Source organism: Dermochelys coriacea, chromosome 5 (genome assembly GCF_009764565.3).
Source record: "Dermochelys coriacea isolate rDerCor1 chromosome 5, rDerCor1.pri.v4, whole genome shotgun sequence".
NCBI classification, from domain to species: Eukaryota; Metazoa; Chordata; order Testudines; family Dermochelyidae; genus Dermochelys; species Dermochelys coriacea.
In genome coordinates this window covers 51,072,138-51,360,495 of record NC_050072.1, presented here as the reverse complement: position 1 = coordinate 51,360,495, position 288,358 = coordinate 51,072,138, and the positions used below count along the sequence as shown (strand labels likewise).

Below are 288,358 nucleotides of genomic sequence, written 5' to 3'. Positions count from 1 at the left end.
CTGCAGTACTTCATGAGCTGCAACTCTGATGCTGTGGTGTCTCCCCTGCTCTGTGCCGTGGACAGAAACAATTCAAGATTGCTGTTGGGATTCACGGAGCAGCTGCACACAGTGGACGGTCAGCTCTGGGCTTGAGAAACAAGCACTGAGTGGTGAGATTGCATCATTATGCAGGTTTGGGATGACGAGCAGTGGCTACAGAACTTCCAGATGCAGAAAGCCACCTTCCTGGTACTATGTGCAGAGCTCACCCCAGTCCTTCAGCACAGGGACACCAAAATGAGAGCTGCTGTAATGGTGGAGAAGCAAGTGGCCATCGCTGTGTGGAAGCTGGCAATGCCAGATTTCCACCAGTCAGTCGTGAGTCAGTTTGGAGTGGGGGAAATCCACCAGGGGAGTTGCAGTGATGCAGGTGTGCAAGACCATTCATCACCTCCTGTTATGAAGGACTGTGACTCTGAGGTTAACCAAGACTGCAAGGGTCCAGCTCCTGCATGCATGTGGCTGCAAGCTGCTATGATACCTGCTGAAGTAATTGCGTGGTATCGCAAAGTTTCTATCGGGGATGGAGGGGGAGAAACAAAGCAGCTTTCCTAAGAAACCTTTGGCAGAGGATTGCAGATTATCTCCCAGAAAGTTTCCTTGAGATCTCTATGGAGGATTCACAAGACAGCCTGGTATGCATAAACAAACTGTTCTGCAAGTCCCCCTCTCTCTAGCCATACAGAAGAATAAGAATCAGATAGAAACTTCTCCTGTGTTGGTTATTTCACTACCCCTTTATAGTGCAATTAAAAAAGCAGTACATGACCAGATATGTCCCTGCAGTATTGAAGCAGAATGAGCACTTATGTGAGGTTCCCTCTCCTGCACCAGGCTTGCCAGAGCTGGACTGCTAGAACTGGTTAGACTGCTCAGAAATCAAAACGAGTTCCTGGCTTGCTATGCCACCAGATCTCCCTGTCACCTGTTCCTCATCCTGTTGGTTCACCTGAGTGACCAATGATTCCAGCCCCCCAAAGTGTCCATGAGGCTCTTAGTGGTGGAGGTAGGGTCATTGGTGCCAAGGATGGCATGCAACTCCTTGTAGAAATGGCATGTGTGAAGCTCTGCACCAGAGCAACTACTTGTCTCCCAGGCCTTCTGGTATGTCTGTCTCAACTCCTTGGTTTTTTTATACGGCGCTGCTGTTTGTCCCTGTTTATAGCCCTTCTTCACCATCCCCAGAGCAATCTGGCCATAGATAACAAAGTTCCTGCAGCTGGATCAGAGCTGTGCCTGCACAGCCTCCTCTTCCCCACAGACCCAGGAGATCTACCACCTCCCATGTACTCCAGGCAGGAGCCCATTTTCTGCATGGAGCCAGCATGTTCATCTGGGCAGTTATGTTAGCTCTCCACCCTAAACAAACAGGAAGAGCAATTTCAGAAATCCCCAGGGCTTTAAAGGGGAGGGGTATTTACCTGTGTACCCAGCTGCAGGACAGCAGAGGTCAAAATGGTGACCAGAGCAGTCACGGTGGGCATTTTGGGACACCTCCTGGAGGCCATTTAAGATGTCATAAGCAACATAGTGTCTACCCTGACAATAGTGTCACAGAAAGCTCTGTGCCTCTTGTCTGGGTCCTTCTATTAGGTTCGTGTAGCAGGCAAGTTAATGTGATGGGAGGAGCATTTCACTGTGTACATCTTCATAGTTAAGTTCGTGTAAGGCAGTTTACACTGACCTAACTTTGTAGTGTAGATATCATAGTCTCAGTTTTAGGTTCTATTGCAACCCTCACTCAGCTGCTGCTATTCCTGGAGGTGTTTACTCTCTCTCCACACCTAAATGTTCATTGTCCAAGTTCCCTAGATGCCCAAGATTCTGCCTCTGGGCAACTGCACTGCTGCCTCTCTAGGCATCCAGGAAGCCATCTCTTGCCTAACCCCCAGTGTGACTGTGATGCCCCCTCCTCCCTCCCCAAGACGCAGCCTGGACTGTGGAGCTGCTATGCCCCCTAATACTCTCTGGATCAGGGTACCTCTGTTACTGCTCTGCTGGTGACAAACAGCACCTTCAGGCTTTGTTCTCACAACCATTAGCATGTGAAGTCACACCCAAAATTACATACAGGCACTCCACCTCTTATAAACTATACACATGGAGACTCCAGCAAATCCCCGCAGCCTTCCACCCCAGAAATGTACCGTCTTACACTGCTCAAGTCCTCCTTGACTAGTGCAAGCTCATTAATTAGTTTGACACTTCATCTAAAGATAGTGGACATGCACTAGCTTTTGTAATCTGAGCAGATTCCACAGGCACCTTAGACAAACTCACTAGTAAAGATAAAACATTTAAAATAAGTTTAACTACAGAAAAAAAATTTTTTTAAGTGATTATAAATGTTAGGCCTCAAGGTCAGAGTTGATTACATAAGAAATAAAAGGTAAAATCACACTCTAATTCCTAAACTTGATCAGAGTAAGCAAGATTTGAATCAAGCAGTTTTTCTCACTTCACTAGGCCCTGTAAGCAGTTTGGTTCTTAATACCCAGGCTCCATTCCCTGCTCAGCCTGGGACCAATCTCCCCAGTTCAAAGTCTCTTCTTCCAAACATTTTTGTTGCTGTCAGGGGGGAGGGGCTGAAGAGACCAAGTGATGATGTCATTGCCCCACATTTTATACACACTCCCAGGTGCTGGAGAGATCCTTGTAGTGTCATGGGGGTTAGACAGTCCCCATTGTGTACATGCTCTCTCAGGAGCCTTAGGGAAGGGCCCACTGGGAGAGTAGCTTCTCCTTAATGGGTCATCAACACATGGCTGGTTAGTCCTGTCTTGGGGGTGTTAGTTTCTCCTCTGTTGCCACTGAAAGGCTAGCTGTGGGCAACTCCCAAATTCACAACGTATTGCAGTAACAGATAGCCTAACTTCACATATAATAGCAATACATATAATTCAACAGGATTGCAATGTTCAATAGATCATTATTTTTCAACATATACCTCACAAGGCATACTTGGTACCAAATATATCATAATCATATATCAGTGGTGAATTTGGGGGTTACAAGGTGTTATAATGAGGTATAGTATGTCACAGCCACCCATGAACCAGGGGATGATAGGCAGGGGAATGTCCCTCTCGTGGGCAGGGCCTTATCTGGTAGACATGCTCTGAGCATGCCTGTTAACTGGGCCCTATTCAAAATCTGCCTGGAGGTGGTACCTTCCTTATAATAATCCATTGGTTAGGGATGTGGGAGAGCTGGGTTCTGTTCCCCCTGCTTGGCTGCAAGGATTTGAACAAGGGTCTCCTACCTCTCTGGAAATGTTCTAATCTCAAAGTTAAGGGAGAGTCTGATGTGGGGCTCCCTCAATCGCTGCTGTTGAAGCTGATCCATTTTGGACAAATACTTGAATAGACACTGGAGCTGGGGACTGGACCCTGGGTCTTCCACCTCCCAGGTGGGTGCGCTAGCCATCAGGCTATCCAGTCAGCCTCACTATTTCTCTCTGCCCTGATGACCGTCAGAATAGCCCATAGCTCAGGGGCTAGGGAGGTGGGCAACCTCTGTCAAATCCTTTTGCCACATCAGTAAGAGAAAGGGGAATTGAACCTAGGTCTCCCACATCCCAGGTAAGTGTGCTAACCACTGGGCTAAGAGTTATGAGGGAGGAGGTAGCACTATTACCTCTGGGCATGTCTTGCAAGAAGAGACTAAGTGCCTGACTCTAGGAGAGGGGTTTCCAGCTGGCTTTTGTGAAATACATTGTTGAGCACCTGTCTCTCCCCATTCAGTATATAGGGAGCCTTGGTGCCTTACTCAAGCTCTGTGGATCCCATTCTTGTTCCAGTGATTTCCTACGTGCCTAAAAGTTAGGAGTTCTGATGCTCAACATCGTCCCTTTGTGGATCCAGGTCAAAGAGCACTCTGGAAAGGGGGTGGCAGTATGTCACTTGTCAAGGTAACTGCCTTTATATGTTTAGAAGACAGCAATTAAATGCACTGGCAAAGTTGGACTCTAATGTTAGATTAATCGGCCTTAAACTACCCAATAGCTATGGGCACAAAGGTTGCCAGGTGTGGGGAAACATGTTCTAATCCTTAACTCATTGCACTAGCATGGGCCTCCATAATTTGATGTCATGTCTACATCAAGCGGTATATACAAAAATTGTAATTAGCTTCTGGGCAGTTGCCTTGAGTGACTTTAAAGTCACAAGCACCTGTGGAATGCAGGCAAGTCAAATGAGGACTGAGGAGGGGCCTAAACCTGGGCTGGGATTTTGTTTCCTAAAAACCCAACCCAGGTGAATTTCAGTTTGATTTGTTACAAACATTTAACATGGCTGTAATGCAGAGCACTGGAAATAGAACCATTCCTTATATACACAGCAATAGTATAACACCAAAGATCCCACAGAACAGTCACCCAAGCCTGGCTATTAGGTAGGAATCAAATAAAACTATTCACTTCCAGTCCCAGTACCCAATGGCAGAGCTTGTGTGGTACTGTGACAGCAGCAGGGATGAGGCGGAAGTAACAGCTTCTCCATAGGCAGTAGAAGTGAAATCTGTAGGGGAAGCATCAGACACAGTTGTACGATTTTAGCTAAATTTATCCTGGTTACTATGTGCTAACAGGTTATTTCACACTGACACTTTATAATTGAAGCATTATGTTGTTATAACCTAAAGAAGGACTTTCTCTTCACCAATATTTTAAAAACTTACCCTATCTGTTCAGCAAAATCTGGGACTGAAAGAGTTTCAGAAATTTTAGAAACATGCACTGACTTCCTTAGAGCTGTGCTTACGGAATTATCTGGGGCTATTGCCTGATATTGCTGCATTCTATTGTGTTGCAGAGACTTTTAAAAAGAAATTGTTTAGGCATTGAGCCAAGTCCCGTCCAAACATTGGTAAATGTCTTTGTATTTGACATTATGATGTTGGATACCATGCAGACACAACAGACATCCTGGCACACTGAGGGGTCATGGAAATAAGAGGGATGGCATGATTTTGTGAGCAGAATGTCAGGCAATGTCTGTTTCCAAGGGGAGAACAAACGAAGAGAGGCTTGAAAAGTAATGTCAGAATTCTTTCTGACATCACCAAGAGAATGTGATGACCCTCCCGGGAAACTAGTTGTTATGAGGGTTGGAGGAGAACCACAAGTCTCAACTTCTTTACAGGTTTGGACTAGAGAGGGGCATAAGGTGCAAAATTGGGATTGGATCCAAAATTTCCCAAAGGTGGTGAGTTTTCAGATACAGGGTTTTAGTTTGGTCCTATTTGTTGTTTAGATTTGCCACCAGATCAATACATTTCTTTTGAAGAAGGGAAATACCAGCCCTTTATTGACTCAGTGCATATGTTTGAATGACTGGTTTTTGACTGGATATTCGCAATCCAAATTCATAGTGGATAGCCAACTGCAATTAACGATATAGCTCTTTAAATTCTGCCTACCACAACATCTGTGCCACATTGCTTTCTGCTGGGTACGTTTCAGGCTTTTGCTGAGCCTGAGGCACGTTGTAGAGAAGGAGATGGAAAATGGCATGGGGAAAAATGTTCTTGTGATGGTCTCAATACTTAATCTTGTGACACCTACCATAGATTCCAAGGTGATAGTCATCTTGGATATACATAAATGATAGATTGCCCAAGTGGTGTTGACAGGAGGAAACATGTATTTTCAAGAAATAATAATTCGTCAAAGTAGAATGAGTGAGGGTACCCCATGTTACATCTGTAAAGCCAGTGTAGCCAATGCTTTCTCCAATAATCCCATCCTAGAGTGCAGGGAGGATAGAACTATGGCTGCACCCTCCCCATTCCCAGAAACACCTGCTCTATCTACTGCTAACATTGCCAGCAGTGCTAGCTGCCTTTGCTGAACTTCCACATCAGAAGCCAAGTTGTCTGGCTCCTGAGCAAGTGCATAAGGTAAGGGGGAGAAGGGATACGCTTCTTGTGCCCATCCACCATCAGGTACACCTGCATTACGGGAGACATAATCTAGCATATTATTTGTAACCTGCAAAGTGACATTTCTAAATATAATCTTTTCTCATCACAATCTACATGCTGCCTATCTATGACTTACAAATGGAAGTCTGTGTTGGTCCCATGCTGCAGCATTTAATGACCAGTAATCATTTACCCACAGCTTGACAGCCATGTTATTACAAATCACCATCTTGGACACAGTTTTGTGAATCTTCAGTCTTTTATTGCATTCCACCACATAGCAAAAGCTTCAGAACAATGACACTGAGCCTTGTTATTTCTAAGTGAAGGAACATACTTGACCCTCGGTGTGGTCAGTAAGGAATACATACAAAGTAATTTAAAAAGGCACTGCTAGGTCAAGTTTGTCCCAGAAGTTGTTTGGGAAAAATGAACTAAAGCAATCAGAAATGTTTCCATGGATCTACTCCAAAGCAAAACCCACAAAGGGAACATTTTGAAAAGCCCAAACAAGCTGGCCTTTGTAGCATCTCCAAACCAAACACTACAGCACAAGGTCAAGTCAGGATCACACATGTTTCTCTGCACAGAAATAAAAGTGGAAGTGACTAGTCTGGTTCTCTTAACCCAAACTGAGAAGAATGCAGAAGGCAAACAACCCATGTAATAGTGGAATGGAAATTAAATTTTCATTTTTTTCAGTTAATATCCCAATCCTGTTGCCACTGAAGTTAATGGCAGTTTTGCTATTGATTTCAACTGGTATCAGGGTTGGGCTGCTAAAGACACTATTTGCAAAATAATGCATTTTTAAAGTCTGTGTGTGTGTGTATGTGTATATATATATATAGAAAGAGAGAGAGAGAGAGAAATACAGCATTTAATCTGATTGTGTCTCTTTTTATTAATCTTATTCTAGAGCTGACCGTTGGCTCATTGCTATATAGGACATACATGAAAGACAGTCCCTGTCCTGGAAATCTTGTAAGTTAAGTGTCTGATCCTGCAATGTGTTCCTTCATTGAACTGCACAGCATATTGTAGGACTGGGGTTTAAAACAGAGATGCAGAGAAGACAAGCTGTGCTGAAAAATCCCAGAGCTTGGAGTAATTCTTTTTTAAAACACCACATCTTTTTGGTCTGGCAATCTCACAAAATGGGCCCTTTTCAGAAGGCTTCCAGTATTTCCTGGGTTTGGCCAGGTTGAAAGTAGCATTAAGAACAGTTTTTATTTTTATTTTTTAAACACAGTGGTTTGGTGCTTCTAGTTTTGGCCAAAATTAGGAAGTGCAACTATCATGAAAATAATCAAAATTAAAAACCAAGCCTTCTAAAAAAATTCAGGGTCATGTTAACTTTTGGAAAAGTGCTGGTCAGTTTGAATTTGAATTTAAATAACATTCACTTCTCCCTAATCCCACACACAAGATGTAATTCTGCACTTAAATTACACCTGTGCAACCCCATTAAAGTTAGTGGGGCTATACAGCTGTAACAAAGTGCAGAATCAGAGCCTTTTTGTGGGTGATTAGGGAGGAATGAATGTATTTGAATTTGAACCTCTAAAGATGCTCTAAATATTGCTCTTAGTTGCCTCTGTACAGTCCTGTGGGCCTGCAGAGGTGTAACTAAGCACAACATTTGGCCCATCTTAGTAACTGGGGAAGTGCAAGAGGTCTGGACTTTGTCTGCATAAGTACCCCAAGGTTTGGATACTTAGTGATATTTTTCTGAGCCTCTTGAGTTAGCCACGTTGGAGTGGAAATCTTACCAGGATAGCCTTCCAATGTTGTTCATTAAAACACCAAGGCGGGGCAGATTTGGGGTCCCTGGAAAAATCTTGCCATTGTGGCAGCCCTGGGACTGGAGGAGCTCTTGCTCCCTATTGCCGCTCCAGGATGCCGCAAGGGGAAGGAGTGGAGTGGGGCTGGCTGTGGATGGAATGGGGCAGGGCTGCAAGTGGAACAGAGCAGGGCCAAAGAGGGAAGGAGTGGAGTGGGACCACGGCTCCGGCACTGGGCTCCCCGACTTGCTCTGGCCCAGGGCCCCAAGAGACCTTAATGCGCCTCTGCACCAAGGGCCTGATTCTTCCTGCATTTACACAGGTGCATCTCCCTTTGAAATCACCCTTTCTTATGTTGTTTCTGGACCTTTACTTCCAATGCTGGCACAGGCACACAAGGATGAAAAACAAAAGTCAGCCAAGCATTGTTGAACATCATCATAACCTTTTAAAATTGTCTAGGGTTCTGCGTGAGTTATGGATGAAGGTTTAAAGGAAGTCCCTTATTTTATCTGTAGTATTAACTCATTCCATGTGTTCATGAAAACTAGGGTATGCCTACACTACGAGCTAGAGGTTTGTAGTGTAGGTGTAGCCTAAGTGGGTAGCTGAAGTACAGTGGTCATCATTAAAATACTTACCAACAATAGCACCTCACAATAACTGAGATTATTTCCTGTTCTAAATACAAGGAAATACTGTATTACCTTAGGTGGCAAATACTGACTTTCTGGGGTGTCCATTTTTATTAAAAGAGAAAGTTCTTTGAGCAAGGAGTGAGAAGCAAGGGACTGCTCATGAGTTCTAACTTGGCTCTCACATGGGCTTGCTATGTCTGGGGCTAATCTGATACTTAACCCCTTAGGGATGGTCTCCCTTCTATAAATGGGGGTAATAAATGGTGCTCTCATGTGGATGAATGAGCTAATGGTTGTATAGGACTTGGAAAATATAAACAAAGCTGTCCAATATTTATGCATTATTAGGACGGAGATCAGAAAGAAACACTAGTGTTTGGAAAAATATAAATGTGCTCCTATTTTGATTTTTTTGCTCTCACATGTATATATTCAGTCAAGAAGTGTTAAATGAAAAGAGTTTGTCAGAGTCTTCCTGTGCTGTGCTTGACAGGAGCCAGTGAAACCTGGTGAAGTTAGTTACAAGGGAGAGATAATGTCTTTTCTGATCTTTTCACAATAAGGATATCAATGCCACTTCAGCATGTTACTGCAACTGTGAGCTATTACAATAGTTCTTCAGATTTTATTAGACATGTCAAATCAAGCTATCACCAGTGTGTACCTGCTTTTCAGCTTAAGTTATTGATTTATCATAAATATAGCTGTGTATATGTAGAGTTTTTTTGAAGGGGTCAGAATCCGTATTAATTGTTCCTCTGGACTATAGATAAATCTACAAATATATAATCCACCTGGGGCCAAATACTCCTTTAGCTTTCATCATGCATGGTACTTGTACAAGTAAGATGAGCAAGATCTGGTCCTTGGCCAATAATCCACAGCTTCTGTGTACAGCTGGCTGTATTTCAAGGAATCCCTGTTGAGGTTACAGGGACAAACCATCCCGATGAGTCGAAAGAATAGTAAATATGGCAGGCGACCAGCTTGGCTTAATGGTGAAATCCTAGCGGATCTTAAACATAAAAAAGAAGCTTACAAGAAGTGGAAGGTTGGACATATGACCAGGGAAGAGTATAAAAATATTGCTCGGGCATGTAGGAAAGATATCAGGAGGGCCAAATCGCACCTGGAGCTGCAGCTAGCAAGAGATGTCAAGAGTAACAAGAAGGGTTTCTTCAGGTATGTTGGCAACAAGAAGAAAGCCAAGGAAAGTGTGGGCCCCTTACTGAATGAGGGAGGCAAGCTAGTGACAGAGGATGTGGAAAAAGCTAATGTACTCAATGCTTTTTTTGCCTCTGTTTTCACTAACAAGGTCAGCTCCCAGACTGCTGTGCTGGGCATCACAAAATGGGGAAGAGATGGCCAGCCCTCTGTAGAGATAGAGGTGGTTAGGGACTATGTAGAAAAGCTGGACGTGCACAAGTCCATGGGGCCGGACGAATTGCATCCGAGAGTGCTGAAGGAATTGGCGGCTGTGATTGCAGAGCCCTTGGCCATTATCTTTGAAAACTCGTGGCGAACGGGGGAAGTCCCGGATGACTGGAAAAAGGCTAATGTAGTGCCCATCTTTAAAAAAGGGAAGAAGGAGGATCCTGGGAACTACAGGCCGGTCAGCCTCACCTCAGTCCCTGGAAAAATCATGGAGCAGGTCCTCAAAGAATCAATCCTGAAGCACTTAGAGGAGAGGAAAGTGATCAGGAACAGTCAGCATGGATTCACCAAGGGAAGGTCATGCCTGACTAATCTAATCGCCTTTTATGATGAGATTACTGGTTCTGTGGATGAAGGGAAAGCAGTGGATGTATTGTTTCTTGACTTTAGCAAAGCTTTTGACACGGTCTCCCACAGCATTCTTGTCAGCAAGTTAAGGAAGTATGGGCTGGATGAATGCACTATAAGGTGGGTAGAAAGCTGGCTAGATTGTCGGGCTCAACGGGTAGTGATCAATGGCTCCATGTCTAGTTGGCAGCCGGTGTCAAGTGGAGTGCCCCAGGGGTCGGTCCTGGGGCCCGTTTTGTTCAATATCTTCATAAATGATCTGGAGGATGGTGTGGATTGCACTCTCAGCAAATTTGCGGATGATACTAAACTGGGAGGAGTGGTAGATACGCTGGAGGGGAGGGATAGGATACAGAAGGACCTAGACAAATTGGAGGATTGGGCCAAAAGAAATCTAATGAGGTTCAATAAGGATAAGTGCAGGGTCCTGCACTTAGGATGGAAGAATCCAATGCACCGCTACAGACTAGGGACCGAATGGCTCGGCAGCAGTTCTGCGGAAAAGGACCTAGGGGTGACAGTGGACGAGAAGCTGGATATGAGTCAGCAGTGTGCCCTTGTTGCCAAGAAGGCCAATGGCATTTTGGGATGTATAAGTAGGGGCATAGCGAGCAGATCGAGGGACGTGATCGTTCCCCTCTATTCGACACTGGTGAGGCCTCATCTGGAGTACTGTGTCCAGTTTGGGCCCCACACTACAGGAAGGATGTGGATAAATTGGAAAGAGTACAACGAAGGGCAACGAAAATGATTAGGGGTCTAGAGCACATGACTTATGAGGAGAGGCTGAGGGAGCTGGGATTGTTTAGTCTGCAGAAGAGAAGCATGAGGGGGGATTTGATAGCTGCTTTCAACTACCTGAAAGGGGGTTTCAAAGAGGATGGCTCTAGACTGTTCTCAATGGTAGCAGATGACAGAACGAGGAGTAATGGTCTCAAGTTGCAATGGGGGAGGTTTAGATTGGATATTAGGAAAAACTTTTTCACTAAGAGGGTGGTGAAACACTGGAATGCGTTACCTAGGGAGGTGGTAGAATCTCCTTCCTTAGAGGTTTTTAAGGTCAGGCTTGACAAAGCCCTGGCTGGGATGATTTAACTGGGACTTGGTCCTGCTTTGAGCAGGGGGTTGGACTAGATGACCTTCTGGGGTCCCTTCCAACCCTGATATTCTATGATTCTATGATTCTGTTGGTTCACAAAGGGGTGGAATGGAAGGTGGTTTAAAGCGGAAATGAAGCTGTCATTCTTGTGAAGCTTGGACACTTGAACAGCTTCATCCACCACCCTAGAGTTAAAGTATTTTGCTGCAGGACTAAACAATGGTTCTTGCTGCATAAAATCTGCAGATCATGTCCAGAACTCTCACTATGCTCTGGCATAGACTGGAATTGCTATTCAAACACATAACCTGAGACCAAATGTTCTAAAATGATATATTTCTTCTGGACAAAACATTGTCAGGAAGCCAGGAAATGAAAATTCCTTTTCGTGCCATGTGCCAGTACTACCTTTTTAACAGTAGTTAGTATTAGGTAATGTATGTTATCATTGCATGGAAAAATGGTGAGGCTTGGAAAGGATGAGGGATGGGAAAACTTTATCATGAGAGGATAATAGATAATAGTGCAAACAAAGGGTCACACTCAGTGGGTCAAATTAAAACCCAGCTTCAGCATTTCATTAACTTCCTAAGTGTGCCAGCTCCCTACAGGACCTTTCTTCTCTCCAGTGAACATGAACCAGACTTGATGTTCCCTTCTGTTATTGGGCAGATACAAGTGTGGTTTTTTTGTTTGTTTTTTAATCTAAAGGCCCCAGTTCTTCAAGGGATTTATGTATCTCACTGCCATTGAAATCAAAGGCACTCAAGCAGCTAAATCTCAGATTTAGACACTAATGTGATTCACAAAACTCCTGCTTGCTTGCTGCCTAACCCTGTAGATACCTAAATGCAACCAGCACCTAATTTTTTGCTATAAAATTTCCCTAGGTGCCTGTATTCCTCTCTTGGAGCATGAGCACGGCTGCCTTCCTCTAGGCGTCCAGATGCCTAAACCGCAGTGTGATCCATGAATTAGGGGAAGCTAGACAGAAGAGCTCCTATCTTTCCTTTGGAACCTGAGCAAGTAGATGTGCTCAGAGCATGCCTATCAGATCAGCTCTCATTAAAAATCTGGCTGGAGGAGGTTTGAGAGATTCCTACCTTATCACCTTGAGCCCAGTGGTTAGTGTGCTCATCTGGGATATAGAAGACAGGCATTCAATTTCCCCTTGTGCCTGAGGTGGGAGAGAGGATTGAACAGGGATTGATTACCTCTCAGTGTGCTCTGAGCTATAGGATACTCAGTTATGGGGCTTCCTCAATCTCTTCTGTTGAATCCATTCTGCTTTGGGTAGATAATTAGAGTCACTGGGCCAGAGAAAGCTTGTGTGAGAATGAGGCTATAGCCTAGTTGTTAGGACACCTACCTGGGAGGTGGGAGAGACCCAGGCTCCAGTCCCCCAGCTCCTCCTCTGTATGGAGTGAGGCAGGTAGCTCATTCTCACAAGAAATGGTTTAGGTGCCTAAACCATCTGACTCCAGGAGAGGGATTCCCAGATAGGTACCTCCCTGCAGTTTGGCATCTTCCAGTGGCTAGCTTTGGCAGCTTGCCACCTGGTGAGCTGGCTTCTGTGGATCCCATTCTTAGGTGCCGGTCTCTCCCCATGCTTTGTATAGGGAGGGGGCCTAGGTAACTAACTCAGGCTTTGTGGTCTGATTGTTGTTCCAGTGATTTGCTAGGTGCCTAAAGTTAGTCCTTGTAATGCTCCGCATTACAACATCGAAGTCCCTCTGTGGCTCCAGGCCAAACTTCCTAAGTTTGAACCTTATTCAATCATCTTGAAGTTGTACTGGTATGTATATAGGCATCTATTATTATAAAGGGGCCATTAGTTTATCAGGTGAAGATAATACATTTTTTACAGAGCTTCTCAGATGCAAATTCTCATTCAAGATATGTGTACTCATCACAGTCTGCTTTCAGTCAAGCCTCTCAAAGAAAAATCAAATCCAAGCAAGAGACCAAGATTTCAAATCACTGCCTGCAATTGAAATCAGGAGCCGATAATGAGTTGCTAAACAGAGTACCTGTAAGTTAATGAGCAAGAGGGGCTGGTAACTACAGTAGGGTATTTCTACACTTGGAGAGTTACAGCGCTAGCAGTTACAGCACTGCTCAGAAAGCACTCTAGGGAAAACGCTGTTGTGTGTTCATACTGTCAGCTGCCTGCACAACAGCATGTTCACACTTATGGCACTTGCAGTGGTATTCAGAGCGGTGTACTCTGGGCAGCTATCCCACAGAGCATCTCTTAGTGGCAGAAGAGGAAGAGTTGTGGAAAGGCTGAGGGGGTCACGGGGCATCCTCGGTCCTATCCCAATGCCCTGTGTTGCATTGCTTCGCATCCCAGCAATCTCGGTCCGCATTCGGTGCCATCTTTCAATGGTTTGTGGACTGTGCACTCTGCCTCTTCGGTCTGCAGGAATGGATCCCACACTGTTGACCAATATGCTGCTCGCTCTGACTAACACGTCATGAGTGGCAGTGGAGTTATTCCTTCAACTACAAAGGCAAGAGGAGTTTGACATTGATCTTGCCATATGTGGTAGCTATAACACACGATTACTTGTGGCATTCACAGAGGTACTGACCACAGTGGAACGCAGCTTTTGGGCTCAGGAAACAAGCACAAAGTGGTGGGATCACATCATCATGTATATCTGGGATGACGAGCAGTGGCTGCAAATCTTTTGGATGAGAAAAGCCACATTCATGGGATTGTGTGATGAGTTTGCCCCAGCCCTGCGGCACAAGGACACAAGAATGAGCTGCCCTGTCATTGGAGAAGCGCATGGCGATTGCACTGTGGAAGCTGGCTACTCCAGAGTGCTACCGATCAGTCGCTAATCAGTTCAGAGTGGAAAAGTCGAACACTGGACTTGTGTTGGAAATGAAAATGCCCATTGTGATCCTGGGAGACCCTGCCTATCCCCTAATGCCATGGCTAATGAAGCCATATACCGGGCACCTTGACAGCAGCAAGGAGCGGTTCAACAACAGGCTGAGCAAGTGCAGAATCACTGTTGAGTATGCTTTTGGCTGTTAATAGGCCTGCTGGCACTGCCTATATGGGAGGCTGGACCTGGCTGATGACAATATTCCTATGCTTATAGCCGTGTGCTGTACGCTTCCTAATATTTGTGAAGGGAAGGATGAAAGCTTCACTCAGGGCTGGACCGCTGAGGCTCAACACCTGGAGGCTGAATTTGAACAGCCAGAGACCAGGGTTATGAGAGGGGTGCGGCATGGGGCCATAAGGATCAGGGATGCCTTGAGGCAGCAATTTGAACCTGAAAGCCACTAGTATTTGTTGCTATGCTCAGGAGTGCAGTGCTTGGAATGCTAGGAGGTGATTGTGATTGGTGCAGACGATGCACTATGCAGGTTTAAGAAAGTTGATTGTTGATTTGCAGGGCTCTGTTTTCTTTCAATTAATGGAATAAAGATTGCTTTCAGACCAAAACAATTTATTTTATTAAAAAAACAACTGGAGGAGAGACAAACAAAAAACCACAACAGCACTGAGGGGAATGTGGGAAGGGAGGGTCCCAGGACGGTTAAAGATTTGTGTATATCCAGGTATCATATGTAACCTTGTCCTTTGGAGGACAGTGCAACGGGTACTGTACTTCAGCAGGGCTAAACTGCAGAGGGACGGGTGTTGAGTGCAATTGGTACTGGGAGTCCATAGGGCTGGACTGTGATGGGGGAGGAGTAGAATACAGTGGATACAGACTGGAGCCAGGAGGTTGATAAGAGTGTGTTGGCGGTGTCTGGGGGGCACATGGGAAAGAGTTTTGTGACAGTGGCCACAGGGCTGCTCGGTTTGTAGTAGCGCTTGGAGTGTGTCCATTTGGCACGCCATAACTTTTAAGAGCTGTTCCGTGGCTTCCTTCTGGTGCGGCGCGTTCTCCTTTCGGTCCCTCTTCTCACAGTCCTCCCAATCCTTCAATTCTTATTTTTTGGTGGCGGAGTGCATCATGACATCGCACAGAAAGTCCTTATTCATTCTTCATGACCACTTTCTAATTCTGTGCAGCCGTTCAGCTGGTGAGAACAAAGAGGGAGGCTGGGCTCCCAAGGTCATATCTCTGAAGCCAAAATGCAACATTTTACAGAAGCAGTATTGTTTGCAACACACAGAGCACTCATTCAGTGATTTTAAACCACAGCCACTATTCACATACCTTTCACTAACTGGCTGACCTCAGGCAAGCGCACATGAGCCACAGGACCCCAAAATGGTGAGTAACCAAAGGGGAAGGGGAAATCAGTGTTCCAGGACTGTACTGTACAATGGGCATGTGGCTCTTGGGGAGAGCCAGCACTATGAGGGCAGGAGGGCTTATGACCACTGCACATGTCACCGAGCAAACAGGAAGGGGACTTTCAAAATTCCCAAGGAATTTAAGGGGTGGGACTGACAGTTGGTCATCTGAGGTCAGGGCAGTAGAGTTCAAACCGATGACCGGAGGGGTGAGAACAGGCATTGTGGGACACCTCCTGGAGGCCAATTGCAGCATTGTAATCAACCATGGGGTCTCCACTGGCACAGCAGTGCTGTAGCCCCGGTGCAGGAAGCTCTACACCCCTCGGGGTGGTGTTTTTACAGTGCTGCAACTGCACAGTTTCTGCGCACTAAGTGGCTTGGCAGCGTGTGCCCCTCGGGAGTCACAGCGCAGAAAGCTGCTTCACGGCGCAGAAACTTGCCAGTGTAGACAAGGCCTCACAGAGAGAGTATGATAGAACTTGGAAGCAGAGACAAATAGATTGAAGGGATCTGAGATATTTAGAAAGAAAGATCAGGCCCTGAAAGCAGTGATAAGCACTTCAGGGGAGGGGAGAGGATGCACTGAAATACCTCTTTTATAGGCAAGGTATAAGAACCTGAAGAGAGTAGACTAGATGGAAGAGATCTAAGGCCAAAGCATGTTTCTGACCAGCTAGCCTAATGATACTTCTCTGACATATGGAAAATCAGTGTCTTACCTCTTGGGTTGGGAGAGCTCTAGAAATACTGGGGAGGTAATGTGCTCCCTTTGAGAGCCTTGCATGAAACACACTATGTAAGTGAAAAGTAACAAGTATTTTCATTTTTTGTCACTCTATAGAAATTCTCATTTAGTAAGAAAAATATGGTTTAATTATTTTCTGAGTAACTTCTTTGAGGGAAAATAGGATTTGGAAATATCTGAGGGTGAAAATTAAGATAACTTGTGAAGTTTTAATATACACAGTTTTTGGTGCCTTGAGGCCCTGGCACACATTTTCTTAGGGTTTCTGCACAATAGTCACTACTGCACTTGTCGTCTAGTGTTAAAAATACTTGTGGTGGAACAGATTAACCCCTTCTTGACTGGTGTGGGTGGGTAGTAAACAACTTCTGTGTGGCTTATCAGGCCTGGCTATGAACCATTAAAAGGGAGTATTTCACCTCAGTTGAGGAGGTACTCTGAAACAAGCAGATCAATATAGTGGCTTCTTGCTGAGGAACGGCTTAAGAGTATTGCCAGCCCCAGTCCTCTGAGAAAAGAAGATGGGCTGGTTTGTTTGTGATCCCTAGGGTTAGCTCTTAGTTTTTAGCCACAGAGGGGAGTGGGAGCCAAGAATTTCTGCAGAACCTTAAAGACTGCTGCTTCTACTTTGTGTGAGGGAGGGATCCTAGCCCCTTGGAACTATTTTACTTTTGGTTTGGACTGTTTTATTACATCTTATACCCCCTCCTGCCTTGAAGAGGGGAGACTTGTTAAGAGGTACAGCTGGATACACCATACCCCAAGACTGCCTTGCTTAGGAAATGATGTACAAGGTAAGTGAGGTGTCTACCTTTGACCCAAGGAGGTGACCTTGAGATATGGCCTCTGACAATGTTGTATTGAATATCTCATTCCTGTTTCCTTAGACTTTTATCCTTTCTACTGTTGAACAGCTAACTTAGAGCAGGAAATGAGGTGGAGACAATTAAATAATGCTGAAATGCATAGCGCATCAGTTCTCATCCTGTGGGTGGGGACCCCAAAGCGGGTTGTGATGCTGTTTTTAATGGGGTCACCAGGGCTGGTATTAGACTTGCTGGGGCTCAAGGGCTGAAGCCCTGAGCCCTACTGCCCAAGGGCTGCAGCTGTGAGCTGCAGGGCTCACGTTTCAGCTTTGGCCCTGCGTAGCAGGGCTCAGGTTAAAGGCCCCCTTCCCAGGGCTGAAGCTCTTGGACTTTGCCCCTCTCTCCTCCTCCTTCCCCCTGTGGCAGTGGGGCTCAGGGTTCAGTCCATCCTCCTGGGGTCATGTAGTCACTTTGTTGTCAGAAGGGGATCACGGTGCAATGAAGTTTGAGAAGCGTTGCTTAGAATAACGAACACACACTTTCTGAGCAGAATAGTATCCCAGAATTCCATTGATCACTTCCTAGTTGGTCTTATTTGGAGGAGGGTTTCCCAGCAGCCATGTAGGAAGATTCCCTAGTTTTGTCAAATCACTTGACTAACCATCACACTTTTATCTCTAATGTTGGATGGTAAAGCTAATCTGTATTAAATATGTAGATGTATTAGAAGATCCATTATCAAAAGCAGAACAATAAATTCATAATATCACACTGTATATATTCATTATCAGTTTCCTTTGTCAGATTTAAGTGGCTCTATTATGACTTAGTTCTGGGATTATGTGTGGCTTTTGTGCCAGCAATTTATTTGCTTCATCACCTTATTCAGTGAGCTGTGCCTGCATGCAGGAAATACCCATTTACATGTCAACATAAGCATGATACTTTTGGCATGGCTCCTTTCTGAATGTCAGGATTGTTTCATTTGGGTTATTAGTATTTCAAAGTCAAATGGAATTCACACCTGGTTCCTGGTGCTTATGGGCATAGACTGTCAATAGCCAGTGGTTAGTGCATACTCTAACTTTTGTCCACAAAGTTCATATTTGTAGTCTGGCCTTATCCAGGCAAATCAGTTTAAGTGTAGACATAGCCTGGGCCTGAAGACTAGGAGGGTGATTTATCAACACTGGCAGAGAAAGCTGTGGGAGGAGGGGTTTTGATGGAAAGCTGTTGAGTTCTGCCTTGATTGTGTCAAGATGCTGCCAGTGCGATATCAGAGACAAATGATCCTTGATGGAAGGAGAGGGACCACAGTAGATGTGAATTTGACTTGTCAGGCTACAAATAACTGAACCCTTGGAGTTTGAGTGAGATCATCCATGGAAAGAGTGCATTAGGAAACAGGTTATGGATGTGAATAAACATGAGTAAACCACCTACCCTCTTTGTAAGGGTGACCTAATTAAATTGAATCTAGCTCTTTAGATACCCTTGATCAGGGGGCCTTAGTGATAGGGCACTTAATGTTTTGATAATTTAAATGTACAAATAAAGTTCTTAATAATTTAATTATTTTAACAGATAAATGTTGCGCTGTCTTAGCTGAGCTATCCACCAAGTCATAGTGTTTGTGACCTTCAATGTTCTTCTAAATGTAGTACATTCAATGTATTTGTTTCCTCACCGCCTTTCATGATTGCTTTTGGATATCGGTTCTATGCTGCTTCCATATGTGAAATTCATGGAGCAGCTAAAGGGTCCAGATATTGGGAGCATCATAGAAACTATTCCAGATCTCATTTGTTTCAAACAAATATTTCCCAGTAGGATTTTTTATGGTAGCCTTGACAGAATTTTATTACTAAGACATCCTTTTAAAATGAGAACTTGTGGATGAAAAGATGCCTTGACTAGAGCTCCCTGAATCTTTGTTTATACAGACAGGCCATTTCTCAAAAGGCCAGATCGTCAGCCAGTGTAAATTGACATAATTATTGATTTAAATGGAGCTATGATGACTTATGCATGGAAAGGCTCTGACTCTTCAAGTTTTTAAATAAAAAGGCAACTGCTGTTTTTCCCCTCTGTGTTTCCAGACACTTTGGGGGTTTATATTCCCATCCCTGTGCTGGGCATTTATGCATGTATTAGCATTAATGGGGTTATATGTGCTAATCTCCTACATACTGGTGGGACAATAGGCCTTGGTTTTTAAACTGGTGGCTGCAATCTGACACCAAAAATCCTTTTAAACAACCTATCTAAAATGCCTGGTGCTCTTTTCTTTCATTAAGATTGCCTTGTCTCCATGCCTGATAAAATTGTTGACAAAACATTTTTTCTAAACTCTAGCTTCAGCCACTGTGACTTTGGTTTTAGACTGATCCTTCTGCTCCAGTAGATATTTGATACTATCCGGGTGCATTGCCTGCTATTCTAATCCTTGTTGTTATCATTCCCTAGATCTTGCCATCTGTTTCAGTTCTGTGGCCTAGGGCACTGGAGTTCTCAAGTCCTTTTATTGTGCCTTTTCATTCCTGTCTCTAATCAAGAAGGCTGCCAGCCAGATCTGTGTCTGAAACTAAGGCACTGAATGTAGCCGTATGGAGTAGAAATCTATCAACTTCATGAATAATTTGTTAGTCTCTAAGGTGCCACAAGTACTCCTTTTCTTTTAGCTAATTTTGCAAGGTGCTGCTTGATTGTCTCTTGTAGAACTAATTTTCTGTAGATCACAAAGCTGGACTGGCTAAAGTAGTGTCGCTTAGAACTGAAAACTCCAGATCAAAACCTTCCTAAGCATTTGGGAAGTTCTAATCCTAATTCAGACTCTGATTTGGGCCCATCTGCAGTCACAAGGAGAGCCAGAGAGAAACACCTCCTTACGTGGGGGAACAGAGGGAGCATGCAAAGGCATGTAACAGTTGCAGTCCTGGAGGCTGGGGGAGGGGAGGGGGAGAGAGAACTCCTTTGGAGTAAACCAAGGGGTATGGAGAAGGTGAGGGGGATGGTCCAAGGACACTGCAACCTCTGCTGTCCCCAGGGACTGTTTATTTAGCAGAACAGGGCCTCAGTCCTTCTGGGGATTCTTAGATACTACTGTAATGCAAATGATGATGATTTAGCTGTCTTAATGTCTAAGACCTTGTATTGGAAGACACTGAGGCTCTTCTGTTGAGTCATCCTAGAGTTGGGTGCTGGAACCAGGCATTGGGCTTCAGCGTGATTACTACTGAATTGCTTGCCTATCTTTATACAGCTGTAATTCAAAATGGGATGGGAATAGAAGTTGTGTACATGTAGGAGGGGAAGAATACCAAAGATGAGCACTTCTGGGTGGATCTGAAGAGACTTCTTATCTAGAGATATAAAAGCAAAACTTATTTTTCTTGTGCTTCTGCTTTGGTTTACTGCCTGAAAACATGCTCTCTTCCTCCTGACATCGTGGTGGCTCTTGTTATGAGTGTAGATCTTTTTAGTCTGTTCATTATGCAAAGTTGTAAATAATGAGTTAACACTTTTGAATTCATGAGGGTTAAGGAGCTCTCGGCACAACAAGCCAATCAGAAACTGGGTTGGGGGAGAACCCACCTATTTATTGCAACTTTAAGGTAAGTTCTTCGGTGCAGGGATTTTTTGTTTGTACAGTGCATAGCACAATGGGATCCTGGTCCATGACTGAGGTCCCCAGGTACTAATGCAATTGAAATAAATAATATTTCAGTGCCAAAAAAGAAAGTTAGGAGTTTCAAGATTTGAGGCTCTTGTGGTAATATGAATTCATCCGCATGTTGCATATGCTGTACACTCTCTAGAGTAACTGGTAGGGAGTGAGAATCTTGTGCAATCTGAATAAGTTATTGATCCTATGAGGACCTTGAAGGGTTAGATCCTTAACTGGTGCAAATAAGTATAGTTCGCTTGGCCTGATATTTTCATATTTACTCAGCATTGACATGAATAAAATTCTAGGTAGTGGTGGGTTTCCATCTTTCCCACTTTGGATGGGTATGTACCCCTTCTAGAGCTATGGAAAGAGTTCACTTTCAAGGATATCACTCTGCTTTGGACCAGCATGCTCATGGCAGGTGTAGAGAGCATTTAGTCATCTTGAGTCCTTGAAAATGAACCTCCTGGAGTAATGTAGGCAGAAGCTCTCTTCTCCTTTTGTTTCCTTCTCTGCAGGTTGGCTAGGGCTGGCAAAAGAAGGGGCATACTACTATGGGGGAGAAGGGTCGTTAACTATCTCGTAACAGGAATGCTAAAATACTACTCATACAATGTAAGTGTCTGTCTTTCTCCGCTGGGAGGCCATTTTTTCCTGCTTCTGTCTTTCCTTTTTGTAAAGTGGCTGGTTGGGGGGAAAACTTAATGGGATATTTCATTCAGATATAAAGCCTGCTAGCAAAGAGCGGATTCAGTGGGTGAGGCAGACTAAATGAGAGTGGGATCTTGGACTGGAACTTTGGAAGTGATAATATGTTTTAAAAATGAATAGCTACTATAGGTAATAACGTGTGTGTGTGTGTGTGTGTGTGTGTGTGTGTGTGTGTGTGTGTGTGTGTGAGGTATCAGAGCTTCAGGGTGTTGTAATTGTTTTTGTTACAATAGCACCTAGTTGTAAATAATTACCTTAATGGCAATTACTGTGTCATAGGAAATTGGTGGCTTTTTGTTAGGTATTGTCTGAGGCTTTGTGTATTTGAGGCTTGTCTTTTGTTTCCAGGATTAAAACTTTTGCCTTTTGGTAAGCAGACTGCTGAGTCAGTCTTTCCCCTTCTCCTCCCCTCTCCACCCCCTTTCTCCCAGCAACTTGACTGCCTTTCGCAAATGTCATAAATATAAAGAGAAGGGTAAACACCTTTAAAATCCCTCCTGGCCAGAGGAAAAACCCTTTCACCTACAAAGGGTTAAGAAGCTAGGATAACCTGACTGGCACTTGACCAAAAGGACCAATGAGGAGACAAGATACTTTCTAAGCTGGAGTGGGGAGAAACAAAGGCTCTGTCTGTGTGATGCTTTTTTGGGAACAGAAAAGGAATGGAGTCTTAGAACTTAGTAAGTAATCTAGCTAGATATGCGTTAGATTCTGTTTTGTTTAAATAGATGAGAAAATAAGTTGTGCTGAAAGGAATGTATATTCCAGGTTTTGTCTTTTTATATCTTAAGGTTTTGCCTAGAGGGATTTTCTATGTTTTGAATCTGATTACCCTGTAAGGTATTTACCATCCTGATTTTACAGAGGTGATTCTTTTTACTTCAATTAAAATTCGTCTTTTAAGAACCTGATTGCTCTTTCATTGTTCTTAAGATCCAAGGGTTTGGGTCTGGGTTCACCTATGCAAATTGGTGAGGATTTTTATCAAGCCTTCCCCAGGAAAGGGGGTGTAGGGTTTGGGGAGGATTTTTGGGGGAAAAATGTTTCCAAGCGGGCTCTTTCCCTGTTATATATTTGTTAGATGCTTGGTGGTGGCAGCAATAAAGTCCAAGGGCAAAAGGTAAAATAGTTGTACCTTGGGGAAGTTTTAACCTAAGCCGGTAAAAATAAGCTTAGGGGGTTTTCATGCAGGTCCCCACATCTGTACCCTAGAGTTCAGAATGAGGAAGGAACCTTGACGGCATATCTGCTTCTGTTTTGATTGGAGATACTTTACTGCAGTGCTGGGCTAACAGGGTAATAACACATCTGAAAAAGCAACACAGGAGGGCAGTAGCAATAGAAAATTTTTAACCTTAATTGTTAATGCCTATTGTATTATGTTTCAATTTCCATCCTGCAAACTGTCCCAGGAGGAACCCTAGGTCTAAGGGTGTTTGCATTTTAAATCCTGAAACCAGTATAGCAGATGGAAACGGCAACCAAAAAGGTAGAACCTTAGTTGAGCAAGGATCGCAAAACCCTTGCTGTTTTCTATTCCAGGATCTGTGCTGGCAGGATGGAGGATGCAGGATTGGGGCCTAAGTATTGACTAGGGTTGGCTGGAAAACTAACTACATTCTCTGAAATTTTTTCAGAATGTTTGTCCTGCATCACAACCAAACTGAGACATCTCAAATATTTTCATGGGCAGGAGGAGGCAGTGGGAGGAAGAGATACCAACTAATACCCCCACTCCAGAATAGCCTAAGGTTGGCGACTTTCTTCCTGGTTTTGAACAGAAGAATCTGAGAAATGTTTCCTCGCTTTTTGGAGAAACCTGTATGTTTCCGTGAAACGCTTTGGTTTTGACAAATTGGCATTGGCTGAGAGAACATTTTGTCAAAAAATTCCCATCAGCTCTAGTAATGACATAGGCCTAGGGGTTACAGGCATATTGTCCATGGCAATACAGTGGTAGAGAGAATCATTTTCTTTAGTATTTATGACCCTTTACATAGTTCTTCTGCAAGATACATATTAATATCACTATTCTATAGAGGAGAAGAATACAGAGTTTACAAAGAATCATAGTACTGGAAGGTTTCAGAGTAGCAGCCGTGTTAGTCTGTATTCGCAAAAAGAAAAGGAGTACTTGTGGCACCTTAGAGACTAACAAATTTATTAGAGCATAAGCTTTCGTGAGCTACAGCTCACTTCATCGAAATGCATCCGATGAAGTGAGCTGTAGCTCACGAAAGCTTATGCTCTAATAAATTTGTTAGTCTCTAAGGTGCCACAAGTACTCCTTTTCTTTTTGATAGTACTGGAAGGGACCTTGAGAGGTCATATAGTCCAGTCCCTTGCACTCATGGTCTAGATAATACTTAATCCTGCCATCCCTGACAAGTGTTTGTCTAACATGCTCTTAAAAATATCCAATGATGGAGATTCCATAACCTCCCTGGGCAATTTATTCCAGTACTTAACTACCCAGATAGGAAGTTTTTCCTAATGTCCAACCTAAGCTTCCCTTGCTGCAATTTAACCCCATTGCTTCTTGTCCTATCCTCAGATGTTAAGGCAGGGGTCGGCAACCTTTCAAAGAAGAGCCTTTTTTTGTTTTTGTCTTTGACCAAAATATTTCAAGAGATGCATCACATTCTAAGCTACTTTAGAGTCAGAATTTATCAACTAATAATAATTGAACATATTAAAGTTATTACTACTCAGCAATACGTTTAATACGACTTCTGCCATTTGAATATAAACAGGAGAGGGCTCTGGGCTGGGGATTGGAGTGCAGGATGGGGTGTGGTGTCTGGGAGGGGGTTTGTATGCAGGAGGGGGTTCTGACCTGGTGCAGGGGGTTGGGGTGCTGGTGAGGGTGTGAGGTTTAGGCTCTTGCCTGGAGGTGCTTACCACAGGCAGCTTCCGGCCAGCGGGGCAGCAGGGCTCAGACAGGCTGCCTGCCTGCCTTGGCCCCACACCGCTCCTGGGAGCGGCTGGTTGCTGGCATGTCTCTGTATGCCCCTGGCAGGATGGGGGAGGAGGCTCTGTGCACTGCCCCTGCTCCCACACCGTCCTCACAGATCCCATTGGCGGGAACTGCTGTTCCCCTCCTGACAAGGGACATGCAGAGATATGCCAGTGACCAGCCACTTCCGGGAGTGGCATATGGCCAGAGCCCTGCTGCACTGCTGGCTGGGAGCTGCCTGTGGTAAATGCCTCCAGGCCAGAGCCTGCACCTCACACTCCCTCAAAAAAATGGCTGCCCACAAAAGGGCAGCCAAAGAGCCGCAATTGGCTCTGGAGCTGCAAGTTGCTGACCTCTGGGTTAAGGAGAACAATTTTTCTCCCTCCTCCTTGTAACAACCTTTTATGTATTTGAAAACTGTTATGCCCCCACCCCCGGCTAGTCTTTTCTTCTTCAGACAAAACAAACCCACTTTTTTCAATCTTCCCTCATCATAGGTCATGTTCTCTAGACCTTTAATCACTTTTGGTTTTCTCTGGACTTTCATAGCTTGCCCATGAACACAGAGGTGTCTTACGTGAGAGCTTGATTTAGAAGTAGGAGTTCTTGGCTCCCAATTCTTGGCTTCTGAGCACAGAACTTGCCTCCCAGTACTAGGCATCTGCTGTACAGAGTGATTAAATTGGTGAAAAGTTCTTAATTGCAAATAAACACAAATCACTTAATCATAAAAATATAACATTATATTTGATTTCATGATGGCTGCTAATTATCCATAGGAAAAATATCCTTTTGACATGCCACTAAATCTACCAGAAGTACAAAAGGAAGATCTAAAATTTCAGTTAAACTTCAAGGAATCAGGTAAAGATAGTCATTTGTGGTCTCTAGACGTTTGTTGCTGAGCTATATTGATAAATTAAGAGAGATGCCCAATGTCATGGATAGAACTGGATCAGACATCAGATTGCCAATTAATTTTGATTTAGGGAAGAATTACTAGGAGAGATGTGTAAGTACATGGACATTTGTGGATTTGCTGACTCTAGTCTTCACTCTTTCAGGGTCAAAAAGTGAGCTTCTACATTTGAGTCTGGCTAAGCTATCTGAAGATAGCCTGATAGCTTAAACCTTGAATGGATGAGAGACTGGCTCAGATTGCTACAGCAGTGAGCATCCTTGCAGGCCCCCCAGAAGCAGTCTTGCATGAAAAGTTTTTGTTCATCTTAGTAAGTTTTTGATAGAAAAATGCTGTGAGTCTATAAAATTTCCAAATGAATGGACTATCTACTAGCAACAAGTAACATATTATTGAAAAAGGAATAAAAGTTGTGCAGCACTTTCCTGTTACAAGCTTCCAACTTTTCAGGTCCATGAAGTCACTAAAGTTTATCAGGTGTGGAATTGTAGGGGTTAAAACGAGGTTCAGACTGAATCTGAAACTAGCAAACATCCAATGAGGGCCATCTTCAGGGCTAAGATTCTAATGATACCTTTTATATAATTCCCAACTCAGAGTAATAGTTGACTGGTCTAGATTCTGTAATCCAGGTCAGCAATTTAGTACAGTAATTGGGAACTTGATCCGACCCTTACTGAATTCAAATGAGAGATTAGTATTCTAGTTCCAATAGCTCTCAGGACCAGATTAGGGCATAGGCATTATAACCCTGTGCCTACAGTCCCCTCTCCTGGAGTCATCTCTTAAAGGAAAATGTTTTTGAACAAAAACTTGAAAATATTACTGCATCAGCTACGCTTAGGTTCTGCTAGCCTTGATCTGTAGATAGAACTATTGTTTCAAGCTGAGATATGAACTTCCCCAGTCATCTTAATGGGGTGTTAACTAGGTCATGTCTACACTAGTGAGATTACAGTGCCAGAGCTATACCGATGATTCTGTGCTGCCATTAGGTAGCTCATGTAGGTGCTCCATGCTGACGACATAATTAAACCACTGTCAATAAGCAGCGGTAACTATGTCAATGGGAGACATAGCACTATTTACACAGGTGCTTCTGTCTGCTTGACTCAGGAGGGTGTCTTCCCCCCAAGCGACATAAGTTATACCGACAAAAGTGCTGGTTTAGATATAGCCCTACACACAGAAGAAGCGGAAGACTCTGTAGAACAAAAAGCTCTGTCCACTTATCCAACTGATACTCTGTGACTGCTAAAGGAAGGGCTGGAGCTTCCTCTTGCTGACTCTTTTCATTCTGAAGGGGTGAAGAGAACTGTTTCTGCTTTTGATGGTGTGGGGTGTGGGCCCTGATGTTTTGGGATTGGAGGAGAAAAAGGAGACCTGCTTCCCCTGCCAATCTGGGAGGAGAGGGTCTTCCATCTTGCTGTCATTCCAAATTGGGGATAGACCACAGCACAGGGGGCCCATATGGTAGTGTGCTTTAGGCTCCAGTTTGCCTTAATTTAACCCCAAGTTCAACTGGAGACATATTAAATGCCTCTCTGCATAAGGCAGGGCTTTGGAGCGGAGCTGCTCCGGAGCAGTGGAGCTGCAGGTTTTTGCCTAGAGCTGGAGCGGAGCCGGAGTACAGCTCCAAAGCCCTGGTATAAGGAACAACAGTAGGGAAGTGGAGAACTATCAGGGAGATGGATTTAGCTATAGTCAGCCCTAGGGTGAGTTACTCGCTACCCCTTGTTATTGTTCTAAGGCATGATGATAATAACTCATCCCACCATACTTAACATAGAAGCTGGAGATGAACGAGACTTGATAGATTGGATTCTCTACCTTGTCACACTTAAAAAGAAATGTAACATTTTTATTCCAAATCCATGTCCTAGTATGATCATTGCTGGCCCTTAATAATTAACATCCTCCCTTTGTCCTCTTTTGAGACTCTCTCATTGTATTTGTTTGAAGTGTAGGATGAGGCTTCTTACTTTTTATGTATTGTTTTTTATGGTGTTGAATAATATCCAGAGGGTGGTTGTATGGTGTGGGCTCTAAACACAATTTTTAGTTCATTTTATTTATTAGTTAGTCTTGTTTCATGACAGCTAAGGAACCCAGGGTCCTACCTGGCTCCAGTGGCGCAAGTAGGGCAGTCCAGCATGGCATACCAGTAAGCTATTTATAGCCAGTACGCCATACCAGAAAAAGACAGGAGGAGCAGAACGTGGGGCTACTGGGCAGCCCCAGGCTGGCAGCTCCTTCAGCACAGCTGTACTGCCCCCAGCCCTTCCACGCAGCTGCATGCCTGCATCTCCTCGGTGGGGTCTCTACAGCAGCCCCACCAGAGGACAGGGCTGGGGAAGGGGCTGCTGGCATGGGGCTGCCCAGCAGTCCCACGTTCTGCTCCTTTTGCCATTGCAGTTCCTAGGAGAGCCCTGTGGGCTCTCCGGGGAACCACAGTATGAAAGGAGCAGAACCCCACACTGGCAGCTCCTCCAGCGCGGCTGTACCGCCCCCAACCTCACCCCCTCTCCCCAGCCCTGTCCTCTGGTTGGGCAGCTGTACAGACCTGGTCAGTACACGGGAGATGCAGCTGTGTTGAAGTGCTAGGGATGGCACAGCCATGCCAGAGTAGCTGCTGGCGTGGGGCTTGGTTGCCAGCATGTCTTGGGGGGGAGGGGGAATTATTCTCTGTCAGAGGGAGCTGGTTTGAAACTCTTCTGCTGGCAATTCCTAAAACAGGTGTGACTGAGAGCCAGCTGTTCCAGAGAGCAAGCCCTCCTCTTCTCTTAGCAGCCCACACAGCAGCTGTGCCCACCCACTGGGAGCACTCCCCGCAAGTAATGTGGGATGGATCATGGGAAAGGGAGTGGGAGAGTGTAGGGCTCCAGGCTGGGGGTGGCTTGGGGTCATGGGGTGGGTCGGAATGGGGTGGTCACATGCGCAACCCTCCCCCCCCTTTAGCTGGTGCACCATACTGGTAAGAAATGAATTCTGCTTGCACCACTGCCTTGCTCCTACTGAAGTCAATAGCAAGTCTTTGGTCCTGCTCCCACCTCATGTCAATCCCCCAGTCAGAGCCCAAGTTGTGGCTGTTGGAGCAAGATATGCCCTGTTTTCCAACTGAGAGAAGTTCTTTTCACCTTCTGGGCCATTTCATTATGGAAAAAATGACGGCTAGTGAGGGTTACCCTTCAGGCATAATGGAGCTATGTAAGGCCAATTTGGAACATGTGCCAAAAGCATCAAATCTGTTTTTCAATTTCTGCTCTTGAACTGTAGAAATTGGGGTGTTTGTGGGGGTTTTTTTCTGCCCAACTGTAAATACTTCAAGCCAAAAACACTCTGAACTGAGAGATTTTTAGAACATGGGACTTGTGTCTTAAAAAATGGATTTGAAATGTTTTACCTTGGCTGCTTTAAAACTAGCTCTACTGAACACAGTAAAATCAGTGCATAATTTTTTCAGCTATCCTTTTGAAGATAACTCTTTTCTAGCATTCTCCAAGGGTAAAAATGTCTTAATACCTGCCTTTTGGAAAACATTACCTAATACATGCATTATACTGTAGCAGCATTAATGAGCATTGTTTAATATAGGCATTGTATACTACTAAAAGCACTATATTGTTAGTAAAAAGGGGTAAAATTTCATGGGTACAGTGTTAAATTCTCCAGTGTCACCACAAGTAGGATTTCTGTTGCATATTTTTCAAATTTCTATGGAACTGGACATTGTAGTACTAAGAGCACTTTCTAATATTTCCCTTCATTACTTCAGTAAAAGCAAACATTATTATGCTATTCCAGTATTAGTATAACTAAATTGACACTACAACTAGTTATCCTATATGGCTACCTTATGAAGCAAGAGGAACTGCTCCAATTCAAGTTGACATGTTTATCAGTATTGACTGATTACTCAATTAAATACTGTAAGCAATGTTACTGTATTATCTCAGGATATAGTGACCAAGCAGAACTGGATTAATACGTTAAATATTCCATTAACATTTGCTTAAATTAAAAAAAAAATCCAAGTTGTTATCTTGGTGTGAATAGAAACATGAGAATTGCCATACTGGACTAGATGGACTGATCTAGTATTTCATCTCAGATAGTGGTCACTCAACTGCATGAGAGGAAGATACACGAAACCCTGCAACCAGCCTGTAGGGGAAGTGTCTTCCTAACACTTGTTTGTTATGGCATGACGGTTTATATCCCTTCCAAAATTCATGGCTTTTAATTAAAGTTCTTACTATTATAACACTACTTTTTTTTTCTTTACCCTGAGCGATGTAGTTAAGCCAGCTTCATTTTCTAGTATAGACCAGGTCTAAATGTGTCTCTGTTCTTGTGCTAGCTCTTCAGGGAGGTGTTGGCTATTGAAATAAATTTCCCTTGTCCTATCCTTGACATCTGTAGGCAGTTACAATTACAACCTCAAAATGTAGGTCACCTTCAAAATAGTGGTTACCATGTCAATTGAAGGTCACAGTTTGATACATGTATTCTTGCCAGTCTGTCTCAATACTTCGAATTTGCATATGAGTGTTCAACCAGAAACCAGATTTTAAGAGTTACATTGTCAGTGAACTGAAACAACAATTTGTGAGGGGTTGTTCAATCCTAACTAACCAATGGCAATTTTGAATATCAAATATTTGCAATAAACTGCTTGTGAAAGCAGACTAAGAATTATTTGGTGAAGATAAATTAGAATAAGTCCTAAACTGCTCAAGGGTAATTCAAAAAAAATAGAAGCTGAATTTGTCAACCCATTAGCGCTATTCTTTTGCAGCAGGCAAATGTTCCACTGGGAAACCTTCTGACCAGCTCTAATTTTAACCACCCCTACATAGCTTAAATGCAGCTCTCCTGTCACTTGTTGCAGCCTCATAGGCAGGCCACAGGCAATTTAAAAGAGCCCAGGGGCCCCTGCCCCAAGCGCTGACTCCACAGTTCCCATTAGCTGAGAACTGCGGCCAATGGGAGCTGCGGGGGGCGGTGCCTGCGGGCAGCAGTGCGTGGAGACCCCTGACCCTCCCCCTTCCCCCATTGCCCCTGCCTATGAGCCGCTGCCAGAGGGATGGGCTGGTTGCTTTCAGGAGCCTCCCAAGGTAAACGCTGACATCCTGACTCCAACCCCCTGCCCGAGCCTGCAGCCCCTCCCGCACCCCAATCCCCTGTCCCAGCCTGGTGAAAGTGAATGAGGGTGGGGGAGAGCAAGCAACGGGGGGGGGGGAGGATGGAGTGAGCAGGAAGTGGGGCCTCAGAGTAGGGGTGGGACAGGGGTGTGGTTTCAGGGAGGGCGTGGGGCAGGGAAAAGGTTTTTAGGTATGCACGATTAGACAGTTGGCAACCCTACCAGGCATGCATGTTCAAGGCCTTGCTGTGCTGGAAAAGTACAGCTGGCAGCTTGCTGGGCACCACTCAAAGTCAGGCAGACCACATCCATGCAGCTTGTGTGTGCATGGGGGCCCATTGACTGTTGTGTCCAAGCCCAGAATCGCTATCAGCGGACCTGCTCATAGGGGATGATTACTTAAGATCTCCACATCAAATGCTCATCACGAATGCCATGCTTCTTTCAACTGCAGACTGGAGTAAGATTACGTGTGTGTGTTCAATCCTCCATCCTTTCTCAGTAGCTTCATATACTCAGTGCTGAAAGAATCACTCCTAGTTGCTCTTCAGCATTGCACAGGAGACTGATAATATCTCTGTTCAAGATATACCAAACACATCCATTGAATCTGTTGTGGAAAATAATTATCCAGTGCTAACTGAGAGAGTCCATCAGTGTTTGAGTGCTTTGCTCTGCTTCTATGTTTAATTTCATATTGGTACTTGCTAAGGCACACATGCTAGCCTTGTAAATACGCACAGTAGGGGCTGAATATAGATGTCAAAGGCTGATAGTCTGTTATTAAGGTAAAAGATTGTCTATACAAAGAGCAATTAAATATATTTAACTTCTCATACCAAATCAAGGGCATCTTTCTCTATTTGTACATAGTTCCTTTGGCTGGTGTTAACAAATGAGATGCAAATACAACTTTCACAGCTCTTCACTGAACATGAGACATGCTGCTCCTTTGCTATGGGGTGAGACTTCACAACCCAATGTATTAGGAAGTGCTGAATCATAATGCATGAGAAATGCTGAATCATCTGAAATTGTAAGCACCTTGGCTTCCTTGTTAATTTCAGGCTTTTGTCCATGTCTCAGAAGCAGCTGACGTAGGACAGTAGCAAGGTCTAGAAAAAATTATTGTAACAGTTTAAAAATTAGTCTGTAGGATGAAATCCTATAAAGAATGTATCCAAATTTGCAGTGCTGGCTTAACCTATGTATAGCCCCAGAAAGATTTTAAGATTGGGTTTTCTTTGGGTGTGTGTGGGTGTTTTGATTTAAAAAAACCCCAAAAAACAACCTAACCAAAATTGCTGCTAACTCCTATTGTCTTCACTGATTGGGGAATTGTTAACATGCATTACTTATCCAGCAATCCTTGTCTATGTACTGAAGCTTCATGTAGAGAAGCTACAGTATGAGACACACACCAAGAACCAGTCTTAAGCTAACTTGATTAACAACATAAAGGAAGAGCAGTACACTAGAATTTACTGTAACTTTCTATTTCAAGAGAAGTTTTTCAGTACATACAGTTAATTTTATATATTATTAAATGAGCAGCATAAACATTTCTGAAGGAATATAGGCCCAAGGCACACAACATTGGTTCTGTACGTTTCTCTCTCTTTCCTCCCTCCCGCCCCCCGGCCCCATGTGATGTATTGGTGGAATAGAATATTTTTACGAATGCAGATGGAAAGAGTGAGCTGTTTGTATGGTGATTTAGAATTATGTAGGTATACAATCACTACAAAAGTGAAAGTACAAATTTACAAGCTCTATGTAAATTGTAATATATGTTAGTGCCAAAGTATGTTGGAAATGGATCTCTTGAATAGAATGTTTTTATAATGTCCTTGTAATTTAATTTGTTAAACTTCGGAATATAGATTCACAAACTAAAGGGGATATTAAGGTTGGGTGGGCTACTAGTGAGTGATGAGGAATTACATGGCTCTGGGGAATTGGATGATGACAGGTTTCAGAGTAGCAGCCGTGTTAGTCTGTATTTGCAAAAAGAAAAGGAGCACTTGTGGCACCTTATGCATCTGATGAAGTGAGCTGTAGCTCACGAAAGCTTATGCTCAAATAAATTTGTTAGTCTCTAAGGTGCCACAAGTACTCCTTTTCTTTTTGGGAATTGGATGGATTCCTTAATTGTTCATTTCCAGTCTTTTATATATTTGGCTTTTTTGACGTATTGTCTTGGGGGTGTTAGCTGGATCTGTTTAAAACATACTTTCAGTCTTAGCTCATCTTAATGAAGCTCTTATCTGAATTTCCCTCCTTTTTTGTTTTAAATGATCATCACAAGATTGAAATACGTTAGCATATAAAGTCTGCAGGATGGAAGCCCTGTGCTGACAGATTTTGAGGCCCTATCAAACTAGGACTTACCTCCTGCAGGCATTTTAAGTACTTAGCTCCCAGTTTAGCAAAAAGAAAAGGAGTAGTACTTGTCGCACCTTAGAGACTAATGAATTTTAGTTTAGCAAAGTGACTCATTCAAGCTATCACAAGAAGCTTGTTGCTGAGGTGAGAATTGAATCCAGATCACCTGAGTGCTAATTCCATGCCTTAACCATAAGATCATCCTTCCTTATTTGAAGCTCAGTAACTTTAAAAAAAAAAAAAGCTACTCTTTTGACAAAGCCTTCACTGAGATGTGGAATGTCAGGGGGAACCTGTTTTTAGGGGAAGGTGTCATCGTGATTTGACAATTAAGCTTATAGTGGAAAGCTAGCTTCAATACTAATGAGTAGCTACCCCTGCTCCATTATTCCTCTGTACTTTTTTCCATCTAGTTCTCATTGTTTCAAGCATGGGATCCTGATTTCTGCTTTCCTGAAGCTCATTATATGGATACTATATGCACATGCAGTCTGTCCCTTGCAACAAAAAATGTGGTGAAACTAATTTTATCTGCACTTGTAAAAATCCCAAGATCATTGGAGCTTCTATAAGAAGCTGCTGGAGGTGTGTATACACAGTACATCTGATTGTTTCTGATAGTCATCCCTCCTATAGCAAAGTTTTCTTCACTTCTTTTTAGAAAAGGAACTGTAACTTTACAGTTACTTTCTGCAAAAAGAACAGGAGGACTTGTGGCACCTTAGAGACTGACAAATTTATCTGAGCATAAGCTTTCTTGGGCTACAGTTCACTTCATCAGATGCATAGAATGGAACATATAGTAAGAAGATATACTTCTCTGCCCACGAAAGCTTATGCTCTAATAAATTTGTTAGTCTCTAAGGTGCCACAAGTCCTCCTTTTCTTTTTGCAGATTGACTACTAGGGCTGCTACTCTGAAACCAGTTACCTTCTGATAAGTCCCTACACTGCCATGTTTGATTAAACATTGACTAAACCTTGTGTGTGTGTGCTACCAGGCTGTACTTTCAAATAACTAATTTATCAATCTGCAAGTTTTTTATTTTAAGAGATCTGTTTTTTCTTCACAATGAAGATTTACTTTTTTAAAGTAACCTGGTTGTCTTATAGTTGACAAGAAAAAAAATCATTGCATTGGGTCAAATTCATTTCTGGAGTAACTATTGAATCAAATGAGTTTACATTAGGAATGAATTTGGCACACTTATCTTCAAACACTTGTATTAAATATTAATGTCCTTAGCCTATTGATTTTTTAAGGAGCACTGCAGCAGTTAAGTGCTTATATGCAAAACTAAAATACAACATTAATAAACTGTCCACAAAGGGTGGCATTGCAGAGCCCTTGCTGCTGTCTGCAGAATTGTTGGCAATCAAATTGTCATTTGTCAGACTCTCTGGAATGAAATAAACTTCATAAAATCAAAACAAAATACAATGTAACTTGCCTCATTCTGTGAAGCTTGCTGTGTATATGTGGACAAAGTTTGGGAAGGGGGAAGGGACTCAGTAGCAGCAGCTACCATAGTATATTTTTTTAAAAAGCATCCCTTTCCCTTATTTCATATCTTTCCCCCACCCATTCTTCTTGACTGTAACATATAAAAGGAAAAGTGATGTCTGTTCTTGCTCACAATATTTCAAGAAGCTCTACGCACACAATTTGTAAATAGATAATAAAATCTTTGGGTCTGAGCCTTGTCTGAGCATATGTTTGTACTGTGCCTGGCATAATGGGATTCTAATCCCTTTTTGGTGGGTGGGTCAGGGTGTGTGTGTGGGGTTTGGTTTGGTTTTGTTTGACACACTGCTGGGGAAACCCAGAGCTGTGAGCCATTCTTACATCTCTGCCTTGGCACAAATGAGTTGGCTGGTGATTAGACTGTCAGCTCCGTGTCACACCAGTCTGTGTTTGCGAGCAAACTTTTCAAGGCTCTCTCAGTCCAAACCTTGCTTGGCAGGTAACAATCTAACTCCGGCCCTGAAGCGCCTCAGATGTTTCTCTGCAATGCACAGGCCCACCACTGTGAAGTCACGCAAGATATTGACAGGTTTCAGAGTAGCAGCCTTTCGGTTTCAGAGTAGCAGCCGTGTTAGTCTGTATTCGCAAAAAAGAAAAGGAGTACTTGTGGTACCTTAGAGACTAACAAATTTATTTGAGCATAAGCTGTCGTGGGCTACAGCTCACTTCGTTGGATACAGCCGTGTTAGTCTGTATTCGCAAAAAGAAAAGGAGTACTTGTTAGTCTCCAAGGTGCCACAAATTTATTTGAGCATAAGCTTTCGTGAGCTACAGCTCACGAAATTAATTTTATTTATTAATTTATTTTATTCATTTTAACTGGGATACCCTTTACTTCAAACACTGCACTGAATTGGTTAATAGTGAAAATAAAACAAGTTTACTAACGCAGAGCATGGGTTAAGTCAGTGGTTCTCCAACATTGGGTTGAGACTCTAAAGTGAGTTACCATCCTGTTTTAATGGGGTTACCAGGGCTGGTTTAGACTTGCTGAGTCTGGGGCTGAAGCCCGAGCCCGACCATGCAAAGCAGAAGCCGAAGCCTGAGGGCTTCAGTCCTGGGCAGCGGGACTCGGGTTACAGGCCCCCTGCTTGGGGTTTGAAGCTCTTGGGCTTTGACACCCTCCTCTCCCCACCCCTCCCCCGCCCGCGGTGGTGGGGATCAGGATTTGGCTTTGGGCCCCTCCAGAGCGATGGAGCTTGGGCAGGCTCAGGCTTCGGTCCCCCGTCCTGGGGTTGTGTAGTAATTTTTTGTTGTCAGAAGGGGGCTGTGGTGCAATGAAGTTTGAGAACTGCTGGATTGTGATGCAAGTAAAAAAGAGAAAGGTAGAGATGTTTACAAGAAAATAGATTAAGCTTTAGACTTTTAGATGTTTTCACTTAATACGATAGTCTCTGTTCAGGATGGCTTCTTTTACCCACAGTCTCCTTTCCAGCTTTTCACTGGCCGGCCTGGCCAGGACCCTTTACAGAGATCAAATCACTTGGTTTCTCTGTCTCCTAAGGTGAAGGATTAAAATGGAGTGTCTCAGTTCCTTGAATCCCAAAGGGGTCTTTGTCTTACCAGTCAGGAAGGACTCCTGGGGATTCAGGGGTGTAAGAACCATGTTAATTCTCTCTCTTTCTTTCCCACCCACCCCCAGCAGTCAGAGACAGGATAACTCCTGCTGGTTTAGCTAAATAGCTTTGTTTACTGTTGATAAGTACATTTGCAGTAAACCCTCATTCCTTTTTCTAGGAGAGACTTGTTTATCCCTTTTACCTAGGCTAGATTACCTTGTTTTAAACATGTTCTAGTAACAACATATGGAGGGAATTCACAACCTAATACATGAAGTTATGAACACATGCATTTTACATGCTATTAATAACCACCATGATGTTGGGGTATCCTATGAAAGCTAAGGCATATTTTGAACACTTATTACAGTAGGGTGTGAATACAGGGTGCCTTGGGTCACAGGGTGCAACTTCAAAATCATCACTGAGACATCTCTACGTTGAAGTGTAACTACGCATTTTATCCACATTTTTCTAGAAAAGGGAAATTTAAAAAGCATAAAGTAGCCCGAAGGGCAAAAGTGTGGTAATTCTTGTAGTAAGACTTTGCAATACTTCTGCCTAGTTCTAGTAAAGATTCTCTCCAAATCTCCCTGTGAACCCTCACACCGCCAGCAGGAGTAGTTAGATCTGTACCTCTGATACTTCACACAGCCTTTCAGAACAACACTGTCATATCTCCATCATAATGTGCCAGCTCTGGGCAGGCCTCAGGCTGCTTTATTGCTCTTTTAAATGCTGAAGTCTCTCTTCCCTTGACAGGGCTCCAGCTTTGCCTGCTGAGGATGGTGGTGTTTGAACTCTTGTCCCTCACCCATGGATCTGGCACTGGAATAAGAGTGTTACCTGGGTCTCCCCTCATCCTCCCACTGCTAGAGAGAGAATGGAGATTATGAAGCTTCCCCCTATGCTTGCTGTTTAAACTAAAAATGCTGACACCAATTTAACCTTTTTAAATATAGATAATAGTCTTGGGGCTGAGTGTTCTCTCCATGACTTTTTATATATTTAGTGTTTCATCTGGACTTGGCTTTTGCCTTCTTTATATTTCCAGAGATTACAGACGCACTATCCAGCAGGTAACCTGTGTATATATTTATAAACGTTTCTTTAGTGCTCATCAGTAAAGCCTCCGAGTGCACCACAAACATTGAGATAGAGCCTGATCCAGTGCCCACCAAAGTCCAAGGGAAGACTTCAGTGGCATCCTTGGATGTTGGATTGAGCTCATAATCCTCGTGCCGAGAGCAGGCCATGGGTATTTGCTTTGCAAGCCATGCAAAACTGTGAGCTACACAGTCACAGTAATTTATTTTCAAAAGTAAGAGCCAAACCATAAAGTAAGAGAGAAACAACACTTCAATAACTACACACAGCGACAGTGTAAACTTTCTAATTCACTCAGTATTTATTTTCTTCAAAGAATTTAGTTACCACATGAGTTAACCTATCCCAGCCAAGACATGGCCTAGGTCTCTTAATTCCATGATTTAGGACCCCCAGGCCCGGTTCTTTCATCTATAGACCCCCTATTCATCCTTCAAACTGTGAGGTTTGGGGAATCTCTCTCAGCCTAAAATGGATTCTAGCCCTGTCAAGGTTCCTTCCTCACTCTGAACTCTAGGGCACAGATGTGGGGACCTGCATGAAAACCCCCTGAGCTTATTTTTACCAGCTTAGGTTAAAACTTCCCCAAGGTACAAACTATTTTACCTTTTGCCCTTGGACTTTATTGCTGCCACCACCAAGTGTCTAACAGATATATATAACAGGGAAAAAGCCCACTTGGAAACGTCTTTTCCCCCCAAAATCCTCCCCAACCCTACACCCCCTTTCCTGGGGAAGGCTTGATAAAAATCCTCACCAATTTGCATAGGTGAACACAGACCCAAAGCCTTGGATCTTAAGAACAATGAAAAAGCAATCAGGTTCTTAAAAGAAGAATTTTAATTGAAGAAAAAGAATCACCTCTGTTAAATCAGGATGGTAAATACTTTACAGGGTAATGAGATTCAAAACATAGAGAATCCCTCTAGGCAAAACCTTAAGTTACAAAAAGACACAAAAACAGGAATATACATTCCATTCAGCACAGCTTATTTTCTCAGCCATTTAAACAAAACAGAATCTAATGCATATCTAGCTAGATTACTTACTAAGTTCTAAGACTCCATTCCTTTTTGTTCCCGGCAAAAACAGCCAGAGAGAACCTTTGTTTCTCCCCCCGCCTCCCTCCAGCTTTGAAAGTATCTTGTCTCCTCATTGGTCATTTTGGTCAGGTGCCAGTGAGGTTATCCTAGCTTCTTGACCCTTTACAGGTGAAAGGGTTTTTCCTCTGGCCAGGAGGGATTTTAAAGGTGTTTACCCTTCTCTTTATAGTTATGACAAGCCCCTTACTGGCTTTGTTAGATGAGAATCTCAGTCAAAAGAGGCTTTCTACACTTCTATGCTTGGCTGCCATGATTCCATTCAGCCAATACTACATCCACAATGCCTGACGGAGCTTATCTTGCATCACTAATGAAATGTTTCATGAGACTGAATGGCATGAGATTTCACCTGTAAAAAGGCCTGGTCCCATGTGCAAAGATTCTTAATGGGCTAGGATAAACTCTGTTCATCTTGCAGTGCACCTAGGCAGCTGCATACATGGTCGCACCAGCTCCGGCAGCCAGCCCTATCCCCTGGCCGGCCTCCCCGCAGGCTGTGCCCACTGCAAGGGGCAGGACCATCCCTAGGGGGAGTGTGGGGCCCCAGACAACTCGCTCCACCCCCAGCCCACCTCATTCCACTTCTTCCCCCAGTGACTCCCCACTCATCGGCAGCAGTGGGAAGCAGAGCAACCTGGCCCCAGCCCATTCCATAGCTTCCAGCTGTGTCACTTGGCTTCCCGCTGCCAGTGAGCGTGGAGAGGTTGGGGAAAGGACACCCCCCTTACCAGCAGCGGGAAGCAGAGCTCGGGCTGGGGAAAGGATCTCCCCCCACTCTCACCAGCGGCGGGAAGTGGAGCACCCCAGCTGGGAGCTGCAGAGTAGAGCAGGCTGGGGCTGGGATGCTCCGCTTCTTGTCACTGACAGTGAGTGCTTGGGGATCCAAGCCCTCTCCCCCGAGCGACACAGCTGGGCCCGGGGCAAGGGAAGCAGAGCGGGCTGCTCCCAGCCCCCCACTAATCCTCTGGGACTGTGGGGCCCACAAAAGTGGTCCCCCACAGCTCCTGCCTCCCAGACTTGGGGAGGGGGGGGAGGAGGTCTGGGACCCCCCCATCCCCCTGCAGGGGGCTGAATAGGGCACCCAAATGGCTAGGGACAGCACTGGCAGTGGCCAACACAGACTGCAGTTTTCCCCTGGAGTAAGGGACTGGACTGGTGACTCCAGCAGGCCACCAAGGTGAATGGTGGACTATTGACTGCTGGTTCCTCCAAAAGGTGGGGAGACAGCAGAGTGGGGCACAGCCAGAGGTCTGTGCCCAGAAGAGGATGCTTCGATGCTGTGCCCAGAAGAATGATGTGGGTCACAGAGTGGTGGAGACAGAAAGCGGGAGTAACCGTGAGCAAGACATCAATGGAGGAGGGCACCATGTGGCAGGACTTGAGCTAATTCTGGAATGGCCAGCAGGAGGCACCACTGTGATGAGTACACCCTTTCACATTCTTGATTGCAATCTTTCTTTCTGCATTGCCATATTCTGCCTCTGTCCAGTTTCCTAGCAGAAATAGTGCATTCATATGTATAGTGAATCAAAAGCCAAAGCCTAAAGTTCCCTTCACAGAGAATCTTATCCGATGGATACATCTACAGACAGAAGATTTACTCTGCATAAATTATGGGACTGTCACAACGTGTGTTCCAGCAGAATAGAACTTTTTCCACAGATGACACTGTAGAAACCGTAGTTAACAGAACTTAGAAACATTTTCTATGGCTGGCTGGCCAGCCAAGTTAGTTCTGCACTGTGCTGGAGGCTGTTAGTCCATTGATTCTTCACTGACTTCTTTGATTCTTCACTGGTTTTTTGGTTAGGGTCTATTTGATCTCTGCATTTGTGTAACTCAAGCACTGTGGCTGTAAATACTGTGGGATACTAAGTAGGGGATAAAATTGTTATGCATATTTTTCAAATGGGGTACCACAAGTCAATTTTTTATTATTTTTTTTAAATGCAGGAGTTTGCTTTTTTAGTTTTTTGTCTTGGTTTAAATTGTTTGTAGAATGGTAATGTTGCTTTGCTCTCATAAATCAGACGTAAAGAATTATAACATTCAAAAACCAGTTGGAGAACACTTCAATCTCTCTGGTCACTCGATCACAGATCTTAGAGTGGCTATACTTCAACAAAAAAGCTTCAAAAACAGACTCCAACGAGAGACTGCTGAATTGGAATTAATTTGCAAACTGGATACAATTAACTTAGGCTTGAATAGAGACTGGGAATGGATGAGTCATTACACAAAGTAAAACTATTTCCCCATGGTATTTCTCCCTCCCACCCCACCCCCCACTGTTCCTCTGATATTCTTGTTAACTGCTGGAATTAGCCTACCTTGCTTGTCACCATGAAAGGTTTTCCTCCTTTCCACCCCCTGCTGCTGGTGATGGCTTATCTTAAGTGATCACTCTCCTTACAGTGTGTATGATAAACCCATTGTTTCATGTTCTCTGTGTGTGTATATAAATCTCTCCTCTGTTTTTTCCACCAAATGCATCCGATGAAGTGAGCTGTAGCTCACGAAAGCTTATGCTCTAATAAATTTGTTAGTCTCTAAGGTGTCACCGGTACTCCTTTTCTTTTTGGCTTTCAACTGAGTCCCAAGTCACTTTACAATCAATTGCATCTCACAGCACCCCTATTGTACCACTGGGCATATAGAGTCAGTTTTGTGACACCCAAAATCACGCATCAGTTTAGTGGCCAGACTATGAATAGAGCCTCAGATTCCTGACTCCTAGATAACTACTAGACTAATGTATATTGTATCTAGTTACTTCTATTTAAAAGATTTTGAAAAGGAAGGATGGTCCAATGGATAGGATGCCAACCTGGGATTTGAGAGTCCCAGGTACAAGTTCTTAATTCACCACAGACTTCCTGTGTCACCTTGGAGAAGTCACTTGGGGTAAACTTTTCAAAAGTATCAAAAGCCTTTCAAAATTGATTTTAAATGCCTAAGTCAGTGAGGTGTTGCAGTGCTGTGTGGAGCACTGCTTAAATAAGCTGGGCTTCAGGAGCTTCAGAAAAATTTGCCTGTAATCTCCCTGTGCCCCCATTGTAAAATGGGGATAATATGACTTCCTTACCTCATGCATGTTAGGATAAATACATGAACAAATTATGAGGTGCTTGGATACGATGATCAGGATGTGATAGAATGCACCCCTGTATTGATACCTTATACACTATAGTAATCATAGAAGTGTATTAGAAAATAGAATATGCTCGAATTGTTTAGTCAAACAACTGATTCTGTTCTTTGTTTTATATTCACTGGCTCTATACTTAGGGGAAACTTCCATCACAGTGACTCATTTACTGATGAGTAGCATGATTTATTCAGGGTTCACGGGTAATAGTTTGTACATATACTGGCACCATCATCTCAAAAATGAGCATTCTTAACAGTACTAACAAGTCAAAACACCACCAGTCAGTGTCCTAGAGGAAAATGTCTGGTATATCATTTGTTTTGGAGTAGCAGCCGTGTTAGTCTGTATCTGCAAAAAGAACAGGAGTACTTGTGGCACCTTGGAGACTAACAAATTTATTTGAGCATAAGCTTTCGTGAGCTACAGCTCACTTCATCGGATGCATTGAGCTGTAGCTCACGAAAGCTTATGCTCAAATAAATTTGTTAGTCTCTAAGGGGCCACAAGTACTCCTGTTCTGTTCTTTTTGTGAATACAGACTAACATGGCTGCTACTCTGAAACCTCTCATGCTCTCCGACTCAATTACTGCTCTACCCCATCTGTTACAGTGGCACAGCAGGACCGTAGAGTGCAAATTATTAATTTCCATGTTGTGTCATTTCATACTCAGAGCCACTATCAGCATAAACCTATTCTAATTCCTTGTTCTGCAACAGAAAAGCTTCAAAAACAGACTCCAACGAGAAACTGCTGAGCTTGAATTAATATGCAAACTAGATACCATTAACTTGGGTTTGAATAGAGACTGGGAGTGGCTGGGTCATTACACATATTGAATCTATTCCTCATGTTAAGTATCCTCGCACCTTCTTGTCAACTGTCTAAATGGGCCATCTTGATTATCACTAAAAGGTTGTTGTTTTTTTTTCCCTTTTGCTGATAATAGCTTATCTTAATTAATTAGTCGCTTACAGTTTGTATGGCAACTTCCACCGCACGTGTGTGTGTGTGTGTGTGTGTGTGTGTGTGTTCTCTCCATTCTATGCATCCGATGAAGTGGACTGTAGCCCATGAAAGCTTATGCTCAAATAAATTTGTTAGTCTCTAAGATGCCACAAGTATTCCTGTTCTGTTCTTTTTGCGGATACAGATTAACACGGCTGCTACTCTGACACTTGTAATGTAAAGGTATTTATTTTAAAGTGCTTGAGTCTTTGCTGGATTTGCCAGAGTGCTCTGATTCATTAGCCCAATCATTTAGGATTTGGCAGATAGCTATGAGATCATTCTTCCTTAAATAAGGCATTTCAATAAGAGTCAGTAGACCTCTGTTCCATTCCCAGCTTTCCCCCCAGATTTGTGTGTGTGTGATCTCAAGCAAGTCACTTATTCAACAAAGTAAATGAGACTACTCAAGTGCTTAGATACCCAGGGACCTTAATCTCACATCTTTCCTTAACAGCTAACTGCTGTCCACATGCATGTGAAGAGCACTCAATCCAAGAAGGCTTCCTCCATTTTTCTTTGTGGCATTTAAATGAATATAAAGAAGCAAATGTCAGCTGAATCAGACTCATGGGGTGAGTGTTGCAAAGTGCAGCACTTCTGCATTTTCACAGCCAAAGGACTAATAACAAGACGTTCACAGCAGATCCTATAGCTGTTTGATTTCTGAGTGTCCCACTGCACATTTGGCAGCTTTCCCATATGACAGCGAATATAAAATTTACATTTTCGGGAGGTCAACCTTTCTTAAAAGCATAATGTTCCTTATTAGCAGTGGGCCTATATAGACTGTCTAGGTTCTAGCATACCAAGGAAATGTCAGTGATTAGCTGTTGTGGCAGCAAGCAGCAATTGGGCTCTTGATCATGTTTTTACATCAGTTTTTCTAATATTATTCAAACCCAATTTTCAGATTTGACAATCTCCTTGAAGAACTAAGCTTTTAGCAAGGAACTAGTGAGTTCTGCATTGTCTCACTGTAAATAATTCACAATGTCACGGTTGTGTCAGGGAATGAAAACCTTTTGAACACAGCTGGGATCATCAGTCATATATTTGCTGGCAGGGTAGGAATTAATATGGGAACAACCTGAGATATATTAAATATACAGACTTTATAAACTCTTCAGTCTCAGGGATGAAATTTAGAAGCCTCATTTTTATTTTTTCCCCTCCTTCTGCCTACAAGCAAATACTCTAGAAGAAACTCCTGCTCTTGTATCACACATTAGTTACAAGACAGTAGGGCTATAAAAATCTGACAGTACAGAAAAACATCAAAGGCAGTGAGCGCACACAAAGAGGCTGTTCAAACCTTTCACCAACTCTTTAGAATCATGCCCTTCAAATTAATTTCTCAATCACATCAAATTGCAGTTGGAAAAATTCTGTTGCACTCCCAGGTCACTGCTCTCTTGGATGTTCTATAGCTGGAGTTCAAACTGACCAAGCAAAACAAATCTAAAGCACCAAGAGGGAGAAGAGCTAACATGTATTACGATTCTCTGTGGGGCTCAGCTACTGAGAAACATGGATAGATTTCATCTCCAGTATGGTCAGAATAAATACAAAAAGAAAAGGAGTACTTGTGGCGCCTTAGAGACTAACAAATTTATTTGAGCATAAGCTTTCGTGAGCTACAGCTCACTTCATCGAATGCATTCAGTGGATAATCTCCCCACTGTATTTTCCACTGAATGTATTCGATGAAGTGAGCTGTAGCTCACGAAAGCTTATGCTCAAATAAATTTGTTAGTTTCTAAGGTGCCACAAGTACTCCTTTTCTTTTTGCGAATACAGACTAACACGGCTGCTACTCTGAAACCTGTCAGAATAAATACAGCGTCACTCAGGTTCACAGTACAATCTCTTCTCGTTTCCCCCCCCCCCCATATCTATTTCTAAACTCCTAAAACCACTGCGTACATTTCCTAAGCACTTCTTGCTCCCCATATATTGCTGAGAGCTATCAGATCTAAAAATGGCTGATGTTGTTGTCCTAGGAACTTGACAGGCTTTGCAGTAGGTCCAATGCTGGTATGTATCCAAGGGAAGCAGTGGGGGCAAAAGACATATCTGGCTTCAAGAATAAGCTTGATAAGTTTATGGAAGGGATGATATGATGGGATAGCCTAATTTTGGCAATTAATTGATCTTTGACTATTAGCGGTAAATATGCCCAATGGCCTGTGATGAGATGTTAGATGGAGTGGGATCTGAGTTACTACAGAGAATTCTTTCTTGGGTGTCTGGCTGGTGAATCTTACACACATGCTCAGGTTCTAGCTGATGGCACATATTTGGGGTCGGGAAGGAATTTTCCTCCAAGGCAGATTGGCAGAGGCCCTGGGGGTTTTTTGCCTTCCTGTGCAGCGTGGGGCACGGGTCACTTGCTGGAGGATTCTCTGCACCGTGAAGTCTCTAAACCACGATTTGAGGACTTCAGTAGCTCAGACTTGGGTTAGGGGTTTGTTACAGGAGTGGGTGGGTGAGATTCTGTGGCCTGCATTGTGCACATCAGACTAGATCAATAAAGTCCTTAAAATATGTGAGTTAACTGTTTTGATGACATTCTGCTATATATTATTTATGCAAAATTCTGGGAATTTTTAAAAGGTTTTTGTTCCTATTCAAGAAAGTGCTCACATAGGCCAAAAATACAGCACAGTCCTCTACTTTCCTGAACTGTGTGCCTCAGAGGTGAAGGAATTGATGACTCAAAATATAGTGGCTTAGGGTTCAAAAATTCTCAATTTTTCACCATTATTAGGCACATAGTTTGGAAGAAGACAAGGTAAAAGCACTTTCATTTTTTGAAGACAAGTACTTTTTATAAAGGCACTACTCTGTCTGTATAGAAGAACACAGAACAGGGCAGTGGAAAGTGAATGATTTGTATACTTGCAGTTCTAAAGAGCAAAGAACTGTAGCTTGTACTAGCTGTAAGCATCCAGTTTGTATTAAATATAACAATTAGCATAATGGTTAATTGGAATTAACACATTTGTTGACCAAATAGCACAATGCACTGTGTTAACCTGCTTACATGCAGTGTTTATTAGTAGAGTCACCTTCAAAGTTCATGTTTCAATTCCTTCCCCCTTCAAAATACATATCTGCCTTATACCTACGTCGCTTATTAGCAAATATACAGGGCCAGAGTCTGTCCTTCAGAGATCTGCTCAGCACAGAACAGATGGGGGTGGACCACCTGGGACCAAACCCAGGTCAGAACTGGTGGAGTGCAACTGTGCGCTGCCCCTGACTTTACCCTAATAAAGTGTGATAGTATAGACTTGGTTAGTAGACCTGGATCCTTTCTCTCCATCCACCAATAGGAGAAACTGAGCTCGCCAGTTACCATCAGATTCTAGCTGCATTGGGTCAAATGAGTAGCACAAGTAAGCCAGCATGGAGTGGGACAGAGAATACTGGCCCATTAACTTTTGCGTGACTGACCTGGCCATGTAGATGTCCATGTGGTCACTGCCATAATGACACTACATAGTGCCTCGTATTGAGAAAAAGGTCCCGTTCCATTTGTCTAAATGAGAGACTATAAAGTGTTTCTAAAAACAGGACTCTTATCTAGGTTCTTATATTAGTGCTCTCATACTCATTATTATTTATTTATTATTATTTTTTGAGTAGATTGGAGAGGCACAATTGCCCTTTAATTTACAATCAGGCTGGATTTGGCACAGAGTGCCCTAAGTCCCCAGAGACCCTCCTTCCCAATGAAGAAAAGGAGTACTTGTGGCACCTTAGAGACTAACAAATTTATTTGAGCATAAGCGCTTATGCTCAAATAAATTTGTTAGTCTCTAAGGTGCCACAAGTATCCTTTTTCTTTTTTTGCGAATACAGACTAACACGACTGCTACTCTGAAACCTCTCCTTCCCAATGGTCCATGTACAGATCTCTGTGAAGGAGAAAATCTGGCCCTGTATACTTGCCAATGAGCTATGTAGTAATAAGGCAGTTGTATATTTCAAGGTAGGAGAATTCTAGGTAAGGGGGAAAGGAACTGAAACAGGAACTTTGCAGTGTTTGTCCCTATTATACTCTTAACAAAAAATCCACCACATGCTAGTCTTTTATCTAATCTGAACTGGACTTTATTGCTGGGGAAATGTTGTTTGCTGTTGCTCTTCAAAGAAATACATCTATGAGGGTGAGAGAGGCAATGAAAGGTGAAATAAGAATCCTGAGTAGAGGTCGAGAGGACAAAGTAGCTGTCTTCCTCAAGAACAGTACCACAGAAGGACCAAAGGGATGGAAGGTGTAGGTAGGAGCCAAACTATCAAGGGTAGTTTAAGTGTTCTACAAAAAATGTAATATTTATACTGTTTACTGTATTTTTCACTCCATGCATCTGATGAAGTGGGTTTTAGCCCACGAAAGCTTATGCCCAAATAAATTTGTTAGTTCTTGTGGCATCTTAGAGACTACACCTTGTTTTTGCTGATACAGACAGATATGGCTAACCCTCGGAAACCTGTATATATGTAGATGATGGTGATATACCAGCAGATGGCACTCAAGATTCTGCAGCATTATTTATAGGTTTTCGTAGGGCCAATAAAAATTGTTGCTGTGCACTGCAAATGGCTTCCTGAGTGCAGCTCTGTGCATGGAACTCTTAACAAAGGACACCAACCAAAATCATGTCTCTCTTCAATAGAGAGTTTTCATTTTCCTGAAGTATTACACACATGCCAGAAATTGGTGGTAATTTAGGTAGAATTTTTGGAGGACTAAATTTATCCCATTTAGAAAAGACTGATTATAGATAAATGTTATCTGATAGGAACTGGAGGCTCAGATTGTCTTTCTTTTAGATGAAGGCTTTAGTAGTAAAGCTATACATTCGGAAGGAATAAAGAGATGGATTCTTAGTTGCTGATTAAGGTTTTTTTTCTTAGGACTTCAATTTTATGTTGAAAAATTATATTTTTTTGTTTGCAGTGATCAGAACAGTGCCAGGAACTCAGGGCAGTGCACGTGTGTATGCAACTTTGGGCACAATTACAAGTCTCACTTTAGAGTGACATCTAATTAGCTATTTGCATGTACAACCATAGTAAATGTGAACAAATGCATGCAATTGTATGTACACTTTTTTGCAAACCACTCTGGACTCTTTGAAAACAGTGTATTATGTTGAAAGTAAAAACAATGGTGCTATATATTTTTTTTGGATGATTTGGTTTAATAGAACAAAACACACAGTCAGTACTTTATACAGAAACACATAAGGAGACATTTCTTTGCTGCTATGAAAGCACATCTAATGAATTTGCTCAAAGCATTGAGTTTGACATGTTGCTATTTTCTTTTTCCAGTGAAAGCAGAATTGTCTTCCATTTATAGAGCTGTGGGATAGCTGATCAGAATTTATATTGTATGCTAGTTTTTTATCATCTGAGAGGCCAAAATCTTGATTTGTCAGTTATTACTTAAAATATTTTGAGTTGGGCCATAGATGCCATTTTAGCAACCAGGAGATGAGGGTCTGCATTTACTGGGACTCCTGCACCTCTGTAGACCGGGTATGACCTAACTATACTATTGTTCTGGATCAATGTATGGTCCAGCTCCTTCCTTGTCTGGCCATCATTGGATATCCAGGATATCTATCAGGAAACCTAGTGCCTGAACTGACCGTCAGTGATGGTAATGTTGAGAAGTGCAAAAGGAGAATAATTTAGTTGTCATTTATTGTTCCGAAACAAAATGGTCCAAGGATAGTTTCAAAGCCATTTCTGGGACAACTTAGTGTGGTGTTCAGATCTCTGAACAGAAGTTTGTTGTGTGGCAGAACAGATTGTGTTGCTGCTAGCTGCTGATATAATCCATCATTGTTAATACGGGTAGCTTCCTTGGTGGGAGCATAAGCTACAATGATGCACTGCTGTCCATTGCTATACGCCAGGCTGAGGCATCACTATCGGATATAGAGTGCCACATTGTGAGTGAGTGATCTATTAAATGGTGGTCAGATGACAAGTGCCATCCAGTTACGTGCATCTTCCACAAACTCTTGCATTATTCACAAATCTCGTCTCATCTCGTCTTTGTTCCAGTAACTGCAACATTCTAACTAGTGAAATCTGGTACCCGACCTTGTTTAAGGTTAGTACATTTCAGGGGACAAATGTGATTTTTCTCATGTCAATCATGGATGTCATGGGCATTATGTAGTTTGGCCTAAAATGTGGGTTATGTTTCATGGCATAAGAACATTCCTGTTATGATACATAAGGTACAATGCATCTGTGAAAATTCAGCACTTGCTAAAAAATTCTGTCACAGTAGAAAAACAAATTTGACACACTTGGTTCTCTCCTGAATAACTTAGAATTAGCCTGGAGAGCCTAAAGGGCAGTCTTCTGAGAAGCTGTAGATGCCATCCCAGAATAAAAATGCTATAAGTGATGCCTCTGGCTATCTGATGAGACGATTTCAAATTTTGCAAAAGAAATCCGAGGCCAGACAGCACCACTAAGACATTGAATAGAAGTGTTTACAAGGTGTATTTTTAAGCAAAAGTGGATCATGAAGCTTGTTTTGAGAACTTGGTGAAGAGGGAATGAGATGTAGTAATTTTATGACCTGCATTCAAAGCTATTCAATGCCTTTAATCCAGAACTGGGCTCCGTACAGGATCTATGTCAGTAAACATGGTGAATGGTATAACATGCTTAACCCAATAAATCCTGCAAAGATGGAAAGAATATTGAGTCTGGACTTAACCATCCTAAAGCAAATCCATGTCCCAACCTGAATGCTTTAGAAGTAAATGGAATCCCTGATCCTGAAACTTTTGTGTAGATGCATGTATGTTGGAAAAGGTTTGCCTTGCCATAAAGAAATGCAATGCAGGCATGCTGCCAGATCCAACAGCGTAACTCCTGAACATCCAGGTGCATCTTACAGCCCAAAAGTGCGACTTTTTGTCCAGGCTTGGGAAGGTACCAGTGGAGTGAAAGGAAGGGATCATCATCCCACTTTATCAGGGGTCCACACACTGAGTGTGGCAGCTATAGGCCAGTAACTCTGCTTCATGTGTCCTACTTGCCCAGCTCCAGCCTCCGTGTGAAATGTTATTGCTTAGAGCAGTCTGGTTTCACTGCTGGGTGATCTACAATGGATTCTGTACTTGCTGTCTGTTTTTATCTGAGATCCATTGTGAATTTAATGGGCCTTTGACAGCAACATATGTAGACCTAAAGGCAGTCTTAAAGGATGTAGTCCTCTTTGGTCAGGACGCAAACCATCTCAAAGATGCAGTAGGGAGCTTCCAGCATGAGGCAGCTGCCCTTGGGCTAAGGTTTTCTTGGGCAAAACCAAAAAATCCAGATTGTTAGTGATTCAAGAAATCTGTGCTTCCAGACAAACTGTGGAACTAGTGAATGATTTAATCTATTTGGGTGGCCTATTGCTAGCAAATAGGCACAGCCAGCCAGACATCCTAAGGAGAACTGGTTTAGCAGTCCCAGTCCTGAGGGACCTGCATAGGATCTGGAGCCAAAAGAAGGTGGAAACTGTATATACAAAAGTACGGGTGCATCAAACCTGCATACTTCTAATCATCTTATATGGATCTGAAACATGGATGAGTCAGCAGGAGGCTGGAGGCATTTCACATGCATTGCCAGCACTGTATCCAATTTGCAAATTAATTTCAATTCAACAGTCTCTTGTTGGAGTCTGTTTTTGAAGTGTTTTTTTGTTGAAGAATAGCCATTCTCAGGTCTGTAATCAAGTGACCAGAGAGATTGAAGTGTTCTCCAACTGATTTTTGAATGTTATAATTCTTGACATCTGATTTGTGTCCATTTATTCTTTTAGTGGTTCTATTGTGTGGTGTGTGGTTGCTGGTGAGTATTTGCTTAGTTGGGGGGCTGTCTGTAAGCAAGGACTGGCCTGTCTCCCCAGATCTGTGAGAGTGATGGGTCGTCCTTCAGGATAGGTTGTAGACCTTTGATGATGTGTTGGAGAGGTTTTAGTTGGGGGCTGAAGGTGATGGCTAGTGGCATTCTGTTATTTTCTTTGTTGGGCCTGTCCTGTAGTAGATGACTTCTGGGTACTCTTCTGGCTCTCTCAATCTGTTTCTTCACTTCAGCAGGTGGGTATTGTAGTTGTAAGAATGCTTGATAGAGATCGTGTAGGTGTTTGTCTCTGTCCGAGGGGTTGGAGCAAATGCGGTTGTATCGTAGAGCTTGGCTGTAGACAATGGATCGTGTGGTGTGTTCTGGGTGAAAGCTGGAGGCATGCAGGGTAGGAATAGCGGTCAGTAGGTTTCCGGTATAGGGTGGTGTTTGTGACCATCACTTATTAGCACCGTAGTGTCCAGGAAGTGGATCTCTTGTGTGGACTGGTCCAAGCTGAGGTTGATGGTGGGATGGAAATTGTTGAAATCATGGTGGAATTCCTCAAGGGCTTTTCCATGGGTCCAGATGATGAAGATGTCATCAATGTAGCGCAACAAAAAAGCTTCAAAAACAGACTCCAACGAGAGACTGCTGAATTGGAATTAATTTGCAAACTGGATACAATTAACTTAGGCTTGAATAGAAACTGGGAGTGGATGGGTCATTACACAAAGTAAAACTATTTCCCTATGTTATTTCCCCCCCCCCCCCCGGCCCCACTGTTCCTCAGACATTCTTGTCAACTGCTGGAAATGACCCAGCTTGATTATCACCACAAAAGGTTTTCTTCCTCCCTTCCCCCCCCCTTCCTCCTGCTGGTAATAGCTCATCTTAAGTGATCACTCTCCATACAGTGTGTATGATAAATCCCATTGTTTCATGTTCTCTGTGTGTGTATATAAATCTCCCCACTGTATTTTTCACTGAATGCATCCGAATAAGTGAGCTGTAGCTCATGAAAGCTTATGATCAAATAAATTTATTAGTCTCTAAGGTGCCACAAGTACTCCTTTTTCTTTTAGCGGATACAGACTAACACGGCTGCTACTCTGAAACCTGAAATAAAGCTGTCCAGTGTGATTATGGACACTCACCATATGGACCTCCACTGTCTAAGCATGGTGGTGGTAAGAGACACTACTAGATCGTGTACCTCTGCACAGGGGTGAATGGCTGCACAAGATGCAAGGCAGTGGAGGAGAAGGCTGAATACTACTCTATAAAAATTTTGCACTTCTTCAAAACACCCAAATGTTACGAAATCTAGAAATGTACAGTTAAGAGTTCCAGCCTGTTCCCTACAATCATATAATCTTTCCTCACCCCACTTGCACCCAAACTTAACTTTTGTTTTGTATGGAAATATGCTTTTTCTCTTTATTTATTAAAAGCCTAGTAAAGGCTTTAAAAGGAGCGTTGTCTTAAGGTGCATTAAATGTCAGAGTGCTATGTGGTTTCCCCCCCCCCCCCGTGTAGTCATGTTAGTGGAGTAGAAGAACATTTTTCATGAATAAATTAGAATGATTAATCAGTTTGGTGTTCTGAGATGTGTGGGTTTTTATAGCACAGATTTTAGAATAGTATGTTTAACTACACTATTCCTAGGTTTTTGACTTTATTGGCAACTTGGTTGGTTGTTTAAACAAACTTAATCTACACTTTTCTTCCTTAATTTAACTGTTTGGAGTCTTTTGCATGACCTCTCCTGTTTCTTTCCTTGTTATCTCTGATCAGGTCTTGCCCAACTTTATTATAGTTATTATAAATACTAATAAGCGGTATTTATTACTCATTTCTTTCTATGCATGATTCTAAACTACCACTACGAAGGTGGGTTAACAGCAGAGCTCTGTATCCCTATCCTGGGTCAGAGATCCTAACATCCTGATTCAGTCAGAATGAATGTTTTGGAAGAGGGGGATAAATGGACAGAACACAAAGGGCTGTGGGGCTTCTTGGGGGCTGGTCTATACAGCAAGTTACTGCTTGGCAAGCCAGGGGTGTGACTCTACAGTGCATTAGCTTGCCACAGATAACGTCCTGCCTGGACATTGCTACAGCGTACAATGTCCTGGAGTGCAGCTGTGTTGGAGCAATGTCCACATAGTCTGTTACTGAACAGCAAGCTGGTGACCTGTAAATTCACACCCTCTCTTGCTGCACAGTAACTCAACATGCATATAAACCTTTAGAGAGACATAGGTAAGTTAAGCACCCAAACTTGTGGATGTCCTTCCACAAAAAACTTCAAGCTTTTTGAGGTTTCCCCATCACTAGTTTTATATGTAGTTTAGTGATGGTGAGACTGGCTTTCTGCATGCTGAATAAGGATGAATGAGTTCTTGGGGTTTTTTTTCCCTTCAATATTGTGGCTAAGCACAGCAAGGAGAGCCAAGATTTGGACGCACAAGCATTCAACTACAAGACTTTCTTATAGGAGATTCCTTTTAGGAATCTCACCATAATGTAAGCTCTTGGGGGGTGGGGGTTGTGGGGGGGGAGACAGGGACAGTCTATATATTTCTGCTGTGCCTTGCTCAGGGCCCAGTTGTGTGCTAGCCTCTAGCTGCTACCACTATCTAAATATTAAACAGTATAAGGACCAAAGTACTAGTCTGCACTTAGCCACTTGCACCATTTCCTTGCAATATCAGCACCCAATAAATTATACCAGTCTATCAACTTCAGTAACACCCTAATACTTCAACACCTGGAATACCAACACTCTGCTGAAATTTATTCATCACAATGGGACAGTGCTCCATAAAGTAGATGTGTGGCTGGCTGATGTTTTAGTACCTATTCTTTCAATCAAATGCAGTATATTGAGGTCTCATCTTGGACACTAATGCATAGACTTGCATGACACAGTACAAGACATCACATAAGACAAATATAAAATTTCCTGTTCTTTTCAAAACTCAGAGTAAATTCTATTGACATTTAGAGCTAGTCAGATTTATATTGATACTATAAAATTAGGATGAAATACCCCGGGTGCTTTTAATGAAAACTTTGTAGTGAAACTGGAATCTATCTTGATGATCAGAATATGAAAACTGTACATAAAATAGATTAGGGATCACACCAACTGGTGCAGAGAGATGGTAGGGGACCTTAACATTCTTAAGCTTTGGGTACACTCACTACTTTTGCTGTTGCACTGGTGTAAAATTGTTCCATTTTAGGTTTCAATTTTGAAAAAAAATGTTAGTCATGCAATTCTACATAGGTAACTGAAAGGAAAGAAAATTGAACTACATAGCACTTGACTACCTCTGTCCATTAACCGCTATTGACTCTAGTTCATTTCGTTAATAGCACACAACCTAGGTCCAGGATTTTAGAATTGCATATGTGCAAATGTGCATGCACAAATACACACTTATGGCTTGGCTACACAAGGGCAATGCATGCTCCAGGGTGTGATGGATAGATATATTTTTTCCTTCTTAAAGCTCATGAAAGTTTTGTGTACTAACTGTATAGTTTTCTAGTTTGCTTTAACGTAGTACTGTTTGAAACTTACAGTTCATGCCGGCAGGGTCTATATGGACCACTTAGTGCACAACATGTCAGTGCACTGTAGAAATCACACTCCCATATTGTGCATTGCTGCTCTGTGTAGGTATGCCCTTATGTGCCTAATTTATATGGAAATTGCATGGACAAATGACCAGTTAGAAATTCTGAAAATCTGGGTTAGGTTTTCTAATAGTGATCTAGGCCCCAATTTAGTAAGGTACTGAAACACATACATAACTCCTAAGCACCTGAGTAATCCAATTGCCATAAATAGGACTACTCACATACTTGAAATTAGACCTGTGCTTAAATACCTTACTGAATTAGGATTCTAATTCTGAAAATCTGTGCCTTAGCATTTTTTCATAAATAGTACGTTTTTAGTGATGGACAAACTGTTTCATACAAAATAAGAGCTAACAAGAACCCTATATACATTTTCTAAACTGAATTTATAGCTAGAGGCTCAAAGTATGGTAGTATGACTGATTTTCCCCAAAAGTCTGCATTGCCTACATTAGGGAGCAGAGCTGCTCAAATGCATTGAGGAATAAGTATATTTCCAGGATCTTCAAAAACAGAACATCCTGGAAGTTTTCTGAGAGCAAATGCTTTAACTAAATCTCTTTTGTCTGAAAATCTTAAGAGGAAAAGCATCTAGCTGGTCTTCCAGAGTTCTTGAGATTTGCAATCACTTGAACATCTTTAAATCACACATTTATATGAAGGCGGCAAAGAGTTCTGTGGCACCTTTATAGACTAACAGACATATTGGAGCATAAGCTTTCATGGGTGAATACACACTTCGTTGGATGCAACATGCATTTATATGAAGTATCACATTTGAACATTTTTTCATTTCTTCACATAGATATTAAAGATTCTAAAGAGACTTTAATTTATTAACACAGATCTTTATCTGAAGCACACTGTTCTCTATTCCTTCACTGCAGTACGTTTTATAATATGTAAAATCAAATATCAGTTTTTTGTTAATTTTCTAAAATTCTATTAGTATATCGCAAAAGAAATAGCATTTCATGTCTAATAGGTCCTCTTTTTCTGCAGGATTGCCTCTGTAAAATTTGTTTTTTAGTGCATCCATATATTCCCGCAGTTACCTGTTTTGTGTGGATAAATGCATCATTTGCACATGCAAAATAGCTATGCTATCAAATTCTGTAGGCACAGGGAAGTAGTAGCCTCTTGAAAATGTGACCCGAAAGTCCTATGTTTTATGAAATAAGTTAAGCTTAATGACCACATGATTAAGATCTCCCAGTGATATTTAAGCGTTCTAATGACCATCTCAGGTTTTTATGCTTCGGTATACATACCTTTCAGTTATCCAGGAGTTTTCATCGTGATTCACCAGTGAATGCTTTGTCTCACTTTCAGACATCCAGAATGTATACACACTTAGATTTAAATGGATAGATATAAGATTGGAAATTTCAAGATGACTGAGAAACATTCCCTTTTTTTGACCATAAAAGGGATTTGTAGTAGTACAAATACAGAAAAGCAACTGTATTGGTTTTTATTGTAACATCCATCCTCTTCACTAACCACTTGCTCTTCTTCAAATCTATCCCCCATAACTAATTTCTTTTGGTTGCTTTCCTTCACTAGACTCTACCACAATTCATGTTCTCTATCACCCAGCATTAGCTTTGGGATCAGTGTCCCATTGAGTGTACACAATGTAATGAGAGATCCTGTCCCCCCAGAGCTTATGGTAAAGAGTTAATTTTGGCCCTTGATTGAAATCAAATGCTTTAAGATTTGCACCACTGTTAGAGACTCTCACCCATCAGTTTTAATATTGTTTTAAAAATAAAGCTAATGAAGAAATCCCCTGTATGTTTTCTTACACAGTCAGTTTTCCTTTGTCTGTTTCCTCAAAGTCAAACAGTTGTTTTTTTTGTTTTTTTTTTGCCTTATTCCTTTCAGCTCCTGTTTGCAGACAATTATATGGTTCATTGATTTATCTCACTGCCTCACTAACATCAACCAATAAACGGTCAAATCCGGGTTCTTTGTGTTTCTGGGATATAACTTTAATAACCTTAATTATAATAAGACATGGAAATCTTAGTACAGTTCTGCTTCAGTCGTTTCCTGCAATGTATCATCACAATGCACTCTTGTCTATACAATTTTTTTTTTAAATGATAGAAGCATGAATCACTATGATTTCATGACGTTATACGTGATTTCTGATGGTAGGCTCAGACTCAGGTTTTCATGGCCCTAGATCTTTTGGGTCTCTTGTACACATTTTATTATCTTGAATTTGATTTGCCTTAACTCACCCATACTAGCACATTTTGGGGCATAAGAGGATTTAACAGCTGCTCTCAGGTCAAGCCAGGCCAAAAACTCTTGTTTGAGGAATGGGGTGGGGAGCTATCTCCTATGTATTGACACAAAGTGCCATTCTTTCTCTTCTGCTTGCTCAATATGTATGAGGCTGCTATTGGGGATCATACTTGAATAGGGTTGCAGTGTTAAGGTATGCAACTCTAAGCTTTCTTTTTGAGCAGCACTATAGGGAAAGTCTGCCACCTATTTATATTGCTGGCATTTTTATTTGAATGAGAAATGGCAAAAGGCCCCTTTTTTATAGTGGGCTGCACTTTGGCCCAGATCAACTCTTTCCCACAAAGCTTTGGATTGTCTGAGATACGGATGTGAATTCTCTAGGTGGAGCGCCTTTCTGCTTTTAATTAATATAATTTCAAAAGGGTTTATTGATAGAAAGTGTCAATATTTATGCCTATTGAAAATTAGTAATGTACTTCTTTTTCGTTTAGTGGGGTATAGGTACGTAATTCTTTGAATTCTGCATGTGTGTGTTTTTTTGTTTTTTGTTTTGTTTTGTTTTTTGGACTGCTGTGCCATTTCTTGAACTGCTTGACCTTGTGTAGTCTGCATATGGTCAGTGAGCATGCATAAGAAAAAAAGTAAAGGTGTGGTGAATAGCAAATAAAGATTTTCATTAGGCACTGCAAAAAACTGCATTACATGCTTCCCCCTGTCAATAAGATAATCACATGGAAATTGATTCTTATTACAGAGATCACATATTGTTCTTGGGCATCTTGATTACAGTAACTTCAAGTTAGTATCAGCAGCTTCATGCATCCTTTGTCTTCATCACCACCAGCCCTCTGTTTCAAAGCATATGAAGTTCTGCTGGTCCCTGATGAAATGCTGTGCCTGACATTCCAGCTGAGTAACTGACAGTGCCTACCTACACAGACACACTAACAAACCGTGCCAAAGATCAGGTGCTAGGAGGATGCGGCAGAGGCAAATTTACAGACTTTCAAAAAGCAGTCAAGGAATGACAGTTACTGATTCCTTGATCACCAGGTTCAGGTTGTGACATGTACATGAAACCAAGAATGTGGTGACACTCACTCTGCACCTAGGGCCTTTCCCCATCATGTCACTTCCACTGTATGATCAACTTGGTAGGAGGAGTAAATCTAAGTCTAGTTTCTTCAGTGTCAGAGGAAGCATGTTTCAGTGCCAGTTCTCTTCTCATGCACAGGAGTTGTCTGAACCAAAGAACCTTGAGTTTCCTCACAGATTCAGTATCTGAGCCAACTACCAGTCCTATTTTCATCTTCTTGATATAAACTTAGATCTTTCAAAATGCCACCAAAAATGTCTCGATATACCACCTCACTTTCATTTACCCATTAGGTGGTGGTTCCACACTTACTGATACTTTTTTCAATTTTATCGAGCTCCATTGCTTTTTGTAAAAAGAAAAAGAGTACTTGTGGCACCTTAGAGACTAACAAAGTACTCCTTTTCTTTTTGCAAATACAGACTAACACGGCTGCTACTCTGAAACCATTGATTTTTGTATCATTCTAATGATACAATATCAATATACGACATCACTGTAATGTTTTATCCTTGAGTTACTGGTATGTATTTAACCTTAACTCCAAGCTGATGTAGGTTATATTTGTATCCTCAGATAAGTGAGGGAAGAGAGAGAAAAAGGATACAGTGCTTCCTTCTTGTTACTCTGAAGTAAGTCTGCCTCAGGATGGTAAAATGGTTTCCTGAGCTCACTGGGCATACAGAGGCTCACATCCATGACTGTACCCCTTTGTGGAGGCCATCTGTGGTAATAGTATTAATGGAACCCTTATCATTTAATCTTCACTGTTTGTTGTATAAATTAGTTTTAGTTTTTTATCACATTTTATCCATTTAAATGACAACCGTATATTTGTCTCCTTTTACAGCACCAAATTGAAGCACTTACTGTAAATGGCAATTTGATGCCTTTTGTGTGCTAGGTTTTCTTGCTGTACAATTTCAAGTAACGCACTGGAAGCCTCTTCTTTTATTTTTATTTCTTTGGGAGTCGTGCCAGTTTTTAGCATGAAAGAAATCGAAGTAGGATGAACTAATACTACCTTCTGGGTAGACTTGGTAATGTGATAGCTACACCTATTTAGTACCTGAACAATAAACTAGCAAATACCAAGCAACAGCTTTAGGATGTAAAGGCATAAAGATAATTGTACATGCAAAATAACTTTAAGAGCTTCTGAAAACTTGATGCTGCATGGGCAATTTTGGAAAACCTTCTATTTAGAAATGATTCATCTTATGCCATGCACCCATCTACCTAAATACATTGACATAGACAATATATGGCCATCTGCGTAAGAAGCAATGGCCAAAACTTTCAAAAGTGACTACGTTTGGGCGCTTCAGGTTTTTGGTGGCCCACCTTGACACTTTAATGTAGAATGGTAGGTTTTTTTTTGTTTTGTTTTTTAAAGAAGATAGGCACTCAGCAGTTGTAAAAATGAAGTGACTTAAGTTGTCTCCAGTTGGACACCCAAAATTGCTAGTTACCATAGAAATCTTAGGCCAATCGGACGAAGTGAGCTGTAGCTCACGAAAGCGTATGCTCAAATAAATGTTAGTCTCTAAGGTGCCACAAGTACTCCTTTTCTTTTTGTGAATACAGACTAACACGGCTGCTACTCTGAAACCTAACAACAGTGGTGCAGATATCCAGGAGAATGTATTACCTAGCAGTGTGGTGGTAACATTTACGTTATGCAGCAAAGGTACTACTGTGTATAGTAAGTAAGAAACCAGTTGTCAGTAGATCACAAATGTTATCATGGCCCATAGAAAAATACAGCCATCTTCTTGTTTGAACAGTGTGGTATGCATCCACATTCTTGTCTCTTGGACCTTTTTGTATTCTTGTGTGACTGCTAGTGGGGAGTTAGATCTGTCATATGGCAGGATCCCATATAGTCTTTGTTTTCTGTTGCTGGAGAGAGGGCTATGTGTGATGTGCAGACACGTTTGGCATATAACACGATGACACGTCCACAGTAGATGTTCTACACTCCTGAACCATGCGTCTGGTTGTACTGGCCCATTGATAATGTGGAGTATATAGCACTGCTGCTTTTTGAGAGGCCAGTGTTTGTGTGTGTTCTTGCATCGTTACTGGGTTGTAATCAGATCAAACATACATGTCTAAGAATGTTCTGGCAATGCCAGTTCAATGATTATCACCCATAGCATCTATATGCTACTTCTGATATGGCATTGAGACTGATAGTCTTAGCCCATGTCTAGTGTGACCTATCTCTAACATGGTGAGGTAGATGCTGATTTGCTACTGCACAGGTCACATACAGGACATCACTGACTAGCCTGTATGTTATAGCATTTGTATGGCTTTCATTACATGTGATACAGTAGTGTGATACTACTAACACTGATACTTGTTGTTAGGTACTATACATTTCAGATCTTACACCTGGTCCTGTGAGCATTACTATATCTGCTGCCTTTTCAACCCAGTCACAAAATGGCCTGAATCCTCTGATTTGCTAGAACACAGGCAGTGGACTAAGACTTTAGAGAGCTGGGTTCAATACTTAGCTCAGCTGCAAAGTTATGGCGTGAGCTTGGGCAGGTGATGTAATCTCCAGTATCTCAATTCCCCAACCGTAAAATACTTTTGTATCTCATCAGGTGTTGTGAGGATAAATAGCATTCCTGATTGTGAGGCTTTAGATATTATTTTGATGAGGGCCATAAGTACCTAGATATAGGGCCGGATTAACCTTTTTGTGGGCCCAGCGCCAAACATATTTGTGGGCCCTTTTGGGGGCAATAGAGCATGGTGCGGGGTGGTCAGTCCCCAGAGCGAGGGGCCAACCAGGGGCAATGGGGCAGGGCATGGCATGGCGCAGTGCCAGGGTACTATTTACAAACCAGCTGTTGCCAGACGCACAGTGGCCTGCCTCAGGGGCAGGCTCATGCCGCGCTACACAGCCCCCCACCACTCAACACTCCCCTGGCTCCTTATGGCCAGAGCCCCCCCCCGACCTACTATGCCCAGCACCCCCCCAATCCCCTCCACAAATGCACAGCGCACTGAACAACACCACCCGTCCAACACCCCCTGCCCACAGCCTCACCACAACTGTCCTCCAGCACCCCACACACAACCCCTACTCCCTATTGCCCCAACACACACATCTTCCCTGCCCCCTCACAGCCTAGTGCCCCAGGCCTCCCAGAGACCCACCCCCTGCCTCCCGGCTGCACTCACAGGCCCTGCTGGGAGGTGACTGTCTGCCGGGCTGAACCAGCAGTGCAGCCAGGGCTGGTCCCAGGGTCGAGAATTGCTCTAGCCCCTCAGGAGTGGCACAATTGGCCAGACCAGGGTCTGCTCCAGCCAGGCTCCCTCAGGACCCACTTGCTTGGAGGGGCCCAGCCAAGCCCCCCACATGCCTCCCCACCCCCAACTGGCTGAGACTGGCCAGGCTTCTGCACCAGTCCCAGGCAGCTTGGCTCCAGGGAGACAGGTGGGGCCCCACAGGTGGTAGGAAGCAGAGACTGCCCAGAGCCAGAGGTACATGGAGGTCCGGCCAGGGAGCAGACAGGAGCCGTGGGCTGGCTGGTGGGCAGGTCAAGAAGAACCAGTGGTGGTGGGGGGAGCCAGCAGGATCTTGGGGTGCAGTGCAAGCAGAGTGGGCTGGGGCTCCTTCTGAGCATGGGCCTGGCTCCATGGAGCCACTGGCACCATTGTAAACCCAGCACTGCCTAGATAAATAAACCCTCTGCTGACATGCCTGTGGCCCAAGTTTGGTAAATCTTGTCCTATAGACAATTGGCTAATACAATAAATCTCCATTTGACTCAGCAGCTGTTCATGAGCCTGGTTTCACTGCATGGCGTGGATAGGCTATTTTGAGCTGTAGTCCGAACACATGTCCTAAGTTAAGATTGGTCTAATCAGTACTCTGATCAGAGACTTTCACAGACAACCTAGTAAGTAGTGATGGATTCAGTAGGTGATAGGAATGAATAACCCACACCTATAGTGGTGCTCTGTTTTGTGGTAGGCACCATCATTTAGGTGAAAAATAAATGAAATGCTGACTTAGTGGATCACTAAAAAAGTTTCTCACTATCTTTCACAGCAATAGTGGCACTAACTTTGGTATGCTAGCCAGATTTCATTTTGGGTCATTGAGCTACAGGAAAATTTACAATGAAATTTAATATTATTCTTTACTGCCATCTTAACGTGTAACATTAGTAGAAGAATTGGTAGGTAAGATTCCCAGGAAACACATCTAACGAGAGCGAGTTCAGGAGACTTGGCAGTTTTTAAGAGCTTGCTCTTGTGCCCTTAATAATGTCTGTCTGAATGTGTAGGCAGAGGTGGCTATACATGTTTTCTCTGCTCCCCCCCTCCCCATCGACTGTACTGCCTTTGCAGGGCTTGCTCTGCTTGGCCTTCCGGTGGGGGGGCCCGGCGTTCTCCCTCCCAACACGTTTCCAGCTCACTCAGTTCCTTTCCCTGGCAGCTGGGTCCTGGGCAGGGAATGGAGGGGGCAGAACAGAGCCACTTCTGACACCAGCTGAGGGTGGCCACTCTGGGTCCCTGCCTCTGTGCAGCACAGCATCTGCCTGAGAGAGCACCCAGCTCGGGAGCACAGGTGCAGGAACTGGAGGTGCTGCCACACCCCAAGGCTTAAGTGGTTTCCATTATATACAGGGTTTACAGTTTGATTCAAGGGCACTCAGCATCCTCACCAGGAGCGGCTCTACCAATTTTGCCGCCTGGAGCTGCCGCCAAATTGCCGCTGTGGGACATGGACTGCCGCCCCATTCTCACTGCCACCCCAAGCACCTGCTTGGAAAGCTGGTGCCCGGAGCCGGCCCTGATCCTCACTATACAAATTGCTCCAGTACCCCTGTTGGGGATGCGGCGGCAGCCCGTACCCTCTGCTCCGTACTGGGGCCCAGCTGCTGGGGAGTGGGGCCAAGAAACTTAGATGACTATCGAGGTCCTTTCCAGGCCCGCATTTCTGATTCTTTGATTGCCATGTACTGTTACATAAAAATAGAGTGTGGTATGTGAGTGGTGGAGGAGGTCTAGGGTGACCATACATTCCATTATGGCCATGACAGTCCCTTTTTTAAGCCCTATCCCAGCCAGCCAGACTTTTTTGCAAAAGTGCGGTGCAGATAAATGTGTGTGGTGGGGTTTACAATGCCAGCCCCATGCGGGGGTTGGGCAGGGTGAGTAGCGATGCCAGTCCCACGCTGGGGAGCGGCGCTGGAGGCAGGGCTCAGGCAAGAGGCTTGGGCCAGCTGGGGAATGGAGGGGCTCGGTGAGCAGCTCAGGCTGAGGTGGGGCAGCCCTTGAGCTAACTCCACATGATGTCCCGTTTTCCCTTTGGGAAATATGGGGGATAGATTCCTGTAAAGCTATTGGGAAGCTTTTGGGATGAAAGGAACTAAATGTAAGCTTTTAAGAGGCATAGTAGTATCTCCTCTCCCTACCCCACCACAAACTGGAATTCCACTGAGCCCAGTGCATGGTGATAATTAATGGCGTGGCAGATTTGAAATTTGGAACAGAAACAATTATTCTCCTCACACTCAACTAGGAGTTTGGCCTCACCATTACTGCCAAGAATCACTACCTAATTTTTCATTTTTTTTTTTAATGTGAGGAGGGAAAGGAAACATGGGGAAACTTACCAAGCAGCCTTGTTTGGCAATTCTACAGGCTTCATAGATCCTTGTGAGAGAAGGATGAGTACTGTATTTTAGCTGAGCAAGAACTAGTAATGCAAAAGTGAATCCCCCCCCCGCATGTGGTGGCATATTACAATAAAATAATATGGAGCATAATAACAAAAGAGCAAAACCCATGCAAGGGATCTCGCTGACTTCATAAATCCTTACAGCAGAGCTTGAGGTTTTCACCACAATCCAAGATGGATTTCCCTATGTTACACTGATTTACGTTTAAAAGTGGCAAACCTAAGGTTAGCATGTTCCTATTGGAAACGTGTGTATTCTGTATTTCAAAAAAGCTATAGAAGTACCAATGGCTTTCTGATCTAGCTGTGCTGTTCTGTTTTTTTACCTGCAGTAACATCAACAAATATTTTCATAATGTTCTTAAAGCATAACCTGTAATTGAATGGTTGTTTTCGTACAGCTCATAGTAACAGTACCACCTTTGCCGCGTTTATTGTTGTTATTATTGTAACTGAGAATCTAATCTTCCAGATGTAAGCTGTGAGGCACTCGTTCTCAGAACATCAAGCCTGTTAATTTTCTATTTTCAGAACTCTATACCCTCACTTGAAAACCAATTACATTCTACTGAAGACATGTTACTTTTTGCTATGGCAGGACTCTGAAGTATGGCAAGTACTGAAATATTCTTTACTGATTCATCATATCTCTGAAGTGGATACTCCCTGCATGTAGATAGACTTGCTGGATCAATGGTTCTACATTTCTTGGAGGTTTGGGCTTTTAAATATGACCTTTGAGGAGTCAGAGTGCCACTGCCATGTGAACCACTAGCTGGATAAAACATTTTTCTGTGTATGGAAAATATAGGTTTGCTCCTGAAAGTTATTCTTATGCTCAAAGGTAGGTCATGTGAAGTGCATGTGATTATAATAAGATTGTTGGAATGCCCTCCAGTAGCCATTGGCCTAGCTACAGTTGGGATACAGCTAGCCTGATTGGAATAAAGCCTCTTTCCGCTGCTTATATTTTATTAATTGTAAGGGAATGGAGATCATATGGGAATAATATGAGTCTTGCTGTCACAGAACAGTGGTCTCTAAAAGAGACAACGCAATGAAATACTGAGAGCTGCTCAAATTTGTTGTGCATAATATTCACTATGATTTAACACTTTTTTTTCTATTCAAAAATCACTTTTGAATCTATCCTGATTTCTGCAAACATATGAGTTATTGATAAGTATTTGCTGAGTAGCTTGTTAATCAAATTTAGCCTGTGGGTTGGTCACAGGTCTGGATCAGCTAATGCTGCCAAACCAACAGCTGCAGTGGCCCCTCATCAATGCCAGAATAATGTTTGCAACTTTATGCTCCAGTTCCATGTGGTGTGCAGCACAAACTGCTTCATACTAGCTGGGAGATCTACGGGGAATGTAGCTTGAGCCTTTGGAGACACAGGATGTCTCACCCTTCATTTTCGTTTTTGGCTAGGGTACATTGCAGGTCCTTCTTGTATAACAGGAATTCTCCATCTCTCCACAAATACAGGTCATTTCAGTTCTGGAAGTGTTGTTCTCTTGCTCCTGCAGCATTGACCCCCCTGTGGTTTGCATTGTAGAAGTATGTGGGACAAGTGGAAGGCCACACGCTGAACCTTGGGCTTTTCAGATGTGGACTCCAATCAAATGCCTTTGCAGGGGGCCCAGATTTGTTAAATCCCATGAATTGTTTAATTCAACCATTCGCTCTTTATGGAGTGTGATTGATCACCTCAGTCACATGGTATTGTTTCTGCTCCCTGCCTTAATGACAACCTTTTGAAACAGGAGATGAACAAATAATGACTATGCAGTCATGAATACGGTGCCTTCTGGTTTGAATCTTCAGATGAATAATCATTTGTGCTTAAACAATGAAACATCTAGGATTCATAAACCCTCTCATGAATCCCCAGCATCCCTCACAAACCATGAGCATAGTTATGTTAGAACATAACAAATAACAGTGAACCCAGTCTGCCACTCTGTTTACTGTGAATCACTTTTTTTCCTTTTTTTGACCAGTTCTAGTTACAGCCCTGCACTAACACGGTTAAGCTAATGAAATACATTAAATAAAGTTTTCCCTTTTTGCAACTAACTTGTGTTTAACTCAAGCCCTGAACTATTCTTAACAGTCTGAACTCCTGAAGGGGAAACAATTGGCAACTGGCAGCTCTTAAAAATAAGGAATCTTTGTCCATAGACCACGTACAGTGTCCATAGTCTCTCGTGAAAGTATAAATGCTACAGAAGTGAGTAATTCATTCCCACATCAACTCAGATGGAAACTTTCTGGACTGTGATATGTTAAAATAGATATGGGGCTATATCCTCAGCTGCCACAGAGCAGAGCTCATGAAATCTGAGTGGTGAGAGTTCAAAGCTACCTTTGCATCCAACTTTGTGTGCCCTAGTTCTGGGCTCAGCTGTGTGTTGGGATAGTTCCCTAGTGTAATTTAGAGCCAAATGACTGCTGTAATCTGTGCTGGCTGCCAGCAGCCCCAACAAGCTGCATCAACTTTTAAGGACAGCAAAGGAACTCTGGCCTGGCCCCCACTAGCTTTTGGCTATTCGCCCTACACTGTTGAGGGAGGGTGATGTGTAGATACCACTATGAAATATTTCGTAATGTCACTGTAAATGCTGAGCATTGCAGTGTTGCTTTTTTAAGCCCTGGGGATTCTGATGCCAGAAACAATTGACTTAATAATAACCAGGCATCTGCTTTGAGCTAAAACCACAATACATAATCACAGATTCTGCCTGGCCCTTATACAGATGCACAGTATGGGGAGGACAGAGAGAATCTAGTCTCTGCACTCAAGAATGGATCAGTCCTGCATTCCCCCATATCCTGTGTGTGTATGATGCTATGAAGATGACAGGGTGGAGGTAGTCATGGTTCCACTCCTCGTTGCTTTAGTCTGAGGAGCTAACTTCAGGCAAAATGCACCTTAAATTACTTTTACTTCCTTTTCACTCAGTGTGGCCTGAAGGAATGGCTATCTGACTATAGATCCCACTTGCTGAGAAAAGAGGAGCAGTAGATCTGAGAGTAGATATCTCTTCACATTAGTGGCAGTTTGCTGCTTTTGTGGACATACTGTACAGGAGTTCCTCACACAGGTAGTTTTTGTTTTGGGACAGTCCCCATTAGCCTTAGGATATGTCTGGTGGCCCTCCTTCAGTTGCTGGTATTCCCCCACCGTTCTCTGCATCAGCCTCCAGAGGTCTCATCTGTCATGGATAATATCCTTTTTTTACACACTTCCCTTATTGTGGCTAAGAGACTAGGTAGATCTAGTTACATGTGTGGCGTTTTTGCAGGGGGCTCACTCTAGTACTCCCATCCTGTAAAAGAGGCATCAGAAATTAATGACTTTTTCATCAGCAATTCTGTTTCTTGTGTCATAAAATTAGGTTGTCTCCTCTGAACTTCAATAAAAGCCTCTGTGTGGCTGTAGGTTCATCCTATACTTTGCTGGTAGATTGTGATGTGGAGCAAAGCATGACCACCATCCAAGAGTATAAAAGAAAATAGTAACTGTAATCTGTATTCATAATGACAGGTTTCAGAGTAGCAGCCATGTTAGTCTGTATTCGCAAAAAGAAAAGGAGTACTTGTGGCACCTTAGAGACTAACCGGTTTATTTGAGCATAAGTTTTCATGAGCTACAGCTCACTACAGAAGTGAGCTGTAGCTCACAAAAGCTTATGCTCAAATAAATTGGCTAGTCTCTAAGGTGCCACAAGTACTCCTTTTCTTTTTGTATTCATAATGGAAACAAACTCTATCAGAGACCTGGGGTGAAATCCTGGCTCCAATGAAGTCAATGGCAAACGCCTCGCTACTGACTTCATTGGGGCCAGGGTTTCGCTTCTTGTCTCTCGGGATAGCATCTTGACACTGTCCTAGATTCAGATTTAGCTTCTGGTTGTATTTGCAGGAAGCAGGGAAGTGGCTCTTATATTTTGTGAACCTGGATTTGATTTGTCTAACTGGGGGGAAAGGTATGCCTACATGACTGTCACAGGTACTGAGTGTTTGTTAACAGAATTTGAACAAACGTCAGAGACAAAACACTAAAAGACTCCCTCAGGCTGCTCTTTCCTTTGAAATAATTCTTTCACCTGTAACACTTGCAAGATCAATCCCTAGATGGAGTTTCCTGACTGTTTCCAGTTACACATCGTTGGCAACAGACCCATCACTGAACAGAGACTGTCACTTGGGTCAAACTGTCTGGTATTTTGGGGGTGTTCTTTGTAGTCTGGTGTGTGATCACAGTACTTCAGACTACCGTGAGACCACATAACTTATTTCATTGGTGACCTACTCAGTGTTTGAAGCAAGTCTCCACAAGGGAAAATATAGTGCACTTTCCATGTCTGTTTAGAATGTAAGCTCTTCAGGGCAGAAGGGCATGGCTTCTGCGTTTGTACAATGCCTACTAAACATTGGGTGCAAGTGGAAATGAGGATTAATAATTCCTTTCAAAGTTTGAGCTATATTAAAAAGACAAAAAGGGGGAAAAGGAAAACCGCTCCCCCACCCTATATTTTGGGTCTGTGCTCTCAAATTTTTTGCTTCAATATCTTTAAAAAAAATTTCCCCTGAATCTGGGTTTTATACAATGTTTGTTAAAACACAATGATAGAAGCTGGCTTTCTCTTTTGACTTTGTTTCCTGTTACTAAGCAGTAACTCAGCCAGAGGCTAGGAATCTATTACAGGAGTGGGCGGGTGAGATTCTGTAGCCTGAACTGTACAGGTCAGACTAGATGATCACAGTGGTTCCTTCTGACCTTAAATTCCGTGAGTCAGAGTTACACACCTATAGTTAAGGCTCCGATTCTGTCACGGAGGTCGTGTAAGTCATGGATTCCATGACTTCCTGCAACTTCTGCAGAGGCTGGTACAGCTGACTCAAGGGCCACCTGAGCAGCTGGCCCTGGGACCAGCATAGGGTAGGCCAGGTATCTGATTTTTCAACTGGAACACCCAGTCGAAAAGGGACCCTCTCCAGCCCGGTGCAAATGAGGGAGGGACAGAGGGAAGTGGGATGGAGTGAGTGGGGTGTGTCCTCAGAGAAGGGGCAGGGCATGGGTGTTCAGTTTTGTGCAATTACAAAGTTGGCAACCCTACGCTCAGGCAGTCTTTGGGCCCAGAGCCAGCTACACCAGCTATGGCTTAGGTGGTCCTGGGGACGGCCAACTCTGGGGAGCATCCAAGCAGTAGTTCTGGGGGCAGTTGGCTCCAGGGAGCATCTGAGCAGCGGTCCTGGGGGCGGCCAGCTCAAGGCCAGCCGTACTGGCTGCTGTTGGAGTGGCCCTGGGCAGCTGACTCTGGGGAGCACCCAAGCATCAGTCCCGGGGGTGCAGTAGTCCCTAGGCAACCAGAGCAGCGGCCCCAGAAGCCATCTTGAGAGCAGCAGTTGATAAGGACAGTAAACCCGCACTGCTGGAGTAAGGGCCCCTGGAGCAGAGGCCCGCCAGAAGCAGAGTTTTAGTCCATGGGTATGTATAGTAAAAGTCATGCACAGGTCATGGGCCGTGAATTTTTATTTATTGCCCGTGAATTGTCTATGACTTTTATCAGAAATACCTGTGACTAAATCTTAGCCCTACCTACAGTATTGCCAATCTGCCACTTTTCCCCAAGGCTGCTCACTGTGTTTTGTCTCATTTTGCCATTAGTAACTACAGTGCTTCCTTAATTTCATCTAGGTTTTAAGAAAAGCGTTCTTGAAGAACACTGCCCTGATGTGTACTGTAATGGAATTATTATGGCTTTCACATTTTGCAGTGATTTAATATATCGGTACTGTAGTGTATGTACAGGCTCTACTTCTATTTTAATTAAGCAACTGCAGTAGATTGACCTGCAGGAGACAGTGAAGCAGGGAACAGGACAGCACAGGACAACTGCCAAGTAAACAAGGGAACTGAGGCTGTTTGCAGCAGAATCCTATTTAATAATGCACTTACATGGCTTATTAATATTTAGCTTGGATTTTTGTACATATTTTGTTTTTGTTTGACTTTACCTTCTCTGGCAGAAGGTAGTTTCAGTGCTTCCTTTTATGGGAAAGACAAAGATGATGCTTCTACTAGAAGGCTAGTATAATAGTCTGTAAGACAGTATCACTCCTCTGGATGGATGTAGAGGCATGTTACTGTAGGGATGTGTTCATTTTAGGAACGTCTTCCAATTTCTCTGTTTCCTTTTGTAATCTACAGGTGTTACCTGAATTTCAGTGTAGTCAAGCAGTTCAAGTGCACAGGGGTGGCAAGTTTTATATTGGCCCATGGTGTCTGTGCTGCAGCAATTTTCAGGGCCCGGGGGTCCAGCTCCACCACTGTTCAGGGCCAGGTCTCTCCCCGGCCCTGCCTACTGGCTCCACCTACTGCCCCCATGTGCCTCAAGCGGGTAGCTGCCCCCTGCAGGTCCACGCTCTGCTCTGCCAGCTCATGGCATCAACTGCTGCCGCAGGGTCCTAGCTCCCCCCAACCACTAGTGCCAGGGCAGGCTGACCCTGCTCTTCCACCTCGGACGGATGGACCCTTCCCTTTTCCAACGGGACTCTCCGCTATCACAGGGGGCCCCCCTGCCCATAGCCACTGCTCCTGTCCCACGCTGAGCAAGGGGCAGCCCCATCCCCCACTCCCCAGTGAAGCTACAGTGAGGGGAAGCAGCAGGAAAGGAGGCGCACACATGATGGCAGCCCTCCCCACCACTTTCCCCCCCCCCGCATCCACCACAGGGGAGGCAAGGGGGCTCCCTGGACCTGAGCGGGGCCCTAGATGGTGCGAGGTGAGTGCTGTGGGGAGGGAGGGGAAGAGGGCTGGGGGGAATTCTCCTCTCTGGCCCCAGCCAGGGGCAGCCTGCCTGCACCTGAAACTCCTCATCCCCAGCACTGAACCCCCTCCTGCACTGTGAACCCCTCATCTCCAGCCCCACCCCACAGCCCTCATCCCCACACCTCAACCCTCTTCCTGAGCCCCTCCCATACCTCTAGCCCCACCCCAGAGCCCTCACATTTTTACATTATTTTAAAAAATATATATCCACTTACAATGCAGGTCTGCGGGGTAGGGCAGGACATGGACAAACCTGCCATCCCATTATACAAACCTGCCATCCCTGCAAGTACATGAAGGAAACTAGCAGTTACACAAACCTTTCCCTGACTTTTTCTGTTAAACCAGCCTCTAGTTCATATCAGTCCGTGTCTGTTCTGGGAACTACAGTGGCATAGCTATGGCACCTAGCTATGCTGGCATAACCCTATAGTATAGACAGCCTACAGCAACAGAATGACTTTTTTTCCATTGGTGTAGAAACACCACATGCCTGAGTGACAGTACGTAGGTTGATGGAAGCGTTCTTCCATTGACCTAGTTGTGTCTACACTGGGGCTGAGGTCACTGTAACGATGTCATTCAGGGGTGTGGATTTTTCACACCCTAGAGTGCTGTAGCTATGTTGACTTAACTTTTAAGCATAGACCAGGCCCCCAATGTGGTGTTGCATAGCTAACTGAATAATACATGTGGAGACTAAGGTTGTCAAGCAATTTAAAAAAATTAATCATGATTAATCACACTGTTAAACAATAGAATACCATTTATTTACATATTTTTGGATGTTTTCTACATTTTCAGACATTGATTTCAATTACAATACAGAATACGAAGTACAGTGCTCAGTTTATTTTTATTTTTGATTACAAGTATTTGCAATGTAAAAAACAAAAGAAATAGTATTTTTCAATTCCATTGGACTACAGTACTTGCAATCTCTTTATCATGAAAATTTTTGAATTTATAAATCTAGAATTATGTAAAAAAAAGTATTGAAAAACAAAACAGTGTAAAATTTTAGAGCCTACAAGTCCACTCAGTCGTCCTCCTTGTTCAGCCAATCACTCAGACAAAAAAGCTTGTTTACATTGGCAGGAGATAATGCAGTCCGCTCCTTATTTACAATGTCACCTGAAAGTGAGAAAAGGCGTTCTCATGGCACTGTTGTAGCCAGTGTCACAAGATATTTACGTGCCAAATGTGCTAAAGATTCATATGTCCCTTCATGCTTCAGCCAACATTCCAGAATATGTGTGTCCATGCTGATGATGGGTTCTGCTCAATAATGATCCAAAGCAGAGCAGACCAACGCATGTTCATTTTCATCATCTGAGTCAGATGCCATCAGCAGAAGGCTAGTTTTCTTTTTTGGTGGTTTGGGTTCTGTAGTTTCTGCATCAGAGTGTTGCTCTTTTAAGACTTCTGAAAGCATGCTCCACACCTCGTCCCTCTCAGATTTTGGAAGGCACTTAAGATTTTTAAACCTTGAGTCGTGTGCTGTAACTATCTTTAGAAATCTCATATTGGTACCATCTTGCATTTTGTCAAATCTGCAGTGAAAGTGTTCTTAAAACAGACAACGTGCTGGGTCATCAACCAAGACTTCTATAACATGAAATATATGACCGAATGCAGGTAAAACAGAGCGGGAGACCTTCAATTCTCCCCCAAGGAGTTCAGTCACAAATTTAATTAATGTATTATTTTTTTAATGAGTCATCAGCACGGAAGCATGTCCTCTGGAATGGTAGCCGAAGCATGAAGGGGCATACGATTGTTTAGCATATCTGGCATGTAAATGCTTTGCAATGCCAGCTACAAAAGTGCCATGTGACTGCCTGTTCTCACTTTCAGGTGACATTGTAAATAAGAAGCAGGTAGCATTATGTCCCGTAAATGAGAACAGATTTGTTTGTCTTCATGATTGGCTAAACAAGTAGGATTGAGTGGACTTGTAGGCGATGAAGTTTTACGCTATTTTGTTTTTGAATGCAGTTATGTAACAAAAAATCTACATTTGTAAGTTGCACTTTCACTATAAAGAGATTACACTACAGTACTTGTATGAGGTGAATTGAAAAAAAATACTATTTATCATTTTTACAGTGCAAATATTTGTAATAAAAATATAAAGTGAGTGCTGTACATTTTGTATTGTGTTGTAATTGAAATCCATATATTTGAAAATGTACAAAACATTCAAAATTATTTAATAAATTTTACTTGGTATTTTATTGCTTAACAGCTCAAATTAAAACTGTGATTAATCACGATTAATTTTTTTAATCACATGAATTAACTGCGATTAATTGACAGCCGTAGTGAAGACATAAGATTGTTCCAGATGACATTCCTTTGTACCTACCATTTAGAAAAACTACATGCCTGAAGGACAGATAGTAAATGATTTTTTTTGCCTTGTCTTGCTCTCTGTTTCCCTTGAGGCTGAATCTCATAAAATATGTTCAAAATGCCATTTCTATCAATCAGAAAACTCATTTTATTGCTCATTTGTTCATTACCAATTAACTCATTAGTGGTTCATAGAAACAGTGAAATTACTCATCATTGTGTTTCTTCTTTCCTTCTGGTTTACCAAAGGCACTAAGTTGTATAATAATACTTAGCCTGACCACAGATGGGCCCATCTCTGAACTCCCCCCAAACTTTGTGGGTCCTGGTGGAATGAATCCTGGATTCCAGTCACATCTAGTTTGGCAAAAGTCAAGCAAAATCTGACTTTAGAAAAAAATAAAAATAAAACCACCTCTGGTTTTGCCAATCCCTAAAATAACTTTCTTATAGCCTATCCTGTGGACTGAAGCCAGCCCCAGTTTTATTGAGGACTTGACTGTACCTAGCCACTGTGTGGGACTGCAAGGAGGAGAGGAGGGAATTCAAAGGGCCTCTCCTTGCTCCCCTGTGCAGGGAGCTAGGTGAATATATGCTTAGGAGCTTAAGTCTAATGCCAAATGGTAGTGCTAGACTCCCCATTGCCCAACAGCAAGGGGAAAGTGCATTCTACATCCTCTCCAAGGATGGCATAATTGCTATGCTTTCTTAGGGCTACACAGTGCCCTAGAAGGGGTGGCTGAGCCTTTGCACTGTCACTACTGCTTAAAGCACAAGAGATCCCTAGAGCCCTATTTCATCTCAGGTCTCACTTTCATTGACTTCAATGGAAATTATACCAAGGAGGCATCTAGTGCTTTTTAAAAGAGTTTTCTAGTGTTGTATGAGTTTTCTAAGCATAGTCAAACTGAGTCATAAGTAATATTGAGCCATAATAAATGAACAATTTTAACTGATTTTCAAACTGTTTCATATTTGATGATGATTTTAAAGTTTTTGTAAGTGGAAAATTAAACTTTGTTACACAATATAGAGAATTAAACAGTAACTTATGGTCTAATGAATCTTTGTTTCAATATAGTACTTTTACATTATGTAAACAAAGTAGACTAAGTGCCAATCCACTATGAATTCCAAAGATCAAATATTGTTTATAGAAATCGGTTCATAATGTTCAGATCCTTCAAATAACCGAACATGACTACAACTAATGTAACTAATCCAATAATAGTGGAGATATTCTTATTCATATTTTATTTTATTTTATTTCCATTGTAACTATAGTTAATGTTGACAATTTTGTACCTGGAGAAAAGAAACTCAATTAAACATATTTAGTTATATTTATAGTGCAGTATAGTTAATCTCACTGCATGAACCTTACAAACTTGAACTAGTTTTGCAAACCTTTTTCAAAGCTGAAAGTCTTTAAAAACAAAGTTCCACTGTATTTGCCCATTTCTACTTGTTATCTGTCTCAATGCCATTCTAATGCATTTGCTATGGCACAGAGATATTAGCTGCCAGAGAGACTGTCGGATATGTTTTTGATTGTATGTGTGTTTTGTCCTGGGTTCTAAAGAAAAGCATCCTTTAAAGGCAGTTTAAATGCCCAGTAGTAGAATACGTAACCCCTATCTTGGTGTCTGGTGTGAGGGATCATGATTCCTATGTGCAAGAATGACCCTTTTGGGACCATAGGTAGTTAGATGTAAAGTACGACACAGTGAGGCTCCTTTACACCAGGGACTGGACAGCTGAGTGGCTGGCCCCAGGATCAGGGCTGTCCAAATATACGTAAGTCATCTTTGTCCACTCTCTTGTGCTCAGCTGAATGAAGCTTGACCAGACCAGAGCATCTGACCTATAGCCATAGATAAGCTTTGTTTATTGTAGAAGCATGATGGGTTAGATTCCCAGCAGGTGTAAATCAGCATAGCTCCATTGACTTCAACAGAGGGATGCTGAATTACACCAGCTGAGGGGATGGCCCTTAGTATCTATACTTACAGACTTCCAGTATGTTTGGTTTGAATCTTTTTGAAATCCAACTCAAATGATTTTACTTTGTGTCCATTTCATGAGACAATGATGTATTATACTACATGTAGAGCTTGAAATCAAAGGGAACACAAAATATTCTAATAGTGTAATTGTTAACCTTGTATTCCCTAGTGCAGCATGTTCATACAATATGTTTGTCCAACTATATTAGCCAATCCTGGCTAACTCCTGAGATAGTTGCTCAGTTTTTATATAATGCTTTCTCAGGGAAACTCCTGAATTTACATGGGTAAGGACTGACTTGAAAACTGAGCAGAGGCCTCAGGATTTGATCCCTTGTATCTGGCATATCAGAAATGATTTGTGGGAATATTTTTAAATCACCAAAGGGATTATTTCAAATTCTTAATTGACATTCACAGTCTGTTTAGGAGAGATGAGTATACATCTTTGGCTGTCCAAAGAACACATTTCCTTGTTTCCATTGTAAATTTCCCCAAGAAACATTTTATAGGAAAGTGATCTTAATTATACTGATCTTAACAATGATATCAGAATGAGAGAATGCTGAGGGCATGAGTGGGAAGAAGTGTGTATAACTCAGATGATGACCAGGAGTTTCAATTTGTACATCAATGTTTTTCAACTCTTAATGTTAAGACAGTGGAATATATTCCTTTCAGCTAGGTATTCCTATTTCTGCAGGTTTTCTGCTTCCATTTCAACATTTAAAAAGCAATGAACAGGCAAGTCTGAAGGTCACATGGAGTAGACTAAGTGGTGAATAATTAGAATAGGGCTTGAACCAGAACACTACATGAGTCAGTCTCATATATACTAAGTCCCCTTTCACCCATAAAGGGAGTGTAAAGTGTTGCAAATGGGAATCTGGACCATGGTATTCTACTTCAGGCCCTCTTCTAATTTGTTCTCTATGCATAGAGAAATTTAGATCTAGACTCAAACTTAACAGCTTGATCCAAAACTGAAACACTTGTTCCAAACCACCCTTGAACTTTGGGGAAGTTGGGATCTGACTCTGAACTTTGTGGTTGAAATCCTTTTTTCCATAGAGTTGTGTAGAGCAGTATTTCCCAACCTTTTTGATACCAGGGATCGGCTTGCTGCCTTTCTAAGCTGTCAAGGAGATCTCAGGGACTGGTGCTGGTCCACGCACAAGTTGTTGAGAAACACTAGTGTAGATCACATGGAAAGTTTGTTGTTTTTTTTAGGCACCACCACTGAACAAGTCTTTCATGAGACTTTGTCTGAGATATCTTTTAACTGACTTCAGTAGGAGTTGGGTCAGTTCTATTTAAATATTAGCAGTTAGAGGACTTCACTATTTGTCATGTCACACCATGTTTCAATAATTGTAGTAATCAAGTTAACACTATGAGGGAAAAGAGTAAACTCTTGTTTCTCTACTTCCATATGGTTTAATTCCTGCTCAGAATTATTTTTGATTTACATACGTCCATCCAGTAGATGATAAATGTTGTGAACAGAAGTACTGTTCTTGTGCAAATGCCATGCATAAATATTACTCTGCTGAAACTCTGGATGAGAACCCATACATCTAAAGCTGTAATGTATGTTGCCTCTCAGTGTTACAGAATGAGGCTGGGTCTTGCATCCTCACTTTTGCAGCAGAAGTCCCCAGTAGAATCAGTGAATTCTGTTTTAATCATTGATGCCACTATATACCCTAATAACTACTTGTTGATCCATCTGCTTTGAGAAATTCTGGTGAATTTCTACTTCCTCTTGGAGAGGTTAGTGTTTTAACATTAAACTGTTTTGGACGAAAACTCTTGGATTTTTTGTTTAGCTCTTCCATCACCACAGCAATCTGTAAAATCTTGAATCACCTGTGAACATGTGATGAAAATGGCTGCTCTTTTTGAAGGAGGAATCTGTACCACCCTTGATAAATATATTTGTTTTTTCCTATGCTGGGTGAGTAAGCATTGCTAATGGTTCACAGATTTCAAAAGATTTTTACTTATTGCTATTGCCTGGCTCTAGATGAAAGCCCAAATAAAGAGTATGGTGGTGGTATTGGAGATTTGATGGAGTTATCAGTTTGGGGGAGAGAGACAGTGGGACACTTCTCTCACTTCACAAGAAACCACATATTGCTTTATCACCAAACATAACATATTTCTACTCATGTGATTGTAATATGACAGGCTCATCAAGGCTGGCTACAGGTCCAGTATTACCCTGTTCTCAGTGTTGGCCAAGAATGAGTGGATTTTTCAAAGCTGTTGTCATCAGGACTGATGGAAATTGTAGGCCTCTCAGCAAGGAATGCTGGAAAATGTGGCTGTATGTATACAGCTCTGCTCCCTTCCCTCAGGGGATGGGAGACTTGAGGGAACAAGATGTGCAGTGTCTGTCTGTGCTGGGCTTGTTTTTTTTTAACTTTCAATATCCCAGAAGGGGAAGAGCTTTCCAGTACAGCAGGAGAGCTAACCAACCAGTGATGAAAATTAAGGATATGTCTACACTTCAAATGAGGGCAGTAATTCCCAGATCCAGGAGATATCCCTGCCCTAGCTCTGATCAAGCTAGTGTGCTAAGAATAGTGTAGTCACCTTGGCATGAATGCTGGGAGGTTAGCCGGCCCAAGAATTTACCTAGCATATTGGGGGATGTACTGATTGGACATCTAGTCCCTCCTGCTGCTTGCACTGCTGTGGCTACACTTTATTTTTTTAGCAAACTCGCTCCCTCAGAGCTAGTGGAGGGATGTCTCCTAGGGAATCACAGCCCCCAGCTGCCTTTGCACAACAAAAGGCAAGAACATTAATAGTAGTCATTAACTTCAATAGAAACTCCCTGGCCTCAGCACTTCTGAAAATCTGGCTTTGTGTGTTGGACTGAATGTCCTAAAATAGAGGCACACAAAATCAGTGGACATTTCTGAATATCTGGCTGTATGGATTCCCAATGCTTATCCAAAAATAACCAGAATTTCTGAAACTAGAGATCTTGTCCACCTTCTATGCCTGTCTGCTTTCTACCCCCACCATCACAACTTCTTCCATCCCTCTTCCCCTACATGTTCTAACAAACACATTATCTGTACTTCCATGTGACCTTGTAGGGCCCATTTAATCTCTCTAAATTCTTATACCTTTTCCCCTAGGATAGCCTGGGCCTAATCCTTGGGGTTACTGAGCTCTCTTGACTCTGCTAGTCTTCAGTAGGAATCCTCAGCAATTGGCCCAAACACTCTGTTTCAGTGTTGGGATTAAAAATATCCCCAATCCTTTGACTTGTTTCTCATATAATGATTTTTCCACAATGATAAGTTAGTTTTAGAGGAAAGTGCTGCTCAAAAACAATAAAAAGAGCAAGTGAACACTAGTAAGGTTCTAGCTAATTTCCTGAGACTGTAGCATTGCCCCAAGACCAGTATTCATCATCCCATTATGTCTCCAGTATACCAGACCCACTAACTGTGATTAATGAGAGTTAGACTAATAAAGGCATAGTGTAGGTAACATTTTGTTTTACATAGAGCTCTTGTGCTGTCTTTGTCAAGACAATGTGGCACTATGGCACTGCATATCCACTCTACGTTTAGTACAAGCATCTGAATGAGTGCATTAACTGCTCTTTGAATTTAGGCACATCAGGTACTACAGGATTCTTGCCAGTCTGCTGCTGAAACAGACAGACCTAATGTATATAAACTATTCTTGGGCATTGGAAAATCACTGTCTTCCTTCCTCATGTTTAAGAAATAACCTGCTTCCCCCCGACCAAGGTGTTTTTGCATTTATCTGTTCAAATACAATTAAGTGAAATAGGATTTTATGTGTATCAGAGATAGTGAAAACAGATCATCATGTCAAATATGTAGCATGCCTCAATGTGATATAAATAAAATTTTATTCTGTACATAATGCACATACTACTACTTGTTTTGTTTTTATTACAGTAGTACCTAGAGGTCCAACAAAGATCAGCTCCCTATTGTGCTCTAGGCACTGATACGTAGTAAGAGATAGTCTGTGCCCTGAAGAGGTCACAGGCTAAATAAAGAAGATAGTTAAAGGATCTAGAATTAATCCTAATTTTAGAGATGGGGGACAGAGGCACAGAGATTGTGACTTGCCCAAGGTCACACCAGACATCTGTGTTAGAGTGGCTTTGTTAAGAATTACAAATGGTATGAAATAACTAATTTGGGTCCAAGTTGGAGCAGTCTTCCTGGTTAATTGTTAATGTTAGTAATTAATGTTCTTCATGCTGATCTACTTATAATTACTGGTTTCAGAGTAGCAGCTGTTAGTCTGTATCCGCAAAAAGAAGAGGAGGACTTGTGGCACCTTAGAGACTAAAAAATTTATTTGAGCATAAGCTTTCGTGAGCTACAGCACATTTCATCGGATGCATTCAGTGGAAAATACAGTGGGCAGATTTATATACACAGAGAGTATGAAACAATGGGTGTTACCATACACACTGTAAGGAGAGTGATCAGGTAAGGTGAGCTATTACCAGCAGGAGAGCGGGTGTGTGGGAGAAAACTTTTGTAGCGATAATCAAGGTGGGCCATTTCCAGCAGTTGACAAGAACATGTGAGGAACAGCGGGGGAGGGGAAATAAACATGGGGAAATAGTTTTACTTTGTGTAATGACCCATCCACTCCCAGTCTTTATTCAAGCCTAAGTTAATTGTATCCAGTTTGCAAATCAATTCCAATTCAGCAGTCTCTCGTTGGAGTTTGTTTCTGAAGTTTTTTTGTTGAAGAATTGCCACTTTTAGGTCTGTAATCAAGTGACCAAAGAGATTGAAGTGTTCTCCAACTGGGTTTTGAATGTTATAATTCTTGATGTCTGATTTGTGTCCATTTATTCTTTTACGTAGAGACTGTCCAGTTTGGCCAATGTACATGGCAGAGGGGCATTGCTGGCACATGATGGCATATATCACATTGGTAGATGTGCAGGTGAAGGAGCCTCTGATAGTGTGGCTGATGTGATTAGGCCCTATGATGGTGTCCCCTGAATAGACATGTGGACACAGTTGGCAACAGGCTTTGTTGCAAGGATAGGTTCCTGGGTTAGTGGTTCTGTTGTGTGGTGTGTGGTTGCTGGTGAGTATTTGTTTCAGGTTGGGGGGCTGTCTGTAAGCAAGGACTGGTCTGTGTCCCAAGTTCTGTGAGAGTGATGGGTTGTCCTTCAGGATAGGTTGTAGATCCTTGATAATGCGTTGGAAAGGTTTTAGTTGGGGACTGAAGGTGTGGCTAGTGGCATTCTGTTGTTTTCTTTGGTGGGCCTGTCCTGTAGTAGGTAACTTCTGGCTCTGTCAATCTGTTTCTTCGCTTCAGCAGGTGGGTATTGTAGTTGTGAGAACACTTGAGAGAGATCTTGTAGGTGTTTGTCTCTGTCTGAGGGGTTGGAGCAAATGCGGATGTATCGTAGAGCTTGGCTGTAGACAATTAATCATATGGTGTGGTCTGGATGAAAGCTGGAGGCATGTAGGTAGGCATAGCGGTCAGTAGGTTTCCGGTATAGGGTGGTGTTTGTGACCATCGCTTATTAGCACCGTAGTGTCCAGGAAGTGGATCTCTTGTGTGGACTGGTCCAGGCTGAGGTTGATGGTAGGATGGAAATTGTTGAAATCATGGTGGAATTTCTCAAGAGCTTCCTTTCCCTGGGTCCAGATGATGAAGATGTCATCAATGTAGCACAAGTAGAGTAGGGGCATTAGGGGATTACTGTTTACTGTATTTCTGGTTTTCTGCTTTCATTTAAGCCAGAGATCTTTTTTTAACTAGGGATGTAGTAGTAGTACTCAGAAGGTGCTAGGCACTTTCCAGATATCCAAGAAGGGATGGTCCCTGCCCAGAGAAGCTCACACTCCTGAGGACAGACAGACAGGTAAACAGAAGTTGGGGGAAAGAGAACAATAATAATTAGGGGCTTTTATTAGATGTGAACTAAACTCACTGTAGGCAGCTTGGCAGGTGTGTGTCTTTTAGGAAGGACTTAAATGCAGACAGAGTGGAGGTTTTGTGGATGAGTATAGGGGGCTGCCTGGAAAAAGAGACAAAAGTGATTGTGTGAGAAGCTGAGATGAGAATGAGGGAGGAAAAAATGGCAGAATAGCAAGGGGGCTGGAGGTTGATGCAAAGCTCAACAAGAGAAGAAGAATAGGCAGCAGGTTTAAAACAAACAAAAGGAATTCTTTTTTTTCACACAATGCACAGTCAACCTGTGGAACTCCTTGCCAGAGGATATTGTGAAGGCCAAGACATGAGTTCATGGAGGATGGGTCCATCAGTGGCTATTAGCCAGTGTTTGCCAGAAGCTGGGATTGGATGATGGGGATGGATCTGGTCATTACCAGTTCTGTTCATTTTCTCCAAAGCACCTGGCTTTGGCCACTGTCAGACAGCATACTTGGCTAGATCGATCTTTGATCTGACCCAGTAGGGCCTTTCTTATGGACAGGGTAAATTCTGGTATTTGGTAATGATCATTACCAGTTCTGTTCATTTTCTCCAAAGCACCTGGCTTTGGCCACTGTCAGACAGCATACTTGGCTAGATCGATCTTTGATCTGACCCAGTAGGGCCTTTCTTATGGACAGGGTAAATTCTACAAAACTTCACAGATGGTGACAAGAAGCTTCAAATGTGTTGCAATCCAATTCCCAAGGACCAATTCACCCTGACATACCTATTCTATGCCACCTAGAGATTCCCCCACGCTAGGGAAGGATTGAAGTGGGTTATACAGACCTTGTGTGCTTGCAGAGAGGTACAAAAGGGCCATAGAGGGGTCAGAATCTGGCCTGAGTATCTAGCTCCATTGTACATAAAACACAATAAAACGGTAGATTTTCTAGACAATCTGTGTGATCTGCATATAATTACTGGTTCATATTTTTTTTAACTTGTGACATTCTACACTCCATGGGGAAGCACCCTGTAACCCACATATTCCTCATTTACATATAATTGTGATCTTGTATATGCAGCATGCCACGTGAGGTACCATGGGAAAAGGTTAGGATCTGCTGAAACCCATTGTTCCATCTTCATATGTATTGATGATATACATATTTAGTTATGAGACTGTGCTATATGGTTGTCACTAAAATATGCGGTGGGTTTGAGAAGAATCCAGATACCAGCTCTCCAGATACCATGCCAAGGAAAGTAACCAATGCCAGGGCAGGTGTCCAGCACATCAACAGCTATTGCCCAGCAAGGGAGCTACGATTCAATGGCTCACCTGCATAAGGCCACACCAGGGGAATTGCTGGGGACTCAGCAATGCCCACCAGACCTGCCTGGACTTGTGTTCTCCAAGCACATGGACTAAGGGGGGACCGACTAGAGGGGATGCCATTTTAGATTTAATTTTGGTGAGTAGCGAGGACCTCATAGAAGAAATGGTTGTAGGGGACAATCTTGGCTCAAGTGATCATGAGCTAATTCAGTTCAAACTAAATGGAAGGATTAACAAAAATAAATCCGCAACTATGGTTTTTGATTTCAAAAGGGCTGACTTTCAAAAATTAAGGAAATTAGTTAGGGAAGTGGATTGGACTGAAGAACTTATGGATCTAAAGGTAGAGGAGGCCTGGGATTACTTTAAATCAAAACTGCAGAAGCTATCAGAAGCCTGTATCCCAAGAAAGGGGAAAAAATTCATAGGAAGGAGTTGTAGACCAAGCTGGATGAGCAAGCATCTTAGAGAGGTGATTATGAAGAAGCAGAAAGCATACAGGGAGTGGAAGATGGGAGGGATCAGCAAGGAAAGCTACCTAATTGAGGTCAGAAGATGTAGGGATAAAGTGAGAGAGGCTAAAAGTCCTTTTTTCCAGGACCTTGCAAAGGGAATTAAAACCAATAGTAAAAGGTTCTATAGCCATATAAATAAGAAGAAAACTATGAAGGAAGAAGTGGGGCCACTTAACACTGAGGATGGAGCGGAGGTTAAAGATAATCTAGGCATGGCCCAATATCTAAACAAATACTTTGCCTCAGTCTTTAATAAGGCTAAAGAGGATCTTGGGGATAATGGTAGCATGACAAATGGGAAGGAGGATATAGAGGTAGATATTACCATATCAGAGGTAGAAGCGAAACTGAAACAGCTTAATGGGACTAAATCGGGGGGCCCAGATAATCTTCATCCAAGAATATTAAAGGAATTGGCACCTGAAATTGCAAGCCCATTAGCAAGAATTTTTAATGAATCTGTAAACTCAGGAATAGTACCGAATGATTGGAGAATTGCTAATATAGTTCCTATTTTTAAGAAAGGAAAAAAAAGTGATCCGGGTAACTACAGGCCAGTTAGTTTGACATCTGTAGTATGCAAGGTCCTGGAAAAAATTTTGAAGGAGAAATTAGTTAAGGACATTGAAGTCAATGGTAAATGGGACAAAATACAACATGGTTTTACAAAAGGTAGATCGTGCCAAACCAATCTAATCTCCTTTTTTGAAAAAGTAACAGATTTTTTAGATAAAGGAAATACAGTGGATCTAATTTACCTAGATTTCAGTAAGGCATTTGATACCGTGCCACATGGGGAATTATTAGTTAAATTGGAGAAGATGGGGATCAATATGAACATCAGAAGGTGGATAAGGAATTGGTTAAAGGGGAGACTGCAACGGGTCCTACTGAAAGGTGAACTGTCAGGTTGGAGGGAGGTTACCAGTGGAGTTCCTCAGGGATCGGTTTTGGGACCAATCTTATTTAATCTTTTTGTTACTGACCTTGGCACAAAAAGTGGGAGTGTGCTAATAAAGTTTGCAGATGATACAAAGCTGGGAGGTATTGCCAATTCGGAGAAGGATCGGGATATTATACAGGAGGATCTGGATGACCTTGTAAACTGGAGTAATAGTAATAAGATGAAATTTAATAGTGAGAAGTGTAAGGTTATGCATTTAGGGATTAATAACAAGAATTTTAGCTATAAGTTGGGGACGCATCAATTAGAAGTAACGGAAGAGGAGAAGGACCTTGGAATATTGGTTAATCATAGGATGACTATGAGCTGCCAATGTGATATGGCTGTGAAAAAAGCTAATGCGGTTTTGGGATGCATCAGGAGAGGCATTTCCAGTAGGGATAAGGAGGTTTTAGTACCGTTATACAAGGCACTGGTGAGACCTCACCTAGAATACTGTGTGCAGTTCTGGTCTCCCATGTTTAAAAAGGATGAATTCAAACTGGAGCAGGTACAGAGAAGGGCTACTAGGATGATCCGAGGAATGGAAAACTTGTCTTATGAAAGGAGACTTATGGAGCTGGGCGTGTTTAGCCTAACTAAAAGAAGGTTGAGGGGAGATATGATTGCTCTCTATAAATATATCAGAGGGATAAATATAGGAGAGGGAGAGGAATTATTTAAGCTCAGCACCAATGTGGACACAAGAACAAATGGGTATAAACTGGCCACCAGGAAGTTTAGACTTGAAATCAGACGAAGGTTTTTAACCATCAGAGGAGTGAAGTTTTGGAATAACCTTCCAAGGGAAGCAGTGGGGGCAAAAGATCTATCTGGTTTTAAGATTCTACTCGATAAGTTTATGGAGGAGATGGTATGATGGGATAATGGGATTTTGGTAAGTAATTGATCTTTAAATATTCAGGGTAAATAGGCCAAATCCCCTGAGATGGGATATTAGATGGATGGGATCTGATTTACTATAGAAAATTCTTTCCTGGGTATCTGGCTGGTGAATCTTGCCCATGTGCTCAGGGTTTAGCTGATTGCCATATTTGGGGTCGGGAAGGAATTTTCCTCCAGGGCAGATTGGAGAGGCCCTGGAGGTTTTTTTGCCTTCCTCTGTAGCATGGGGCATGGTTGACTGGAGGGAGGCTTCTCTGCTCCTTGAAGTTTTGAACCATGATTTAAGGACTTCAATAGCTCAGACATGGGTGAGGCTTTTCATAGGAGTGGGTGGGTGACATTCTGTGGCCTGCGCTGTGCAGGAGGTCGGACTAGATGATCAGAATGGTCCCTTCTGACCTTAGTATCTATGAATCTATGAATCTAAGGGTATAAAAGAGAACACAGTGGCCACATGCTGGGCCTTTCTCCTGCCCTCACCTATGCTGCAAGCAATAAAGACGCTCAGACTGAAGACTCTAACAGAGGAGACTGGCCCAAGTTTAAGGGACAAACCTGTAAATTAGGACTATAATATCCAGTGGGGTGAGAGAAATTGCTTAATCTAGATGTTGCCCAGTCTAAGCGGGTTGACAGTTTAGATTCCATGCTTTTATTTTCTTTTGGTAACTAACTCAGGCAAAAAATCTATCACTTAGAATCTATCTTTTGTAGTCAATAAAATTGTTTAACTGTTTATCTTTACCAGTGAGTTTGCCTGAAGTGTGTGGTAAGGGTGTTTTCTCAGGTTTACATTGCTGGTGTATATCCACTTTCCATATTGAAGTGGTGAACCAATTTAATAAATTTGCACTGCTCATTTTTGAGCAGTGAAAGAGGGTATATTCCTGAGGTACAGTGCCGGGAGTGGGGGGATTCAGCTGATGCCTTTCTGTGTGATGCATGAATGCTCCCAGAGCTCTCATGAAACCTAGTTGTGTGTGGACCTCCACAGGTGGTTGTGCTGAGTGATAACAGCACCTGGAGGGGTTTGCTGCTTGTCACTAGCAAAGCATTGTGAGAGACAGCCAGGCTGGAGAGTTAAGGGGTCACAGCGGTCCCACGGTCCCAAGCTGCACCCCAGGGATTCTGTCACAGTAGTGTTTCAACATGTATAGGGTGACCATATGTCCCGTTTTGGCCGGGACAGTCCCTTTTTTTAAGTGCTGTCCCAATGCTCACAACTTTTTTGGTGAAAGTGGGTGTTTTTCCCATTTGTACTTGCTAACTTGATCAGTTGGAGCAGCGTCTCCTGACCCAGTCTCTCATGGGGGGGTGGGAGGGAGGCAGGGCTCGGGCGAGCCCCAGTCTCGTGATGGGGATAGGCAAGGTTCAGGCTAGCCCCATGCAGTGTCCCATTTTCTCTTTGGGAAATACGGTCACCCTAAACTTGTACATTCAATGAAAGCATTCAAGCATATAAAAGGTAGTTGCATGTATAAATGTGGTAATTGAGAACCCAGTTGTCTTCTGTGTGTACATATACTTGTGTATATACAAAAGCAGTAATGCTTTCACAAGGAACTGCATACAGAAATATGTACAGTTGCAAATTTAGAGGCAGGACAAGATTCACTGAAAGATGGGTCCTGAATGTCGGTATGTGAGACTTGGTGAGTTCAGCACAATGTGATGCTGTAAAATTTCTAATGTTTCTGAGTAGGAGCCATGTTAGTCTGTATCCGCAAAAAGAAAAGGAGTACTTGTGGCACTGTAGAGACTAACAAATTTCTAAGGAACTCACAGACATAAGGCTTTAAATAAACAAAGCAACTATCTGCCAAAACTTTTGAATTGGTAAGTAGGTTTTGGATCCGAGACCCTGAAAATATGCGGTATTTCAACCAATTATGGATTAACTCTTTCTGTTCCCTTGGATCAAGACTAAAAACATTGCTTCCCTCACCGCTGCATGCCCAAGAAAGATTGGGTGGTGAGGATATTGGTGCCAAATTTAGAACCAGGCAAAACTTAAAGTATGTATATGCAAGAATGCAGTGGATACAATGTGAAAGTAATCAGGGGACCTATCAGTGGGCTATAGCAAAAAGTATCAAAACAAGTCAAAATCCCAAAGAAAAATTTTAAAGACAATCATTTGTGTATACTCTCTCTTTACTTTCTTTTTTTTTTTTTTTTTGAGGCTGGATGTTGCCCCACTTCTAGGCCCTTTCTTCCCAGAGGCTAGTAAACTACTGATTACAAAATATTTGGAAACTGATTTTTCCCCTCCCATAAAATTTATTTGAAACCCTTTGTTGTTTGATCCTCTCTGTTTTGACTATTCCCCCTATTACAAGTTGCTCCTTCTCATTTTTTATAAGATAATTGGAAACAAAGGCATCAAGAATTAGTAAGAGTTGTCAAAAGAAAATAATTCCAAAACCGTGTTATCACCAAGTATTAACAGAATGAAACTTTTCTGTTTTGGTGTGGCTGACAAGTGAAGCCATCCATACAGGATGTAAAATATGGCAAAAATCTAGATTAGAGAAGAAATGCAGTGGAAAAGAAACAACCACCATAGTGGAGTTAAGTCTAAAACCAATAAAATAAACCTTCCTGGGCCAGTTTTTCTCTCACTCAAGTAGATGGCAGAATGCCTACTGATTTGAATGGGAGCATGATTTGGTTCTAGTAAACCACACCAGAAGAAATTAGACTGGGGGTGAGGGGGTGAGTGAAGGACCTTCAACAGCATGTTGAAGAAGCTTCACAGCACATTTTTAAGCTAGAAAGGAATTTCTAACCAGGGTAAATTCTTCTGCATAACATGAAGGAGGAGGATGATAATTAATAATACATAAGATGTTAATATTTAAAAGCTGTTGAAAGCAAAATTATGCCTTTTAAAAATGGTTTTCATTAGACCATACAATATAAGAGATTAATTAAATTAGGTCCAATCTATCTGCCTGAGGATGTTACCTGTGTCAGATGTCACCTGACCATGAGGGCTGAGATATTCTACAACATGTGGGAGAACTAGATGAATTATCCAATAAACAAGGGGAAGGAACTGCAGAATCTGAATCCTGAATTAAATAACAATGAGGAAGCACTGAATGCTGGAGCTATATTGGCTACTAACTCAAATAATGGCAATTGTAGATGGTAGACATGTACAGATTCCAAAAAAGAATGACAACTGCAGACACCAAAACCTCCTTAGCACAATAAAAACATCATATGGAAAGGGTATGTACACAGTTGCCAATGAGCTGAAATGGATAATAAACAAAACTGAGAGTGGCTTAAGGTATGGAGCAAGATGTTCTAAAGATCCCTATGAATTATTTATTGAAGATGTGCTATAAGAAGGCCCAATAATATCAAAAAGCTTTCAATTATTTATGCCTTATAGCACTGAATCTATAAGTGGTGTGTCATGCCCTGTCTCACATCAGGGCTCTGCACAGAGAGCAATCAGCACAGCACCACCACTAGCAATTTGTGTCTCATCAGAGTCATGCTAGTGTAGATCCAAGTTCTACTTCCTCATTTACAAGTGGGGATATCATAAGGGGGGTCCTTACTGAAAAATCACTTGCTGTGCAAATCGCTTCTTCCTCTCCTGAGCCATGGATAGCATGTGTCGTCTTGACCTAGATGTACCAGGCTGCTGACAGGCTGTTTCCCTACACTACCTTCGCTCTGAATCGACAACAAAGTTTCATTATCATTGTTAAACATTATGCTTTATTTCTTTTTATATATATATTCTTCTGTTACCATGCCATATGTGCTTTGTTCTATTAAACTGGAGCTAACATTTCCTGGAGTCTGACAAAAATATCAAATTTGATTTTAAACGGTAACTGTCTCCCCTCTTAAAGGTAAATCATCTATAATAGGACTATGGTTGGTATGTCCAACTTTGCATAAAGGGGCATTCTGTCAGTGTGAGGGTCACATCTAATTTATATTGGGTGACTTAAACCTGCCTTACTTTATTACAGCACTGTGTCCCCAAGTTTATATGTGGCAGCATGTAGATTAAAACAGAAGGGACAACTTGAGAGCCGGTGGTCGTATAAGTAAAAAATACTATTGTACAAGATGGAATTTCCTGAAGTTGAGAAGATTTAATGAGATTTTTAGGACAAAAAGTTTATGTAAAATATTAAATATTTAGCTGGTATTTATCTGGAATTCTGGTTTAGAAAGACTGGCTAGTGGCTTGTTTCTTTCTCTTTCTCTCTCCTCTTTTAAAAAAAAATAAAATAAAATCACACCTAAACCATTCAACTTGAAGTGGACACAGGTACTCTGCTGGAAACTGACATAAACCTAAGCAAGACTGCAGCACCTCCATATGCGAAACATTTTATTCTACAGCAGATCTGCCCCCACCATAGAAACAATATCTCAAGTCTCTAGAGCCTCCCACCTCCTTTACACAATCCTATCCCTTGATTAGATAAACAATTGTAACCATTTATGTGCATTCTGCTGTAATATTTCAATATCAAAATTTATATAACAGAATAAAATTTAACCACCTGTGCTGTGCCCACCCCTGGGGTTTGTTCTTATCTTCTCTTTTGCTGCATTCAGTCTGCTTTCTCCTCTTCACCTTCTTCATACTTTTCTGTTTTTTCCACAGGCTAATTGTTCTGTCATATGAACTCATTACAAAATATTTAGCAGATTTTTTTTTTAAATGTGACTACTCTTCTTTCATCCCTCTTTAATTTTTATGATATAACTTTTCTCATTCTTTCCCTCTCATTTTTACTTTTTTCCTCCTTTTTGATACTTAGAAGTATGTTCAATTTCCACACTCCGGTTTTCTGATCTATTTCTATTGTCAAATCTCTTACATTGTAGTCTTCCCTCTGTTTCTTTCTCTTCCATGCACCTTTCCCCCTCTCATTTCTCAATCTCTCTAATCCGCTCATTCATCTCCCTTTGCCCTTTTTCATTAATCTACCACTCCTTTTTCTACCTTGCTTTCTGCTCAGAGCATTATATTCTGGGACCTGTACCCTTCCCCATTTGCACTTCTGTATTAAGAGAAGGACAGACTTAAGCCACATTTTAGAACGCTGGGCTATTAGTTGGCCCAAGGTTGCCAATTGGTCACCTCTTTGATGTGATACAGAACACCCGTGGCATAGCTATGAGTGGAAATTTGGGTGGGCCCTGACCTTTGGGTGGATGGGCAAAGAGAGACTGTGCTAGCTCAGCTTCTCCCCTGATCCTATGCCCCCTTCCTAGCCTTAGTGCCCCCAAACACAAGGCCTCACTTGCCAATCTGGGCATGCACATGGGGCAGCTCAGAAAATGGCAAGGCAGATGCCAGAGTGTAGCTTTCTGAAAGGCGGACGCATAGCTCCATCCTCGATTTCAGCTGCCCAAGTGACACTCCAGGCCTATGGCAGCACTACACCCTGCTCAGTTTTGGGTGGGCCTTGATGCTGAGTGGGTGGGCCACCACCCATCCAGGCCCACCCGTGGCTACACCCCTGCAAAACACACTGGCTGAAATTCTGGTCCTTGTTGAAGTCAATGGGAGTCTTACCATTGACTTCAATGGAGCCAGGATTCCAGCAATACACGTGTCAAAATACCGTATGTTCTTTTACTAAGGCATCTGGTGAATTTCAGAAATTTGTTACAACCCTTTGCTGCTCAGAGAGACTGAAACCATCACCTATAGGGGAATCATTCACTTTGATTAAACAAGGTTAATCTTTTAAAAATAAAGTTACAATCTCAATTTAGCTAAGTGGGTTTTAAAAAAGAAAAGGCTGAAAAGTATCTTAACTGCTGCAAATGTTTTTTTATGTTTCTGTGAAATCTTACCAACAATTCTTCACATGGGGGAATAAACCATTGGGATGAAAATAAAAATATATTTTCATTTGACATGCTGTTTATCTGGAAAGTTACAGACATGTGAAAATAGAAGCTTATAATAGAAATACCTTCTGTACTATACTGATAGTATTTCTGGTGTAATGCTGGAAAAAGCAAAAAGAAATAATTACCCAAAGGCCTTCCTTGTCAGGCAGGTAATAACAAATTGAGAATATAGGAATCATGACCTGCTCATACTTAGCGGCTAGATCAATTGTTTGATAGTTTATATCACACGCATCACAAGAATGTGGAATAAATAAATTGATTTTCTGTATCTACAAATTGCTTTATGATGATGAACTGATTCTTCAGTATGAATATGCTTGTAGTCAATAGCACCTAGGATGGGGCAAAATGAGTAATGACATAAAATGCCATAACTTACTATTGTTGCTGACTTTCTATAAGAAAACAAATATTGTGATTAAGTGTCCTCGTATAGCATCCATACATCAATCAGTGTCATTGTTGCTCATAGGCAAATACAATGGTCAATTAGCAATACACAGTAACTGCACAATTATAATAGGAATTTTCATGAGCTCTGGTTGGTAATAATGAGAGAACATGATTTTATTCAATTAAATGCATTGTTAGCTAGAGAGGTGCTGAGATTTTGCTGTGAACCAGGCAAGATCATTGTGGGATATATGGTGAAAAGGGATATAATTGAAGTCATGCTGTCTGGAGTGGCTCACAAGTAAGAATACCAAACTCTGGGCAGATTGTTAAGAACCAGGGCACAAACCCCAAACTGGTTGTGAGTTCTATACTTTGATTTCACCAACCAAGTAACACGTAAACACTATCCAGCCTTAACATGGTGTCACAGACAGTCCACTTGGGCATTCTACATTGCCACCCAGGCAAGCTTGACTCTGTGATAGATGGTAACTTTACACCAAAGATCAACCTAACAATATTCAGGTTACTCTCAATCCTACAGGACCAATCACTTACTCCAAGTAACCTTGCACCTTTATATCTCACACAAAAGACAATGCTTGTAGCCAGTCCTATAATAAGCTAACTCAGGATCTATCAACAAAGAAAAAGAACAGAGGGTTATTTACAAGGTTAAAACTGGTCATACAAATGAGATACAGTCTTAGTTTTCAAATAGTGATAGAGCTGCTGAAATATAGCAATTCTATAAATCCTTTTGGGCTAACCCAGGTTAATCTAGGGGATCTCTTGTTTATGTTAAGGAATCTTTGCCCCTTAGAGTGCAAACAGCATAAAAAGATCCTAATTCTTTCTGGTAAGGGATTTTTATTCCCATCTCCCTCAAGGCCAAGGTGATGGGATGAGTGCTTCTGCATTTCCCCATTCTTCATGGGTGTGCCAGGAGCAATCAACAAAGTCTTTGTTCTTTGATTACTTACAATGGCCCATTTGGATTCAATAGGTCTTCCTGATGGTCTGGCAATAACCCCTTCTTATGGTTGGAAACTGGTATTTCACACTTGGTGATGTTTCTTTCCTCACCGAATTTACAGTTTCAGAGCAAACATTTTTTCAGTTACAGAACAAACACTCAAGTATTCCCCTATAGCACAGGTTACAGATATTATAAAAACTGAGGAGTCTGGTGGCATCTTAAAGACTGTTAATCTTTAAAGTGCCACCAGACTCCTCGTTGTTTTTGTGGATACAAACTAACATGGCTGCCCCTTAGATATTATAAGTGAGATTAATGCATGCAGCAATTTACGTGCTTTTGATAAAGTCTAAACGCACATGGGATCTGTTAAGGCCCAACAAACACGGGTTCTGAGAAGGTAAGCACCAGAACCTTCAATCAGTCTATCTTAGTCATTCCAAACAGCATTTTCCAAGCCTCATATCCACCTCCTTCCATTGGAGGTGTTCATAGCTACTAATTAGGGATCATTAATTCTGATACCAGATATGAAAGTAATACTTGAATATTTTTTTTACTATACTCAAAGGTTTAAAAGCAGCTGTAGGCTCTTGCTCTTATAGCAGGCAGTGGGGGTTCACTGCTCTTGCAAAATGGGGGGGCTCCTGGGAGCTGCAAGTCTGACACACTTCCTAAAAGTCACAGCAATCCATGCTCTACAGCGATTTAAAAAAAACAGAAAAAATCCTCGAAAGGCTTTACACAGGTAACCTATGCCATTATTTATTTTGCCTCTCCAAAACCCCTTTGATTGCCTTACAGATATTTAAATTGCTCTGTCAAATGTCTAGCTCTGATACTATAAATGTGGGGACCCCACCCCACGAGTTTCTTAAAGATAGCAATTCTTAAAAAACTTAAGGTAGTTGATGACTTTTAAAAATTAACAGTTTCAGAGTAGCAGCCGTGTTAGTCTGTATTCACAAAAAGAAAAGGAGTACTTGTGGCACCTTAGAGCCTAACAAATTTATTTGCGCATAAGCTTTCATGAGCTACAGCTCACTTCATCGGATGCATTCAGTGGAAAATACAGTGGGGAGATTTATATACATAGAGAACATGAAACAATGGGTGTTACCATACACACTATGACAGTGATCAGGTAAGGTGAGCTATTACCAGCAGGAGAGCTGGAGGAGGGACAGGGGGTGGAAACCTTTTGTAGTGATAATCAAGATGGGCCATTTCCAGCAGTTGACAAGAACATCTGAGGAACAGCGGGGGGGGGGGGGCGCGGCGGAATAAACATGTGGAAATAGTTTTACTTTGTGTAATGACCCATCCACTCCCAGTCTTTATTCAAGCCTAAGTTAATTGTATCCAGTTTGCAAATTAATTCCAATTCAGCAGTCTCTCGTTGAAGTCTGTTTCTGAAGTTTTTTTGTTGAAGAATTGCCACTTTTAGGTCTGTAATCGAGTGACCAAAGAGATTGAAGTGTTCTCCGACTGGTTTTTGAATGTTATAATTCTTGACGTCTGATTTGTGTCCATTTATTCTTTTACGTCGAGACTGTCCAGTTTGACCAATGTACATGACAGAGGGGCATTGCTGGCACATGATGGCATATATCACATTGGTAGATGCGCAGGTGAACGAGCCTCTGATAGTGTGGCTGATGTGATTAGGCCCTATGATGGTGTCCCCTGAATAGATATGTGGACAGAGTTGGCAACAGGCTTTGTGCAAGGATAGTGTTATACCAATAAAATAAAAACCAGCAAGATCTTATTAAAGGAGAAAAGGCAAAATGCTACATTTATTGTGAATACAGAAAGAATCATAGTAAGCAGTTAGTTATAGCTATAACATTCCATTCAATTTCATATTTATTCACATATTCATTCATTCACACACACACACACACACAGGTTCTGCAAGGTTGTTATCATAGTTACCAGCCTTAGAGTTGCTCATGCCAAGCCACTGGCCAGGTGGCCTGGACATGAGGAGGGAGCAGGGCCTTGTCAGGTGCTCATCTGATGCTCCTGGCAGTTGGTTTGCAGAATCAGACCCCAAAATTCTCACTTTCTAGAGTCCATTTTGATAGGAATTTCTTCCTATGCCAGCCTATGGGAATTGCTTCATCATGCTGTTGCTGAATCAATCAGCAGATGGCACATTCCTGACAGCTCTGTTCTGCAAGATGTTATCTTGTTCTTTGGTTCTCCCATCCTTGAGGCTATTGGGTGGATTCCAGTCTGCCCTCCGGGGGTCCTCTAGTTATTTTCACTTGACACCTTCTTCAGATGATGGATACTGGATTCTTAGGCTGGCATATCCCTGATCATTTATTATTATCCACACCAAGCATCCATCCATATACATCCTCTATCTCTATTTTAATCACAATTGTTAACAAAGCGAGATGAATACAACAAAAGGGTGGGGAGTCTCTAGGTGCTGTTTCTGTTGTTACAGAGTATTGCTTCGAGTCTCTCTCTGTGTGAGTAGTTGTTGTTACAAAGAATTGCTTTGAGAACAGACTATCTTAGGATGTACTTATACAATTAGCAGCTTGCAAGTTTCACATAGAGAGGAAGAGAAACAGTACCAAAAACCAAGAGACCTCTTAATTAGTAATACCCTGGAATTTAAACTATGGAGAATCAAATTCATTTGTGATTTTAATACAGAACTTCTGTAATATGATCCAACAATATGTTCCTGGGTTATTGGTTCTGTTGTGTGGTGTGTGAGGCTTTTTAGGAGAGAGTTTGGTTTTCTTGTAAGGTTAACCTATCTCTGAATTTTCTGAGCTTGGTAGGTTTTTGTTTTTAGTCTTTAAGTATAATGGTTTTAAAGACAAACCACTGATATGTGCCTGCAACCTCAACCTTACCGTAATACAGTTTTGGTGTGGGAACAATGATATAACTGTATTGCGTTCACAGACGTGATTCCACAATCAAAAACCAAAACAAACTTGAGTTCAGGTCTAAGTGTTTATGTTCCTTTTGATACAAGGGTTACAGGCTTGGGTTTGCATGCTATATAGGATTTGTGCTGCATAATAATGAAGAGGATTTCCCAAAGAGAATGAGCGGATTGTGAAGTGCTGAAGAAATAACATGGTATTTTTCTCTCTTTGTTTTTAGGGAAATGTTTTTATTCAAGCTTTCAGTGATACAAAATGCATATTATAATCAACAATGCATGGGAAGTAAGGAGCAAAGATCACATTGAACCTGCAAGCTGAAACCCCCAAAGTATATGTTTCAACACATTTTAAAATATAGTAATGTTTTTAATTGAGCAGAACTGTTTGTAGATCTAAAGAAGTAATTTCATTCAATACTTTGGCATTAATACATGTACTCTGATTGACAAAAGCATTTTGCCTCTGAAACTGAAGAGATTTTACAACTGCCTGTGACATCAGTGCAGTTAATGACAATAAGTCATGGTACAGTTGTCTGCACACAAATCTGCCAGTCCAGGAATTCATTCACTTGCTTTTGTAATTTTTATAGCTTTTTTTGTCATGAGTCTTCTGTAAAGACATGGTAGCTAATCTTACAATGAGAGAGGAAAAGCCAAAGTAATCCCCAATGGGCAATATTTCAGATCCTGCTATAAAGAGGGATTAATTCAATTCAATTAATTATATGGAATCCAAGAGTTGGGGTCAGGGCAAGTGAAGAGAACAAAGTGGTTGGATTTCCATTTGCATAGCACTAGTGATCCAGTTAAAAGGATGCAAGGTAATGGCTTGGTACAGGCTTTTGGGTATCTGGTTCAGGAAGAGAAAGGCCATTTGCATTGTCATGGCTGCATACTTTTTGGCTGATCTACCTTTTTGTTTTTCACAATAGTCTTTAATCACTTCTTTCTCTTACTTAGGCAGATTTTTCTTTGCATGCTCCTTCTGGTAACTTACACATACATTTGTTCGTATGTTATCCTTTGGTGTGACATATTTCCATTGATGTGTCCTAGCTAGAGCTCATTTTCTTACACTTTGATAGTTTTTGCATATTTCATCCACCTGAACAATTTATCATAATCACTTTTGTCAGTTTTGATAACTTTGAAAATTTTAAATTAGGGTACCACAAGGTAATTTAGTGATCTCCCTGCTCTCCAATAAGAATAAATCCAAACACCTGTAACTTTTCCTTAGGACTCAATTTTAAAACATGATGGCATGTTGGTTAATCTATTTGACAAAAGAATGACATCATAGCTAAACAGCAGAGTAATGGAGGCTATTAGAGGCAAAAAGGCATCCTTTAAAATGTGGAAGTCAAAACCTAATAAGTATAATAGGAAAGAGCAAAAACTCTGGCAGGTTAAGTGTAAAAGTATGACTAGGAAGGCCAAGAAAGAATTTGAGAAGCTACTTGCTAAAGATGCAAAAACCTAATAGTAAGAATTTTAAGTACATCAGAAGCAGGAACCCTGCTAAACAACCAGTGGGGCTCCTAGAAGACAAAGGTGCTAAAGAAGCACTGAAGGAAGACAAGACTATTACAGAGATTCTAAATGAATTCCTTGCATTGATCTTTATTGCAAACGATGTGGGGGAGATACCTCCGTCAGAGCTAGTCTTTTTTATGATTCATCTGACATACTGTCCTACATTGGTGTGTCAACAGAGGAGGTTTTAGAACAAAATGGTATATTAAACAATAATAACTCACCAGGACTAGATGGTATTCATCCAGGAGTTCTGAAGGAACTCAAAAATGGAATTGCAGAACTACTAACTCTGGTATATAACCTATTGCTGAAACAAGTCTTTGTACCAGATGACTGGAAGGTAGCTAAACTAATACCAATTTTTTAAAAAAGGTGAGCCTAACTTCAGTACTGGGCAAATTGGTAGAAACTATAGTAAAGAAGAGAATTATTCTGTTCATTTATGTGGCTGATATGTTGGGGAAGTGCCAACGCTGCTTTTGTAAAGGGAAGTCATGCCTCACCAATCTATTAGAATTCTTTGAGGGTGATTTTTGGATTTTCAGAAAGTTTTTGTCAAAGTCTGTCATCAAAGGCTCTTAAGGAAACTAAGTAGTCATGGGATAACAGGGAAGGTTCTCTCATGGATCAGTAACTGGTTAAAAGATAGGAAACAAAGGGGAAGAATAAATGGTCAGTTTTCACAATGGAGAGGTAAATAACAGTAAATAGCTGTACTGGGACCTGTGCTGTTCAGCATATTCATTAATTGTCTGGAAAACTGAGTGAACACTGAAGTGGCATAGTTTGCAGATAATACAAAATTATTCAAGACCGTTAAGTCCAAAGCTGACTGCAAAGAATTACAGGAGGATCTCACAAAACTGGGTGACTGGGCAACAAATGGCAGATGAAATTCAATGTTGATAAATGGGAAGTAATGCACATTGAAAAAATAATCCTAACTATACATATATAATGATGGGTTCTAAATTAGCTGTTATGATTCAAGAAAGATCTTGGAGTCATTGTGGGTAGTTCTTTGAAAATGTCAGCTCAATGTCCAGCAGCAGTCAAAAAGGCTGACAAAATGTTAGGAACTATTAAGAAAGAGAGAGAAAATATTATAATCGTTTCATGTTGTCTGAAGTGGCTCACATGACCATGAGTGTCCACCTCAGGGCAGACTGTCAGAAAACAGGGCAGACACCCCAAACTGGTGGTACATTCTATAATTAGATTTCACCAAACCAGTAACAAATGTGAACTCTTGGATCACTATACCAGTCTTACCATGGAGTCACAGACAGTCCTCTTAGCTTCTCCAGTCTATCTTGCCACCCAGACAAACTGGACTTTGTGATATGAGAGTTATTGAGGGGTTAAAGCAGGCAAATTATATGTACATGTGAGTCACAGTCTATAATTCCAAATGGTAGCATAGATGTAGTAATCTGCCAGTCTCCCAAAAGTCTCTCAGGGCTACCCAAATAACTCTGGGGATCTCCATCTTCTCATTCAGTTATTCCACTCCTGTTGGGTGTCAGTACATGGTCTTATCCTTTGATGACAGAGTGAGGAATGCATTTTTTGAGTCTTTGACCTCTGATCATCACGCACAATGATCACTTACTTTGAAATCAGGACTTTTCTGCTAAAGTTCTTCATCTGCATTCCACAAGGTTTTTCTCATTTGATGGGTTATTTAATTACAGGGGTTTACACAATGTAAATGTTTGCTACTGCATTGTAACAGGATACAGATACATGAAAACAATGCAAGTAACACCTCATCAGTTTTCATGAAGTTTAAACACCAACTACACTCTCATACATTTACCAATCACTTTGATCTATACTAATTCTCAAATGAATTGGTATGGGGCTCTGGCATGAGCTGGCACCTGGTCTGCCAGCATCACAATGGGACTATATAAATCCATGGCGCACCCACACCTTGAATACTGTGTCCAGTTCTGATTGGCTCACTCAAAGTGTATAGAGTTGAATTGGAAAAGTTTCAAGGAAGGCAACAATGATGATCAAGGGTATGGAACTGCTGCTACACAAGGAAAGACTAAAACAATTAGGGCTGGTCAGCTCAGAAAAGAGATGATTAATGGGGGCTATGAGAGAGATATATAAAATCATGAGCGGTGTGGGAAAAGTGAATACAGAAGTGTTATTTATACTTTCCCACAATACAAAAACCAGGAGTCAGCAGATGAAATTAATAGGCAGAAGCTTTAATACAAACAAGAGGAAATACTTTTTCATACAACCCACAATTAACCTATGGAACTCATTGTCATGGGATGTTGTGATGGTCAAAAGTAAAACTGGGCTCAAAACAAACTAGATAAGTTCACGGAGGATCGATCCATCAATGGCTATTAGCCAAAATGGTCAGGGATAGAATCTATGCTTCTTATGATCCTAAATCTCTGGCTGTAAGAGGCTGGGAGGGGAAGACAGGAGTGGGTGTCTCCAAAATTACTCTGTTCTATACACTCTTCCTGAAGCTCAGGTACTGGCCACTGTTGGAGATAGGATTCTGGGTCAGAACAATGGCCCATCTAGTCCAGTATGTTCTTATATACCTAATACTGCAAGGCAACAATATTCTATTGTAACTAAGAGCCAAATTTACACAGGTATTTTGGCAGCTACCTCACTTAGGTGCTTTTTGTAAATCCCACTAAGTGCATATCTGCATCTTTAGACACTTAAATACCCTTTTGAATCTGGGTCCAGATCTCTAACCAGCTCTCTAAGCAGAGTGTAATACAAATGAATTCTACCAGTGAAAATATCACCCTTTCCCCTCCATATCATACATGTGCCAATACAATCTAATATCTACCTTGCCTTTTTTATTTGAACTACTCACTGAGCTGATGATTTCAACCTTTTTTCCTATAGTAATCCCAAATACCTTTCATGAGCAATGTGCTGGATGGCTATTGTATTGAATATACAAAATACAGAATAATCATCTTTAACTCACTACCTTTCTCCTAATGTAATTATATTTTTATGCTTTTGACTCCTTTTGGTATTTGCCAGTTCAGGCACCTAAACAGAACAAATTCTCCAAAGGATGGTTACATTATTCCTCAATATTGGCTCTGGGTTAAAATGTTTTGCAAGGGTCCTTGTTCACATAAGTAATCCTCACTCCAGTGAATTGTCCTATTGACTTAAATGAGATTACTCGAGTGGATTCACCAAATCTGGTCCTTATTTACTAATTTATTGTAACAGGACATAAATTAACAGGGATCCCAAAATTGACCTATGGGGTACTTCTACTCTTAATCTCATATAACCTTCTTATATTTCTAGTCCCTATTTTACTCACTAATTTCTGTTGTGGAATTTTATCAAATACTCTTGAAAAATTTAAATATATAAGACCAAGTTTTTCCATCAGATGTTTGTACATAAATCCCACTAAAATCAGTGGAATCTGCAATGAGTACACCCATGTTTGAAGGCAGAATTCAGCCCATAACATCCACTGAAACTCTCTCAGACACCCTGGCAATAAACTCTTCAAAGTACTCCTGCAAGTGAGGGTGCTTTAGTCTGCACCAGATCAGTGTAAATTTTAGTCTGTATTAGCATGTTGCACGCTAATTGGCCCACATAGCCCCTTCTGGCTTTCACTAAAGTTCCCTAGTGCTCACTAACAGAGTTGTTTTTGAAACAGGACTATATTCACAGAGTAGGGAATTTTTAGTGTGCACCAGCAAGGTCCATATGGGCCAGTTAAGTGTGTGATACACTAGTGTAAGCTAAAATTTACACCCCTCTGGTGCGGACTAAAGCAATGTGTAGTGTGACAAAGTTCCTCCTCTATCTTGGTGGGTCTTGCGCTTATTGGCGGATTTGCTCGCCTTGGAGCTTCACGGCAACCCTCAGTTTGGCTGTTTTCGTGAACCCAGGTCAACTCCTTCTGTGTCTGACCAGGAGCTGGGAGGTTTGGGGGGAACCTGGGCCCGCCCTCTACTCCGGGTTCCAGCCCAGGGCCCTGTGAAATGCAGCTGTCTAGAGTGCCTCCTGGAACAGCTATGCAACAGCTACAACTCCCTGGGCTACTTCCCTATGGCCTCCTCCCAACACCTTCTTTATCCTCACCATAGGACCTTTCTCCTGGTGTCTGATGATGCTTGTACTCCTCAGTCCTCCAACAATCCACGTTCTCACTCTCAGCTCCTAGTACCTCTTGCTCCCAGCTCCTCACACTCGTACCACAAACTGAAGTGAGCTCCTTTTTAAACCCAGGTGCCCTGATTAGCCTGCCTTAATTGATTCTAGCAGCTTCTTGATTGGCTGCAGGTATTCTAATCAGCCTGTCTGTCTTAATTGTCTCCAGAAGGTTCCTGATTGTTCTGGAACCTTCCCTGTTACCTTACCCAGGGAAAAGGGACCTACTGAACCTGGGGCTAATATATCTGCCTTCTATTACTCTCCTGTAGCCATCTGGCCCGATCCTGTCACAGTAGACAATCCCTCAGTTTATCATGATCTCCTCTCTATGGAATTGGGAAATTAATTTGCTGAATGAAAGATTTGGGGAAATTGCATGTTGAGCCAATTGATCTTGCAAAGAGAGCCATGTTGAGCATGCCCTTGCACCTATCTGGAGACTGTTGACCAGTGGAGCTTTGTTCAGTCCATCAATAAAGGACTGGACTGGAGCATTACAGGTCAAAGTTACACAGGCTAGAGACTGAATTGAGAAACTAGGAACAAAGATGTTAGAGATGTGATCATAGGTGCTAGAAACTTCCCTGCTTTACCTTGGGTATTGGAGGTATTCACCATATTATTGTGTGTGTGTGCGCGCGTGTGTGCGTGTTTTCATGTCCAGGGTGCCTTTTGGATCGTTTCCAAGATTTTCTGAAGAACAGATGTTACACTGTGATTTCTAGTTTTCTGGTCCAATACCTGACTAGAGCTGGTCAAAAAATTTCAGATTTCAAAAAGTTTTTTCCATCAATTCTGTATCTTACCTTTCTTATGTTTGCTGTTTTCCAGACATAGGGAATCACTCTCAAAACATGACAACTTTTTAAAATATCAGTTAGCGCATTATTTCCCTTCACATTTTTAATGTTCCTGCATGCATGTTACCAGACCTGAAGTTATGTCTACTTTAAGAAAATCTAAGTTTTCAGAATCAATCCTGTTATTTGATGGTCATCGCTTAAAAATATTGATCCCCGGCTTTGGTAGATCACCACATTCTAGGTGTATTATTATTATCATTATCTAAATATATTCATGTACTTTCCTAACACTGGAATACAGTCCCTGTCCTAAAAAGCAAACAATATAAAGAAACAGCAGAGGTAGTTTTACTCCTGATTTTATCTTCTCTGAGATAACTTTGAAATAAACCAATGGATTCTTTTGCCTTTGCCTATTCTATACATATTTGTAAAATTCACTATGCTGACTGATCTCGTCTCTAATTTCCAATTCCTTGTTTATTATATTTAAATGATTGTTCTTATCTTGTTTTGCTTGTTTCTTTTTAGGACTTTCCCAATCTTCTGCCTTTGCTGTTTAGTTTTGAAAAATACTACAGTGTTTTCCAAATGCATAGTGATTTACAAATGTGAATGAATCCTTCAAACATCCCTGCTGTGAGGCTTAAGAGTGGGGTTATCCCCAAAGAAAAGTAGGGTCCCTCTGACTCCCTCTTCTACCTAATAAAACCTTACAAATCTTAAAAGCAGTAGCTGCAGCAGCAGCATCTTCCTATCTCAAGTAGAGTTTTTACCCTCAAAAGGAGAAATGTCAGAGACGCCCAGAAACCCACAAGGGACTTTGCTATTGCTATGTGGAAGGTGGCAGGGGCAGCAGGTTTGTGTAATTTTTGGTGGTGCCCAGAATGGGTCCAAGTCCTCCCCCACACACACACCTGCCTAAGGCTCTGTGAGGGAGTTTGGGTGCAGGAGGGAGCTTGGGGTGTGGGCTCTGGGCTGGGGCAGGGGATTGGGATGGGATTGGATGAGGGCTCTGGGAGGGAGTTTGGGTGCGGGCTCTGGGCTGGGGTGCAGGAGGGGGTGTGGGGTGCAGGCTCTGGGAGGGAGTTTGGGTTTGGGGTGCAGGCTCTGGGCTGGGGCAGGGTGCAGGAGAGGATGAGGGATGTAGTGCTTACCTTAGGTGGCTCTCAAAAGTGACCCACACACCCCTCTGGCAGCACCTCCTAGGTGGGGGGGGCAGGGGATTGCTGTGCACCGCTGCCTGCAGGTACTGTCCCCGCAGCTCCCATTGGCCACAGTTCCCAGCCAATAGGAGCTGCGGAATCGGCACTTGGGGCGGGGGCAGCATGTGGAAACACCCCCTCCCCCAACAGGCTGTAGGGGTGTTCTGGCCACTTCTGGGAGTGGTGTGGAGCGAGGGTGGGCAGGAAGCTGCCTTAGTTCTGCTGCGCTGCCAGTGGTGGTGGCAGCCAGGCCCCCCTGGGTCCTTTTAAATTGCCCAAGGGTGGCAGGCGGGGCTGGGAGATGCTCCAAGGAAGGCAGGCGAGGCTGGGGGAGAGACCCAGCCCCGAACATTGGTGGAGCCAGGCCCCCTGAATATTCCTGGAGCATGAGCACCACAGGCCCATATGCTTACCTTAGGTGGTAAAGGACCACACGCCGCCCCTGGAAGGTGTGTTTGAAGGTTTGAATCTTTGGTGATGGGTGACTGTATAAAACCCTAACATCAACAGAGAGTTTGTGACTTTGTCAAACCCATACAAGGAGTTAATTTCAAAGCTGGTCTTGGAACTCAGGAATTCCTGGCTCCCTCTCCTATTATCAAATGCCTCAATCAGATTTCTCTATTTAGGTTAATAGTATTTTTAATGCCCTCTGTCCTTCATATTACTCTTCCCTTATCTATACTGGTCTCTGTGGACCTATCAGTTGAGTTGTAGTTATTGTCACCTCTACTGATAAGTTATTGTCTTTTAAAGATGATACATAATTTCTCTTTATGTCCTGTGATTCCAGGCCAAGGACATGTTGCCCTAAGAGCACCCATATGCTTTTCTTGTTTTGATTTTTAATGCTTCACTTTAAGTAAGCAAATTAGTTTGCTGTATCTTGGCCAAATTAAAAGTAAAAATTCAATGAGAGAAAATGTATGCATACAAATATTTGTAATTAAAGGTTAAATCAAAGATCAAGTTTTTTGGCATTCTTTTATACTGCTTTTACAACATGCTGACCTCTATGTTCTGACTCATCATGCTGTGGGCTAATTAATGCCTTGAAGACACAGCCTGTGGTAGAGGGGTGGGGAGGGGTAAAAAAGGCACAGTACCATAGTGGGAACTCCAGGAAGCTTTGTGCCTTAGGCAGGCTGAATGGCACCTGGAGCACAAGGGCTGTGAGACTGCTGGCAGTGTTCCTTTGCAAGATACCAGCTCTGCTAGACAATTTGAATGGAGCAGGGCTTTCCACATCTTTTCACCCACTGTAGAAAGCTCTAGTGCTGCTGTGGGCAGTCAGGGAAAGACAAAATTTGCATTGCTACCTGGTGCTATCACAGGATGCAAAACGGGAGGTTCCTTATGCCTCTCCCTGACTTGATGCACGCAGACATGAGTGGGCACAGTCTAGCCCTGTGTGATTCGAGCTGGCTGATAGGCTGAAGTGGTGGAACAGAGTGAGGTTGCCAGTCGGTGCTTTTCCCAAAACACTTTTGAAGAAACAGATGGAACCCGAGCTATTTTCATAAGCAATATAAGGAAAAGTTGCTATGTACCTGACTTTAATTTTTGCCTTGTTAGGAAAGTGAAGAGAACAAAGCCTTAATTTAAAGGATAACCCTGCCTACCTAAGTGCACTGTTGCATTTACACAACTGTGGGAATGGATTGGGATATGTGGATGTGCAGCCCCTAAAACATTGTGCGTGCAACTGTAATATAACCATAACAATTCAGATGGAATGAATGGCCATGCAGAGTATATGCTCTCTTCATGATGTACATAAGGAACTCCCATTGAATACTGGGCATTGAACATAAAGGGGAAAATATGCTAATGTCCAAATATGACTTGGAAATATGTAGCCAAATCATTAACTTTAGACCAGATCCTGTCTGCGCTGTCAAAGCTCCCATTGAAACCCATGTGAATTCAGTCTGCAGAAAAAATGCACAAGCAGGATTCTAATGGTGGTTATATTGTGGAGAACAAAGGATGCAAATGGAGAACTTGGAGGCAAAGGCCTTATAATTCAGCTGTAGGGCATGGTGATAGATGCCAATGGGTCTGGTGATGGAAAGTCAGTCTGGGTAGGGGTTGCAGTGGCACAGCGCACCAACAACCTCTGAGCTGCTAGAGGCTAGCCTCCAGCCAATGCAGCCTCTAAACTGAGTAGCACTGGTGAGAGAGGGGGAAATATGGACAGGACAGTTGAAGAATGCACTCACACAGCATGTTCCCCAGGAGCCTTCTCCAGCGAGGCTGCTATGGAGAAGCAAAAACCCTCAGGGGTTTGCCCTTGCCCGGGGAAGGGGGTGACTTTCTGTTTGTGGTGCAGGGGTGCGATTAACAACCTCCATTATCAGTGTAGGTGAACAGAAGCCACACTATAAGCTGTGTCTTGTCATAATTTGTATCAAGTATCCTGTTTTCCCAGATTACTAGAAACCGGCCACTAGTCTTCTAATTGCAGAAAGATGCTCTATGGATTTCAAACACATGGATGCAAATGGCTGATACCATTATCTTTCACACACACACAGACATTCTAATTGGAGTTCGGCATAACCCAGATGTCCAATCTCTCTTCTTTAGTGTGGATCACTTGACACTCATACTATAGAAGCTAATTTGTGAGTGCCACTTACAAACATGCTGGGATGTACAGTAATTATATTGTCCAGGAAAAAATTCTGAGCACAACATTCTGTTTTGAATTTGATCAATATTGAGAAATCTCTATGAAAGACTACAACAGCTCATGCAAAGTTGTCCCAAGAAGTGTTAGGCTATGGTCTGATTAGAGAGATTCATGAATGTGTCCCGTAAGAAGTCAGAAACCAAATACAAATACACATCAATTGTAAAAGAAAATTGAAATCTCAACCTTTCTAATGTAGAAAGGATTTTCTTCTGATAACACTTCATAAGACTATATGATATGTGCGCACACATTTTCTAGCCAACCTCCTCATACCTGACAGTTACCTTCTCATACACTAGCCTTGTAAAATGTATTTACTACTCATTTTTGTTTCACTATTAATTATGGTGCCAGCAAAACATTGCTTGCTTGCCTTGAAGAGCTCACAGTCTAAGGCCTGCATCCTGCAAACTCTTATGCGTATGCTTAACTTTACTCAAAGAAGAAAAGGAGTACTTGTGGCACCTTAGAGACTAACAAATTTGAAAAGTAAAGTCCAGCCACGAGGAAGTTTGTGTGGAAGGTTGGTTCTTTATGAGAGTACTCAAAGAGTAGCCCTATTTACCTCAGCGGGACTATTCAACTGTAACAAGTTGCTCATGTGTGTAAGTCTTTGCAGGATTGAGCCCTTAATTCTGTTAAATAGCGCTATTTGCGATACTGTCACTAATACTTGGTTCTTTATTATTAACTATTTTACTTTAATTTGATCAATTCCTGCTTTCTATTTTTGGATTATTTTTAACTCTTGCCTATTTATTAAAGCTTGTTTTCTTTCTTGCTTATCTCTTATTTTGAAACCCAAGCCTATTTTCAAATTTGTGTAGCCTTGGCTTTTTTCCCCTTTTGATATATAGCCCGGGCCTGTTGCTTTTGCTCTATCCTATAGTCTATGTTTTTTTCATTAATTTTAATTTCATTTGTGGTGTTTTTTTAGCTTGTGTAGGTCCCAGTCCTGCAAACTCAGTATAGGCACACCCCTGTATGGAGCCTCACTGAAGTCAGTGGAGCTCCTTGAAGGCATAGGGAGCTACTCTCATGGAGCTTTTTGCACGATCAGGGCCTTAATTTGTAAATTTAGGCCAGATCCATGAGATCTACTCAGGAGAAGTCAATGGGCCTACTAATGGGAATAAAGTTGTGCTTAAGTACTTGCAGGATGGGGTCCTAAATGAGGACAGAGGAGATTGGAAGGGTGAAACCAGACAGAGGTGGAGGAAAGGAATAATGGGAGGGTACAGGAAGAGGGAAGAAAGGAAAGGGGAGCATAAGGATCAGACAAATGAAAGGCTTGATGAGGCAGTGCAGATGGGTGACAATGATAGGTAGTATAATGACAAGTACAAGATGAGGCAAAAAATCAATAGTCATTGAAGGAATCTGCTGATGGTCTGGAACTGAAGCAAATACTGGCTCGGACACCATGATGACTGCAGTGGTGAGAGAGTGACCAGTGCTGGTGGTGGTTGCTGCTAATCTTCTTCTTCATCATCTTCAACATTATCATCAAGGGGGCAGGTGGCTTGAACATTCTGACCTAGAAGGTCTGAGGAAGAAGTTGTTGAGGGTTTCATGGGGCCGCCTGGGTAACAGCTCTAGGATCTAGTGGGGAAATCACAGAGAAAGTAGGCAGGCCTGGCACTCATCCCTAGATTCCTCCCTGTTATTGCTGCTGTTGCTTTTCCCTAACTTGCTGCCTTCTGTCTGTTTCCTAATGGCATTTTTATTTGTGAGCCTGTATTTCCTGTGCTCAGCCTGGAGAAGCATGTGGGATTAAATAATTTCTTCTCACATTGCAGCAGAGATTGGTTGTATTGATTCAAAGATTTTAAGGCCAGAAAGGACTGTTTTATAATTGTCTAATTTGAGTTCCTGCATAACACAGGCTACAGAATTCACCAAGTAGTTCTTGCAACAAGCCCTTAATTTCTGTTTTGAGCTATTGTGTATAATTTAGGAAGATAGCCAATCTTTATTTAAAGACTTCAAGTAACAGAGAATCTACCTCATCCTTAGGTAAATTGTTCCAATGATGAGTTATCCTCACTGTTAAAACATTGCATCTTATTTCTAGTTTGAATTTATCTAGCTTCATTTTACAGCCATTGGATCTTGTTATGCCTTTGTCTGCTAGATTAAAGAGCCATCAACTATCAATAATATTCTCTCCCCGTAGGTACTTGTGGACCATGGTCAAGTCACCTCTTTTTCTCTTGCATAAACAGAATAGATTGAGCTTCTTTCGTCTCTCATTGTAGGGCAAGTTTTCCAGACTTCAAAACATTCTTGTAGCTCTTTTCTGAATCCTTTCCAATTTATCAACATCATTTTTAAAAGGTAGACTCCAGAAATGGTAACATTATTCTAGTAATGGTCTCACGAAAGCTGTATACCTCTCCCTATTTCTACCTGATATTCTTTTGCTTATAGATTTACTTTCTTAGCCACTGCATCACACTGGGAAATCATGTATAGTTGATTATACAGCAGGATGCCAAAGTCCTTTTCTGAGTCATTGCTTTCCAAAATGCTTCATTGATTCCCTCATCTTATAAATGTGCCCTACATTTTTGGTTCTTAGACCTTGCATTTAGATGTATTAAAATGCAATTTGTTCAAGTGAGCTCAGCTTACCATGTGATCCATAGTAACTTGTGTGTCATGTGCAATTGCAAACTTTATGAGCAATGATTTTATATTTTCTTTCAGATAGGTATTGAATAGCACTGGGTCAAGAACAGATCCCTGAAGGACCCCACTAAAAATATCTCAGTGGAAGAGGATTCCCCTTTTAAAATTACTTTTTGAGCTCTATCAGTATATAGACATCTGAACACAAGGCAGAGCTGACACACACCCATGTAACTTCTGAGACCGTTTATAGTAGTGGGAAAAGATTTACACTGACTCAAAACAGGCTTATAGCTTTGCTGAAATAATGTTTGGTATCAATCCAGGGATCTGTGCATTTTGTAATTCATTCCAATCTTAAGGCTCCTCTTACCAAAGCCAATTCTTCTGCGGCTGATTAATACTGAATCATTTTAGAGAACTTGGACTTAATTAGGAGTATATTTAGTGTGTGTGCATGCTGGGGTACAAAGCCTCCAGCCAGTGTTTGGTGGAGAGAAGGTTACAATGCTACTCCTACAGTAAGAGTTTAATACGTGAGCCTCTCAATTACAATATGTTGTGAGGAACCATGTCACTGTCAAATGAAGCTCAGAGTGCAGTAAGCAATGATTCTCCCATAAGGAGGAAAAAGCTGTGTATAGGAAAGGGATCTGGTTTAAAAATCTATGGCTCCAGAGAGTTGAACTAGTTTGTCTCTGAAACAAGAGTACATATGAAACCTTATTTTTTTCACTGACAAGACTCTGGCTTTGTGTTAGTATTAGGCCTCTGTGGTCTCAGGGAAGATGGGAGCAGAAATCAATTTGGTCCCCACTCAGATGTGCTAGGTGCTGCTCTGGTGAGCCTATCCATTGGTCCCATAGAGTCTTTGAAGCCAAAGTTGGAGAGAGTTTTTAGGAGGAAGGAGTGGTAAGTGTATTGAAAGCAGTAACTAGATCATGAAGGATGAAACTGTGCCTTGAGACTTGGCTAAGAAGTTGTAGTTGGTACCCTTGGTAAAGGAAGCTTCACTGAAGTAAATGCAAAAGCCAAATAGTAATGGATCAAAGGGAGAAGGAGTGGACAGTGCATTTGAGAAAGTTTGGAAGGAAAGGAAAGGATGGAAGTAGGGTGGTAATTGGAGACACAGGTGATGGATTGAGGATTGGAAGACAAAGATGACAGATGGGGTGAAAGATGCTGCAAGGGAGGGTGTAGGATCGAGGGAGTGGGCTAAGGGATTAATGGGGCAATCTTGAGTTGGAGAGTAGCAAACTCAGGGAGCATGCTGCTTCGAACATAACGTGAATTACAGGACTTTGGAAGCTGTGCTCCGGCTCCAGGCAAAAAGCTGCAACTCCACTGCTCCGGAGATGCTCCGTGCTCCACTCCAAAGCCCTGGTGAATTATCCTTTGAGGGACAGAAAAGGAATTTGAGACACAAACTGATCCTGGACAAAAAAGTGGTTATGGCACTAGCCATTTCCACAAGCAATTCTCCACCCTGTGAAGTGGGAGAAGTTTATATGTTCGGAGATCTTCCTCTCTCTTTTTCTGGAAAAAGCTTTAAAAGAAAGATAAAACTGAATGCTTTGCTATGAACACTTGAAAAAGGAGCATATTTACTAGCTTTGCAGTTATCAGACTTCTAAGGGTAAAATTGCTTAGCTGATTTGTGCCCACCTAAAATCAGGGTTTTTTTGTTATTGTAGTGGAAATAATTAAATAAAAATAGATTATCATGGTTTACAGGTAAATGGTTAGTTCTGGTATATGTTTACTGTTTTCTTCTGAATGTGATTTATTGAGATTAAATTAAATAAGCATAGTATTTTGCACATCAGCTGTTTGTGTGAGTTCTTAGTCTTTCATGTGGCAAGGTTACTATCCTTCGGATCTAGGAAAATATATAATTTTTTAAACTGATAGGTTTCCCCTAAGACTACTTGTCATCACAGTAGGACAGCATTTGCTCAAGAAACTCCCTGAAAAAGCACAAGAACAAATCCGCACAGACACACCCCTAGAACCCCGACCTGGGGTATTCTATCTGCTACCCAAGATCCATAAACCTGGAAATCCTGGACGCCCCATCATCTCAGGCATTGGGACCCTGAGAGCAGGATTGTCTGGCTATGTAGACTCCCTCCTCAGGCCCTACGTTACCAGCACTCCCAGCTATCTTCGAGACACCACTGACTTCCTGAGGAAACTACAATCCATTGGTGACGTTCCTAAAAACACCATCCTGGCCACTATGGATGTAGAAGCCCTCTACACCAACATTCCACACAAAGATGGACTACAAGCCGTCAGGAACAGTATCCCCGATAATGTCACAGCTAACCTGGTGGCTGAACTTTGTGACTTTTTCCTCACCCATAACTATTTCACATTTGGGGACAACATATACCTTCAAATCAGCGGCACTGCCATGGGTACCTGCATGGCCCCACAGTATGCCAACATTTTTATGGCCGACTTAGAACAACACTTCCTCAGCTCTCGTCTCCTAATGCCCCTACTCTACTTGCGCTACATTGATGACATCTTCATCATCTGGACCCATGGAAAAGAAGCCCTTGAGGAATTCCACCATGATTTCAACAATTTCCATCCCACCATCAACCTCAGCCTGGACCAGTCCACACAAGAGATCCACTTCCTGGACACTACGGTGCTAATAAGCGATGGTCACATTAACACCACCCTATATCGGAAACCTACAGACCGCTATTCCTACCTACATGCCTCTAGCTTTCATCCAGATCATACCACACGATCCATTGTCTACAGCCAAGCTCTACGATATAACCGCATTTGCTCCAACCCCTCAGACAGAGACAAACACCTACAAGATCTCTATCATGCATTCCTACAACTACAATACCCACCTGCTGAAGTGAAGAAACAGATTGACAGAGCCAGAAGAGTACCCAGAAGTCACCTACTACAGGACAGGCCCAACAAAGAAAATAAAAGAACGCCACTAGCCATCACCTTCAGCCCCCAACTAAAACTTCTCCAACGCATCATCAAGGATCTACAACCTATTCTGAAGGACGACCCATCACTCTCACAGATCTTGGGAGACAGGCCAGTTCTTGCTTACAGCCAGCCCCCCAATCTGAAGCAAATACTCACCAGCAACCACACACCACACAACAGAACCACCAACCCAGGAACCTATCCTTGCAACAAAGCCCGTTGCCAACCCTGTCCACATATCTATTCAGGGGACACCATCATAGGGCCTAATCACATCAGCCACACTATCAGAGGCTCGTTCACCTGCGCATCTACCAATGTGATATATGCCATCATGTGCCAGCAATGCCCCTCTGCCATGTACATTGGTCAAACTGGACAGTCTCTACGTAAAAGAATAAATGGACACAAATCAGACGTCAAGAATTATAACATTCAAAAACCAGTTGGAGAACACTTCAGTCTCTCAGGTCACTCGATTACAGACCTGAGGGTGGCTATCCTTCAACAAAAGAACTTAAAAAACAGACTCCAACGAGAGACTGCTGAATTGGAATTAATTTGCAAACTGGATACAATTAACTTAGGCTTGAATAGAGACTGGGAATGGATGAGTCATTACACAAAGTAAAACTATTTCCCCATGTTATTTCTTCCCCCCACCCCACCCCCCACTGTTCCTCAGATGTTCTTGTTAACTGCTGGAAATAGCGTACCTTGCTTGTCACCATGAAAGGTTTTCCTCCTTTCCCTCCCCTGCTGCTGGTGATGGCTCATCTTAAGTGGTCACTCTCCTTACAGTGTGTATGATAAAACCCATTGTTTCATGTTCTCTGTGTGTGTATATAAATCTCCCCTCTGTATTTTCCACCAAATGCATCTGATGAAGTGAGCTGTAGCTCACGAAAGCTTATGCTCAAATAAATTTGTTAGTCTCTAAGGTGCCACAAGTACTCCTTTTTCTTTTTGCGAATACAGACTAACACGGCTGCTACTCTGAAACATGCTAGATTATGTAGCTAATAAAGAGCTTCATGATCCCCTCGTTCCTCCCAAATAAACTGTGGATTGAGTGTTTAAGAGCAGATTTGCTCTTTTCCTTTTCCTCTCTATCCATATCGTATAATCTCAAAACTTCCACAATGCCAGGAGAATTGATGTTACTGATAAGGTGCAGTTCAAATAGGCAGATACGTTTGTACATGTATCTCCGTTGGATGCAAAAGAATTTAAAAAAAAATAAAAATAAACAAAACAGTGGTACTGGTTGTATATTCTCTACTTCCAAACAACAGCTATTTGGTGAAGTGTATGTCTCCTATAGACTGCAAGAAATACAAATGTCTCATTAAACAGGTATTCTATAATACCATGTGATGTGGCAGTTTCTATAGTGACAACTCTTTCGTTTGAAAGCACAATAAGCAGTTACACAAAACCAAAGCAACTGGCTGGGATGTTGGTGGGTTATTTTAATGGAATATAAAGATTTTCTGCACTTGAATTAGAAGTGCCCCTCCCTGTGAAAGACTCTTTGTTACAGACAAGAAAGGAAAGGCTAGTCTTCAGCAGCAGTTGAACAGTGGCATGGAGAGCAGAAAATAAGAAAACTACCTTAACTGGCTTCTGGCTCGTAATCTTTCATTACTGCATTCACTTCAGTCTGGCTGTCAGTGATATGTTGCTGAAGAGACATGCTCGTCTGTGTTTCTTAAGGCACCAAAACAATTTCTGATTTCTTTCTTTACTTAGTAAATCACTAAGTGAGATAATGTTAAGAAGAGCATCAGAGGCTCACCAATATCTTTGCTTCTTCCTGAAAAATGTGTGGGGTTAGCTCTGTGAGGTGACACTCGGCACATAATTACACAGACCTCAGGAGATGCACACCCGTAGTGTGAAACACTGAATCCTTCATTCCCTTTGTGCTTCTCTAACATCCTTTTTCTTCTTTTCATAGCGGTCCAGTGGCAACATTTCGGCCTCTTGCTGTAAGAACTTTGACAGTGCAATGAGCAACATTATATGGATTGAATCATACAGTATGGTTTCAGTTGATTTGATGAAAACATTTTGTTGAATGATAATTAGAGAAAGGAGAATAAGAAAGAGGCTTGACAATGGCTTTTTTCCTTCCTCCTTATGGCTCCTCCTAGCATGTTGGCACTGTCTCCCCTACCATAGTTCTGAATGGCAAAGAGAGAGTCCCCCAAGGCTAACTGATAAGGTGTCTGGGTACAACACTTCAACCTGGAAAAAGAATAAACTAAGAAAAAGAAATGTGAAACACTGATAGTATAGACAGTTAGCAATATAATGAGCTTCATGTCACTTCTAAAGTACTACAGCTTCAAATATGTATTGACTAATGCTGAGCAAATAATTCAAGGGTTGTATAATTTACTTGATTAATTTAATCTCTTTCTCCTCACAGAATGCTTACGAGACCTGTCATTTATTTGGATTTGCTCAGTTCAAATGTTTTGTGCTTTTTTTTTTTTTTTTAACTCTGCGGATTGGATGTGAGCACTTTGCTATCAGAATTCAGTCGGCAGTATTCAATGCCAGATGAACTCAGATCTTGTTTTCATTCCCTGCTTGGATGAATGTAACCTGTATTTAGAGGACTGGAAGAGGTAGCAGTTAGGAAGAAGCATTTGAGTTCTCAAATATGTGAGATTAAAAATTGCTTTGCACAAGCATTGTGTAAACAAAAACAGATTGCTCAGAGATAACGGGAAAATTAACACAAAAGGAGCATACTTCAACAAATTTTAGGAGAAATGTTTTTTGTTCACCTCTTTTAATGACACTTTTGAAAAACACATTTGCATGTTGACCGTAATTGTTCTTGGTGGTAATTACTTTTATCATTACTTTGAAATGTTCTGATATTAAAACTGCACATGATGATGATGATATATTATAGGACAGAAAGTCCTGTACCTGCTGTATTATTAATAGTCATTTATGGAAGGAGACAAAAGCACTAAAAAAAGAAAATGAGGTGACGTATGTTTTTTAGATTATGGCAATTAATGTCCACAGTTTTGAAGACATACTTTATATTAAAAAGAAAAGGAGTACTTGTGGCACCTGAGAGACTAACAAATTTATTAGAGCATAAGCTTTCGTGAGCTACAGCTCACTTCATCGGATGCATTTGGTGGAAAAAACAGAGGGGAGATTCTTTTTTTTCCACCAAATGCATCCGATGAAGTGAACTGTAGCTCACGAAAGCTTATGCTCTAATACATTTGTTAGTCTCTAAGGTGCCACAAGTACTCCTTTTCTTTTTGCGAATACAGACTAACACGGCTGCTACTCTGAAACCATACTTTATATTGTAACTGTCCATTCTGGATCTGGATACTTGTGGACTAGATTCTGACCTCAGCTATTGTATCCAGTGTAAATATAGAGTAATTCCCTTGAAGTTGGTGGCATTAAAGTAGGGTGACCAGATGTCCCGATTTTATAAGGACAGTCACGATTTTTGGGTCTTTTTCTTATATAGGCTCCTATTATCCCCCCCACCCTGTCACGATTTTTCACACTTGCTGTCTGGTCACCCTAACTGGTAGTTTTAAACCTGTATAGATGAGATCAGACTCTGGCTCTTATATCACTGGAACAGAGAGAAGGGCTTGAAATATCCACATGTTAGCTTACATGAACTACAGGAAAAGTGGTCACATTTAAGAGTATGTACGGGAGAAGGACAACGGTCCAGTGATTTGGACACTGACTTGGGAGATGTGCAGTCAAGTCCCTTCTCTGCCACAGATTTAGTGTGTGTATACTGATATAGGGACACTGGTATCGTACAACCGCTCGCATGGATGCAGTTATACTGATGTAAAGTTGCCATAGTTTGGTATGGCTTATCCTCTTTCCATACAGGAATAAGCTATGCTAGTATAAGCACCCATATGACACTGGGGGTGAGGTTCAGTGGGTGTTGTACAACTCTAACTATATATAGAGGGAGTTCAAATTATATAACGGTTGTGTGTAGATAAAGAGTCTCTCTGTGCCTCAGTTCCTCATCTGTAAAATTCTTCCCTACTTCAGTGTGCAGGGTGGATAACTACATTAAAGACAATCAGATGCTCAGCTGCTATAATAGTGCAGGCCATATAAAATCAGTGGCTAAAGCAGAAGACTGCAAGTCTGGGATCACATGGAATTCCTATATGACCTTAGGAAAGTCATTAAACTTCCTTGTGCCTCAACTCCCCCTCTGCAAAATGGATGCAATAAAACTTCTCTATCCTGAAGGGCTGTTGAGAGGTTTAAACTCAAAGTGCATAACATGAATGTGTTTAGCATTTAAGGCTGGGATTTTCAAAAGCATTCTCTGTTGGCCTAACTCTTAACCTGGAATGAGTTTACATAAGCAGAGATGTATCTGCAAAATCTACATGCCAGCGGCGGGGGGAACCTTGGAAAGAATTCAAATTTAATCAAAAATTGCACATGAAAAACCTTGTGAGGAAATAGTGTGTTTTATGTTTTGGAAACGATTTTCTGTAAATCCAAAGGGCATTACAGAACACAAATACTGTAACAAGCTTTGTTGTTACTACTCATTTGACTGCTCTGTAACCTCATGCGCTCTCTGCTCCTCAGGAGCAAGCTGCTATCTCAGCATTTTCTGCAGCTGTAGTGAGTCAGTGTTTCTGGCTTGTTCCCTCTCTGAGCTCAACAAGAGTCTCTCCCTGCACAGCATAGTGCCCTATCACTGGCTGTAGTGTTCAGGCAAATTATGGATTGATTTAATTTTCATTTCCCTATTTGACTGCAGCTGCACTAATGATAAATGCAGGCATCCTTAACACAAAAGGGAGAAGTAATTCTTTTATGGTTACTGTTTAAAAATCTGTCTGGGTCTATATTCCACTTTACTACATCATGGGGAAACCACCTCGACAATTGCATTATTGTAATGGCTTGCATCATTTCTGTGTGTGCATACATTATTCTCTCCATGAAATCTCATTTTCTCAGCCCACAGCTGAGAGAACTCTGCTTTCATTAACTCAGCATTTTGCAGGGCTGAACTCTTAGTCATTAACAAAGCTTAGCCAAACAAAGTGGAAAAGCAAAATTATTTTGTTATATTTATTATTTATTATTTGTATATATACTACTTTAGATACACATTAGTGCTTTATAGAGAGAATAAACCCCAGGGTCCCTACCCCAAGGAAATTACAATCTAGGCTAAATATGAAAGAACACAAGGAAGCAGGGCAAAAGAGGGATGTATCCATGTCTATTATTCTGGGTCCCACTGTCAGGCTCTTTAAGTTAGAGGTGCATGTTACAATTGTGTAATATGGAAGACGGGAGAGATCCCAAAGGACTGGAAAAGAGGCAAATACAGTGCCCATCTATAAAAAGGGAAATAAGGATGACCTAGTGAATTACAGACCAGTCATCTTAACTTCAGTACCTGGAAAGATAATGAAGCAAATAATTAAGCAATTTGCAAACACCTAGAAGATAATAAAGTGACAAGTAGCAGACAGCATGGATTTGTCGAGAACAAATCATGTCAAACCAACATAATAGCTTTCTTTGACACTGTAACAAGTCTGGTGGATGGGGGGAAGCAGTAGACATGTTATATCTTGACTTTAGTAATGCTTTTGATACTGTCTCGCATGACATTCATAAACCATCTAGGGAAATACAATCTAGATGGAGCTACTATATGGTGGTTGAAAAACCATTCCCAGAGAGTAGTTATCACTGGTTCACAGTCAACCTGGAAGAACATAGCGAGTGGGGTCTCGCAGAGATCAATTCTGGGTCCAGTTCTGTTCAATATCTTCATCAGTGATTTAGATCATGATATAGAGAGTACACTTATAAAAACTGCGGATGATACCAAGCTGAGAGGGGTTGCAAGTGCTTTGCAGGATAGGATTAAAATTCAAAATGATCTGGACAGATTGGAGAAATTGTCTGAAATAAATATGATGAAATTCAATAAGGACAAATGCAAAACACTCCACTTAGAAAGGAACAATCAATTGCACACATACAAAATGGGAAATGACTATCTAGGAAGGATTGCTGCAGAAAGGGATCTGGGGGGTCATAGTGGCTCACAAGCTAAATATGAGTCAACAGTATAACACTATTTCAAAAAAAGCGAACATCATTCTGGGATGTATTAGCAGGAGTGTTGTAAGCAAAACACGAGAAGTAATTCTTCCGCTCTACTCCACGCCGATTAGGCCTCAGTTGTAGTATTGTGTGCAGTTCTGGATGCCAAATTTCAGGAAAGAGGTGGAGAAATTGGAGTAAGTCCAGAGAAGAGCAACAAAAATGATTAAAGGTCTAGGAAACATGACCTAAAATGGAAGACTGAACACTACAGTGCTAATAAGCGATGGTCACATAAACACTACCCTATACTGGAAACCTACTGACCACTTTACTTACCTACATGCCTCCAGCTTTCATCCATACCACACCACACGATCCACTGTCTACAGCCAAGCTCTCAGATACAACCGCATTTGCTCTAACCCCTCAGACAGAGACGAACACCTACAAGATCTCTATCAAGAGTTCTTACAACTTCAGTACCCACCTGCTGAAGTGAAGAAACAGATTGACAGAGCCAGAAGAGTTACCCAGAAGCCACCTACTACAGAACAGGCCCAACAAAGAAAGTAACAGAACGCCACTAGCTGTCACCTTCAGCCCCCAACTAAAACCTCTCAAGCGCATCCTCAAAGATTTACAACCTATCCTGAAGGAAGATCCCTCACTTGCCAAGGTCTTAGGAGACAGGTCAGTCCTTGCTTACAGACAGCCCCCGAACCTGAAGCAAATACTCACCAGCAACCACATACCACACAACAAAAACACTAACCCAGGAACCTATCCTTGCAACAAAGCCCATTGCCAACCGTGTCCACATATCTATTCAAGGGACACCACCATACGACCTAATTACATCAGCCACACTATCACAGGCTTGTTCACCTGCACATCTACCAATGTGATATATGCCATCATGTGCCAGCAATGCCCCTCTGCCATGTACATTGGCCAAACTGGACAGTCTCTATGCGAAAGAATAAACGGACACAAATCAGACATCAAGAATTATAACATTCAAAAACCAGTCAGAGAACACTTCAATCTCCCTGGACACTCAATTACAGACCTAAAAGTCACAAATATTCAACAAAAAAACTTCAAAAACAGACTCCAACGAGAAACAGCAGAACTGGAATTAATCTGCAAACTGGACACCCCATTACATTAGGCTTGAATAAAGACTGGGGTGAATGAGTCATTATGCTAACTAAAAACTATTTCCCCATGCTAATTTTCCCCCTACAGTTACTCACACCTTCGTGGCAACTGTTTGAAATGGCCATCCTGATTATTACTACAAAAGTTTTTTTTTCTCCTGCTGATAATAGCCCACCTTAATCAATTGGTCTTGTTAAGAGTTGGTAAGGCAACCACCATTTTTTCATGTTCTCTGTATATCTATCTATCTTCCTGCTGTATTTTCCACTGCATTTATCTGATGAAGTGGGCTTTAGCCCACGAAAGCTTATGCTCAAATAAATTTGTTAGTCTCTAAGGTGCCACAAGTACTCCTTGTTCTTTCTGCTGATACAGACTAACACGACTACCACTCTGAAACCTGAAAAAAATGGATCTGTTTAGTCTGGAGAAGAGAAGACTGAGAGGGGACGTAACAGTTTTCAAGTACATAAAAAGTTGTTACAAGGAGAAGGGAGAAAAATTGTTCTCCTTAACCACTGAGGATAGGACAAGAAACAATGGGCTTAAATTGCAGCAAGGATGGTTTAGGTTGAACATTAGGAAAAACTTCCTAACTGTCAGGGTGGTTAAGCACTGGAATAAATTGACTAGGGAAGTTGTGGAATCTCCATGATTGGAATGGGTCAGACAAACACCTGTCAGGGATGTGCTAGATAGTACTTAGTCCTGCCATGAGAGCAGGGGACTGGACTAGAAGTCCTCTCAAGGTCCCTTCCAGTCCTATGATTCTGTGTCTGCTTGATGAGAGTTATTAGAAGAACACTTTCCAGAATGGCAAGCAGCATTGTGTCAGTGCTAAGGTAGCAGCTATACTGTGTTGTTCCACATAACCAAGTGGACCCTATATTAACTTTCTCAAACAATAAATTGATAAAAGACCTAGAAGAGATGAAGCAGCAATCACAGGAATTAAAGGATAATCAGTGGTGTTACTTATTTTATTGTCAAAATGAGCCTGAGCCTAAACTTGAGATCCAAACATCTATGAATTCTGGGGCTGCACACTATTTTAGGTTTGCAGAGAAGCAGTTTGCTCTCTCTGAGTCTGTCTTTCTGTCTGGCCAAACTAGGCGTGGTATAGGATCAATGGGAGAGAATAAAAATGGTTTGTACTTCCCCAGTCTCCAGGGCCACTTTCAATGACCCACAACGTCTGCTGTGGCAGACCCTGACCACCAGAGTACAGCACATTCCAGTCACACCCCTTATACTGGAGATTGTGGAGGATGGGGTGAGTTCCTTTACACCAGGGGAATCCCCAGTTACATATAATATGCATACATTTAGTATGCAAAGACATAATAATGTTCAATGAAAGCAAGCGTGTCCTAGAAAACAAGCATGTCCTGGATGCAGTTTGGTAAACTCAACTCTGGCTGGTGTAGGCAAACATAATTCCCCTAATATACATGCTCAGTCCTACTCTGACACCCATCTCATGAATGTTTTGTGGAGGTTTATGTGTTTGGTTGTGTGTGTTTTTGCAAACCAGCAGCAACTGTCTCTTCTAGAGTGGGTGCCAGCAGATCTATTTGGACTAGGTTAGAAAGAGAAACTTTGAAAAAATTCTGATTTGGAGGTGTGTATGTGTGGGAATCCCAATCTTCTTAATAAAACATTAATCTGCCTGCATTTAATACTTAGTATGCAAACAATTCCTGTGAATTAGCAGCAGTGGTTCACAGCTAATGCTGAATAACTGTCTTATGAGACTGTCATTTATTTTCTTAATGAGAGAGGAATCTTGAAGTTCATTTTTCTGCTGTTCATTCTGATGGATATCAATGGTTTTGTGTTGATAGGCATATCTAGTTTCTGCTAATTAAAAACAGTAAATAGTTCTGATAAATTATATCAATACAAAAATTAGCTGACTTAAAGGGGAAAAATAATATTCAGGTTTGAAATATTAGTGGTTAGAGAGAGAACCACATGGAAAAATTCCTCTATTGGAAGCAATAAACTGAAGTAAGACCATACTTACTATCTGAAGACACTGACAGAATCTTCTAATTATAAACAAATGTGAATTATAAGCAGGGATGGGCTCAAGTTGCAAAACTAGGATCTACACTTCAAATCTAGGCTCTTAGGCCACTCCTTAATAAAGACACATTTCTGATCTGGTTCTAGGTTAGGATTTTATGGGGTGGGGAGGAAAGGCAAGCCCTCAGAATAACAGATTCTCTCGCTTGCCCTGCCCTTGCTCTCCTCCCCAGCTGCTGTGGGTTCTGCACTGCAAAGGGGTTTACATCCCTGTTGCCATCCAAATCCTATCTCTGCCTTACATAGTATAATCGGTGGACACCGCTGTGAGGGAAGTGGATAGAATTTGCCTCTTAGTAAATTACGGTGTATAATATGAGGAATTCTTGTTTATGTTCACTTTTATATTCTATTAGCCTGGGGGGGGCGGAATAAATTGTTTTTAAAAAATTCTAATAAAAGCCCAATTCATAGATGAGTTCTTTTGAATCCAGTGACCTCCATATGGAAGTAATGATTTGCAGGAGCAGGCCTGAATATGGTAGATAATTTCATTTATAGATCAATGGCCAAAAAAAAAAAAATCAGTCTCTGCAATGGCTTTACAACAGTCTCTGCAATTTGTGACACTAAATGTTACCCACAGCTCTGGTAAGAACACAACACAATTTAAAAACAACAACAACAAAACCTGCATAGGATTTAATTAAATGTGTAAGAAATGTCTTGTACTTGCCTGTCCTCCTTTCTATGCTTAAAAAAAAAAATCAAATGGCTCTGCTATTGTTTCTTCTGACTGAGTCACTGGACCCATTCCTGGGATCCTTCACCTGGCAGAATTCCCAGTGGGGTTCAACTGTGTTTGATTTAGTTTGGACTGCAGGTGGCCGGGGTAGAGTGTGGGGGAATTATTCTGTCAGTTAGCATGAGTAACAGTACTGGATGCTCTGCCTGTACTAATGCTCAGTTAGATTTCATTGAATCTCCAGTATGCCAGACCATAGCCTAGGTGATAAAGGCTGCTAAGAATAAAAGTGACACTGATCTTAATTCAGCATTTTCACTTGCTAACATTTTTTTGTATTTAGAGATATGTACTGATCATGTGAACTGCAAAGGAAAGGATGGAATGAGGCTTCCAAGCAATTATACCCCTCATTAAAGAGCAAGACACATTTGCCAAACCACATGTGAAATAATCAGGACCAAAGACTTAAAGAAAAATAAATGAAATATGTAACCATTCTTGCCTATGGCATCACTGAAAAGCAAAACTATCATTCTGATCTGTTAAGAATAATTAACTGGCTTTGACAATTTTGATTAAAGCTCTCCCCTTAGAGCAGAAGGTATAGCTCCTACACTTGAAACCAGAGATCTCTTCCCCCTCCCCAACCCCCGGCTAATGCTCTCAAGTCACCTGGGAAGCACAATTCCTTTCATGTTATTCCAATCTTCCATGATATCTGGCCACCGTGAAATTTCACTGTGTAAAATTTTATTGCAGGAATCTTGTATGATAAGCTGCAGAATCATAGTGGCAACTAAATGCTATCTGTGTTGGTATCTGTGGGGCCTAGAGTTCAAAATAATAAATCCATTCCCCATTATATATGCTGCTAGAGAGGAAATGTTTGTGACCAGCTGTCACTGACAAAATATCCTGCAACAAGTTTAATGCAGCAAAATGCCTCATAATGAGAACTTGCCATGACCAGATGTCCGCAGTGGCAATTCTGTAATAGCAGCTACACAGCAAGAGGACAAGGACCAAAATGGAAGTCTGTTCTTGATGTACTGGGGGCGGGGGAGGGGGGAATCCTTTGTTTCTAAATTAGAAAACACTGAAATGCATCATTAAATTTTAACACTATAGTCCCATAAAAAGGAAAGAGCTAAAGGAAATTGGATAAGTGATTGATGTAGGTTTGGCATATTTCAATTGTATTAAACCAGCGAGATGGCTGGTGAGCATACCATGTTCAGCCAATGCTATTTGGATTAACTTGCCAACACAGGTTTTGTATAGTACCTGCAACAATAGTGTGGCATGGATGATGCTGCCAAGGGAGGAAGCAATGCTGATAGATGTCCTGAGCATGCTGATTGTGTGGTTTTCTTTTATGTTGCAAGATTTCCTGCCTTCTTTTGGGGAAGAAGGGGGAGTGGGTGTCTCTCTCCAGTTCTGAAAGGAAAATATATTGATTGTTGCAGTATCACATTTGAGAGATCTGCCTTTTCCAGTTAATGCAACTCAAATCTGAACCTGGGATATTTATGATGGCTTTTTAGATTAAGATGTGTCTGCCCAGAAGTGCATGGTCAATGTGATGACCAAAAAAAAAAGGGAGAAAACAATTTCAGCTGCAATGCAAGGGCCAAGAAATAAATTTTAGAGCTGGAGGCTGGTTTCATTATATGGTAGGTTTGGCTATTAAATACACTGATCAGAGATAAAATTTTCTTAGAGAAGCAAACGGTTTCTTTTTAATTTTAAACAACATTATTTACATTAATCTTGCCACTTAAAACTGATAAGAGAATTCAAATACTTTTATACAGTGTACAATTAACCTATGAAACTCCTCCCAAAAGATATTATTGAGCTCAATAACTTGGTTGAATTAAATATGATTAAGCACTTATATATGTAATACATGCAGTTATACATTTTTATCCAAATATAAGTGATATCAATACTTCAGAGTATAGAATCCTGGAAATGTAGTGCTGGAAGGGAACTTGAGAAGTCATTAAATCCAGCCCTCTGTCCTGTCACAGGACCAAGGAAACCTAGACTATCTCTGACAGGTGTTTGTCCAACCTGTTTTTAAAATCCTCCAGTAATGGGGATTCCAAATCCTACTTACAACGTCTATTCCAGAGCTTAGCTACCCTTAAAGATGAAAAGATTCCCACTCCCCCAATATCTAACCTAAATTCTCCTTGCTGCAGATTAAACCTTATTATAGTTTTCCAGGTTCTCTTTGTTCCCCTTTTTAAAGATAGGTACTACATTTGCCCTTCTCCAGTTCTCTGGGACCTCACCTACCTCCATGAGTTCTTGAAGATAGTTGCTAATGTTAATGGTTCTGAGATTGCTTCAGCTACTTCCTTAAGTACCATAGAATGAATTTCATCAGGCTCTGCTGACTTGAATACATCTAATTTATCTGAATATTCTTCAACCTTCTTTCCCTATTTTGACTTGCATTCCTTCCCCTTGTTGTCAATATTGTGTTGAATATATGGTCACCATTAATCTTTTTAGTGAAGACTGAAGCAAAATATGCCCTAAAAACCTCAGCCTTCTTGATGTCATCAGTTATTATCTCTCATTTCCTGCTTAGTAGGGGATCTACACTTTCCTTCATCTTTTTCTTGCTCCTAATGTATTTAAAAGGCAATAAGCAGAGGTTCTTTATGTCCCTTACTAGGTGTAATTCATTTTGTGCCTTAACCTTTCTAATTTTGTCCCTACATGCTTATGCCATTCTCTTGCACTTATCCTTCTCAATTTTCTCCATGTTCCCATTTTTGGTAGGGTTCCTTTTTGGTTTTTTCAGATCATTAAAATGTTCCTGATGCAGCCATATTGACGTTTTACTAGTCATCTTCTCTTTCCTTCACATTGGGACAGTTTGCAGTTATGCCTTTAATATTCTCTCCTTCAGAAACTGCCAGCTCTCCTGTCCTCTTTCATCACTTATATATACCTAATTTGCATATACAACTGTGTGAACAAATGCAGGCAAGCAGTTACTGTACAAGCTCACTTTTACAAAGGGACCATTAGCCTCTCTTTCTGAAATTTGACACTTTCACACACTTTTAATAACCTTTTAAAAACTAACTGCTTTTAGTTATATATATGAGTATTTTTAATGTGATTTTTAACTGATTGTCGTTTCAAGGTGCTCAGATGCAGTACTACAATGATGGGTGTAGTACAAAAATCTGATAGATTTCAGTGAAACAATGAGGGAGAAGCAAAATTGTGTTGATTTTTTTTTTAACCTAAATGTTATGAAACAGATACTGGACCCAGTCCTGTAATTCTGTGGGGCTCAAGGTGAGCATAGAGTTCTACACATGCAGATACAAATAGGATCACGTCCTGTGTGAGCAGTATAGATGTAGGGTGGGGAACTGTTTTTATGAGAAAAGAAATCAAGAAGCATGTGCAATGGACATAATGAAATCCCTTTTCAAGTTACCTTGTTTTACCTTTTTAAAATTTTGGTTAAACTTTAAAATTTGCTTGGTGGTTCAGGAGCAAAGGCTTAGAGTAAGCTTTCTAATTGCCTGCATTTCTTATTTTCTATCATTTTTTTCTTTTAAATAACCCTATACAGGGGATTACAAAGCAACTGAGCACTTTCTACTGATGCCAAACCCACATGATTCAACCCTTTCTACTGACAATCTGCAGACAAATGCATTCATTCTCAGTAAAGGTTATAAGTTAAAAGGAAACAGGGGGGCTATAAAATACAAGGTACAGTATCTGAACCCCTGTGACAGAGACAATATAGAACAGATATTGATAAAGTAATGTAAATACTGGAAGCAAGCCCAGATAACAAAGCTTAAAAAAAGCAGCTTTTCAACTAGCACGTCTGAAGAACCATGAGAAAGACCTTAAGCCTGTCAGTCTCTGTTGTATCACAGTGGTTTGAAACCATAATGGCAGAAGTTCTTACTTAGAAGGGACAACTTTCATCTATGTGCCTTCCAGGGACAACTAAAAGCACCATGTTTCCCCACATCCCCTCCCCTCACAGAGACTTTGAACAGTAAGACAGCTCATATGGGAAGCAAAAATATCTTTGTAAAATCCAGGGTGAGTTGAGGTGGCATAACAGGTGATGAGTGGGAGAGGGCTTTCAAGCTAGTTACTGTAGAACTGGCTCCAATCCTGATTATTGGAGCTTGCTATGACTGGCATTTTCTTAATTTTAGTCTAGGGCAAACTTTTTGGCCCCAGGGCCACATCCGGGTGGGGAAATTGCTTGCAGGGCCATGAATGTAGGGCTGGGGCAGCGGGTTGGGGTGCAGGAGGGAGGAGTGCAGTGTGTGATGTGCAGAAAGCGACTCAGGGCAAGAGGTTGGGGCAGTGGAAGGGTGCGGGGTATATGAGGAGGCTCAGGAAAGGGGTTTGGGGTTCAGGAGGGGATGCACAGTGTGGGAGGGGGCTCAGGGAAGTGGTTCAGGGAGGGGTGCAGAGTGTGAGAGTTGGCTCAGGGCATGGGGTTGGGGTGCAGGAGGAGTGTGGGGTGTGGTAGGGGGTTGGAGTGCAGGAGGGGTGCAGGGTGCAGCAGGGGGTTGGGATGCAGGCAGGGGGCTCAGGGCAGGGAGTTGGGGGGGTGGGGTGCAGGAGGGGTTTGGGGTCCGGCCTGATGCTACTTACCTGGAGCGGCTCCGGTGTGGCAGCGGTGTGCATCGGGGCCAGGGCAGGCTCCCTGCCTGCCTGCCCTGCCCTTGCCCCCGCCCCCGGAAGCAGCCGGCACCATGTCCCTGCGGTGCCTGGGATGGGGGGTGGAGGGGGTAGAGGGCTCTGCACAAAGCTCCCATTGGCCATGGTTCCCCATCCCACTTTTGGGGGTGGCAATCCTGCAGGCTGGATCCAAAGCCCTCATGGGTCAGATCCGGCCCGTGGGCCATAGTTTGTCCACCCCTGGTCTAGAGGTTATCTGCTTTTTATCAAGCAGGGAGTCTTGCATGGTGCTGCAAATATTTGATCAGTTTTATCATCCAAATAGAGCTGTTTTTATAGAAAAATGTTACTATCTTTCTATTCTGGCTTTCCAAAAATACTAGTTTTGTCCAGTGCCTTTCAATTGGGTTAGCAGTAGTTTGTATTTCCTTCAAAAATATCTTAACTTTGAAATGTTAGCCTCACTATCTCAATGCTTAAATTATAGTCTGACTTCAGCAAGGGAGATTCATTTACAGTGCATATTTTGAAATAAATATGATGGCAGTCCTTCCCTCTCTCTTCACTTGCACACTTCTGCCTGGGAACTGAAATCTGCTATCATCAAAGGTCATATCATCAGTGAGCTTCAAAGTGCTCTTTGATTTCATATGTGCATATGTTGTGTCTGCATCCATTTGCACATGTAAAGCTTAGCCTTTATCTGTATGTGCATGAAAGCAAAATAGTAGGGTTGTAACAACTTCCTAAGTTGCACATACAAATACTCTTTGCATATAGAAATACAGGTTGCACACAAACAGTTTCATTCATGATTTTGGTGGTGTGGGATTAGAGGCTACAGCTGAAAATATGTCCTTAAATATTTAGATCTGTAGAAGCAGCTGACACTGCACAGGATTCACGGTTTATGCCTGATAAAAATTAAATTAAGAGAGTTTCCAGTGATAGGCATTAAAAACTCAACACCTTCCACAGATACTATTGTATCTTGTATACTAGTGTAAGAGATACCATACTGTAGGTTCAGGGGCAGTGAATGTTGAGTTTTTAATGCCACTCTGAGTAGAAATAAAAGATTTTAGTGTCAGGCTTAGAAAATGCTACTTCCTGGGTCAAGTGGGAGGTATCAATAGTAATTGAAGAGAATAAATGTTTTGTGTCAGTATAAATAAAGTCAGGAAATCACCCGTCTCCACCCCAAGGCCCTGCCCCTTCACCACTCCTTCTCCAAGGCCCCACCCGTGCTCACTTCATCCCCCTCTTCTCCGTCACTCAGTCTCCCCCACCCTCGCTCACTCGCTCATTTTCACAGGGCTGGGGTGTGGAAGGGTGTACGGGCTCTGTGGTGGGGCCAGAAATGAGGGGTTCAGGGTGCAGGAGAAGGCTTTGAGCTGGGGCAGAGCATTGGGGTTCAGGGGCAGTGAGGGCTCCAGCTCATGGTGCGGGCTCCTCTGAGAACCACACAAATCTGCCAGTGGCCTCATGCCCCCCACAGTTCTTCTGGATTCCTGGAGCTCTCCTACATTGACTCTCAAAGCAGGGGTTTCTTGGTATGCAGGGTGAGACATTCTGTACCTTGGGGTAGCATCCGTACCCTCCATATTCCTCATCTTTTTATAATTGTGATATTACATATAAAGTAGGGCTATTGATTAATTGCAATTAACTCATGTGATTAACAAAAACATTAACTGTGATTAAAAAAATTAATTGCAATTAATCGCAATAGAATACCAATTGAAATTTATTAAATATTTTTGGATGTTTTTCTACATTTTCAAATATATTGATTTCTACTAAACCCAGAATACAAAGTGTATAGTGCTCACTTTATATTATTTTTATTACAGATATTTGCACTGTAAAAAGAATAAACAAAAGACATAGTATTTTTCAGTTCACCTCATACAAGTACCATAGTGCAATCTCTATCATGAAAGTGTAACTTACAAATGTAGATTTTTGTTGTTGTTACATAACTGCACTCAGAAACAAAACAATGTAAAACTTTTGAGCCTGCAAGTTCACTCAGTCCTATTTCTTGTTCAGCCAATTGCTAAGACAAACAAGTTTGTTTTTGCTTCCATGCTGATGATGTTCATTAAAAAAATAGTTCATTAATTAAATTTGTGACTGAACTCCTTGGGGAGAATTGTATGTCCCCTGCTCTGTTTTATCTATATTCTGCCATATATTTCATGTTATAGAAGTCTTGGATGTTGACCCAGCACATGTTGTTTGATTTACAAACTCTGTCACTGCAGATTTTACAAAATGCAAAGAAGGTACCAATGTGAGATTTCTAAAAATAGCTACAGCACTTGACCTAAGGTTTAAGAATCTGAAGTGCCGTCCAAAGTCTGAGAGGGACGAAGTGTGGAGCATGCTTTCAGAAGTCTTAAAAGAGAAACACTCAGATGCAGAAACTACAGAACCCGAACCACCAAAAAGGAAAATCAACCTTCTCCTGGTGGAATCTGACTCAGTTGATGAAAATGAACATGCATCGGTCCGCACTGCTTTGCATCGTTATTGAGCAGAACCTGTAATCAGCATGGATGCATATCTTCTGGAATGGTGGTTGAAGCATGAAGGGACATATAACTCTTTAGCGCATATGGCATGTAAATATCTTGTGACGCTGGTTACAGCAGTGCCATGCAAACTCCTGTTCTCACTTTCAGATGACATTGTAAACAAGAAGTGGGCAGTATTATCTCCTGCAAATGTAACCAAACTTGTTTGTCTGAGTGATTGGGTGAAGTAGGACTGAGTGGACTTGTAGGCTGTAAAGTTTTATATTGTTTTATTTTTGAATGCAGGGTTTTTTTGTACTTAATTCGACATTTGTAAGTTCAACTTCCATGATAAAGAGATTGCACTACAGTACTTATATTAGGTGAATTGAAAATACTATTTCTTTTGTTTTTTATAGTGCAAATATTTGTAATAAAAAAGTGAGCACTGTTCACTTTGTAGTCTGTGTAGTAATTGAAATCAATATATTTGAAAATGTAGAAAACATCCAAAATATTTAAATAAATGGTATTCTATTATTAACAGTGAGATTAATCGCTTGACACCTTACAAGGCACGTTTTATATTAGGGCTATCAGGGAAAAGGTTATGATCTGCTAAAAGTTATTTCTCTATCCATATATGCAGTGGTGAGCTGGAGCCGGTTCGCACTGGTTCGCTAGAACCGGTTGTTAAATTTAGAAGCCCTTTTAGAACCGGTTGTTCTGCGAGGGACAACCGGTTCTAAAAGGGCTTCTAAATTTAACCAGCCAAGAGTGGCACCTTACGCACTGACTCCATGGGTGCTCCAACCCTGGAGCACCCAAGGGGAAAATTTGGTGGGTGCAGAGCACCCACCGGCAGCTCCATGCCCCACCCCCAGCCCCAGATCACCTCTGCTCTGCCTCCGCCTCCTCCCCTGAACGCACTGCCCCGCTCTGCTTCTCTGCCCCCCACCCCAGGCTTCCCACAAATCAGCTGTTCGGGCGGGAAGCTGGGATAGGTTGAGACACAGGCCACGGCTTCCCGCTCAGGCCCAGGGAGGTGGAGGTGAGCTGGGATAGGGGGCGCGAGGAGGGCCGTCCGCACCGCAGCAGGTAACCCGGGGGGGGGGCTCACAGGGGAACCGCTCCCTGCCCCAGCTCACCTCAGCCATCCTTGGCCTGAGCGGGAAGCCGCCGCCTGCTTCTCTGCCCTCCCCAGCTTCCTGCTGAACAGCTGATTTGCGGGAAGCCGGGGGAGGGGGCAGAGAAGCAGAGCGAGGTGGGGTGTTCAGGGGAGGAGGAGAAGCGGAGGTGAGCTGGGGCCGGGCACGGGGCAGGGAGCTGCCAGCCCCGGAGCACCCAGGGAGTCGGCACCTAAGGCGCCACTTTTGATGTGATCAGTGGGGGAGCAGCCACTCCCCCTGTTCCCCCCCAGCTACGCTCCCCCGCCCCTAGGAGTCAGAGGGCCTGCCGGATGCTTCCTGGGAGCTGCCCCAGGTAAGCATCTCCGGGACTCCCCACCTCGCCCCCGGCAGGTGCCTCTGCCTCTTAGGGGTGGGGTAGGCACCCACTACAGTGGCCCACGAGACCCTCCTGCCCAGTTCCGGGGGCAGTCAGGGGACAGGGCAGGGGTCCTGGGGGTGGGGCATCAAGGAACGCAGGGGGGTTGAATGGGGCAGGAGTCCCAGGGGGCGGGGATGGGCAACGACCCCCTCGTGGGGTGCGGAGAGAACCCGTTAAGATTTTGGCAGCTCATCACTGTATATATATATATCATTAATGCATATTTGGTTATGAGAATTGTGTTGTATCATTGTCACTAAACATGCTGTAAGTTGGGGAATCAGCCAGAAATTAGCTCCCCAGAGGCAACAACAAGGAAACGGGGTGTCAAACAACCCATCAACAACCATTGTCCAGCAAGGGAGCTACAGTTCAATGACTCACCTGTATGAGACTTAGCAATGCCCCCCAGACATGCCTGGACTTGTAAGCACACGGACTGAGGGTATAAAACTGAACACAGGAGGCCCAGGCTTGGCCTTTCTCCTTCACCAACTTATGCTGCAAACAACAAGGACACTCTGAAGACTCCAACTAAGGAGACTGGCCCAGATTTCAAGGGTGAAATCCCACTGGGGTGAGAAAAACTGCTTAATCTAGATGTTGCCCAGTCTAATAGGGTTGAGAGTTTAGACTGCATGCTTATATTTTACTTTATTTTGGTAACTAACTCTGACTTTTTGCCTATCACTTAAAATCTATCTTTTGTAGTCAATAAATTTGTTTTTACTGTTTATCTTTACTTGTGAGTTTGTATGAAGAGTGTGGCAAATTTGCTCAGGTTTTGCAAAGGCAAAAGTGGTAAACCAATTAATAAATTTGCACTGCTTGTCTTGAGCAGTGCAAGATGGTATATTCCTGAGGTACAGTGCTGGGAGCTGGGAGAATTTGGCTCTGGTGCCTTTCCCTGTGTGATTCATGAGTGGCTCTGGGAGCATTCATGCAATATAATTGGGTATGGGTCTTTACATGCGGTAGTATTGAGTGATAACAGCACCTGGAAGGGTTTGCTGCTGGTCACTAGCAAGGCATTGCAAAAGACAGCCCAGGCTGGGGAGAGTTAAGGGGGCACAGTGGTCCCACAGTCCCAGGCTGCACCCCGGGGATCTTGTCACGGAGAGTTATTGTGGAAAAGTCAGTACATCCTGAGACTGTCTATCCTTCTAGCTGATTACGCTTATAGTAAATTCACAAACTATGGGGCCACATGGGCTCTGACTTATGCCATGTGGAACCTCACTGACATCAAAGGGGTGGTGTGGGGTGTAAAGTAAGGGCAGGATTTGGTGTCCATATTATCTAAACAAAAAAAAGGGAGAAAAATTTGACCTCGGAAATAGTGTTTAGACATATCTGGCTTATATAATTTTGCACTACAGCACTAGTTGATGCCAAAGTGATCTCTTGTTTCTTATAAAAAATTCTGGGCTAACACACTGGAAATGGATTGTTTCATTTCACAAATCCTTGAAGTCAACTGAGTTCCACCAGAGTAAAACTGGTATACATGGGAGGAGGCAGTGAGTGGACCGAAGGAGCCGGAAACTGAGGGGCTTGGATAGAGTAGGAGGAGGAGATGAGAGAAAAGATGGAGGTAGGAATGGGCTTACACGATAGCTTCACGGTGAGAATTGAGGCATGTCTGGGAATCCTTATATTATATATAGGTTTGAATATGTGATTATTTATATTACCATAGAGCCGTAATCCTACAAACACTTATGCATGTACTTAAAGTTAAACATGTGCTAAGTGTCTGCTGGACTGGGACCCAACTATGTATCTGACCTGAAGGAGGAATCTTACTAGCCATTCATATTTCAGAGCTGCAAAGATGTTTCTATCTATTTGAATAAGAAGACTCCTTACAAAAGATCAGAAGGCAGTATCTGATTGAGGGAGTGGGGGTGGGGCTGGATTACATTTATAATAGAAAAAGCAATTCCTTTCCAGGTCTCTCCTTTAGTAACAAACTTTAAATACAATCCTTGCAGATCGATCATTCTGAATCCTTGTCAGAAGATTTGAAACAGGAGCTGTACCCATAACTCGGTGTTAATTAAAAAAATTAGCCAAAGTCTTCTGTTAACATTGCACTTGAAAGTTATTGCTTAAGAGGAGCTAGTCAATATATTTGTTTTTCTTTTTGATATACAACTACATAAGCAACTCATGCATGAAATATATTAAGGCTTGCTAATTTTCAATCAGTTCTTGGAAAAAGATATTTTCCCCATAGAGAAGATGCTGCTGTTAATAATAATAATTAATCATAAATAATTAAAAATGAATAATAGTTAATAAGTAATGAGTCAAATACATAATTCTTAAGTGGATTTTTACTCAGTTTATAGTATGAAAAATTCTCAATGGAGGCAGGAAAACCAAATAAGATTCTTAGGATTTGACTATCATATAATATATTGATATAGCACTTTTCATCCTAAAGGATCCTAAAACACTTGGAGAAAAGTATATAGTGATATAGTTTGGCACCACTGAAATTCAGCCATCTTCATAGTGGGGGGAGGGAGGGAACCACCATCATACATGAGAGAGCCATTTTGACCAAGCAAATCAGGAAAATCCTTCCTCCCTTGAAAAGTGCAATGCTATCTTTAATGTGCATTTAATGATGAGGCAGGTGGTGAGCTACTCTATATACACAGCTGATCTATGAAAACACATTCTCCTATTATTGCTACCTTGTCCTCCCTCTCACCCATATGTTTGTTTCATCCACCTGCTGTATTTTGTCATGTCCAAGATTTTTAGTTGGCTGGGGCAGTCATTGTCCTTTTACTGCATGTTTCTGCAGCACCTAGCACAAGGGAACTGATTGGTGCAGGTGGATGTTAATGTAATACAAATAATTAATACCCTATTTTTTAAGATCCCATCTGCAAACTGAATGGGATCTAAATGATCAAGCTCAAAACAAAAAGTAATTTTCAGTTAAAAGCTCTTCATTTCACTCATGGTGACCAGCAAAGGGTGAAAAATGGGCCTGTTACCTGTGTTGCTTTTTCTTATTTTTTTACATTAAACATTCATGTCTTGTCTATCCTGGCAGAATTTATGTATGACTGGAGAACTAATAAGTGAGGTTATAAAACCTCCTTCATTGTGAGGGGATGCAATTTTTACTCAGGCTGTTTCAAACTCTTTGGGACAGATAGTTTCCTGTGTCTGAACTGTGTTTGGAGAAGACTCTGTAGTGGAGTCTTTCCATTGATTTCACTGGGAGTTGGATCAGGGCCCATGTGAGTCAAATCTCAGTTAAATTCTCATCTGCAGCTTCAGGGCCTCCACTGGCCTGATCTACACAGCCATGGTTGTTACACTCTCTCCCAGACAGGCCTTGTCCAAACCAGCCTTTCTTCTCTGAAAATTCCCACTGGTGCAGTTCCACTCTAGAATGGACAAAGAGCCAGTGGCTACTAGCACTCTGTCATTCTGGTGTCTTGACTTGGCCTGAACACGGCTTGATGGTATAGTGGTAAAGATGTCAGCAGTCACTGGTGTCTTGCCTATTATAGGTTTCAGAGAAGCAGCCGTGTTAGTCTGTATTCGCAAAAAGAAAAGGAGTACTTGTGGCACTTTAGAGACTAAGAAATTTATTTGAGCATAAGCTTTTGTGAGCTACAGCTCACTTTATTCACTGCATCTGATGAAGTGAGCTGTATCTCACGAGAGCTTATGCTCAAATAAATTTGTTAGTCTCTAAGGTGCTACAAGTACGCCTTTTCTTTTTGCCTATTATACTAGTGTTGCCATCATTGGAGCGGTAATGGTGTTAGTGATGGTGAGATGTTTTAGGAGGAAAACAGCTGGTCTAGACACAGCCCAAGGGGCTACTTCTTGGAAGTGTCTGCATGCTGGAGATTTCAGTTTTATGGGTCATTCCAAGTCTGCCTCCTTCCCAGGACCAGAATTACATAGCCAGCAATTGGCTCATGGGAATGACATCTGCAGGCTCTGTATTTCCTTGTACATTGTAATACTGTCCAGGAGACTGATTCTTCCATGGCTAAAAGTGTCATGGCCCGGAAATCAACTTAAAAAGGGTCATAGGGGGCTGAACTCCATTACTGAGGTGAATCTGGGTGAAGAGGGGGAATTATTGGGTCACAAATCACATATAAGCCCTACCATCCTCCAAACTACACATAATAGGAGAGTGGTAAATGAGCTCCCCATTCTGACTTGGGGATCAGCATCCACAGTGGTGATCGGGTTATAAGGGTCTCCTATTTCTTTTTCTCTGGCAATCAGAGGTAGGAAACCACAACTCTTACTAAGATTAAGGATAGGAAAACTGCCTTTCTCTGTCCTCCTCTCCTCTACGCTACCCTATTATCCAGAACGTCAGAAGATTATTTTTAGTCTTTTATTTTTTGCTGACTGGGCTGTCTGTGCCTCATCTGGTGCTGTGAAAGGAGGCTCCAGCCCTGGGGTTCCGCTAACTCCTGTAGGCTGCACAGTCCAACTATGGGGAAAGCACAAGACCAAGAACAGATAGATATGGTACTTGGCCAGTGGGAGGGTTCACTCACATGAGCGTCTCAACCCTTGATCAGCTCCACAGCACCCAAACATGGAGACTTGGCTTTTCTTTTTTCTTTTCTTTTTTAGCCTTGCCAGCAGGGCAGACCTTTCCTCTGGACCATTCCAGTGATGTGGAGGCTGATCACCAAGTATCTTGCTTTGCAACCAGTATACTGTATCTGACCTTCCTATGCCCCACAAAACAAACACCGTGTGTATGCTTTCAGTAGGATAGAGTTGAAACATGGTCACTCATACTCTTTTTGAAAACTGCTGAATAAAATGTGTGCAATATGTTAGATATCTGAGCACAAGGAGAAAAGCATGTGTAAATACACATCCTGTTTGTCATTATCTTTAGAACCCACAACAGGATTATTTTTTTCAGAGTAGCAGCTGTGTTAGTCTGTATTCGCAAAAATAAAAGGAGTACTTGTGGCACCTTAGAGATTAACAAATTTATTTGAGCATAAGCTTTCATGCGCTACAGCTCACTTCATCGGATGCATTCCACACAACAGGATTATTAGTTCACTATGTATAAGATCCTGGCAAAGTGTATTGTCCCAACATTTTAAAAAATGTACTGTGGCTTTTGAGATGATATGTGGACTTTACAGCAGTTCTATCAAGCACTAACTATTTAAAAGGTGTATAGGGCACAGGTTCATTTTCATCTTAGTATAGTATCTCAAGCTGTATTGATTGCATCTCCATTTACAGTGGGCCAAATACTGATCTCATTTATACCAGTGTGGACCCAAAATAACACTGACTCCATTGACTAGTGTACGTGACCAGTATTGGAATCTGGCATATCCTCACCACCCAGGAAGTTGTCTGGTTTTTGTTTGAAGTCTATGCATGGATGAGGAGGAAATGGAATGTTCTGTGCATAGTTATGTACTACATCTCACTATACCGAAATAAGCCACCCAAAAACCTGAACAACCAAGCTGTGTCTTCAACCACATTAAAGCAATATTATGGGGTCTGGTCTCAAGGAGGTGGATTACCTATGCCAACAGGAGAATTCCTCCTATCAGCATATATAGTGTCTACACTGAAGTGCTGCAGCAGTGTGGCGGCTCTGGTGTAGTGCTTTAGACATACTGAGTCCTAAACAGGGCTTAAAAAAGAGGACATCATTGTGAAGGTATCTGTTACCTTCATTTTGTTTCTCTTCTGTGTACCCTTATTGTATTCTTGTGCCCCTAATGTCACCTGTGGGAGCATCATTTTACTTTTGAACAGTACCCAGGCTCTCACTGATGTTAGCGGCTACTGACAATAAGACAATGGTAATGTTCTTCTGGAAAGAAAAAAGACTACTCTATAATTTTGTTCTTTATTCTGATCTACACTTAAATGCAAAACATAATTTTTTTCTACAAAACTAACTTGATCTGAAGGGACAGTTTGAAAAAAAAAAGTAATAGACAACTTTTTTTTTTGGCCCATAATCTTTGATAGAAACTTTTTACCACTTTATCCCAGCATCATGACCACACTAACTGCAGTCCTTGTGGATTAATTACTGGAATGATGGAAAGCATATGTGCATGAATGCAGTGTTAGAGCAAACAGTAAATGTTTTTTGGAGCTAAGCTTTACTGTTGTGTACCTTTTTCTTGAACAGGTGCCATCAGAAAGTTTTTAGAGTAGCAGCCGTGTTAGTCTGTATTCGCAAAAAGAAAAGGAGTACTTGTGGCACCTTAGAGACTAACAAATTTTGTTAAATTTGTTAGTCTCTAAGGTGCCACAAGTACTCCTTTTCTTTTTGCAGAAAGTTTTTGACATCTTTCTTATCTCCATGCATTATATAGGAGACGTAAATACCATTCTCCTTTACAGGATGGCAGAATAAACTATCCATCTCTAAACCAGCACAAGAAACTTATTTATGTGTAGACCCTCGTGTGCTCCTGATTTTTTTTATTACATTCTCGGCATTTCCAAATGAGACTGGAACATGAACCATGGTGAACATGAAAATGTCTGGGTTTTAGAGAGAGATCCTGGTGCAGGAGGTTACTTTCTCTAGAGTGGAACCGTTTGGGCAGAATAAGAAAACATATTATTAAACTCTCTGTGCTACTAGGTTGTTTTTCTATGAGAAAAACATAACTGTGGTACATAAGGAAGCGATATAAGAAAAAAACTTATATCAGAAAACCCATTCTTATAATTCAAAATGAAAATTGAAAATTACCAGAAAATAAACTCTCATCAGTTCTGTGAGTTATTTGTTTGGTATAACTGATAAGTGGTGCACATTGTACTGTCTAGATGTGTGTTAGACTGTGCTAAATGACATACAGAAATGCAACTACAAGAGCAATGCAAAGGAGGTATTCCTCTCTTACAAGATATGATGCGGGGGAGGATTAGGAGGAAAGAGTATAAGGCAGAAGTATGGAAGTGTTCCCTTACAGGACATAACCCTATATTGTATGCATATGCCTGGAGGGTACAAAAAATCAAAATCACATGGAATGACATGCTACAGTCATAAGAAATCCTGACATCAGTCCTCTGGGATATCATTAAATTGACTCAGGAAAAGATCAAAATGGTCTATATAGTCATTTCAAGGGTCTTGCTAATATTTAACCAACCCCTTCCCCCCAAAAAAAGTCACCACCACTCCAAATTAGGGGGAAGCTGTCAAAAAATGACCTTCTGCATCTTGACAGTTAATCCATATTAAAGTTCTTATCTTCATGAAACCTGAACTTTTGGTTATATTATTTATTTTTCTGATAAATGATTACTATGGTGTACACAGATTGAGGAGTGTTCAGCCTCATGCAACCCCACTGACTTCAATAGTGTTGGATAGGTGGATCAGAGGAAAGAATTGAACTCACTGGAATTATTCTGGTGTAAAACTGGTGTAAGCAAGAGGAAAATTATGCCCACAGCATATGTCTTGTTTGGTATATTTGAAAGTGTAATATGGGCAGAAGAGAAAGGGGAATACTTTTTTCTGTATACATGCTGACATTATATTGTCTGACCTCTGGTGGCAGCATTAGAGGGTAAATTATTGAATGATTCCATTGGATCTGATGTTAGTTTGACTAGTTATCTTTGACCTGGAAGTATATAGAAGTGTCTAATGTGTATCACATTGAAAAAAGGAAGTTAATTAACTAATTAAAATGGTTTGATTTTTAATCTCATGAGAATAGTTTTAGTTTATGGCCTTATAGATCTAAAGATAAGAGCACTAGGTTCCGATTTCCTTTTCCCCAGTGAAAACAGAGTAATCCTTCTCCTTACGATGAAATACCCTGATTCACACTGGCAGAACCGAGGACCAAATTCTGTCTTAACTGTACTTCTGTGCCGACCTCACTTTGCAAGAACTGTATTTCAAATACTCAAAACTGTTTTTTTCCCATAGCCAAGATTCAGTTTGCCAAACTGGATGATATTCATTGATCAGAAAAGAACAGTTGGTAACTAAATCAATCTAGGATCTAAAGGTCCAAGTTAAAGATGTTGTCAATACTTCACTGGGTATAAAAGTGACAATAACAAAAGAAAAGAGAAGCTATATAACTCTTGCCATTATATCTGAACTGGAGAATAAGAATAATGGGGCAAAATTCTGGCCTTGGTTACCCATTGATGTAATGAGGACATCGGGGTGTAATTGAAGTCAGAATTTGGCCTAAAATGCATGACTCTTGTGTTTAGTTGGTGTATGTTTTTCAGAGAGAGGAAGGGTGAGTTGACTTTAGTCGCATTCTGCACTTTAGAAGATTGGACCCTTTGAATGTAATTCATGCCTTTTGAATGTTGTATTTTTAATCGTCACTTCTTGTGGTATATAAAGCTATGTAATTTCAAAGCTGTTGTCTAGATACCCTCTCTTTATCTAAACAGTAGGGCCCATGCTCATCTTCAGGGCACTCCATGAGAATTAGTTCAAGATGGATGATAATACAGAGTGACTCATACACACTGTGCACCCTCATGGAGGCTTTATATTTATTCTTTCTTTCCTAACTGCTTTATTCCAAAATGAGCCATTTAGGCTGAAAGCTATTTGCTATGGAAAAATACAACATTCAGTTTCTAGTTCTCATGGACTAACATAATGGTATGGCATTGGGATTTATTTCCAATACTGCCTGGGAAGTTTAAATATGCCAATAAACTGTTTTAAATAAAAGTTTAAAATAAACCATGAAAAACATTCTATGTGAAGAACAAACTAGGAACAAGCATTTAGGTTTTGGAAAATGCTGTTTTGATACAACCTGCATTTGGAATTTGAACTACCAGACCAGCATCTCTCTGAAGGATTTGTGATTTTGATGTCAGGCTTGCTTTGATTTTTCAGGGTGCTGAAATGGATTAGTAATAAACTTGTCTGCTAGTTAGTGCCAGCGAGCTGTCTGCTTCTTTTTGAGCTTGCTGGAAAAGCCCCGGGCCAAATTCTGCCCTTGATAGCTGGAGTAACTCCAGTATTTTCAAAAAAGAAAATTCAGATTAATTTTAATCTTGTAATTTTTAACATTCTGCCCTTTATTGTTCTCCTCAGAAGGCCACCTGCTTAATTAGATTTTAAAAGTTCTTAATGACTGTTTTTCCTCTGCAGGAAAACTACCACGAATGTGGTAGTTCTAATCTAACAGTTACAGCCAGTCAGCGTGTGCTGCACTAGCAGTAAGATTACCCAGCCTCACTACTAGCAGCCAGACACTCAAATATGCTCAGAAGCAAACCAAAGCTACAGAAGCAGTATCAGCCCATTTCAATAACAATCATATTTACCATTCATATGGCACCCTTTGTCTTAAAAATGCTTTATGAACATTAACAATTAACCTAACAGCACTAAAAAAATCACATTGGGAAAGCCCAAATATAGTGTTCAAGACATTCCTTAGCTTTCAGAAGAGAAGACCTGCAAGTCATGATGTGATTTGTTACATTGTATACCAATGCCTAGTTTATTAGGCATTTTATTGTCACCGAGGTTCCACATAAGCCCACATGCAGTGTCACCCAAAGTATCCCAACAGTCCATTCTGTGGGGGGTGGGAGCTAATGTGTGACCTCCTTGCTGGGGGGAATTTTATCTTTGAGTGGTATGCAGTGATACCAATGTGGGTTGAGAGATTGTATGTTGGAGGCAGGGAAGAGGCTGCCTAAATGCTACTGACTGCTAATGTTTTTAAAGTACAGCAGAACTGAAAAGCTATGTTCCTCTGTATTGCACTCAAGAGAGAGGCTGCAACTTGACACCTAGCTTCAGATATCAGACTAAAAAGGAAAACTGACATTAATTACTGGGCAATGTATGACTAGTGGGGGTTGGTTTTTTCCAAGGCAGGGTTTTTGTCCTTAGGAGAGGAGGAAATTAAGTTGTGCTGCATCATTGTGCCTGCAATATGCACTGGCACAAATATCTGTTGTGTGAGAGCCTTCAGCAGCAGCCCAATATTGCTCTAGCACAAGTGTTAAGACTGAATACTGAGAGTTAAAGGAGGATTAGATGGAAAATTCAAGAAATTGGGTGAAAATACTGTACTATAAACTATTTTGGCTCCCAAAAATACAACTTTAGTGAGCAAATATCAATATATATTTTATAAGCTACATGATAAGAAAATAGCAAATGATTTTACTTTGTCATGCATAAGAGAAATGTGATGGAGAAAGATGGCATTTCTGAGTTCCAAGTGTTGCTGGTACAGATAAAATGTATGCATGGTGATAGAGATGCACAGGAAATATTAAGAAGTGCTGTTGTCTGTGACAAGAAACCTTTCTTGCTTGCATTTCTGAGATTACTTTTCATGTAGCCTAGCTGATTGTAGGTTTTGCTTTATCATTATTGCTGAGCCTCCAGCTGGATGTAATCCTAGAGTTAAAAGCCTGAAACTTCGAGAGAGAGAGAGTTTTTTTGGCAGCAGTTGCTAATGGTATAGATCCTTACAGGACAGCTTGCTTCTGGGTAATCTAACTGGAAACTTCTTCAGAGTCTAGTGTTACAGACAGTATTTATCTATTCCAAACACCTGCAGGGCTCAGATTTTACTTTAGCTATTATGTGCATCATGCCACAAAAGAGAGAGTTGCACAATGGAAAAATCTTTTTGTTTCCTTTTCTTCACCTCCCCCAACTATTTTTTACTGGAAAGTTCAATGAGCAGCACTTTTTTATTATTATTATCACGAAGGGGTTCTTTGAGATGGAGTTATAAATGAGAAGTAAATGTATATTCAGACACACTCTTCATTCTAATATTTACAGAGTAAATTTTCAGATAGCTGTTATGATAAAATCAGAATCAGCTTTGCCTGAATGTTTATGTCACAAATTTGATTTAAATGACAGGTTAACATATTATGTATATGTTTGCAGTTCTCTCTGTACAATACTTACCTATTTTTACCATAGCCCAATTATTGATCACTGATACAATCCTTTTTTAGAAGTATTTTAATAAAGTTTAGGGCAATAAGTGCTTGATCCAAAAATACAGTAAAAGCAAACTTTCAGATCAGATGTTCACAAGTTAGAAATCAAAGGTAGAAATCTGCTTCTACCTCAGATTTGTCTATAAAGCTATCTATATTCCCTCTTACAAGATCATGTGAGAAAACTTATATTATATTAGCAAAAGCCTGGCCACAATGAGTTTCCTCATCAAGCCAGCCTATCAAAAATACTGTTACATTTGGGCATTTCCTTTTGTTTTACAGTGACTTACTGATTCTCAGAAATCTTTCTTTTTTTTTCTCTTCAGATTATTATTTTTACAGATACTGTCCCAAGAATCATCTATCAAGGGGTACCCAGAGAGTTGACCATGGCAACATTATTTCTGAGTCACTAATGCCTTTGGTCCTCTGCATTTGTAAGGTTTTAATCAATAACGCACAAAAATAATATATCCATAATCAATTCTTGGGATTCTTTGCTCATGCAAAAGAGTTATTAAAATGCATTTAACCTTTAAGATGCTGTTGTTTTATCGATGTAATTAGCTGTTTAAACCAAAATGTGCATCTTGAGTTCAGTCAACCATTATATGCTCATTAGTCAAGACTTTATAGCATGCTTTACAGAATATTAAAATAAAAGTCTAGTCATTGGTGTTTGGGGGGCAAAACCTATCCTGTTCTACCCTGCGGTAAAGGGGCTCACACCCAGCAGAGTGGCACAGTTCAGCTGCATGGGAGGGAGCTGGGAAGGAATTGATGGCACCTGAGGGTCTCATGCAAGTGTTCCATGTCCCTTGCATGCCATAGGTGTTCCCTACACATTCTCTCTGCATTCCAGTATGCTAGGAGAGCCATGTGAGTAGAAGAGGAGCGGGAATGGAGCCAATGAATTCACAAGTACATGGATCCATCAGGTACTCTCTTGAACAACATGCAAGCGATGCAATCAACTGAGTAACCCTCAAGTTGCAGTAGCAGTGCATGCAGTGGGACCATGACTGGGAGGCAGGATTTCCGCCCACCACTAACATCACAGGACTAGAACTCATTGTTTGTCAAAAGTCACTTTTTTAAATAAAAAGTTTCATCTAAAAATCCCTGACTAACTTACTATTAAAAAAACTAATTAAGAAACCTGACAGTTTTGCAAACTTTTTTTCACTAGCTAGTATGCAGGACCTGCTACCAACAGGGATGGAAAGGAGATTACGTATAATCCCAAGCAATTTATTTTGCTGGTTAGGATGGCATGGTTGTAACAACACTATACAAAAAATGAAGTTTCTGGCAAGAATATGCAATTGAATAGCTTAAATATTAATGTTGCCCAGTGGCTATTCATGCATATTCTTTCTGTTCATAACATCTAACCACATAGTCATAACCACAATGTATGTAAGGTAGATACGGAGTTGCCAATACTGAATATTTGATTACGAGTCTCATTGTATTTGGGTTTTTTCTTAAAGCCCCAGTTGTTGGAGTCATGTGAATATGTGAGCATCTCAGCTTTCATTTAAAAATAAAAGCAAGTTTCTAACACTTGTGGTTGTAGACAAAATCTTGAGAACATGACCCAAATGTACCCTAAAGGTTCAAAGACCAGACAGCAAATAAAAATAACCCAATATACATGTAAAAATCTCATGATTTTGGGGGGCTTGACTCATACTGTAAATAATATTTGTGTTATCTATATTAGGTAAGAAGCTTTCATCACCTGCTGTGCTACTTAATATTGTTCATGTTTCTGTGACAGGCAACTGCTATAGAACTTCTCTTTTAATCATCTGGGGCCACATTCTTCTGTCTTACCTATGTGAGTGGAATCATAGGTATCATAATTTGGCCTCATAGGGACTAATCACATATGGTGAGATGGCTTTGCTCCAGGGTGTATTTAAAGTAACTAGTCAGCCCATTAGTTTCAGCCACTCTGGTTGCTCTATACACAGGGCAGTCAGTGCATTTTCTTCAGCAACTTCTGTACTGAATGAGTTGGAACAAAAGCAGGTCAATAAAATGTATAAATACAGTGTTGGTGGAGTATTTATGGTTACCAAGTACTGTCAATGGATATGTTTAGAAATCTAATGGATAAGCACTTTGTTTCTTAAGATAGAAACTGCATTTTACTTGCATTCAGGGTGCTTGTAACTGTCATGTTTTAAAAATCTATCTAGATGTTAGAACTCACTCACCACCATATTATCTAAACACCAGAAAGGACTGAATAAGGGGTGTCTTATTTATATATTTTATTTGACCTTATGGATTAAAAAAAATCAGATAAAAGCAGACCAGACACATGTTTAGCAGTAGAGAAAGAAGGAGTTGCCTTATTCACATTTAAATAGGTATTTTTTTCAGTAGTGCTCTTGCTGGATTTTGGCACCTTTTTAAAAAAAACTTTAAGAATTAAATTAATGTGTGTTAATTAGATTTTAAACAAAACATAAAATTAAGCTATATGATTGCAAGGAAAGCATTATTGGCAGGCAGTATGGTATTTACTATCTCTATGGTCTATAAAGTTTAAAATTATGAAATTTAAATTTTATAAAGTTTTTAATAACATGTTGAGGACAGTTTGAGCCAAATTGTCAAAACAGTGCAGGTGGCGGCCTGTGCACAAAAATGTGCACACAACCCTATTCCCACAATTGTGCACATTTCCCACAACTTTGAAGCCATATGCTCAGTGCTTTTCTTTAGTGCATTGTGATTATCCCCATTAGTTTCAGTGGGACTACTCACAGTATGCACATGTGTAAGTCTTCGAAGAATAGGAGTCTAAATCAGCAAATTACCAATCAGGTACATTCAGTAGTTGGATTCAGTGGATACCAGTTCACATGTGCATTTACCTAATTTGCAAGCTAATTAAATGCATGCACAACTGCAGGTGCGAATTTGTAAGGTCACTGTTTGAACATTTGACCCAGAAAGTATAGGAATTAATTAATTAAATAAAATAAAATAATCCAAACTTGGTTTTCATTACAGTCAGATTGGGGACTACAGGCCCAATCCTATAGATGACCTGCACAAGATATTACTATTAAAACCAATGGCAGTTTTCTCTGCAGAATGACTGAAGAATCAACCCCTTTGTTAGTGTTTATGTAGAGGTTACATTTTATCTGGGAATTATATTGATTCACATTGCTAATTTGAAACTATACCTGTATCTATAGGAAGTATCTGTTACTACTCAAAACTGTGCATTTAGACATGAATAACAAACTCATAAAACTCGGCAGGGCACAAAGCACTAGAGAATATATTGTAGGGATGCACTTCCATTGGCACTGGTATACAGTAGCTAAAATGGTCCTTTCAATTTTAAACTTCTGTAATTGAAATGTGTGTTTGAACATTTTTACGATCAAGATTTTTCTAAAATGGATGCCTATGGCTCGGTTCCTATGTCTGTTTTCAGTCAGTTGGAAAACTGAGTGTGAAAATCAGATCATGTTTTAGGTGTCTAAATACAGATTTAGGAGACTAAGCATTTATTTTTGAAAATCTCAGCTGTCTTATTTACAGAGTGTGACCCAGATCTCATTTATACCAGTTTACCCTGGTGTAACTCTATTGACTTCAAACACAGTTTCTCCTGCTTTATATTTGTGAAATCAGAATCAGACTAGTGCGTGTGGGATATATATACTGTGAAGGAGGTAGAGCTGCTCTGTAACTTATGGATATTGCATTGTGTCTTGGTTATTGGTATGTTCACTGTATGACTATACTGGAGAAACAAAGAGGAAGGCAGACCAATATCTTGTGATAAGACAGCCCTCAATAAACACTTGCAGGATTCTTACAATACGAAGGAAAAACAATTGGTTTGGAAGGGCTGGCTCAATCGCCCATAGAGTTTATCAAATTGGTTTTGGGCACCAGAGTTCAAGCCCAGGAAACCAAGAAGATGAAAAATGACTCATTCTGTGGGCCAGAGTTGTTGGGAAGCTGTTCAGGGGAACAGACTGACATACGAACCCCTGGTGGTGGGTCTGAAGAAGCTAAGCCCTCTTAGGTCCTCTTCACAAGCTGGAGACCAGAAGCCACCCCAGTTAAAACCCTGCACATTTTTGACATGCCTTTTCCTGATTGTCCATCTTGGTGGGCACACCTGCAGCTTTCCATTTTTGTGTGCAACTGCCCAGCTGACCATGTTGATGTCACACTCAGGTCTGGAGTAGATAGGCGACATTGGATCTCCTATGCCTGTGGAGAGAGGAGGCTGTGTAGGCACATCTACGGACCAACTCTAGAAATGTGGACATCTGTGAGCAGATTGCATGAGGGATGCAGGAGCAGGGACCAGCAGCTGTGCTGCATGAAAGCAAAGGAACTGCCATGGTACAACAAAGAGATAGAGTTATCTGCTTTTCATTCCCCTGTAGAGTTAGGCAAGGGTGGGGGAGGGGCGGCATAGAGCAGTTTCTTTATGTACACAGAGCTGTCCCTTGAATCCTCCTGAGAGATCTCAGTGAAACTTTCATAGAGGTATTCTGCAAGGGAAGAGAATTCTGAATCTTAACTTTAGCTTTCCAGTGTGACTATATGGACAATGACACCTCTGTGTTTTTATCTGTAGCTACTGCCATTCTGGCTTTGACCGGTTCCCCCTCTATACCTGCAGAATGCTTGAACCAAATGAGGAGAAAGAAGCAGACTCAGGATGACATGTTTAGCAAGATCCTGCAACCAAGTGCTGTATCAGACCATGAGCAAAGGGCCTGGAGGATGAATAGTACAGAATATGTAGAAAGGGCCAGAAGCAGAAGTGGGAGATGCACCAGGACATAATGGGGCTTCTCTGGCAGCAAAGACAGATACTGCAGATTCTCATTGTCCTCCAGATTCAACAGTCCCAAGCTTATCTCCCTTCTCAGTCCATGAAAAACTCCAGGCCTAGCATCTCCCTAAACCCTCCATCAACACTCCATGTGGCATCAGGGGCTGCATCCCTGCCTCTGCCACTCCACGCCAGGGAGACATTAACAACAACCACAGTTTCACATACACTGACATGTGAGAGCCAGGGTTGATGCATGTGTAGTTAAAATAGACGTGAATGTTCCTTCTCCTTCTTTAAGATCTGTTCCATAAATTGATTAAGGCTTTAATGTATTAGCTTTTAACTTGCACATTTTTAGATGTTTTTGTTATTCAGTAACATTCGGTTGTTTGGAAAATAATTTATCTTTATTAGTTCCCAATATATGCTGCAGAATGCCTGGTGGTAGTTGTTATTGTATACTGTGATATAGCTCAGAGGATCAGGGACAAAGACAGTGTTATAATCATAAATGTACACCAAGCTCCAAATAATTCCTAACAGGCCCCCAAACTGCAGGGCTGGGTAGAGCACGGTATACCACAATGCATTACTGTGGCTCAATGTTAAAGTGCTCTTTCAAAGCCGCCCTGAAGCATACAGCTCTGCATTGAATTCTTCGCTGCTCCACCTCCACCCCGGCAGTAACTTTTTCCCTTTGCTTCACAGATATTATGCAGGACACAGTAGGCAGCTATAACCCTTCGGATATTTTTCTCACTGAGATCCAATCTTGTGAGGAAACTACACCAGTGCCACTTCAATCTACCAGAAGCTCATTCAACTGTTATTCTGCATCTGCTGAGCCTGTAGCTAAATCTTTCCTTGGTGCTGTTGAGCTGGCTGGTGTAGGGCTTCATGAGCCAGGGTATTAAGGGGCAGGCTGGGTCCCCCAGGGACCACTATTGACATTTCAACATCATAAATAGTAATCTGCCAGTCAGGAAAGAGGCTTCTAGCTTTCTGAACAATCCTGTGTTCTTAAAGATGTGATTGTCATGCATCTTCGTGGACCAGCCAACGCTGATGCTGGTGAAGCATCCCCGGTTATCCATTTGCACTTGCATAACCATAGAAAAGTAGCCCTTCCTGTTGATGTACTCTGCGGCAAGGTGGTCGGAAGCCGAAATAGGGACAAGCATGCTGTCTATTGCTCCACTGCAGTTCAGGAACCCCACTGGTCAAAATCCATCCATTAGGTCCTGCACATTCCTGAGAGTTGAAGACCCGCATGGCAGGAGATGACTTAATGGCTTTGCACACTTGCATGAGAGTGGTTCCCAAAGTGGATTTTCAATTGATTGGTAGCAATCCAGTGTTGCAAGTTTCCATGATGAGATCACCACTCACTTCTTCACTGTCAGTGGAGCTCTCGTTTTGGTGTTCCTGTGCTGGAGGGCTGGGGAGAGCTTGGCAAACAGCTCCAGGGATGTGGCCTTGCACATCTGAAAGTTCAGTAGCCACTGCTCATCATCCCAAGCCTGCATTACAATGGGATCCCACCAGTCAGTGCTCATTTCTTAGGCCCAGAAGCAACATTTGCTCCATGAAAGCTAACAACAACCTTGTATCGATTCTTGCTATATCTTACAGCAATTTGGCCTCCAGTAAATCATGATGTTTCCCATGGCTCTTCTTGTGATTCTGTGTGTCCTGTGCTTGCAACGGTCATGACACTAGTGCAGAGCTGCGAAGGCTCCATGCTTCTGCCAGAGATGGCGGACAAAGACAAGTCCTGCGTGGGTTTGTGGATTTTCAAAATAAGCATGAAAATTATGGGATAAAGATAGTATTATGGGATGCAGAAAGTAGCATGATGGAACTTGACCCTAAAATCCCAATCACCTCTATACAACTCATTTCTGCCCCACTATGCTTTTCCAAAACTTCCCAAAAGACAGTGTGCTGGAAGATGGTGAATTACACAGTGGGATACCTTCGCATGGTGCATCGCATTGTACATTGAAACAAGCACTGTTGGAGAGTATGCGCAGCACTGACACAAGGAGTCAAGTACACACATACACAAGCAATATACTAACTGCGGTGGTTATATGCCAACATAACTTGTGTTGGCAAAAGTCTGTAGTGTAGACATGCTCCTAAGGCCTGGTCTACAGCTAAAATTTAGGTTAACCTAGCTGTGTGACCTTAGGTGTGAAAAACTGACAACCCAAGAGATGTAATTCACTAGCATAAACGGTAGATCAATGGAGGAATTCTTCCATTAACCTAACTACTGCCTCTCAAGGGGTAGATTAATTACAGTGACAGAACCCCCCCACCCCCCATTACTGGAGCAAATGTCTGTAATATGGTGCTATAGAGGCACAAGTGCAGCACTGTAGCTGTAGTCTATAGTGTAGACGTACCCTAAGTTATGGCAGCCTCCTGGGACAGCCAGGAATCTCTCAGCAGTGCTACTTGCTGTGGCCCTGCTTCTGCCCCATGCCAGGGCTTGTGATGGGGTCCTTGAAAGGCAATCATCCATAGTGCCTGTGACAGAGAAATCTTACATGGGCCACAAATGAGGCTTTTAGAGCCCCTTGATACCATTCTGGACCTTTAATGCATCATAAAGGTGTTAGAGCGCGGTGAGAATCTGACCTCAAAAGTATCAGCATTTATACCTCAATCATTTATATTTCTTACAGAAAGAATCTTTATCAAACTGATATCTGTTATTTTTATTAATATAGTATTTAGTCCAGAGGAGGGCAAGCTACGGCCCACGGGACACATCTGGCCTGCAGGACCCTCCTGCCTGGCCCCTGAGCTCCTGGCCCAGGAGGCTAGCCCCCGGCCCCTCCCCCACAGCCTCAGCTAACTGTGCCGCCGGTGCAATGCTCTAGGGGGTGGGGCTGCGAGCTCCTGGGGCAGCACAGCTGCAGAGCTCGGCCTGACCAGGTGCTCTGAGCTGCGCAGTACGTGGCTGGCTCCAGCTGGGCAGCGCAGCTGTAGCACCACCAGCCACCAGTGCTCCAGGCAGCACGGTAAGGGGGCAGGGAGCAAGGAAGGCTGGATAGAGGGCAGAGGAGTTCAGGGTGGTGGTCAGGGGGTGGGGGTGTGGATAGGGGTCAGGGCGGTCAGAGAGCAGGGGGGTTGAATAGGGGCAGGGGTCCCGGGGGGACAGTGAGGAAGGAGGGGGGGTTGGATGGGGCAGTGGGGGGCAGTCAGGAACAGGAGTTTCGGAGGCAATCAGGGGACAGGGAGAAGAGGTGGTTGGATGGGGGCAGGGATCCCGGGGGGGCCATCAGGAAAGAGAGGGGGGTTGGATAGGGCAGTGGGGGGCAGTCAGGGGTGGGGGTTCCGGGGACGGTCAGGGGACAGTGAGCAGGGGAAGGTGGATGGGGCAGGAGTCCCAGAGGGGGGCGTCAGGGAGTGAGAAGCGGGGGTAGAGGCTGGGCCACGCCTGGCTGTTTGGGGAGACACAGCTTCCCCTAACCATACAATTTCCAAAACCCGATGGGGCCCTCAGGCCAAAAAGTTTGCCTGCCCGTGATTTAGTCCCTGTTTTCATCATCCTATTACCTTGTGTTTTTATTGTGAAATACCAGCATTGGTAAGAGTAGTGCTTTTGTGATAGAGAACAAACCAGCTATAGAATGACTTCCATTAAAAAACAGCTTTAACTCTGTATGTGCTGCTGCGAGAACTATTAGATGGTGAGAGGTAACTCACATCCCTAATATCTGATAATGGTGTGGGGTCACCATCTGCCTGCACTACGTAGATGCAGAAGAAAAAGAGACAAAATAACATTTCCAATTAAACATGCACATTAATGTCTTCTCCCTCTCTTGGACATCCTGGACATCAATGGATGTTTCAGAAACTGAAACCAGCAGGTTGGCTTCATCTGTGTTCTTAGCCCTGTAGTTTTATTTGGATTATAAAGGTTCAGATGAATACTGGGGATGAAATCCTGACTCCATTGAAGTCAGTGACAAAATTCCCATTCATTTCAAAGCGGCCAGTATTTTACTCTCAAACTTCAATCAAACCTGGAGAATCATGCCATTTTCATAATGAAATCAGTGAGTTTCAGCCACCACCCTACCTCCCCAAAATCCTCAGGACCACCCATTTACCATTCATTGATTGTCTATTCAGAAGGTTGGTGTCCAGTATTTTCTAACGTTGGGCACCCAAAAATTGAAGCACTCCAAATCACTTATCACTTTTGAACATCTAGGCCTTTAGCTTTAATGAAAAAATTAGTAACTGATGATAATTATTTTCCTCCTGATAAGATTTAAACATTTTATACCCTAGCTACTATATATTAATTTACCTATTGTTTATATAATTTGCATCATATTCTCAAACCTATTTTTAATTGTTATCTTTGGGAATATTTGTGTCACTGTTATTTTAATATCATATTTTAGATTAATATGTACTTTGTTCTTCTTTTAAAGCAATCATGTAATCATTGTCATAGAAACACAGGGTGTGTGCAGCACAAGCAATAACACACAGGGCCAGATCCTTGAGCCCATTAAGGCTGCTTTGCACCTTTCCAAGACTAAAGAAATGTGTTTTATGCAAAAAATTACATAAATTAGTCTTCTACAGATTCCTAAATTTGTAGAGCCACCAGGGCTCAATTCTACCCCACGTTAAAGCCAATGGGATTTTTCCATTGATTTCAATGGGATCAGGATTGGGCCCAGTCAGGAACTATGTTTTGAAAAATTTCATTTAGCCCTGTAAATGTGTATGTGTGTGCAGCTGAAAGTTAACCAATAGCAAATGAAAGGATTCATTTTATACCTGTATCTGCATATTTTGAACACACAGCTTTTTGGAAATGGAACGTTTAATATGTAACTCAACTGAATAAAAATGAATGCAACTATCTTCTGATAGACACCTTTAGAAAATACTTGAGACTGCTTCTATGTGATTACTACTTGCATGGAATGAGATTGGATTCAAACAACTGGCTCCTGCATTGGACATGAATTCCCTAGAAATGGCTAGTACGTACCACTTGATGCTTCATTGCCCAGGCCCGTTCTCCAAAAGCCTGTATGCCTCCTGTTTGTTTTTCATCTTTTGTATTAACAATAACAAATTCAGTACAGGACATTACCTAGGGATTGATGACCAGACCGGGTTAATGGTCTTTGGCTCTGCCTTGGGCCATCAACTCCTCCCAGTAGTCATTAATCCAAAAGAAATGCCCCAGACCTTGATCATTACTACTTAAATCAATACCAATCTGGTCACAGAGCTGATGAGTTCTAAGCAAGGTGGTTAGAATGTGATAGCTGCATAGCTATGGGCAAATCAGATCATTCCATTTTCCAATCCATTTTATGTGTAAAAAGAATCCTTCCAGATGGAAAAAAGCAATTGGCTTTGTGCCTAACAACTCACCTAGGTGTTCTGGCATTGCATAATAAAACACTACTTGTCATGTCTTGTTGCTTAATTATTGTTATTGGCTTTCAGAATTGCAGGAAACTTGACATACTGCTTAATGAGGTTAGTTTAACTGAAGGCATTATACCACATATATAGAATACTGTATTGCTTTAAAAAACAAATACATTATTTCACCCGCCTTTTACATTTTTGTCTGTAAAAGTCTGTTTACAATAGGGGTTTATTCATTTTGTATTTCAAATTTAAGATATGATAAACTTCACTTAGCAAGGAGGCAGTGTGGTCTAGTGGATAGAGAACTGGACTGGGATACAGGATACCTGTGGGGCGGGGGGGTATCTATTCTGGTTCAGACACTGACCTACTGGGTGATTTTGGGTAAGTCACTTCACCTCCTTGTACCTCTGTTTCCCCATCCATAAAAAGGGGATAATTATACTTGTCGACTTTGTAAAGCACTCTGAGATTTACTGATGAAAAGTGCTACCTAAAAGATAGGCGGTATTATTAATGTTGTAGTTCAGCATGCCCAAGAGTTGTCTAGACAATAGACTAGGAGATCCTTTAGGGGAGTAAATAGGAATCCAAAAGGAAACTGATTGTCTGTTTTTTTCTTTTATGTTAGGAAAATACATCTTTCAGTTATTTGCTTACTGACATCATTTCCCCTGCTTTCTAAAAATAAGCCACATTAGGATAATTATATGGCTGCTAAGGTAAGAAACTGAACTGAGTGAGATTAGGAGATAATTGCTTAAAGAGGAAAATATACATGTAGGAAACAGAGGTGAAGAAGAAAATAAATGTAGAGATACATGTAGCTCACATGTACCTCTGATTTGATTTTTCTGAACAAGGGTTGCAGAATCAGGACAATAATAATAAACACAAAAATGAATAAGAAGTTACTGGTTCTTTGAGCTGTGTGTCCCTATGGGTCCTCCACTGCAGGTGTATTTGCGTCCCTGTGCTGCCGATTGGAGAACTTTGGTAACCTGTGCATGTGCTTCCGCCTCCCCCTGCTCCGTGCTCTGCCACAAGGCTAATCCACGTTGCATGGGTGAACCCTCCTCAGTTCCTTCTCTACTGCAGAGTGTATGATGAGAACTCCAAAGTCGAGGGGAGGAGGGTGGGTCATGGAGCACTGGTAGGGACACACATCTCGAAGAACCATCTTTACTACACTAGGTAAGTAATTTCTTCTTTGAATAGTGTCACTATGCGTGCTCCACTGTAGGTGATTCCTGAGCAGTATCCTCCCACTGGAGGCTGGAGCTTCAGATTCAAGTCTGTTATAGATGATAATACTGTGGCACCAAATCTGGCATCTGCAGTAGAGACCCCCAGGATGGCATTGTGTTCTGTAATGGTATGTGCAGAAGACCATGTAGCTGCTCTGTAGAGTTCAGATATAGGGACACCCTTGGAGAAGGCGACTGATAAGGAAAATGATCTCGTAGAATGTGTGCAGACTGTAGATAGGGGTGCTAAATTTCAAATCTGATAACAGAGTGCGATGCAGTTCAAGACCCATGTAGAGACTCTTTAAGCTGAAATCGCTGTGCCTCTAGATCGGTCTTCGATGGAGAGGAAGTGTCTTGGAGATTTTCTAAAAACTCTTGTCCTGTCCAAATAAAAGGCTAAGGCTCTCCGTACGTCAAGAGGATTGGGGATGGCTTCCCTATTATCCTGGGATGCTTGGGATAAAAGGTTGGAAGGTGAATGAATTAGTTCACATAAAATGCAGAAGTCACTTTGGGGGTAAACTTTGGATGTGGTCTAAGCATGACTTTGTCAAGGAAGAACACTTAGAAGGGGGATGCGCCATCAGGGCCACTATCTCCTCGATCCTTCTTGCCGAGGTAATGGCAATCAGGAATTCCATCTTCATGGAAAGGTGAGTTAAAGAACAAGAGGCCATGGATTCAAAGGGTGGTCTAGTCAGTCCTTTTAATACTAGATTGAGATCCTATTGGGGTAGATCAATTGAGGCAGGAAGCCTGGATTGGGGAGACGTTTGCTATGCCTTTGAGAAATGACTTTGTAGTCAGGTGGAAAAAAATTTAGTATCCTTCTATCTGTGGGTGGAAGGTCACTATTGCTGCAAAGTATATTTTCTAAGGCGTAAATAATCATCACCAAAGTGACCATCTTGAATTTCTGAGCCTTAACAAATTTGTTGAGCACTTTGAGGTTTAGTATGGGTCTCCAACCTCCCTTTTTCTTGGGTATCAAGAAGTAGCGAGAGTAAAAGTCTTTGTCTCTTAGATGTAGGACTGATTCTGTGGCTCCTATGCTGAGGGAGGAGATGGTCTATCTCTTGCCGTAACAGGCTCTTGTGAGAAGGGTCCCTGAAGATGAACAGGGAAGGTATGGAGGTGAAATGGAGGGAGTACCCATCCTGAATAACCTCCAGTACCCATTTGTCAGAGGTTATCCATTCCCAGATGCTGCGGAATGAGGTGAGATGGCATCCATCGGGATGAGAGAGGTTTTCCAGCATTGGATGGTATTGAAGAGAGTGGTCTGATGGTATCTTGACCAACTCATCAAAACTGTCATTATGAGGTGAATGGCTGCGAGGAAATAGGTTGAGGGCCCAAAGGTTTGAAGAACCTGGACTTCTTTTTTTGGGATTCATACAAGCGTTGGGATGAATATTGTGACAAGTGGGACCTAAAGAAAGGCTGAGGACTATATTTTCTCTTCTGCCCAGGTATATCGATTCCAAGCTATTGAAGAATGGCTGTGGAGTCTTTCAAAGTGTGGAGGAAAGAGGCTGTCTTTTCTGTGAACAGCTTTGTGCCTTCAAAAGGTAGGTCCTCCACAGTTGTTTGCCCCTCTTTGGGGAAACCACATAAGTGCAGCTAAGGGGCTCATCGGATCATGATGGCTGAGGAGATGGAACATTCCACTGTATCAGTTCTACTTAGTGCAGACTGGAGTGATGTCTTTGCCATTAGTTGACCTTCATTAATGATAGCTTTGAATTGATCTTTGTGAGAATCTGGGAGCTGCTCAATAAGGAATTGAGTTTTGAGTAGTTGATGTAATCATATTTTGCCATTAAGGCTTGCTCTTTTGCAATATGGAACTGTAGAGTGGCTGTTGAGTATATTTTTCTCCCCCCCAAAATTGAGGCGCTTCCAGTTCCGGTCATAGGGGGTATATTTCAGGTGATGCTGATGGCCTCGGGTTTACTGTGTCCACAATGATTGAATTAGGGGGCGGATAAGAGAAGAGAAATTCCATGTCTTTCGCTGGCATGAAATATTTTTTCTTTCATGTTTCAACTTTCATGTTGGCAGGACTGATGCAGCGGTCTGCCATATGAGTTCGGCAGCGTCCAAGAGAGCCTCGTTAATAGGGAGTTCTACTCTGGACAAGGCAGAGGAGTGTAAAATGTCCAATAGTTTATGGTGTGACTCAGTCACCTCTTGTAATGGTAGTTCTAATGCATCTGCCACCCTCTAAGCTAGCTCCTGGAAAAGCTTGAAGTCGTCTGCCAACGATGGTGGAGGGGGCATCATTGTCTCATCTGATGAAGAGGAGAAGTTATTCTGGGAGGTAGCCTCTTGTTCCTCTCTTAACTGTTCAGGGGGCTTGGATACCCTTGATGCATTGGCCAAAGGAGGGTGCCTCATTGGCTCCTAATAGGCCAAGTTAGAGTTATGGGAGGCACGGTGTCTATGTTCCTGCCAAGTGTCCCAGTAAGGCCATGGAGACGGTGGGAAGGGTCCCAGAGGTTGGTACCACAGCTGCCCGTACCAAGGAGGCTCGTACGGTTGAGGTCCATACTGGAAATGGGTACCATAGGGAGGATGAGAGGAGTGACGGGAGACTGTTTTCTTGCTCACTGTCTAACTCAGCTCTCGAAAATAGGGGTGCATGGTATGATGCCACCAGTGAGTCTGGAGCTCTGGATGGACTCAGTACCAGGGGGCCCAGTACCGAGTATAGGTGAATCTGGTGCTTCAGACACCAAAAGGTCTGTCACATACTGGAAGTCTGGCAGTACTGTAGGCATTGGTACCAGTAGTGGTTGGCAATGCTGAGATGCCAGTACCAAAGAGTTGGCGATGCAGTCCTGGTTGAGCTGTCTTCCAATGTCTCGTGTGCCAAAGATGGTACTGACGTCTATGTCCGCACTGAAGGAGCCTTCCCCAGGGTGAATTCTCTAGTTTTCTCACGCCCAGTCAATACTGATGATTCCTTGCCTGTGCCCATTGAGTTCTTAGGCAGCCCCACTTTTCTGTCAGGGTGGTACCATGTGAGCTCTGGGTACTGGATTTAGATGGCTTTGGTGCCTTTGGTACTGATGATACCAAACGAGCTGGAGATGGTTTTCAGCTCAGTCAGGGCTCAGTGTGGGGACTCTCAGCCCTTTTCTTAGAAGCCTTATGTGAGTAGCTCATGGTTGTCTTTATAGGTTCACCTCTCTTAGATGTAGAGGGTTGCGGTGAAGATCCCTGTGGTCCAGTGTCTTGGCACAGCTCTGAGGGTGGTTGGAGTGCCATTTCCATTAGAAGGTCAGTTCTCTATCTCTGTTCAATTGTTGGCATAAACCACCCTTCTGGGGGATTTGGCTCTCTCCCAGGCAATGGATGCACTGAAAATGTCAGACAGTTACTGGGACAGATTCCCCCTTTGCAACTGAGAGTCACTGAGACACTTCTTGAAATCCAGTGAACCTGGAATACCCTGTCCAGGGGAGGTCCCAGGATGGAGGGGGAGATTGAAGAAAAAAAAAGTTTAAAGTAAAGCTTTTTTTTTTTTTAGGTTAAATAAAAACAAGATAAAGGAGTGAAAAAGAAAAAAGGGAGCTCTAAAAGGATAGCTAAAGCAGAGAAACAATTAGCAATTCTATAGAAGGTAATGATCTGCTAACGGACAGCTCAGGCTCCATCCCTAGCCAGGGTGGTTAAAAAGGAACTGAGGTGGGTTTGCCCCTGCAACACTGGTTAGCCTTGTGAGGAGCAAGGGGATGAGGGGAAGTGAGGTAGTGTATGCACAGATGCACCAGCTGAACGGACACTGCTACCAAAGTTCTTTCATCAGCAGTGCATGGAAGCAGACACACCTACAGTGGAGCACCCATAGGGACAGTACTCGAAGAAGAATCCTTGGTGCTGATATAGGTTTACCCATCCATTGATCTCAAAGAGCTTTACAAAGATGAGCAGGTATTATCATCCCCATTTAACAGATGAGAAAATGAGAGTAAAGTTTGGCTTTATGTAAATTTATTTATGTGACCTATGTAAAATGGAACCTTATTACTTAGCAGATCTGCTCTGTGTGTATTCAGAGTGACACTTTACTGACTAAAATAAGATTTTACTACTACTCATTCCCATTAGCAGTGCAGAACAAATACAGCTCTTGGAAAATGAGCTGGATTCTAGTCAGGTTTATGCATCATCAACAGGGGTGTTAATTAAATTCTGAGTGCAAAATCTTTATAGTTCTTGATGCCTGAAACAGCTTTATTGGATTCTAGGGTGAGTTTGTAGAACTGGCACGTAGAACAGAATCTATCTAGTTTTAAACTGAAGCTGTGTGATCTGGCAGCCATTGAGAGGCAAGAGTGAAACTCCACTTTAAGTGACTTACGCAAAGTCACACAGCAAGTCAATCAGAGTCAGGAATAGATCCAAAGTCTCATTTTCTCAGTCTGGTGTCCTTTCCACTATATCAGATGCACAGACCAATGAATCACTTGTAATATATTGGACTGTCTCTTGGGAGACCTGGGTTTGTGAGTAGCCTGGAGAAACTGCTCCCCAAAGGAGTGGAGTTCTAGTCAAGTTGGGAAAACTTAAGAGTTTGGTGAGGGCTGTATCCACCACCGCACTCTGCAGCATTCAGTCCACCCTGGCAACAGTAGACCAGCAATGTGTTTGACTAGCCACCAGCTCTGATATTTTTGTACTAGGATAGCATTCTCACCCTAAGGTGTCATTCAGAAAGGGTATTCCAGAAAAGCCATTTAATGCTAAAGTTCTAAGCAATCCATCATCATCAGAAGAGAACCCACTCTGTCTGTCAGTAGATGACATACAATACATAATCACATTTCCAAATTTGGAAAAAAACTCCTTTCTGTTAGTCATGATCTTTCTGCATATAAAACTGCCTACACAAATGCCTCTTCTAAACTGATTATATTGAGGCAATCCCAAATTCCAGGTTTCCACTATACCCAGCACAAGTTTTCAAAAAATGACAGGCAGAAGAATCAGGACCTTGCTTGCTGGCTGCCCTGATATTTTGAGGGAGATCAGCCTGTGCAAAGGAGAGAAGATTTTCCTTAAAAGTGTTGACAGTCTAGTCAAAGCATTCTGCTGAGACCTTGGCTCTTATGTTCATGAGATTGGAGATAATATGCAAGGTCTCAAGCATCCATTCTTCATCTAGATGTGGTGGTGGTGGCGGCAATGGGAGCTCCAGTAGTGAGAGAGACAGAAACCATTTAGGACAACTGGAAGAAGTCTCAGGAAAGAAAATGCTGGAGCAGACTGCCAAACAAACATGATAGTCTGGGAAGATGTAGCATGAAAGTACTGGTATCAAGGTGGGACAGAGTCAGTGTATGTCTATACTGCAATAAGGAGGTGTGATTGCACCTTATGTAGCCATATCTAAGCTAGATGAAAGCTTGCTCTGGTAACAACCGCAGTGAAGCCTTGGCAGCATGGGCAGCAGTCACTCAAATACATACTTAGGGACCTGTGTGGGGTTGTACTCCATCAGATAGACCATGCTAAATCAAAAGCTAGCTTGAGTATGTCTACACAAGTTGCAATCCCACCATCTGACAGCAATAGACATACCCTTAGGGAGAGTTTTCCAGAACCAAATATATCTCGCCATCAGAAATTTTTCCTCATATTCAGCCTAAAATTACCCCTTGTTAAATTTCATTTTGTTGCCCCTAGTTATAATCCCATATACCTCACTATTCTCACTGTTTACCCCCTTTCAATTCAGGCTGAACGTGGACCAAGAACAGAGCACATGCAGATTACCAAACCACTCTCCCAGGTAGATCCGTACATTAGGAATGTACGTTTTGACTAATAGAAAAGAAAGCTGGTAAGAGTGATCATGCTTCAGCAATAAACCAAGACCTGCAGTAAAGAGCAAGGATCTCCAAGGCAGAAAAATGGTGCAGTTTCAATTTTTCGTATAATGCCACCTGCTTCCTTTGTATTTTCTCTCTCTAACTTTCTATTCAAGACACCTTTCAATAGCTTGCGGAGTGGCTCTTGATTTTACCAACAATCTCATGCACCTATCTATCTCAAACTATCTAGCCACTTTTACCAATACCACCATCTTAAATTATTATTATTTAATAATAATTTAAAAGGAAATTTAAAATAATTTAAAGGAAAGATACTATACAAATGTGAGATATCACTGAAAGAAACAGTCCTATGCCATATAATTTTAAACATGGTCACCATTACTATTTTAAAAAAAATGCATATTTCATAATGGCAATAAAGTACTTCAGATTCGGTTAACACAAAGCTTGGGTTCCCCAGACTTTGAAAAACTAAACTTTGAGCTTTTAAAATTGAAATAAAAAGGTGACATTGTCTTTATAGCCATGGAACTGTTGATAAAATAGCTATTGGGCTAACCTTGAAAGCAGATACCTAAGGAGCGGTTGAAAAAAAAAATTCAAGCCAGCTTGAGAAAAACAAATTAAATATTTGCAAAAGAACATAAAACTAAATACTTATTTCCTACTTTTTAAAATTTCCCTCAGCTATACTGTTTTATAATGAAAATAATACTTTTTCAAATTACTCTAAAATATTTCTGCTATATTTTATTTATTATAAGAAAAAAACAAAGGGAACATTCCATATTTCAGAAATATGGTTAGAGCAGTATAGCATTTCTTCCAGCAATATCATTCAACAATTCAACATTTCAAGTGTCTTACCTAAATCAGTGAAACATTCAGGGACAGATTGTGGCTAACCCTCATGAGGGGGCACAGCTGGGGAGTACACAAGGACTCTCATCTCCCTCATTTTGTGCTGCCCTTGAATGAGTCTGTCATAACTACAGTCTCTGCACTCCCTTGGTACTCTCTTAGCCCTCGTCTACACTAGGAGTTGAGGTCGAATTTGGCAGCGTTAAATTGATTTAACCCTGCACCTGTCCACACGACGAAGCCCTTTTTTTCGACTTAAAGGGCTCTTAAAATTGATTTCCTTACTCCACCCCCGACAAAGGGATTAGCGCTGAAATTGGCCTTGCTGGGTCAAACTTGAGGTACTGTGGACGCAATTAGATGGTATTGGCCTCTGGGAGCTATCCCAAAGTGCTCCATTGTGACCACTCTGAACAGCACTCTCAACTCAGATGCACTAGCCAGGTAGACAGGAAAAGGCCCGCGAACTTTTGAATTTCAATTTCCTGTTTGGCCAGCGTGGCAAGCTGCAGGTGACCATGCAGCGCTCATCAGCAGAGGTGACCATGCAGAGCTCAACCCCAGCAGAGGTGACCATGATGGAGTCCCAGAATCGCAAAAGAGCTCCAGCATGGACTGAATGGGAGGTACGGGATCTGATCGCTGTATGGGGAGAGGAATCCGTGCTATCAGAACTACGTTCCAGTTTTCAAAATTCCAAAACATTTGTCAAAATCTCCCAGGGCATGAAGGACATAGGCCATAACAGGGACCCGAAGCAGTGCTGCGTGAAACTTAAGGAGCTCAGGCAAACCAGAAAACCAGAGTGGCAAACGATGCTCCGGATCAGAGCCCAAAACATGCCGCTTCTATGATGAGCTGCATGCCATTTTAGGGGGTTCAGCCACCACTACCCCAGCCATGTTGTTTGACCCAGCTATCCCAATGGAGATGGAGGCAACATGGAAGCAGGTTTTGGGGACGAGGAAGATGGTGACGATGAGGTTGTAGATAGCTCACAGCAAGCAAGCGGAGAAACCGGTTTTCCCGACAGCCAGGAACTGTTTCTCACCCTGGACCTGGAGCCAGTACCCCCCAAACCCACCCAAGGCTGCCTCCCAGACCCGCCAGGCAGAGAAAGGACCTCTGGTGAGTGTACCTTTTAAAATACCATACATGATTTAAAAGCAAGCATGTTTAAGGATTAATTTGCCCTAGCATTCGTGGTTCTCCTGGATATACTCCCAAAGCCTTTGCAACAGGTTTCTGGGGAGGGCAGCTTTATTCCATCCACCATGGTAGGACACTTTACCACTCCAGGCCAGTAGCACGTACTCGGGAATCACTGTAGAACAAAGCATTGCAGTGTATGTTTTCTGGCGTTCAAACAACATCCATTCTTTATCTGTGTTATTCTCAGGAGAGTGATGATATTCATGGTCACCTGGTTGAAATAGGGTGCTTTTCTTAAGGGGACATTAAGAGGTGCCCGTTCTGCTGGGCTGTTTGCCTGTGGCTGAACAGAAATGTTCCCCGCTGTTAGCCACAGGGAGGGAGGAGGTTGGAGGGGCTAGCCACGTGCTGGGGGGAGGCAAAATGCGACCTTGGAACGAAAACACATGTGCTATGTATGTAATGTTAACGGCAATGTTTACTGTGAAATAGTGTACCCATTGTTCTATAAAATGTGTCTTTTTAAATACCAATGTCCCTTTTTTTTTCTTCCACCAGCTGCATGTGTTTCAAGGATCACAGGATATTCTCCTTCCCAGAGGCTAGCGAAGATTAGAAGGCGAAAAAACTGCACTCACGATGAAATGTTCTCTGAGCTCATGCTGTCCTCCCACACTGACAGAGCACAGACGAATGCGTGGAGGCAGACAATATCAGAATGCAGGAAAGCACAAAATGACTGGGAGGAGTGGTGGTGGGCTGAAGAGAGTAACTGGAGGGCTGAAGAGAGAGTTGAAGCTGAAAAGTGGTGGTAGCATGATGAGAGGAGGCAGGATTCAATGCTGAGGCTGCTGGAGGATCAAACTAATATGCTCCAGCGTATGGTTGAGCTGCAGGAAAGGCAGCAGGAGCACAGACCGCCGCTACAGCCCCTGTGTAACCAACCGCCCTCCTCCCCAAGTTCCATAGCCTCCTCACCCAGATGCCCAAGAATGCAGTGGGGGGGCCTCCAGCCACTCCACCCCAGAGGATTGCCCAAGCAACAGAAGGCTGGCATTCAATAAGTTTTAAACTTTTAAACTCTTAAAGTGCTGTGTGGCCTTGTCCTTCCCTCCTCCACCACCCCTCCAGGTGCTTTTCTCCTCCACCACCCTCCTGGGCTACCTTGGTAGTTATCCCCCTATTTGTGTGATGAATTAATAAAGAATGCATGAATGTGAAGCAATAATGACTTTATTGCCTCTGCAAGCAGTGATCGAAGGGAGGAAGAAAGGGTGGTTAGCTTACAGGAAAGTAGAGTGAACGAAGGGGTGGGGGGTTTCATCAAGAAGAAACAAACAGAACTTTCACACTGTAGCCTGGCCAGTCATGAAACTGGTTTTCAAAGCTTCTCTGATGCACACTGCACCCTCCTGTGCTCTTCTAACCGCCCTGGTGTCTGGCTGTGCGTAACCAGCAACCAGGCGATTTGCCTCAACCTCCCACCCCACCATAAATGTCTCCCCCTTAATCTCACAGATATTGTGGCGCGCACAGCAAGCAGTAATAACAGTGGGAATATTGGTTTTGCTGAGGTCTAACCGAGTCAGTAAACTGCACCAGCGCACTTTTAAACGTCCAAATGTACATTCTGCACTTGCTCAGCCTGTAGTTGAACAACTCCTGACTACTGTCCAGGCTGCCTGTGTATGGCTTCATGAGCCATGGCATTAAGGGATAGGCTGGGTCCCCCAGGATAACTATAGGCATTTCAACATCCCCAATGGTTATTTTCTGGTCTGGGAAGAAAGTCCCTTCCTGCAGCTTTTGAAACAAACCAGAGTTCCTGAAGATGCGAGCGTCATGTACCTTTCCCAGCCATCCCACATTGATGTTGGTGAAACATCCTTTGTGATCCACCAGTGCTTGCAGCACTATTGAAAAGTACCCCTTGCGGTTTATGTACTAACCGGCTTGGTACCCCAGTGCATAGATATGGGTTCCATCTATGGCCCCACCACAGTTAGGGAATCCCATTGCAGCAAAGCCATCCACTATGACCTGCACATTTCCCAGGGTCACTACCCTTGATATCAGCAGATCTTTGATTGCGTTGGCTACTTGTATCACAGCAGCCCCCACAATAGATTTGCCCACTCCAAATTGATTTCCGACTGACTGGTAGCTGTCTGGCATTGCAAGCTTCCACAGGGCTATTGCCATTCGCTTCTCAACTGTGAGGGCTGCTCTCATCTTGGTATTCTTGCACCTTAGGGCAGGGGAAAGCAAGTCACAAATATCCATAAAAGTGACCTTACGCATGCGAAAATTTTGCAGCCACTGGGAATCATCCCAGACCTGCAACACTATGTGGTCCCACCAGTCTGTGCTTGTTTCCTGGGCCCAGAATTGGCATTCCACTGCATGAGCCTGCCCCATTAGCACCATGATGCCCACATTGCCAGGGCCCATGCTTTGAGAGAAGTCTGTGTCCATGTCCTTATCACTCTTGTCACCGTGCTGACATCGCCTACTCGCCTGGTTTCACTTTGCCAGGTTCTGGTGCTGCATATACTGCTGGATAATGCGTGTGGTGTTTAATGTGCTCCTAATTGCCAAAGTGATCTGAGCAGGTTCCATGCTTGCCGTGGTATGGCGTCTGCACAGAAAAAAGGCGCGGAACGATTGTCTGCCGTTGCCCTGATGGAGGGAGGGGCAACTGACGACATGGCTTATGGGGCTGGCTTACAGGGAACTAAAATCAACAACGGGGGTGGCTTTGCGAGAAACTGAATGCCCCCCTCAAGGATAGAACTCAAAACCTCAAGGATAGAACTCAAAACTGGGTTTAACAGGCCATTGATTTCACAGAGGGAGGGAGGGAGGGAGGAAAATACTAATACAAAACAAATCTGGTCTATTTCTTGTTTTGAGCCACTTCATCTATCTTTATACATCTTGCTGGCAGTAGACTGTGCAGTACAACTAGCCATCGTCATCTCCTGGATGCTCAGCAGAAGACGGTGCAGTATGACTACTGGCCATCGTCTTCTGCTAGCTGCAGATTAAAAGACAGTGCACTGCCAGTAGGACTCAATCGCCATGAGACGAAACAAGGGAAATGACCTGGCTGAGTCACTCCCATGTTTGCCCAGGTGCCCGGTTAAAAGAGCACCCAGGACTACGTCGACGACGGCTACCAGTCATACTGCACTGTCTGCTGCCAAAAGGCAATAAACTGCTGCTGTGTAGCAATGCAGTACCACATCTGCCAGCACCCAGGAGACACACGGTGACTGTTAGCTGAGCGGGCTCCATGCTTGCCGTGGTATGGCGTCTGCACAGGTAACTCAAGCAAAAAGGCGCAAAATGATTGTCTGCCCTTGCTTTCACGCAGGGAGGGAGGGAACGGGGGCCTGACGATATGTGCCCAGAACCACCCGTGACAATGTTTTAGCCCCATCAGGCACTGGGATTTCTACCCAGAATTCAAATGGGCAACGGAGACTGCAGGAACTGTGGGATAGCTACCCACAGTGCAATGCTCAGGAAGTCGACGGTTGCCTCGGTACTGTGGACACACTTCACCGACTACATGCACTTAGAGCATTTGTGTGGGGACACAAACAATCGACTGTATAAAAACGCTTTCCACAAAACCGACTTCTATAAATTCGACCGAATTTCGTAGTGTAGACATACCCTTAGCCTCTTTGCAGTGACCCACAGAGTGATCTGGCTGCATTTATGAGCTCACGGCACCACCCACCCTGAGGCACAATCTCTCCCAAAACTCCTCACAGCGTAAAGTGAAACCGCATTGTTTCTACTGAGGCCGTTGGCTAAATGCTAAACTGTGACCGTCAGTAAGCAGATACCCAAATTAACCCAACTTCATGCAAAATATTAATGATAAGAAACTAGTTCTTACCAAAAAAAAAAAAAGATAAAACAGAATAAATGAAAAGCATCCCTGAATCATCTTTACTTTATGGCACCCCATCAGACTGCACAGACCACTTACAATATCAGGCAGAAACCAAAGAAAGCCAAACCCAATCCAAGATGATACTACAAATGTATAATGTCCATATTTCCACTAACCCTCAATAAAACATACCTACAATATCCAAATTGCTGGATAATCGGTTATGGATAATTGCTGGGGCAATCAGAATTGACATTTTCTCTGTAGAAACACATGAAATGGAGTTCAACACTCTTCATATTTATCTTATAAGCAAGGAGTCATTTTGTCTCTGGAAAAATATAACAGATCTTATAAACATGTTTTTTGTTTAAACAATAAAAGAACTGGATTATAAAACACGGCAATAAGACACCATAAGGTATTTTTGTAGATTATTAAAATATGCCTTGGGCAATGATGACATGACACTTGGAATATTTATTCTCATGCATTGCAACTTTTTTGTTTTGAAGGTGAAATTCTGGTCCTTTACACACAGTGTGAGTAAAAGGCCCTATCTACCTAGTATGAAGTGTAGTTGTAGCCATGTTGGTCACAGAATATTAGAGAGACAAGGTGGATGAGGTAATATTTTTAACTGGACAAAGGTCAAAAAGAGCTCTGTATAAGCTCATAAGCTTGTCTCTCTCACCAACAGAAGTTGGTCCAATTAAAGATATTACTTCACCCACCTTGTGGCAGGGGTGGAGTTCACTCCCCCTCCCCTAACTCCAGTAGCAGGGCACTGAATACTGTTGCAGTCTGACTGCTATTACCTTTCATGGCCAGTACTAGTGGCCATGATCAAGTGTGCCCTGCCCTGTGCAGGTCCAGTGGATCATAGAATATCAGGTTTGGAAGGGACCTTAGGAGGTCATCTAGTCCAACCCCCTGCTCAAAGCAGGACCAATCCCCAGTTTTTTTGCCCCAGATCCCTAAATGGCCCCCTCAAGGATTGAACTCACAATCCTGGGTTTAGCAGGCCAACACTCAAACCACTGAGCTATCCCTCCCCCACGCTGGCAATGTCCTCATATTCTACCCAAGACCACAAACAGAGTTGTGCATTCTGCCAGACAATGACCGTATGGCCTCTTCTTATCTGGTCCTTCCCCTATGCAGCAGAACCGTGTCTTTGGCATTACATTTTGGGCCCTTTGAACCTGCCCAGGAGAACACAGGAATAAGCCCTTATATAACAGTAGATACATTTTTTAACATAACACATTCACATAACAAGCAGAATAGTCACTTACAAAGCTGGGGCTCAATCCTGATCCCATGGAAGTCAGTGGGAGCTTCATAATTGGTTTGAATGGGAGCAAGATCAGCTCTCTCTGGATTATAAATCCCCCCCCCAGACTGGCATAGATCAGGATATAAATTACATATTCTTTCCTAACACTGCAAGATAATGCTTTATCTTGTAGTTTATTGAGAGCAATTAAAAGAAAGCAGACAACCCACGTAAATCCAAGTCATAACCCATATCAACAGTTACATAAATTTCATCTCTCTAGAGCAGCATCTATGGAACTCAAAATTGGTGGAACATTGTGTTGATTCAGGCTCTCTTATTATTCATTGTTTAAATCTAAATTTTGACTATTTTGCCTCAGAAACTTTTGAGATACCATGGATATCATAACTGCCTATGTTCTTATCAACTATGACCATATTTTTAGTGTCATCTTGCTTGGTAAAGAGCATCTAATTTCTAGAGCTGGTCAAAACTGGCCTACTTTGCCACGAAAATTGAAAAAAAACCAATTGTTTTCATTGTTCAATCAAAAAATGTTTTGAATTTTTTTGTTTTTGATTAAAATGTTCAGAATGAAATTTGTTAAAGTTTTGTATTGAAACTTTTTTCTTTTTTGTGGGAAAAATCCCTCTTTTTCTTACCTTCATTTAGTGAAAAACATGATGTGTTTTCCTCAATTTTTGTGTCGCTTCTTTCCTTATGCTTCCCCCTTCTTTCCACTGGAGGAGTGCAAAGGGGGAGGAATTAACGTTAGAAAAAGGCAGAGGGAAAACCACTTTTTCTCTCACACTTCTTATTCCCCCCTCCCCATTGGAAAAAAATCCACTCTTACTTTGTGTTACTTTCTCTCACTTTGAGACAGAGTTTTAATAAGTGAGAGAAAGTGTTACTTTAAAAAAGCAAAAGTGTTACATTGTCTCACTTCAATGTTTTTTACATTTCCTCCATTTTTCTAGTGGGAAGGGGAGGGAGAACTGAGAGAAGGGGGTATTTTCCCATTTTATAATGGAAAAAATTGAAAATATTTTAAAATATCTGTTTTTTTTTAAAAAAAGATAGTCAAAACTGAAATTACTTGATTAAAAACATAAATTTGGATGAAAAAGTATCAACCAGCTCTACTAATTTTATATATTGTTTAATTAAGCATAGAGATGGTCAACTTTTTCTTGAATTTTTTATTAAACTTTTTTCACAAAAAAATGTTCAGCCCACTCTGAGCATGGGACTGAATCAGCTTGCCACAAGAAGAACTTTCTCATCAGTGCCAGCTGTGGGATCCTGCCTACAGTCAGGGAAAACCTACCTATCTCAAAAATTAAAGGGAACCTGTTTCCCAACAGATCATGGAACCCAGGTCTGATAAGACCTTCTTGTCTCCTGACCAACTACCCTACAGTGATTAGCCACAGTATGACATGTCTATTTCTAATGCTGCCCACAGAGACTGCAGGACATCCACCTGCCACTGTTGCTGCTGCTGTGAGGAAGAGTTGCCAAGCAGGGGAGCAACATAGAGAAGACTCCATGAAGGCTGGGTTAGGAATTGTGTAGGAATGGAAGAACTAATTTTTTGGGGACGGGGAAGTGGGGGTGGAAGGAAGGCGTATGGAACTGGATTGATGAATTTTTGGAAGTGGGAGAAGCATATTTTACCCAGGAAATGTCACATTATCTCCAACTGAGGCAGAAAGTGTTGATGGAGCTCCTGTTAAAATGTTGACAGCACATCACTGACTTCACCACACACTTACAAGCACTACTTGGCAAGGCTCTATAATTATGGTAAGCGAAGCCTCATTTTCTCTCTTTCTGAAAACTTCTGAAAATCCATCTTTTTCATGAAGTACTCAAGTTGTAAATACCATACAACACATTTCTGTATCATATTGTGTCATACTGTATTGTACTGTGCTCATACCATATTGTAATGTGCTCATACCATCCCCTCAATAAATAGGGACCACACAAGGCCTTATGAATCATTGCAGTTGCATTGAAGCTCATAAAATGAGACTTCAATGGTGCAGAGGGCATTGTATTTCCTCTACAACTGGGGTGACATTCAGCCCTGGGCAGAAGGCAATTAAGAGGCCTACACACCATGTAAACTCCATTTAAGGTCTTAAAATAGGACTTCAGTGGTGGATAATAGGTCTTGTGCTCTGCAAAGAGGACTGGAAGGGGTTAAGGTGGCCAGGTAGGCCTATTAACTCCACAGGCTGCACCTGGAGGAAGAGCCAGGGAGCAGGGATTGCAAGTGGGTTCAGTTGTGCAGGAACAGGTGGGGCCTATAAAGCCAGGAAGCTGGCAACAAACAAGGGGGGCTGCAGCTGGGAAAGGGTAGTCACTCCCTGGAAAGAGGGAGGAGTGTTTGCAGGCTGTGGAGACATATAGGTTGCAGGAAGTAGTCTAGGTAGGAGCAGTAAGGGCTAGGAGAGGAAAATCCAGAACTGCTGAGTGTATGGTCCTTGGACTGGAACCCAGAGTAGTAAATGGGCCTGGGTTCCCCTACCAGCCACTGAGGGTGTGGTATAGATCAGTGGGGCAGTGAACAGGAAAACTGTCTGGGTCTCTGTGAGAGTGATGGAAATTAGAAGGACTGTACCCGGAAGGGGGGTAACACTGAGTGACCTAGCTGGAGGGCTGAGTCATGAAGAGGATGCTGTGGTTACTGGGACTAGAGAGGAGCTGCAGACCTGAGAGACAGACTTTGTGATGGTGTGTGACCATGGGAAAGGGTGTTGAACTCAAGAGTGACCAGCAGGAGGTACTAGACAAGTCATGAATCTCCTGTGATATTCAGTTTAAGATTGTAAATTAATTATAAAGGTGATTAATATATCACCAGATCCCCAAGATGAAAATACAGCCTTATGTGTATCATTTGGGTACTAAGCAATTGGGTACCAAGTAAAAAATGGATCAGTAATGAACTTTAAACATTTTTTTAACAGTTGATACCTGTTACTGTCTTTTTACATCTGTATGTGTACAGTCTAAATTAATTTAGCTATTTCTTTATCCAAAATAGTATATTTATGTAACTTTTCTCAGCTTCCTAGCTGCAAATCCTTTTGAAACACTGAGGGCCATGTGACATTGTCAGCTTTTCACAGTACATCTTCTCATTTCACCTGACTGAAGATCTGGTGATTTGCTTTCAGATTTTATTCTTACTTGTAAAGAAGACAATTTCTCTTCAGGTAAGAAAAGTGTAGGGTACAAGGACAAAGTTTTTTATTTGTCTTGTAATTCAAAATGCTAACAAACAAGCTCCAGGGCAAGTTATTGTCACATGAACATCAACCATGTAAACTGTAAAAAGAAAAGGAGTACTTGTGGCACCTTAGAGACTAACAAATTTATTAGAGCATAAGCTTTCGTGAGCTACAGCTCACTTCATCGGATGCATGTAAACTGTGAATCTGTAACCTTCTCCAAGAGCCATATCCATGAAGCTAGAACTGCATTTGTAACAAGCATGCTATTGGCACCAATTTTACCTTACATCTACCAGTTGCATGTGCTTGTGAATATCAAAGGAATGCAAAACATCTATGAGCCCGACTCAGCCCTCAGAGATCAGATAGAGACAAAACTGGGTTTTTTTTTTTCTTCTTCCAAATGGTAGCATCTGGCCCTTAAGGTTTTTAATATACCTACCAGCTTCTACCACAATATTATAAATTGTCATAGTTCATTTTCTGTAATGTTATATTTATATAGTCTGTGGCAACATCATATAAAACACAAGACTACGGAAGCATATGCCTCAACAGGCTACCTTAGGTATGCTCGTATAATATACATATATTGGGTTTTTTTGGTTTAGTTTGTTTTCTTTAAGTCAACCTTATTGCTTACAATCTCAACAGAATTTTCCCACAGTTGTTTATGTTTCTGTTGTTGTGGTCATGTTTTGTTTTCTTTTTTTTTTTTTAAAACAGAAGGCACTAAGTCACTGAGGTACTGCACCTTGTGTGATTAAATGCATTTCATAGCATTAATGTACTTAACCTGTTGTGACTGTGATGTGTGAAAAGTCTTTTACCCTTATATTTGGGAATTACTATCACTCTGTTTTTGTAAACACTCTAAGTATAGGTTTCAGAGTAGCAGCCGTGTTAGTTTGTATTTGCAAAAAGAAAAGGAGCACTTGTGGCACCTTAGAGACTAACAAATTTATTAGAGCATAAGCTTTCGTGAGCTTTCGAATGCATCCGATGAAGTGGGCTGTAGCTCATGAAAGCTTATGCTCAAATAAATTTGTTAGTCTCTAAGGTGCCACAAGTACTCCTACTCTGTAAGTAAAATACCTTTTTAGATGCACCCTCTCCTCACCTTATGGGCAAAATTCTTGCAGGTAATACACGTGTAGTATGCATACCAGAAACCTGTATGTAGCAGTGGGAGAGAATGTTGGAAGTTGCCTGCCTCTGTACAGGATCCTCCACAAAATTATAGAGACCTCTCAGCATGTCTGTAACTGAAATACTGTATATGTGGGCATGAGTATAAGGGGGCTTGGATGATGCTAGCTTCCCTATAGCCATATGTATTTGTATGCCCACATGTATCAACACAGACCAGCCCAACCATGCCATGAAAAACTCTACTCTCAGCAGGAAAAAACTATTGTCACAACTGGTAGAATATGGTTCATATTAGTGACACTTTTGCAGCATATTTGTGTCCATTAAGACTGTCTATTTTAGGAAAATTGCTACAATTGTTCTGTACAGTTTTTTCCATTGTCTTCTGGGTTTACATGACACGGCTGTCAAAATGTTTGTGCCCAGTATACAACACTATTTACATGGCTAGTAGCACCAGGGAAACTATACAGATGCAGGAAAATGGCTCAGAAATGTTAGTGTAGATGCACTGTTAGAGGTCAGTTTCCTCACATTAGCCAGAATTTGGCATGCTCTCTGTGTTTATCTGGAGAAGGTTTATTTATGTTAGAAACACATGGCTATATGAAACAGTTATAACAAGACAAGCACTATGGTCCATAGCGAATAGGCAGAAGACAAGGAATTTATTCTTGGTTTTGTCACTGATCTGCTCTGTGACCTTGGGCAGGATGCTTCACTTTTCTGTGCCTCTGTTTTCTCTCCCACCCTTCTCTGTCTTGCTTACTTGAACTGTAAACTCATCTGGACAAAGACTGTCTCTGTTTATACAGCACCTAGCATAATGGAGGCCTGATCTTGGTTGGGGCCTCTAGGCCCTACTCTAATACCAATACATTATTACTATTATTTATAACATCTGAAATGCTTGTTATAGTGACTGCAGAGTGTTGTAAAAATAAAAATACACATTCTGGGAACGCAGGAGTTCTCTTACTTCATGAGAACAATGGTCCCTTCAGCTGAGATTCCTGTATTTGACAGTAGCCAGTGTTTCAGAGGAAACTGCATTAAACCCTGCATGAAGTAGTAATGGGATATAACCTTTACCCAATTGAGAAGAAGCTTATCCTGTGGGCAGATTATCTTTATGCATTGGAACATAAGAATTTACATCCCTTCCAAATTTACTATTGTAATTCTGGGTGTGTTCTTTCACAAGTCACTGGTGGAGCTCTAGCTCAAATTGCTTATGCAGGGACTGAGTTTTTTGTAGTCTATCCAAATCATCATGGAAGGACCACTTCTCAGGAGTGAATCCTGTATCTAGAGCACTGCCTATGTTAACAAAGGCCTTAGTTTCTAAATGTTTGATTATAGTAACTGGTTTTAAAATAAAAAGACTAAAGGGAATATCTGAATTCCCCTTGTAAAAACACACTGTAGAATACTGTAGTAACTTCCCCAAGTTCTGCAGCAGTATTATGGTGCAATGCAGGAGTCTGGACAATTACTACTGTAGATTATTGCTGTACATACTTTTATTATAAGGGACGTTATCTTTGTGAATGGAGATCGGACCTAAACCAAAATCCTCAGGGCAAGCACCCCCGTTCCAGAAGGTGATCGGTGGCTCTGCACTTCATGACTGGCTCCCTTTAAAATAGGCGAAAGCGAAAGTTCACACATGGATGCGGGTGCGCATTTTGTGGCTAGCGTCCCTATGGAGTTGTGACAGGCAGGGGCAAAAGAGGGTGCCCCGTGAAAGTACTGCTCTCATGCAGTTTTGGAGAGGAAAAGCCCTGTGCTACGTCAGCTGAGGACTGGGGAGGGGGGTCAGTTTTGGCCTGAACTTTGCTCCTCGGCTGCCCTCCCGCTGGGGGGCTGTGTCCTGAGGCCGGGGGGGGGGGGTTGCGCTGCAAAGGCAGGGCGGTTTGCTGGGCCCCAGCCCCCCCACACCTTGCTCAGCCTTGGGCATTGTTTGCACACCTCGTCCCTTCTGCTTCCGGAGGCAGCGCCGGGGATGATTTGCTGCAGATGACATCAGCTGTGGATGCTGGAACAGCGGCAGCAGCAACGCGCCGGGATGTGCTGGGTCCCCTCCTCCTCCCCGGGTCCCAGCCCTGCACCGTCTCGGTATAAAAGCGCCGCCGCCTCCCCGCCCGCCCTCACTCTCCTGCTGCCCGCAGCCCGGCGCCACTCGGCAGCTCCGCGCCGAGGAGGGAGGCACCGCTGGAGATAATCCTTTCCCTCCCTGCCCCCCGCCCCGAGCAGCAGCAAGAGGAGGAGAGGGGCTGGCAGGATGGCGACCGTGGTGGTGGAAGCGGAGCCGGACCCGTCTTGTAGCATCCCCAACCCCGCGTCCCCCACGCCCAGCCTCTCGCACCGCTTCCTCGACAGCAAATTCTACCTGCTGGTGGTCATCGGCGAGCTGGTGACCGAGGAGCATCTGAGGCGAGCCATCGGCAACATAGAGCGAGGTAAGGTGCCCGGCCCGGCCCGAGAACCGCCCTTCTGCTGCGGGTGGGAGGCACGGGGACAACCACAGGTTGCACAGAAGTCCTTGCCGTTGTCTCCTCTTTGGAGACCTTCCCGCCCCCCCGCCCCCTTTTTACCGGCCATAAGTGCCCCCGGTTCGGCGCCCGCCCTTGGCTCCGCACCGCCTGCCACAAGCGGGGCTGCAGCTCGCAGCGTCCGGCGCCAGGAGTCAAGATGTTGCCTTCGCTAACCCACCAGGAGAAAAGAATCTGATGCAACCACTGCCTTTGCTCGGAGGGGGAAAAATCCGCCGCTCCGAGCTGCAGCGCTAACAGTTGGCAACGGGGCTAGCCCAGCCCAACCCAGACAGGCTTCCACCTCCTCGGCTCGCTGACGCGCCTTGGAGGGGTCGGGAGGGTGGCCGGGGTTGGAAGCGGCGGAGGGAGGCAGCTGTGGTTCCTGAAGCGGGTTTGGTGGCTCCCTTTGGCGCATGGGGGGAGAATTTTCCTCTTAGCTCGAGGAGCGCTCCACCTTGCGTGACATCATTGCCCATTTTTCCATTTCACAAGGAAAACTGGGGAAAGCCAAACGGAAATCTCTGCCTGCTGGAGAGGGGGCTTATTTTCTGACCTTTTTCCTTACAACCCCCCCCCCCCCCGCCCCCGGACCTACAGCCTCGTAGGTGTCCCTTTACTGTCGAGAATGTCCAGACATAAAGAACGGGGGACAGAGACGGCAGGAATCTGATCTTTGTGTTCAAGCCAATGTTAATCTAGTAGTTTAGGTGCAGTAGCGTGAGACATACGTGGCCATTTAGTTCCTAAAGCAGCAGCAGCAGAAATTAAGGAGGAGGCTCCTTCTATATCGCACTGGCTTCCCCCGCACAAAGATCTGCAGTTGGCTTTTGCTGCACCCACACAGCCTAAGACACAAGGAAGCAGAAGGTGAACGGGTGAGACAACAGACCTCTCCCTCCACTGCAACTGATCTCGAGTCCCCCCCACTATTGCTTCTCTGTGTCCCCCCGCCATTGTTACTCCGCTGTGCTAGTGGTTTTTTCTGCAGAGGTCGTTCCGGTCTTCTGCCGCAGCAGCAGCAGCAATGCCTCCCTCGCTTTCTCTATTCCCCTCTTGGTGCTGCTGGAGTCTGTCTGCCCAGAGATACCGGCTCGTGGGCGTGGTGCAGTCCGCACTGCGGTCCCTATGGCAGCCCATAGCGGACAAAGGGCGTTCACACAGCCAAGAAAAAAATACATTTTAAACAATTGTTTTTTAAAAAAACAAACAAACTGCATTTCGTCACTGCAAAATAAAATCTAAGAGATTTGGAGGTGTCGTAGTTCTGAATAACAAGGAACCCCTGAGCAGGAACGCAGCTGCTTCTATTGTTTCTAACTTGCAGCAATAAGAATTTTTGTTTGCTTTAGAGAATTTTATAGGAATAGATTTTTATAGAAGAAAAACAAAGATTTAAGTGATTTAAAATTTAAATATCTAAACATTCTCTTTCACAATCCTTACATCATCCAGCTACAAGCTGCTGCTATTATTCAGAATATATTTGCTATATATTTTTTTTAAAGTCACAAATCCATCAAAATACAAGTAAGAAAATCATGATTTTTCAATCAGTCCTTGCTATTGATTCTAAATAATAGATTTCAGTGAATTGGAAAATGCTATGATTGCACAATATTGATATGTAGTACAAATAAAACCATTACTAGATGTCATAGTTTATTAAGCTACATTACTGATGTTTTTGTAACAAATGTGTTTTCTTTTTTGGGCTGATGAGGGTAGAGATTTCAGAAAATGTCCTTTGTCAGAGAGAGACCTTTTAAACGGTGAATCGGTTACCGTTCCTGGTTTATAGGTGTGGTTCAGCAGTCTCAATAGGACTTCAATTGTCTTTTCCTATTGTAGCTTCACCACCCACCATCTGTCTGTCTTCATTATTTTTTTCTCAAATTTATTTTTTACTCCTTTTCTGATTGATGATTAGCTAGTCACAGCTAACCACCTTTTAAAATTACCATTTTATCTTTATAGCTGCCATTGTCTTCTAGTGAAAACTGTTGTTGCTTTGCTCTGTAATTTAGAGCCACTTGGTCAGTGTATTTTCCTAATTTTACCCAAGTTTTGATTGAGTTAAAGCTGAGTTGGCTGCATTTTTAAATCAAATTATTAATAATTAATAGAGCAAACGGATGTGTCTTCTGCCCTCAAGACATCTGATGTCATCCTTCCTCTGAAGAAATCCTCTTCAGGCTCTTGAAGCTTCTGCTGTATAATTCCTGCTGTACAGTTTCCATTGCTGCCACCTACTCACAAAGCATAGCATATTTTAAATATTTATAAGCAACCCTGTGGGCTGTCTACTCAAAAATTTGGATTAGAAGTCACCTCTCTCCTGCAGGTGACAGATGATCTGATTAGGAATTCAGCTGCTGGAGATATCACTGATTTTATGTTCATCTGCTTTGTTCTGGATTAACACACTGGGGGAGTCTGTAGCTATATATTTGTGGAGTAAATATGGGCTTGATGAATCAATCTCATCTTTTTTCTGAGGAAAGCTCACTACTATCTGGAAAAAATAGTCCATTCCAAAACCATCCATTCTCAACAAGGCCTTCAAGAGTTCAGCATCCCTGTTAACTCTTCTTTGCTGTCTGGTATGTCTTCTGAGCATCATCACTGAAGATAGTGGATTCTTGTACAGTACTGAAGAAAAACAGAATCAGAGAAGAGATTATCTGATAATTTACATCAATGGGTTGGTCTTGCACAGCCTGGATGATTGCAGATTCAGTTGCTTTAAATTTTATGAAGAAAGGGTGTCTTGTTTTGAGTTTGCCAACTATATTTGTAAATTCTGAAGTATCTCTTTCTATATAACTACTTTGAAATGGCAGTCTTCTAGTGGTCTAGAGTTGCCTTCTGATTGTGTCAAAAAATGGCTTCAATGTCTATCCACTGGTCTAGCACACAGACTAAGGCTTGTGGGTGTGCCCATTCTGCTGTATAATTAGTCCAAGGGCTAGCGGCATCTGTATTCCTAATATCCCGGAAAGAAGTAATGATCCCAGTTCCATTGTATTTTCACTGACTGTATATTGTTATGCATGTAATATTTATTTTTAAATTGTCCTTGGTTTATAGATTTAATCTCCATCTCACTTAAACCTGACGTTATCCCTTTTACTATTTGAAATACGGTGTTTATATCAGAAATGCTGAATCATGGACCCTCAAGTACAGAAAATGCTCTTTAAGATAAAGAAAATAATTAATTTCATTTTAAGCTTCCAGTATTTTCTTGAATCTTGTGTTTTGCATATTGACAGGCTGAGTAATCTGGCTCTGTTCCAGTATTGTATTGTAGATTCTCAATCCAGGCATAAATCTACGCTCTACACATTTGCATCAAAAGGATGTCAATGCACCGAATGATGGCAGGACAGACACTGTGTACTTGCAGCATCACTGAATCAATGTCTGTGTTGCTTAATAGGTCTACCAAATGCTTGTAGTCTATCCCTAAACAACACCATTGCTTATCACTCGGGGTTTGCTATCATAGGTCAATGAGCTGTTGTCTGGAGGTTGCCCGAGTTTAGGACTTTGTTTAATCACCATTGTTTAGCTTCAAGATTTATGGTCAGTGCACATTTACAAACAGCATTTCTCTGATGGTTGACTGCTGGATATGATATCTTTAAGATTATTCTTGATTTGAAGTATTTGACACATGGAAATAATTTAAATATGAACACTGTTAGTGTGGTGTATTTAATTCCCAAATTCATTCACCAAAAAACTGCATGACTAAGAGGTTTCTAGAAAATGAAGATAGGAAGACTCCTAGCAGAGGGTGACCTTCAGTGCCTACATACAAATATGTTACAATTCAAGTAGCAAGTGAGTCCCTCTATAGTTCAACTAAGTAATTTAGTTAGGGAATTATTTTCGTAAACTGTTATGAAATGTATGGAAAACTGTGTATTTCTAAAACTTAGTGTTTAAAAATTGCAGTTAATTAATAAAGTGACATACCCCAATATCAGGCACATTGATAGTCTGGTTGAAAAGCTGTCATAAAGACCCTTATGAAAAATCATCAAAAGTAGCTACTCTCTCTGCCTTCTGGACCTGCTGCAGAATGAGCATTCCTATGATGTCATTGGTGGCACAAAGTAGCTATTGGAGCAAACTGAGAGTTAAATCATCTCCTTCCCTGCAAAATCATTTGAAAATGGGAGGAATAAACCTGTATTTCAACAGCTTTGAAGATGCAGAAAGCATTAGATGGCTTTCTCTCTATAGCAGAGGCCTCTGGAGTGTGCAGGGGGCAAGGGCCTTGAAATACAGATCCTCACACTTTTTGTATGGGGAGTCCAGTCATCAAACCTTTTGATCTCAGGCCAACCATGCGGAGTGCTGTACTCTCTGTGACTTCTCTTTCTTTTCATGGCTACCATGCACAGTGTGCCTCCCACAGGAGTCAAGCTAGGACTAGGGTTCTCCCCCTCCCCGAGGGAGAAGAAAGTGTGGAAACAGAGCTGCTAGTTTGAGCATAGTCATGTTGGAATTTCCAGGGGATGGTACCATATTGATCAGCTGCCCCAACCCTTACTCTAGCTCCTCCAGCTGGGTCCTCCCTCCCCAAATACTGCAGATCCCCAACTCCACAGTTGCATGACAGGACATGTACAGAAAAGAAGGAAAAAACAGAGACAATTCAGCTTATGGGAATGGGAAGAGGCTGATACCGTTATAGGCTCTGCTCCTTTTCCTCTGCCCATCCACTTGCCATCCAGCTTGGCTAGTTTGTGCTTGTCTAATCACCGTACCCCAGCAGAAGAAAATAAATTTAAACATTTATCCTCCAAGTGGTACGAGTGCCTGTACCTTATTGGAGAACAACTGCCTGCACACTTTAAAAAAAAAATAAAGAATTTTTGAGTTGTAGAAAAATATAAAACATTCCAGACCATTTCATATTTGGCTTTTTCATTCCTGTGATATTGAAACTGGTAACTTTATTCCTTCACTCTCAACTATAAACTTTTAAAAATATTTATTATGGAAACATAAGTTTCAGTGCCTTATATGGGTCAAGAATCTTCCTCTTTAACTGAGAAAAGAAACTGGATAGTAAAGTAGTAGGACTGTTTCCAAGTTTCATTTAAGAGTGGAGATCAAGTAGTATATCTTATATTTGAGAGAGACAGGATTTTGCCACTTCTTGAACAAAGGGAATAAAGTAACAATTTATGTTTTCACTTTAAATGAGATGGCTCATTGCTAGCATAACAGCTCGTCATTAAGAGATCTGCAAATTTAATACTTAAAGTACTTGGACTATAATATATGTAAGATGTCTTTTTTTCTTTCATGGGAGCAAACACAATGATCTTGTGATATGGCTAAAATATTCCCCTGAATAACTTAGTTTTATGCAATTCAGTAGCTAATGATCAGTAAAAATAATGTATTATGTTGCAAGTCAGTTTGGGGGCATATACTATCAATAAATACGTCATAATGCTGCAGAATCAACCAGCAATTCTCAGATTGCAGGAGCCACTGTTTTTTAGCACCAATGAACTGCCTTTCCCTCATTTCTCACTGACCACTGTCTTCAGTGGTTTCTGAGAATTGAGCTATAGTGAGTGCAAATGAACAAAATAGCTGTCCAAATGTGTGGATATCGGAGAGAGGAAGGATGGGACACAGGCAGGCTTTGGAATGGAGAAATCCAAAATATTCAGCTGAAAACTTTCAAACCACACATGTCAAATATGAATATATATTGTGTTTTGACTTGTAGGAATCCGATCATGGGACACAAATCTGATTGAATGCAACTTAGACCAAGAACTGAAACTTTTTGTGTCTCGCCATTCAGCTCGGTTCTCTCCTGAAGTTCGAGGTAAGACTTCTTTTTAGTTTTGACCAATGTTTAGTGTACCTTTTTTTTTAAAAAAACAAAACAAAACAACAATAAAAAACCCTACTGTATGACTTAGCTTTTAGTCTCTGACACAGGATGATTTTCTCTATTTATTTAAAAAAAAAAAGAAGCAGCTTCAGACATTATATTCTTTTGTCAAAAAATTCAAATATCTGATGCAATATATTTTGTAGTATTTTTTAAGGTACACCAACTAAAACCTATGCTTTAGTTATGTTGCATGTTTGACGCTATGTTCAACTTCATTACATATTGATATTTGGCTGCTACTGCGGTTTAGGGAATATTCATTATTTGAATGAGTGGTTGTTTTCCTTAAGGTAAAGTGACAGATTAACAGCCCTGGAGACTGGAGGTCTTTTATCAGAATAGGCACAGCACAATCCCAGCAATGTGCCTTGATCCTGACTTGGGTGGACTACCTCTAGAGAGGCAGGAGGGGTGGTTCGTTCTCTAAAATCATTCACTCATGATTCTCTCTGAGAGTAAGTCTGTAACAAAAGGTGGAGGTTTTGTGACATGGAAATGTGTTCATAAGGAACTGGAGTTAGCCTATCAACTCATGCTGAACAGGTCACCAAAGAGCTATCAAAAGGTAGTAACTTTTGGTCACTACTTACTGGGGCTGGAATTGAACAGATAACTGAGAGGTGAAAAATTCCATAGCCCTGTAACAATTCTCTGCCCCATCCATTTCCTTGCTTAAGGTACATTTTGAGAAAGAAAGAGTAAGAAGCTTTTGCTTTCTCATGAAGTTCAGGTATTTCTTTGCATCAGAGCATGCTCTGTTCAGCAAATTACTTTCTTGGGGCACTTACTTTTAAACAAGGTTACACCCCATCTCTCAGTTAATGAAAAGGGTTTTCAGCCACCAGAAACCACAGATCCCCTGAGATCTACATAAACCTCAGGGGAATCCAGTAGAAGACCTGTGCCTCAGCACCAGTTCACAGAATGGAATATTTGTAATTTAAAGATTTAATATAACTTTTAGCTGATTCTCAATAGTTGGTTGGGGATAGGGAGAGGGCCCTGCCCCTTTTTAATCTCAGATCCACCCCCCTCATCACACAGCACCTCAGACTGTTTTGGATGGCCTTCTGTGACCTTTGGGTATGATGGAGGGGCACTGCTACAGAAATGGCCCCTGGCCACCCTCTTCTTACACAGAAAGGGAGGACTACATATGGATGTGCAGGGGAGTGCATGTGATCTGGCTTACTCTGGGATTCGTTGTTCAGTCAAGTTAATTTCTTCTCCCCCTACAAGTCAGCTTTTTCTTTTCCCCTATTTTTGAACTATGACTACACCTAAACTGCTAATTTTGCAGTATGATAAAGCCCTTCAGAACTGGTATAATTCCTGTTCTGTGAACATGGCTTGAGTTGCTCAGATAGAATTTTCCACTCCCCTGCTTTGAATGGTTGAGGGAACACTTTTTTTTCTTTCACTTTCACGGGGACTGTGGACTTTTATGGGAGGCATGAGACCTAAATGTTCTCTGAAAGCCTGCTTTTCAGCTGAGGATTTTTACCAATAAAAATTAATTTTATAGTTTGTTGTGAATCATACAGAATTGACTTCTGTCATTTCATGGGAATCTGATTTGGTAAATTTTTTCTAACTTTTTTTTAACATCTTGAGTTTAGGCATGTGTGCAATCAACATTAGATTTTAATTAATACTATACAGTCTTCTCAAAGGAATGTAGGTTGTTTTCACTAGTGAAATATTTGTGGATGTAACAACTAATGCAGCATAATATTGACTAAATAACATTAAAATTATTGGTCATGAGCATGGTCGGGATGGCTATGAAATGCTGCTACAGCAGATTCCTAGAGTCAGTATCACAAATTGTAACGAGATTCTGATTACTCTTGTCTTGCAGTATTCACTCTGCCATCTTGGATAACACACTCAAGCTTTTTCTGTAACTTTGAGCAGTATTAGTTACAACATTTGTCTCTAATAAACAGACTGGTGGCAAAGTCTATGCACATTTGGTCAGATTTAGAAAACCAAAAATTTTTGGACTTTTCCGCTTGACCTGTGAAACTGCAGAACAAATTAAAAAAAAATGAACATCTAGGTCCTGGTCTTGCCATCATTGACTTTCATGGAAGCAGGATCCGATCCAAAGTATATATCTTGCAATTTGGTTTAAATTTCATTGCTCGTGAACCAAATTCAGCTGCTTAGTCACAAAAGGGAAAACTTGTGTTGCTTTGAGAGTACTTGAGTATGACTAGCAGGATTTGACCCTGAGGGTGGAACTGTACATTACACCTAAAATTTAATTTGTAAATGTCTAATTTAAGATTTCAGCTAAAAAATTCTTTGCCTTTGTCTTAGCAGAAACATGACCATGCAGTTCAGATTTTTAGTAAGTGCTGTTAAATGGCTTAACTTGGGACATTATTTTTTTGATAGGTTTACATGAATTAAAACCAAGCAAATCCTATATCATTTACAAAAAAAGTAAGATTATACACTATTTTTCAATGGAAAGATTATAAAATCGTCTAGGAAATATTTTCTAGGAATTGTATTTTTAGCAGCCTTTTTTTGTCTAGACTTGCCTGTTTAGTCTGTCATTGTGTAGAATTACAGCTTAATTGTATGTGACTTGAATTCATCACCATCTTTATGACAAGCAGTAATGAATGTGTTTTGTAGTACTGCTCAGTCTTTTAAATAATAAGACACCAAAATCTATGTTCAAAGGCATTAAAGAATCTGTCTTAAACCTGAAAAAGTGAGGAAATTCAGAAGTGAAGCTCGCACTCTAGGTCAAATTCTACCCCCAGATGCTTGTATACGACTCCCATTGACCTCAGTGAGATCCCTCTTCACAGAACCGAGGGCAAAATTTTGGGCTCTATCCTTAGTGTCTTGAAACTGAACCCATGTGAGACTCCATTGTGCTTTCCATTTTGTGCCATGAAAAGGAGGCCTTTTTTGGAGCCCTTTTTGAATAAAATGTCAAAGTAACTGATTTCTGTTGAAATTTCTGAGCCTGGATTGAAATTAAGTTAACATTGATTTCACAACAGAGTTAACATTTTGTGTGAAGTGTAAAACCGACTAAATTTCTCCTCATATTGGAAAATCCAGGTAGCTAAGACCCATATTCAGAAAAATGAATATACAATAGTCATCATGAAAATAAAATCAACCTGATGAGATTCCAGTAGTGCCCATCATATGTAAAGTGGGGGTATAGTTAAATGTCACCTTTTAATTTTGAAACTCCCTGCTTTTGCCTGTTTAAAACCAAGCCCTTAGTGTGTCCCTAACATAAAGCCAGATAAACTTTTGGGGGTAGGGACTGTCTTTACTAATGTTTGTGTAGAGCTTAGCACAATGGGGTCCTTCGCCTGGTGGAGGCCCTCTAGGTGCTACCACAATATAAATGTATAACAATAATTTTGTGCAGTCCCTGCATGGCTGCACAGTGACAGAGGCAAGAGTAATAAGTTTCCCCACACCTTTCACAGCAATTCAGGGGCTACGCAAAGCAACAATGCAAACAGGGTATGTTACTTCAAATGATGGTATGATGGGGGAGGGGAGGGTCACACTCATAAGGTGCTCAGTACCAATGTGTACACAAGAACAAATGGATATAAACTGACCATCAGGAAGTTTAGACTCGAAATTAGACGAAGGTTTCTAACCATCAGAGGAGTGAAGTTCTGGAATAGCCTTCCAAGGGGAGCAGTGGAGGCAAAAGACCTATCTGGCTTCAAGGCTAAGTTTATTGAGGGGATGGTATGATGGGATAGCCTAATTTTGGCAATTAATTGATCTTTGACTACTAGCAGTAAATATGCCCAATGGCCTGTGATGGGACACTAGATAGGGTGGGACCTGAGTTACTACGGAGAATTCTTTCCTAGGTGTCTGGCTGGTGAGTCTTGCCCGCATGCTCAGAGTTTAGCTGATCACCATATTTGGGGTCGGGAAGGAATTTTCCTCCGGGGAGATTGGCAGAGGCCTTGGGAGTTTTTCACCTTCCTCTGCAGCATGGGGCACAGGTCACTTGCTGGAGGACTCTCTGCACCTTGAAGTCTTTAAACCATGAGGTGAGGACTTCAATAGCTCAGACGTAGGTCAGTGGTTTGTTACAGGAGTGGGTGGGTGAGATTCTGTGGCCTGCGTTGTGTAGGAGGTCAGACTAGACGATCATAATGGTCCCTTCTGACCTTAAAGTCTATGAGGCACTGAAGAGAATATGCCTTTCCTGAGCATCCTTACTTTTTACATTTGTATATCTGAGGAATGAGTTAATTTGAGGCCTAATTTTGCTCCCACTGCAGTGAATGGCAAAACTCCCATTGATATCAATGGGAATAGAATTAAGTCCCTATATATAATATATATATATATATATATTTTTTTAAATGTTATAAAAGAATAAATTCACTTGCTGGTGTTCTGTATGCTCAGTTATAGCCAGAATAGTATATATAAAGACAATATAGCCTGCCCTCAAAAATGGGGTTTAGAATGGAAATGCTAACAGTCCCTTTCCTATGGCTTATGCAGTAGCTGAGTTAGCAGGCCCCTTAATAAAAAAATCTTGCACTGATGATGTCCAGTCCTGGTGAAAAATGAATAACAAAGCTAATAAAACGGTTGCCAAGACAACAAGGAACACTACTTAAAATGAATACTCCAGTGCATACTTCTTTGTTTTCTCCATCATGAACTGATAATTTCCATCATATTTTGAAGTAAACTTCAAAAGAAGAAAAAAATCTTACACACGTGCACACACATGCAACATTGTGTCATGCTGAGATGAGGGTGGAAAAGTACTGAATGGTGTTTTATTTTAAAATGAAGCTACTTTAAACAATTTGTTAATCCTTTTTAAATTTAATTTATTTTTCAAGTGCATAATAGGTGAAATTCTTCTTACACGAAGCCAGAGTAAATAGGCTTTGTGCAGGGAATCAGTGTGGGATGAGTGTGATGGAATATATTTGCCTTCATTCAGTCAGGCCCTCCACAGATGTTCATCTGCCCCTTTGCCTCCTACACAGAGGCTTCCAGCCACTGGATCAGTATGGATTCTAGGCCTTGTTCAAATAAAATCTATTTTAGCTAAACCAGTGCAAGGTTTGTGTGTAGACCAGTTCCTATTGTCTCCTTTCCTAGTTTGCCCCGAATGAACATGTTTGCCTATTCAATACCAGGCAGGAGCTCGCTGATGTAGAGTGGAAGTCTAGGCCCTGTTGATGGCCATTTCATCCATATCTCCACCTACATCTTGAGACTTGCAGTGAGGAGGGCCTTGCCTTGGGCCTTCTGTAGTAGGGTAAATTCTACCCAAAATGCATTGTTTCTGTGAATAGAGTAGCACATTTAGAAATAGAAAGAATAAAAGGTGATAATCAGTTTAGTCTGCAGGTTCTCAGTGTGGTGGTTGAGAGTCCCAGTTGACTGACAAACATGTCCAGGGTTCATTTCCATGCCCCCCCCCCCCCCCCAGCTGGTTCTGTCTGTTCCACTGGCTTTTTTTTTTTTTTCCATCTCTCTCCTTTCTCTGTGGAGAAGTGTGTGCATATACAAAATACATAGCTCTAGAGAGACATGCAACCACATGCATGCCATTTGAATTCATCTGCTTTATTTTAATTTGTATTACTTTTGTAAGATGTTTGAAGAAACTTTCTTGAAGCGGATGTTGCTACATAGGCATTATTTGCACCACACTTTTAAATATAAACTTTCTGCCAAATGCTGTCTTGTAATACAACATTGCACAGATGCTTAATCAATAAAGGTCGCTCTCAGAGATGTCCAGCTTTTCTTGTGTTAAAATGCACACAACATACCACATATACCTTTTTATTTTTAATTATGCTCGTTGAGTTGTTGCATATAAACCTTTAGTGCCTCTGACTGAATACTATGTGTTGATTTTTAATTAAAATGACATAAGTACCTTCATTAGTCTATTAATGGAGAATTTATGCATTGCATTTTAGCCTTTAATGCTTCTATAGAAATATGTGACTTAGAAAGTCAGTACAATATTTCTCATTTAATGTTAAATAAATATTCACATCTCCAATACTGAGACCATATCTATATTGGTTAGAAATACAATGTGTCAGATCCTCAGCTAGTGTAAATAGAGTAGCACCCACTGACTTAATTAGAGCTATGCCAATTTATACCAGTTTAGAATCTGTTTTAATGCTTTGTAAGATCAGATCCCCAAAATTACTGATAAAATGTTGTGTTAAAGTTGTTTTTTAACTCTCTACTTTCAGGAAAGTTTTTTTTTTTTTTTTTAAAGTTAAAATATCCTGTCCTACATTTGGATCTCATTTACATCAGCATAAACAAGAGTAACTGGGATCATCATCTGGCACCAGGTGTGTCTATACTGTAATATCTGTCTAGTATATTATGTTCTATGCAGAGAAATAGAGAGCACTGTCCATGTCTAAGAACTGAGCAATGTCTCTAAACACTTAGATACGTTCATCTTCAAAACGCAAGTAATCTGGCATGTTAACAAGCTGAGGGCTAGTCTATAAATATGATTCTCAACCTAGTAGAGACTTTTGTACCTTGAATAACTATCTGGGGGGAATCCGATTAGCTTGGTATATATTTGGAGAGTTTAGCTCCAGTTGGCTAAAAGATTTGTTTTTGTGCTATAAAGTGGTTGCTACTTGGAAGACAGAAAATGGAGGCAGAGAGAGCTCAAGTGGAGAATTAAGCTGATTCATGCTGCTGGAGCCGTGATTGGTGTTCCCTGTAGGAGTGTTGCTGCTAGCAACTTCACAGTAGAGTCACTGTCTCTCACTACAGAGTAGGGCTGAGGTAGGGGATCGCAGACATCTTAAACGAAGGTGAAAAAGGATCCCTCACGCAGGAAATAAATGCCATGATTTCTCTAATTCCTTTTAGTGGTAATCAGAATTCCGGAAGTGTGCTACTAAGTGATTTTATTTGCTCAGTGAGTCAGTTGTTGCACTGATGTGACAATCATTCTTGAATAACTTGACACTTCTGGTTTTTTTTAGGCATGATCTCAAAGACAATTAACATGAATTTATATTACTGCTAAAACACCAGTACATGCTGATATTAAGCTGCTAAAGTGAATCAGCAATAGTACTGAAGTTTATTTTTAAATGCCTTGCATCACAAGTAAATAAAATTAGCATGTTATTATAGAACTCTCCCTTTGCTATGGAAACTGATCTTGGCTTGTATATGGAGGGTGGGCAGTAGTGTAGGGTTAGGTGAGCCTTAACTGAGAATTTCCTTTTAGATCAGCGGTTCTCAAACTGTGGGTCGCAACCCCATTTTAATGCAGTTGCCAGGGCTGACTTAGACTTACTGGGGCTGAAGCCTGAGCCCCACTGTCTGGGGCCAAAACTGAAGCCCGACCCCACTGCCCAGGGCTGAAGCCCAAGGGCTTCAGTCCTGTGCGGCAGGGCTCAGGTTACAGGCCCCCTACCTGGGGCTGAAGCCCTGGGGCTTCGGCTTTTCCCCCCATGGTCCCCTCCCCCTTCACCTGGGGTGGTGAGGGTTTGGCAGGCTCAGGCTTTGTGCACCCGGCTCCCCTGCCCCCCGGAGTTATGTAGTAGTTTTTGTTGTCAGAAGGGGGTCACAGTGCAATGAAGTTTGAGAACCGCTGTTTTAGATCATTTAAATTCCCATTGTTAATATATATGTTGGGGTTTTTTGTTGTTGCTTTTGGAGGAGACATGATCAACGTTAGCTGTGCATTCCCAAGATTTTTGCTGAGGGAATACAGTATTACACTCCATATTTCTCTTCATTCAATTGCTTCTTTCTAGACTCTTAGTTATTTTTGGTTGCCACCTTTATTATGGCTCACACTGATCTTTGTTTCAGTATTCTTTTCCAATGTCCTCTCGTTATTGGCCTATGTTCAGTGTTGTTAGCACATGACCTTTGTCTGATTTTCATTTCTGGAATTGTTATAAGTCTATAACTAGGCTGTCACTGCCGTTTGTCATCTGCTTTCTGGTTGTCATAGCCAACGTGTTGTTTAAATGTTGTTTTTTATGTTCTCTTTCTATGATTTATCTTTTATTTCACTACCTAGATTTTCTCCATCTACTTTCACCTACAATTTATCAACCTTTTGATGAGTAAGTTGCCGGGAAAGGCGGAGCTGAATATTAATGGTTTCTGTTTAGTATCTATAATGATAAAGGGCTTGATCCAAAGTCCATTGAAATAAATGGAAAGATTCCCATTGGCTTTAGTAGGGCCTGATCCAAAGCCCAACGGTGCAGAATTATTACAGACCAGTGGTCTCCAACCTTTTTGCTCACAAGATCACTTTTTTTGAATTTAAATGCAACCCAGGATCTACCCTGTCCCGCTCACTCCATTGCTCGCTCTCCTCCACCCTCAGTTACTTTCTCTGGGCTGGGACTGAGGGGTTCAGAGTATGGGAGGGGCTCTGGGCTGAACCTGGGGCAAGGGGTTGGGGTGCAGGAGGGGGTGAGGGGTGCAAGCTGTTAGAGGGAGTTTGAGTGCAGGAGGGGGCTCCAGGCTGGGGCAGAGTGTTTGGGTGCAGGAGGCAGTACGGGGTGTGGGCTCCAGGAGGGGGGGTCAGGGTGCTGGAGGGGGTTTGGGGTGCTGGCTCTGGGAAGGGGATCAGGGCTGTGGTAGGCTTGGGGTGCAGGAGGGGGTATGGGGTGCTAGCTCCAGGAGAGGGCTCAGGGTTGGGGATTGGGATGTGGGCTCCCACTGGACAGCACTTACCTCAGGTGGCTCCTGGTCAGTGGCGCAGCAGGGCTAAGGCAGGCTTCCTGCCTGCCCCAGCCCCATGCCACTCCGGGAAGTGGCCAGCATGCCCCCAGAACCCCGGGGGGTGGGGGACAGGGCTTTCCATGCGCTGTTCCTGCCTGCAAGCACCCCCACCCCCACCCCGCAGCTCCCATTGGCCACAATTCCTCATTCCGGTCAATGGGAGCTGCAGGGGCGGTGTCTGTAGGCAGGAGCAGTGCACCAAGACCCCTGCCTCCGTCCACCCCTCCAGGGGTCACGAGGGCATGCTGGCCGCTTCCGGGAGAGGCATGGGGCCAGGGCAGGCAGGGAGCATGCCTTAGCCCCACTGCACTGCCGGACTTTTAGCGGCCAGAGATCATGATCAACTGGCAGAGGCTCCAGGATCGACCAGTCGATCATGATCTACAGGTTGGTGACCACTGTTATAGACCAAATATTTTCTACCATTTTTAAGGGTAAAATAAGTGCTTGATTTCATGACAACCTGAAAGGAGGGGAAAAAGGAAATTGTATTTCCCTATTAGTCAAATGAAATGACACTTTGTTTCCAGTGAAAAGCCTTCCTATGTATGCACAGTAGTATAAAGAGAGCCAAATCTGCTACCATTGTTGTCAATAGGAGTTTTGCCATTGACTTCAATCAGAGCAAGTGCAGAACCTATGTGGCTGTTAACTGTTCAGGCAGAACTGGTATAGTTAGTTATGCGCAATGTTGACTACTCTCTCAAATTCATTGAGAGAAATGCAATGTTGGCTGCTGCTGTTTTCAGTCTCTCAGTGATATGAAAAGCTCCAGCCATCATATAATTTTGTGGAGTCAAAATCAGACAGGGCCTCTAGTTCCCTGTAGACTACAGGAGGGTGCACTAAACTGCAGGCCCATCAAGAGACTGTTAATATTTCTGTGCACTTCACAGGCCTTATTATGAGCCAAGGTTTCATGTGAACTATCATTCACTGGTCAGGATTTAGACAATATAAGTTCAAGTAAAGTTGGGACTAGAACTCAGTTCTGTAAGGGTATGTCCACAGCAAAAAAACCCCTGCGGCTGCAAATCTCAGAGCCTGCATCAACTGACTTGAGCTCATACTACAGAGCTAAAAATAGCTGCATAGACATTCCTGCTCTGGCTGGAGCCTGGGCTCTGAAATCCAGGGATCTCATGTCACAAACTCATCACTATGCTTTGCACTAAAGTGAAAGCTTTTCAGGGCAGTGTGTCATGGGTGGTCTGACCAAGTGGTTGGAGTAGGAGTTGGGAGTTAGGCTGGATTGTATATGAGTAGATCAGAGTCTACTCTGATCAGAGTAGATGGCAAAGGGCAAACTGAGAGTCAGGTGTCAGGAGGCAGACAGGATTGGGTTACCGGGAGATCAGAGTCAGGCAATAAGAGCAGGTAATGCAAGGGAAGCAGCTCTAAGCAGGTGAAAGAAATGCAGTTGCATCGACAACTTCTTGTTCCTGAGCTTGGTTTAAATACAAGCAGGGAATCCAATCAGGACCCACAGAATTCTGCCAGTCAGATCCCAGGACAGGAGAGTCCTTTGTCGGATTTCAGCTTCTATCTCTGGCAACTTTTAGCAGGTCACTGTGTAACAGGTTGGAATTTACTGGCTCCTAAGTTCCCTGTGGACCAAGATTTGAGAGCTGCAGACCCTGAAACAGAGGCCCTTTCTTACTGTGCTTGAATAGGATCTAGAACAGGGGCAGGTAAACCTTTTTGGCTTGCGGGCTGCATCAGGTTTCTGAAATTGTATGGAGGGCCAGTTAGGGGAGGCTGTGCTTCCCCAAACAGCCAGGCATAGCCCGGCCCCCACCCCCTATCTGACCCCCCTGCTTCTCGCACCCTGACTGCCCCCCCCCCGCTGCCCTATCCAACCCCCCCCGTTCCTGACTGCCCCCCGGAACCCCTGCCCCCATTCAACCCCCCAATTTCCCACCCTCTGACTGCTCCGACCCCTATCGGCCCCCTGACCGCCATCCCCGAACTTCTCTGCCCTCTATCCACCCCCCTGCTCCCTGCCTCCTTACCGCACTGCCTGGAGCACCGGTGGCTGGTGGTGCAGCTGCACCAGGACAGGCAGCCGTGCCACGCAGCACAGAGCACTGGGTTAGGCCGGGCTCTGCAGGTGTGCTGCCCCAGGAGCTCACTGCCCAGAGCATTGCGCTGGCAGAGCAGTGAGCTGAGGCTGCAGGGGAGGGGGAACAGCAGGGAAGGGACCTGGGGTGAGTCTCCCTGGTGGGGAGCTGAAGGACTGAGCAGGACGGTTGTAGCCCGTGGGCTGTACTTTGCCCACCTCTGATCTAGAACAAAGGGGCCCAAATCTTGATTGGGTCCTCTAGCAAGAGATTCTGCAGCAGAGGTTAAAATTGTCTTACTCGCTTTAAGAGTTGCAGCACTCTTAATTTTCACATCGATGAAGAGGGGCGGGGTTCAAAAACCAGAAGACAGACACACAACCTCTGATTTAATCTTGTATTAATTATAATTTTTTTTGAGGGTGGGCTGTCTGACTTAAATTATTTGAACTTTTGGGGTTGGCAATACTGGTGGTTTCCCTAAAGCCTGACTATACAATATTTGTGCTGGGGACAGAAACCTTTCATGCCCCAACCTGCCTGTTACTCCACACCTTTCAATAGCCCCTGCTTATAGGAGCTATGCTGCAAACCCTCCTTTATGCATAGTCAGTGGATCTGTATAGTTCAGTGGTTCTCAAACTTTTGTACTAGCGACCCCTTTCACGTAGCAAGCCTTTGAGTGCAACCCCCCCCCAAATTAAAAAACACTTTAAAATATATTTAACACCATTATAAATGCTGGAGGCAAAGTAGGGTTTTGGGTGGAGGCTGACAGCTTGTGACACCCCCCCATATAATTACCTTGTGAACCCCTCAGGGGTGTTGACCCCCAGTTTGAGAACCTCTGGTATAGTGGATCCAATGGCTGTATTCCCAGAGCTTCCCTGGTGCAATCACAACTCCCCCCTCTGCATTTCAGCAGAGACCATGTGGTCTCTCTGATTCTGGCAACTGCCTCACACCCCACCCACACAGAAGAACCATCTCAGGTCTACCGAATTTTTGGCATTCAGTAGCTTGCAGGATTCACACATTAGGAGCCAGCTGTCTGTTCTTATGCTGTGTAATTTTAGTGATATATATCTGACCTGCTAAATTTAAAAAAAAAAAAAAAAGTACTAATTGTCTGTTTTCTCAGTCTTTCTGATGGAGATAATTATGTTGTATCTGACTAAAACTATGTATTCACTTTTTTTCAGTTGTTTGAAAGGTACATTAAAGAGGGAAAGTCTGTGTCCTCAAATGAGTCTGCAGACAGGATTTAATACTTGTAGCAATCTACTAATCCAGTGGTGTTACTCATACTCATTTGTCTGGGTCTACTAAAATTTTTTAAGACATCATTACCACTTACCAGCTCAGATTCGGAAAGTTCATGTGAGTTAAAAGATTTTAAATATTCTTCAATACCTAATCTGGATTTTGAACATTAAACACATTTGAAAAAATTATGTTTTGATCTTTTATTTGTATTTTTGCAAATGGTATTACTGAAGCTGACAATTAAACTAAAAATATTTTCCAGTCACAGTTACTTTTTAGAAAACTTTAAATTTTTTTTTTTTGCCTTGGGCTCCAAGCCTACCTGCTGTATCTCCTGAAAAACAAATCTCTTATTTAAATGGAACACCAGGAAAAAATAGAGAAGTCATTCAAAAACAATCAAAAGGGAGCCTGTGTAGTATTCATGTGACCCTTTAAAATGCTTAGTTGTGATTCTTTGATTCCTTTATTTTTTGAGTTGAATCACAACATGATCCCTCAATTGCATAAACAGTTTGTGACTGCACCATTTGTATCCCCAAAGAATCTCTGGTGGGAATAGTTGCTCTGCATCTAACCATCTCCTCTCTCCATTAAACCCTGTAATTACAACAGGAATTACAATTTGTCTCCAGCTTCAGTGGGATAATGTCATTGCATGTCAAGTAGGGGATTATCATGTGGAAGGAGACCCTGCCGACATTTTAATTTTATGTTAAATAGGAAAATGTGGTTATATTCATCTGAGAGAAGCAATTGTTGCCTTGCTGCAGTGGGGAAAAACCCAATTACCTGCTCTATTAATAGGAGCATGTGCTCCATAACCCTTTACTATCAGTTACAGAGGAGATGGGACAAAAGCATTTCTCTAAAATCTGTATTTCCATAAACAGTAACATAAACTTGCTCTTCAGTATGCTGAACAATATGGGCAAACATACACTGTAGCAATAGTTGCTTAATGGGGCCTGATTCTGATCTCCCACTAATTTTACACTTGAGTAGCTCTATTCATGGCTTACACTGGTATAAACGAGAGCAGAATCTGGCCCGCACGTTGCTCTTGCAGCAAACCTGAAGGAAAATGTTCTGCAAGTGTTGGTGATTTCTTAATAAATCTCTACAGTTTTCCTATTTGCCATGTTGTACATGTTACCAACTTTTAGCTTTGGTCCTTTTTATTTGAGTCCATTCCTTAGCTTTTATCTTTAGTCCATCTGATGTCAGAGGACACTTGTGTGGTACCTATGAAATAATCTGAATCCTCCAACTCTTTTTCAGGCCCACCAGAAACATCTGGTGCTAGAAATTTAATGGTATGATGGAGGTATTTGCATTTTTAAAATTGATACTCTTTCTTGATTTTTAAATAGCAAAAGGCGGGGATCACCCTGAATTCTTTCTTCCATGGTATAAAGTGAAAGACACAGAATGCTGTTTTCACTAAGTGACCATGTAGTCCACATTACCCCCTTTTTTTCTTTTTAGTCATGTTGTCTTTTCTTTCCCCTCTCCCTTTTCAAAGTAGAAGGTTATGCCGGAAGGAGGCACATTGGAGAATATTATGTACTAATGTTGGTGGGTTCGATATTGCTGTTATGTTTTCAAGAGTGTGGTCTGACTTGCACTTACTCTAAATTCCACACATTCTTATTTTTCTCTCTATTTTATTCCAGAGGAAGGCTAAATGACATGTCAGTGTCCAGTGGCACCTTGTCAAGCGCTTCCACCATTACTGCCACCCATAGAGCTGCACCATTGTTAGCAGTAATGAGAATTTTTTCAAAGAAGACCCCCGTGTACAAAAAAACATAGTGAAGATTCTTTGGGCTTACATTGATCTTTTGCTATGTTAATACTATTCTAATACAGCAATTATTGCCTGCTAGTTAGGGGTAAATCCCATTAGAAGGCACCACTTATCCTCTTCCCATTCTTTTCCGCTCTTGATGAGCGGAGAAAGAAAGTCAGTTTTGTCTATAATAGTGAAATTTTGAAAAACATTTCCCACCATTGCTGTCACTGGTTCAGCTCCACCAGTATTAGCAATTTTGGAGCCTTCATGTAGATTGGTCATTGTCTGCTGCCATCATTTTAGGGTTGGTGTAATTAGATCTTTCCTGATCAGGTCGGATGGTACAGTGCTTAAAATGATGGTGGTATGTTTACATTAGAGCTTCCAAAGCTATTAACACTGGTGCTGCTGAACTACTGTAGACAGGCTTTAGGAGGGAAGAGAAAGGAGAAATCCTTGGTTCCCAGTCTTGCTGCATCTATGCTAGTGGAGACCAATGTTCCCTTTAATTTTTGACAGGCCGTGTGTGCAAAATTTCTTCTGTGCAAATTTTTGTGCACGTGGTGTTTTGCCCTGTGCGCAGGGTTTCGGCTCTGTGTGCACACGCGCACAGCTTAGAGGAAACAGTGGTGGAGACTGAGAAGAAGTAAGCACAGTATTGCTGTAGGATTGAAGAGATGTTTGTTTCCTACAGCTGTCCTGCAATGTGAGTGATTATATGTCCTTCCTGAAGGCATTTACAGGTACAGGTGCTTCTGAAACTGCTGGGCCCTTACTGGCAGTGAGAAGGAGGGTCTCCTTTTCTCTGAAGGGTAAGCTCTTTGGAATAGAGATGCTGACTTCTTTTGTGTTTGCTTTTCACCATGTACATTGTGTATGCCATTGAAAACTACTATTAGTAATAAAGCTGCCCTCTTTATAATGAAATTCATGTTAGGGGAAATAAAATTCTTTGCTATTAGAGGGTTATACTGTATTGTATGTCTTAAGTAAACAGCACAGTATCATACTGCTCTATCAAGTCCCTTCACTATTCCCGTCCTCTTCAGATTCAATCTCCTTAATGTCTGGTCCATTAGTTAGTCCTTACTTTTGCATTTGACCACAAGGAAGTGTTTCTGTATATCCTTTATCTGCATTCAAACTCTAGCCTGTTTTCTCTCCATGACACTACTCCTCCATGTTCCTTTCTTTTTCAGAAGATTTATGTTTTTAAGATGTGGAACGGATGGATCCATCCTTATTAAATCTTAATTTCTACAGTTCTTACCTCTCTTGACATATGTCAGACCTGCCCTCAAGCTCCTTTGTCTTTCACCTTTTTCCAACAAGAATCTAGAGGTAATCTGCTGGCTAAGGCCTAATTTTCCTGCTCACGTCTGCTCAGACACTGCCACTGATTTTGGCTTCACCTCTGCTGTTCTAAACATTAGAAGTTAAAATGTCCGCTTTACCCTTCCAAGCAACTTTCTTCAGATTTTCTTTCCCTCTTGGGCACTCTGGGTCTCTCTGTCATTGAACATTCCCTAACATGCCATCTGTTGATACCCAGGACTCTAATTCTATCTGTGTCTCTTTGAATCCTACCAACTTATTCAGTCTAGTACGTGACTCATCACCTGCAGGGGATGGGGGCACTCCTCAGAGCATACTGCATGACCAGGGTCAAACGTGAGTAGCTTTGTTCAGTTGTGATAACTTGTTTTAGTTGCTAACTATGCTGTGCAGACTAGAGATGTTAAATACCCCATATGTAACCAAGGCTAAGAATAAGATGAAGATAAATTTATTAAATTGCTCAAACCATATATTCAGGATCAAACTACCATCAGGGTGGGTTTAAATAAATTTGCATTTCTGTTGTATTTGTCAAAAAACTGTTTTAAGCTGTTCAGTGTACATATATTCTGCCACCAGATGGCTATTTGTGGTCATAACATGAATAAATTCCAGAAGATTTGTAGTCATGGTTGCCATAGTTAAGAAACACATTCACAGTTGGACACTGCTGCTTTAAAGTGTTACAGATTTGTATGCCAAAGGTTTGCACTTCGAATATTAGGACAAAACATCCTAAGAACTTTTGTGTGTAGTTTGTTGAAATTTATTAATAAAGAGAAAAAATAAGTAAGAACAAAATGCTAACAAGAAAGCCTATACAAATTTTTCTCTAGTCTTCAAATATAATTCATAGTACTTTTAAACTCCTGACTTATTCCAGCATTGTTAATATGGAAGTAGTAATTTTAAGGATCACACATTTACTCCAGACAAAGTCTACATAAGAAGTCCAACATTTAATTACACATTTTCAACTGTTTTATCTTAAAATTGTTAACAGGAACAACGGAACGAAGACTATGAATTGTCATCCAGCCTGTCTTTATTCAGAAATAGTGATTTGGAAAATTATGTTCATTTCTACAAAAACAACGAGGAGTCCAGTGGCACTGTAAAGACTAACAACAGATTTATTTGGACCTAAGCTTTTGTGGGTAAAAAACCTATTTCTTCAGATGCATGCCCAAATAAACCTGTTAATCTTTAAGGTGCCACTGGACTTCTTGTTGTTATTGTGGATACAGACTGACATGGTTACCCCTCTGATAGTTGGTTCATTTCTGCTTTTTCACCAGTAGATGGCATTGGCAATTTCTGTATCTGTAACAATACAATAAACACACAGTAACAAATACCAGCTATAATCCATTTTTATAAAGTATGTAGATTTTAGCACTTAATTTGATAAGTATATCTCTGTAAAATATTTTGTACCAACATTTACCTGAACTTTAATATCATATACTTTTACTTTGGAATGTTCCGTAGAATCGAAGGGACAAATCCTGCAGTGTGGGAGTGCAGCAGTCCCCAAGTGCATTGTAACCAGTGTGGGAGAGGCAGGATATAGTTTATAGGTAGACTGTGCACCTTGGCCCCACATGTGCCTTGGAGCATAGGCCCATGGTGATCTGTGAGCATGATGGAGGTGAGTCTGTTGGGTCTGTGATTGCCTGGATACGCTGATTGGTCAGAAACTTTGTGTATCTCTACAGCTTCATTAGTGGATGCAGATAGTCTGGATTCAGCTCCCCTGTAACGTCTCCATGTAGTTCCCCTGCTCACTGCCCATTTAGTTGGGTTATGAGTAGGGACCAGGATTTGGACAGTGTAATACATGGGGGGAGGGAGAGAGATTTTCAAAAATGTTCAGTATTGTCCTAACTATCTTCCATTAAAGAGTCGGTAAGAACAGAGTAAGGCCAAAGGGGAGTGCTTCTGAAAATCTGTGTGAGTGAGAATGAATACAGATGTCAGAGGGCATACATATTAAGTCTTGCAAACATTATATTCTCTGTGTTGTAAGAATGTGTCTTGCAAGATCTGAACTTTTCCCTGTTGAAGCTATACTATAATAATAATTTCAAAAAGGCATGAACTCCTGCTTCCTTCTCTCCCCCAGCTGAATTTAGAACACAGCATGAAATTTAAAGGCCTGAGTCCTAAGCAAGTAGGCTCCGAATCACTTGTCAAGTTTAGTATAATTCAGATTTTTTTTCCCGTCTCAATGTTTGATGCGCCTTTCTGAAAGAAACAGGAAAATGTCTGAAGCACCAGGGTCACGGTCCCATGTCACTTACTGAAGAGAATACTACTAGTTTGACTAAGCATTTTTAGTGCATTACAACTAAAATACGTGTGTGTGTAAATCAAATTGTGTCAAAAGTTAAAATATATTTTTAGTGACCACAGTGCACATAAAATGTGATATACTGATAGGTTTGGAATTTAGTTGGGACACTCAAGTCCTAACTACCCACCAAATAGGTAGAACTGCTATCATGATATGTTACCCTGCCAAACAGCATCAACCTTGACTTGGAAGGTCCATTTGTAAGGGTGAAAAGATTATTTATTCATGTCCTGCTTCAGCCTCATATAATGGACTTTTCTGCTCAGAGGACCAAGAATGAAGCCAATGTAGATGGTTTGTATTGTACGTTCTTCATTAGAACTCAAACTGAGACCACCAACTCTCTCTTCGCATAAGTCATCAACCAGCTGTCAGAAAGTAATGACAATAGGTCTCTCTTTTTGGCTTGAAAAGAAACACAGAGATAAGACTCTCTGTATCTTATCACCAAGCCCCTGAGTTACTCATTCCCTCAAGATATTGGGTCAGATACTTTTAAGATGTACGAACTGAGGTCTAGCACACTCAGTGTCCACCTACCCAGATTTGCATAGACAGTTCTTTCGATCAGATGCAAAAACTGGAATATGCACATGCAAGTCCTACCTGTGCAGTCATTCAACTGATTTGCATGCACAGATGCAGGCGCCTGTACAGTTGGGCATGGATGTCGTCTTCTGCTTTAAAATCATGTGCCTAGATGCTTATATTAGTTACAGTCACTGAGCCAAATTTTGTTCCCATTTGCACAAAGGTAAATGTTGAGTAATTTTACTGACTACAGTGGGATCACTTTGGATTTACGCCAATGTAAATGAGAGCAGAACTTGGCCCACTATTGAAGAATTCCAATTTATAAATCCCATATGCATAGTTTGGGGATTGGTTTTGGAGATCAGTCTATATTTTGTTTGTAACATTATTACATATAATGCTGTGATATTGGGTTAAGGTCCTCTGTTGAACAGAAAGCCCGATGTGGTGTCCCCCCCCCCCTTATTTTGGGCTTTGGTAGAGATGGCTATGAGTCAGCAGATTTACATTAGATATAAACCTGTGAAGGTGAAATGTTTATGCAAAGCATAATACAAGCATACAGTGCAAGCTGGTGAAATATTGTCTGTCATCTAACAAAGCTTTACTTCACTTCACATGAGAGTTAAATGCTTTTAACCACTGCCACGTATCTCTGGAAATGTGCCGTTTTGTGGTTTGTTTTTTTTTTGTTTTTTTTTTTTAATTTCTGGAACATATTGGCCATACCGGCCCCATACCCTGTCCCATTTGCCTCCCCCGTTGGCAGCCCTGCTGGTAGGGTCCGTACTGGCAGGGCCACCGACGGGAGGCAAAAGGGATGTTAACGCACAGCAGTGTTTTAAGGATGATCCTTTTGCCAGGGCAGTGTTTTAATGTTGCTTCACGCCCCCCCTCCGTCAGCAGCCCTGCAGCGCTTTTAATGTTCCTGCCGCTTTTGCCCCCCCCAGCCGCCAACGGGTGGAAGGGGGTGGCAAAGAGAGCAGCTGCCCTGGGGCCGCCGATTTAAAAGGGCCCGGGGCTTCGGACGCTGCTGCCGCTACTGCAGCAGCGGCGTCCAGAGCCCCAGGTCTTTTAAATCAACAGGGGAGCACCAGGTGGCACGGGCCAGGTGGCCTGGAAAGGCTGGCTGGGGGATGCTGACCCCCCTAGCCCCGCCCCTTCCGACCGAGGCCCTGCCCCTTCCGGGGACCAGAGCCATCCTGGCCCTTACCAGTAAGTGTCTTCAGTTGTTTTCATCCCTGCTTTTATCATCTCTGGTGTGCCATTCCCCCAGTCAGCATGGCTGCTTATCTCCTGGCACAAGGTTAATTATAACATTCTTAAGATGAAGTTTTGTGGAGGGTAATTTTAAATTCCACCTGTATGGATTATGATCTAGTAGAGTTTATTAGTATGCAGACAGAGTTCCAATGCATATCTTTCAAGTGGCATATGGCTGCAAGGCATTTTCTCACACTCTTGTCAGGTCTGTTGTGCCTTACAGTCCTGGCCCACGTATTCATATTAGCACAATTTATTTAGGCAAAGAAAGGCTGTTGTATTTATAGGAGATATTACAATATGAGAGGAGTTTTTTTTTTTTTTAAATATCTGTTCAGTTAGACAGGTTTGCCCATTCAGAGATTCCAGGGCCATTGAAGAAACAAATAAATGTTAACTTCAAAAGAATATTAAAAAATTAAATTTGTCAGACCAAGTCTCTTTAATTCCCACTATATTTTTGTCATACTAATTTATTGTGATATTTAGACTTCATTAGAAGCAGTTATTTGGTCTTTCTTTTCAGAGACTACTTATTACTGCTTGTCTCAGAATAAACTAATATAGGATCCAAAATATGCCTGGACAGTAGGCTAAAAGAAAGTGACCAACCTCCGACACAAGTATAGAACTGTCAAGGAAGGGTTTAGGGTTATTTAGTTGCATTAGTTATCATAAGAAGTACCATAGTCTAAGGTGCAAATCCAAATTGTGGAGCCTCCTAGATGCAAAGGCTTCAAAGGAACTATATTTAGAGATCAGTCTTGCAAACATTTACTCAGAGTGGCCTTCGGAGAACAATCACAAAGGAGTCAACTCATGTGAATGAGGGTTTGTTATTGGTGATTTTGTGTTTCTTGTTTTTTATTTGTAAGGCAGCTCTATTGTTTAAAATCTGTTCCAGTAGCAATGTCTGTGGAGGACGCATGTAACCCCTTGGGAGCAAACAGGGACAATGTGCAAGATGTAGTCACTAGGGAGGATTCACAAAAGACCTGAAATAGAAACCATAAATCAATAACCTTCCAGCAAATGAAAGACCCATTCATATTAACAGATAATAAGAAATCATATGTGTATGGAAAACAAGCAGTTGTCTTTCTCAGTTTTGCAGGCCTTGGTTTGATTATCACATTAGAGTGACTCTTTGCTATTTATGTTTTTACTATATATTGGTCATTTAATAAAATGATGTACAATAATCTCTCTTCTAAAATGTAGCCAGATATGAAAAATTTGGAGTGAGACAAAGAAAAGGCTTGGACAATAATCACTAAGTTAAATACTGTACCAAGGAATTTACATATTGCTTTGCAAATATGGGTAATTTGACTAACCTAACATAAAAACTTTCTTTCTACTGAACTCCCAGAGCTTAAAGTGAGTTTTGTAGCTTTATAAATCCATCTAGTAATACAATTTGTGTTTCTAATACTGCTTCCATTGAAGTCAGTGGGGAATTTTGCCATTGATTTCAATGGGAGCAGGATCAGACCCCATGTTAGTGTTTGCCCCTATTCTGCATGCAAGTACCATTTTCTTTAACCATGTCTCTGTATGCTCTTTAGAGCTATCATAAATTGTATCATCATCAGTATGCTAACATTTTGCAAGAACTTACCAGTTAATGTAAGTTTAGTCCATTATAGTGTTTAGTACACCAGCCTTTTAAATATTTGTGCTCTTAAAGAAAAAAAAATAACCACACCTACAACAAAAGATATGAGAAATTCCCAGTACAAATCTTGGAAGTCTCACATCAATCTTCTCTGCTGACAGAAAATATTAAATCCCACAGGATCACAAAGAGGGGAAATTACATTAAACACAGAATGATTTTAATCTTTAGAAAGAGCACAAAAATATCCTGGTAAAATTAGCATGCACCTGTCATTCCTCTGTTTTTTGACTGATGGTGATCTTAAACGCTTGCTGTTCTTTTATTAGCTAGGTTAAATGTCTCACCAGCACTGACACTTTGTTGTTCTAATGAAGCATAATTAATGAATCTGTAATTACACAATGTATGTGTAATTAGCAAGATTTCTAACTTTCACATCTAAAATAACATTTTCTGCATTCTGTGGTCTGATTTCACCTGACATTTTTTCCAGTGACATTACAAACTTTCTCCAAGAAGCAGCAGAGTATTGAAATCTCCCTTCAGGCAAATGGAGCGGTGCCTGAAAAAATAAGCTGTTATAAACCTGATTCTAATTATGCTAATGAAATATTACATCATGTACATCAACCTACTGTAGATTTTTGAATACTTCTTCTTTGTATTGTTTTAGTAATTTGCTCTTATTTGTTATGCATAGAGAATTACTTTGATATCCCACGGAGATCTCTTTGGTATTGAACCAACTACTACAGTTTTTACTTAACGTAGGGATCTATCATTTGTCAAAATGTTAGAGGGAGGACAGTGAATACATGTGACAGTTGAAGAGGCTGATTAAATTAAACATTGTTACACTCCTATTGCAGGAGTACAGGACACAGATACAGCCAATGCCCAAAGGCTAACATTCAGATTAATGCAGTTCATCTAATTTTAAATAGATTACTTTGTTCATTCATTTTTTTTAATTAAAGCATACAGCTCTAATGCCTTTATAAATAGCACCTCAAATGCAGCATACGTAATCCTGAAAGAAGTTTCTTTCTAGGTTTTAAAGTCAGCTAAATATTTTACGTATTTTTCTACCAAAAAACCCATATTTTTTCTACTTTGATGAATAACTGCATGTGTCTTTCACTTCAGATTCTGATAGTTGGTGTCATGAGAAATACTTGTCAAATAAAGGACTAGATCATCTTTTAAGCATAACCTTTGCCAGCCCTGCTAGTGAAAAGAAAATATTAAAATTGTGTTTACCAACTCAACTTCTGCCAAAAAAAAAAAAAAAAAAAAAAAGAGGCCAAGCACAATGTTCATTTCTGTGTTAGAAAGCTAGTATATAAGAGACTTGCTTTGTCTGAAGAGGGTGGGTGCTAGTGGAATTGCCTATTGAGCATTCCCTGCTGGATGATTGATAGATCAGTGTTAATACAGCTTCCTTAAAGGGGGAAAATTCCATGGTGTAAGGCAGATGAGGGAATGAAGTATCAATGACAGCAGCTGTCTGGGGGGAGGGGAGTCTGAGAAATATATCAAGGGGAACATAAGTGGTAAATAGACAAGATGGGTTTGCTCACGCTATTAAATCTGCTTGTCCCTGAGGGCAATAAAAGAATAAAATGGCAAAGATTTACTGTCCATTGAATCATTTACTAATCATATACTAAAAGAAGATGCTTTACCTGCTTGGAATAAAACAGTGTATTAGCATTATACAAGAATGTACATCTTTCTCTGTATCTTTATTTACTTAGAATGATTTGTCTACTTTACCAGTTTCATAATCTCTGGACACTGTGTGGGGAAAAATACTAATTTCTGTGGCTACTGGTAACAGAAGTTTTGAAACCTCAGAGACTTTTCCATTTTCTTATTTGTTGTTTTGTCTCCAGTTGAATGCCAATAACCAATCCATTTTTAGGAACAGAATCTGTGATATGATCTAGACTGTTTGCAGTATCTGATATTTGCATTCCTAGGGGGGATGTAAGTATGATCAGAGACTCCTTTGACATTCTGATGCATTTGATGTGAATTCTAAGGGACTGTGGCCCAAAGATATCAGAACGTTCATAGCTCATAACTGTTTTCTTAGCCCACTGAAGGAGACACAAAGATCATACAACCCAAAGAATACATCCCTAGCCTAAAAAATGGCAATCAACCTTTCTCTCCCTGCACCCCCAAATTTTTTGATGGAGAGTCTCCTGGCACAATAGCGAACTGAGAGAAGGAACTAGCTGGGGAATTATTTGTTACAAGAGAGTAGGAACCATTTACCTATTCCTTCTCTACTTCCAGGTAACTATTAAATTAACATAATCCTTACCTGTAGTTCTGAGACATTCCTGCTGCCAGCCATATAGGAGAATTGGGTCAACCCTAGTTGGAGGGAAAGACAAGCAGGCAATAAGATGCTATGGAGCTGGATCTTCTACCCTAGTCAGCTGTCCAATACCCAGTATGAAGCTTTTCTTTCTTTCGTTCTTTTGCTCCTTCCACCCGGTGTGTGTGTGTGTGTGTGTGTGAGAGATTTCTTGGCTATGTCAAGTGCCATGTAAGCAGTGTCTGCACCTTACTGTTGCTTGGAAAACCATAGAATGTATTCTGCTGAATCTTGACCCTCTGAAAAAAGGTTATTCTGTTTTAGCAGATTTCCCTTGAGTTGCTTCTATTTCCAATCTAATATAGATTTCCCTCCTTCCCTCCCCCGGAGGCAATATTTATTAGTAGTTTTCACTAAGACTTAGCCCTGGAAATTGCTTCCTACATTTTTCATGCAATAATTAGTGTAGTATGTTGTATTTTGCATTTGCTCTTCATATATCTTCTCAGAAAAACATTGTTTAAAGGTGAATTCTTACAGTCTAGACAACCTTTTTAAAAGGTTACTTTGTGAAGTACCTTCTCATTGCTGTTCCCAGCCTATTGATTATTCAGATTCAAGATAATTTAATTAAAAGTGTTGTTTTTTAAAAAAATAATCTCCTGCCTTTAACAATAATGTAGTCACAGTATTGTTGTGACTTTATCAGTAAGCAGGAAGAACACAGAATACATCTTGACATGGGCAGTTACTTCAGGGATTTAATTGCTTATTTTTACAATGAAGAAATCTGTTTGTTACAAAAGGATAAAATAAGAACCTAAATTTCACAAGTAAAATTAGGACTATGCATCCAGCTGGGAGATTGTTTTACCCATTTTGTGTTCAGATGCCTATGTATTTTGTATGCACAATTATCTTTTCCATATATATTTTGATTTAAATGCTGGAAGAGGAAAATTTGGCCCATAGTGTTTGTTTTAGTACTTAATTTCCTTTCTCTGACTTTAATGGAAACATAGGGTAATCAATGATATTATACTATCTTTAATTGTAAACTTCAGAAGAAAAAGTTAACAAAGGTACTATTATTTCACAGGCACCTACTGAGCAGTTCTTTATATAATTCATGCATTATCAAATATACATTGTTAAAAAAGAACCAACTATTACGGATGGTACAAACCTTAAGATCTCCTGTTAATCTGTATTGACATCATACCAGTCAGACTGTAATGTGGATCCTAGCACAATGCTGATAATATAATAAAAACAAAATTGTTATGGACCCATTCAGGGGAGTCTTATCCTCTCATGTAGTTTCCAGATTTGATCCTCTTTGTGAGTTTAGAAACCCTGAGATCTCTGCAGGTCACTGGGGATCTCCTGGATACATAGGGCTAACCCTTCAGAAGTCCTGTGCTTCTGCACTGGCTCTTGCCCCCTAGGGCTCTGTCCCAGTTCTCTGACAGCTAAGGTCCAATGAATTTCCCCCAGAACTCTACTTTAAGGGGGTTTCTCCAGTGGAGAGTTTTCTCTGTCCATTAATTATGTCTTTCCATTAATATAGTCTCTGGCTATGTTAATTTTATTAAGCACTTTCTGTGGGGTTGTTGAGGGATAAAGCATGGCCCCCTAATCTCAATCTTGGCTATTCTTCCATTTCCTTCCATTTACCACATAGTCCACATGGCACAGGAATATCGTGCTATGGAGCTGACTGGCCACTCAACAAAAGAGGGATGAAATCCATATGTGGAATGTTTTTCCATTCACCACCTATTTATGCAGAAGTGTTTAAAAAGCCTCAGAGTGAGGCACCATGCTTTATGAAAGATGTGGACAAAGTGGAGAGAGTCCAGTGGAGAGCAACAAAAATTATAGAAGGTTTAGAAAACCTGATCACTAAGGCATATTTAGTCTGGTCAAAAGAAGACTGAGTGGGGACCTGATAAGACTTCAAATACATTAAGGGCTGTTATAAAGAAGATGGTGATCAATTGTTTTCCTTGTTCACTGAAAGTACATCGGGAAGTAATTGGTTTAATCTGCAGCAAGGGCGATTTAGATTATATTATTTGGGAAAACTTTCTAACTATAAGGATAGTTAAATTCTGGACTAGGCTTCCAGGGGAGGCTGTGAAATCAAGATCATTGGAGGCATTTTAAGAACAGGTTAGACACACACCCGTCAGGGATGGTCTAGGTCAGGGGTCTCAAGCATGCGGGGCTATTTCCTGCGGCCCACCAAGCTGCCCACGCCCCTGGCCTACCTCCAGGCCAGAGGTGGGCAAATAGCGGCCCGGGGGATTGCCCCCCATGACCCCGCCAGCCCTGCGCCGCTCCCTGGAGTGGCCTGCACAACATCCCTGCAGCCCGGGGGGGGGCGGGGGGGAAGCACTGTGCGTTGCCAAGGCTTCCAGGTACTGCCCCCTGCAGCTCCCATTGGCCAGGAAGGGGGAACCGCAGCTAATGGGAGCTTCGGGGGCAGTACCTGGAGGAGCGGCAAGGGCAGAGCCCTGTGCCCTCGCCAGCCCCCTTCTCCGGGCCACAGGGACATGGTTCCGGCTGCTGAGCGGAGCGGCACAGGGGCTAGGGGCTGGGGCAGGCAGGGAGCCTGCCCTGGCCCCGGGGCGTGCTGCTGCCACCCTGCAGCCTGCACCCCGAACACCTCCTGCACCAACTCCCTACTCTGAGCCCCCTGCTGCACCCTGACTCCCTGCCCTGAGCTCCCTGCTGCACCCTGCACCCTGACCCCCTGCTGCATCTCTCACCCCTCCTGCACCCTGACCCCCTGAACCCCCCTGTACTCAAACCCCCTGCTGCACCTCACATGCCTCCCGCCCCTGAGGGGCAGGGAGGGGGCGGAGTTGGCATGGGGACTTCAGGGAAGGGGTTGGAATGGGGGCAGGAAAGGGTGGGAAGAGGGGGGGCGGGGCCTCATGGAAGGGGTGGAGTGGGTGCAGGGCCGGGGGCAGCCGCGGGGGGGTGTCAGTGATGCGGCCCTAGGGCCAATATGCTAGTCCTCATGTGGCCCTTGTGGTCATTTGAGTTTGAGACCCCTGGTCTAGGTTTACTTGGTCCTGTCTAAGCACAGGAGACTTGATGACCTTCCAGCCCTATATTTCTATTAGCATCCTTTCCCTTCTCTACCCCACGAAATTAATATATGAAATAAGAACAATAAACAAAACATTGGACTATAAGACTCTTGCTGAGCAACACTGCACTCTCATGTATTCTTGTCTCATCCAATCCCCCTTCTTTTGTATTGACAGGTTTCAGAGTAGCTCTAAGGTGCCACAAGTACTTCTCTTCTTTTGTATGTTTGTCATCTATGTAGATTCTAAGACCATCAACCTAGGGAGCATAGGAATTTCCATACTAGATGAGACCCTGGTCCATCTAGTCCAGTATCCTGTCTCCAATGGTGGCTAGTACCAGATACTTCAGCGGAAGGTCCATGAAACCCCAGTGAAAGTAGTTGTGAATAATGTGCTCCCCATGATGTTTTGTGCAGGGGCTTTCTTTATTTGTAAAGAAACACAGTTTGGGCATTCTGTAAATAACCTATCTAAAAAAACTACACCTTGTACTTCTATTTTTTCCCTTAAAAACAGTGAAACAGACTTATAAAAATAATAGTTTAATAAAATACTGTTCCCAGGCTTTGAATGCTTTTTCAGAATGGAGCAAATTATTATAACTGAGGTATAAACCACTGAAAACAGAGGTTTATAAAGGAAGTGCTGACAATGCATTAATGATAGCTGTACTAGCAGTTGTTGCTATAATAAGAAAGAACATACAGAGGATATAATGTAGTTTTTGACAGAAGTACCTCAAAGAAACTGATACCGTCTGAAGTCTTGTGAGTAGAAACTTACTCAGGATCCCAAGGGGAAATGTAAAAAAACAAAATTTTGTCAGGAAATTGTATTATGGTTATGTCTGGTTCTGTGAACTCTGACCAGACTAGATAAGCTTTTGCTGAGCTAGGAATAAAGCTGGTCTTATTTAGAAAAAAATACTTTAATACAAGACCCAGACACATTCTTGCATTCCTCCTTCTGCTCTGAATCTGAAAGCCTGAACAGGTGCTTGCAGTAGACATAATTATAGATTGAAAAAATTCTGTGCAGCAGTTTAATATTAAGCATTACCAGCATTCTTTCAAACATCTGAGATATACCTTCTTGTATGCAAAAACCTAGTATGATAAGCATAGGATAATCATACAATAAATTAAGGCCTTGATGCAGGAAGACACTTACATATTTTAATCCATCCTTATTCAGAAAAGCTCTTAAGCATAGGGTTTAAGTGCTTTCCTGATTCAGCTTTTAAAATCCAGGTTTTTAGTCTCTTCTCTTCCCCCATTCCCCTCAATTTGTGGGTACAACTGATATATTTTAGATCTGTGGGCACTCACATGGAAGTCAGATGCGTATATGCCATTACTGCACCTGTAAAGAAACGCTGAAGCAAAACAGGAAGCCCAATTGAATGTGGGATTAAAGTGAGGAACTAATATTTAGAAGGGTAATAATGTGATTCATTACTTTGGTATTGGGTAATCTTGAGTGACTGGGTGGCGGGACGGCTGCCCCATACACAGAGGAAGGGTTGAAGCAGGCCAGAGGGAGCTTGCGCAGAACCCTCCAATTAGAGGCGGGTTCACTAAGTGAGCCAGTTGGGAAGTGGCTTGTTGCAGCAGCCAATCAGGACCAGCAAGGCCATATATAAATGGCTGCTCAACAGAGCAGAAGGAAGTCTTTCCCTGGCTTAATAAGGAGAAGCATGGCTGCTTAGGAGCACCATGGCTAGAGCAGTGCTGGGCAGGGTAGAGCAGAAGAAGTTTCTGGATGGACGGATGGCCGGCTACTGCCAGACTGAGGCCCTGGAGGAAGGGCCGATAAGATGCTAGGGCTGCCCCCACTTGCCCTGAGGGAAGTGGCTAACACAGACTGCAGTTTGTCCCTGGAGCAAGGGACTAGACTGGTGACTTCAGCAGGCCACTGAGGCGAGTGGCTGGACTATTGACTGCCGGTTCCCCCAAAAGTGGGGGAGACAGCAGAGAGGGGCACAGCTGGACGGCTGTGCCCAGAACAGGACACCGTGTTCCAGGGAGCAACACGGGTCACAGAGTGGTGGAGACAGCAAAGTGGGAGTAATGGCGAGGGAGACACCACCAGAGGAGGGCATCCTGCGGAAGGACTTGAGTAATTCCAGAACGGCCAGCAGGTGATGCCAAAGCAGTGAGTCTCACATTGCTACAGTCTGAAAATAACAATCTAGCACAGAATATTGCTGACTTATTCTTCATCAGTTAAAGAAATCAACGCAGATCTTATTTTCTGAAAACTCAGGACACAAGCTGATGTGATGGTCCATAAAAAGCCATCTGAATTAAACACTACAGTAGTTCTGAACAGGTGACTGAAAACTATTTTCTATGGATGAAAAGAGAACTGTTTAGAATCTGATACACTTCAGATTCATACTTGTTTGTCCTGTGCCAGTGATGCAGGGTGGATTTGATTTAAATCACTAGTCAGGAAGACTCGATTTAATCATGGATTTCTACATAAAAATGCGTTCTTGTTGGTTGTTATAACCTTAATACACATTCTTCACAACTCAGAGATAGATATAGGTTTCATTTTTAGAGGGTCTCCACTATATACATTTTTTAAGGTGATTTATTTTGAAAACTTCTCAGATTAGTTTTACAGCTATATCAGAAAATGAATGTTTGTCTGGTTATTTCATTTACCAAAGGTAATTGAAGCAGATATTTATTAAGTCATTGGGAGATGAACTATCTCCAATTCAACAGGTTAATCATTAATATTTAGAGGATTTTCTTGCTATGCTGTATTAGGAGGAGAACATCACCAGATAGACATTTCAATTGTTTTATTTAACTAAAACAACAATGTTATGTATTCTGGATTTTTTTCTTCAACAAACATTTTAACAAAACAAGCATATGAATTTTTGAATGTAGTTAAAAGAAAAGGAGTACTTGTGGCACCTTAGAGACTAACAAATTTATTTGAGCATAAGTTACTCTGAAACCTGAATTTAGTTAAATATTCAAGTTTTTTAAAATCAGGTTTGTTTTTTTTAACATTATTTTTAACTAAAATAGTTAAATGAAATATTTTTTAAAAAAAATAAAATTGATTATGTCAGCCAGGTCAACATGAGAAACTTAAAATATTGGCTTCTTCAGCTAACTCAGTCGTCTTCACCTTCATTTTCCTGTTTGTTCATAATCTGGAAAAGAAAAACAAGCTTTTCTGCTTTTTCAGGTCCCAAATGATTTCTCAATTTGGAATGAATTAGTCCAAAGGAAGAAAATATTCTTTCTACACCAGCAGAAGAAGCTATTGCTGTTAAAAGTGCGATTATCACTTCAACAGTCTCTGAATCCAAGTGCTTAAGTGACTTCCACCAGTTCACTGTTGTAACTTTCTTTAAAACATCATCAGCAAACATATATTTCTTGAATGGTTCACCCTTAGCTCTGAAGTTTATTATAGTTGGCATTATGGAGGGATGATTGCTGGATGTTCATGTCACAGCCAACTCCTCTTCTTACCCTTTGTTTCACCCTGGTACCAAGTATTAAGAATATTTGCAAGAAAATGAGCTGGCGATAGTGCTTGTCCCATTTGTTTTTTTAATTCTTGTAATTTATATATGTCGTTGCATATTTCTCTTTTTAAGATCCCACTCGGTTCCTTCCAAATTTCAACAGTATCAGCAATAAAACAGCTATTTCCCTGCATTTTGTTCAAGGCTCCAGAAATAGGCTTCAGGGTACTCAGCATGTGTTCAACATTTCTCTTAAGCCCAATGTTGAGAACTTTGGCTGTGACGGTGCCATCTATTTTTTTCATGATTTTGTTCACAAACTGTCATCAGATTAGGCCAGTTCTTGATATAGTTCTCGAAACAGTCCGCTACTGAGTTCCATCGCACGTCTTGTGGGAGAGTTAGCTTGGTTCCTCCCACTTTTTTCAGAGCAGCTGCTGCAAAGTGGTTGTTACGGAAGTATTTTGCAATTTCAACAACATTAGCCTTTATTTCTGGAACACTGAAGTCTTTGGCTAAGAGGTGTGTCAAATGAGCACTGCAACCGTATGTTTTTAGCTTGGGACTCTCTTCACGCTCTTCTGAATTTCTTCTCATCTTGGATACATTTGCAGCATTGTCTGTGACCAAGCTGCATACTAGACATTTGAATTTTTTTTCATTTCTTTTTTATAGCTTTTACTGCTACTTCTTGTAAGTATTCTGCTGTGTGTGCATTTCCTGATGTATCAATTCTTCCTGTAAGGAAGACATTCCCTCCTTCTGTTGTGTCACAAGCACATACAACAGGATCATTGTGGACACTGCTCCACCCATCAAGACTCAGGTTAACAATTTCACTCTCTAGACCTTTTGCACACTGCTCAATTTCTCTTTCATACACTTTATCCAGCAATTTGCCTGCGACATCTGCTCCATTGGGTGGACTATATCCTGGTCTTAATGACTGAATCAAGTTAATGAAGTGTGGGTTCTCAGTCATATGGAAAGGAGAGTTTGTTGCATAAACAAACCAGGCAATTTTTTCATCAAATATCTCTTTTTGTAATCTGCTGGTTCTTATCACAAACTTATCTGTGGTTGTTTCTGGATGATGGAGATTTTTTTTCTTTTTGCTACAGGCGATATACTGTGACTATGTGACATACATGATGTGACTGAAACACTATCATTGGCAGATAACTCTGAAACTATAGAAAATGATGGTGATCTTGAAGGTGGAAAGTCTTCAGAATCCTGTATGTTGAAGACCGATTCTCCTAAACAAAATAAGTCAATGCAGTTATTAGCATACTGCTCATTTAGTATTACTCATTACATTCACTAACATGCAGTACTACTTTCAAGGTGAAATTATAAAAGGAAGATCTGCCTATTTCAGCTATTTTTTTTATCACAACTGCATCTAAAGTGTTAGTATCATAGAGTAACAACTATTTTTTTTTTTTTTTTTTTTTTTTTTTTGCTCAAACATGAGAATTCAATAGTCCAGAAGGAAGACAGGCAGTCCTTAGGAAAAAATTATGAAATAAAAAAGTTTACCAACCTGAAGAATCCTACATGTTCCTTTCATCATCTTCAACGCAGCTACCTCTTGAGAAGGAACAGTTCTCAGATATTGTTTCATTCGGCAACCAGGCCTTGCATTTCTTTGTTGCACTGTTTGCATTTGCATGCATGCCTGTCTTACCCACAGGTAGAGGCACTTCATTAAAATATTCCCAAACTGGGTCTCTTTTTACAGCCTGCTGCCATTATAGGTTTTCCCTTCTAGTGAGAGAATGGTATGATAGATCTCAAATCAATGAAGGTTACACTCGGAAAGACCTCAAGACTTCTGGAATATGCTGCTCAAACATGTTTCACTTTTGTGTCTACTGCCTATCCCTCCCTTCTCACATTTTGTCTCCAGATGACTTCTCCTTGTCAAGATCTATTCCGCCCCCAACAATCTTCTATTAATTTAACTTTTTGAAACTTTGCACTTTTAGAGAGAGGTAAGGGATTGATTTTGTGTACACAAATTTGCAAAGGGACAATAGGGTTGAGGTCTGTTATTTATCAACCTCTATTTTATTTATTTATTTATTTATTTATTTAACCTGCTTGTTAACAGCAAAAGTGTTTTATCTCTGGAGACACAAACCCACAGTTTGAGAGCTGCAAAATTAAGCATCTCTGATGGTATCTTCTAGACTGAGCACTGAGTCCCATTGGGTAGATAGAAAGACTAACCTAAATAATCTATACAGAAGCCCCTGGAACCCTATAAGATTGGGTCCCTAATCCATGAACTATTGGAACTCATTTACAAAACTTTTCTTAAACATTACATGACTATATTGTCTCATATTATAGAATTAGAATTTATAATCCCTATTCCATGATGAGATAAAAATATCTTTGAGCTATAATGTATCTTTAGATAGGTGTTTTTTCCTCAAAAACATTTTGTCAAAATCCAATTTAAATAAAAAAATCTGATTTTTTTTTTTTTTAAAAAAAAATCATTGATTTTTATCCACCCTGTAGTGACGTGATTTTTTTTGTTTGTGTGTGGGTTTGTACATATCTTCCAGCAAGGATAGGCGATGAAATCACTTTTCCTTTCTTGAAGGACCCCTCTCCCTGTCATGAGTTCTGAATGAATATGGAATGGGAATGGTAGAGTATGGAAAGTCAGTGCATCCTGAGATTGCTTTGACTCCTTCATGGGCTTTGAGGTGTGTGTGTGTGTGTGTGTGTGTGTGTGTGTGTGTGTGTGTGTGAACAATACACTCCCTTAGATCTCTGACCCATACTGGGCCCTCCACAGGTTTGAGTTGATGCATGGCAGATGGTACCAAGGATATGGCTGATCCCCACATGCCTCTCAGTAAGTAAATGGAAAATTCCTTACATGAAGGGTCTCCTCTGCTTGCTGATCTCATGGCAAACAAGCAGGCCTTAGACCTTTTTAAAATGTTTTCACTAAATGATATTTTATTCAAGCTTCAATGAAAATGATTTGCTTTTATTTCTACATTCCTTTTGCAGTTTGTAACTCATACCTTGCATCATTGGGTTAGTGCTTAAGAACCAGATACTAACCATATGGACAGTGAAACTGACTAATCCCTTTTCAGTGTCCAAACTGAGTGAAATGCAAAAAGTAAATACAGTGCATGAATGATGAAAAGTCAACTTAAAAAGCTGATTTAAAAAAAAAAATCTAATATTCCAAAGTGGTGTTAGTAACCAATGTAAGGAAATCTTTTAGTTAGGTTTTTTTTATATTCAAGGTAGTCAGCAATGCAAGTTATTTGCTTACAGAAGCAGTAACAGAGAGGATATGAGATACCAAAGTTAGAGAATGCAGCAGAGATGAAGCAGTTATAAGTTAGAAGTATATGAAGTGTTCATTAAAAATATTAATATGTTTTGAATCGCTTCATCCTATTTGTTCTGTCTCTCCTCAAAGTTATTTTTATCCTGACAGTCACCTTTTAATCAGCAAAATGGTTTTGGTGACTTACTTAATCATGAGACATGCTTGCTATATAAATAACGTTTGTGTCAGCATTTGACCTTGTAAAACCTGATCATTCTAATGGAAAGAAAGTTTGCTGTTTCAAACAAAGTAATTTGAAATATGCTGTCATTGGGACACTCCTAATTCTGAAACCCAACAGATTGCTCCCTATTGGATTGGATCAACCTGTGCTCTATTGCAAGTTCCACTACATAAAACTGAACAGGAGGCAGTGTTGTGAGAACTGAATATGGGACTGTTGGAGAGGGATTGGATCCCTTTTTATATTTCCATTGAAAACATTGAACTTCTCGATTTGACTCCCAATTGTGCAGGGATTTAAGTACACACTTTTATTTTTAATCATGGATCGTCATTTTATAGAGATTAAAGATGAACACTTTACAAACTGGATTTTAAAATAACATAACCTTCTAAGTTGCCATTGCTTTAGCACCAAATGCACTAACAGACAAATCTGACTTCAGTAAGACTACTCAGAATGCCTAAAATTTAGCATGTGTGTAAATCTTTGCAGGGACAGGAGTAGGTTAGTAAAAATTAACTTTGGATTTTGATCATGTTTGTTAGACTTGCAGGCTTCCAAAACTCTACAACTTATTTTGTTCTCTGTACTGAAATGTTGATTTTTCTTTTTGCTGTTGGTATAGATATTAATATTCCAGTAGATGCGGCAGGGAGTCTATAGTGGCATAGCTGATGCAGCCAGACTGTCCCAAGGCACACAGTCCACCTTCATTGATCAGAATTAATAAAGAAATGTTACATATAATTTCTTAGGTCCATTGCTGATATGCATGGTAAAGATAGAGGGCTAGGTTCTCAGATGGTGTAAATCCACATTTCCCCACTGATTTCACTGGACCCATCCCAATTTATACCAATTCAGAATCTGGACCAGAAAGGACTTTCCATGTAATTTGTAACTAGGGAATGGCACTGCATGAGCGAAATAAATGTTTTTACATCCACATTCACAATATCAGACAAAAAATTTGTCCAGAATCAGTCCATTCTTGGAAGCCATGGAAAAGTCAGGTTGCGGTGTTTGGCATATAGTTTATTGAAAAGATTTCAATTATAATTTTAAAGGAGATTGTTAAACAGCAAGTGATAACTGCCCCTTTCTAGGGATCCAGTCCAACTTCATTGAAGTCAGTGGAAAAACTTCCATTGTGTTTAAAGGGAATTGGATCAGACTATGTCTGCATAATTTAATAGGTCTTTTCTGTCTCCGGCATCTATGATAGATGGTAAATGAGAAGTCCACAGTTGAATTGGTATCTCTATATCTAATAATAATATCTTGTATTGTGATATTGTTGTTTTTTAGTAGTAATACTGCAGTAGTGACTAGAGGCTCTAATCAGTTCAGGGTCCCAATGCATCCGATGAAGTGAGCTGTAGCTCACGAAAGCTTATGCTCTAATAAATTTGTTAGTCTCTAAGGTGCCACAAGTACTCCTTCCCAATGCACTGGGTACAGCCATATATAAAATACAATGTCTGCTCAAAAGAGCTTTCAGATTGAAATACAAAGATAGGGGTTGCCTTATTCACTACTTGAAATTCAGTTGTAGAGTATAATGTTGCATCATTATTAATGGTGCACTGCAACACTACACTGGAAGTTAGCATAGGAAGTGAAGAAGAATATCTTATCCAATTGAAACTTCAAAGGAAATTTAGGTAGGCATAATGTAAATACCCCAATTGGAATTTTATCCAGGACACTGAGCTTAACAACCCTACTTATGTGGAAAAGTGCCATGGGATCTTTCATGATCAGGATTTTGGTTTTGTGTCCCATCAAAGATATAGCATCTGTATTTACTCGTTGGTGCAGAGAGAGGAGTCCCACTTTCTGCATTATCTAGCTCAGTGGCTCCCAACCTTTCCAGACTACTGCACTCCTTTCAGGAGTCTGATTTATCCTGTGTACCCTCAAGTTTCACCTGACTTAAAAACTACTTCTTGCAAAACCAGACATAATACAAAAAAGTGTCACAGCTCGCTATTACTGAAAAATTGTTTATTTTTTCATTTTTACCATATAATAAAATAACTGAAATATAAATTATATTTACATTTCAGTGCATAGTATATAGAGTACTATGAAGTTGTTTTCTATATGAAATTTTAGTTTGTACTGACTTTGCTGCTTTTTATATAACCTGTAGTAAAACTAGACAAATATCTAGCTGAGTTAATGTACCCCCTCGAACACCTCTGCATACGTGTACCCCTGGTTGAGAACCTCTGATCTAGCTTTTCTTGGGAGGTTTTCCCTCCCAGACTGGGAGATAGTGGGAACTGAAGGAATAAGCCCAGCAGAGCCAGAAAGTTGTAATTTTTTATCTTGTCTCTGCTACTGACTTGCTGTGTGGTCTTGGCCAAGTCGCTTCATTTTTCACTCATATTCCCCATCTTCCAAAAAAAAAAAGAAGAAAAATGGAGGATAATAATATCAGGCTGCCCACATCATATAGTTTACTGAGGAAGAATTAGTTAAGAATTGTAAATGCAAAATGTTATGATTGTCACAATTCTTCTTAGCTTGAGGGGTCTGACAAGTGCATAGCACAAGGCATAATGTGACTGCTTCAAATGTCAGTGTTCCTGTAATGATGTAGCTAATAGATTTCTGCAAAAAAATTGCTGGATCTTCATGTTTATATTTCCCTGGTATTGAGAGAGAACAATATCCCCCTAGGTGGTACAGTGAAGCATGGAGGGTAGTGTCACTGGGAGGCCCAGTAGAACAAATGCGATGATGTTGCAGTAGGGGGGCTTTTATGAGCTGCATGACTGAACACTCCCTTTTATTTCAGGTTTGACATGAGTAGTTGGTCATGGTAAAGAGATGGTATAGCACTTGTAGCCTACAGCCTTTCCAGTCTTAGGCTTCCAGCTTCCCCATCGTCACCTCTCTTGGGTGGAGATGTATATCTCTCTCCCACCCGTTTGGGGTATTTCCAGGCTGCACAGTCCCTGCCTACACCAAAGTCCCGAGCAAGTCAGACTGCCTTAGCAGGCCTGGTTTACTTTCTCCTCGGAGGCTACAGTGTAATTGCCCACATGTAGAAGTTACCCCACAGCTCTTTCTAAGCAAGCTTATTTATATTTATTCTTAAAATAAAAACATGGAGGAAAACATTAAAACAATAACAGAACCTGCACATGTGCTAATAAGTTTACGAGAGATCACCCCAACTCCAGCAAGGGCTTTGGCTTGTGAACAGTCATTCAAACCCTATGCATAGCTTTTTTTTTTTTTTCCTGTGATTACAAATTCATGACTCTTCTTTCCCCCCCCCCCCCCCCATGAATAGGTCAAGTCTGTCCAACCCTTCCCAGGAAGAATTGGACAAAAGGTCCATTTGCTGGATCAGAAAGCAGGCCCTGAGTCAGTTTAAATTCAAACTATTTATCCAAAAGCCCTTTCTCTGTCTGCTGGTCTTTAGAGAATCTAGTTTGAACCAGTATATATGCAAGCTTCCCCAAGTGGTAGCAGGTGGTGTTACAATCTGAGTAAATTTGCCTTAACACCTCCCTTAGTTCTTGCAGGGCAGTGGTTTCCCTCCCCTATGGAATTACATATAATCCCTGGCCCACAATGATACATAAATTTAATACAGTAAAATCTCCTAAAGACATCTCAGGAAATTGCCATATCTGTCACAGCATACCTTAAAACCATGTTGTCATAATGAAGTAATGACACTGGGTGGTTGCATTCCATAGAATGATTCTTGGAATACTGTTTTTGTAGTTTTACAGGGATGTTGTAGTTTAGTGTACAACTTTGCTCCATCAGCATATTTTTTTGCTAAAGTGTGAACTAATAATGTTGACTAGAATTGTGTCAATCCATACATTAAACTAGTTTCCAGCGCAAGTTTCCTTATTCATCAAAAATCAGGGTCAATGGGGAGAGAAATTACCTATGAGAGTGAGGTAGAAATAAGTAGAGGGCTTTTGAGGAACAAATCATGCTCATATCTAATAAACTCTAAATTGCACAACGCTCCAAATTACAATATTTCCATAGAGTGCAGGAGTGATAGTTTAAAGATAGAATTATTGGACTTCCGTCTCTTCTCCATTGCACTGGTTTTATGCTTGTGTAACTCCATTTAACTCAATGGAGCTATATCAGCATAAAGCGGGGGCAACAGAGTGGAGAATCAGGTCCTTTATTAATTACAGAAAGCCTTTTTGGACTTGTTCATACTTGTTCTTGGTTCTGCTGGGTAGTTTATTCAGAGTTAAGCATTGTATAGTCCTCATCAGACTGGCCATTATCATGGCTCATGACCGGTTGTCCACATTTTGATACTTTTCCACGCTACTGTAGCTGCTGAGTTCTGATAAATGAAAAGCTTCTGTTTTCTATGCAAATCTTCAATCTATTTTGTAGTTCATGCTTCCACTGATTTTATTTGAAATGCAAATATCGGTAAAACACTAGGTCAACAGCTGCAGCTGTGAAAAGTGGAGAGTGCAGTCCAAGGGCTCCAATGTAAATGTAGCACACCAGCCTTGCTGCCCTCATGCTTTGTTAGGGATAAGGCAAACAAGAACTCCAGTGACTATGGAAGGGACTTTGTAGTTATTGAAAGGACGCTAAAAGGAAAACTTGTATTTGCTCACTAAAACAGAGGTATTAGAACTGGCTGAAATTTTTCTATCTAAATGTTTTTTGATGGAAAATGTGTTGTTTTTTTTAAGAGAAAATGGAAATTTTAATTTAAAAATGTCACTTTATATCAAAAATTTTTAGGTTTTTGTAGAATAACATCACATTTGGGGGGTTGTCATAAAAATCTGGAAAAAATCTAATTTTTTTGATAAAAATAAAATATTCATTTTTAATGGCAAAATCTCATTTCCAAATCAGCTTTAAGATAAATAATTACAAGTGAAATTCACAAAACCTGATTAAATTGATTATGCATGAGGGACAGTATTCTCCTCTCCTCAAAACTTGGACATAGGGTCTGAGAACATGCACAGCTGGGACATGGTTACTGTTATAGCTTATAGGAAGTAATAATAGCTGTGGCCCATCATGCTAAGCAGCCTCATGTGGGATTTGTGACCAATGGATCCTCTGGCTACCCAGATGTCACTCAGACGGCCTGCTAATAATCTCCTGTTTGTTCCTGTGCAGAGCTACAGGATGCTCCTGCAAGACATATCAATTCCTTGTTTGTATGGGGCTGTTGGTGTGCGTTTCTTGTCCCAAAGAAATTCCAATATAATCAGACAAAATATAAATGAGGGGTTGAGGAAAGGATTCAAACTTCAGGAACCTATTAGCATGAAAATCATTAGATAAAACTTTCTACAATCATTGTTACAAAGCAAACAGGATTCCATTCCTTAGCTCTCCAGTAGAGGAATATAGAGGAAAGACCATGGGCCAAATCCTCAGAGGAACTGAGCACTTGTTACTTTCATTTAAGTCAAAGGGCAGGGCCACACAGAGGTTTTTGAGGGCCCAGGGCAAAATCTGAAACTGAGCTATCCCCCACCCATATTCAAAAAAAATTAGCCCCACGGGGGAGTATGTGGGTGTGGTTGTTGGAGGAGCAGGGAGAGTTGGGCAGCAAATTCATATTGCAACCACGTTGTGTCAGTGGCCCAGCCCTGTCCCATGGCCTGGGCCCGGCTACCTACGCCAGGCACAGCAACCTGGCACACAGGGTCACACTGTTAGTCAGATTTGGCCCAGCCAAGGAGGCAGGGTCAAATTTCAGTGAGTGGCATTCAGTGAGCGTGCCAAGTCACAGTGCCACTTGGCTTTGGGGCCCACTCAAATGGGTGGCCCAGGGCTAACTGGAATTACAGGTGTCCAGCACCTCCATGGATTTGGCCTCATAAATGCAAGAAAACATTGAGAAGATTAAAATTTAGATAGGCTAGTACTCAACTGTCAGAATGAGTGTGTCTAATATTTTTTTGTCTAAGCACTCAGTTCACGCTAGGTGCTGTATAAGAACACGAATAGAACCACAAATAAACAGTGCCTACAAAGTGCCAGAATTAGGACTCTGTTATGCATTCTGGATTGTATAAATTGAAGGAATAAAACCATGAAAATGCACTTTAATTAGGTTTACATAATTGAAGGATACCTTTGATTTCACATAATATATGATGCTTAGATAGACATAGAATATTGTTCCTGGAAGATTAAAGTGAGGGACAGGAGAGAGCTATTTAGACCTTGGGTATGCAAATGAATTTAGATAGGTGGTGTAGGGATTGTATCTGACAACAATGAGATTAGCTGTGCTCAGGTGATAGGACTTGGAAGGGAAAGTACAGGCCAAATAATGTTTGTATAAATTAATCAAATCCGAGAAAACTGAGAACCAAACCATCAGCTCCTCAGATGTGCTAATTTATGCAAGAAGTGGGGTGGGAAAAATCTCTGTTCTCTTAGAGTTTGCATACAACTATGTTAATTTAATTAAAACTTTAAATCAAGCCTTAATGATTGATTTTATACTTTTTATATTCTTCCTTAAATACAATCTGCATGCACATCTCAAATGAATATTGAACATGAGCTGTGTGTCTCCTTTTATATCTGAAGGTAGAATTGGCCCTTAGTATTTATAAGGATTCCCTTGCCTATGTCTGAATGTTACAAAGTGCTGGTGTGTGCTGCATGCATAATACCAAGGTATTGCAAACTGCAAATGTGTGGTTTTTGGTATCCCCAAACAGCTCCCAGAAGCATTTTATCATATTCAAAGAAGACTGATAGAGACATTTTATAAATACACTAGAGCAAAAACAAACCCCATAGGATTTTATAATCTATTATTTATAGACTATAAAGCCAAACACTTTAACATGAGGGAACAGCAAAGGAGTGTTTGCGATTGCATACCAAAATAAAGTATTGATTAAAAGCAAACCACATGAGATTTTAAATGCACTATTTACTGTTAGAGAGAGGCCAATAAAGCTGGGTTTTAGTTTTGTAAAAGCAAAACCAGGGGTGATCCAGATATCATTTTATCCAAACCTCAAGAGTTCAGGAATAAGAACCTGAATATAAGGTTCTAGGTTTACCCCATAAATACATGTGTACTCTTCCATAGGGTTCTTTGTGATGACTAAAGACTATTCAATCTCTTGTTCTCTGGAGTGACAGAGAGCAAACATTTCCCATTATTTGTAACTGTCTGTGCAGTAGCATTCTTTGTTAAGACACTCAAGTATATAAGCTATAGTAGACGCTAGTATCCATATTGGAGGATATTTGAGTCCTAATATTGGAATCTGCCTCTATTTCTGTTGACTGAAAAATATTTGTGGGGCCTGGGTAAATTACGCATGGTGTTGCTTAGGCTTTGGGGATAGGAATGCCTCACGTCAGTCAGCAGTGACTTCTCTGGCTTTTTCAGGACTCTGATGGATCCATATCAAGCCCCTTTCTGCCAAAGGACAGCTGTCATGGCATGTGGCTTTGAGAGTGGGGAAAATAACAAAAGAAAAAACTGACAGAAATTCTGGAGGCTCCAAGAAGGTCTCAGGAGCCCTCCAATTTGGGATGTAGGGATCAGAAACTGAGCATATTTGTATAACTTTAAAATATCCATCTTTATTTTTCTCTTAGCTATATGTCAAGAACAATGTACCTTTTTTTTTTTTAGATTATATCATATAATCTACTATACCCACAAACCTGGGTCTAGATCCTTGGGGGGGTGTTCAGTTTTTACTCAGACAAACTCTCATTAAAACCCATGGGAATTTGCCCAGTGAGAACGGATTTTAAAAAATGCATAAGAGCCCTTAGGATTTAACCCACACTGTAGGTCTTATTTTTTTTTTGATTATATCATATAATCTACTATACCTACAAACCTGGGTCTAGATCCTTGGGGGGGGGGGGTTCAGTTTTTACTCAGACAAACTCTCATTAAAACCCATGGGAATTTGCCCAGTGAGAACGGATTTTAAAAAATGCATAAGAGCCCTTAGGATTTAACCCACACTGTAGGTCTTATGTGGTGAAAGATGTTATAATCAACAAAATCGTTGCAATAACCTGATATTTATTTTTACAAGTACTCAGAAAACAGTCCAAAAAGCTATTTCTATGGCAGATCTTGGCAGTTCTGTTTTACATGGGGAAGGTACGCACTTCTCAGGATTAAATGTTTCTTTTTTCACTCTGAATTGAACTTTGTGTGGTAATGAGAAATTTGGGAACAAAGAGGATTCTGTTTCACTGTGCGGGGTATAAATTGAAAGGGTTATTTTAGATACAGGTTGGAAGTCAGAAGCACTACTATTGTCTCCAGAAATGATCTTAAAAGGAAAAAATATATACTTAATGGGGAGTGTGCATATCCTTAGAAGAATGGACTCTTCTTGTTTATTCTGAGATCGGGCTACTCCATTGCTTGCAGCTTGTTCAAAATGCAGTGGCATCACAGGCACCACCTTCTTCCTTGTCCCGGGGACGCTCAGTCCGCACTCCACCCCTTCCCCCAAGGCTCCATCTCCACCGTGCCCCACCTCTTCCTGTCCAGTACCCCCTCCTCTACTGAGCATTCCCCCCCATCTCAGCTCCTTTTCCCCCCTCCCCCAGCGCCTCCTGCTCACCATAGAATATCTTATTGCGACTGGCAGGAGGTACTGGGAGAGGAATTGATCTGCGGATTAATTTTAAATTGACATTGCAGGTTTTTAAAGCCCTTAACTATCTTGGCCTTTACCCATAAAAACAGAAAACAGAAGATCTGTGCTCTGAGAAAAACCCAGTCTGAACAGGGAAGATGATTTTTCCTTGATAAGCCTTATGGTCCTACGACACTTTAAAATCTTTCTTTAATGCTTTTATTGCTGTATTTGTTTTGGGTTGTGGTGAAGCCTCCCTTTGTCTTATCTTCATTCCTGAGTAGCGAGTAAAAACAATGCAAAAAGATGGGCATTTAACTTCATATTAGGATATAGACAAAACAGTAAAGCTATTTAGCCACATAAGAACGGCCATACTGGGTCGGACCAAAGGTCCATCTAGACCGATATCCTGTCTTCTGACAGTGGCCAATGCCAGGTGCCCCAGAGGGAATGAACAGAACAGGTAATCATCAAGTGATCCATCCCCTATTGCCCATTTCTAGCTTCTGGCAAACAGATGCTAGGAACACCGTCCCTTCCCATCCTAGCTAATAGCCATTGATGGACTTATCCTCCATGAATTTATCTAATTCTTTTTTGAACCCTGTTATAGTCTTGGCCTTCACAACATCCTTTGGCAAGGAGTTCCACAGGTTGACTATGCGTTATATGAAAAAATACTTCCTTTTGTTTGTTGTAAACCTGCTGCCTATTAATTTCATTTGGGGGCCCCTAGTTCTTGTATTATGAGAAGAAATAAATAACACTTCCTTATTAATTTTCTTCACACCAGTCATGATTTTATAGACCTATCATATCCCCCCTTAGTCGTCCCTTTTCCAAGCTGAAAAGTCCCAGTCTTATTAATCTCTCCTCATATGGCAGCCGTTCTATACTCCTAATCATTTTTGTTGCCCTTTTCTGAACCTTTTCTAAGTCCAGTATATATTTTGAGATGGGGCGACAGCATCGGCATGCAGTATTCAAGATGAGAGCATATCATGGATTTATATAGAGGCAATATATTTCCTGTCCTATTATCTATCCCTTTGTGAGTGATTCCCAACATTCTGTGTGCTTTTTTGGTTGCCACTGCACAGTGAATGGATGTTTTCAGAGAACTATCCACAATGACTCCAAGATTTCTTTTTTTGAGTGTTAATGGCTATTTGAGACCCCCATGTTTTATATGTATAGTTGGGATTATGTTTTCCAATGTGCATTACTTTGAATTTATCAACACTGAATTTCAACTGCCATTTTGTTGCCCAGTCACCCAGTTTTGTGAGATCCTTTTGTAGCTCTTTGCAGTCTGCCTGGGACTTAACTATCTTGAGTAGTTTTGTATCATCTGCAAATTTTGCCACCTCGCTGTTTGCCCCTTTTTCCAGATTATTTATGTATTATTTTATTTATTTTCATCTCAGAATTCTGAGATAAAAATGGGCGCTAACCATAAGGCTTCTGGAAATCGGCAGGTAATGTTGCCAATTTCTATAGGACCCCCATCCTGCCACGCGAGAGTCTGTGTAAATTTTTGGAAAATCTACAGGATTCTTTAAAGCAAGTTAGTTCTAACCACACACAAAAGCATGAGTGATTTGTTTAGTAAATTATTTGCATCTTTATTGAGTAATTTTAGCTAAATTCTCCTTATTCTGTCTATTCTGCCATCTTCCCCCATCTCCATCTATTTGAGATTTCCCTCCCTTGAGAGGTTATTCCCCTGAGATCTTTTCTTTATCTCTTCCTATCATCCAGAGATCTTCTAATCCCCCGGGTCTCCTTTCTTCTGCTCTCCTAGTCCCTTATTGTTTTTATCAAGGAAGCCTCGGAGTGTGGGTTATTTAAGGGTTATTTAACTAGAGTAATCCGTGAGGACACAATTGAGAGCCTTTCAGACCTGGGGGCTCCACAACAAGATTTCCAGGAGGAGGCAAGTCACAAAGCACAGAGACATAGAAAAGGCAAATAGTCTGTTTGATGGGAGAAGCCAGAAGTATGGAGGGGAGATCATGGTTAAGGGGTAACTGGCCTCAAAGAGACTGTTTGGATTAAAAAAAAAAGCACCTAATCTAAACAGAACCTCTGAATCTTTTGAGGTTCACTCATCAATAATATAGCTCTGGGGTACTCAGTTCAGAAAAAGTGTATAAGTTTATCAACTCATTATAAAATTTACAGCTGCAAATTATATCCAGTACACCCCTTTAAAGAAAATCAGAACGTTGTATATTCCTTTTTGGTGCAGATAGTTTGTTCTGTTTTGGCACATTATCCATATTTCCTTCTGTATATTTCAACATGTTTGTGCTTTTAAATAAATTCTGCCAACACAACCCTATCATTTAAATTTAAGCAAATTTGCAAGTGCATATTCTATAGTAATTCTCTGTAAAGTCTCATCTCACTAACTCATTGCTTTAGGCTACTAATGAAGGCATTAAAAATCGGTCTCCGTTGCCAAATATAATTGAAAAAAGGAAATTTATAAAAAAGGAAAATTGATTAGCTCTCCTCTCCTGTGTTTCACATTGGCAGACTTCAGAGATTCTTGCGGTTCACTCACTATAAGTGACACCAGTTCACATATTTCATAATGGATGGGAGGCAAATTCTGGTTCCCCTCTCCATCTTGGCAGGGAACCTGTTCCAGTCCTCACTTGTTCCCCACTACCCTTCTCCCAAAGACTCCAGTCTCCCTCAGCCTGGGAGTCTCCCTGCTCTCTTATCCACTCAGTGCATGAACCGGTGCCACCAGGAATCAAGTTCTCATCAGACTCCTGTGTGCTCTGGTCTACTGAAATAGACTCCCCCTGCAGCAGGGCACAACACTATTTGGCTCAGCCGCCCCTCCGTCTGAACACAGAAATCCAGCTGGAGGGGCGGGGGCCAAATTTAACCCCGCCAACCCTCTATCTGTATGGAGGGGCATCTTGGTCCATTTCAATGGCATTGTGACTATGTAGCTGGAGTGATGCTCTGGACCACTCTGGCACCAACTGTATGGGTCGACTGCTTAAAAGCAAGTGTACCATGTCCCCTCACCACCTCCCCAGCCTATGGAATGTTAAGCAAGTGCATAAACCTTCGGGGGGGAGGGTGCATTTGCCTCCCTCCATCCCTGTATTCCCACCAAGTTGGTGCCATTTCCTACCATACTTTAGTTTGATTGAACAACCGCTCAGCACTGTTGCTGAATGTAAACCTGGGAAAACTAGGAGCCCACCCCTTTTTCCTCCACCATTAAACTGGGGGAATTCCAGAATGTATTTGGTTTTTAAATTTGAAAGAACTTCCAGGTGACAGATATGAATGCCCTGAGCACTGGTGTTATCTGTGCTCATCTAGAAATAGTCTCATATTATAAAAAGAAAAGGGGTACTTGTGGCACCTTAGAAACTTAACTAATTTATTTGAGCATATAAAATCTCCCCACTGTATTTTCCACTGCATGCATCTGATGAAGTGAGCTGTAGCTCACGAAAGCATATGCTCAAATAAATGTTAGTCTCTAAGGTGCCACTAGTCCTTTTCTTTTTGCGGATACAGACTAACACAGCTGCTACTCTGAAACCTCTCATATTACACACCTTGCTTTGTAATCTACATCATGGTAATATTGCAGTAGTAATAAAGCAGACCACAAATCCTTTATGTAATGAAAGGAGTCTCCCCATTGTAATTTCCTATATGTTCTTTACCTACTTTGAAATATTAGTTGAAACATCTATATCGATGTACCAGACATATAGCCATATTGTACTGGCCAAATTCTGTTTTCCTTTATGCCCTCTTGAATCCAGAGTTACTCCACTGGCTTAAATTGAGTTACTTTTGGATTTATACCAGTATAAGGGGCAAAATAAGAGCTCTATTAAGTGATGATGAGCAATGACCCATTGCTTGGCTTAGAGTAGGAAGGTAGAGATCAGTTATCTACTGCATAGTCAAAAGGTGTTCTTTTTGTTCACAGTGCTCTTTTTGTACAATGATACCTGCTTAAAGAAGCCATTCAATTGGCTGACTTAAACAGGTCTCTTAACTGAGGTAGTCTTCTACTGAAGATGGAGCAGAATTGTAATCAAGAGGTGAGATCATCAGCTGGTGTAAATCTGTGTGGTTCCACTGATTTCAGTGGAGCTATGCTGAGGATGTGTCCCAGTATCTTTGAGACTATTATGGGGCAGCCTGTAAAGACAAGGTTGGCTAATAACTGGGAGGAGAAGGAGGGTCTCTTATGTAGTTTTCATTCTCATTGTATCCTTTACAAGTTTCTGTATTTTCTGGAATGGCTGTGTATGGCTGATACAGTATTTAAAGCTAGTCCATGCAGCAATTGTATTTTGGAGGGATATTAGTTGGGGTTGGTGATACAGAAACTTGAAACATTCAGCGTTTGTAATGGTTCCACTGAAAAACATCACAGCATAACATGTTCTAATTTAATTTGTTTCTAAATCCATGATTTCCATAAAGTTGACTTGTTAAAAGGATCTTTATAGTTTAAAGATTTAAAATATAATCCATTGTTTAATTATAAATATTCAGACAATGTGAAAACGTTGAACTCAGTGGGGGAGAATGTTTTGATTCTGTAGCACTTAGTTGCTCACAGATTAATCTCCCAGGCTGGAACTGGTCTGCATATGTGTAGAAGGGGTTTTCCAGTTGTAGGGTGGTGATGTATGGTTGATTTAAGGAACAAACACACATTTTGCTGACTGCCATAAATACTATTAGTAGTGTGTAATGAGATTAACTCCCCCATAGTTCTTGCAGTATCCTTGAGGTTTTTCCAAAAGCAGCACAGGACAGACCACAACATCTTAAACAATAAAGGAGTCTAATCTTTCTTTGTTGCATGCACATAACTTTTGTTGGCATTAATGGGACTTTTAGCACACATTTAGAGAAAATAGACGCTAAAATTAGAAATCTTTGGTGTACCATGATTACGATTTCACAGAGGACTAGACCAGGATTGTATTACTGTTCCTATTGAGTAGTAATAAATATTCTAAGAGACTTGTATTTTTGAGGCATAAGGAATGTTTAGCAGTTTTTATACTACAGCTAAGGCTTGGGAAAAGGCAGCCATGATATCAGTTGCAACAAACAAAATCTGAAGTAGAATCATACTTAACTAAATACTTGTTCCCGCTTGTGATATGCTATTAGAACAGACCTTTGCATTTAAAAAAAATGTTAGTTTTAATAAATACTGAAAACTTCTTCAGGTCACTTTTGGTTTTCTCTGAGCTTTATGAATATTTATCTGGTTGAAAATTCAGCAACTCTCAATAGTCAAGGTTCTCTTGAATCTTATATGCAAGATGGGCCTATTTTTCTGGGCACAAAAGGAATTAAATTTGATGGTCATTACAGGACTGCTACCATCACCTTCCTTTGATGGGTGGGAGGGGGAAAGAAAATGCATCAAGGTAAACATTTTGGAAGCAGCATCAGTTTCACTTTTTGGTTGCAGTAGGTGCCGCTTCTTGCTGCCTTCCTTCTCACTGAGGTTGCCTGTTCTTGTGTTGTCAGCAGGGGGCACAACTTCTTTCTAGAAACAGGTTAGAGCAGGGGTGGGAAAACTATGGCCCACAGGCCACATCTGGCCTGTCAGGCCTTTTAATCCGGCCCTCGAGCTCCCACTGGGGAGCAGGGTCAGGGGCTTACCGCACTCCAGCCTGGGAGCAGGGTCAGGGGCTTGCTCTGTGGCTCCCAGAAGTAGTGATATGTCCCCTCTCAAGCTCCTATGTGTAGGGGCAGGCAGGGGTCTATCTGCACGCTGCCCCTGCCCTAACTGCCACCCTCTGCAGTTCCCATTCGATGGGAACTGCAGCCAATGGGAGCTGCAGGGGCAGCACCTGCGGATGGGTCAGCGCACAGAGCTGCCTGGCTGCACCTCCTCATAGGAGCTGGAGGAGGGTAATGCCACTGCTTCTGGGAGCTGCTTGAGGTAAGCACGCCCGGAGCCTGGACTTCTGAGCCTCCCGCACACCAACCCACTGCCCCAGACCTGATCCCCCTTTGCCCTCTGAATCCCTTGGTCCCATCCCAGAGCATCCTGCACCCCAAACCCCTCATCCCCAGGCCCACCCCAGAGCTTGCAACTCCAGCCGGAGCCATCAATCCCACCAGCACCCCAACTCTCTGCCTCAGCCCAGAGCCCCCTCCTGCCCTCCAAACCCCTTGGTTCCAGCCTGGAGCACCTTCCTGCACCCCAAAACCCTCATCCCCAGCATCACCCCAGAGCCCCCATCCCCAGCTGAAGCCCTCACACACCCATACCCCACACCCCAGCCTGGAACCGCCTCCCACACCCTTAGCTCATTTCTGGATGCACCCCAACCCCGAATTTCTTGAGCATTCATGGCCTGTCATACAATTTTTATACCCAGATGTGGCCCTCAGGCCAAAAAGTTTGCCCACCCCTGAGTTAGAGGGTGAGAACAGGAGAAATGCCAGCTATTCAGACCCATACTCCACACTCAAGAGTCTAACCAATTTTGTCAAATCAAGGGGCAGCTATTGCTTTTACCACCTGGCTTGCTGCCCACCCACTCCTGTACTTTCCATCTGTTATTCCTCCTGGGTGGGTTTAGCACTTTTACATGCCAGTATCTTCAAAGCTAAAGTGTATTCAGTTTGTGACATCACATTACCGTTCTGGAGGTGTGGAGAGTCATCTTGCATGCCTGCGCAGGTTGCACATCCTCAGAACTGTCTGTAATATCTTGTTCTCACTCTGAACAATTCTGTTTCCTGTTGTGTTGCTTTGCATATAGTTGTATAAAAATTGCAGTCGGGACTCTTGGGTGGTATATTTAAGGGGATACTCTCACAGAATATCTTGGAGGTACATTACTGTTAATAGCGGATGCTTTATAGGCAATTCTGTCTGATTCATTAGCTGGGTAGAGAGCAAGGGTGCTGGAGTCTTCCCAAAAGTGTGGGGGGGCCAGAGGCCCCCATCCCCTGAGGCCTCACCCCAGCCAAGCTGGAAGCTGGAGCGAGGGGTGGGGCGGCAAAAGCAGCCCCCTGCCCAAGGCAGGTGGAGGGACCACGGTCCCCATACTGCTCTCCCCGACCCAGATCCTCGGCGCTGCAGCCCGGCCATGATAAACATAGCATACACAGACCCACAACTGGCCTGAGCAGCCCCAGGGCAGGTGGAGGGTTCGTGGCTCCCTGCAGCAAGGCTCTTACCATGGCCACGCTGTAACTCCGAGGGCCCTCTCCACCCCGGCCAGAGCCAGGTCAGGGAGGGCCACAAGGGCAGCTGTGGGAAGCCTGCACGGAGTTGCGGCAGACTCTCAACCTCCACCTGCCCTGGGCCAGGTAGGGAGCCCGGGGGCGGGGACACCAGCCGGGGACTGCTCTCAGCCCCTCCTGCATTGCAGGCCGGTGGAGAGTCCTCACGGCGGCCTGGCTGGGAGGTGGGACCTCATTGGGAAGAAGAGGGGACGCGGACGGGGTCTGTCCTTGTGAAAAGTGGGAGGGCCATGGTTCTCCGGTTCCAGCACCACTGGTAGAGAGTTAAGTGTTTGGACATCATGCATAGCAAAACCATTGTGTCATTCTAAGACCAGCTGTGGAGACAGTAGCCAAAGGGTGAAGTCAGCGTGTTCCTGTGAGCATCGGGCTTAGTCACAGGGGTTGGTGCTGATGAAACATTACATGGATGAGTTTATGAGAGAGATCTGTGAATCTAAAAAATTAAAAAATCAACCTTTACTTATTAGTAATTTTTAATTCTGTGCCTCTATTAGGTTATATTAGATGATCCAGATTGTATCAAGTGTTTGCATTGGCATCATGTGGAAAAGAATAGCTAATCCTTTAGTTTGAACAGAATAATTATTAAAGTTTGGATGTTTTCAGGTGGGAGAGTTTGAAGGTTAGATCCTGCCCTCGTTGAAGTCCGTGGCAAAACTCCCATTGACTTCAGTGGAGCCAAAATTTTATTCCAGATGTTTTACGGAGGTCAACTATTTTTCAAGTGTCAGTAGAATGAATTATGTAGGGATGCAGAGTTTCTGGGGACTTGTTTGGGTTTGCATTTGGTTCTCTGCATAGCAGCAGAATCCTAAAAGGATAGGAATAGGCACCTAGAAGCTGGTGGTTGTTAGATACTTTTGGTCTGACATGACTACATGTAGAGAAGCTATGAATAGTTATAGTATTCTCTTTGCAGAATGATATAGCTCCAGAGAATTTGTATTAATACTCTGTATCCATGTAGTTGTGTAAAATTTTAAGTTGGGTTGGTCAAAAATGTCATCTTGAGAAATTTAATAATTTCACTGCATTAGTTCAATGTTCCAAATGTAAACAAAGGTTTAAGTATCCTTGACAAACCAGTCAATTAAGACACTGAAGATTGAGCTTAGTTATATTCGATAAGGTCTGACATTTTGGACCTAAGTGCTACTTTGGTTCTTTGTTTTAATAAGCAGTGGGAAGAAAATAAGATGTTCTTTTCTTTTCTTTTCTACTGCATATCAGTGGGATGAGCTCCTACCATCTGTCATTAATTCATTGCTTCTTGGTATCAGAGTCCCCTCACTAATAAGGATATTTACTTTGTATAATTTTAGAGTTTAGGTGTTAGCAGAAATCAATTTTTCAATATATTTGGATACTATTTTGTATTTTTCCAAGATGCTTTGTGTTTTTCTACTTGTATTTGCTACTTCAGGATACCAGTGTCTTGTGCTGCATCCTTATACAGACTAGTTGTTTGTATCAAGGATATACTGTAGGAAAATTTAAGGGCAAACACAAAAGAGTATATGGTTAAACAAAACTTGTCTTTGTCTAAGAAATGAAAACTTGCGTATAATTCCTCTTATTCTGAAATATCTAGCAGCTGCACCTTCTGATTCTTTCCTTTTGAAATGTTTGCAGCTCCCTAGGTAATTAATTTATAGTATGTGCCTTTATTGTTAGCATGGGCAGTTTATTTCATATTACATTTACCGTTTTGGACAAAGACACTTTCTCAGCAGAGAATCCAATATTCAATAAAGAATCCTAGTGCAAAGATGCTTCTGGGCTTTCAGCTGGGTTTCCTCCCTTTTACAGCAAGCTTTCTGCCTTTGAGTATAGCAGACAAGGTGTGTGAGGTAATATTTTTTTATTGGACCAACTTCTGTTGGTGAGAGAGACAAGCTTTCAAGCTTACACAGAGCTCTTCTTCAGAGTACAGCAGTCACTTTGATGTCTCAAGTCAGCAAAAGCTTTGCTACTAGCGTATGACAGTGACTTCTATAAATTAAAAAATTGATTAGTAACACTGTTTATCTTAATATTTTTCACTGAGTGTATATATAAAGCAAAATGTAAGCCCTGGGCAACAGCTTCTGTAGAACTGGGAAGCTGGCTGGTTGCCAGGGAAAAAACTTAAGCCCAATTCTTATTAAAGGCTTACAAACAGAGCTTCTTGTTAGATTTTACAGTGCTCATGAAGGCTCAAGTGGGGTTCCACAACTGATAAATTGGAAGGTAATGATCACATACAGTAGGCAGAGTGAGGAGTTCCTAAAAGGCTTATAAAGAAGTAAAAGCAAATGCTCAAAAATGTTTACAATACAAAATCCTATAATTACATTTTGTTCATGAAACAAAGCTAAAGCTCTGATGGTACTTGAAAAGAAAAGAAAATATAGGTGCATGCAATAGTGTTAAAGAAATACTGTGGCAAACAAATAATCAGGATGCAATTTTAAAGGATTTGGGTTGTTTATATTGTGTGTAATGAATTTTACAGTGGAGATTAAGTGGTTAGGTTACAAAGATCCTTAGGAAGAAACTTTGTTGACTGGCAGAGTAAATAAAAACTCAGCCATAAATTATGTTATATACTACAAAGTTAACAGCAAAGCTGGAACCCAAGTCCAGTTGCAATATAGTTTGCAGGAGATGCAGGCAAATCTTCATTATTCATTGGCTGTCAGAGGATTTTCTCTGTTTAATTGAGAGGAAAGAGAGACAGTCCATATAAACTGGAGAGCTTTAATATTGGAATGAACAAGAGTCCATATAAAAGAATATCAGTTTAAAGGAAAAGTGTATTTTTTGTTTACACCAAACTATATGTGTACGTAACTCCCTGGAGACTTTCCATGGAGATGGCAGATGAACATATAACTACAGTCCCATTTGCAGCATTGATTCCAGAATAGGAACTACCTCCAAAGGCTTCTAATTGGAGCTCTGGGTTTGGCTCCAATTGCCATAGTGATGAGAGCCCATCTTGTTAGAAATGTTACTGTAGACTAGAGTTTGTGAAATAATAAAAATCTAGACACTTTCCCCGATGGAAAGGGAAGTAAAAGGCTGAAGTTAAAATCAGCCAGAGATGTCTGTGAAGAACAGAAATCTCAAACAGGTTTCCTAGATCATTCTCTGCTGTTTCCAGTCTGAGTAATGCTGTAAGCAAAGATCTCAGGGAAAACTCCAGACAGACACAGCCTGAAGCAAGAGAAGCAAGACCTTTATCAGGCCAGAGGTCTGGTCTTGTCGTCGTCAGAAATTCTTGGTTCTTCACCAGACAAAAGACCTTGATGCAAAAGCAGAGAGAACCTTTCTGAGATGCAAGGAAGTATCTCAGAAGTGCCTGGGTCTCATTATAACCAAGAGCAAGGAAGCAGTCACTGAGTCCTGGAGCATATGCACATATCTCAGTGTACCTGATCTTTTTTCTAGCACCCCGAGGTCCCTGCCAGCCCTACATTTTTGTGAGGTAGTATATTTTTCCAGACTGATATCAAACACAGAACTCACTCAGAGACTGGGGAAATTGAAGAGTTCTTAGTCCCTCAGATGAAATTTTCAAAACTCCATTGTTCTCCTGAAGAATTTATTGCTTCACTACAGATTCAAAAATTCAATTTTAAAAAATGATTAGGCCAAATTTTTCTCTGTTACATTAGTTTAAATCTGGAGTAACTCCACTGAAATCAGTGCAATTACTCCAGATCAACTTCTGTGTCTGGGGTAACTAAGCAATCTTTGGCCCAGCATTATTTTTGTACTCAATCATCTTGCTTGCTTTTCCTCCATTGTGTGTGACTTCTTCTCCCCTTCTATCCTTTCCTCTTACAATGGGGTTGTTCTCATCCTTCCTTTCAATTCAGTGTTTTATTCCCACTTCAGGCATTCTTGTGTTGCTTGCTTTCTCCTGATGTTACTGTGCTGTGTTCTGTTTTCAGTGTATTTTGCTGGTAGTTCTAGTAAAGTTCAGTGAAATCATACATTTTGAAGCACTGGCACAGTGCTGCAGAGGACAGTACTCTAACAAATGTCACTTCATTTACAATCCGCACAGTGGGAACAGAGCTCTGCAGCTGGCGAGAGCAACAGAAGAAGATAAATTGGAAAGTATAGCATCCTACAAGATCAAAGCCTCTGAATCTGAAGCTGATTCACCCTGGGCAGTTCTCTAGCATTAGGAGACCCTAAACTCTGAGTTAATGGAATTTGTGAACTAATTTCTGCATTCTGAGCTGTGAACCATCACTGAGAGTTACACTAACAATGTTAAGAAAGAGAGAAAAATGATAATGTACAATTAGCTGAGACTTTACAAATATATTAAGGGTCTTGAGCAATACTGTAGATTAAATTCCATTGAGGAGAAAGGAAATACTGGCATTTCCTATTTAGCTTTCATTTCAACAGTTAAGATATTTTACAGTCAGAGAGCCTGATCTAAAGCCTACTGAAGTCAGTGGAAATACTTCCATTGACTTCAATGGGCTTTGGATCAGGACCAGAATTATTTAATTATGATCCCAGCTATCACATGCTGTGATAAAGGGATGGCCTTCATGCTGCTTTTCCATGTAAAACCACCCTTGAAATAAGCACCAAGCATTTTTTCCCCCTGAGATTGAATTTGCTGAGCATCTTCATACAACCCACTAATAGTGTCCTTGCAGCACTGAACATGTATTGGCTGCCTAGTATAATAGGAGAATGCTTAAGATACAAACCACTCCTACTGACTATGGTGCCAGATTCTGTTTGATAAATACTGGCGCTTCAAATGTTGCATTTATAGGTAATGATCCTGAAATGAGGCCCATAGAGATATTGAGCAAAGAGTTGCCAATTTTTGCAGAATAATATGCTGTTTAGCTTTTCAGTGATTATACCAAATTGAGCTGTGAAAGTGATCTTCTATTTCTTGAATAATTACATAAGGTTAAACTATCAGATTATCTGAACAATTATAGAGGAGATTATACTTGGAATTAGACTGCAACACTCATGATTATTTTAATTTCTAGGTCATAAATGTGTTCAGGTGCTGAAAGAAGAAATGTACTTTTTTGTCCTAGACAAGAGAGCATTTGACATTGCCATGTTACCTTTCCTTTCTCTGGTTGGTATTATTCCCAGTGAAGTTCCAGGCCTGGGACTTCAGTAACCTTCAGGATTGATGAGTCCACTCCAAATCACTGCAGTCTTTCATCACACCACATGTTAGCCACCAATTATGTGGGTAATAGGACAATATGCTGTGTAACTGAAAACCAACACTCCAAATTCATATTCACGTCTGGAGAAAAATCTTAGTGTTAGAATGTTAGAGCTGTAGTATTTGATGGAAATCCTGAAAAGGTGTTTCCCTGTCCTTGCCATTTTCTAGGTATTTAAAATTAGGGGGGTAGGGTTGGGGAAAGATTATTATGAGAACATGAAAGAATGATTGCATCCTTTATAATGAAGGTTTGCTCATACAGTATGATGAATTTACTGCAATAGCCTCCTATGAGCGTGATGCTTATAAAATGGAGGTTTACAAAGCTTGGTGACTATTTTAAAATGATACACATACCTTTCTTTCTATAAGAAATTCATGAAAGATAAAGAGAGGATAGGATGGATTAGATTTGCTCCTGCTCTTGCTAGAATCAAAGACAAATTTCCTATTAAATTCAGTGGGAGCAGGGTGAGGGTCCTGGTTTCTGTTTTCTACTGCCGTTTTATTTAGAATTTTAATATATTGAATAGTTAAGATATGTTTTTAAATGGTGTGGGGGGGGGTCAGGCACTCTAATACATGGAATAGAAGAATTGCAGTTATCTTGCCACTGACTGAGCAGTAGACAGTAGCCAAAAAAGGTGACTTACTAAGTGCATCTAAAAAGAAGCGTCATTCATTGTTAACAGATTATTAAATAGTCAACATTTTTTGATGAATCACATTGTGATGCTTCCGTCAGAAATACTTAACTTGTGGCTATGACACTGGACTTCAACTTGGGATTCTGTTGTCGGCTGTGTCAGAGATGTTCTGTGTTATCATGGACAAGTGATTTTATATCTCAATGCCTGTTTCCCAGTTATATAATATGGGGATAATCATACTTCCACACCTGACAGAGAGTCTAAAGATAAATTCATTAACATATGTGAGTTGCTCAGATAATATAAAATACAGTACTACTAGTCTACAAAAACAAGATGTAAGGACAATCCTAAACAAAATTAACTTGTTCCTTTTTAAATCAACCACATTTACCTTTGAATGTTTTAAAGGAAAATCCAGAAAATATGAAATATAAACCTGCCATTTGTTACCATGAAACTGATAGAAAAGAGCTTGCAGCACACAGAGAGAGCCATTATGGGTTAAGATGTTTTTTAAGGATTAGGTGTCCACTTCTTATAGACTCCACCTAGCTTTTTTTGCCTTCTCCCCTCCATGCTCCCACATTCCTTCAGCAGGCACTAACACTCCCTCTCCTACAGATAGCCATGTATCCTTCCTTTTTTTCTGCCCAGATATGCTGGCTCTCTCTCTTTTTCCCCAGCTAGCTTGCACCTTCCCTGCCCAACCACACCCTATCTGCTCCACTTCCCTCTACTTACATGATCTTGCTGTCGCTTATATTGGGGTGGGCTCTTAATACTGCACTGACTTATTACACTGCCACTGTTGCAACTTGCTGCTCGCAGTTGGCAGCTGATGGGCCTAGCTGTGCTAGTGCTGACTCTTTTTTCTTTGCTGGTCACTTCACCATTCAATTTGCCACACTACCTAACAGTGGAATATGGGGCATGTGGGATCATGCCATATGTTCTGTGGCATGGATGGTAAATGGCCCAATTCAATAAAGGAGCAGCTGGCTGAAGAAGAGGTGGCACACTTGAACCCAGCAAAAAGACAGTTGTGATGCGACAGCAACAGGGAGAGAGCACTGGCTAGCTAAAAAGAGGGAAAACAGTGTTGCCAGGTGGTTGGCCACCTCCCAGTTTCACTACAACCGGCTGGGACATTGGGACTATCCATCATAATTGGGGGAAAAACTCATTGAAAATGGACAGCTGGTTACCCTGGTATGCACATGTAATCAGTTTGAATTTTGAATCCCTACTTACACTAGAAATCCAGAAACTAAGGCTCAAAGGCTTAGCCAGTCACCCACTCAGTAACAGCTTTGCCTTTGAATTGTTCCTTAAAACACTTCAACATTCTCTACTTGAATTATTGATTTTTTTATTATTTTTTTTAAAGAGATTGCAAGCCCCTGGTGGCAGGGACATTGTCTTTTCAACTCTCTCTAAAGCAGAGTGTATTTTCTTGCTAGATGGACAATAGCAATAATGCAGTTGAATAAATTAACAGATCAGTGCCTGATTACTGAAAATACTTTTTCCTTAAGCTGTATCATGAGTAAATTTATTTATCAGCAGAATTAGGATTCCCAATCTTTGGGAAAGCAACATTTATAGACATTTGTTGTATTTTGTTGTTGTTCTTCATCTGTATATCTTTGTATTGGTTTTAAACTGCCATGCATCACCGTAGTATCTGTAAAATTGAAAGCAAAGTCCCCAGTATACTTTATGGAGATTCTGACACCTCTTCATTTTGGGAATAAAATCTCTGCTTGGGGTAGGGTTTGTGTTTTTTATTTATTTTATTTTTGATTTTATTTATGTTTGTTGGGTTTTTTTGTTCTTTTCAGGTTGATTTGTTTCAGATTTTCTTTGGAAGTTTTAGGTTTTTAATTTATTTATTTGGTTGGTTGGTGGTTTTTTGGCTTGAAGAGGGGTATCAGTGTTGTGTCATTCTTATGGTAGAAAAACCTTAAAACTGAAATTGGTGAAAAAGTGTGAGGAAAAAGCTATTTTTGAAGGTCAGAAATGACTGTTGTGGGTGAGAATTTTCCCCCTGACAGTAACTAATGGAGATGAAATGTCAGAAGTTTGTCTGTACTTGATATATGGCAGTAGTTTGACAGCAAGTTAAATGTAATGTAAAATCGGCAAATGATGCAGCCAATCAATATTTAGTGATAAAAAGTTGGTACAATTAGTCTGTTAATCAACAGTGTATCTGCAAACAACTTGATTTAGTGCATTCAATTTACTTCAAAAGATTTCACTTTGAATTTGTTGCAGTGGTGTAAAAAAAACCCAAAGTATTCAGGTAGTAGCGTGGTAATTATAGCAATCCTCAGCAGAGCTCATTTTATAAGGCAGAAAATGTTATTGTTTAAATTTTGAGGCAGAAGATATCAATTAATTGAAGAATTAGCAACAAATTGGTCAACTTGTTTTCTCTCACTGCTATTCAAGATTCAGATAGAGGCCTGGTAAACTTTGAACAGTAACTGTACTTGATCCATCTGCATCAAAATCTTTGCTTTAATCCTCTATTTTCAGGACTTTATTAAATGCAAATGAGAGCCCAAATGAAATCTTGCCTGATGAGGTGTCAGCTCAATGGTTAAAAGAAAATCAGTTTGACTGGTTTTGATTTTGGTAGCTAGAAATCATTTAAAAAAACTACAACACACTGCAGGGTATTACTGCTGAGAGATTTTTAGTTGTCAAATTATTAGTCTTAAGGGGAAAGACCTGAACCTCTGGCCAGTCACAAAACTGAGGTTGAACCATATGAAATTTGATTGCGTCCTCCATTTTGGGGGAGAGGGGAGAGCTTTTAGAGAGACTATTTTGAGGGATGGGAGGAGGGAGAATGAGTGCATCACAGTAATTAAATTCAGAATAATAACACAGTCCACAGTTCCAAACAGAGAAACCCATCAAACTGCAGGGCAGACTAACCCAAGATATTTAAAAGACAAAGACATACTTTTTCTTAGAATTATCCTGTAGCAACTGTGTACATATCAAAGTGGTTTAAATGATGGCAGGGAAAACAACACTTCGCAATCAATTTCAATCTTCCATATCTTTGTTGCTGTCAGAGTTCTCAGTAATGCTTGCAGAGCTAACTTTTGTTCAAAGCTGTCTTGTCAACTCAACATCGCAGTAAATATATATTTTGTTTTCATACAGAAGCCATATAAAGTAAAGTACTGCCACTCAGCTATTCAGATTTATTCCCATTGAAGAAAATTTTTCCATCCATCGTTTAAGATTTGGGGAAACCATTGGGTCAAATTTAGCCCTGGAGGAAATGGATGCAGCTTTCCTTATTTAAATGGAGTTATGCATACCAGGGCTAAATTTAGCTTTGTTTTCTCTTGTTCCTGTAATTCTATCTCCTTTCTTTTGAAATTTCTGAAGACTCCTTTTCACTATTCCCCAATCCCAAAAAATAAAATTTTAGTATCACTGGAAGAGAGTACCCTTTGTCTCCTTTTGTGGGAGGGATTCTATACTGCCCCTCAATGCAAATAATGTTATCATCACAATATCACCTTCCACTAGAACAGAGGTGGGCAAACTACAGCCCACAGGCCACATCCAGCTCGCAGGACCGTCCTGCCCGGCCTCTGAGCTCATGGCCCAGGAGGCTAGTCCCCGGCCCCTCCCCTGCAGCTATGCCACCTCGTGGGCAGTGGGGCTGCGAGCTCCTGCTGCTCTGAGCAGCATAGTAAGGGGGCAGCAGCGGCATGTGCGTGGCAGTGGGGGGCTTGGGTAGGGGGTCCCAGGGGGCAGTCAGGGGACAGGGGGCAGTTGGATGGGGCAGAGGTTCTGGGGCGGTCAGGGGTCGGGGAACAGGGGGGGTTGGATAGGGCATGGGAGTCCTGGGGGGCCTGTCAGGGGGTGCGGGCAGTCGGGGGCGGGGGGGGGTTGGATGGGTCAGGGGTTCTGAGAGGAACAGTTAGGGGGTGGGAAGTGGGAGGGGGCGAATAGGGGGTGGGGGCCAGGTTGTTTGGGGGGGCACAGCCTTCCCTACCTGGCCCTCCATGCAGTTTTGCACCCTGATGTGGCTCTTGAGCCAAAAAGTTTGCGCACCCATGCACTAGAATATTTTAAACTAATTTTTCCATTAAGTGTGCAGATCCTTTTCTCTCATTGCCAGATGGTCTGTCCCAAATTCTTGGGTACCCTGTTCTTGCTTGGGTCTCAACATAAAACCCAATGTATTTGTTGTTGTTTTTTAAAACTTACCATTTCCTCAGTTATTCTACCATATTTTTTTTTAAGCCTCAGCCTTTGCATGCACCAGCCTGTGTTCCAGTTGGGCAATTTGGTTCTCCACTGCTGTCAGTCTTGCTGAAACATTTTTCATTCAGATTCTAATGAGGTTACTGATCAGTGTACAAAATCCACTTTTTCACTCAGAGACTCTCTTAAGTGCTCTCAGTGAGCTGTATTGCTTCAGGCTGGTGGTAATGGTGCAGTTTGGGTCACTAGAGGCCTGAAGTACTGTGTTCAGACCCGGGGGATGAGAGGGAAGGAGTGCTTCATGTCATTAACAAATGATTTCTCCAGCTAATTAAGGATCTGATGTAAAGAGGATCTTGATCCTTTCTTCTTCAGCTGGAAGCGTTGCTGTTGTGGCGGGGGGCCTCAAGGATGCTGGCGCAGAGGATATTGGATTGTGTCACAATTTTAGCATTACTTGGGGGGTGTTTGTGTTAAAAACACCAGAACAAATGCATTTTTTTACTCACTAAAAAATTCACTATCGGAAGATGAGCCTTCCAGAACTCATACTGTCTGCCTTGTGAATAATGGAAAGCAACTGTGTTAGCCTAACTCTGAGGTTTAAATGTCCTTTTGAGAGTCTCAATTTGAGATCCCCAACATCCAAAGAAGGTGGAAGAGTAAAAAGGTCCTATTTTCTGTTTGCTGTATTAGGGACAGTAGTTTGGAGCTATCCAAGGCCCCTGAAGATTTAGATATTTTTTAATGACTAAATGAAGATTCAAATGGGGGGGGGGGTTATGTTGCACTGTTGTTTTTTAGGCCAAATCCTCATTCATTTCAAAGGGATCTCTTGCTTAGATCCTTGGTATCCGTCCTCCTCACCTAAGGGAAGGGTAAAGCAAATTTTGCTGGAAGGATTCATGAGCATCAGGAACTGGTTTCTAATGTAATTGTTGACATGCTCTGATATAGTCTCTTCTGCCAACTTTGTAGCTCAGATGTCCTAGCTGATGTCGTCTTTAACAGCTGAAATCTTTTGGGTAGACTTCAAAATATTTATTATTTCAATTTTTGTAAAGGGAATAGTTTGTCCTTTTGAATTTAGCTATAAAGGAGGGTCTGAGTGTCCACTGCCTGTCCCCTTTATGTAGTTTTTTACACATGTGAAATGCTGTCACCTGTATAAGTGTGGGTGTATTTGTAATCTTGATTTTAATAACATTTAAAAACCATCATGCACTCACTCTGAGCAGGTGATAATGACTATACAAGGTGCATGGCAGTAGAGAATCAAGCCTCTAATGTGTGAATAAATGTGTAATGTCCATAAATAGGGCTTTTGTTTGTTCACAGTAACACTGAAAATATTCAGGGCCTTTTCCTTTGCTTGCATCCAAAGAAACTGAAAAGGGATTTATTGATTGCTGTTCCTCAAACATAGTATCATTCTGTTGGGATGCATTTTTTTTCCCTGAAGTATTATTTTTATCCATAAAAAAATTCTTCTGGAAGTTGGAGTGGGACACTTGAAATTAGTATGATTTGTGTTTTACTTTTTTCCTTAGTGTCACCAGCAATCCAGGAATGTTTCCCCAAGACAAAGGCATGTAGAGAGCTATATGTATCAACGCTAATTTACAAGTACATAGAGTACTTTGAGAGTCTCTAGCTGCTGAGAGTTTACTTTCTATTCACTAGCAGTGTGGAAAAAAATCATGCTTTGCTCACTCTGTCATCTGTTAACCCTATGTTGTGTAATGATACCGGTAAAATGTTGTTCATGCTTTTGAAAAAGAAAAGAAACTTTAAAATTTTTCTGAATGAGAAATAGTTGTTAAAAACTGCCAGGCAAAGACTGACTATTAAATGTTAGCTCATGTGTTTTACGCTCCTTGTTTGCAAATGGATTGCACTCTCTCTCATCCCCTCTAACCATATTTATCACAGGCAGTTTTTTATTACAATTGTTTCTCCAGAGAACTCCACAGATGCTGCTTTTTAAAATTTCATTTGCGTAAGAAAGAGAATTGATTTACATTGTGCAATCAAGCATTGGTATTAATGACTGATGGGGTTAAGAGCTGATGGTAACATCTCTGCTGACCTGCTTGTTGGCAAAAGCATGCATCCCTGATGGGTTAGTATTATGCAGCAAAGCTGGGTAATGATAAATACAGCAATAATTAGGCTCATAGCAGTGCCTCCTTACCTACACTTGCCTTTCATTTATAATTTTTATACACAAATTTTATAAAATTAATTGTGATATAGCCATCCATAGAATAGGGATAATATGAATGCTAGCAGTAAAAGGGTTTCCATGCTGCCTAACTGACATGGTCAACCCTGACCTGGAGAGATCAGCTTTGTGAGAGGATAGTTTAGTCAATTCTTTAACAAGCGTGACTACCTAACAATGCACCAGTAGTTGTAGTGGACCAGATCCTGATCTCAGTTATACCAGTATAACTGAGATCAAGATTTGATCCAGTGGGTTTAATGATGTGGTTGCATGATCAGAACTGGATGATACCACTTAATTCATACACAGAGCAACTGTCACATGGTAATTACTTCTGATCACTGTTGACTTGGTCCAGAATCAAACCAGCACCATATATGTGCAATATTATGATCTATATATTTTTAACCAAAGCTTTTCTCTAATACATTCTAAGATTATTCAAGACATAAAATATTTCTTCCAACCACTATCAGTCTTAATTTCCTAATTTCTTTAAATAGAACAAATCCATCTTCATCCAGAGACTAGAAGTAGGTAAAATGGCCAATGTTTCCTTGCACTCACTCTGTACAGGTGTAAATGATGATTTCTTCATCTCTTCTGACACTTTACAAACAGGGAAGACTGTTCTTTAAAATTAATGACCATTTGTTCTAAAAATCTAGTTGAGCTAATTTTTTAAAAATTAAACTTTCAGAGTGGGCCACATTCTCTTACATACATTGTTGTTGACTTGGTGGCCTGGGATCTGTATTATTAAGTAGGTTTCCAGCTTGACAAATGCCCATACTGCTTCTGCTCCTCTACTGTCAATGATGTCCTGCAAGATTTTAATGGCTTTTCTTCCTTCCTTCTAAGCAAACATTATGAAAATTCTTGGCAAATGAGCAGCAGCCCTCTTTAAGTCTGCACTGCTCTTTGAAAGTTTACATAAAAACATATTGGCAGCTGTAAGAGCAGTTATGGTAGGGAGAAAGATTTTTAGAGTTTTACATGAACTGAAAGTTGGGAAAACCTTGTCAAGGATACTCCCATGACTGCAAAAACTGGTTCATTTTTATATGCATTTTTTTTTATCTTGGGCTGTAGGAATCCCCACAGCTTTTCATCAGTTTGAGGGCATTATGAAAGAAAAAGCAGATGGTTTTTGTTTGCACAGGTACATCTAGTATAACCATGTAGGTTAGGACTGTGTCTGAGTTGTTGCAAAAACATCACTGAAGGCATTTTTCAAAGGTAGTAATAGCATTTAAAGAGAAACAGCTGCAGTGTTTTATAAAATTAGTGGCTATTTGCTCTAAAAATCTAGTTGAGCTAATTTTTTTAAAATGGTTTAAAATCTTGTGAGGCTGAAGGCATATAGACACTTGGCCCTCAATCTGTTTACCTCACACCATATCAAAATCAGACATAGTTTAGGTGTTCCCACACCTTTGTCACTAAATGTACAGTTGTATGAAATTTAACCAATAGGAGATGAGTTATTGCTAAATGTAGCTCTCAGTATATATGTACAGGTGTTGTTTATGTAGCATAGAGATTAAACATTTGTAGTGTGCTGACAGTCATCGGTGTTGATCAGCACTCTTTTAATTTACTTAGGTACAAATCCAGATTGCAGTTACGGAAGTGTAAACTGGGGCAGCTTCACTGAAGTCAGAATTTGATTCTTTGTGTTAAACTGGAATTTTGCATCCTTACATATACTTTGGCATGGAACAGACTTTTCATTCATTGCCGCCAAATTATCATATAGGAAATCTTTTCAGTAAGTGAAGGACAACCAGTTTTTTGTTCACCTCCCAACACTGAAGGCCGTATTCTATAGACTGCCTAATCTCTTCACTGAGGAAGCCAATAGAATCCTTGACGTATCAGATTTTAGAGGACCCTCTAAAGCTTCTGTGGTGAAGGAATTAGATGGAGGTTTTATTGAAGTTAGGCCTAAATATGTGTTTCAGTTGGGAAGAAACAGGTGAATATATGAAAATCAAGTTACAGATTGGAATGCTAATCCTAAAACTTGCTGACAAGGAGTTATTCATGTCTCTCTCAAGTAACATAAATAGAAAAAAAAATAGCTGGCAGCAATTACTGAGTTTCTTTATATTTTTGACGTGATCCCCGGGTATACCCTGGAACTGGGGTACTGATGTGCCTCCTTAACTTTCCAGCCTGGGCTGTCTCTCACAATGCTTTGCTAGTGACAGGCAGCAAACCCCTCCAGGTGCTGCTATCACTCAGCACAACAACATGTGGAGTTGCACATCCAGCTAGATTGCATGAATGCTCTCTGAGCCGCTCACGAATCACACAGAGAAGGGCACCAGCAAATCTCCCAACCCCCTAGCCTTGCATCCAAGAACTAAGCCATCTTGCCCTGGTCAGAAGCCTGACCAGTGTAAGTTCATTGCCGAGTCCGCCCCCCCCTCGATGTGGAGAGGAGACTCGTGAACTTTCGTAAACTCAGCCGAGATTTCCCAAGCACTTCAAACAAAACAGAGTGTTTTAGGTAAAATTTGAAACAGATTTAATAACTACAGAAAGATAGATTTTAAGTGATTGTAAGTGTTAGGCACAAAGGTCAGAGCTATACCAAAGAAAATAAAATGTAAGCACCAGTCTAAATCTTAAACCTTATTAGACTAGGTAGTATTTGGATCAAGCAGTTTTCTCACACCACCAGATGTTACAGTTCTTAATACACAGGCTTCCCCTTTAAGCCTGGGACCAGTTTCCTCAGTTCAACTCTTTGTATTCTCAGCGTTTGTGTAGGTAGGAGAACAGAGAGGCCAAAGCATGATGCCACTGTCCCCTATTTTATATCTTCATTCCACGTGCCTGGAAGACACTAACCCCTAACCCGGTGGGTTTTGCTGAGTCACAGGATTGAGCAATCCCCCTGGTGTGATCTTGTGCAACTGAATTGTAGAGTTGAGCAATCCCCATTGTGTGGTGCTTGTGCAACTGTCATTGAATTGTAAATCCCTTGTTTACTATTCTCCTGCTGATCAATGGCTGGTGATTGATTGTTCTACGCCCACCAGGGTGTTGATCACCTCCTTTGTCGTTGTCACTGGAGAACTAGCATTGTGCGACTTCCAAACTCACAACATACTTCACTAACAATCATACAGCAAAATCTCATAACTCATATACACTAACAGTATACATATTTGGACAGAATAGTGGGTTTCAGCAGATCAGGATCTTTCACATGATATTTTATATGGCATGTTTTATATGAAATATATCATAATTATATGACATGGGTGAATATGGGGTTTCCAGGATGCTGCTTCGAGGTACTTCTCCTTTATTAGCCAAAAATCTTTAAATACAATCTCTCCTCTTAAATTATACTACCCCATTTTGTATTTCTTTACTTTTTTATTAGCTCTGTCCTCTTTTATTTGTGTGTCTTTACCTCCCCAGGATTTTGTATGTTTATTTTTTCCCTCTACACCTTTTATTTCAGACACACATAGACAGTCTGGGACCTTGGTTCTTTCATGTAATAAGATCTCCTATGCATAATAACAAGAGATTTTTCCCCAACCAGCCACTTTACAAAAAGGAAAGACAGAAGGAGGAAAAGATGGCCTCCCAGCGGAGAAAGACAGCCACTTACATTGTATGAATGGTATTTTAGCATTCCTCTTACCAGATAGCTAACAACCCTTCACCCTCATAGTCATAGTAGGTTCCCTTCTCTGGCACAGAGAATGGAAGATCAAGCTTGGCCCTTAATTCTCCTGGTCTGCCACTAGCCTGATGCTCGAGTGTCTGTCCTCCTCCATTTGTACACTTCATCCCTATTCCATCAGCCAGTTGTATATTTCTGTTCCCCTTTCTCTCATTCCTGTTTGTCTGTCTCATCCTCATTTCCATGTCCTTCCTCCCCTTCTTTGTCTCTTGTGTGGTCCCTCAGGATTGCTGCTCTTTTCCTAGAGGGGCCCACAAGAGAAACAGCAAAGTGAAACTCACGTATGCCTTGTTACTGTCATTCTTCTCTTCCTGCTGGGTCACAAGGATGGGAAGGATGTGTGAAGAATCACCACAAACATGGTGATCCTCTGGTACTGCAGAAAGAGGAGCTGTTGCTGGTAATGCTGGGGAAGTGCTATGTGCAGCACCATATATATCAGTGGAACTCCCATGCTGGATTCTCTTGCTGGGGAATCTTTAAAATGGGACGGTGAGGCTGCATGGGAAGCTACAGATGCCTGCAACCCAGGTTGAATCAACACCACTTTCTTAGGAAATGTTTCCAGACAATGCTGCTTGCTTTTGATTTATTTATTAATATTAAGGGTTTTTAAGAGGAATTTTCCAACTTAGCCTATGGGCAGTTTACTCTGGGCTCCTTGCACATTCCTTTAAGCCATAATTAATTAATTAAATTGACATCACACTGCTGATACAGTTATTGCAAGAGACAGTTATTCTGATTGTTGGACTAATTGCCAGTCAGGGTTTCTGGATGGCATTCCCTTCACAATAAGGCTGCTAATTAATCTTGCTGCAGTTCTCAGAAAGAAATACTGATAAGCATATCACCAGTTAACATAAGAGAGAAAATGTCAAGAGCCCTGTTGTGTTTTAGGGAACCCACTCCTGGTAAGATGAATATCATTATTAAATACAGAGACAGACTAACTACTAAGTATGAAAGCCAATGTGCCATGACACAGCACCAAAACTACACAGACTATTCATTTAGAAACCTGCATATTGAATGTCTGTTCGCTCTTGTTTAATAACATAATAACACTGACCGTTAGAAGTTCTGTGTACAACTGAAAGATCAAGTAATATGGGGCAGGGACATTGCAAGGATCCTGCATGTTTGATAAATAATTTCTCCCAGAAAATTATTCATAGCGTTATTATTCATAGAGTGTATAGGTGAAGTAGCTTTAATGTGTTTTTTAAGACATGGGGACAGGTCCTCAGCTGGCCCATAAAAGCTGGCCCACAGTCCCCACTCAGAAGACCTTATAATTTAATTCAGACCAACAGGTACACTAAGGAACAATTCAATCACAAAGGGAAGTTGGAAGAGACGGGGTAGCTGCTGCTGCCAGTTGGTGGAGACTTTCAGCAGTGGATCTGGCCCATCCAGGGGAATATTGGTGGCATCTCTGGATGCATGCAGGTGACACTGCCAGTGTCCTTGCTCTGGGTGCCGTGAGAGCTGGTCCCTGGAGGACATGTGCTTAGGTGAAAGAAGTATTGGTTTTAACTTGCGAAGCCTCATGATTCTTTTTTCCTCTCCTGTGCTTCCAGGTCAGAAAATCCTTCACCACAGAAGTGATGTCTTAGAAACAGTAGTCCTGATCAACCCTTCAGATGAAGCAGTTAGTACTGAGGTAAGTCATCTGGAAATGTCTTATTGGATGTGTCATAAAAGCACCGTAAGTGAATAAAGGGAAAGGGTATTCTGACTGTAGATAAATGAACATGTGGGAGTGAATGTCAGTAAAAGTGTCAGCCTTCTCTTATCTCTTCCTCTTGTTTCCCCTTCCCATAATAGGATTTTAAAGACATAGAACAGAAATACTCATATTTCCGTTCTCAGCATTACATTTCCAATAACCCACTAAAATCTGGTTTTGATCAAGTGGAGGCAACTGCAATGAGAGCTCTTGGACTGTTGCTCCCGCACCTCTCCCTGGCTTGGTGTTCTGCATGTCTATTTTAAACTTGATATAAACCAGATCATCTGAGACAGTTTTAGACCTTTTGAGAAGGATTAACATGTATATAACATCTTTCCTCCAAGAAATCACATGCCATGATCAACAGAGTTGGAGGCTATCACAGAACAAGAGATCTCCAAGTCCTGCATATTCTTTAGAAGAGGGTCAAAGCACCAACCATGTATCTCAAGACACCTCTTAGAGAGAGGCAAAGCAGCATTCCATCCAGGAAGTTGTGGCAGATAAAAATAGGCATACCTATGCAGTTAACAAATAATTTTCAATGTGAATATGGATGATCCCCTCTGAACATATTAGAAGTGTAAAACCCTCAAATGGGTATTTTGTTGCCAGGGATGAAGTTTTAATTGCTGTACACTACCAAAGAAGAGACTCTTACTAACATTGTGTAACATTAAACAACTGTAACTTAAAAGGAGGCTATACTAAATCAAAATGTTTACATCTTTAAACATCAAGTAAGTCATCTTTATTATAATTTCTCTTATTTCGCCTCTGCTGTTATAAAGTCTCTTAAATTGCATCCAGTTTATTTAATGAGAAAAGAGAGAATCAGTTCAGGTGGCAGCTCTTAGGTTCTGCTGTTAAAGTCTGATCCCCTTTCTTCTTATAAAGGAAGAGAAACATCACAAAGGGAGAGAGGCAAGAATGGCAAAAGGTAGGAAAATGCAGCTTCTGTCTCTGAGGCTTGTAGCTCAATTGATGAAAGACCATAGGAAAAGCAGTTGGCATGCAGGCCAGTTAGTGACTCCTGCACCCTGGCTTTACTGCCCTGGCTCTGGAAAATGTTTGGGTAGGTTACTCTTAATTTCCTCTCACCAGTCCGGGGGGGGGGGGGGGGGGTTGTTGTTTGTTTTTCCTGAGATTTGGCTGCTCTTCAATGCTTTCATTCTGCCAAACCGGTAACAGCCAAAAGTTACAAGGTTAATTTTATCTTGGCTAGCTAAGCCAGACTCTCATTAGGCAAAAGTCAAAATGAGAATTAAGAAAGAGGAAGGAAGAAAATAGTGGGAGTGGAAATAGCCATCTCACCCCACCATATGGTAATCGGGAACTTTAGGTTCATATCACAGGAGTAGCTTAGGACACAGCTAGGGAGGAGATGATGTCATTTGGTTCCATCTCCTTGTCTAGTCGGACGGAATATCTGTCAGAGTGGGAAAGAAGAAGGCTCATGGTGTGATTGTAAATCCTTGGGACCTGCCCTGTGATAAAGATGATCATAGTAGTGATGCAGATTGAGGCACTGAGCATGATGCTGCCTAAGCTGCAAATACTCCCTAGGAAAGAAGTGTCCAAAACAGGCAATATTTTTGTCCCATCAAAACTGCCCAAACAAAATACATTTCCTATAGTCTGTACATGGACAGTTTCTCTCATTTTAAGAAGATTCTACTCTGTTGCTATAACAATTTTATAACTTTACCACATCTGGAAAACTTCTAATCAGCTATTTCTTTGGGCCAGACAGACTCATTAAATACCATATATTTGACTTAATTCTGGGCTTTCTTTCAACAACATATTTATAAACTCAAGTGACCATCCTACTTTGAACAATATAGGGCTAAAATCAAGGCTAGGGTTGAACACAACATATCTCTATCTATTTTATACTACCTTATTACAATTTATTTTAAAAGTAATGGTCTAAAGTCAATGCACAGAATTCTGGTAGTCACCCATTAGGCCATCATTATACTCTTTTTATCTTTGTCTCTTATTTTTTTCCATGCATGTTATGTATTATGTTCTAAAAACTGCAAGTATTTTTTTGCTTCTGCCATAGTTCTTTATCTCTGTAGAAACTTTAATCATCAGTTAATAAACAAAATCGAGGGGAATTGTATGACAGTCATGTATCTGTGGTTCATGAAACAGGAAGTAATTTTGTGGCTGAAAAAGCTGGTGGTTTTATACATAAGCTGGCTGACTGCCCAGAACTGCTCCTGCAAAGAGGAAAAAAAATTAAAAAAGGAAGCCAGTTCTTTAATGGATTTTAATACAGCTAAAACAGATGAGACTTGAGCAACATACATCAGCCAGCCAGGTGCACTTATCAATGTTCTTTTCTGAAATGGAAATCCTTGACCCACCAAGGATATTGTTGGATTTTATCATCCAGCACAATTAGTGACAAGCTCGTATTAGGCCAGCTTTTAATTATGGGGTCATTCTGCTGTTCAAACTTCAGGGCCACTTCTTTAGTAAGATCAAAATGGAGGTCTTCCTGATCTATACTCTTCAGTGGCCCTTTTCAACTCATTCTAAAAACGGAGTTGTTGAACAGAGATTTAGGTCAATACTGCATCTCTTGGCATGAGATGGAATAATTTAAGGCAATTGATTGATTAACAATCAATATATAAAGTTATAAAACTGGCTTCCTGGGAGTGCTGAGAGTTGCTGTTTTGTGGCTTAGAAATATTTTGGAAAAAAGGTATTCAAGAATACAGTTCTTTACACAAAACTCAGTTGAATTCCAGTTGTATTTAGCCAGCAGACATCCCTCTAGATCTACAAGCTTTATTTTGACAAAAGGCTGTCAAGTATTACAAGCAGTGACAGAACAGTGGTAAAACTTGGGAATTATCAGCTATAGTGAAGGCTGTTACGAAATGCAAAGTTTTTCCTCCCCCTGCTTGAAGAGATGGTGTTATCTATTACAAGCATAGCAAGAACAACATCTTTCAATAGGTTTCAGAGTAGCAGCCGTGTTAGTCTGTATTCGCAAAAAGAAAAGGAGTACTTGTGGCACCTTAGAGACTAACAAATTTATTAGAGCATAAGCTTTCGTGAGCTACAGCTCACTTCATCGGATGCATTGCATTGCTGTAGCTCACGAAAGCTTATGCTCTAATAAATTTGTTAGTCTCTAAGGTGCCACAAGTACTCCTTTTCATCTTTCAATAGAGTGGTTTGGATAGGTAAGATCCCCTCAATCACTCCATTCTCTGTTCCCAAAAAGTCATCTGAGTGGACTCTTTCCTCCAGGAGATTTGACCCCCAGTCTTCCCTTAAAACCTGATCCACAGGTGAGGGGTCTGGCATTTCGTATGCAGATCCTTCACCTTCCTCCTGGAGAAATGCCTTCCTACAAAATGTGAGCAGACCCTTCTGTCCCCCCTCACCTTCCGTCTGGACTTCCCTCTCTGGAGTCCCCCCGAGGCAGACACCCCTGTGTCCTCCAAAAGGGAAGGTGCCCCTGATCCAGCTGTGACAGACCCTTCACTGGCCAGCAAAATCTGCCCCCTTTCACTCAGGTTGGGCATGCTTCCAGCTACAGAGCTCTTGGGGTCTGTTCCCATTACAGCGGTCATCAGGACCCCAACTTCCATCTCCGGGATACATGTCCCTTTGCATCCTAGGGCAGGGTCTGTCCCCTGCTGAACTGCAACTTCCTGGCAGTCAGCAGCTGGGATGGTCTCCCCATTACAAGATGGAATATCCCCTTTCCCCAGAGAGATGATCACAGGACAGGAGCTGGCTCTTTCCATCCCCTCCCACAGGGACTTGCCTTGAACCCTGGGGCTACAGGAACTGGTCTCAACCATCCCTGCCCTCAACAGCCCATTTTTCCACTGCTACAGAGGAATTAAAGAGACACTCTCCTATTTCCCCAGCAGCACCTGTGACTTCACAGTCCCCTCTAGGGCTTTCAGCACAAGATTCCTTCTTGCTGCTAACAAATCCTGGGACAGGTTCTGCCACATCAAAAAAGTCATTCCCCAGTAGAAACGGTACAAAATTGTGTGCCACTGTTGCAACAAGTCAGTTCAGACTGCAAATCACCAGTTTCCATGTATACCTTAGCTAAAGGGGCAAGGACTTTATAACCTCCTACCAATTCTAATTCTCCCATTTTTCCTGGTAACAAATCCTTCTCATGGATCAGGTCCCTTCTGACCACAGAAATCTCTGCACCAGTATTCCTCCAACCTTGGAGCACTTTGTCATTAAGCTTAACAGAGTTCATGTACTCACTGCTTGGTTGTGTAGAAGCAACCTTTTACAAATCCTGTGTTGTAAGAGACAGTAGCCTGGAATGCCCCTGTGCTCTGAGAAGTAGCAGTTCCATGTGTTACCTGCTGCCTGTTCCCACTCAGCCCAGGACATTTATTCCTCAGGTACTCAGTGGAATTACAATGATAGCACCTTCTGGGCTCCTCTGCTTATGCAGGAGACTTGGGACGAGTAACAGGGGAATTGGGAGGTGAACATTCAGCCTCCTTTTTCCCCAGGGGTAAAATGGTGATTCTGCTTTCCACCTCTGTATCCCCTGCCAGTGGTTTATGTTTAATTACAGCTTGTGATTGTTCATAAGAGTCTGCAAAACAAGCTAACTCACTCACCGCATCCACCTTTTTGTCCCACAAATATTGTTTTACATCATCACTGCACATATTCAGAAACTGCTCCTGAGCAACCAAATCACACATTTCTTCAAAGTTTGTAATGCCTTTTCCTCTCACCCACTTATCTAACAAATCCCTCATTTCATTTACATAAGCCACATTACTTAATCCAGTTCCCCTTGTAAGGCTCCTGAATTAACCCTGTAGGTTTTAGGTGTAATCTGAAACTGTTTGCATTCGGATTGCATCTGATGAAGTGAGCTGTAGCTCACGAAAACTTATGCTCAAATAAATTTGTTAGTCTCTAAGGTGCCACAAGTACTCCTTTTCTTTTTTCTGTCCCTATTTCTCTTACCCGCAATAAGCAAAAAGAAAATAACAACCCCATAACCACTTTGTTTTTTCTACAGCCACCATACTCAAAACTCACTTAAAATCATTTCCAGTGTCTCAAAGCAAACAGCTGTGCACATATCCTGCCAACTACGTCACTGTGATGGGTACGGTCACAGAGACCCCCTTGGGACTGTCACCTGATATGCTGAAATTATCTCTAAGCCCATTTTCCCTGCCAGCTTGGGACTTCAGGAACCCTGTCTTGTTGAGCCAGACACACTAGCCTGCTGCAGCACAGACCCAGGGTTTGGTCTATGCCCCCCAAAGATACAGACTTAACTGAAAACAGCTCAGCAGGTTACAGGTTACCTGTCTCCAGCACCCAAACACTCAGTTCCCAATGGGATCCAAACCCCAAATAAATCCATTTTACTCTGTATAAAGCTTATACAGGGTAAATTCATAAATTGTCCGCCCTCTATAACACTAATAGAGAGATATGCAAAGCTGTTCGCTCCCTCAGGTATTAATCACTTACTCTGGATTTATTAATAAACAAAAGTGAGTTTATTAAGTATAAAAAGTAGGATTTAAGAGGTTTCAAGTAATAACAGACAGAACAAGTTTCATAGTAGCAGCCGTGTTAGTCTGTATTCGCAAAAAGAAAAGGAGTACTTGTGGCACCTTAGAGACTAACAAATTTATTAGAGCATAAGCTTTCGTGAGCTCTAATAAATTTGTTAGTCTCTAAGGTGCCACAAGTACTCCTTTTCTTTTAGACAGAACAAAGTAAGTCACCAAGCAAAATAAAGCAAAAACATGCAAGTCTAAGCCTAGTACATTAATAAACTGATTACAGACAATAGCTCGCTCTCAGAGATGTCCAATAAGCTTCTTTCACAGACTAGACTCTTTCCTAGTCTGGGCCCAATCCTTTCCCCAGTACAGTCCTTGTTAGTTCCAGCAGACATCTCAGGTGGTAAGCAGGGATTTTCTCATGACTGGCAGCCCCATTTGTCCTGCTCCACCCCCTTTTATAGCTTTGGCACAGGGCAGGAATCTTTTGTCTGTGCTTGTCCTCGCCCCCACCTCATCAATGGAAAACTACAAGGATTAAGATGGATTCCAGTATCATGTGACATGGTCTCATGACATGGTTGGCCCACGGGTATAGAGGAAGGCTTGCAGGTAAATAAACCATTTACAATCAATTGACTTAGTCAATGGGAGCCATCAAGATTCTAAACCACCATTAATGGCCCACACTTTGCATAATTACAATAGGACCTCAGAGTCTTCATATTTCTAACTTCAGATACAAGAATGATACATGCATATGGAGTGCAACGTCACAGAGTAGAAACCCAGTAATGGGTGGGTTTGAAATTAGGCAAAGCAGGGTTTGGACAGAAGAGGAAGGTTGGAAATGTGGTAGCTGCATTTAATTTTTGTGCTTTTTGTTCTTCATCTTAGGTGCGCTTAATGATCACAGATGCTGCAAGACACAAGCTTCTTGTACTAACTGGCCAGTGCTTTGAAAACACAGGAGAGCTCATCCTCCAATCAGGATCTTTCTCGTTCCAGAACTTCATTGAGATATTCACTGATCAAGAGGTTTGTCCTTAACAAAATGTCTTTCATAACGTTTTAGTGTGATGACATATTTTTAGATGCATTGAAGATGGCAACCTTGATATACTTGAAACTAGCATTGATGCCTCAGGGTTGGTGTCCTTTGGCCCTCTTTACACAATTTTCTTCAAAATGTCTATTTCATTACTTTAGTTTTGATGTAACAACAAAATTACATTTTAATTTGGCAAATTGCAATAACTTTATGAAATAAAAAAAGGGGAGCCTTTTAACAAATGGAAGGTAAAATTCCCATATCTCAAATGTAAAGCTTATTTAGTCTGTGTACTTTTACAAGGCAACCCAATTAAGTTTGACACCTTGTTTACATCAGTTCTTGCCCGATACCTGGTAGATAACATTAAATAAGACACACAGCAGTCTGTAGGATTAACAATTGATATGTCACCACATGTTGTTTGGTTTTGCTGCATAGTATTTAAAATTTGGTTTGAGAAATCTGTAAAGTGAGTGTCTATTATATACCAAAAATTATAAGCAGCTAACCAGTAAATACACCAATATTTAATTCTGTTTGTACTCATTACTCTGTCTTGTTTAATACACCGTTGTCAGCAAGCTCCCATAGGGCACCGGAACCCATGGTAAATAAGCTGTCAGACTTAATTTGACTGTTCTGTAAAAGTATATGTTTAAATGAACAATAAAATCTCATTACTGGAACTTTATTTTTCAACATTAAGTAGGAGTATTTCAGAAAAGGTGAGATTTGGAATTCCAGCCCTCAAAACCTATAGCTTAGCTGTGTCTCTCAGTAAGAGCTAGTCTAGTTTGGCTCTCAGTTTCAGGGGTGCGTTGACTTCAGAGGGAGCTGCGCTGTACCATCAAGGGAAGGACAGGGTTCATAATATCTGAAACTAAATGTGACCTCTAAAAATTAGCATCATGTACAAGTGTATGACAAGATATAAGCCACAATGTACTGCCTCCCTGGCTGATTAATAAAACAATGTGATTTTAAAAATGCATACAAAATTAGGGCCAAATCCTATCCTTTCTTGTAGAAAACCAAACTGTGGGAAAGGAAATGGAGTAGTTAGCTTGGCTGTTAGTTACAGGTGCTGTGAGACTGGTTCATGGTGGCAGCCACACTGGATAGTGGGGCACACTCTGTTGCCCTTTTAAAAAGGAGCAGTGTGCACTCCTGGATAATGGCAGCATACATACTAGCTGGTAGGGGCCTGTCCATGTGCCTTAAATGGGAGACAGCTCCTTTTAGGGGTTGTGATACACCCGTTGGCACAATTACTCTAGAGGGGAAGAGGAATCCTATGCTGCCTTGATCCCTTAATACAGCACAGGATAAGATTTGACCTTTACTTTGGGAGATTGAAGGTTTCTTTCTCTCTATTTTGGCCATTTGGCCATTGGTCTAAGACGGTCTTCAAGTAATCTATTTTCAGTTGGGTAAATAAGTCATTCCTTTCAGGTGGGGAAATCTGTTGCTTAATCCAATTCAGAAATCTAGATCTTTCCACAGGCAATGCCTGCCATATGATTTTCAACTTCTCCTTTACCAGATCACTGTAGACATCCAATTCCAGTGTCCTAACAGGTTTCAGAGTAGCAGCCGTGTTAAATGCATCCGATGAAGTGAGCTGTAGCTCACGAAAGCTTATGCTCAAATAAATTTGTTAGTCTCTAAGGTGCCACAAGTGTCCTAACAGCAGCTCTTCACAATTTGAAATCATTATTTTACATTGGCTGCCTCATGTATCTGATTCACTCTCCCTCTGAGCAACCAAGTCACTGCAAAAAATAAGAAATCCACACTGATTCATTTTAACAAATCTATCTCTCTGTGAACAGACAGTGTTTTCAAAAACAGATATCTTTCCTTGGTATCAATTGTCACCTTGGATTTAAAAAGATAATAGAAAGTTACACCTTGGCAACATCTTCTGAGACAGTGGGATTGCATGGGCGTAGTTGTGAACACAATTTTCTCCAACATCTCTAGACAGAGACTGTGGGCCAAATTCTGCTTTCATGGACACTAGTATAACTCCACTGAAGTTCATATGTATGCATTTGTGTAACTGAGAGGAGAGCTCCGAAAACATAGCAATGAAATTAAAAAGTGGGTGAAACTACCTATGCTCTTCATTAACATAGCTGAAATTCTTCAAGGAGCATAGCCTCCAGACTCTCTACACTACATGCATGTTCCTTTTAAAGTTCTCAGCCTAATTTTTTCACAATTTATTTAATGTGGCTAAAAGAACTCAAGAGTTTCCCACTAGATAATTAAAGAGGTCTCGGTAAAATGACAGACTAGGTCTATCTGATCTTCTGTTTTACTGTGTAGCCTACCATTTGAGAGACATGGTCAGGTGGATTCCTAACATGTAAAGTACTTACTGGTACAATCCACTAGAGCTGTCAAGTAAGGAGGGTCAAACTTTGCCTTTCTTTTATACCCAAACTATTTTCTTTTCAAATTCACCTGTCCCTCTCAAAAGGAACCCTGCATAAGACTGCCATACTTGGTCAGACCAAAGATCCATCTAGCCCAGTATCCTGTCTTCTGACAGTGGCCAGTGCCAGGTGCACCAGAGGGAATGAACACAACAGGTAATCATCAAGTGATCCATCCCCTGTCATCCATTCTGGTAAACAAAGGCTAGAAACACCACCCCTGCCCATCCTGGCTAATAGCCATTGATGGACCTATCCTCAATTAATTTATCTAGTTTTTTGAACCCTGTTATAATCTTGGCCTTCACAACATCCTCTGGCAAAGAGTTTCCTCTAGCCAATTTTCTTCTTTGAGACAACTTACCCCTGGTGAGTAGGAAAAGAAACTTCAGAAGCAACCTTTGGGAGCAATAGAATATTAAAATATTATTGGATCTTCAGAGGATGGTTCCATTATACCAGTGCTGCCCAAACTTTTCTTATTGCACCCCACCCCCTTACCAGTAATGGAAACTTCCATGCTCCCCTCCATAACTTCACAGTTGGCCCAGCAGAGGAGTTTGGACTGAAGGTGGAGGTAGGAGCGGAACTGGGGATGGGGGAAGAGCTGGAGCTTGAAGTGGAGCTGGCCTGGAGGCGGAGAGGGAATAAGGGCAGAGCTGGGCTGTGGATGGAGCAGGGGGCGGAGCGGGGCCGGGAGCAGAGATGGGGACTGGGAGCAGAGCCGCAGCTGTGGCTGAGGCTGAGGCTGGGGGCAGGGCTGGAGCACAGCCAGGGCCAGAGTGGAGCTGGGGACATAGTGGTGCTGGGTGGTGCTCCCAGCTCACCCACCCAACCCCCGTGGGGGCTGGCCTGAACCACCGTGCCTCCTCAACTGTTCTTTCATACCCCTCTAGGGGGCATGCCCTACAGTTTGGGGACCACTGCATTATACCATTTCAAATGTAGATCTAGTCTCCTAGATTCATGTACCCAATTTAACCTTAAAATCAGCTCCTCCGTCAAAGCCATTTTTCAGTGTATTCCTGAACTTGCTACTCCACTCTGAAGGAATTTCTGTCTAAAATTGCTGTTCACCCTCTTTTTCACTGGTCAGCCCTACCAGTGGCTTAATGTGATCACATACTTATCCCTCTCATCATTGTAAAACAAAATCTTGAATGACTATTATCTTCCAGACTGCAGACAGTTAACATCACTAATTCAGTGACCACTCACCCACCTTCTTCCCATACAATCTTTGATCTTGCCAGAAAATTATCCCTACATGGGAAACCATCATCTGCATCCAAATCAGAGGCACTGAATTATCATTATCCCTCCATCAAACTTTGTCTCATTGATCTGAATGAAGAGCACTTCATGTCACTTTATCTTCCCATAATAATGTGTGTTTTATAGACTGAAACTTACCCCTGAGCAGAGGCCCAGCACAAGGATTGGCACCATCTGTATCCCACTCAGATGCGCTTAATTTTACTGCTGCAGTTTGCCTGTTCTCACCTCCTCTCTCTCCACTCTTCCCCTTCCATCCTTTTTCTGTGATTGCCATTAATATGGCTGTCCCATTTTCCTCCTTTTACTCTTTCCTCTCTTTTCTCCCTCCCTTTTTCGTCCTGTCTTTGCTCTCTTCCAAACAAAGCTATGTCTGACGTTTGGATAAGATTTATATAAGTTGGTTTATATACCTAGTAAGGATGACTTGTGAACATAAAACAGATGTTCTGAGATTTTATTCCTTTTCTGCTTTTATTAGTTACTCACCCATACACATTGGGTAGATTATTTTTGTGTGGATAACATCCACCATCTCATTCTCTGTTTCTTCTGAATTTTACTTTCACTAAATTCTAAAAATAAATTCTGTAACAACAAAAATAGGAGAGCAAGAAACACACAGATCTTCTTCAGAGTTCCACCAAAATGAAACATCTCCTAGACACACAACATTAATTATTATAGTACTTTCCATTCCTCTTGGTAATCCAGTTTATGGTCCAAAATTTTCAGTTTATTCAGTTCTAGTCTAGTCTAAATCATCTTTATAAAAGTCTTTCTTTTAGATATAAATTACAATTGACTATTCCTGAAAAGTATTTTGTAATACTTTGCAAGATGATGAATATGCTTCAGTTACATTTGCAGAGTTTTTGTAGCCATGTTGGTCCCAGGATATATGAGAGACAAGGTGAGTGAGGCAATATCTTTTATTGGTGGAAGAGACGAGCTTTCTAGCTCAACAGAAAAAAAGAGCTCTCTGGAAATCAAGAACTTGTCTCTTCTACCAACATAAACTGCTCCAATAAAAGACATTATCTCACCCACCTTGTCTCTCTCACAAATTATATTGACATTTGGTCTCCATATTCAGTTATTTGACTGAATTATTAAAAAAAAAGATGCTTGAACAGTTTTGTAATATCTTTGTCATGAGCTAGTTGAAGTCTCCTGCATATACTTTATTTACAATAAAACAAATGGAAACTCTGTATGCAGTGGGGATTACCCTGTGACTGGGATTTAAATCTGGAGGCCACACTGGGTTTGTAAAAACCATTCTTGATGATAGGGGGCTGATGTAATTCAGTCAGATTCATATAACTTATCGATCCTAGTGGGCAGGATTTTGTGAACTGCCAGTGCAGAATACTAAGTACAAGGTTATTCAGGAGTTCTGAATCCCCCTTCTCTTCTGGTTACAGAAACAGTACTGGGTCCAGTAACATTTTATTGCTGTTCTCCCAACAGGCCCCCAATGGCAGCAAAGGATAGACTTGCAGCACTCTGTCACCATTTAGCTGGCCTTTCTAGCCACAATTTGTTTTGGCTCACAAACAGAATATCTTGTGGTGTCTTTTAATAAATTATTAGTCACTATCAGATCCTAGTCTGCGAAAACCATTATCTACTTTCAAGATATAAGCTTTCTGTCTTTGCTAGATATGAGACTTTTGGAAGCCAAGGGAAACATTTGATGCCAGATTCTGTCTTTGGATGCACATATGCAACTACCATTGACTGCAGTGGGAGTTTTCATGTGTATCCAACAGTGGGAGTTTTCATGTGTATCCAAGGGTGGAATTTGGCCCTGGTGTGCTTATTTCATGCCAGTCCCCAGGACTGATTCAGTTTGGAGCCATCTCATAGCTGTGCTGATTTCTGAACTCTGAGAGAAAACTGAAAAGAGGAAATGGGTCAGTGAAGGGTTGAAATATTATTTACTTTTATTTTCTGTTTACTAATCTGAGACCACCAAACATATGTCTTCAATTCAGACTGGAACAGAATAATAGCTTTTAGTACTGAACACAGGACTCTTTGTTCATAGAAGCCTCCAGTTCAGTGTCTGTTTTAGGTCTCAGAATGTTGTTCAACACTGGAGAAATCCAGTGGAGTTATTCTGGATTTAAACTGGCAAAAGAACTTGGAATGTGGTCCATGATTTTTTTAAATCAAAATGCTGTCAAAAGGATTTTTAGCCACAACACTCAGCTGTGGTTCTCTCTTTTTCTGAGTTTGCATACATAAATTGATATATAATGTATGCTCTGTTGTTCAGAGATTAATTACTAAACATATGGTGTTAATACAACTGCCATTTTATAGCCTTTTTAATATCTAATTATATATAAATGCTATGGAGTCCATTGTTCCACTCAAAATGTGTATATTTGCAAAATTGCACACTAATTAAGAATATGCAGATCTGCCTCTTTAATTCCCATATTTCAGAAACCTAATGATCTTACAAAAGTTTTGTTCTCAACTCTTTTTTAACTTTGAAGCAGTAAATCTGCTCCCATAGGTGCTGGAACTGGTGGTGCTGCCTCACCTGCTGGCTTGAAGTGGTTTCCATCATATACCGGGTTTACAGGTTCACTGGCTCTCAGCACCCCCACTATACAACTTTTTCTAGAACCCCTGTCAGCTCCTCTTCTTGTCAAGAGCTGGCCAGCAGTTAAACTAGTTCTGGTGTGATGCCTGCTTTTTTTGGCACCAGACCATTCAAAAGGCATTAAAATAATGGCAGAATTGTGGAATACAGCCCCATGTTGCGAATAATGCAGAGGCATCGTGCTCCAGCAAGAGCTCCAGGAAGTATTGTGGTTCAGATGCATCCTGGAGCTTCTGTGGGACGCCGATATATCATGCCCCCTAAAGAGGGTATAATGTGTGTTCCCCTGAGTGGTGTGCCAGCTCTACTGGCTGGTTAGGAGAAGTGGAGAGGTTCATAGTTCATTTGCATTGAGTAGCACTACTAGCAGCACCGGCACCACGGAATCCTCACGCTATGCTCTGAGCATAAGGACTCTCATTGTACCCAGCCTCTCTGTGAAGGATGCAAGAGGTGCCTTCAGCACCCAAGAAGAGGCCAGGCACAGTCTGGTTCTTTGTGTTTAAAAACAGTACAGCAATAAGCTGATAGTAACAGATTACTTTAGCACCTAGAATTGGCTACTGTCATGTGAAAAAGAATAAAAAGGAATGTTGTATCTTTAGTCTGAAGCTTATAGTGTAGCTTGTACTATAACCCAAAGACAGCCTTGCTATGTTATATTTTTATATGACATTTCTATTATAAAATATAAATTTACACCTACTTTTTGTCTTTTTGTTTTCCAATGCTAGATTGGTGAATTACTGAGCACTACACACCCTGCCAACAAAGCCAGTTTAACTCTGTTTTGCCCTGAGGAAGGGGATTGGAAAAATTCAAACCTTGACAGACATAACCTTCAAGACTTCATTAACATTAAACTCAACTCAGCATCCATATTGCCTGAAATGGAAGGACTTTCTGAATTCACAGAGTATCTGTCAGAATCAGTAGAAGTGCCATCACCCTTTGATATTTTGGAACCGCCAACATCTGGAGGTTTCTTGAAGCTCTCAAAACCCTGCTGTTATATTTTCCCAGGTGGAAGAGGGGACTCTGCATTGTTTGCAGTGAATGGATTCAATATGCTTATTAATGGGGGATCTGAAAGAAAATCTTGCTTCTGGAAACTTATCCGACATTTAGACAGAGTGGATTCCATTCTGCTCACCCACATTGGGGATGATAATCTACCAGGAATCAATAGCATGCTTCAACGAAAGATAGCTGAGTTAGAAGAGGAACAGTCACAAGGTTCTACTACCAACAGTGACTGGATGAAAAATCTGATCTCACCTGATTTAGGAGTTGTATTCCTCAATGTTCCTGAAAATCTGAAAAACCCTGATCCTAATCTTATGGTAAAAAGAAACATAGAAGAAGCTTGTTTCACTCTCCAGTATCTAAATAAGTTGTCTATGAAACCAGAACCTCTCTTTAGAAGCATAGGAAATACCATTGATCCTATTATTCTATTTCAAAAAATGGGAGTAGGCAAACTTGAGATGTATGTGCTCAATCCAGTCAAAAACAGCAAAGAGATGCAATATTTTATGCAGCAGTGGACTAGTACAAGTAAAGATAAAGCTGAATTACTGCTGCCAAATGGTCAGGAAGTAGATATTCCAGTATCCTATTTGACCTCAGTCTCATCACTGATCGTTTGGCATCCAGCAAATCCTGCAGAAAAAATAATCAGAGTTTTGTTTCCAGGAAACGGTACTCAATATAACATACTAGAAGGACTGGAAAAACTCAAACATTTAGATTTCCTTAAACAACCAATGGTTACACAGAAAGACCTTACCGGTAACATACCTAGCCCAGCAGTGAAACAAGCAAAGCTGAAACAGCGAACGGACAGCAAGGAAAGTCTCAAACCTGCCACGAAGACACTATCAACCAAGACTGTCAGAAAAGAATCTAAAGAAGAAGCATCTGAACCAGCAAAGCCTAGTCCTCCAGAAAAGCCTCAGAAAGTAGAAAGCAAGGAAAAGACTACAGTAAAAAAGGAAAAACCAGCAAAAGCAGAGACAAAACCTTCAGTAACAGAAAAAGATATGACAGTTAAGGAGGAGCAGCTAGTGAAATCCGAAATTGCTGAAAAACAAGCAGCAGATGTCAAACCAAAAGTTGCAAAGGAGAAGCAGGTGAAAAAGGAAGTGAAAGTAAAATCTGAAGAAAAGAGAGAGGACAAAGAAAAACCAAAGAAAGAGGTTTCTAAGAAAGAGGAGAAAACACCTACCAAGAAAGAGGAAAAACCTAAAAAGGAAGAAATCAAGAAAGAAGCGAAAAAGGAAGTGAAAAAGGAAGAGAGAAAAGAGTCTAAAAAAGAATTAAAGAAAGAAACTCCCCAAAAGGAAGCTAAAAAAGAAGAGAAAAAGGAAATTAAAAAGGAAGAAAAAGAATCCAAAAAAGACACTAAAAAGCTTCCAAAAGAAACAAAGAAAACACCTGCTCCTTCAACTGAAGCCCGAAAGCCTGTGACAAAACCTAAAGCACAAAAGAAAGAGGAATCTGTTAAAAAGGAAGCTGGGCCTGCTGGAAAACCAAAGGAAAAAGGCAAAATTAAGACGGTAAAGAAAGAGAGCAAGGTCAGTGAAACACAAGCTGCTGTGGCTGCAGTGGGAGCGGTTGCCGCAGCAGCAGCAGCAGCTGGAGTAGTAGCTAATGGAAAAGAACTTGAAGCTGAGAGATCCCTTATGTCTTCACCAGAGGATTTAACAAAAGACTTCGAAGAATTAAAGGCTGAAGAAGTAGAAATAGTAAAGGAAACAAAGCCTCAGGTAGAGTTAATAGAAGGTGAAGGGAAACTAGCTGACTCAGAACAAAAGGAAGCACATGAAATCCAGAAAGAAAAACTAGATAGTGAAGGACCTGCTGACTCTCCTGATGAAGGCATAACAACCACTGAAGCTGAGGGTGAATGTGAACAGACACCTGAAGAGCTGGAGCCTGTTGAAAAGCACAGGGTTGATGACAATGAAAAATTTGAAGATGAAGGAACTGGTTTTGAGGAATCATCCGAAGCAGGTGATTATGAAGAAAAGGCAGAGACTGAGGAGGCTGAGGAACAAGATGAAGATGAAGAAGAAAAAGCAACAGTGGGCATCACAAAACAGGATATTGGCATGGCAAGAGAAATAGGAGAGACTGAAGCTGATAAACATGCTAAAACTAAAGATAAATATGTTGAAAAGGCAGAATCTGAGGCAGGGGATGAGCGCGCTGAAGAAGACATGGAAGAGACAGTTGAAAAGGCAGAAACTGAAGAGCCTGAAGAAGAAGCTGAGGAGGAAGACAAAATGGAGGATGTCAGAGATGAAGAAGAGGAAACTGAAAAAATCGAAGCTGAAGAAGATTATCTTATGGCTGTGGTAGACAAAGCTGCAGAGGCTGGTGAAGTTGAAGATAAATATGGCTTACTCATAATCACACCAACTAAACACTCTGAACCTCAGTCCCCAGCTGTTGAACCAGCATCTTCTATACATGATGAGACTTTACCTGGGGGTTCAGAAAGTGAAGCAACTGTTTCCGATGAAGAAAATAGAGAAGACCAACATGAGGAATTCACTGCTACTTCAGGTTATACTCAGTCTACCATTGAAATATCCAGTGAGCCAACACCAATGGATGAAATGTCAACTCCTCGGGATATCATGAGTGATGAAACAAACAACGAAGAAAGTGAATCACCTTCTCAAGAATTTGTAAATGTTACTAAGTATGAGACATCACTATATTCTCAAGAATATACTAGACCTAAACTCTCTCCACTTCATGATGCTTTCAATGGTTTATCTGAAGGATCAAAAACAGATGCCACAGAAGGTAAAGATTATAATGCTTCAGCTTCTACTCTCTCACCCCCTTCTTCATTAGAGGAAGATAGATTCTGCAAATCTTCCTTTCAAGAAATGTACCATCAAAGAGAAAATGAAATCAAAAGTACTGCTAAATTAGAAATCAAAGATACCTTTTCACAGGCATTTGAGGAAAAAAAGCATAGCCCAGCTAAAAGTCCAGTTCTGAGTCCATCACCTCCATCACCAGTTGCTAAAACACCACTAAGTGAACGTAGTGTAAACTTTTCTCTGACTCCAAATGAGATTAAGGCATCAGTTGAACCTGTAGTGCTCACTGCATTGCCTGATGAACATCCAGAAGTCACTGAAGAGCACTTTGTCAGCCCTGATGATAAAACATTAGAAGTGGTGTCTCCTGCACAATCTGCTGCTGGTAGTGCAGGCCACACACCTTATTATCAGTCTCCCACTGATGAAAAGACCAGCCGACTTCCTTCTGAACTCACTGAAAAGGCAGCAGATGCTCCAGTTAGTTTTGAATTTAGTGATGCCAAAGATGAGACTGCAAAACCCAGAATAAGCCCTATGGATGAGCCTGTGCCAGACTCAGAATCGCCTATTGAAAAAGTTCTCTCTCCTTTACGAAGTCCACCTTTGATAGGTTCAGAGTCTTCCTATGATACATTTTTGACTACCGATATAAAGTCAACTGCCAGACTGACTGAGGGTCATTTTGAGGAGAAAAGTGAAAAAGAAGAGTCTCCTGTTCAGATAAGCCCAGTTTCTGAAGTCACCTCTGTGGATCTTTTCCAAGGACAGAAAGATGAAAAAGGTATGGCGTTTATGCCTGCTAAAGGTTTTGGTCTAGAAAAGAATATGGAGGATATTGAAACTACCAGTTCTCAGTCTCCACTTGTTTTGGATGAAAGGAAGTTAGCAGGAGATGTCTCTCCTATACAAATAGATGTTAGCCAATTTGGATCCTTTAAAGAAGACACCAAAATGTCAATATCTGAAGGTACAGTCTCTGACAAATCTGCAACTCCCGTTGATGACGTTGTAGCAGAAGACACATATTCACATATAGAAGGAGTTGCTTCTGTCTCCACAGCTTCTGTTGCTACTAGTTCATTTCCAGAGCCTACTACAGATGATGTATCTCCTTCTTTACATGCTGAGGTTGGATCACCACATTCTACAGAAGTTGATGATTCTCTTTCTGTATCTGTTGTACAAACACCAACAATTTTTCAGGAAACAGAAATGTCTCCATCTAAAGAAGAATGTCCGAGACCCATGTCAATTTCTCCACCAGATTTTTCACCTAAAACTGCAAAATCAAGAACACCAGTGCAAGAGCACAGATCTCCTGAGCAGTCAACTATGTCAGTAGAATTCAGTCAGGAGTCCCCTGAGCAGTCTTTGGCAATGGACTTCAGTAGACAATCTCCAGAACATCCCACAGTAGGCACTAGTGTACACCATATATCTGAAAATGGACCAACTGAAGTAGATTATAGTCCTTCAGAGATACAGGAACCTACTTTTTCACATAAGATATCACCTGTGGAGCAGACATGTTATACTCAAGAAAAGGATCTTTCAGAGATTATTTCAGTATCTCAGATTGAAGCTTCACCCTCAACTTCATCAGAACATACACCTTCACAGGTAGCTTCTCCACTGCAAGAGGAAACTCTCTCAGGCGTCATGCCACCCAGAGATATGCCTCTGCATTCTTCATTTACCTCAGAAAAGATGCAGAGCCTAGGAGAAAAGCTTTCACCAAAGTCTGATTTATCTCCTTTAACTACAAGAGAATCCTCTCCTTTATACTCTCCTAGTTTTTCAGATTCACCTCCTGCGATCAAAGAAACAACTGCTGTTTGTCACTCACCATCACTATCACTTCATGTATCCTCAGATAAAATATTTGGTTACCATACCTCAGTAACACATGACACAATAGAAGACTCTCTAACAAAACATAGTCCAGAGCCTTTAGCCTCCACAGAAAAAGATGAAACTGAAAAAATCACCAGGTCATCTGAGGCCATTAGTTATTCCTATGAGACAACTGTGAAAACCACTAGATCGCCAGAGGCCGTTAGTTATTCCTGTGAGACAACTGGGAAAATTACTAGATCACCAGAGGCCGTTAGTTATTCCTATGAGACAACTGGGAAAACCACCAAGTCACCTGAAGCTCTTAGTTATTCCTATGAGGCAGCAGAGAAAACCACTAGATCACCAGAGGCCGTTAGTTACTCCTCTGAGACAACAGAAAAAACCAGCAGGTCACCTGAAGCCATGGATTATTTTTATGAGAGAACTGGAAAAACCACCAGGTCACCTGAGGCTATTAGTTATTCCTACGAGCCAACAGAGAAAACCACCAGGTCACCTGAAGCCATGGATTATTCCTGTGAGAGAACTGGGAAAACCACCAGATCACCTGAAGCTGTAGAATACTCTTATGAACCAACAGAGAAAATCACCAGGTCACCTGAAGCTGTGGAATACTCCTATGAGAGAACTGGGAAAACCACCAGGTCACCTGAGGCTGTAAGTTACTCCTATGAGCCAACAGAGAAAACCACCAGGTCACCTGAAGCCATGGATTACTCCTTTGAGACAACTGGGAAATCAACGAGATCACCTGAGGCTGTTAGTTATGCCTATGAGACACCTGGGAAAACAACGAGGTCGCCTGAGGCTGTTAGTTACTCCTATAAGACAGATGTACATTTTGCTGCAGAAAAATCATCTCTAGCAGAAACCCGTCAAGATGTCGATTTATGCCTTGTATCTTCCTGTGAATACAAGCATCCCAAAACTGAACTTTCACCCTCATTTATCAACCCGAATCCCCTGGAGTGGTTTGCAAGTGAAGAACAGTCTCAAGAACAAGAAAAGCCATTAACCCAGTCTGGAGGAGCCCAGCCACCTTCAGGAGGAAAACAGCAAGCACGCCAGTGTGATGAAACTCCTCCCACCTCAGTAAGCGAGTCTGCTCCATCTCAGACCGATTCAGATGTTCCCCCAGAGACTGAAGAATGCCCTTCTATTACTGCAGATGCTAACATTGACTCAGAAGATGAATCTGAAACCATTCCAACTGATAAAACAATTACATACAAACATATTGACCCTCCACCAGTCCCAATGCAAGACCGCAGTCCTTCACCCCGGCACCCAGATGTCTCAATGGTAGACCCAGAAGCTTTGCCTGTTGATCAGAATTTAGGCAAACCTTTGAAGAAGGATCTGAAAGAAAAGACCAAAACTAAAAAGCTGGGTACGAAGACCAAGTCTTCCTCACCTGCCAAAAAAAGTGATGGGAAATCAAAGCAGGTGGCTTCACCAAAGCCAGGTGGCTTAAAGGAATCTTTAGACAAAGTTTCCAAAACAGCTTCTCCAAAGAAAAAAGAGTCTGTGGAGAAAGCAGCGAAAAATATCTCTATTCCAGAAGTAAAATCTTCCCGTGTTGAGGAAAAAGATAAGGAGGCCAAGAATGCAACAAATTCCACAACATCAAAGTCTGCAAAGATTGCAACTTCAGGTAAGGAAAGATCAGGACCTGTGTGTATCAGGAAAAGATGTGGGGCCAGAGTCTCAGCTGGTATAATTGAGCTATGTTGATATTTCATCAGCTGATCATCTGGCCTGTGAGGTGTGCCTGAGGAAAATCCATGTTTATTAAAATCTATAGTATAAGGTTTCACATTTAAATTCACTGAATCAACTCTTTAATCTGGAAAAAGCTAATAGATGTGTTAATTTGCTCAGATATCAAACAATTAACGAGGCAGTGTATGAAATATAGAGTGCAATTATTATTTGTCCAATTTGTTAGCCAGCTGGCTAAGCTGAAAATTGCTATGTGAAAAGTTAAATGAATAGTAAGCAACTATTTTCTTCATTATAAACATAATTTAGACATAAAATTGTAAAGTGAACAAGCCCCGTTAATTAGTTTGAGTTGTGTGACTGTAATAGGAAATTAGATGTGTTTTACTGTTCCAGTGCATTATTCCTTATTAAGTATTCAGAAGACAGGCAGTTATCTAAGCATGCACTTCCATGAAGTCTGGCTACCTTCTGATGGTGGTGGTTTACTAAACATATAGGGAGATTATTTCCTACAGACGTTCCTGTTCATTCAACAAAACTGTAAATCTCATTTACAGGGTAGATAGTTGAAAAGGCACAGTTCCCCTGCAGGCTTACTCTGAGGGCTTGTTGAATTGAAGAATAATCTGTAATACAATGCACCCATCCTGCAGCTAGGAATCTGCAGAATCTGATATAAAATACTGTGGTTTTCAGTTGTCAGTACAAAAATTATGGTTAAAACAGAAATAGCTCTGTATAGATATAAATAAAATCTAAAAATTCAGATATTGACCAATTTGTTGTATGTGGGATTTGATATGTTTTGTTTTATGGGTTAAGTAATTTTTTTTCCTGACTGGATCATGAATCCACACTTAACTTTATATTACTTGATTACATTAAAAAAAACCCAAATCTTGAGTGGCTTATTATTATCACAACAGAAATAGAGTGTATTTCTACTAGACTATGTATTTCATCCCATATAGAGAAATAGCATCTTTTGAGCAAAATCTGTGTTATCTCAGGCAGAGAGAGGAGGGTATAGAAAACCTTTTCCTTCCCTAGTTCACCTGTGCAGAAGCTGCAGGACGAGGATATGCTCCTAGCAAACTGGCACTCCACCATCTCTATCCTCCCTATGTGTATGCTGCTCCACTATTCTTGGCCTTCCAATGCAGAAGAATAGTTGGTACATTCTTTCTGGAGCTGCAGTAAGATGAAGTCCACAGCACATTTCATTCCCCACTGAACTTCTGCCTGGTGTCAAATATATTCTGAGAACAAAAAAACCTGCAGTGCATGTTGTAGTGCTGGAACAGAAACTATATATTTTTATGACATAAGATTATGAAATACGCAACTGCTACTGGAGTATTATGTCCAGTTCTGATGTCCGCACTTCAAGAAGGATGCTGAAAAATTGGAGTGGGTTCAAAGAAGAAGCATGAGTGATTAAAGAATTTGAAAACATGCTTTATATTGAAAGACTCAAGGGGCTCAATCTGCTCATTTTCACAAAGAGATGGTTAAGGGATGACTTGATCACAGGCTATGAGCACCTACGTGGGGAACAGAAATTTGATAACAGAAAGCTCTCTAGTCTAGCAGACAAAGGTATGACAATATCCAATGGCTGTAAGTTGATGTTACGCAAATTTAGACTAGAAATAAGGTACAATTTTGTAACGAGGATAATTAGCCTTGGGAACAATTTACCAAGGGTTGTGGTAGATTCTCCTTTACTGGAAATTTTAAAATCAAGTTTGGATGCTTTTCTAAAAATTATGCTCTAGTTCCAACGATAGCTGTTGGACTTGAAGCAGAAATTAATTCAGGGAAATACTATGGCCTGTGTTCCGTAGGAGGTCAGGCTAGATGTTTTCAGTGGGCCTCTCTGGCCTTAAAAATCTATGAATTTATGAAAAATATATTGCATAGGTCACTTAGTACTTTAACTGCACTCTTTGTAACACACTGAGATTAATAGAACAGATTTTGTTATTGATCAAGTTATGATTCCAGCTCATGCCATTATCCTGTGCATGATAAGTGTCTTTTATTATATTATTGTTGAAATGTCAAGAATTTACACTTTTTTTTTCAATTAAAACCCTCTTTTTGGGACACGTGCATCCTAAGACTTGGTAGCAAAATGAAGCTTTCCCCAAACTTGGTAATATAGGGCCAGATTTTCAAATGTAGGCATACTTAATTGCATCTACCTAACCTATGTGCATAAACGTTCAGTTGGGTAGCACAGATTAGATGTTTGCACATGCATATGGACATGTAACTTGCCCCATCCACACAAGAGCTGATTTCTGAGTATCTACACCTCCATCAAATCTTTGTGTACATAAATTGTTGGGTGCTCAAATGTATGGGCACAATTGTACATGCTGTCTTTGAAAATTAATCCTATATTTTGCATACTATTGCAGAAATTTAGAAAAGATTATTTTTGACATGTATATATGCCAACTGTGATCACTCCTTTCATAAGTCAGGAGAATATAAGGTTGGGCTGAGTTACAATAAAGAAATGAAAACTACAGGAAAATCTGCGCAGTTTCCTTCCCTCCCCTGTCCATATAAAATAGTCTTTGAGAGGAGATGCTGTCCTTCATACTAACAATCCTCTCCAGTAGGCAACCCTTGGTCTTAAGTGACTACTTTAAAATGTCCCTGTGAGGTTTCGAGTACAAAGTAGTTCAATGTTTTTAAAGTCTATCTTTACTGTACAGCTCATATTTTTTTTTCTGGTTCCTTTGGGTCTTCTCTTCAGAAGGTTTCAGTGTGCTCCAAGTTCCTCCCTCCCTTTCTTCTAGCTTTGCGTACATATAGTAGGCTCCTGCAAGAAACTCCTAGAATATCAACAGTTATCTCCCATCCTTGTCATAATGATCTCTCAAGAGTCTCAAGACAAGTTCTAAGCCTGCATACTATAACTGAGAGCCAAACACTGTTTCTTTTCACACTCGGATAATCCCATTGAAGGAAATGGGACAGTTTGCATGAGTAAAGCAAGCAGGATTGGCCTTGAGTTACGACACTGATGTCTTGAAAAAAAAAAAGTGTCAGAGAGTTGTGTTATCAAGCATGCAAGAGAATTCGAAGGTCCTGTAGCTATTATTGTTCTAGAAAAAATAATCTCATTAATTGAATAGTAATTCAGTAATCACAGTGACTGGATAATTCTTGAATACAGTTATGAATTTTTGTTGTATCAGTAGCTAGTTAAGTTTATTCTGTTCTTTTTCTCCCAATAAAGCATATATGGGATATAACCAAATTAGAGTATGCCGTTAGATATAATAGGATAACAACATAAGTGCAGCAGCGTGCACAGGAATACAGCAATGGCTGTGTGACTCAGGTACTAACGCTAATCCTCTCAAAAAAGAATGTCACCTTTAATGGTATAATGGTAGCTCATAAATGTGTGTTTTCACCAATAAGTGACAGGCTTTTGTGCTTATCTTAAAAGGACCTGGAAATAGTAAACCAGCAAAATCCACTGCTGTGCCTCCAGGACCTCCAGTGTACTTGGACCTGGTATATATTCCCAACCACAGTAATAGCAAGAATGTCGATGTAGAGTTTTTCAAGAGGGTGAGGTCATCCTACTACGTGGTGAGTGGGAATGATCCTGCAGCTGAAGAACCAAGCAGGGCTGTTCTGGACTCCCTACTGGAGGGCAAGGCTCAGTGGGGAAGTAACATGCAGGTAGGCTCTCTAACAATATTTCTGTTTGTGAATTAAAATCATTATAAAAGTAACCACAGGAAGCAAGAGAAGCTACTAAGCTATGGCTCTTGTTTAGAAGAGAATCCTTTGGTGTACTATAGATGAACACTCCCTCATTTCTCTTTTAATAAGAGCGACATATGTGAGGATCAGGTTTTGGAATCCTCCTAGCCTAGAGGCATGATGAAAGGTACTTGCTCAGCCAAGCCCATGTGATCTTAGCAACAAGAGCAGACTCAAGGGATTTGGCCAATTTGAGCACCTAAATATGGAGCTAGGTTCTTTAACACAGACATCCACGTTCTTAAAAATTAGGAAATACCGTGCTAATATTAGATCAGTTCAAAAATCAAATGGGGCATGCTGTGTGTATGTGCAAGCACAGCAGCAGATTTTTCAAGGTACCTAATGGAACAAGGCTTGCATTAGTATCTGGTCCATAAAAACAGTTAGCTAATTAAATTAAAATCCATTTGATACCTAATGTTATGTTATATTCTGTGGTATCTTCAGGTGTCCTTTGTGCAGAGTAGAATATAATTTATTCATCTTCAGCTTTGGTATTGTCCATTTAGCAGCAGCATGGTGATGTGTAATACAGTAGTGCCTCAGAGTTATGAACACCAGCGTTATGAAATGAACAGTCAACCACACACCTCAATGGGAACCGGAAGTATGCAATCGGGCTGCAGCACACGCACTCATACAGTACAGTACTGCGTTAAACGTAAATGGGAATCATTTTTCTTTTGCATAGTAAAGTTTCAAAGCTGTATTAAGTCAGTGGTCAATTGCAAACTTTTGAAAGAACAACCATAATGTGGTGGTCAGAGTTACAAACAACCTCCATTCCTGATGTGTTTGTAACTCTGAGGTTCTACTGTGTAAAAGGTGTTTGTTAAGAGCCATGTTAATGATGCAAGAATTCCCTGAAAGACTAACAAACAAACTGTCCTCTCTTGTAAAATTTTCCACAATAGCTGGCATAATAAACGTTCAGTTGCAACTGTTATGTTAATAACATTCTTATTTACAATAAGCCTAAATAGATTATTTATTTATACCAATTCCTTGTAATTGAGTAGCACAGTTTAGATAAAAGCAGTTTTATTTTTCTTTGTCCAGTTAATTTGATATCCAGATTCCTTGCCATAATGATTATTTCTAGTGTGGCTGATATGGCTATATCCAGTTCATTCTGTCTTTCTTTCTTACTTTCTTTCAATATTGACTCATTTTCTGAGTGCCAAATCTGTGTCACCAAAATAAATATCAGAGAGGAAAGGGACCTTTTTGTGCTCTTCATGTGGGGAAAAACGTTGAGGAATAGAGATCATACATTTGGCAGCTCAAATTAATAAAAAAAATTAAACACAGTTTTATTAAAATGTTGCCTCCAAAGCCATCCTGTTAAACTTCTCCTTTCCTATAGAAAAGGAGAGTCTTTCCAGCTTTTTATAAAACAAGAACTCAACATTATTTAATGGAATTTACTCAGCATATCAGGAAATCTGTGAAGAGAAGGATACATTTTAAGGAACAAGATTGTACTTATTGGAACTATTATTAATATTAGTCATGTTTATTGCAGTATTCCCTAAAGGGCCAACAAAATAGGGCCCCATTGTGCTAGACACTGTACAGATATTGAGTAGTAGATGGTCCCTACCCCGAAGAGCTTACTGTGTAAATAGAGAAGGTAGACACTGGGTGATGGAAGGGGTTTAATATACAAGCAGCGGGAACAAAGGGATGTCCAAAAAGGTCATGTTCATTTATTAGTTCCATGGGTACTAACAGTTTTGTTTAGTTTTTTAGGGTGGGTTTACTTAGAAGGGTATCAGCTAAATGGAAAGCAAAAGGAAAGAGAGGGGGCAGAGCAGGGGAGAAGAAGGGTAGGTATGGAGTGAAGCTGAGGGGAAGACTGTGAAGGAGAGATCTGGAGCAAACAGCACAAGGCAGAGAAAGTATAAAACTGTGGAAAGTTCTCAGAATGACCAAATGCCAAAAGGTCCCTGCTTTGGCTGCTTCCACCCCTACTAGCTGGAGTCTGTCTGGCTCCACTCTGCAGGCTTCTCCCAAGGTCACATGGGGAGTTGGGGGACAGAAGGGGAAGTACCACCTGATCCTAGTGCCCCCTTAGTAAGGGTGTCTCCCCTATATAGTTCTGGGTCTTTCAGAGCACTGGAGAGAGGGATGGCTTTGGCTGGTCCCCATTTGACACCCATCCTGTCCCAATGCAGCAATCTCTGCTTTGGCTGGTTCTGCCCTGCCCCTGCTTGCCCCAGTCAGTCACTGCCTGGCTGCATTCTGCAGTTTTTTCCCAAGTAGTCTAGCATAGGAACAGTTACATTTAGAAATATCTGTATTAAACTTGTGTTGCTTTTTCTGTCTTTTTCCAGGAATTATTTGTTGTGTATATATAAGAGCTGTAGGCATTTAGTATTGTACAGTGTTACTGTATGTGCACAAATTGTGATGTAGAAAGGATTTTGAAAATTATCTTATCATAATAATAATAAATTTCAAAATGCCCTAATTGTACTCGTTGCAAGATCTGGACCTAAGGGATCCTAGCTACTGAAGCTGTGAATGCTGCATGAATTTATGTCACAAACATGTAATCCTAGGGCACCTCATTTGCCCTTCAGACATAATAAATAAAAGACTAAACATGCTGCCTTAGTCCCACAAGGTACCTCCGCAGTCTATAGAATTGTAGTGTGATGGCTGTCGTTTTGGTCAACACATCAGGGTTTGAAGTTAGGGACCTTCTGAGGTAAAAGCAGGAGCTGCTACAGTTTGAGTTAAAAACACAAATGTTCTGTGTCTGGGACAGTAGCTCATATCCTCTGTGGATCAGCACAGAAGGGGACATGGAAAATGCTCACCGGTGGGTTACAGCAGCACTGTAAGTGCAATCTTTAGTTAGTTTTTTTTCATTTAGAGACCCTTGATTTAGCTTCCATGCAAAGTAATACCTTGCATATCCAGGTTTTTCTTTTGGTAAATGATTTCTTTGCCGCTATTATATCCTGCATATTTTTTTGCTTAAAATACCCATTTGCTTCCAAAAGGAAAATATACTTGTTAACTATGACTTTAGCATCAAGACTCTGTTCTCACATCAGTTGTTTCTTCTGTCCATTCCTAAAGAGTTTTCCTATTCCATATTGTAGGTGACCTTAATCCCAACCCATGATTCAGAAGTGATGAGGGAATGGTATCAAGAGACCCATGAGAAACAGCAGGACCTCAACATCATGGTTTTGGCAAGCAGCAGCACTGTTGTTATGCAAGATGAATCTTTCCCTGCATGCAAGATTGAACTGTAGAAACAAGGCCATACACTACAACATTAAACTTTACTTCTAGAAATTCTTCAGTTTGAAAATACCTTTTCTAAAAATTCAACCCATCTAATTCAACTGCTGAACTATATACCTGCCAAATGCTATACTGTGTCACAGTGATGTAAGTCACTAATATTTTTCAGTCTTTGCTGATTGCTGAGGGAAATAACAGTATTCCCACAGTAGGGTTCAGATTACTGCAAAATTACAGATCCTGGTTCATCTCTGCTGAACATTTGGAAACCATGCACTAGCAAACCCAACTGACTTCTGCCAGGTAGAGGCATTTGCCCTCGAAAGAATCACAAAGAGAGAGAGAAATAGAGAGAGGGGTAGGAGGAGAATGTATAAATAATTGGGTCTGCATTAGTCTCACGGCAATAGATGTATTGCTTACTGCAATCTGCTTATGCTCTCACGTGAAAAGAAAGTTTTAAATGTGTATCAGTCTGAGTTATAGGAAAGGGGGCCTTAGTTTACAAAATTATGTGAGCTAATAATAAAAGGAAACTGAATGTGGCTTTGAAGGGACGTAAGATCTAAACACTCATTAGCCATTAACTAATTTGAACTCTGCATACTGACGTAACATAATTATCATAGACTAAATATGCAAGTAGTTTGAACCCCATTCAGAACTCTAAAACTTTTCTTTTAACATGCAAATATGTTGGTCTAAGGCATGCTCCCAGTGAATATCTGTTCATTCCTCTCAGAATTGACAAACCTGCATGCTTAAACACTCAAGTCAACAGCCAATTTACTGAAGCAAAATACCAAAGCAGTTGGGGAGTACATACAGTAGACACATTGCCTTAGAAAGTGACTTGAATGTACAAAGATACTTAATGCACTTATTTTTTAATGTGAGACAGCAAGTTTATAAAACATCTGTTTAGGATTATAGTTACACCAGTAAAGAAGTGTGAGTGTGCATGTGTGGTACTAGAAGCCTATCTGATTGGTCAAACAGCTTGGTACTATGAATTATGTATGTTGGCTGAACACTTCATTGGTACACCTGGACAGCTCAACAAAACAAGACAAGCATTTTTGCAAGCTGCTTTTGTACTGCGGAAGCAAGATTGAAGTGGTATCCAGTGTCAGAAATGCAAAACTTAGTGAAACACAGTATATTGAAAAAGGTTCTCAGCGAGTCTGTACAGTATTTTACTTTCCTTTGTCTTACGTTATTTTATTTGTTAATTTAAGAGTGAATATGGGAACAAATGTACAGAAGAATTTTTTTTAGCTCTGTGTGAACTTTTAATAGATGACTTTTTAACAAAAGTTTTTGTTTACAGGAAAATGCAAAGAAAAAAATTTCAGGTGAAGGCCTTTTTTTAGTAGTTTTGTAAGAAATACATAATGTTGTTTGAGGTTCTGGTGAGAATGAAGTATGATATTGCAGTAACATATTTATTGAAAACATTTAACTGCCAAGAATTTTTGGGGAAAACCCCTAATGATTAAATTCATCTATTAGCACTCACAAAAAATAGGAGTTGAAATGCCAGTTGACTGCTCTTTACAAAGTGGTAGTTAGACTCACAATTCTCCCAAAATCTTTAAAAAGATTGAAAAAGCAATGATTATCTTAAATAAGCCAAGCAGGTTTTTGGGGGTTTTGGTTTTCTTTGTATGTGTGTGTTTTTGTTTTTTCTGTAAAGTGTTCCCAGTGTCTACAGATCATTTCCAAAAGTACCACATACAGATCAGTTCCATTATTAAAGAGAGTTTGGACTCTTTAAGTCTTGGAAGCTTTACCACTATAGAAAATATTGTTACATTTCAGTTTGTAGACTTGTACATCAGAATTTAAATAAGGTAAAGGCCTCCTAACTGGAGATTTGTGCTAGTCTGTACAATTCACCTTTATGGTAGGCTTTGAGTTCCACTAGGTAGTGAACAATGACCTCATTATATTTTCTTTACGTATTATGTATTTTAAATGTTAACATTGTTAGTTTATTTTTGTTCGGTAGGTGTGTGTTTGCACTGCTAATTTTTATGTTTTGGGTTTTTTATACTACTTCAGAGCCCTTTAAATCTGGGCCCTTGTAGCCCATTTAATGCTGTGAATTACTGTTTGTCAAATGTAGGTGGGGGTTGTTTTAATATTTTTGTTAGATATCATTAGCAATGCTATTTTATTTATTGGTCTTCCTTTTAGATCCTTGAAAATAACTCAGAATGATTTTGATACAAAAGACAAAGGGAAATGTTTTGTGAAAACAAGCGGAATTTGCTGAGCTCATAATCATTTACTTAACATTTATTTTGTCTACAAAGTGAAAGGCAAAATATTTTATTAGTTAGCTGATTTGGTAGAATAGTTGTATTATTTCTACCACAATTCTTTGTGATTTATCTACTCTCTCATGTCAGTTAGATTTCAAACTTTTTGGGTTCAGGGAGAAAATTCCAGACTCTCCCAAAACTGGAAGTAGTTTGTTTCTCCACTTTGTTAGAAAATCTAATTAACAATGAGCAATGCTCTCGAGACTAATCTTATACCAATGTAAATCAGGAGTAGCTTCATTGAAATTGAGGGTAAATTAGTATAAATTAAATCAGAAACAAACTTTAAATCTCCAGCGCCCCAGGTAAATTTGTAACAGCTCAAATAATTTGTTTTACTTAAAATAAGCCAGTTACAGCCAATCTTAAACTGTACTTTGATTTTTTGCTGCTACAGAAAGTCAGCTGTTTTGAATCAGCTGACATTGTTCCTATGAGATATTGAAATACTTGTTCCATCCACTATTCTAAATGACAGCCAAGCTTGAGTGTTATTAACTTCCCAATTAGCTCCTCTTGCCCTTAATGCCTTTCCTGCCTGTGTAGCTAATCTAATTGTGCTAGTCATAGTCATACACAATTAGTTTAGTGACAGTCATCAAAATGTACCATGTATGTTAATGGTGAGCGCTGTTGATCAGCACAGATTTCTAGGAGCATGGTTTGATACTGATTACTCTAATTATAAAGATTCAATATTTGAGTGTAAAGAACACTCTACTTAAATGATGTTGTTACCCATGACAACATTCCCAATCATGACCTTTATGGTAGTACTGCACTGCTGAATAAAATTCAATGAAGAGTTAACATTGGAGATCACATCCATTTCCAAACCTAAACCGATCCCCTTGCATGCCTTCTTAAAGTCTTGTGCTGGGGCTGACCTACATTGTCTCTTTCCTTTAATTCCATCTTCCGTAGAGTTCACTCTGGTGAATGGATCCAACTGTGTATATGGGGTTTTTTTTAATTGTCTATAGTAGCTTGTATGGTTTAGGAGCATTCCAGTACTCATTTGCTAAGATCTAGTAGTTTTGTTAATGGAATTTTCCACCCTTCCCAGTGCAAGAAATTCAGCTGCAAGGAACCTATTGCAGTGCATTTTTTAAATTTCTGTCATATACCTATTTATTCATCTGTCACCGGAGGTTCTTGCTCAATGATAACATTTTGAGAGAAATGGTAATTTTTTTGGTCTGGATTTAATAGAAAAGGAAAAACTATAATGGTTACATTTGAAAGAAACTGTAAGCTTTCATCTTTTCACTTAATAATTGAACAAAAACACAAAGCAACCTAGTGATAAGCATTTTTTTCAATGCAATTATGTTATTCACCTGATTTAAAATGTTTGCTATTTTAAAAAAATCTGTTTGTTGTGACTTTACAAAAAAAATCAAATAACTAAATAAAAAGGCCGCATAAAATATTGAAAAGAAAGGAAAAAAGGGAAAGGGAAAAAAAAAAGCTTCTCTGCACTTAACTAGCTAGGCACTCCAGATGACAGGAGCTATCCATAAAATTCATTCAAGACTGGGCTGTAATCACAACAGTAGAAGAGCAATTATGAAGTACAATATGCTTTCACATGTTTGCATGCAGCCATGTATCTTCCAAACTATGGAAAGAAACAGTCTTGTTGCCAGCTGAGAAGCACCTCACACACTCCTCTCTCTTGTTCTGAATGGTGTTTGTGTCAGTCTGCAGCTGTGTATGGTAATATGTCTTATAATCCTGCATCACTTCTATTCTATCCAGTCATATCTAATGTAGAAAAATAGTTTCCAGTGAAAGTAATATGTAGTGCTTTTATGATATTTGTGTGCAATATCCCCTCTTCCATTGAGGATATTTGATGTAAAGGAAACAAACTCAGTTCCACAATAAAATACAAAAGTAATGAAGTGGTGTTGGTATGTTTCTTGTCTTTGTGTTGTAAGTGTGAATTTATGAATTTGCCAGGCTGCCTGTTAGATTTTAAAGCCAAAATCTAACAAACCTGATCTATAATTATTTTCATTTTACAGATGGGGAAATTGAGGCAGAGTGAAGTGACTTGTCCAAGATCACCCGACAGGCCAGTGATGGAGATGAGAAGAGACTCAAAGTCTCTTACGTCCCAGTCCAGTGCACTATCTACTCAGCCACATTAGATCTATAAAAAAACTATACATTAGAATCCAATATTTTATTGAGTCCAGGGAGTGTTAACTTACTAGTTTAATGCTGGGTTCTTTTCAGCTCAACTTTTAACTTAAACAGTATTTCTCAAAAAGGATACTTGCTTATTCTTAACCAGCCAACAATTTGTCAATTCATCCAGAACCACATTAATGTATAACTAATAGTTCACCACTCAAATACAGTCACAACCAATTGTGTGTACTACATAAACAATACAGTCTTGCAAGCAGCTGTAACAGACTACAGTTGAGACTCAGAAGCTATATCAAGGAACAATGCAAATTATCAAGATTTCTTAATACATTTACTAACGATCATCAATTTGTTAATACTAACACATTTATCATACTTCCACGGGTGCACTTATCTTTAAGGCACATTGTTACTTCTCTTTGACTAAACTGGTCCAAAAGGGACAAGTTTAAAATTCAATTGCTTCAAGTTATTGTTTTCAAGCTCTCTCAGAATCTAAAGTATGGTTACTTGAGGTCTCACTAGAGTGTAGACTCAGCAAGATAACCTACACTTATTTATGTTAAAGAATAGAAGGGGACATACAATCTTGGGAATGAAATCTCACCACTTCTTCATGTTATCCTCTTAGCCCTGGAAAGGTGGAGATTCCTTCCACACAGCTGGTCTAGGCATTGGTCACACCTGGGATTCTGCAGCTTCTTGTGTTGGGTTGACTCAACTTGCTTGAGCACATGGTGACCTCAGTTTGTATATCTTAGTTTCAGGGCTCATAGGAGAGGGCCACTTTCTGATTCCTATTGGACATGTGCCAAGTGGGCCCCAGATTTACCCTCTCCTAGTTTCTTTGCTGCTTACATTAGCATCTCGAAGATGGCATTGGTTTATAACAAATTTCTTTTCTTATTGGAGGCTTTTTAAAGTTTGATTCATTTCAAGGATTGCATTTCATTATTTGCCCCACTATCAATTGGGATTCCCTCTCCCCCCCAAGCAATTTCTGTTAATATCCCAAAATTATACCCTGGTTTAATATCTTTGAATGTTTATCCTTCCTTGTGCCTGACAATTCCTATTACTTCTAGAATGCAACAATTATTTACAATGAAAATGAGCAAAATCCTTATAATCTAAATTTGGAGGACACATTCCATACATACTTTGATTATACTAAGCATTGTTTAGAACTTAAAAAAAAATGAGACATTTTCCACATATAGAAGTATATAGATCTGACTTACAAGTTAAACAAATGTGCAGATTCTAATTAGGGGTGAAGAACCGATTAGTCATGGTATATTTGATTTACAAGAAATGGTGTAGAGTTTATAATTTGGTGTGAAAATGTGGCTTGGATTTCTTGGGGTAACAGTTTGCCCAATTTGACCTTCAATCTTACAGACGCATTTCTAGTTTGTTTAACTTGCAACTTACCCACCCATCTCTTCTTGATCTACACAATGTACAATGGGCCACTTGCAGAGAAAAGTGGAGTATGACTCTTGTTCGGTAACTTGAGTTTTTTAGCTAGGTTGGGAGGAAGAAAAAGGGTTATACATATGCAGATAATGAAAGGATCTTGCCTAACTGATGATGCCCCCATTTAGCCGTTTTCATTTCTATAGTTGGGCAAGGGAATGCACAACCTTAGTTGATCTGTAACTCCTTAGACAAAGTGACTCATGCTGTGAACTATTTTCCTATTGTTTTCATAGGAGGATCCTATTTTGGGCTAAACAGATGGGATAGCTTTTCTAATTTTTGAAGGCCAGAAGGCATCATTAGTTATTAATCATTCAAGGTATATCAGTCCCATTCAGTGTCCATCTGTATTTGTAAGTTTTCCCTTTTCTTGAATCACACTCATCCAATACATGGGTTTGTTGTCAACATATGGGTGTCAGTGTTTGAATTTTAGATAAGTTTGTTCCTTTTACATATTAAAAAAATGAGACTCTTATCTCCACTTAGAAATCAAAAAATATATACAGATGTTACTTTTATACTGAACTATAAAACAGTTCTACATTATATTATAGTGTGCTTTTTCTTGCTTTCATTATAATCCAGGAGAGTTTTCCATTATTGGGTACAGCATATGATAAAATACTGCATATTTAGGAAATACACTTTAAAATTACTGTTATCAGATAGCAAATTATAATGTATCCATTTTAGCTCTTGCTGGTTTGAAAAGAGGTGATCTTTTCAAAACCAGTTAGTTGTCTCCTAGACCAACAAAATACAGTGTTTTCAAATCCCCATGATAACTAAATTGATTGTTCAGAAGTCTCATTGAGAATGAATGGCATCAATTACAATGACATTTTTGGGGAACTCAAGATGAAAGACAGTATTTCAGAAGAATCAATTTTATTTTTTCTGGCTCAATCTTATAAATGGTTGAGTGGTTCTCAACACCCAGGAGCATCAGGCCCTCCACTTTTATAATACATTTGCATTTTGCATGTGTTGTTTGCTATTGCAGCATGGAGTTCAACAATGGACACTTGCATTTTTCTATTGCATAAATAATAGCTAAGGGGAATACGGTAACCCTCTGCTTATTTGAAGGGTGTTCCACCACAGATGGAGTGGTAGAAGGGATGGGTAAGGTAAGTAGAAGTAATGGGCTAAAATGAATGAAAACTAAGGCTGAACATAAAGAAAATGTTCTTGATGGAGAGATCTATCAGACTGATAGTCTCCTATAGGAAGAGGTGGAAGCTCCATTGCTTGAGACATTTAAACAAGACAAGACAAAACTCTAGATTAGAAAATACACTATAGGGAACACTCTCAGGGATGCACTTGGTGTCCTAACAGGTCTTTTCTATCTCTAACTTCTATGATTTCACCAGTAAGCTATTATGTTCATAAAATATACAAATACATTTTCTGTAGCATGAGCTGGCTTGAGCATGGCAGTGTGATAGCAAGATGAAGACAACAGAAGGAAAGTCAAATAATACAAATCTTGAACTTGAACCTCCAGAATGATATATGTTCTTAGACCTATAGAAGTTTTTTCATGTTACTGAGGCAGACAAGCCTGATAACACATGGACACGGAAGAAGATGCAGGCCAAATTCAATTTCCAGTTTCACTGGTGTAAATCCAAAATAACAGCACTGATTAAAGTGGCATTACTCTGGATTTATACTGGTGTAACTGAGACTAACATTTGACCCAGAGTGTTTTGCTTGGTGATGCCTGCGGTGAACCCATTTTCCACCCCGCTGCAGACCTTATGTTGTGTTTCATAGATTATAAAGCAGCTTTTACATTTTTACTGATGTTAACTAACAAATTTCTCTTGGTTGTAAAGTATTTTAGAATGTCATTGAATAGTAATAGACTGGGGTTTTCATCTCCATCAATGATCTCTTAGGTGCAGCTGAAATGGGGAAACCATTTGTGGCTTCCCAATCCTGCAGCCAGCCCAGGGCCAGTGTGGTTTAGAGTGGTCCTAATTTATGTCCAGTTGTCTATGCCCCTTAAGGGGGGGGATGAGAAGAGTGCCATATGCTCTCTCCTAGGGAACGTCCTACATTGAAGATTATGGGGGGAAGCAGCATAGAAGTTGTCCATATGCGTTCTAGGCCAGCTAGAGACTACCCCAAGTCAAGGGTTTCCCGAGGCTGTAAAATTTCAACTTATTGTCATAGGTAGCTATAAAGAGCCTGTTTTCATTCTGTTACCACACCATACGCACTCCCAAAAAAAAGTAAATTCAAGTGCTATGCCAAGCAGAAGCCTGCTGCTAACAGCCTGGCTGCTGATGCACAAACATGGAAAGAAACAAGGCAAAGCTATACAATGAGGCCTGCCTCTAAACAACATGGGAAGCATGTTTTAAAGATTCAGTGGCAAGCCTGGTTATTTTATTGTCTTCCTGCTTTAGCTCAGCAAATGGCTAAGGAGTGGTTAAAACTCAGTAATATATAAGATACTGGATTCTAGTTTTTTCTAGTCCTAAGGAAAATATTTTACATGTGGCCCAGGACTGCTTGAGCCTCCCTTAATGGGGCAAAGCCTCCTCCAGTCTGCCCCTTTGAGAAATACTGCCACAGAAAGGGAGACATATTGTTATTGGTGAGAACCATAGTCCCTCCTAGCCCCTCTTCTGCATCTCAGCAAAGGTATTTTGCATCTCAACAGGCAGTTATACTGTATTTTACTACCTGAGTAGCTTCCATAGTCTTCCTTCATGGTGATGATCTTTGGCCGTATTCTGCCCTCAGTTCCCAACTCCAACTCCCCTGGAGTATGGCTTCCTTAGTGAAAAGCAGCCCCTAACCTCTACCCTAAACATCTGCCTCCATTTTGATATGCACATTTTTCTCAAAACCAAAAGCTGCTGAATGTCTGCTAAGAAAAAGCTGAACGCCCTCAACTGGCCTTGGTTCACTGGAACTTTTGACTGCAATGGGAATGCAGAGCACTAGGCATCTTGTAAGATCTGAACAGACCTTGGCTTCAGCATTTTAAGTATTTCTAAACTGTGACATGATTTTGTATTTCTCTTTTTTAAATATTAAGATGATGTGCTCTTGAACCGATAAATAACGCACAACTATATCAACTATCCAGAAAAGTGGCTCATTGGTTTGCTTGGTCTTGAATCCTCATTGGTGTGCGAATAGTTTTCATAGGTTAATACCTCAAGGCAGCTGCTTCTGTAAAACTTTAACAATCACCAAATGACACACTGATACACATGGAGTCAGAGTGTGCTCGAGTCTGCTAGTAACTTCACTAGCAGAAGGGTCATACAAATCATGGTTTACACCTGGCTTGCACTGAGGAGCAATGCTTGAGCAGATTACAGCCCAATCTATCATCTGTATTCATAAAATATGCAGAAAGGATACATGAAACAGATGGAACTAATAATCCCAATAGCTCACTGTAAATACCTAACAATTGATGTATGTGCTGTTTTTATGTCTATATAGATGATATATATACACCTGTTTAGATTCATAAACTGATCGCAACTCGGCCCCAATCAATTTGGTATTATCTCAACCCAGCTGTGCTACTTATGACTTAAACAGCTGAAGGTAAACTGAAGCAGCCCTCCTAAATACTTAATATTAACCTCATGCACCTACAAGTCAGGATTTCCAACAGGAGTTTACGGTTCCAAGTACTCACTAGTTGTATTAGAGATGAACTGGTCTCAATGGTTCCATTCCAAATTCAACTTAAGGCAGACACTTGACAAGAAGCTGAATAAACAAGCCAATCTGAAAGCTAAATTTTGTTTTGCTGTTCAGAAATGTATAGCTGGAGGTTTCTGAACTATTGTTGCTGGCAGGGAGGAGGGATGCTGCAAGTTAAAGCAGGATTTTTTAAAAATTAAATATTGCACTAGAATTTATATTTTTATAACAATTTTCAAATTGGCTATTATAAATATACCATTCCTATTGGAGCTGTATGAATGATTTGTAATTACTGGAATGTTGTATATTTTTCTGTATGCAGATTATCCATGAGCAGATTGTGCAATTCTCTTTATCCCTATTTGAAATTATTCACTGGGCTATTTTCTGTGAATAATTTTTGCTCTGTAGCTCACACACAAGCAGTTTATTGCAAATATTCCAATTCAGGCTGTGCGTCAGCTAAGTCAGAGGTAGGTAGTTTGTTTTTTTCCTCAGTGGAGGAGGTTAATGCTCACAATCAGGTTTCCTGTGTAAATGCTTGTGACAAATACATTTAAATTCACTTTCTGAAAATCTACTCAAATATTCACTTAGGGTTAGATTTGTCACTTTAACACAAATTCAGTAGCACCTTACTACTCAAACAGTCCCGCTGAAACCAATGGGCCTACTCACAGAGTAAGCTACTCTTCAGGGAGTGTGATCTTGTTCCCATTTAAATCAATGACAAACCTCTCATTGACTTCAGTGGTGCAGGATCAGTCTGAGTACAAGAGGATCAATGGCTCTCAGTATGTGCCTTTCCCGTGACCATTCCTGTCAGTAAGTTCCTTTGATAGAATATTCACACACAAGTGGGGCAAATACAGTCAAAGCAAATTCATTACAATATTCCTACAATCGCTGGTGGAAACGTACATAAGCTTTGCCCAGCTCTCATTCCTACTTTTCATATAAAACTGCCATTACTAGATTGACCTTCAGAGTAAGGGTTCCCTTCATTGTAAACTGAGAAGTATTAAGTGGCTATAACCTGGGCCCAGATTTCGGTGATTCCCCTTTAAACTGTAAATGACCTGAAAATAGGGGAGGGGATCTTGTTTAATGGATCAGCTCCCCTGCAAACCTCTGAGACTCCTCAAAGAGACCTTTCCAGCCCTTCAGGAAGCATGGAGCGCTCAGTGAGAGAGAGGCCAATATTTCTGTACTGTCGTTCCTTTTAACTTCTTCCCCAGCCTACATGCTTTGCCCAAACTGACTGATTTACTAAAGGCAATAATAGAGAGCTCTCTGAGTTCAATGGGACCCCGAAAAGTGCAATGGATGTGTGGCACCTAAGTATGCAGAGCCACAGGCTATGCCTCTAGGCAGGGAGCAGCTGCTGAAGGCTTCATTCATGTTTAAAAATAGATTACATTTGGCAAAGTTAAAGTTCTAATGAAAACATCTTGTACCAATGACTAGACGGAAATGAAAAATGGCCAAGACTAATTATGATCATCTAGACCCACTTCCTGACATAGAGGATTGTTTTCTATTGTGCATTCTGAAGTGCTTTCTGTAGTCCAAGTTTCAATTACTCAAGTGATGGGGTTGCCATTGTTTCCCTTAGAAGGCTGATCCACAGTCTCATTGTTTCTTTACCTCCATTGTAGCATCTGCTGTGATCGACTTAGAGGAACTCTTCAGGTTCACAGCTGGTGACAGGCAGTGGCGGATTAACTCACAGGCCCCCAGGCTCTGTGCACAGGGGTCCCAGCCAATTTGGGGGCCCCTGGAGGTGGGGGGGGGCAAATGTTCTTTGTGCCCAGGGCCCCAATAAATCTTAATCTGCCTCGGGTGACAGGGTTAGTTGAGTGTTTCTCACGGAAAGGAAAGTTAGCGCTAGTTTGTGTTGCAGTTTAAGCTAGCTGTAGCTGGGGGAGTAGAGCTACACTTGGTGGGAGAAAATGGAGCCTTCTCTGCCAGACCTTTGGCCAGGCTTGCTTGCTGAAGTGCTGCATGGGCATACAGGCTACGACCAGCAAGAGAGCTACCTGCCCATTGTGGCTAATGAATGCAAGTGCAGGCACACTCGGGCCATTGCTGGAGCTGATTCTTAGTATCTCCCTTCAGGAAGAAAAGATGCCAGCTGCTTTTAAGAAACACTTGTTAGATTCTTGCCCAAGAACCCTTCTCTTGATATTGACAGTTTCTCCAGTTCTCACCTTGTTGCTATCACCTTCACTGGTTATTACCTCTTTGTGGTGGTGAAGCATTATTGAGAAGGTTGCAGGAAAGCAGTGCAGGTAACATCTACAGTTCTTGGGGCTCCTCAACCAGAGCCAGTTTGATTTTGGGCCAGGGTGCCAGTTGTACAAATTAATGATCCTGGCAATGGCTGATGCTCAGGTAGTTTCAGGGATTCTTTTAGATCTGTCAGGTTGCCTTCATTACCATTGGCCATGAAGAGTTGTTGACTGACTTTAAGCCCTGGCCAGGATATATAGAGTCAGTTTCTTTCTTTCACAGAGATCTCAACGAGTAGTAAGTAGTATTGAGCAATGGCTTGTCTCCCTGGGTGCTCCCTCCTGTGGGGATCTACAGGGTTTTCTTCTCTCGTTCCGTTTTGTCAACATGCATGTGGGCCTTTTAGAGTGGTTAGTGAGGCAGTATCGGCAGCAGTTCCTTTTAGTCTTTGGCTGACACCCAGCTTTATATGGCCATATCTTCATCTCTTCTGACCCAGATAGACTGGCTGAGCGTTTAGTACAGGTGAGGTATTGAGGATGGCTACCTGGCTGAGATCAGTCCAGATAAGACTGAACTGATGTTTGCAGTTCATAAACTAGTAACTATGCCAGGGTTGATATCAACTCCTTACAGTGTGGGAACGCTTCCGCAGTTTGTATGTAAGCTCACAGCCTGGGTGAAGGGAGGGAGCTTCTTGGATTCCCTTGCCAGCAGATATCCAGGTAGCAGCCGTTGCCAAAAATGCTTTTCATTTCTTGTGTTGTAGAAGGCAGCAGCATTTTCTTTCTGGTACAGAACTTGCTAATTATCCCTCCTTTGTCACCATGAGGTTGGATTACTGCAGTGTGTGCTACATAGGACCATAATTTAAGCCTATTCAGAAATCGCAGCTTGTATAGAAGGTGACTGTTGCTTATTAAGATCACATTACACCTGTGCTAAATAATCTGCACTGGACACCAGTTGATTTCCAGGTGCTGTATAATGCGTTGGTTTTACCACATAAAGCTCTGAAAGGTTTGGGCTCTGCCTACTTTGAGATTGCTACTCCCCTGACGTGGTTTCATGGCAGGGCACTATGCAGGGCATACTCGATGAAGGGTCCTCAGTGCAGGAGCTCACTTTTTCCCCTTGGTCCTCCAGAACCAGTTTTGATTATTTTCAAGGACATAGTTCCCTGATCCTTGGATTTGGCCAAGCTGTGCTCAGTTTAGATCCATCCACAAGTCAGAGCAGCTTCAGGCCTGTTCTAGTTTGCACTGGCTGATAAAGGCCACAAGGGCTTCACCCATGTTTCCTCTTGCCCTGATTTCCTCTTCCCCTACGCTGGAGACTTTATGACACCAAGCAAATCCTCCTTTTGGCTAGTTAAGCCAGCTTTATGGCCCATTTGTGCTGCCAAAAAGACACAAAGAGGCTGCAGAGGTGGTGAAGATCTAGGCACGAGTATGAGTTAAGGATGGGGTATTTTGTCACATTAAGTTACAGACTAAGAGGAAGATCATTCTCCACTCTCTATGTGGGGTATTGAGTGCATACATTTCTGGTCACCAGATGCACATTTACATATTAATCTTACTTTAACAGGTTTATGTAAATAAGTTCCATGATGCTGGAAGTGATGCTGAGCAACATTTATCTGAGCTGCAAGGGAATCAATGTATAATATTCCTCTTGTGAATAATGGATATTGCCCTTTAGTATTAGGGTGAAAATGGTTTGTCAGTAAACAAGGCAAGGAGAGCTACAGATTTGCTTAGCTAATAGTTAAAGTATTTGGTGTCTGCCATGAATTTGAATCAGTGCTCTGTGTTTCAAATGAAAGAAAACTAACTTTAACCCTACGCATGCTGGTATTTTCCAAACGCTAGCCAAACTAATTCGGATATACACTAAGGACTAAGTTTTATTTTATTTTTTTAAAGGAAAGGTGCCAAATCTTGTGTAATCATGTGAGTGCAATTAAACACCTATACATGTACACAAACTTATCACAACTCTGCCTGTGAATTAGATGATTGTGCATGCAGCATCTACTGAGGCTGTCTGGTCCCCTATTTGCATGCATGATTCCATGACTGTGCAGGCAAATACAGTCATACTATTGTGATGTTTTCTATACTGAGTGTCTTTGGCTGATCTGTATGTTGTGTCATTGGTACAAAAATTATTCTAAAGCCTTTACAATTAAGGCTAAAACAGCATGATTTAGAAACAGTGGCAAGGGAGAAAATGTGAAGAATACTCTCTAATTCATTTTGCAGCTTCAGTTAAGACAGAAAACAGGATGCGAATGTGCATTGCTAGAGAACGAGGAGGACTTGTGGCACCTTAGAGACTAACAAATGTATTTGAGCATAAGCTTTCGTGGGCTAAAGCCCACTTTATCAGATGCATGCAGTGGAAAATACAGTAGAAGATGTATATAATACAGAGAACATGAAAAAATGGGGGTTGCCATACCACCTCTTAATGAGACCAATTGATTAAGGTGGGCTATTATCAGCAGGAGAAAAAACACTTTTGTAGTGATAATCAGGATGGCCCATTTCAAACAGCTGACAAGAAGGTGTGAGTGACAGTAGGGAGAAAATTAGCATGGGGAAATTGTTTTTAGTTTGTGTAATGACACATCCACTCCCAGTCTTTATTCAAGCCTAATTTAATGGTGTCCAGTTAGTAAATTAATTCCAGTTCTGCAGTTTCTCGTTGGCGTCTGTTTTTGAAGATTTTTTGTTGAATAATTGTGACTTTTAGATCTGTAACTGAGTGTCCAGGGAGGCTGAAATGTTCTCCGACTGGTTTTTGAATGTTATCATTCTTGACGTCTTTTTTTGTGTTCATTTATTCTTTTGGATAGAGACTGTCTGGTTTGGCCAATGTACATGGCAGAGGGGCATTGCTGGTGCATGACGGTATATATCACATTGGTAGATGTGCAGGTGAACGAGCCTCTGATAGTGTGGCTGATGTGATTAGGCCCTATGATGGTGTCCCCTGAATAGGTAAGCGGCAGTACAATTACTTACCTATTCTTATATCTATATACTTACAATTACTGCCAAGAAAGACATAGGTCTGGCTTCACTAAAAAACTGTTTTCAGCCTTCTAACCCACTCGCAGTAGCTTCCAAAAAATGTTATTCAAATGGGGTAGCCTGGAGCAATGAGATTTTTGAAGCATTGAAATAATGTGGTCAACTTGAGAACTTCATTTTATCACTGGGGAAGAGCTGACTACAATGTGACCACTATATGACCATTTGTAACTGATGAGGCGCTGAATTAATTCAATTAACAAACTTCATATTCATAAAGCGCACCCAGGGCTGTATTTTTTAAAAAGCAGCCTTGAGTTGACCAGGCCCACTTTTTAAGCAGGAGTAGCTGGTAAAATCTGCATACACAAAACCCATTTTATCCCTTGCATAGATTCCACTTGTAGGTGCTGTCAGCTGCAGGTACGTGGCCATTATCAGACATGGAGCATGCAAATGTTTGCACACACAGATGAAGTCTGGGGTGAGACCGTTTGAAAACCTGGGCCAAAATATCTTATTTTGCCATTGTTGAGCAGGCAAAACTCCTGCTGATGTTACTAGGGATTACATATCCAGATGCTAAAAAACTGACTGCAAAATCTATCATATGGGACATGAGCGAGGAGTAGGAGAAAGTACATTTTAACCTAGGGAAGCAAGTGCCAAATAAAGTAAGTGGCTGCTGATACTCATCTTCCTTGCCAGCGTTACACAATGGCAGTTATTGGACCTCTGGAACTTGAGCCATCCATCAAGAGGACTCACTTCACACTATATTGAATGGACCTCTGAATGTAACTATCCTTAGATCTCTGAATTTTTTTTATTCCTCCTCACAGTTTGTCCACCGTACGAGGGATGGGAGAAAAGACACAGAAGCGGGGGCCTTTGTGGAATAGTAGAATGTGCCAAAAACTATTTATTTCCTAAAACAGATACTGATTGCTATTTCCAAGAGAAGGGTGAGACATTTAGGCAGGCTGCAGCTTTTAGACATAAAGCTTCTGATTTTAGATTCTCTGTGCTGTAGTTCATGGAGCAGGTGGTACATCAGAGATAGTGATAAGGCCTTGGGAGCTTGGGGTACAGCCTGAGGGCGATAGGAGGTGGGGGGGCCATGAAGGGAGATTGTTGGGTTGAGGAAACATGGGGGGCACTGGTTTGGGGAAAAACATGGGGAGGGTCCTGTGGGTTGGGGGCACTGAAGTTGGCAGGAGAGGTTGCTGAGGGATTGGGGAAGAGATGGATGGGACACTGATTTGAGGATTACAAGGGGGTTGCTGGGATTAGAGGCATGCAGGGTTGGTAGGTGCTGGTTGCTACTTAGTGTGAGAGAGATTGATGGGCTCACTGGGTTGGGAGAGCTGGACTAAACGTGAGTGGGGTTGTTAGAATGTCAATAGAGGGTTTTGGTGGTAACAGAAGAGGTTGGGGGAAGCATGGGGGATTCCTTGGGTGAGGCGATTGTGGCTGGCAGGAGGGGGTTGTTGAATCAGTGTGGACTGGGAGGAGATATATATGGTGCGGATTGGTGGAAACATGGGGCTCCAGATGACAATTAAGTGGATGGTTATTACTGC

General features: G+C 41.4%; 1 protein-coding gene and 1 long non-coding RNA gene across 5 annotated transcripts; both read left to right on the top strand.

The window, feature by feature from the left end:
- Positions 1 to 16,737: 16,737 nt before the first annotated feature.
- Positions 16,738 to 133,731, top strand: LOC122460152. The gene is made up of 3 exons (XR_006281256.1): positions 16,738 to 17,082; positions 94,175 to 94,285; positions 133,445 to 133,731. It is a non-coding gene; the product is annotated as an uncharacterized LOC122460152 (long non-coding RNA).
- A 33,838-nt stretch (positions 133,732 to 167,569) lies between these two features.
- On the top strand, positions 167,570 to 276,089 carry MAP1B (microtubule associated protein 1B). Of its 4 annotated transcripts, none has more exons than XM_043514265.1 (8): positions 170,754 to 171,219; positions 177,053 to 177,154; positions 244,270 to 244,352; positions 250,868 to 251,008; positions 258,095 to 263,254; positions 263,306 to 264,713; positions 268,257 to 268,495; positions 271,696 to 276,089. In XM_043514265.1, exons 1-8 carry the CDS (start codon positions 171,042 to 171,044, stop codon positions 271,849 to 271,851), a joined length of 7,467 nt encoding a protein of 2,488 aa, XP_043370200.1. In that variant the 5' UTR covers positions 170,754 to 171,041; the 3' UTR covers positions 271,852 to 276,089. The 4 variants fall into 4 exon arrangements, with proteins under 4 accessions (XP_043370202.1, XP_038258790.1, XP_043370200.1 ...); XM_043514266.1 differs by having other exon boundaries at positions 258,095 to 263,550; positions 263,602 to 264,713; XM_043514267.1 differs by lacking the exon at positions 170,754 to 171,219 and adding an exon at positions 167,570 to 167,587 and having other exon boundaries at positions 258,095 to 264,713.
- The last annotated feature ends 12,269 nt before the right edge of the window (positions 276,090 to 288,358 follow it).

What these genes read in the sequence shown, in the direction of transcription:
- MAP1B (XM_038402862.2), top strand. Translation starts at nt 171,042, where the DNA reads ATGGCGACCGTGGTGGTGGAAGCGGAGCCGGACCCGTCTTGTAGCATC. An exon ending in ATGAAGCAGTTAGTACTGAG is followed by an intron (nt 244,353 to 250,867) that starts GTAAGTCATCTG and finishes TCTTCATCTTAG; the next exon opens with GTGCGCTTAATGATCACAGA. An exon ending in TGCAAAGATTGCAACTTCAG is followed by an intron (nt 264,714 to 268,256) that starts GTAAGGAAAGAT and finishes TTATCTTAAAAG; the next exon opens with GACCTGGAAATAGTAAACCA.